This window comes from Rhinopithecus roxellana, chromosome 3 (assembly GCF_007565055.1).
Source record: "Rhinopithecus roxellana isolate Shanxi Qingling chromosome 3, ASM756505v1, whole genome shotgun sequence".
In the NCBI taxonomy this organism is placed as follows: Eukaryota; Metazoa; Chordata; class Mammalia; order Primates; family Cercopithecidae; genus Rhinopithecus; species Rhinopithecus roxellana.
In genome coordinates this window covers 155,361,767-155,614,090 of record NC_044551.1, presented here as the reverse complement: position 1 = coordinate 155,614,090, position 252,324 = coordinate 155,361,767, and the positions used below count along the sequence as shown (strand labels likewise).

At 43.2% G+C, this 252,324-nt stretch overlaps 2 protein-coding genes across 3 annotated transcripts; one reads left to right on the top strand and one right to left on the bottom strand.

Moving 5' to 3' along the window:
* Nucleotides 1–11,026: 11,026 nt before the first annotated feature.
* CTNNA1 (catenin alpha 1) lies at nucleotides 11,027–191,279 on the bottom strand. The gene is made up of 18 exons (XM_010388106.2): nucleotides 191,148–191,279; nucleotides 164,742–164,848; nucleotides 163,066–163,261; nucleotides 136,101–136,267; nucleotides 135,418–135,537; nucleotides 123,160–123,429; nucleotides 120,281–120,484; nucleotides 60,435–60,515; nucleotides 59,089–59,241; nucleotides 42,097–42,189; nucleotides 28,621–28,777; nucleotides 21,534–21,734; nucleotides 20,829–20,980; nucleotides 16,874–16,984; nucleotides 15,621–15,802; nucleotides 15,340–15,445; nucleotides 13,611–13,745; nucleotides 11,027–12,224 (listed from the first exon to the last, which is right to left on the bottom strand). Exons 2-18 carry the CDS (start codon nucleotides 164,844–164,846, stop codon nucleotides 11,937–11,939), a joined length of 2,721 nt encoding a protein of 906 aa, XP_010386408.1. The 5' UTR covers nucleotides 164,847–164,848; nucleotides 191,148–191,279; the 3' UTR covers nucleotides 11,027–11,936.
* Nucleotides 71,407–77,820, top strand: LRRTM2 (leucine rich repeat transmembrane neuronal 2). 2 transcript variants are annotated; one of them, XM_010388105.1, is made up of 2 exons: nucleotides 71,407–71,840; nucleotides 72,616–74,112. In XM_010388105.1, the coding sequence occupies exons 1-2, from the start codon at nucleotides 71,811–71,813 to the stop codon at nucleotides 73,732–73,734; spliced, it is 1,149 nt and encodes a 382-aa protein (XP_010386407.1). In that variant the 5' UTR covers nucleotides 71,407–71,810; the 3' UTR covers nucleotides 73,735–74,112. The 2 variants fall into 2 exon arrangements, with proteins under 2 accessions (XP_010386407.1, XP_010386406.1); XM_010388104.2 differs by having other exon boundaries at nucleotides 71,410–71,840; nucleotides 72,188–77,820.
* Nucleotides 191,280–252,324: the final 61,045 nt, after the last annotated feature.

The following is a 252,324-nucleotide window of genomic DNA, read 5'->3' as shown; positions in this document are numbered from 1 at the left end:
GGCTCCAGGTGGTAAAGTCCAGAGGGCCAGTCTGGGGCAGGACTCTCCTCTCCTTGGCTCTAGGCCTCGCTTGTAGAAATCTCAGTTTTACTGAGCTGAGGGCAAACTGAGGCCCAGAAAAATATGGGGTCAGCAGTTGGCCTTCCCTGCAGTCCCTTTGCTTGGCCGCCTGGCTCTTCTCCTCAGCCCTTCTCCTGCTCACCTCTTGCTGCAACACGACACCCAGAAAGCTCAGAGCAGAGCCATGGCCTGCACGGAGCCCCTCCCAGCAGGGCAGGCAGGAGGCAGGAGCCCAGGCTGAGGCTGGAGTAACGGCTTCCCCAGGGCGCTAGGCCTCGTGGCTCGGGCAGAGTGGGGATCAGACTTGCAGTCTGCCAGCCGTTGGGTACCCACTGCCTTTACAGCCTCGCAGGAGCCTTCAAAGTAGATTTTACAGATGAGGAAATCATGGTTCAGAGAGGCCAAGTGATCTGCCTGTGGGGCAGTGGTGGGCTTGCGGTGCTGATGGTGCTGTGGGAGGCTTGAACAGGAGGCTGAGAAGGGGACGATGTTGAATTGATGGGTAGCGGAGGGAGGACCAGGAGAAGTGTCCGGGCATGTGTGGCCACAACAGGGCAGGCAGGGTTCAGACAGGAGGTGCCAGCACCTGGATGAGGCCAGGGTCAAGGGGCGCTGTAGAGGTAGTGTCACAGGCTCTGGGGTGGACTTGAGAAAGGGGCAAGGTGAGGTTTGATGGGGAGAGGGGCTGCCTCAGCAGAGGCTAGAAGAGAGGAGGATTTGGGGCTGGGCTCGGGATGAATCTGTTCTGGGCTTTCAGTGTTCAGAGGCGAGCGCCAAGGCTGGGCCGTGGGAACAGTGGACAGGCGAGAGTGTGGGGCCTTGTGGGGAGGCCAGGCCAGGCGCTGGGCTGTGTCAGGACCAGGCTGGCCCTGAGGCCTCTGTGACCACCAGGGTCTGGCCCGGGGTGTGGAAAGGGTCCCTATGGGAGGAGTGCCACTAGTAGGGGCCTAACTGCAGGCCCCAGTGTCCCCTCTGCTCCCGAGTGTGCTGCCCTCAGCAACGATTCTGTAAAGCAGAGGGAGGCTTTGGGCCAGGTGCTCTTGAGGGGATTTCTGGGAGCAAGGACCGAGGAAACGGGCACCTGGGGGCTGCAGGGAGGGAGCTGGCTGGGGAGGTGGGACTGCATGTGTTCTGCCCTCATACACTCAGAGCATCGGAATGGGAGTTGGGGCTGCAGTCTCTCTTCTCTTTGGCCTCATCCAGGTTCATTCTGGGCTGTTAAGCAGATGCTCCAGGGAGAGTGTGGCGAGGCACCCCAGGGTCTGGGCTTGGGCTGCTTCGGGGTGGGTTCTGGCTCCACCTCCTGATTCATCACTGCCTGTTGTCTGTAGGTCAGAAAGGAACACCTTCTCTGCCTTCCCTTTGGGTGCCATCCTGGGAACTGTGGTCAAGGAGGGTGACCAGGGCTCGAAGTGAAGCAGGGAATGGTGACGGGGGAGGTGGGACTTCCTGCTGCAGGCTGGAGCCTGCTTTCCTGTCCTCCCTGTCTTGGGATGGGCCGAGGGCTGTGCCGGGCTGACACCCACAGGCCCTGAGTGATTATTGGGTCCCTGCCCCTGGGCTGGGCTGACCCAGGCCCTAGTGTGGGAGGATGGCAGGGAGGGTGGTGGGCCTAGGTCCTCACCCTATCCCTCAGCAGCTGTGGTGTTCTGAGTTCACCTGTCCGTTCATTCTTTCTTTCACACTGTGGCTGTTGAGCAGTTGTGTGTGTCAGGCAGTTGGAGCTGAGAAGGCTGCTGAGCTGGCTGAGGCTAGGGAAGGCCTCCCAGAGCTGGTGATGGCCAGGCTGAGCCCTGCAGGCTGCGGGAGGAGCAGTCAGGGATGGGCAGTCTGGAGGGCCAGTCTGGGGCAGGCAGGGTGAGGGCTCCAGCCCTGGGAAGATACAGGAAGACCAGAGAGAGTGGCCATTTGCAGCATCCACAATTTCGGGTCCTCCAGCAGCTTGTGAGCCCTGCCAAGGGCTGTGCCCTCATCCTAGCAGGCGTTCTCTGGGCTGCTGCTCATTCATTGATTTGTTTAACAAATCTGGTTGGGTACTACGAGCCAGGCACTGTTCTAGGGCAGGAAGTGGTAGGACAGGAGGGGAGAGGGCCAGACCATGACAAATGCACATGCTCCAGGGGAGGGCCAGGCAGGGAAGACAGAGCCCAGTGGGGAGGGAAGAGGGGCAGGCACTGCTATTTCCCCTCAGTGGTGGGGAAGGCCTCTGAGGAGGGGCCAGGCACAGGAGCGCAGCAGTGAGCCATGGGGGTGCTTTGCAGACAAGGGGATAGCAGAGGACAGGCCACAGCACTTCAGGAAAAGCCACGAGAACCAGGCCTGGAGCAGGCAGAGCCCGAGGGAGGAGTTGCAAGGGAGGGCCGCCTGGGGAGGCCGTGGAAGGGACCTGGGTTTTTTCTTAAGGTGGGGCTGTTGCGAGTTGGGTGCAGAGGAGAAACCTGATGTAACCCACCTTTTTTTGTTTGTTTGTTTTTGTTTTTGTTTTTTTTTGGAGACAGGGTCTTGTTCTGTCACCCAGGCTAGAATGCAGTGGTGTGACCACGGCTCACTGCAGCCTTGACCTCTTAGGCTCCAGTGACCCTCCCACCTCAGCCTCCAAAGTAGCTGGGACCACAGGTGCATGCTGCCACGCCTGGCTAATTGTTTTTGTTTTTTGTAGAGGTCTCCCTATGTTTTCTAGGCATGTCTTGAGCTCCTGGGCTCAAGCGATCCTGCTGCCTCAGCCTTCCTAAGTTCTGGGATTACAGGTGTGAGCCCCTGTGCCCGGCCTCACCTTTTCTTATTGTTGTGTTGAGAATAGATGACACAGGGGCCAGGAGGGGCAGGGAGCCCAGGGCAGCATCCAGGGGGCGGCTGGACAAGGATGTGGGGCAGGGTGAAGACAGAGGACTGTGAGAAGTGTGCAGACTCCAGATGGGCCTGAGGCAGAGCTCAGGGGCTCTGCTGCTGGGATGCGGGGTGTGGGGAGAGGAGTCCAGGAGGCAGCCTCACGTGGGGATGGAGCAGATGGGTGTGGGGAGGAGCTGGCACCAGAGTGGGAGGCTCGGAGAGCAGAGGAGCGACTGGGGCTCTGAGGTGGACCCCGTTTATGTTTATACGGAGATGTCAGCAGAACATCTAGGTGGGAGTGCTGACAGGCAGCAGCAGGCAGCCTGGAACTGAGAGAGAGGCTGGGCTGGGGGCACTGACCAGGCCTGGGAACCTCACACAAGGGAACCGCGGGGTTCAGAATGTGGCCAGTTGGATGTTAAACACAGCCATTATTAAAATTAAGTGATGCAAGCGTACAATTAAGTAACAAGAAAGCAAAGGTGATTTTTAAAAACTAGTAAAAGAAGAGCAAATTAAAACCAAAGGAAGCAGAAGAAAAGGAAATAATAAAGAGTGGAAACCAATAAAATTGAAGACAGTAAAACTAGAGAAAATCAATGAAATTAAAAGATGGTCCTTTGAAAAAGAAGACACAAATCAGCAGCCTCATGGATGAAAAGGGGGTGTTGCTATAGGCTCTACGAGCATTAAAGGATGGTGAGTAGTGAGTATTACGAACAACTCTAAATAAACACATTGTAAAATCAATTTGACAACTTAGAAGAAATCATGGACCAATTCCTTGAGAAACACGGCCTCTCACTGTATTAGCTTTCTGTTGCTCCTATGCTAACAAATTACCATGAGCTTCGTGCCTTAAAACATTCCCAGTCAATTTTCTTACGGTGCTGTAGGTTAGAAGTCTGGCCCAGTTCTCATGGGGCAAAAATCCAGGTGTCGCAGGGCTGTACTCCTTTCTGGGTGGGTCCATCCCTTGCCTTTCCAGCTGCTGGGGGCTGCCTGTGCTCCTTGGCTCCTAGACCTTCCTCTGTCTTCAAAGCCAAAAAAGCAAGTCAGAGTCTTCTCATAATACACCATTCTGACCTCCTCTTCTGCCTCCATCTTCCACTTTTAAGGACCCTGTGATTACAGTGGGCCCACCTGGATCATCCAGGATAATCTTCCTGTCTGAAAATCAGCCAATTAGCAACCTCAGTTCCATCTGCAACCTGGATTTGCTTTCTGCCATGTAACATAACACATGCGCAGGCCCAGGGATTAGGAGTGGGCATCTCTGGGAGCCATTATTCTGCCTAACACAAGCTGCTAAAACCCACTCAACAACAGATAACCTGTGTAGCCCTGCATCTACTAAGAAAATGGAATTTGCAGTTTAAAACCCTTCCACAAAGAAAACTCCAGACCGATATGGTTGCACTAGCAAATTCTACCAACTAATACCAATTTTATACAATCCCTCCAGAAAATAGAAGAAAATATTTCCAAACTCATTTCATGAGGACAGCATTGCCCTGACACCAATACTGAACAATGATATTTCTTTTCTTTTCTTTTTTTTTTTTTTTTGAGACGGAGTCTTGCTCTGTTGCTCGGGTTGGAGTGCAGTGGTACAGTCTCAGCTGACTGCAACCTCCACCTCCTGGGTTCAAGTGATTCTCCTGCCTCAGCCTCCCAAGTAGGTGGGGTTACACGCACCTGCCACCATGCCTGGCTAATTTTTGTATTTTTAGTAGAGATGGGGTTTCACCATGTTGGCCAGGCTGGTCTCGAACTCCTGACCTTGTGATCTGCCTGCCTCGGCCTCCCAAAGTGCTGGGATTACAGGCATGAGCCACCGTGCCCGGCCTGACAATGCTATTTCAAGAAAAATATCCTACAGGCCAATATCCCTTGTAATCAACAAGATTAGGGAGGTAATGGCGACAGGAGATCCTGTAGGCTGTGGTAAAGACTAGATTTTTCTGAAGTCTCTACAAAAATCCTCAACAAAATATTGGCAAATTAACAATATATAAAAGGATAATGTAGCCAAATGGAGTTTACCCTGGGAATGCAAGGCTAGTTCAGTCAGTTCACCGTATTAACAGACTAAAGAAGAAAAGGCCACACCATCATATGTAGACAAATATTAAGTACCCATAATAAAAACTGTCAGCAAATTGGAACAGAAGGGAATTTCCTTAACCTCATGAACAGAAACCACATACAAACCTACATCTAACATCAAACTGAAGGATGAAAGGTTGAATTCCTTCCCCCTCAGATTGTAAAACAGGCAAGAATGCCCACTCTCCTGACTCCTTTTCAACATTGTACTAAAAGTTCTGGGCGCTGCCTTAAGGCAAGAAAATGAAACAGCATACACATTGGAAACGAAGAAATAAAACTGTCCCTATTCACAGATGACGTGATTGTCAATGTAGAAAATCCCATGGCATCTGTAAAAACAATTTCACAGAACTAGCTAATGACTTTAGCAAGGTCATAGGATACAAGGTCAGTGTATAAAAATCAACTGAAAAGTGAAATATGTGCAGGATTTTATGCTGAAAATTATGAAATACTGATGAAGTAAATCACAGAAGATCTAAGTAAGTGGACGGATCTACTAAGTTCATTAATGGGTTTGAAGACTCAACGTTGTTAATGATGTTGGTTCTCACTAAATTGATCTCTAGATTCAATGGAATCCCAGCAGGAATTGTTTAGGTATCAGGAGTCTTATTTGAAAACTTATATGGAAATGCAAAGGAACAAGAATAAGAATAGCTAAAACAATTTTGAAAAACAAGAACCAAGTTGGAGGGCTAACACTTGCTGATTTTAAGATATAAACCTATAATAACACAGTGTGGCATTGGCCAGACCCACACAGATATGGTTGATTTCTGACAAACATGCAAAGGCAGTTCAGTGGAGAAAAGATTGTCTTTTCAATAAAGGGTACTGCTGTCATTGGACAGCTTTTTTTTTTTTTTTTTTTTTTTGAGTCTCGCTGTGCCACCCAGGCTAGAGTGCAGTGGTGCAATCTTGGCTCACTGCAACCTCTGCCTCCCAGGCTCAAGTAATCCTCCTGTCTCAGCCAAGTAGCTGGGACTACAGACATCAAATCTTTTTGCCTAATTTTTTGATGAGTTGACTGTTTTCTTACTAATGAATTTTGAGGGTTCTGTTCATTTTCTGGATACAAGTCCTTTGTCAGATATGTGATTTACAAATATGTTCTCCGTGTTTGTAAGTTTTTATTCTTTTAACAATTTCTTTCACAGAGGTTCTTTAATGAAGTCCAATTTATCAATTATGAATGGTGACTTTGATATTGTCTCTAAGAACTCTGCCTAACTCCAAAGTCACAAAGATTTCTCTTCTGTCGTCTTATAAGAGTTTTATACTTTTACATTTAGGTCTCCGATTTTGAGTTAAATTTTGTATAAGATGTGAGGTACTGTAAATTGGTCAAGGCTCATTATACAAAATATGGATGTTGAGGTCGGGCGTGGTGGCTCACGCCTGTAATCCCAACTTTGGGAGGCCAAGGTGGGTGGATCACCTGAGGTCAGGAGTTCCAGACCAGCCTGGCTAACATGACAAAAACCTGTTTCTACTAAAAATACAAAATAAATAAATAAGCCAGGCGTGGCAGCGGGTACCTGTAATCCTAGCTACTTGGGAGGCTGAGGCAGGAGAATCACTGAACCTGGAAGGCGGAGGTTGCAGTATGCTGAGATCACGCCATTGCACTCCAGCCTGGGCAACAGAGTGAGACTCTGTCTCAAAAAAAAAAAAAAAAAAAAAAAAAGGGCAAGTATCAGTGTTCATGTGAAAACCTGTGTGTCAATGCTTATATAAACTTTATTTGTAAAAAATAAAAATCTGGAAACAACTCAAATGTCTCTTATCTGGGGGAGGGATAAACAAACTGTGCTGAGCCCTTACAACAGAATACGACTGCAGTAAGGAGGAGCGAGCCACCGAGGCACACGGCAGTCTGCGTGCATTTTGAAGCCGCGCTGATTGAAATGCACTGCGCCATATGCAGCCAGACCCAAAAGACCACGTACTGTATTACACTGTATTCCACTTAGGTACATTCTGGAAAACGGAAAATGATAGGGAAGGGTGTTGCCAGGACTTAGGATTGGGGAATGTTTTGATGATACTGGGATAGCACAGGGGAATCCTGGGGGAAGGGTGGTGGAACTGTTCCATCTTCCTTGGTGGTTTGACTGCGTTTGTCAAAACTCATGGAATTACACACCAGAAAGAGCAGATTTCACTATGTGTAAATTTTCACCTAAGTTATAATAACAGCTCATCCTTTCGTAATGACATTTTACCACAATTGGTCCTATCGTCTGGGTGGTAGAAGGACGCATCAGGGCATGCTCCTGGGCTTCTCTGCCAGCCCGTGGCTCGAAATCTGATGTGGTGGGAGCATTTACCCATGGAAACTGGGAAACGCTGCAGATCAAAGGTGAATTTGTTTTGTTGATTGTCGAGACTTAAAGTGATGAAGAAATGTTAATGCCAATTAAATGTAAATGTGTCTTATCTATAGCAGTTACATCAAAAATGGAAGAAATTGTCAAAGTATTTAACAACTATTATCTGACTCAGCAACGAAGTCACTCACTGACAAAGTGAAAGTCCAACATAGGTTTTTGTTATTTCACTTTCATTTATTCCTTAAGGTAAACACAAATACCAAGCAGCATTCCTGTCAGAACTAGTCTCATCTGTCAGTTACAACCATAGGTTGGCTGTGGATGCAAGACTCTGCCAAAAATCAATGAAAGCCTTCTGTGGGAATCAGTTGGCTGGCTGGGCTTCCCAGTTAGAGTCCTGTATGTCTCCTTTTGTGAACGGTGTGCTGCAATTCCTTTATAGTGGTCCAGTGTGTTCTAAATGCACAAACCTGCATCTGTTCGCATCCTCCCCGGCCTGGCCCTGGAGAGCCAGTGGCTCAACATGGACCAGCAAGCCCCTGCTGGGCGTCACTGAACATGAAGAGGAGGATCCAGATGGAAGCACTGGAGCAACTCAGCGTCAGGGGCCATGAGAAGGAGCTGGTAAAGGAGATGAGGGACATGCATTGGTGAAGGGCAGGGAACCGTGGGAATCTAGAGAAGGTGTGACAGGGAGGGAGTGGACACTGGCATCACTGTTACTCAGAGGACTCAGGAGGGATGGCCCAAAGCTGGGGGCCCTCGGGGAAGTGCGTCTCAAAGCCAGATGGCGGAGCCGGCCACTTGCTGCCATGTGACTTCACCTCCCCGTCACTTCCTCAGCTGTGCAGCTGGAGGTGCAGCAATGGCCCTGACACCTCGGGTTGCACAGACGAAATGGGGTGACGAGGGTAAAGGCTAGACACGGGCTCTGAAGTGCCCAGCACATGGCAGCTCCTTCTCTCTTGCTTCTGTGGGGAGGTGGCCTTGTCCTGAGAGGAGGATGGAATAGTTTGGGGCTGGAAGCTGTGAGGATGAAGGCTGCAGAATGAACTGTGTTCTTTTAAGGTGTTGCACAGGAGCCACAGGAACCCCTGCAGGACACTGAGCAGGCAGGGACCAGAACAGAGCCATCCTGGGAGAGGTGTGGGTGCCACTAGCCACAGAAGAGCAGGAGCTGTGTGCTGAGTGCAGGGAGTAGGTAGCAGGTCTGAGGGGCCACCAAGGCAAGGTGACAGGCTCGGGAGGCACAGTGGGGTGGAGGGATCTGGGACTCGGCTTTGGTCCTTGGCTCTGCTCCCCCAACCTTCCTCTAGAGAGGCATCAACAGGACTGCTGAGAGCGGGGGCCCATCCTGGATGAGAAATCTCCGGATGCAGAGGGGAGGCAGTCCCCTTTGCAGATGGCACAGGGGCAGGAGTGAGCATACCGGAGGCTGCAGGAAGCCCCAAAGGCTCCACATGCACGCAGAGGCAGGTCCCCTCCTGCTTGGCCCAGCTCTGTCGTGGTCTGTGAGGTGAGAGGAGGGGTCAGGACTTTGGGACAGGGCCTCTGCGCCTCAGACTTGGCTCTCCAGGCCCCTAGCACCTTCTCATTTGCCAGCGTTTTCCAACACCTTCTGACAGGTTGGTTTAAATCAATAATGGTCCTCATCGGTCAACTACTGTCTATCGAGCACGTGCTAGGCCCTGTGCCTCTGATGAGGATGAGCAAAGCCAACACTGGCTGTTTCCCAAAGGTCAGTCCAGTGAGGGCTGCTTTCTCATTGTGGCACAAGGCAAGACTTTAAACGGATGGTTTTTTGTTTTGTTTTGCTTTTTAAGAGAGACAAGGTTTTGCCATGTTGCCCAGGCAGGTCCCGATCTCCTGGGCTCAAGCGATCCTCCCACCTCAGCCTTCCCAAGTGCTGGGACTACAGGCATGAGCCACCACACTTGGCCTGTTGGAGTCCTTTTTGATAAGGTGACTTGATGAGACAGGAAGGAAATGCTAAAGCCAGCACAGGGTGTCCCAGGGCAAGTGCATTCCAGGCCAGGAACCATAGGCGTGAAGGCTGAGGCAGGATGTGCTCAGCATGTTCAAGAACTTCAGGGACACCAGGGACAGATGCAGGATGGCAGAGAATGGTGAGAGAAGAGGCCAGAGCTGGCAAGAGGCCTTTAGGACTCTGGCTTTTACTGAGGGACATGGAAGCTGCTGGAAGGTCTGAGCTCGGAATGACCTGAGCTAACCTGTCTTACAGGGACTACTTTGCCGTGGCAGACACTGGCAGGAAGGCTGGCTGTGGCCACCCACCGCCGGGCACTGGCAACCTCGTCCTTTCCTTCCACAGTGGACCAGCCTTGGTCTGTGTGACCTGCAGAATACAGACATGATGGGGAATCACTCTCCGTATCAGGTTTTAAGGGAACACCGTGACTTCCATCTGGCCGCCGCTCGCAGATCACTGCTCTGGGGAAGCCACCTACCACCAAGCTGTGAGCTGCTTGTGGAAGGCGCCGTGCGGTGTGGAACTGAGGCCTTCTGTCAATAGCCACGCGAGTGAGCCTGGAAGCAAATCATCGCCAGGTCAAGCCCTCAGAGATGGCAGCCTTAGCTGGCATCTTGGCCACTTCATGAGACCCCAAGTCAGAACCATCCAGCTGAGCTGCTCCCAGATTCTTGACCTTCAGGAGCCATGTGAGGTTGCTTTAGCTGCAACTTGCTACACAGCAATAACAGCAGGATGGCTTAGGCCAGGCGGTAACAGGTAAATTATGCATAATTTTAAAGACCAGAATTTTGATTTCTTGTCACTTAGAAGCCCATTGCACTATAGAACCACCTAAGAATTTTGATTTTTAGGCATTTGGCATAGAGGAAGGAGGGGAAGGGCAGTGACGTGGGGAAAATGTTACGGAGGATATGGGGATGGGCGGTGGCGAGTAGGTGGCAAGCAGTTTGGACAGGTCAAGTCTGAGATTCATTAGACATCCGAATGGAGCGTGACGCAGCAGTCGGTTATAAAAGCCAGGCTCTGGGGAGAAGTCGGCATTTGGATGTCTTTATGTGCGAGATTCTGGCTGAGCTCAGGAGGGTGGGCACAGACACAACCTCTCAGCCTCAGGAAAGGAGAAGGAGCCCCCAGTAAGGCAGGCAGAACCTGAGTGGGGTGTCCTGGAAACCGAGTTAGCAGCGTTCAGGAGTCCTTGTCCTCCTCCTCCCCGCCACCACACCCCCAGGCAGCTTGCATAATGAGGTCTGAAGACCATTGTCAGTGTCACTGGCAGTGGAAGGCAGTCGCCCTGACGAGGGGAGGTGGAGGGAGCAAGGCGACAGCCGGCTGGGAGTGGGGAAGGATCATGGGGTTAAGGGTTTTCATCTCGAAGGCCGCTATCACAGGTGTGTGTGCTGACAAGAAGGGTGCAGGAGAGGGGACATTTATAATGAAGACAGGGTTGCCTCCGAGGTTGACATGAACCTCAAGGAATGGACATGTGAACTCCCAAGGTGGGGGTGCAGGGTGGGGCACTCAATAGGACAAGGGACATGGCCCTCCCTGATGGGCTGGCATGAGCCGTGCAGCCTAGAGCCAGTCTCCCTTCCGGGCATCCCCATCCTGGAAGAGAGGGACACAGGGAGGGCCCAGAGCACCACAGATGCTGTGAGCACTTGAAGGAAGAGATGACGACTTTGGCCTCTTGGATGTAGTGGTTTCATAGTGGACTTTATTGGGAAAAGTTAGTGTAAAAAACATTCAAATTTGTAAAATTTATATAAGATGGTAAGTTACGCCTTATAGTTACAGTAATCACTATAGTAATCACAAATAAGGTAAAGTCTAAATTACGGCCTTAGCAAACACTGCTTTGTCAGGTTTTCTGCTGCAAGCCCAAGGCGGGAAACACTGCAACTATTAGAAGTGAGCCCAGTGATGAATTTGCATTTGAAGCTGGAAGAAAGAGGAGAAAAGTGTGTTCTGATTACGACACTGTAGCCTAAAAAAAGCAACTTTACTAATGTCCTGCAGCAGCGTACATTAGTAATTGTAACCATGCATTTAAATTCTCATTTCATGTCATAGAGTAATCAGTTTTCTTCATGATACATGACGTTTTACTGAGTTTGTTCCTCTAAAGACCTTTCTGGGAACATTCCTTCTCCAGGGACTGCTTCCTGAGATGCCCAGGTTGCTTACCACAGGTCATCTTTGGTCATTTAAAAGCAGTCAAGCTGTCTGGACTGCACCCTCTCAACTGAGGTTGAGCCAAATTCTCTTCTCTCAAACCCTAATGCCGCCCTCACTAAGAGAATGGGCATCTCGGCTTGCTCAGAGCATTATTAACAAGCTAATGTGGGATTCTCTTTGGTTATGGAATTTTTACTTTTATTTAAGCATATAAAAAAAATACAGCTAGAAGTAGGCTCCTGCATTCTAAAAGCATTTTTAATCAACTTAAACTATGTTCTTGGAAAATTCACCACCTGGACTGGTTCACAGTCTGCCTATTTCCCTGTGGAATCTAACATCAGTGTTGTATTTAGCAAATTCATTTGAGTGATGAACAGTGACTGATCTTCAGGAGCCCAGAGGGGTGGCAGCAGCTGGCCTGGGCAGACTTAGATGCTGTCCATGGCTTTGAACTCGCTGAGGGCCTGCACCGGGTTCACATGCTTCTTCTGAGATGCCCGTTTAATCTTGGTCTGCGTCTCATCCTGTTTCTCTCTCTTCACCAAGGGCTTTTTCTCTGGTGCCTTCATCTTCCATGACACAGCAGGAAGGTTGAGGGAAGCCATACCCTGCGACTTTTGGTATTTGGTGGAGGCGACGTAGGATGCCTTCACTGTCTGCACCACAGCATTCATCAAGTTCTTGGCTGCCTGGATCAGGGACATGGCGCTGTCCACCTACGAGGCAGACAGGGGTGGTGAGAAGCACAGGCCTGCCCTCCAGCATCGTGGACATAGGTGGGCTGTGCCTGAAGCGGGAGCCCCTACTCCTCTGCAAGACCAGGGCCTGGGCAGGTCGCAGAGGATTGGGCAGCAGCCTGTTGCTGAGGAACACCCTCAACAGCTGCTCTTATCTAAATAGCCTGGAAGCACCTGCCCTCAGACCCTTTGAAGAAGACATGAGGCAGCCTCGCCTTGCTCGCCCCCACCCTCCAGCAAGTGTTTATTCACTTAGAGCGGAAGCCACTGTGAGTGATCCCAGAGCTACAAGCACGTGGGAGAGGAGAAGCAGGAATCGAGACAGGGACGTTTATGGCAAAGCAGATGAGCAAATGGTCTCAATATGTTCAATATAAGAAGTGTTTCTTTTCTTTTCTTTTTTTTTTTTTTTTTTGAGATGGAGTCTTGCTCTGTCGCCCTGGCTGGAGTGCAGTGGCCGGATCTCAGCTCACTGCAAGCTCCGCCTCCCGGGTTTACGCCATTCTCCTGCCTCAGCCTCCGAGTAGCTGGGACTACAGGCGCCCGCCACCTCGCCCAGCTAGTTTTTTGTATTTTTAGTGGAGACGGGGTTTCACCATGTTAGCCAGGATGGTCTCGATCTCCTGACCTCGTGATCCGCCCGTCTCGGCCTCCCAAAGTGCTGGGATTACAGGCTTGAGCCACCGCGCCCGGCCAAGAAGTGTTTCTTTTAAAGGAAATTTAATGGGATTAAAAGAAGCCACGGAGGCTCGGTGGACCCCAGTCCACTCAGCAAACCTCCTTCCCCTGCCCTAGGTGAGAAAGGCCTCAGAACTGTGACCTGACAAAAAGAAAGAGATGCTACCCGAGCACTCTGAGGGGTGAAGGGCTTTCAAGAAAGCCTCCTATCGATGTCTACTCTTAATTCCTCTCTGGGGGAAGAAAAGGAAGTTTCGTTTTGTTTTGAGACAGAGTCTTGCCCTGTCGCCCAGACTGGAGTGCAGTGGTGCCATCTCGGCTCACTGCAACCTCTGTCTCCCAGGCTCAAGCAATTCTTGTGTCTCAGCCTCCCAAGTAGCTGGGACTTACAAGCACCTGCCACCACGCCCGGTCCCAAGGAAGATTTTTAAAAATTTGTCTCCCAGTGAGTGGCCAGCAGAGGGGAAGCGGCCAGCCTTTCAGCCCTTGAAGTGGCCCGCCCGTGTCACAGTTCTACAGGGAACAGATGATGGACAGACCTTGGTCTCCGGAGGCTGGGACAGGACTTGGGGTTTCTGCTCAGCACACATTCCCAGGGCAGGTGTGTATGTGGATAGGAAGTGACTTCATTTCTGACAAGGGTCAGCACGTTCCCACTGGCCCTCTTTTTTCTCAGCTAGTGCTTACCCCAGAGACAACGAGCTCCCCGCCGAGATTCTGCACCTCGGCCTTGACCTTGCTACAGATGTTGAGCTGGTGGCAGTAGAGGGCGATGCGTTGCAGGTAGGCCAGCAGGTCCTGCTTGCAAGCCGAGTCTGGGCACTGAAGGGAGAGCAGGCTTAGCACCAAGCACCCTGGCCTGGACCAAGCACCTCCCACCCTATGGGTGTTTCTTAAAGGTTCAGCGTGGCACTCACATGCTTCCTGTCCTCTTGCTGGAGCAAAATCACCCAATTACCTGAGGCAGTCACAGCCCTTGCCTACACTCTGCTTGGGGATGGAGGCAGGTGAGCTGATGGAAGTCGTTCATGGGACCCTGGCTGCGCCGCACAGCACTGGTTGTACAGCCAAGGCCTTCTGAGCCTCCCGCTGACTTCCCTCCCGTGACAGCAGGGAAACCACCCTGGCCAAGGATCCCCTCACCCCACATGGCAGGGTGGAGGCCCGTGCTCCTCAAGGTGAGAACAAGCTGGCTCAGCAAGTAGGAGCCTGGCTATGGAGAAAAGTCCAGATGTTTTGAGCTAAGTAAACAAATAGTTCTTCTGCTCCGAGGCACTTTGCGTTATTAAGGCCTGATGACAAAAGCCACTCACTGCAGGCTGAGGTGGAGGATAAATGAGTAAAGCAAAACAAGAAAAAAAGCAGTCGGGGATGGTCAAAGAGAAAAGGGCGGCCCCTGCCCAGTTCCTGTCTCCCTCCATATCTCAGGGTTTTAGAGGCTCCCAGATTAGGACCAGCCTAGAAAGCTTTACCCAAAGGAAGAAACAGAGCACCTCTCAAGTGTTCATAGCAAGCAAAGTACACCACAGAGACTGGTATGAACTGAAACCCTGCAGACCATACTGGAGATGAGCTGTATTCTAAGTAGTTATGGAAGCAGGGCAGCCATGTGATTTGCATTTTCAGATGACAGTACTGGCAGCTGGATGCAGAAGGAAGTGGAGAGAGGAAAGAATAGGAAATCAGGAGCAGCCACAGTAGTCCAAGTGGCTATGGAGCTCTGCAGACAGGACAAGACTGGTTTGTGTTGAGATACATTTGGCTAATGGAAGCAATAGGCCCTATTACCGATTGTGTGGGAGTCAAGGATGCCTTTACAATCTTTGGCTTGAGTAAGGAGGGACGTCTCACACATCCTGTGGCCTAGATGAGGCTGAGAGTTTGGATATTTCAGGGAAGATGGTGGGGAGGTTTGTTAACTACAGAGAAAAACTAGAACCGAGAAAGAGCATCTCTTGATCAGGCTTAAAACACCAAATGAAACGTATTGTACAATTTCCAGGTGATAGGAACCATATTTTTGTACCTATCAGTGTGAGGGAATAGGGGGATGACGGCAGGGTGACTGAGAGCCACAGTGCTGAGGATGAAGAAACCTGGCCCCAGCAGCCTTCCACAGCACTGGCCACATGGCTTCTGGCTGCCCTCGGCCCCTGCCCAGAGGGGAGAGAGGGAACTGAGACATAATAGACAACAGCAGAGGTTAATTTGGCTACAAGTGATGGAAGATTATTCCAGGACATCCACATCTGCTCTGGAGAATCCTTACGAATCTATGATGGGATGAATAAGAACCATTTTTAGAGATGGGCGGCAAAAGTGCTGTGGCCCATGAAACTTACCCTGAATGGACCAGGCTGGGCTGCCTGAGTCCCAGAAGGAGCTTGGAGACCCACCTGGCAGGTCTGTCACTTACGTAATCTGCGATGGTCCGGCCAAGCCTGTCCATCCTGGATCCTGCCTCAGCAATTTTCTTGGCAGCACTGATGACATCTGATGTATTTTTGAGTGGTCCTTTACCTCTGAGAAGAGAGAACAAGGATCATTGTATGTGAAACCCCTCACAGTTGGAGATGAGTAGAAAACAGAAGATGTCCACAAAGCCCCATGGCTTGGGCTGTCTGAGCTGCTGTGCAGGTGACCTGTGGGGAAAAAAGTGGCCCCTGTGCAGCCTGGTGGGGCCAGGGTGCTGCTCACCGGGTAAAGTCAGTCATCTCCATCATAATCATGCACATCTGCTTGGCTAGCACAATGATGTCATTGCCACTGTCATCCCATTTGGACACTTCAGCATCCAGCTTGCTCTTTTCTTCCTGGAAGCTGGCCACCTGTTCCGCAATCTTTGCTTTTTGCTCCTGGGGAAGCTGAGCCATGATCGCCTGTGATCAGAAGCACAAAGAGCTCTTACATAAAAAGAATATGAAGTTCTCAGAGTGCATTAGCCAAGAATATTTCCAACAGGCAATCTATGGCATAGGTAGGATAATGCTTTAACAGATTTCACTTTGCCTAAAGGGCTATTTCTCTCATTTTTTGCAGACACTTATAGCAGCCTGAATTTCCGACCCACTTTCGAGCACAAGTTTTAGTGTGGAAGCAAACAGCAAGGGGTGGAAGGCTAATGCGGAAGCTTTGGAATCACAACTGTGCAGGACAGAATCTGCTTATTAATTCTTTAATACAAGATAAGAAATGAGAGAAGGGGTTGAACCCTGGTGGACATTTCCAGCTATTCAAGGTGAACTGAAAGTGGCTTTAGAATGTACACCTGAAGAAAGAGGGCTAAGCACTAAGGCCATACTCGAGCAGCACCTGGAGGCCTGCTGCCCACCTCCAGCCCACAGACCTACGGCTGAAGCTCCTCCCTCTCAGCTTCCCAAAGTGCTCATGACGGAGCAGGACATAAGGCAGGGATGTGCTCGCTGTTCACGACAGATTTCCAAGGAGTGAAATCAAAGACTCCTTAGAAATATTTCTTGGCATCCTCCCCAAAACATAAATGCTATTGATTGAAGATTTAATGACTCAAATGAATGCAATGGCTCTGACTGGCTTTCTTGAATGTACCACTGTTATTTTTTTAAACCCATGAATAATTAAATAGTTCATACCCATGGTATCATTGAGATGGCCAAAGGCAGCAATCTTTTTCAAATTTCACGATCCTTTCAACAAACACTGCATTGACTAAATTTCAGCCCTTTCCTGACCCAGGGCTCTATCATAAACCAAAGCCCCAGGGCACTGCAGAGGAGGCCCAGGACCTGGTCTGTCTCTAGCTGAGGAGGCTACAAGTGACTAGCAGGTGCCACAACTTAGTTTAACTTCAGTCTACTGCCAGACAGAGAGAAATGGTGTTCTGAATACTGAGGGTGTTTTCCTGGAAACGAGAAAGGGGACAGGGAAGGTCAGCAGCACAAGCTGAACTGCCCCATGGAGCGCTTCCTTACCCGGGCACTCTGGCCAGCTATCAGCTGATCGTCTTCTGTCTGGACGCTTGTCCTACTTCTGACATCGAAATCTTCTGTCTCAAAGTCAGAGTCATCCAACTCCTCAGGGGTCTGCCACCAAGACAGAGATCACAAGTCAGACACATCTCTGGGCCACGGGCCACCAGCCCCCAGCCACCCTGAGCCTCTTGGCCAGGGGCACGGAGGCCCAGAATTCTGGATTTTAATGTGCAGTATTCTGAACAGTATGACGAATAAAGTCAAAATCACTCAGCATTTGTCTCAAACCTCTGCTTCACTGGTGCACGCGCTGGGCTGCCTGGCCCACAGCAGGCCTCCGCTGGCTTCACTGTGTGTGGGGCCCAATGGCTATCACTGAGTCAATTCACTATTTCTTTGTAAGACATAAGGTTGTTTTTCTTCCTTTGAGACAGAGTCTCGCTCTGTCACCCAGGCTGGAGTGCAGTGGCGTGATCTTGGAATCAATGCAACCTCCGTCTTCCGGGTTCAAGTGATTCACCTGCCTCAGCCTACGAGTAGCTGGGATTAGAGGCAACATGCCACCATGCCTGGGTAATTTTTGTATTTTTAGAAGAGACGGGGTTTCTCCATGCTGGCCAGGCTGGTCTTGAACTTCTGACCTCGGGTGATCCACCCCTGCCTTGGGCTCCCAAAATGCTGGGTGGGTTTACAGGCATGAACCACCGTGCCTGGTGACATAAGGTTTTTACTTCCTGATTTACTTCCCCAACACCTGTATTTTAAGACAAAGATGAGAACTGTCCTGGGTAGAAAAGGTACTGACTTAAAAACAGAGGTGTTTTGTATAATATTAAGCGGATCTGTTTAACTTTCCTACTTTATGACAAAAAGAAAATTAAGTAACTGAGCCTTCTGTTAGGGTACCAAGGCTGCTTGGAGGAGTAAAAATAGGCAATTTTAAAGTATTCTTTTGACTTTCATCAAAAGAAAAGAGGGGAGAATATGACAGGTAAGGGCTGAGTAAATACCCAAGGGACTGATTACTGGTCCTAGCTCTTTGCTTTAATTATGAAATAAAATTCTTATTTTGTACCAACTACCAGCCTCTCACGATTAGCTACTGACTTGAAACATAATGTTGTCCTCTGGCAGTTATCAGTAAGGGGGCAGCAGGCAGAACAGCTGGGGTTGGCGCTCAGCCCAGCCGGCTGGCCTGTGACAGGAGGGCAGTGAGGCGAGTCCCTCATCTGTACCAGGACCTAGTCCAAGCACAGCCCAAGGACTTGCTGTGAGGTTCAAACAAGAAGATATGCAAGAAACATTCCGGAGCCACCAAGAGCGTGCTGCGCAAAGGCTGGGCCTGTCCCTTGATGAGGTGAGAAGAGTGGATGCTCACGCAAGGTGGCACCAGACGGCATGTCCGCGTGACGTCCTGGAGCCCGATGGACTTGGTGACACAAAACACGATGCCAGCACTGACGGTTTTAACGCTGCAGTCACACATGCCTTCGGGACTGGCACGCAATCAATCAGTTAAGGGGCTTTTCAAAGGACCACCTCCTAACATCATCTCTGCCTTCCCAGGACCCCATCGCAGACCCAAGAACCGTTCTTGCAAAGAAAACCGAGTACTCTCATTCATTCATTCATTCATTCATTCATTCAATTCATTCATTCTCTCTCTGCCAAGCATTCTGGGCCCTAGAGATACAAAGTGACAGACAGACAAAAATTCCTCTCATGCATATTCTAATGGAAGAAATGGCAACAAAGTAAGCAAATGAATTATATGACACATCAAAAGTGACCAGTGTATAAAGAAAGCAGAGAGGAATAAAGGGAGATTTTAATTCCATATGGGTGTTTGGAAAAGTCTGATGAGAAGGTGCTCTCAAGGAGGGGGAAGGCGGGGCGGGCGGCAGCATTGAGACTGTGGGGAAGGGGCATTGGCCCAGGGAACTGCGTGAATAGCAAGGAGGCCACAGAAGGGGGGCTTAGCTCACTGCCCCTATGTCACCAGCTTGCCTGGAACCCCATGAGCACAAGGGGAGATAAGCAGGAGATGAGGTTGGAGAAGCGACAGGTTCTAGTCCTAGAAAGCCTTGTAGGCCAGCATAAAGAATGAGTGACGTGGCTGCCTGTGGAGAGGATGGCACAGAGGATAACATGATCCGACTGAAGCTTAAGAGAAATCGCTCTGGCTGCCCTGTGGCTCATGAGACTGTAGGCACCCAGGATGGGAACGGGGAGCCAGCTGAGTGGCACCTGCATGAACCCAGGTGAGAGGTACTGGTGGCTTGGACGAGGGTGAGAACATGTTCAGGTTCTCTACTGTGAAGGGAGAGCCAAAAGAATTCACAGATAAAGCAGATGTGAGGTATGGGACAAAAGGGAAATAAAAGATCCGAGGTCTGCGCATGAGCAAGGGAAGACGGAGTCACTATCAACATGTGCTGCCTGGGTGGAGCAAGTGAGAGGGAGGAGGCAAGGTGCACAGGCAAGTGTGGAACTTAGGAGAGTCGGCCTCTAGACAGGACTCTGAAGAGGCCAAGGACTTCCCAGCAGGCCACACCCATGTTTCACAGGCTGAGGAGATGGGGAGAAACCAGCCAAGGAGACTGAGAAGGGGTGTGGGTCAAGAGATTTTTTTCCCCTTAAAAATGGGAGAATCATCATAGGCTTGGGGAAAGGTACAGAAGGCAGGGGGTGAAGAAGCTGGGACCCCAGTACAAGGACATGCAAGGGACGGCCTCGGCCAGAAGCACCAATAGCGATGCCCATAGTCCTAGGACGAAGGCAGAGCACACGGGCATGGATGCAGTGGGGTGGCCGTACTAACTGCCTCAGTATCCTCAATGAAATCGGCAAGAGGGCCAATAGGACAGGGGCACAGTTGTGGGTGGTTGGACGGGCACCTGTTGCAGGGCAGCAAGGGCCCACAAATGGCCGCAGCTTCTGCGGCTCCGTCGGCGTGGCTGTGGCCACCTGCACTGTGCTCAGGAGAGCAGGATCTTGCTAAGACTGCACCTTGCAAGGCAAGTGTAAGGAAATAGCAGGGCAGAGGAGTCAGAATATTCAACTATGGACTCAAAGCTGAAAAAGGACTGAACCAAGGACACAAGGGGCTGAGTGAGTGTCAAACGGGGAGGACCAACTGACTGAAGGCCCCACAGTGGACTCAAAGGCTTGCTGGGGTTTGCAGGACTCAAGGGCACAACCTCAACAATAGAACCGGGCGGCTGGGGATGACAAAGACAATGGCAGGCAGTGACAAAAGCTGAGGTACAGCTATGGCCATGAGGCTGAGGTGGAGGAGGACAAGACATCAAGAAACTGAGATGCCCAGGGACTGGAAGGATGATTCTTGAATGAAGATAGGAATAGTGTCAGAGAGCAGGACGGTAAGCCGGGAGCTCAACCACAGACGCCGCAGAGGCCCCTTTCTCCTCTGCCCTTGCTACAGGCCCTCCAGGCATTCTGGCTATGGGGAAAGGGGCTCAGCACTTGGCCATGAGCCTAGGAGCATCACCTGGGGCCACTTCTCCCCCCAACACCCTGGGGTTCCATCATCCTGTCTGCCTGCAGCCCCTCTCAAGAGAGGGGCACTCCATGTGAACAGTAACTTGAATCTGTATTACGAAAAGACTTCCTTCTCTGATACTAGCTTGAGAACCATTATTTTCTATAATTTCCTGCCTAACTCAAACTGAAGCCTCATGTTGTAGAGACTGTCTATCCTAAATTAAATCGTCAACTCAGGCTAGCTCCTCTTCTTGGCCCAAGTTTGGGCTCTAACTTGCAACTAACAGTCATTTTAGACAACATAATTAAATATATCTCATTCTAACAGCTTTTAGATTCATGGTTTTAATATACTGCTACCGCATCTGCCGAGTTCTAGAATGACGCATTGCTCAAGTTTAGCAAATGATAAGAAAGAAGCTGTTAAGACGTCTGAAATGCAGTTACTCACCCTTATCATCAGCACTGCTTTCCTGATGTCCCGGATGCCATCATATACCAGGCGGGAGGCATCGATAAACTCATTCTCATCCATTGGCTGGGCAGGGTCCGAGCTGAGGGCTTCCACGGCCGCCTCTACTTGCTCAGTAAAACGTGGCATGACTGTGGAGAAAGAGGCACAGCAGATGTCCTTGTACGCAGGCAGCATCATTCCCCTGACCCTCCCTGAATCACTCGGCTAGACAGAAAGAGGTGAGGCTTATGATGAAGAGCCTCTGCTTCTACCTATGTGAGGAGTATTTATGGTTGAAATAAATTAAATGCAGTATTTTACAACGACTCGAATCATCTTTTTCTCTGCAACAGAGGGATTGGATGGTTGAGAACTTGGAAGTGAGACTAACTTGAAGCCTTGCTTAAGAATGGGACCTACCTTAATTTAGTCTTTACTCACTAATAGGAGATTAAACTCAGAAATTCATCTTAAATAGTGGTTTAGAATTAGTCCCGTGATTACTCATGAGATACACATGAAGAAAATACGCTTGTGAGGCCTGAATTTGGCTATGACCAACTTCTCAGGAGCCTAATGTGCCATGAGACCAAATCTGAGTTCCCGACTCCTCCTTCCTCACCACAGGGCTGGGCTAATCGGGTGGCCTGCCCTACTCAGGTTGCGGTGTGTGCGAGCACTGAAAAGCTAGAGTTCCCGTACCTGTGTTGGAGAGAAGCTTAGTGGCTTCCAGAACCTTCTCTGTGTAGACTCCTGGCTCATAGTTGTCCATCTCTGAGGTGACTACGTGAATGACCCGGGCTGCCCGGCCTCGAATTGCACCAGCTGTGCGGTCCAGGCCATCCACATCCTTCTCCTGGAGAGCAATGACACATTTGTTCACATCTTCCAAAATGTGATTCTCTGGAGAACAAGCAAAAAGCTGAATGAGGAAGGAGGCCTTCTATGAGAAGGTGGTAACTGTAAGCTGGCATCTATCATTTATTGTTTGCTTGGTGCCAGCCACAGTGCTGAAAGCTTTACATATACTTCATTGGAGAGACCAGTGACTAGTGACAGAGACAGACTAAACCTGTTATCACCCTCAAGAATAACAATCTTCATTCCAGGCTTTAAAAACAAAACAAAATAAAAAAACAGGAGACATGCCCATCTTTGAGACACAGTTGTTCTGTAAGCCTGGCAGAAAATCATAGAAGCATCAATAACTTCTCTTCCTCTAGCTTCACTGACCCTATGTCCCAAATAAAGGAAAGGCTAAATTAGAACAAAAGTCCACTGTCCCCTCTTCCCTCTCCTTCCAGGAGATGCTGATGATATTCAGACAATCTACCAAGAAGCCAGTACAGCCCAGGGGAAGGAGAAGGTGCTGGAAAGCAGGTTGAAGCCTCCTCTAGAGGAGCCTGAGGCATGACTTGAACTATTTAATAACCCTCTTCATGGCACACAGATGGGCTTATTACGATATTTGAAGGGTCCCTAGAGGTGAAAACCCCTGACTCCTATGAAGCTGATGGGTGGCTCCTAACAGTCACACAGCTGAATTTGGGCAACACACCAAAACTATTTTACCTCAAAGGAAAAAGCCTGACACTATAAAATTTTAGGAACCCCACCACAAAGGGTTTGCTCAAACTCATCTATAACAACGTGGAAGCAAACCAAGAGAAGAGTAGATAAGTCAATTATGGGAACTACGCAGCCATTAAAGTGCAGATCTGGAGGCTGAGGCAGGAGGATGGCTTGAACCCAGGAGGCAGAGGTTGCAGTGAGCCGAGATTACGCCACTGCACTCCAGCCTGGGCAACACAGTGAGACTCCATCTCAAAAACAAAAACCAAAACAAACAAAAAATACCTTTCCAGAGAAGGCCAGGAAATAGTAAGAATTCTTATTAGAGAAGGGAAAACTAGATTACTGCAATATATTTAAGACCATATTTTGGTCTCTATTAATTATAGATTATGAGACTTGCCAGGGTTTATACCAATGAACTAATGAAAGAGTAAACATATTAAACTTCTAACATAAACACATTTTAAGAGGGATATTTAAACCAATTACAAGAATAAATGGATTTGGAGCCCATCACACGCATTTTTAAAGTATATAAACTCTAATAATTCAAACTAAAAAGTGTACTGAGCAGGCCGACCATACAAGGTTTTGGGTTAAAAATTGTTGTTTTTACTGGATCTAACACAATACCATTAAGATGAAACTTGCATTGCTAAGGAAAGGAATAGAATGGAAAGAAAGCGTGTTGATAACAAAACTAAGAACCAATGTTTTCTCATATCATTGATTTTAAGACTCATCCCTGTTTCAGAATCAATGAAGTATGGCATTCCTTTCCGTTCATTAAACAAAGTGACCGAAACTTCTACCAAGGATTTTTTAACCTTTGTCTAGATATCTCTATGGTTTGGTTTTTTTTTTTTTTTTTAATCCACCTAGACTTTCTTGAATTCATCCTGGCCTTCTTTTAGATGAACCTAAACCAGGAAGGGGTATGCCATTTTTTAGAGTAACATTCCCCACTTCAGAAAGCTGAACAAAGTAATATTCTCTACCCTCATGAAACACTTGTCTCTAGGAAAGCCCTAGCCTCACTGAGGCTGCCGCCCAGGACAGAGCACCCAGCCTCCTCTCTACAACTGAACCTGAAGGGGGGAGGTGCGAGTCCACTGTTTAACGGAGGGGGACAGGCTGTGCCCACACTAACTGAAACCATAAATCATTTTAGCTAAGGAAACAGCATAGGTCCACTATGAGTAGATACACAAATCTGTACCTATGAACAGCTGTCTAATATATGATTTATAGGTGTGCTCCTAATAGAAAAAAATCATACACACACACACAACAGTCCATACAAAATATGGACAACTATATGTAAATGAATATAAAAGGAATTATATTATGGACACTATTGTATCTTTTTCACTTGAAAACCTTTCTAGGTCTGGCCCTACAGATCTACCTCGTCCATTTTAATGGCTGCATAGTATCCTACTGAAGAGACGGAGGGGCTATGATTCACTTATTCAATCTCTCCTTAGACATTCTGGTTGAAGAAAACATCCCTATACAGGTATTTTGGCAAACATTTGTGACACTCTCCTGGAGAAAATGTCTAGCAATGAGATCGCTGAGTTAAAAGGTATATATGTTTAGGGTAGAAGTGTGGCACCTAATTGCCCTCCAGGAATGATGCCAATTGGCATTCTCCATAAGAGATGTCAGAACTTCAGTCTACAATGTGTAGCAATAGAGCCTCTTCTTTGTACACTCTGCCCTGGGTATCTTTATAGCATGCAGTGTATGCAGGGCTGCTGCACACAAAGAAAATGAAAACGATGTTTCATACTTTATGTAGAGGATTTACCCTGTGACATGAACTATTCTGAGGGCTTGCCATGTAAACTCTATGTAGTAAGCTTAAAAAGAAAAAAAAAAATCACCAGCCGGGTGATTTTTGATTACATGGTGGCTCATGCCTGTAATCCCAGCACTTTGGGAGGCTGAGGCGGGCAGATCACGAGGTCAAGAGATCGGGACCATTCTGGCCAACATGGTGAAACCCCATCTCTACTGAAAATACAGAAATTAGGTGGGTGTGGTGGCAGGTGCCTGTAATCCCAGCTACTCAGGAGGCTGAGGCAGGAGAATCGCTTGAACCCGGGAGGTGGAGACTGCAGTGAGCCAAGATCACGCCACTGCACTCCAGCCTGGCAACAGAGTGAGACTCCGTCTCCAAAAAAAAAAAAAAAAAAAAAAAAAAATCACCACTAATCTAACTTCACCACTTCCTCCAAAGACAGAAACTCTGTCTATAGTTTAGCATTTCTGCTATTAAACACAAAACCAACATTTAGGTACAGTAATCTTTCTATTTAATGACCTCCCAATCAGACCAAATTCTTTGGACACACTGACACTTAATGAAGGCGAGTGCAAATTACCACTCCAAGTGTTGCTCCAAAGCATTTAATGCATTATATTGTTTCTAAGAGCATTTAGTAAAAAATTTAATAAACCCAATTACAGCTTCTTTAAACAATCACTTGCGTCTTCAAAAAAAGGGAGCCAAAACTGCTACATGTAAGCAGAGTGAGAGAATGGAAATCAATAACATTTCCATGGAAAATGTTTATCAAACACAATCCAAGTGAAATTCAGAGTCTTTGTCACTTTGATGAATTTCAAACCACTCTCCTTAAGGGATTGGTCAATATAAATATATTCTTGGTTTGCTGAATGCTACCATTTTAAACCATCTCCAATATTTACAAGGCAGCATTTGGAATAGAACAGCCTGTGGGTGAGGAGACCCTACCCCTCCTCCCTGGAGGTATCATGCATATTCCTCTCTTTCTATGCAAGTGCGACTGTCACATTATTTGGCAATGACCAAAGTTCCCTTGCCCTACAGCCTCATAAAATGTTGGCATGGGGTCTTGGTGGCTGCACCAGGTTATACACAAGATGACTATTACTTTTTGAGCCACAAATGCATGACTTGTTCTAAGTATGAGGGAATTTCTGGAACCAATGGGGCAGAATATCCAGAACAAAGGAGTTGAAGCCCTACTCCATAAATGATTTCCTCATGGATGGGTTCTCAGTGACTGGACAGCGCTATAGTCAATATCCAGGCCCCATGGAGTGTAAAAGAATTTGAGGCTGGGCGCGGTGGCTCAAGCCTGTAATCCCAGCACTTTGGGAGGCCGAGACGGGCGGATCACGAGGTCAGGAGATCAAGACCATCCTGGCTAACCCGGTGAAACCCCGTCTCTACTAAAAAATACAAAAAAACTAGCCGGGCGAGGTGGCGGGCACTTGTAGTCCCAGCTACTTGGGAGGCTGAGGCAGGAGAATGGCGTAAACCCGGGAGGCGGAGCTTGCAGTGAGCTGAGATCCGGCCACTGCACTCCAGCCTGGGCGACAGAGCAAGACTCCGTCTCAAAAAAAAAAAAAAAAAAGAATCTGATGGTGGAAAATCACAAATGCAAATACTACATAAAACCTCTCACACTGTATCAAAGGGCCTCAAGCCCCAGGAGACAGCAGAAAACAAACACTCCAAGGAGTCAGGGTGCATCCCTGCTGTTCATTTAGTAAAAGCTACGAAGCCCACCTACCTCAAAAGCCAGATCCGGTGCTGGGCACTTGCCAGGCAGCCCCCTACTCAAAAACAAGCCCATCTCACTATGGATCCACCGAAGCACCACTATTGCTTTAGGGCCAGGGGACATTGGCAAATGAGGCAGGGTCAGGTCAGGGCCAAGATGTGGCTTCCCATCTAAATACTGCCCGTGACTGCTGCAGATGACACTTGCCTAGGCTGTGTGTCAGGTGAGATGGGGAAGTATCTCTAGTCCCCCGAAATAAAAAGTGCTAAAGCTGGGCCGGACGCGGTGGCTCACACCTGTAATCCCACAACTTTGGGAGGCTGAGGCGGGTGGGTCACCTGAGGTCAGGAGTTCGAGACCAGCCTGGCCAACGTGGTGAAACCTTGTCTCTACTAAAAATACAAAAAATTAGCAGGGCATGGTGGCAAGCACCTGTAATCCCAGCTACTCGGGAGGAGGGCTGAGGCAGGAGAATTGCTTGAACCACCAGGAGGCAGAGGTTGCGGTGAGCCGAGATCCCGCCATTGCACTCCAGCCTAGGCAACAAGAGCAAAACTCTATCTCCAAAAAAAAAAGTGCTAAAGCTACCATGGATGAGGTATGTACGTAAGAGTATAAAGGAGTCTGAATGCTGCAAATTAACTGGTCACTCCAGTAGAAACCTGACCAGGCATCTGCTTGTCTCCATCCTTTATCTATTCCCCCCAAAAAGCATATTATATAAATCAGAGGAATTATGAAGAAAGGTCTTGCCCTATTAATGATTTAATTACTTAACATTCCTAGGCAAGGCTGTGACACAACATCAGAAAAACACACCAGGTAGACTTCTAAGATTCAGATGCTCTAAAAACACCACCACCTTTGACTGAAAGAATTGTTCCATGATTTTATTTGCTAAATAGAAACTGTCTAAACTCCTTTCCATCAAATCAATCCCCTCTTATACTCTCATACATTTGCATAAAAACTGAACACGCTCACCAGACAACAGTGTATCTGTTAAAAGAATTTGATTTCTCTTTACCATTCTTTTATGTCATATGCCCTAAAGATATTGCCTAGAATCCACTAAATGCTATTGCAGAATCCCTTTTCTTCACTGACTTGATGAATGGTGCATGAGGGACATTTGATGCTGTTACATTTTACTTTGCTATAAGGAGGACTGAAAATCCCTTCAGACCAAGCCTGAGACATACCCAACCTAATCTCAAAAAAGTAACTTTAAGAATGTAGTATTTATCCGGAGGAGGGCTCTGCATTTAGATTTCAGAATTTGTTGTTTGCTTAAAAGTGTGCTGTGAAGGTGGAATGTTTTTCTCTAAACCGATGAAAAAGAATAATTCAGTACTTCATTGGGAAAAACAACAGAAGGCCAAGATTTCCCAAAAAAGTCACTGCTGCATTTTTGGCACCTGCAAAGATGTGCTTGCAAATGAGTTTTTTGTTTTAAAGTACCAACACCTGCAATTTGGCAGTCCTGCAGCAACATGGTTTACCCCCTACTTTTTGCGGTTTACAGATTGCCTGCTCCTCAGTTTCTCAAGTTAAGCCAAGACTACCCGTCCTAAGGAGAGAGTGCGAAGACAGGGAGGCATTGGTATGCAGAACACAGTCACCCTTATATAGGTCACTGCTGGAGGGCTGTGCTGTGCATGTACTTAAGCCCACGTTCTAGCCTGTGGTTCCCTGGGGTGACAGGTAGTTTCAGCCCTACAAAAACTTAGCCACTGATTCTCCCCACAGCCACTGGCCTCAGGAAGTCTGGCACTTTCAGAGAGCAAGCCGTGCAGCCAAGGGCAACAGAGGCCCCGTTAAATGGAGAATGCATTTATAGTTACTCAACTCTAAGAAGATGGGATTGAAATTTATCTCTGTGTGATAAACACTGAATTGCATTTGACAGACATTTTCTATATGAATGCAATTTACTAAGTCATTACCAGTTTATGTTTATATAATGAAATCAACTGTTTTTGTGAGGTGAATTACCCAGATTTATTTTTTGCAAGTTCATAATTAAATGGCACTTAAATATTTCCTCTCTGTTTTCTATCTGTGCATCATACAGACATTCTGTCTTTGGAAAAGTAGGCAGATAAACTATGACTGCGATCATCTCTGAGAGACAGAAGAGAGGCTTTCCAAGAAGGGAAGAAATTATTTTAAAAAAGAAACTAAAGGTGATGGTGTTGAGAATGAGAATCCCTTCTTCTCCTAAGTTTCATAGGCTCTTAACAAATAACCACAGTCTCCACCAAGACACAGATCAATGTTTTTTTCTAAACACAATGGCAGCAAGAGGGATGATGGATGGTCATAGTGTTCTACAGGTCCCAGTTGAAAGACCTCACTCTATACAAGCAGGGATAAGCCTTTGCCAGCCAGGTTTCTAATTCATGCTCCTAGGATTCAGACCAGCCCTATCAAGGGAAACATCTCCAACCCCAGCTACTTCCCAGTAGCTGAGAAGCTGTCACTTGAAAACCCTGTAGCTGATGGCTTTTTAAACATTAAAATGAAAATCAGCACAATATTATTGTTAGAATAATTTACCTGCCAAGACGCAGGGGTGTTTGCCCATTAATACAGCTTAGACAAAAGTAATTATGAACATCTTCACATACTTCTCTGGGGAACCAGCTCATTACCTGAGACAGCCAAGAAGTCATCAATGGAAGTAATGTCATCGACAGCATCTGTGAGAACACGGACTTGTTTTTCCCACTGTTCTTTAAAAAGATCCATGTTCTCTTGGGCCAGTTTACTCTGTGGTTTTGCTGCTAAAGCCAATGCAGCATTAATAACCTGCAAAAGATATTAAACTTCATTGTTTACTCTTTTTCAGAGTCATGGCTTTGTCGTACATGCATTTCACTAGGAGACATCACACCACATGCTCTATCCTAACTATCATAAAGACAGGGGAAGAGTGTTAAACTACAGGTTTTATATGGTGAGGTTGAAGTAATATATATTTTATTTGCAAACTATGGACAATGATAAAACAAATAAAAAATAACTGTACTAGTTTCATTCATGGTGGCAAGTCTACCATTTTCAGTGACACTAAATTCTAGGCTTTTTACTCCTCATATAGACACATACATAGCCACATCAAAAAATACACAATTAGAATTATATGCCACTTAAAATGGACTATCCTGATTCTTATTGTAAATATTTCTCCATATCATTAGATATATGTTTAAAACACTAAGTTTATTATTCTATGTTATGGACACACTGTTTTTCTCCTACTGTAGGATGTCTGGGTTGTTCTGGTTACCACAAATATCTTGTGATGAAAATGTGGCATTTCAGGTTCTCGATACATTATCAAAATGTATTCATGAAAAATACATTGTATCTAAGCAAAAGTATTTTTCATTTTCTTTTTAATGGAAGGATATTTGACAAAAAACTGCTCAAAAAATGTATAATCTATTAAGGTTTAAAAATAATTTTAGGCCAGGTGCGGTGGCTCACACCTATAATCCCAGCACTTTGGGAGGCCAAGGTGGTCAGATCACCTGAGGTCAGGAGTTCAAGACCAGCCTGACCAACATGGTGAAATCCCATCCCTACTAAAAATACAAAATTGGCCAGGTGTGGTGGCGCACGCCTGTAATCCCAGCTACTCAGGAGGCTGAGGCAGAAGAATCGCTTGAACCCGAGAGGTGGAGGCTGCGGTGAGCGGAGATTACGCCATTGCACTCCAGCCTGGGTAACAAGAGTAAAACTCTATCTCAAAAAAATAAATAAATAAAATTAAAAAAATAAAATAAATATTAATTTTAAACCCTGGATAACATAGTGAGACCCCATCTCTACAAACAATAAAGAAAATGAGCTGGGCATGGTGGCACACACCTGTAGTCCCAGCTACTTGACAGGCCAAAGTGGGAACACTGCTTGAGCCCAGGAGGTCAAGGGTACAGTGAGCTGTGATCCCACCACTGCACTCCAGCTTGGGCAACACAGTGAGACTCCACCTCAAAAAGACAAGCTGGGCATGGTGGCTCAAGCTCGTAATCCCAACACTTTGGGAGGCTGAGGCAGGAGGACTGCTTGAGCCCAGGAGTTCAAGACCAGCCTGGGCAAACATAGGAAGACTCTGTCTCCAAAAAAAACCAAAAGACAAAAAACAGCTTTATTGAGGTAAAATTCACCTATCTACAATTCACCCATTTAAAGGACACAATTTCATTGTTTTTAAAGTATATTTGCAGTTGTGCAACATTCACCACATTCAGTTTTAGAACATTTTCATCACTCCAAAAAGAAACCCCATCCATATCCATTAGCAGCCATTTCCCATAACTCTCCTTACTCCTCCCCCCCTCCTTTTTTTTTTGCAACCACTAATTTACTTTCTATCTCTATGGATCTGTCTATTGTGGACATTTCAGATAAATGGAATCATATATAACATGTGGACTTCTGTAACTTGCTTTGTGTGTGTTTCTTTTAGAGACTGAGTCTTGCTCTGTCACCCAGGCTGGAATGCAGTGGTGCGATCTCAGCTCACTGCAACCTCCCCCCCCCCAGGCTCAAGTGATTCCTGTGTCTCAGCCTCCCAAGTAGCTGGGATTACAGGTGTGCACCACCACGCCAGGCAAATTTTTGTATTTTCAGTAGAGACGGGTTTTCGCCATGCTGGCCACACTGGTCTCGAACTCCTGACCACCTCCTCCCAAAGTGCTGGGATTACAGGCATGAGCCACTGCTCCCGGCCTAATATAATGTTTTAAAAGTTCATTGATGGCCGGGCGCAGTGGCTCAAGCCTGTAATCTCAGCACTTTGGGAGGCCGAGACGGGCAGATCACGAGGTCAGGAGATCGAGACCATCCTGGCTAACACAGTGAAACCCCCGTCTCTACTAAAAAATACAAAAAAAAAAAAAATAGCCGGGCGAGGTGGCGGGCGCCTGTAGTCCCAGCTACTCAGGAGGCTGAGGCAGGAGAATGGCGTAAAGCCGGGAGGCGGAGCTTGCAGTGAGCTGAGATCCGGCCACTGCACTCCAGCCCGGGCGACAGAGCGAGACTCCGTCTCAAAAAAAAAAAAAAAAAAAAAAAAAAAAAAAAAAAAAAAGTTCATTGATGTGTAGCATGTATCAGTACTTTGCTCCTTTTTGTTGATGAGTAAGATTCTGTTATATGACCATGCCACATTTTATTTAACCATTCATTAGTTAATGAACATTTGAATTATTGCCACTCTGTTATGAATAATGTTGCTATGAACACTCATACACGTTTCTGTGTTTTTATTTCTCTGGGAATGGAGTAGAACTGCTGGGAAATAGAGTAAACTTTGTGTTGAACCTTTTGAGAAGCTGCTTTACCTTTTTCCAAAGTGGCTGCACCTTTTTACATCCCACCAGTGTGTATGAGGGTTACCATGCCCTACATCTTCACTAACACTTGTTATTTTCCCCCTTTTTGGTTAATTCTAGATATGCTAGTAGATCTGAAGTGATCACCCTGATGGCTGATGATGACAGGTATTGTTTCATATGCTTATTGTCCGTTTCTTTATATTCTTTGAAAAGATGTCTATTCTGATCCTTCAGCTGTATTCATTGAATAAGTGAATAATGAGAGTAGCATGAAAATGGGCTGAGAGAATAATTAGTAGGATTCTTAGGTACAAGGTGCTTATGGGTTATTAGAAGTAAATGTGTTTATTTTATTTTTTTGAGACGGAGTCTCCCTCTGTCGCCCAGGCTGGAGTGCAGTGGTGTGATCTTGGCTCACTGCAACCTCCACCTCCCAGGTTCAAGTGATTCTCCTGCCTCAGCCTCCTGAGTAGCTGGGACTACAGGCGCGTGCCACCACACCTGGCTAATTTTTGTAATTTTAGTAGAGACAGGGTTTCACTGTGTTAGCCAGGATGGTCTCGATCTCCTGACCTCGTGATCCGCCTGCCTTGGCCTCCCAAAATGCTAGCATTACAGGCATGAGCCACCATGCCCAGCCCAGTAAATGTGTTTTTATAATCATGCAACTTGGGAAGGAGGCAAAGACAAGAGGAAAGTGCTGGACCTGGATGAGGCAGGAGTGTGGAGGCAGCCCTGAGTGGAGGAGTCTGGGGTGAGTTTTCAGATGCTTTGGATCATGGGTGTAATTCCCAATTTACTGGAGGGGTATTCAAGAATGTTATAACTTAGCCCTCAAAGGCTGGAAGTGATCATAGACTAAAGAAGACTCAGACCCACTAGAATGGTGCCGCTATTCCTCTTCCCTCCTAAACACTTAGAACTGGTAGATTATCAGACTATCAATTATAGATTCACAGGCATAGGGAACTGAGCCATCCCAGTTTATGAACTATTAATAGCCCAACACTTCCATAAGTGCCTGGGTTTAGGCAATAATTTGGAAGAAGAGATCCTTGTTTTTCTCACGTTATGCTGTGGTCGCCCACATTTTCATCTGAGAGACTTATTCCTTCCTGCCATTCCTTATCCACTAGATGTGTTCACCATTGTAAGACCACTTTCTTCATTAATTAACTTACTAATTCAATAATGTTATCCATGTTTCAGAGTGGAGCTATGCACTGTAAGAATATCTGGCTAGTGAAAATGTTTCCTAAGAGAGCCAAGTAAACATGGGCAGGGAATTAATTATACGTTTTAAGTATTTTCCACTACAAAGGGAAATCTTTGTTATATATTGCATACAGTATAATGAGGGGAAGCACCTTGCCTAAGGTTAATTTTCTCATTTTGATTACAGCATTGTATACCAAAGACAGCTGATAATATTAAATACTCATTTCTGATTACTCTTACTGAATTTGGAATAGAAAGAGGTGTCCTGGCTGAGCACAGTGGCTCATGCCTGTAATCCCAGCACTCTGGGAGGCTGAGGTGGGGAGATTGCCTAAACCCAGAAGGCCAAGGCTGCAGTAAGCCATGATCATGCCACTGCACTCCAGCCTGAGTAACAGTGAGACCGTGTCACCTTTTAAAAAAATATATAGCTATGTCCTTAACATACTACTTTAATCATCCAACACAACACTGAGTTGTGAAACTATAAAATCATTTACCTTAAAAAATCAAGACGTTATTAATTGGAATACTTACTGTCACCACTGGTTAAATAATATAATGGACTTTCTAGCCAATGAAATAAGGTAAGAAATGAAAATAATAGGAAAAGCTGTTAGAAAAATGAGAAAAATCACACATTCCAATGCAAATTACACAGAAAATTGAAGTATATAAATTATTATTATTATTTTTTTTGGAGACAGGGTCTCCCTCTGTCGCTCAGGCTAGAGTGCAGTGTCATGATAGCTCACTACAACCTCCGCCTCCCAGGTTCAAGCGAGTCTTCCGCTTCTGCCTCCTGAGTAGCTGGGATTACAGGTGTGTGCCACCACACCTGGCTAATTTATGTATTTTTAGTAGAGATGGGGTTTCACCATATTGGTCAGGCTGGTCTGGAACTCCCGACCTCAGGTGGTCCACCCGGTGTGGCCTCCCAAAGTGCTGGGATTAGTGGCGTAAGCCACAGTACCTGGCCTGAAAAAACTCTTAGAATAAAAGTTCATTAATATAACTAAAGACAATGTAAAATAGTAAAAACCAACAGCTTTTCTATATGCCAGGAAAAAAACAGAATACAAAATGAAGGGAGTGTCAGATCTCCCACAAAGCAATTCATATGAAATATGTAAAGGTTAAATCTGTAAAGAAACAATCAGTTTCAATGAAATTGAATGAAAGTTTAAAAAAAAAAAAAAAAACTGAAAGTTAAAAAAAACAAAACTGAAAGTTTAAAAAAAGTCACTTCGGTTATATACTAAGTTGCCATATGTACTAAGTCACCATTAGTCACAATATTTATGTCTTAGAAAATTCTATTTCAAAATAACAATGGGAGAAGTCAACCTATAAATACAATTATGTATGTCTGTATTTAAATATATATTACAGATTAAATATACAATATTACATAAATCAATAAGGAAAACACCAAAACAGCAGTAGAAAAACAGGGACAGGAATGGACCACTTAAGGTACTTAAGTATAAATGATGAGAAAACAGCTGTTGGGTAGGGGGGGAGTTTACTCTTATTTATAACTTTAAAAACAAAAATTAATGTTACTATTAAATTTGCAAGGAGCCCCCAACTAGGCATGATCACTGTACTGATCGTTAACTTTTAAAATGCTATTGTTGGCTTGAGCCCCAGTACAGTGTGACATAAGGGTGGCAAGGGTGGACGTCCTTATCCTATTTCTGATCATACAGGGAAAGCATTCAGTCTTTACCATTAAGTATAATGTTAGCTACCGATTGTTCATGGAGATTCTTTATCAGGCTAAGGAAGTTCTCTCCTAGTCCTAGTTTGTAAAGTGTTCTTTCAGGATTGGATGTTGGATTTTCTCAAACACTATTTCCGTTTTGTTTCCATCATTCTGGCTATTTTGTCTTTGTCTCCTTTGCTGTCTCGTCTTCTTCTATGCTGTTGGGATTTCCTGAAAGCTCAGTTCTATGCTGCCTTCTCTCCTCTTTCTACTCTTCCCACCCCTGGGCAATCTCATCTAATCTTTTCCCAGAAACCCTTTTTTTTTTTTTCTTCTTTCACTTGGTTTCTAAGACACTGCCAGCTTCTAGTCCTGAGAGCGCTTCCTCAGGCTCTTGTGCTGGCCACTGCTCACCTCCTGAAACTCTCAATGTTAGGGACCCCAGTTCCACTCAGACCTTTCCTTCAGGGAGACTCACTCCCTTGGTGATGTCTCACATTTATACATCCTGTTCAGACCTCTTCCCTCAACGTGACATGCATCTTGCATGTCTAATAGGCACCTCAAAATTAACATATCCAAAACTTAGATCTCTTTCCCCAAACCCTCTTTCCTTATCAAAATAAATGGGAACTCCATCCTTCAGCTGCTTAGGCTCAAAACTGTGTTATATTCCCTCTTTTTCTCTCTCACCTCACATCTAATCCTTCAGTAAATTTCACCTTCAAAATATATCCAGACTCGAACCAGTGCTCACCATATCCACTGTACTCCTGGCCTGGATTAGTTCAGTATCATCTGTTTTAGTCTATTGCTTCTGTAATAAATTACCACAAATTTAGTGGCTTAAAACAACACAAATCTATTATCTTACAGTTTCTGGAGGTCAGAATTCTGAAATGGGTCTTACAGAGCTAAAATCAACAACATTATCATCAGATCTGTGTTCCTTCTGGAGGTTGTAGTGAAAAAGCCAGCCCTTGACTTCTCCAAATTCCTGAGGATGCCCACATTCCTTGACTTGTGGCTAGCCTCTGCTTCCTCCACTGTATTTTCTTCTCTGCCTCTGATGCCCCTGCCTCCCTCATATAAAGACACTTATGATTATATTGGGGGGTCCACTGGGATAATCTAGGATAATCTTGCCATCTAAAGAGCCTTATTCATCCCTGAAGAGTCCCCTTTGCCATGTGAGGTAATATATTCCTGGGTTTAGGGAATTAGGAAATTGACATGTTTGGGAGACCATTATTCTGTGTACTGCAATTTCCTAAAGAGCCTCTCTGTGTCTATCCCTCTTCACAGAAGTTAGAGAGATCTTGGTTTTTTGTTTTTGAGACAGGGTCTCACTCTGTCACCCAGGCTGGAGTGCAGCAGGACCACAATCATGGCTCACTATACCCTCAACCTCTGGACTCAAGCAATCCTCCCACCTCGGTTTTCCATGTAGCCGGGACTATAGCCTTGCACCACTCTGCCTGGCAATTTTTTTATTTTTATAGATACAGGGTCTCACTATGTTGCTCAGGCTGTTCTAGACCTCCTGGGCTCAAGTGGTCCTTGTGTCTTGGCCTCCCGAAGTGCTGGGATTATAGGCGTGAGGCACTGCGCCTGGCCGAGATCTTGTTATAACCTAAGCAAGATCATGTCACTCTTCTACTCAAAGCCCTTCAATGGTTTCCCATCTCAAAAGCCAAAGGCCTACGACCAAGGCCTCCAAAGGCCCTGCAACCCCTAAACTTGTTTTAGGTTATCTGATCTCCTTCCTCCAAGCTTTTGCACTTGCTGTTCCCTCTTCCTGGAGCCCTCTCCCCTGAGACATCCTCCGTGGTTTGCTCTGTCATTTCCTTCAGGTCTTTGTTTATACATCACTTTCTCAGTGAGTCCTTCCTGCTCATCCTAACCATAATATTTAACACATCAAAATCAAAATTTGTGGGGCAGCTAAAACAGTGCTTCGAGGGAAATTTATAGTATTAAAATGTTTAAATGTTACCTTAGAAAAGGAGGAAGGAAGGTCTCAAGGCAATGAGTTAAAGCTTCCAATTTTAAAACTAGAAAAGGAGCAAATTAAACCCAAAGCAAGCAGAAGGAAGAAAATAAAGAGTAGAAAATTAATGAAAGACAAATTACCAAAGCTCACTCAAGAATTAAAAAAAAACCTAAATATCCCTATGTCTATTAAAGAAACTGAACTCATCATTAAAAACCTTCCCACAAAGCAAATTCCAGGCCCAGCTAGAGTTTACCAGTTACCAGGCTTCACTGATAAATTCTCCCAAACATACAAAGAACTAATACCAAATATACATAGATTTTTCCAGGAAAAAAGTAGGAAACACTTTCCAATTTTAAGATATTGAAATCAGACATTACAAAAAACCAAAGCAACAGACCAGTATCAATATGCAAGCCTTATGAAGAGAGCACAACACCTCTGGGGGGCTGTTACACTTGCAGACCTCAGTCAAGCAGGGGTGGGAGGCACAGGAGGGTAGAGATGGGAGGATACAGAAAATGCTTAGAGAAGCTTTTAGTGAGAAGCATCTCCTTTGAGCTCTCTGTGAAACTGCTTTGTAAAAAACCAGATTAGAGAATACCAAAGTGGAAAAGTGAAGTGATTCAAAGACAGATGGTCCCATGATTGTGAAATAATAGGTTAAGTGACAACTGAGGCCACAGGTCTGCCCCGTCCTGTATGTATGGGGTGCTCCTTTAAGGGCCATGTATTTTCCCACCAGCTAGGGGCCAGGCCAGCCTGGGTTTATGCTTATTTGATGTGTGTCAGGCATGTCAGCCACAAATATGATCAGGGTTCCCATAAGCACAATGACAGAAAAAGAAATATGGAAGATAAATCTAAGGAGGCAGAAGGAAGAATGAACAATTTCAGAAGTAACTTCTCAATTTAGTGAGTGAGAAATACCAAAAGAAAAAAGAGACCAGGCACAGTGGCTCACAGCTGTAATCCCAGCACTTTGGGAGGCTCAGGAGGGAGGATCACCTGAGCTCAGGAGTTTGAGACCAGCCTGGGCAAACAAAAAATTTTTTAAATTAGCCAAGTGTGGTGGAGTCTACCTGTGGTCCCAGCTACTCAGAGGCTGAGGTGCAAAGACTGCTTAAGCCTAGCAGGTCAAGGCTGCAGTGAGTCATGATAGCCCCACTGCACTCTAGCCTGGGTAACAGAGTGAAAACTTGTCTCTTTAAAAAAAAAAAAAAAAAAATGAAAGAAAAAAGAAATGTAGATAAGTAGAAGCTTCATATACTTAATTCATCCTTTGTATAGATTTCCAAGAAAAGCCATGCATTAAACCAGGCATTATAAATTATTTAAGTGCCAGATTTATATTAACTTAATGTTAATACGTATGTGTAATGCTCATTCTTGCATAATGAACTAAGAAAAAATATCGAGTGAGATAATCTCCACAATGCCCTCCTCTGATTTTAAAGACTCAAAATGTCAGAAACCTGCTGCTGTTTGCAAGGTTTGGGATTTTTGTGTTTTTGTTTTTTCTTCCTGGCCAGCACACCAAATGGTTTTGAATTTAAAAATTAAAATATTTAAAGCAGCTACTATAGACTAAAACTTGGGCACATCCACAAGCGAAACATAGAGTACAGATTTTGGTCCCTTCCCAAACCAGGCTGTAAACTGCTTCCTTGTAAAAGTTTGTGAGGCCGGGGCACTCTGCTTGGATGGAGACAGGTCCCTTTCCAGAGAAAAGAGTAAGAGAGAGTAGCCATCAAGTAGAAGGCAATGCAGACAGAGAGCCAACCTACCTCTTTTCTTAATGATAACAAATCGCCAAAAAAATGTGGGTTCCTTCTCCCAACAAAATACAGCCACTTTTAGGTTACGTCTTCCTCAACTCGATTTTATATTTAGAGGAGGGGTCATAATTTGTTGCCCAGGCTGGAGTGCAGTGGTGTAATCACAAGCCCACTGCAGCCTGGAACTCCTGTGCTCAAGCGATCCTCCTGCTTCAGCCTCCTGAGTAGCTGGGACTACAAGTGCACGCCATCATGCCCAGCCACTTCTTTTATTTTTGGAGATGGGGTCTTGCTCTGTTGCCCAGGCTGGTCTTCAAATACTGGCTTCAAATGATCCTCCCACCTTGACCTCTGAAAATGCTGGGATTACAGATGTGAGCACAGAGCCTGAACTCAACTTTACTATCTCAAATATTTCGAGTTAAAGTTGTTCAACTGCTAAAAAGGGAATACTTTAGAATGGATTTTCCTGTCTCTCGAAAGTTAATTTGCTATAGGACAAACTTCAAAATGGGGATGAAAGGCCAGGCACGGTGACTCACACCTGGAGTCCCAGCACTTTGGGAGGCCGAGGCAGGTGGATCACCTGAGGTCAGGAGTTCAAGACCAGCCTGACCAACAAGGTGAAACCCCATCTCTACTAAAAATACAAAAATTAGCCGGGCGTGGTGGCAGGCACCTGTAGTCCCAGCTACTTGGGAGGCTGGGACAGGAGAATTGCTTGAACCCTGGAAGCGGAGGTTGCAGTGAGCCGAGATTGTGCTACTGCACTCCAGCCTGGGTGACAGAGTGAGACTCTGTCTCGAAGGAAAAAAAAGGGGGGTGGGTGGGGGGCGAAAACTCTAATGGTCCCACCTGTCATTTCTCTCCACCAGAAACTAAAAATAGCTTATAGGAGCCAACTCCAAACTGTCGTGCTGCCTATGTACAGCAGCCTAGGCATGAGACATAAAACACTAAAACACATCCTGGAAACACTGAGCACCTCTTCCACACTGTGAAGAAAGGTCAACAGTAGCCTTACTATAAAGAAACGCACCCTTTAAAATAATAAATGTTTGGCTATGCTGTGGCATATTAAAACACCAAATTCAGCTCCCAGTGAATTAACTAACTACCCTAGTTAGTTACCTAACGTGTTGATTAACTTGCATAGACCTTGGAAGGAAATACCTTGAAATCAGGATCTCTGGTGCTTATGATCACTGCCCCAGTGGATCTCTGGTGCTTGTGATCACTGCCCACATCAAACTGGAGAGGAGGCAGAGGTCTCCACAATTAAGGCCCTCTTCCTCCGAGGAACACTCCTTCGCTTCCTTGAAGGAGAGATCCTCTCAGCATGAAACACATGGGCCATAGCAGGCCAGAGGCAGTGCATAGAAGAGTTTGAGTTATCCTCCTCAAATATTTTAACAACTTTAAATTAGTTACCAATTGTTTAAAATTGAGACATGACAAAACACCTGAATTGCAGAATTTTTGTTTAAAATAATGAAGGGGGCCGGGCATGGTGGCTTAGGCCTGTAATCCCAGCACTCTGGGAGGCCAAGGCAGGCATCATTTGAGGCCAGGAGTTCGAGACCTGCCTGGCCAACATGGTGAAACCTCATCTCTACCAAAAATACAAAAATTAGCCGGGCATGGTGGCACATGCCTATAATCCCAGCTATTTGGGAGGCTGCAGCAGGAGAATCACTTGAACCCGGGAGGCAGAGGCTGCAGTGAGCAGAGATCATGCTATTGCACTCTAGCCTGGGTGACAGAGTGAGACTCCATCTCAATTAAAAAAAAAAAAAGAAAAAAGGAAGAAGAAGAAACAAGAAGGAGGAGGAAAGGATCTGGCAATAACGGGGCTGGGGTGGAGTCAAAGCTGCCTACTGAAATTCAAGCACATGATGCCCAGTTTGCTGTGACCATGTCTGTAAACACCTTTATTTGCCACTATTGAACCTGCCCAGTCCTGTGTACATAGCAGTTTGCGAGCAAGGGTAGCAATGAGCCCAGGTGATAATCTGAAGAATAATCACACTTGAAAAAACACAGTTTTTTTCAGGACACATACCCAGTACCAGGTGTGGTCTGGGCACCGTCTGCCTAAAGCCTATTCTTCTTGAGATCTGTTTTAGTAGGAAAAATGAAACTGCAAGGGAGAGGAAGACACGATGCTTTCTGACAGCTAACTCAAACCCATGTGACATGGCTTAGCCACACAAGTTATGCACACCATCATTTTCATTAGGATCTACTAGACTCTCCATGTGATTTTTTTCCTGGGTTTCAAGATCATTTATATAAATACTCTTGGTAGGTGTGATCAGTATATGCTACCATCTGTTTCCACATATTTGTGAAAGCATTGTCACTTTTCAAGCATTTCAAGACCAAATGGAAAACCAAAGGCATTAAAAACAAAGTGCTGATAGGGTAAATGGCAAACAAACTTGAAGAAAGAATCCAAATTCAAATCTGTCTCATACAACTTGGCCATCCAAGATCCTTCTGGATGTGGTGATTGGATTCATTGCAAATATCTATGCAGCTGTCAATGACTGGCAGATTTCAAGACTGGACTAACGTTGGGAAAATGTCCATCAGATGGTTTGAATTCACAATGTGTCCATCACAGTAATATTAAGGCAGAGCAACTCTCATTGGCAAATTAATCCACATGGTTAGGTGTTAGAACAAATGCCCTGCTAACCTATGTACCAATGAGAATGCCAGATTAATAACCACCAAGAGAGGTTTTACTTATTTTGGTTGCCTACCTTGAATGTCAGGGATTATTTATATGAAAAAGCCAAATAATGGTCACAGAATATTTTAAAATTTGTTGCAGACATAACACAGAAACTTCATTCCTATGACCTCTATTTCATTACTCCAGTCCCTCTGCTTACTCTCCTTTATATGTGACCACTCCCTTCTGGCAGGACACATAAAGAGAGGTAAGTCCTCAGAGTATGCCATGAGCAATTTATACATGGGAAAGTGGAGAGGCAACCTCTTCTACTGAACCATCACTTATACTCCTTAGAAACCCCTGGAATGACAAGGAGCGTCAGCTCAGACAAACGGACTCAGCTCTCCTCACAGGAGGCAGGCAACACAATGGGCACTTAAAAAGCATTCGTTGCCACGTTTGCTTCAGAGCCTTTCTAGAGCACCAGATGCGTAATGCAGCTTCATCACCAGTCTTCCAATATACCATTATAAATGGAGACAAGTTCTTGAGCTTTCACTTCAGAAGCTGGCCAAATTAAGTTACTATCTGCACCGTAAGGCTGTTTTATGACACTACAGAATAAAGACACTAGCTTGTGAATTTGGTTTCCTCCAACACAAAGACCGAAATACTGGCCATTAAAATGAATATAGGTAAATCGTGTGGGTAACTCTCATGGTTCCAGGATGGTCAGATGTCGCGGATGGCCCTCCCTCAAGGAGGGTGTAAACTCACCCTCAAAGAGACTGTGGTCACTGCCACCCTGTATTTTCCAGCAATGGAGGGCACCATACCTTCCCCCATCCCCCAAGACAAGGTCTCACTCTGTCACCAAGGCTGGAGTGCAGTGGCGTGATCTCGGCTCACTGCAACCTTCACCTCCCAGGCTCAAGCCAGCCTCCCACTGTAGCCTCCTGAGTGGCTGGGACTACAGATGCACGCCATTATGTCGGGCTAACTTTTGTTTGTATGTATGTATGTATGTATGTATGTATGTATTTTTTTTTTTAAGAGATGGGGTTTTGCTATGTTGCCCAGGCTGGTCTCAGACTCCTGGGCTCAAATGACCCACCTACTTTGGGATCCCAAAGTGCTGGGATTACAGGCGTGAGCCACCGTGCCCAGCCCACTATGCATTTTCAATGAAGGGCAAGGAGTAACATGTAATCTCCCATGCAAATGTCACTTAATGTTAAACAAAAAATATTCCAAACTCTGTGGGTTCTGTGTCAGTGATTTGTTCCCAAGACTTCCATCTAAAATCCTAGACAAAACAAACTTAACAAAATAAACCTCCTCTCCACTCTAATCAAAATTCAATGTGGTTATGCTGTCAGTGACAGTGTCAGCTGTACTTTACCTGAGGACAGAGGGCTTCCAACTGACTTGCAGACATTCGAACAAGCTTTACACCTTCTTCATTATTTGAGATGGAACAGGCCAAGTTGGCAACCTATAAACATAAAAAATAATCTTTAAAGATTTTTCTCTTTTAACTACTAAGGAAAACACACATACCTGGCCCTACCTCTGACCATTCTGGAACAGATGACAAGAGCGCCAAGGGTGCCTTCCTTCTCACAGCCTGATTATTTACTTAGATGAGGACACATTTTTAACTCTGTACAAAGCAAACTATACAGACTCATAACATACATCAAAAAGATCCCAGGGCGTGTAACTCACAGGCTTTGCATGGCCTCTAACCCGCCTGAACAGTAACTTCAGAAAAGGGTTCTTCTAGTATGGGAAATGAGGTGAGAAAAGCTGAGGAATCAAGGGCATCAAGGAAGAACTGTTGTTATCCTCAGATAAAAATGTGTTTTCCAGTGTTCTTGAAGGAAGGAAATAAAAAACTCTAAGGTGCTATTCTCATTTGACAGGGAATAGATGCTTATCTTAAGGCAAAATGAATTTTATTTGAACACCAGGCAATTTTTCAAATAAAAAAAAAATAACAGGAAGACAACATCAGGATGGATCAAAGGCAATCATGATCAAAAGTGGAAAACGCAACTGGTTATGTTTCATAGTTAAGAGCAAAACTGCCCTTCAACTGGTTTCTCAAAACACTGACAGCTTGAATCTCTCCTGGCTGATGCGGCTTAATTTGAACCGAAATCTTTACCTTCCTGTCCAGCCATCTCAATGATACAGCTCACCTAGCTAGGAACAATCCTTCAGGTTGCATCATACTTCCTTTGCTGAAGCTCTGTAATGTTACTATGTAGAGACTGCTAAGGCTGTGATCGTTTATCCATATTTCTAAATGAACAGGCTAGCCAATTCCATCAGCAATATCTGGGCCCAACTGAATACATGGTACTGAGACACATCTTTACCCCAGCTGCAAACTGAGTTATGAATGATAAAGGAGTAGGCAGTTGAATATCAGAGGCACTTTCCGGGAATTTAAATGCTAGAGTAAACAAGGGCAATGGCAATAACCTTTGATTTTTACTCCTCCACCCAACTTAAGCACATAAACACATCAGAAAAATTATACACTATTATGGCAGTTGTTTGTAGTGTCACAGTTAGGGATTATCAGCTTTCTGTAAGACTGCTAACTATCAGAATCCTGTAATGCCCAAACACAAGGAGAAACAAAAGAAGTTAACATGCAATTTAAACATAAAAATGTAAGGGAACTGGAAAGTCAGATCTCTGATGTTTATGAGTCCTTCAAAGTCCCATAAAGAAGCAACACTTATACTCCCTGACACTTACAGTTCCACCTTCTCTGTCACCCGGACCCAAGCAAAGAGACATTTCTTTTCAGGATGACAATCTACAGAGATGACTGGGGATTTCTATTTATTTGCTTAAAAAATCACTGAAAAATATGACCTAAGATAAATTTTGTAAAATATATGACTTAAAAAAAAGGAAACAAATATTCGCTGAAGGAGAAAGCTTGAATTAGATGTGTTCATGAAGAGTAATCTACAACTTCTATTGCTTCACTGTCTTAAGACGACATTTTGAACAACAAACATAAAATCTGATGATCACTGAAAAAATTAGCATTTTGGGACTAACAAAGATCCCTGGTGAAGTGCCCAGCACCCTGCCTATTCCCATCATTTAGGAGGCCAGTTGAATGTTGGATCCAGGACAGTCACTACCAGCACAATCTTATTTCAATCTATATTCTCAATCTTAAGAATCCTTAAAACTCAGAAAAATATTTAAATTAAGAAGCAAAAGATTTTAAAAAAAGAAGCAAAAGATTATATAAGTACTCTCTACATCAGACAAATGAGGGTAGTGTGTGGCTAAGGCTGAAATGGCTGATTTATTTAAACCATCTTTTCTGTTTCATGATTACAAACACTAACAAAACAAAGGTTATGGAAGACTTGTTCTTTATTTTAAAACATTACTTTAAAATATTTCTGGTGTACTGCTGAAGCAGTAATGTTCTATAAGAGCACACTGCCTATTTCAGGAGGCCGGGGAGGAGGAAGGAATGCCTGTCACTAACAGTCTTCTCCAGATGAATGAGCTTCAATTCACCCCCCAGGGACAGGGCTACTCACTTCTAACAATGACAAATGTGCAAATGCAACATCATGACCGTAGCTCTCTGAGAGGCTAACCTCACATACTAGTGTCAGGCCTGACTACAATGAAAGGACAGGGCGAGGAGAGGAGCTTCCTAAATGCCTCTCTGGAAAATCTGGGGCTCTAGAATGAGGTAACAATTAACAGTGAGTCTAAAGAAGATCCTGAGGTTAGAATAAGAAACACTCTGAGCTGGGTGCAGTGGCTCCCAGTCCAAGGCAAGAGGATCACTTGAGGCTAGGAGTTTGTGACCAGTCTGGGCTACATAGCAAGACCCCATCTCTATACATTAAAAAATTTTTAGTTGGCTGGGTGTGGTGGCACGCACCTATAGTCCCAGCTAATTGGAAGGCCGAGTTGGGAGAATAGCTCGAGCCCAGAAGGTTGAAGCTGCGGCAAGCCATGACTGCAAGACCCTGTCCCAAAAAAAGAAAGAGGCCAGGCGTGGTGGCTCATGCTTGTAATACCAGCCCCTGGCCATATAGTGAAACCATGCCTCTACTAAAAATACAAAAATTGGCCCAGCCTGGTGGCGTGCACCTGTAATTCCAGCTACTTGGGAGGCTGAGGCATGAGAACTGCTTGAAACCGGGAGGCGGAGGTTGAAGTGAGATGAGATGGTGCCACTGCACTCCAGTCTGGACAACAGAGTGAGACTCTGTCTCAAAAAAATAAACAAATAAAAAGAAAAGGAAAAGGAAAACACTTGGAGCAGTTAACTTCCACAGAGAACCCAGCAGAACCAAGACTTTGTAGAACAGTGAGAAGTATCTCTGGATTTGTTAGGAAAATAAATTATTATCTTTGCTACCACAGTTACTTGTATTAGCAACTAAAATGTCTCTAATTCCAGCTATTCAAAGAGGTAGGCTAAGACTGACACCACAACCACTTACATGAGATCAGGTAGCCCTCTTTCATACCATCTATGCCTACCGTGTGGAAGTTTGGACCTTGCAGAAGAGCAGGTTTCAGAAAACATGCAATCGGCCTTGGGTTTTGCTGGTTTCAGGAAAACCCAAGCTCAAATCTGAGCTGTTGAGGAAATGACTCACAGCCCCCCTGTGTCAGATGAACAGATTAGACATCTGTACATGACAGACAACTTTTTCAGTCTTTTAGGAAGGCTCTACCTTTACTCCACAATGGATGATCTTTCCTTACATAAAATTTGTTAAATGAAGTTTCATTTAGGAAAAAATCCCATTATGACTTTATTTCAATCTTGCTCCTTCTGTAACCATGATGACTATTTTTCTCTATTATACACAGATTTATGATTTACTGAAGTCCAACAGTTGTTTCCCACTTCCTTCAGTAACTGCTCCTGGGTTCCTATTTGGCTGAGTTCCTCTTATCCTGGAATGTTTTTAGGAAGACAAGATAAGATTTCTTTTTGTTCTAGATAATAAATTAATGACCGACTCATAACAGCTTATACCTGTTGTAGGAGTAAGCAAGTGAGAAGAGATGTGGGACAGGGAGCTTTTAAGTCTACATAATGACCCACCAATGCAGCAGCAGCCCAGAGGAACAGAGCTCAAAACATACATCTCTTCCCCTGTACCCCGGGCCAAGCTAGCACCCAAGTTTTCTTCTTTAAAATGGTCTGAATGCCTAAAAGTCAAAAATAACAATAAAATAAAAAACTCAACTTTTACAAACTTGTCATACATAAAGTAAAAGTCCCAAATGCAGGTCATAACATTTCAGAGGCACTCAAGAAGTTTTTAGCAACTACTTCCAAATCCACAGGGGAAATGATGATAAGCCCCCACCTTTCCAATTTCCAGGGAAAGGTGTGGGTGATCTTATTAGGAGAAACAAGATATCTTACAATACTGAAAAATGAAGTATGCACGGGTAATAGAAAAATTCTACAACTATATTGTGGTGATGGTTGCACAGTTCTGTAAACTTAACAAAATCTGAATTGTACACTTAAAATGAGTAATTTTATGGTATGTAGATTATGCTTTAATAATGCTTTTTCAATTTTTAATGCAGAGCTAAGCAGGTGAGTAATTAAGAGAAATTCTCAGAGGCTAGAAAAGAGAAAGGAGAACTTCAGAGAAGTAAGCAATCACCCAAAACAGTGTTTCCTCTGGTCGGTGGGTGGGGGGTTTTATAGGGAGGTACCATTTCATGATGAGAACCTGGGTTTTAATGGGCCAAGGCCAGGGTCCTCTCAAGGCAGATAACTCAGAACAGACTGCACAGAGCTAGAACAGGCAAAAGGCAACAACCCTAGTAAGTGATCAACCCTAAGAGTGATCAAGAAAGTCACCATGGAAAGAGTAGGGTATTTGTCAGTCTAAGCATTTGCTTAGGGAGGAAAAGAAGAAAAAGCCCCTATACGCCACTCCAAATTCTAATCAAAAGCTGGCCCTCCACAGGGGTTTAGGTATAGAAATTATGTTATGTATATGGTTCAGAAAACTTTTACATTTAAGAGTTTATGAATTAGTAGTACCTCTAAGCAGATGGCAGAAGCAAATATAAATGAAAATTTTACCTCATGGAAGGTAAGCTAAACACAGGCCTCAAAGAATTCCCACAACAAAACCCCAGGAATGTGAACTCACAAATTTAAAAAAAAAAAACAAAAAACAAAAAACAGAATGTACACAAGGAAATGAGCCATCTTGGGCAAGAATAAGCAAAACCACCACCTGTGTAATCAGATCCATAATACTGCGTATACTCAAATGATCGAAAATGCAATATTAAAAATATATTTATGTTAACAGAGGAGTACAGATAAGGAAAAAGACACTCAAAAATAATTAGTCAGATCTGAAAAGGATCAAAACAGAAGTTCAAGAAAAAAGCAGTAATTTCTACCACTTCTAGAAATGTAAAATAATATTGACTTAAACTCTACTGAAAAGATAATTAGTAACCTTTTAGAAAGTCAAAATGAAGAAGTTCTTTAGAAAAACCAAGATATTTTCATCTTATGGAAAAGGTGGAAACCACAAAAGAATTTAAGAGATATGCAAGATAAACTGAGAAAGTCTACTGTTTACCCAGAATTTCAAAGAAAGAACAGAGAATGATGGGGAAAGACAATGCTGAAAGAGATAATGGCTGAATGTTTTTCAGAAGGGATGAAATAATATTTTCAGACTTGGGAAGACAAATTCCAAATGGGGCAAATAAAAAGAAATCCACACTTAGACATGTCGTAGTTAAAGCTTTAGGATGACAATTTTTTTTTTTTTTTTTTTTTGAGACAGGGTCTCATTCTGTCACCCAGGCTGGAGTGCAGTGGTGCAGATCACCACTCAGATGATCCTGTAATCATTTCCATTCACATGGTATTATATGAACCACTTTTAAAGTTCTCTACTTCTAGTCTACCTACCTGTGTGAATAATTTATAAGTAAAGCTAGAAAAGGTACTGTCTGAACATTAAGCCATCAGCTCCACTGATGAGAAAACAAGAAGGCTATATTAGGCCATTCTTGCATTGCTATAAAGAAATACCTCGGATTGGGTAATTTATAAGAAAAGAGGTTTAACTGGCTCACAGTTCTGCAGGCTGTACAGAAAGCACAGTAGCACCTGCTTCTGAGGAGGCCTCAGGAAGTTTCCAATCACGGTGCAAGGCAAAGGCAGCAGCAGACGTATCACATGGTAAGACGAAGAGTAAAAGAAGGGGTTGGGGGGTTGGGGAGGAAGGTGCCACACACTTTTAAATGCCCAGATCTTATAAGAAAAACTCACTATCACAAAGACAGCACCAGCTATGACAGATTCAAACACCTTGATCCAACACCTCCCACCAGGTCCCTGGAGATTACAATTCAACATGAGATTTGGGCAGGGACAAATACCCAAACTGTATCAAAAGCTGTATCCAAACTGCATCTCTTTTCTGGAACAGAGCAAAGGTTGGGCAGAGTGCTTCTTTAGTCATACCTATCAACGCTCCAAGAGAAACGAAGACTTCTAATGCCCCTTGAGAAGAAGGCTCATCCAACTGCCTTTGCTTGATATCCCAGAATTTGACGAGGTAGTTAAATTCAGCCCAAAAAGCTTATTTTTGGTTAAAGCGTTAAAAATAGTACATGTAAGACAATTTTGTCTCAAACAAAAGTAAGGGTCTGAACTTACAAACCCTTGAAAATGTGAGAAAAATCAAGCTAGCATGCTTAGAATTCTTCTGGAATCCAAGGTCAGCATTCTCCCCAAGGACATCTAACTTCTCTCATGAAAACATTCCATAATCTGAGAAAACTGAAGCTTCATTTAAAATTTACTTTTTGCCAGAATATCAGCCTACAGTATCATATAGAAGCACTGAGAAAATACCCAAGATGTCACAGGTAGTCATGTAAGATCAGTGTTTAATTCAAATGCTCCTTACAGAGACTTTTTCAAGGCCACTTTACCACACATTATCAGCATACTACGGAATAAAAGGTATAATGCAGATCATTCAATTTGCAGTTAAAATACACGTTTCAAACCAATAAAGCCATACCCTATGAAGTTCCAGATAATGGGAAATACTGTGTGTGTTGGGCAGTGGGGGTAGAGGTATAGGTAACAGCTCAAAAGCATGCCAGTTACATTCACTTTTTGGTTCTTAATTCACAAGGGAGTCCATGGAATAGAATCGTAATGTAGCAAATTCATTATAATAACAGCCACATTTTAATACAAGGTCTGGAGCTGAGGGGAAAGGATTTTGGACTGAAGTTACTGGTAGCAGTGGGGAAAAGATGAAACACAATCAGTTGTATATATCACATGAATAATATATCATTTTTACAGGCAAGATTTCATTAATGGCATTTTCCCTATGCCACTCGAGTCTCAATTCACAAAATTGAAAATGTACTCAGAAGAGAGCAAAATAAAAGGTAAAACAATGCTCTTTAGCTGTTTAAGCTGCTCATAGCCAAAGGAGGAGGGCAAGGAATGAAGCAATTAAAAAGGACACATGGGTACTGTGTTATTGACAAAAAGGTTAATATTTCTGACAGCAAATAAATTCTTCACCTCAGTACGCTTTAAATTGAAGAGCAACAAAAAGAAATCATTAACTTGATGGGGAGAAAGGGGCAAGTATAAAAGGTGTTATCCTTACCACGGCCTTGAAAAGCCATGCCGTTTTATAAACAGATGAAAGAAATGCCGTCAATGCTATGCTACACTCCAGAACAGAAGAAAATGATAAAGGGAAGAGCCATCCAGCCCACCAATACTGGCCCTCTGGCTCCTGCTCCCCCTACTCACTGGCCTTGAGGATACACAACATCTATGCACCCTTCACATAAGAGAAGTGGCTTCAATACCATGCAGGGAGTTACCAGATTCCACTGACAAGTGCAGTATGATGAGGCAGTCACAGGTCCCAGCCAGACCCTCAGAAAATAACAGTTAAGAGAAATCTCATGGCAAATATTCTGCTATTTGCTTTTAAGTGAAATCATGAAAGATTCTTATTAAAATAAGGACCCAGAAATGGGCACAGTAATGTGCGCCTGTAGTCCTAGCTACTTGGGAGGTTGAGGAGGGAGGATATCTTGAGGCCAGGAGTTCGACACCAGCATGGGCAAAAAAGCAAGAACCACGTCTCAAAAAATAATAAAGATCCAACAGGCAGCCAGCACCACACAGACTCCGACACTGTGTATACACAGGGGGACTAGATGAATTTACTTCTGTTGATAAAACCTCAATAATGTGGTTTTTATTCTTGAAACAAATGTTCTATTTCCATAGTGTGATATACACACAAGGCATCATAAAATATTTCCACTTCTGAGTGGGTGATAGCCCTAATACTACTCAGGAACTATTCATGTATTTGAAGCAACTTTATGTGAAACTCCAAATTAAAGCATAACCTTTTTATACTATTTTATTTGGTCCGAGAGAAAAGTATTTCTATTAAAGCAATAGATAAAATTTCCAAAAACCAAGTTAGCAAAAGTCAACACATCTGCCCCAAATTTGTTTTGGTCATGTATTAACATGCTACTGAAACAGCTTTTGTTCAACTTCCATTTCAAACGCTGATAAAATGGACAACTTTCACATATCACCTCAGTACAATTTCTACTATATTGTAAAAAATATATACACTATATAAAATACATATTTAGTACAAGATAATCTTTATGTGAGTGGGGATTTTTGTTGTATTCGCTACTGTATTCCTAATGTCCAGAACTGTGACCAGGACATACTAAGAAATCTATAAATACTTGTTATAAGAATTTTGTTACAATTTTCTTCTCCCTCAAATACAGGAAGTTTGCTACAGGTTTTCGAAAGCTTCATTCTAGCCACTCCCATCCCCCCAAAAAACTGCTCAAATCAATGTCAGTTAACCTTTTCAAAAAAAATCTCCAAATTTTTTCCATCATCTCCACATCCCAAAAGTTTTCCCAGTTCATTCCTCTTGTGCGCATTGTGTATATGCAAGATGCATTAGGACGCTCTTTTCTGTAAATGTTACAGATACTTCAGAATAGACAAAGCCCACTAACACTGACGATCAGTCATAATGCAGAGCTCTGCATTTCTAAAGTACAGTCTTCAGTCCACTGAATCAGAATCTGGGGGAGGGGGCTGGGTGATAGCCCAGGAATCTGAATGTTGAGCTCCTGGGCAACTCTAATGTTTATTAACTTTGAGAACCAATAGGTTCCCTCATCTAGTAGTTGTTGAGCACCTACTATGTTCTAGGTACTATTCTTGGCCCATGTCCTCAGACAACTTACATTCTTTTTGGAGTATGGGGTGGGGCCAGACAAATAAGAAAATAAACAAATCCAATAGTTTCAGATAGTAAGAGGCACTACAAAGGATGTAAAACTGGTGACAGAATGAAGAAATGACTGCTAGAGGATGAAATGGAGGGAATGAGGGTTCCAGGAAAAGTTTCTCTGCGGAAGTGACATGTGGGTAGAGGGCAAAGGTGGTGACATGTTTAGGTATGGTCAAAGATGAAAACTGGTCAACTATGACAGAAGTCATTCAGCAAGGGAGACACAGGACTAAAGACAGTTGTAGGCAGGGAAACTTATAGGCCATGGTTGAGAATCTGGATTTGTGACTATTATCCCAGGCTTACCTAGAAGCCACAGGATGAGTGGGTCAGGGTTAGTGCAAGAAAATAATACTAATAATAATAATAATTATGAAGCTGCTACAGAAGCCTAGTGAGAGATGGCAGTGCACACTAGGGAGGAGGCCACAGAAATAAGTAGACCAGGCACAGTGGCTCACACTTGTAATCCCAGCACTTTGGGAGGCCAAGGTGGAAGGATCGCTTGAGTTTGAGAACAGCCTGCACAACATGGTGCAACTCCATCTCTACAAAAAATGAAAAAAATTAATGAGGCATGGTGGTGCACCTGTGGTCCCAGCTACTCAGGAGGCTGAGGTGGGAGGATCATCTGAGTTTGGGAGGTCAAGGCTTCAGTGAGCTGTGACTGTGTCACTGCATACCAGCCTGGGCGACAAAGTGACTCCCTGTCTCAAAAAAAAAAAAAAAAAAAAAAAAAACAGGAAGAAAAGAAAAGTAAAGGCGCTATCTTATGCCTAATCTTAGGCAGCATTTTAAAAACATCAGAGGCCAGGCATGGTGGCTCACACCTGTAATCCTAGCACTCTGGGAGGCTGAGGCAGGTGGATCACCTGAGGTCAGGAGTTTGAGACCAGCCTGGCCAACATGGCAAAACCCCATCTCTACTAAAAAACTACGAAAATTAGCCAGGCAGGGTGGTGGGCGCCTGTAATCCCAGTTACTCGGGAGGCTGAGGCAGGGAGAATCGCTTGAACCGTGAGGCGGAAGCTGCAGTGAGCAGAGATCACGCCACTGCACTCCAGCCTAGGTGACAGAAGAAGACTCTGTCTCAAAAAAAAAAAAAAAAAAAAAATAGGCCAGGCGCGGTGGCTCACGCCTGTAATCTTAGCACTTTGGGAGGCCAAGGTGGGCAGGTATTCAAGACCTGCCTGACCAACATGGTGAAACACCATCTCTACTAAAAATACAAAAATTAGGTGGGCATGGTGACACGTGTCTGTAATACCAGCTACTCAGGAGGCTGAGGCAGGAGAATCACTTGAATCTGGGAGATGGAGGTTGCAGTGAGCCGAGATTGCACCACTGCACTCCAGCCTGGGTGACAGAGAGAGACTCCGTCAAATAAATAAATAAATAAATAAATAAATAAATAAATAAATAAATAAATAAATAAATAAAACATCAGGTTGGATAAAAGGAGAAAGGGTATATATATTTTTTTATTTTAAAGAAAGGACACAAATGGAAGGGGGCGGCCGGGCGCGGTGGCTCAAGCCTGTAATCCCAGCACTTTGGGAGGCCGAGACGGGCGGATCACAAGGTCAGGAGATCGAGACCATCCTGGCGAACACAGTGAAACCCCGTCTCTACTAAAAATACAAAAAAAAACTAGCCGGGCGAGGTAGCGGCGCCTGTAGTCCCAGCTACTTGGGAGGCTGAGGCAGGAGAATGGCGGGAACCCGGGAGGGGGAGCTTGCAGTGAGCTGAGATCCGGCCACTGCACTCCAGCCTGGGTGACAGAGCAAGACTCCGCCTCAAAAAAAAAAATAAATAAAAAATAAAAAATAAATTAAAAAAAAAAATGGAAGGGGGCAGCCAATAATATGTAGAACAATGCAGCAGCAATCCTGATAGGACAGAACATGAGATAGAATATAAGAAGGTGATATACTAGGTGAGTTTCAAAACCATACATAGAGCCAAACACCTACCCGCATCCAAACTGATAGGAACGAACATGATGACACTGAGCAGTAGCACCTATGTAGGGAAAGCCTAGGGACTCTGACCAACTGTGAGCTCAATGGGCATCACAGAGCGAGGCTGCTGCCCAAAAGGCTGAAGGCATCCTGGGATACACTGGGCAGTCTTCTTCCAGAATGACAGCCTCCACTGCTCTACCCTCATCCCCAGACCCTGGAGCAGGTGTTCCATGAGGGCTGGCCTTGAGTAAAGGGCATTCAGAAGAGAGCTGGGACAAAATGAGCCTCTGAAAGGCTCAGGGAAATTATCTAGATCAACAAAAGTACAAGAGCCACAGAAGAATTTTTATTTATTTAATTTAATTAATTAATTTATTTATTTTGAGACAGAGTCTCTCTCTGTCGCCCAGACTAGAGCGCAGTGGTGTGATCTCTGCTCACTGCAACCTCTGCCTACAGGGTTCAAATGATTCTCTTGCCTCAGCCTCCCAAGTAGCTGGGATTACAGGCATCTGACACCTTACCCGGCTAATTTTTGTATTCTTAGTAGAGACAGGGTTTCACCATGTTGGCAAGGCTGGTCTCGAACTCCTGACCTCAGGCAATCTGCCTGCCTTTGCCTCCCAAAGTGCTGGGATTACAGGCTTGAGCCACTGCGCTCGGCCTGAATTTTTAAATTTTTTAGTAGGCACATTAAAAAAGCAAAAAGGTACCAACAATTATTTCAACATACAATCAATATAAAAAAATTATTACTGGGCTGGGCACAGTGGATCACACCTGTAATCCCTGCATTCTGGGAGGACGAATCACTTGATCGAGATTGGGAGTTCAAGACCAGCCTGGTCAACATGCTGAAATCCTGTCTCTTCTAAAAATACAAAAACAGCCAGGAGTGATGGCAGGCACCTGTAAATCCTAGCAACTTGAGAGGCTGAGGCAGAGAACTGCTGGAAACCAGGAGGCGGGAGGCGGAGGTTGCATGAGCTGAGATCACGTCATTGCATTCCAGCCTGGATGACAGAGCAAGACTCTGTCTCAAAAAAAAAAAAAAAAAACTAAGCTATTTTATATTCTTTTTCCATATTTTATATTCTTTTTCTATACCACATCTTGAAAATATGTAAGTATGTGTCAACCCAAAATATCTGAGATAGGTCTCAGTCAATTTAGAAAGTTTACTTTGCCAAGGTTAAGGTTGCGCCTGTGACACAGCCTCAGGAAGTCCTGTACCCAAGGTGCTTGGGGCACAGCTTGGTTTTATACATTTTAGGGAATCGTGAGACATCAATCAATATATGTAAGATATACACTGGTTCTGTCTAAAAGGCTGGACAACTTGATGTAGGGAAGGGGCTTCCAGGTCATAGGTAGATAAGAGACAAACAGTTTCATTCTTTTGAGTTTCTGATTCCCTTTCCAAAGGAAGCAATCAATCAGATATGCATTTATCCCCATGAGCAGAGAAATGACTTTGCAAATGGAAGGCAGGTTTGCCTTAAGCAGTTCCCAGATTGACTTTTCCCTTTAGCTTAGTGATTTGGGGGTCCCAAGATTTACTTTCCCTTCACATATGTATCTTATGTTTTTTGTTTGTTTTTGTGGTTGTTATTTTATTTATTTTTTTTGAGACGGAGTCTCATTCTTGCCCAGGCTGAAGTGCAATGGCACAACCTCGGCTGACTGCAACCTCCACCTCCGGGGTTCAAGCAATTCTCCTGCCTTGCTTCCTGAGTAGCTGGGATTACAGGCACCCGCCACCACGCTCAGCTAATTTTTGTATTTTTGGTAGAGATGGGGGGGGCGTCTCACCATGTTGGCCAGGCTGGTCTCGAACTCCTGACCTCAAGTGATCTGCCCACCTCAGCCTCTCAAAGTGCGATGATTACAGGCATGATCCTGCCACCGTGCCAGGCCATTTATCTTATGTTTAAAGTACCTCTAATTCACATATGTGTAATCAGCAAGAACATGGACAGGAGGGGCTCCAAAAAAAAGGCGGTTGTGACTCCCCTCTCCTAACAGCCAGATAATCTACCAGTTAAATATGCTGTCTCTGGAGGGAGAGTTTACCACTGCTGAAGGATCCAAGAAATACTACATGACAATAAAGATTACAGGTGAAAGGGATTTACACACCAGACTAAGAACCTATGATTCTATGAGAAAGGACCACTCACTCTGGTGCAAAGAGATGGGATCAGATTCCCTGCAGAGAAGAAAAAACTTGACTCAGAAAAGACAATCTCCAGGGAAAAGGAAAGCTCAAAGCAAATAGCACTCAGTAAGACAAGTGGTAAATCACTGGGTAATGACCATAAAAAGGATCGAAACAAACCTGCCCTGCCTTACCTCTTCTACATGGTGTTTATGACTTTGCAGCACCCTAAGGTGGCCTGTGTAATCAAGCTACCTAAAAATCATGCATTTCACATAACTTTAAGATGGGGAGGTATTATATAATTTGTCTGGTCTTTGTCCTTGATTCCTGTGAGGAAACCTCTGAATCTTTGAAATTTCAGTAGTAATGGAAGAATGTTATTAATGCATGGCAAGCCCTGATAGTTTATGCTAAGGAGATTCCTCAGGATAGCGGGTCAACCATGTGATTAGAGGACCGGGGCTTTGAGGGAAGGGGACTGGAGATTGAGTTCAACTATATCATTATTGGATCATCATGCCTACATAATGAAACCCCAATAAAAACTCTGAACACTGAAACTCGTGGAGCTTCTGGTCGGTGAAAACACCAATGCGACAAGAGGATGACGCACCTTGATTTCATTGGCAGAGGCACAGAAGCTCTATATTTGAAACCTTTCCAGACTCCATCCTCTGTGTCTCTTCATTTGGCTGGTCCTGATTAGTATCCTGTATAATAAAATATTCTACAAGTTGTTCTAGTGAATTACTGAACCTGAGGTGGGTCATAGGAACCCCTTAGATTTGTACCTGGCTGGTCAGAAGTACAGGTGGCCTGGAGACCCCAGAACTTGCAGCTGGCATATGAAGTGAGGGCAATCTTATTGGGGACCATGCCCTTAACCTACGGGGTCTGCACTAACTTCTGGTGATTAGCATCAGAACTGTATTGCCGTATTTTAGGAGGAGCACTCAACCCAAACACATCTGACAGACTTCTCAGAGGCTGCAGTGTCTGGTCCTCTCCTTTCTTGCCAGAGGTTTATCACCATCAGCCCTGCCCAGCTTTCACATAGCATTCTTACTTCCCTTACACCACAGGGAAAATGGCAAATGGCCCTTAAAACCAAAGTTGGCCTGCAGACATTTAATCCAGTTAGAAGAGAATAAGAAGAAATGAAGCAGTCAAGAAACTAACACTTACAATGAAATATTTTACCTTTGCTTAAAACAAGTCACTGACTAGTTCAAAGTGTTTCATTGTAATACCAAAGTGGTAGGGGAGGAGAAGCCTTGTCACTGAAGAATAAAGTTCTGCCATAAGTCAGGAATTTGAGGCTTCTACAACACTTTAAAAATTCACTTCCTTTTCATGGACATACACAATTATACATCCTCTGTCTCTATTACCGTAAATGTAATTTAACTGTTTGCAGAATGGGACTACACGCCGGGCACGGTGGCTCAAGCCTGTAATCCCAGCACTTTGGGAGGCTGAGACGAGCGGATCACGAGGTCAGGAGATCGAGACCATCCTGGCTAACACGGTGAAACCCCATCTCTACTAAAAAATACAAAAAACTAGCCGGGCGAGGTGGCGGGCGTCTGTAGTCCCAGCTACTCGGGAGGCTGAGGCAGGAGAATGGCATAAACCCAGGAGGTGGAGCTTGCACTGAGCTGAGATCCGGCCACTGCACTGCACTCCAGCCTGGGCGACAGAGCAAGACTCCGTCTCAAAAAAAAAAAAAAAAAAAAAAGAGCAGAATGGGACTACAAAGCCTATGGTTATGCCTCAAGCAATGAAAAACCATGTATCATTTAATGCATCGTTAATGCACGTGGGGTATGGAGAGAAGAGAGGTTAGAAAGGGGTGAGAACTGAGCTGTGATGGGGAACACCAAACTCTCAATTCTAGGGGGCCCTTGATTAGTAGTGTTCAGAATTAAATGAAATAAAATAAAATATATAAGCTTGGAAAAAGCTCCTGGAGCAAGGTCTCCAATACTTCCCGGCCCACTCAATGCTTCAGTGGGGTGTTAGGCTGTCCACTAAGCCAGTGAGCTTTGAGTGCACAGTGCTCATTATTGGAGGGATGTAAGCCAGGTGAACTTAGGGAACTTACTTACTTAACCTCTCTAAGCCTGTTTCCTTACCTGAGAAATGTTGTGGGAAGTACACTGTACTTGCACATAGCTGATACACAGTAGGCACTCAGCAAATGTCAGCTCTCTTAGGCTGGAGGGGCCGAGGATGATACAGCTGGCCCTAATAAAGGATGCTCCAACACAGACAAGGATTGCCCTCTCTTCAGCTGCCACACTGAGCCCTTCACCATGCTGGTATCCAAGGCCGTGGGCTGGCAGCATCTTTGCTTCCTACCATGCAGAAGAACTTTCTAATACATATGCTACTTATAGGACACTGACTTCCTCAGTGCAATCTTTGTGTATGTGGAAGTTACACCTCATGCTGTCATGTGACTATTGTGAACAAGATTATGCTTAATGGAGACAACAAAATCGAAGTCTTCTCATTTTAGTTTCAAATGCCAGAATCATTAACTTAAATAGAAGACTGACCTATGTATTCCGTACATAATGAATTCAGGTCAGAATAACACTTAATGTTCAAAGAAAACGATGTAAAGTTAGTAACGCACGATGTGATTACTGATGTTTTCCTTGGAAAATTTTTATGGTATTAACATGGCCTAGCCAGGCACAGTAGCTCACGCCTATAATCCCAGCGCTTTGGGAGGCTGAGGTGGGCAGATCACTTGAGGTCAGGAGTTTGAGACCAGCCCCATCTGTACTAAAAAAAAAAATTCAAAAAAATTAGCCGGGCGTGGTGGTGGGTGCCTGTAATTCCAGCTACTCAGGAGGCTGAGGCAGGAGAATCGCTTGAACCCAGGAGGCAGAGATTGCAATGAGCCGAGATTGGGCAACAGAGCAAACACTCAGTTTTAAAACAAACAAAAACAAAACAAAACATGGCCTAATATCACTATAAATCCAAAAGTACGAGACACATATTTTACATAAGGTCCCATTTTCTGTTTTTACACAATGACCAGCTTACCATATGGTCTATGGAATATCTTTATGAAGTATTAGATGTTCTGCATTAAGATTATAAAATCAAATAACTTGGAATACACGCTTATTTTGCGTCCCACTTCCAAAATACAGCAATAACAAATAAATTAAGTAACATAATATCAGTTAGGAAAAGGAGAAGTAAGCCTAATTTACCTGGGAATTAAGTCATGATTCACTCTTTCTTCTTGCCACCCTACAAACCAACCACTTACATACAGATTTCTACCAAGCAAATATAACTAATTAGCCCCATGTCAGGGCTCAGTTTTTCCACTTTTAAAACAGTTTTTCCACTTTATGCCTGAGTCTGTGTCTCAGGCATAAAGCTAAGCATTTGACATACATCATCTATTTAGGTCCTCAAACTAATCCCAAGATAGATATTATTAGTGTCCTAATTTTACAGACAAGAAATGGAAATTGAGGAAGGTTAGGTTAATTTGTCAGGATGCAAGCGCAGGCAGTATGGTTCCTGAGCTCTGGTTCTTAGGCACTGCTGCTTTCTATACTATCTTTTGAGTCTAGTCATGTCATGATTTACCCCTAGCATTAAGTGGAGATGTTAGGCTTCCAGGATAGGAACTGTTAATATTTAATAATGTACATAATTAATGTAAAGTGACCAAAACGGTAGTTTTCCCTAGATGTTAAGTGATAATGAAAGACTATCATCTCATACATGTTGTATGTTAAGTGGGCCCTTACAAATTTTAGCTAATTAAATAATGTGATTAAAACTCACCACACTTCACCAAGTTGCCTACACATCAATGAAACTGCTAATTCACCTACCTCAATCAATTTGTTGGCATGTTCACGGAAAACTTGGGCATACTCCTTAACTTCTTTCTCATTTCCATTCTTTGCAGCTTCAATCAATACCAAAAGTGGAACATTGGTTTCCAAGAAAGAATCTGAAACGTGGTCCATGACAGCTTTGCGGAGCTAATAATCAAATTGTAAAAATTTGATTTTATTTCTACCAAAAAGGTATTAAGTAGATTGCTTTTTATTCTGTTGTACACTTTAATAAAGCTTATGGTAGACTGGCTGCACTTACATGAGGACCCCTCATGTAAGCCATACAGTTACGTAATCTGCAACACAGGAAACATATGATCGTGGAGACAATGGTTTACATTACTGTAGTTACAGCATTTCAGCAACAGAATCTCAGTTTTTAAGACAATATATCCTTTTTTCTTGGGAATTACAAAACTAAGGCTTACCACTTAAATAATACAAAAGCTGAACAGAAAGCAGCTCTGGGTTGAATTGGCACATAGCCTTGGAATATATGTAATTAGCCTAATTGGCTAAATAAAAAGAGAAGAGAGAAAAAGGAGCTATCTGGTTTATCCGAAAGATTCACACACTATGAACCTTAAAACTTAAGGTTCTCTTTATAACCATTTCTGATACTGCTTCACCAAAAGGAAACTGAATAAAGATATATTTTATCTTTAATTTTGTTTTATATCAGACATAAGCAATAAAATATCTATCCATTACCTCTTAAAAATTGTCTGTATTACAACTTCTTAAGTCTTAATACATTATTTTATAAAATCAACCCTAACCTCTTTAAAGACGAAAACTCAATTTGACTCCAAAATGTTAATGGGGTCATTTATCATTAAAAGGCTCGATTTATCTATTCTCTATTTACTAACTCAGAAAATTCAGCACTTCAAATATCTCTATACCTACCATATTTGGAACTGGAAACACTTCACCAAGGATCTAAGGGAACTGCAAGTGTGTAATGAGCATAGGGCAAGTCAAATAAATAACTGAAATTTCTGTCTCTATTGTACATAGCCAATACAACAAAATCCTTCAGGATTATTTTCACAGGTCGCCAAGTCATTTTAAATTTATTTTCCTATCTGTACATGCCTTTCACACTAGAGCTCACTTATTCAGTCCAACACAGTGAGACTGTATTACCCCATGTCTTCATGAAATCTGATTAGCCATTAAGAAGCATATTAGCAACAAAACAAAGATAGGCACTTTCTTGTGAAAATCCATCCTTTCTCTCAATAAAAAAAATAAGGCCAGTGCTTATTAGGATTTTAATCAAAACTACAGAATTGAGAACTTAGAAAAACAATCAGCACTTTCGTACAGATTACCTGTCTACGCAAGTCCCTGGTCTTCTTGGTCATTTTATCTATCGCAGAATTGAGTGCATCACTTCTTTCTTTACGTCCGGCCTGGAAAAAAGGAAAAGAGATGAGCATTTTATTCATTTACAAAGAAACCTAATGATAGCCTATAGCCATTTGTGCTCATGTCAACAGTGAAAAAACAGTACAACTTCTTAAACCCAAAGTCGGAAAATAATGGGGAGCAGAGGGGTGATATGTGGCTTTATTCATAAAAACCCAACCTTGTAATTCTTGGGCTCCACATTATCTGATGACTGAAATTAAGGGAGTTTTGCCAAAATAAGAGAAGCCAAGAGACAAAGAGCTTTGCTTAAAGTTTGACTTTTAAAAATTAAATTTATATTTTTACTCAAGGTTCAGCATACACCAATTTTATTAATGAAGCAGCTCTCCTTGAACTGCAGCAAGAACAGGGCACACCTGATTTTGATGAACTCTTGAGATTTGAAGAATATCAAGATGTGAAAAATGGGACCTGGCACTGAAACAATGTGAACAACACATTTAAAAACTAAGATGTACCTGACAGGTCAGAGCTAATAATGTTTATTATGCAGCTCAAATTATAATGCTTTGTAGGATTACTTTGCTTATTTTTAAAAAATCCTAGGCGAAGCTTTAATGCAATTATATTGCACAGAAAAGAACCTACTAGTCACTCTTGAAGTAGTATGTAAAACAGCATTTCTTCAGAGGTCAAGGTGTTGAGTCGAGATTTGCCAGGGTAACATTCTAAGCAGAATCAAATGGAATAAAATAGATAGCAGTTGAAAGAAAAGGGACAAAAGTCTTTTTTTAAATCCCAGGTGGAGATTGTTGTGTCCCTGGAAATACCTACATCATGTAGGTTCAACTATAAAGTATATATAAAGTATATTAAAAGCTTGTTTTCACAAAACAAACATGGTTCTTTCTGAAAAACATGCCAGTAAATCACAGGAGAGATACAAATGAACAAAGGAATTGAGCCCAATGTTCCCCTCTGGATGCCCTCAAGACATTTTGATATGGGTATGCTCTTAGTACATAAGCCAGTAGAGCAGATGAATGGTTATGAATGGGGAGATCTGTTTACTAAGTGCCTTTAATGGACATTTGTTATTCACTTTATCTCTTATCCCTTACCTGTCAATTGGGGAAAATGCCACCTATCTCTCTGTGGACTGTTGGAAATATTGATGGATATAGGTTATTTAGCAAAGGGCAGAAAGGAGACAACAGGGAACAGTAAGAGTTTAAATATAAGTAAAATTGATATGGTCACTATCAAATCTGGTTATGGTCTCATTCCTTAACCCGTTCCCCCCAGCACTCTTGTACTGCCAATAAAATTAAGTATTCCACTAATATTGATGGGGAGGAGAGGTCTCAACAAAAACTCATTCCTCACCTGCAGGAATAAACTGATTTATTCAGGGCCATGAATGTCAACCAACCAGCTGAATGGAACCCCTTCTCAGCCAGGGCATTCCAAAGTAAACTTGGAAAACTAGTTTAGGCCATCATGGGAAGGAGGGAGTCGGACGTGCCTCATTATACTCTCCTCCCTTTGGAATTCAGGCACAACTGACCAGCACTAACATTAAAACAGAAATCTAACACTGACAGAGCAGATTATTTGTAGCAATAAGGTACCAAATTCCAACCGGACTCCAGTATAACATCACATGACAGATAGCAGGCCCTGAAAGAAATCCAACTGTTAACCCCAAAATGTATTTCTCTGAAATATTAATATTTTGAAATGGCCCTGCAAATTGGTCACTTTTGGGGAAAATCTACATTCTGCAGAGAATTTCCTTCCCTTTCTAGGTTTTCTCCTGATTTAGGAGAAATTTAACTAAGAGTCTGGCACCTTTTAGGATCTGATAAAAAGGCATCTGATTTGCCAACTAATATCTGAAGTCTGCTACCTGGAGGCTTCATCTACCTAACAAGAACCTTGGCTTCCCGCCCCCATCTATCTTAACTACAAACATTTATTTCTGCTGACTTCAGCTCTTCAGGGAGAGCTTAATCCTTTCAACCAACTGCCATCAGGAAATCTTTGAATCCACCTATGACCTACAAGGCCCCCTCCAATCCTTTCAAACTGTCCAGGCTTTCAGGACCAAAACAATGTACACCTTACATGTACTGATTGCTGTCTACCTATAAAAAGTCAAGGTATGACCCAACCACCTTGGGAACACGTTCTTGAGACTGTGCCTTGGGCCTTGGCCATTCATACTGGGCCCCAGAATATTTATTTCTTCAAACATTCTACGGAGTTTGACTCTTTCTTGTTAACATTAGTCAGCTTGAGACGTGCAATTATTTACTCACAATCTTAAAGCTCAAAACACCAGAATCTAAGACAAAGGTAGCTAAAACTGAATCACAATCAAACTGACTTCATAATTAATGCTTTAATCAGGAAAGTCTCAGCATATTTCTTAAGATACTCAAGCACTCACTTCAAGAAAATTTCTCTAAATAAACCCTGTAAAGTGTGCCACTGTTCCTAGCCACATTTTTCTGGTGTTTCTAATAGATCATTTGTTCTGGAAAACACTTAGAATCTGAAAACCAAAGGTTGGGCATGTAGACTTCATGAAAGCCCAATCCCCTACAACCTGAAAAGCCCAGGACTTTTCTCAATTTGAGTAAAAAGATTCACTGTTCAAGTTATGTAAAACCAAATCCTTGAACTTGACTTTTGAAAGAATTACAGTCACACAGCAACATTCACTTTAAGATGCAATGCAACCCACACCATGAATCTGTTAATTCTGTCTTTGTCAAACTACCCCCAAAATCAATTTGTCTTTCTTGTTACTACAGGAAATAGAGGTTTATGCCTCATTAATCAGAAAGGGGGCAGTTTAGGAGCAGTTATTTACTAAGCCCTTTGAGTTATACTGGACAGACTATTTTAAAATCACAGCATAATTTTAGAAAAATACAGTCCAAATAGCAAGTTTAGGGTACCAATCATTTAAAATAGAGATGAGTACACACAGACACACTCACAACCTTAACACTGAGCTTGAGGAAAGTATAAAGCTTGCTCATCTTAAAACAAGATTCTGCCAGGCGCGGTGGCTCACGCCTGTAATCCTAGCACTTTGGGAGGCTGAGGTGCGTGGATCGCCTGAGGTCAGGATTTTAAGACCTTTGGCCTCAAAGCTCAAACCTTTGGTTTCAGCCTGACCAATATGGCGAAATCTCGTCTCTACTAAAATTACAAAATTACAAAAATCAGCCAGGCGTGGTGGCGTGTGCCTGTAATCCCAGCTACTTGGGAGACTGAAACAGGAGAATCCCTTGAACCCAGGAGGCAGAGGTTGCAGTGAGCCGAGATTACACCACTGCACTCCAGCCTGGGTGACACAGCGAGACTCCATCTTAAAAAACAAACAAACAAAAACAAGATTCTACTTCTTTTGAGATTAAAGTTATGATTTTTTATTTCTAGCATTAATTGGACAAAAATTAAGTTACTCAAACATAGCCTGAGGAAAAGCAACCCTGTAGCATATAACTATTACTGGAAGTAGTGAGGAAACTTTTTACTCCAACCCTTGTTAGTTTGGAAGGGATGAAATATGTTCCTGGCATTGCTGGTGGCATCTCAAGGCACACTTTAGTCCCTAAATGAAAAGGCAAAAGTTTGCAGGTGAACATACAAAAAAGCTACTCAAACTGACTGCATGAAACAAATATCATTCCACTGTATTTCTTAGAGAAAAAGTGCTCTAAATTGAAAGATCCACATTATCTCTTCCGCCAAACAAAGGCTTTCTTTTCTTCTTATTCTACACATTCTCCCTAGGGAACCTGGTCATTTCTACTGCTTTAATGAACCTATGGTCACTCTGCCATCTTCCATGCTGACCTACCCACATACATTTTTGTTCTTCAGACATGCTGTGCTTTCTCTCACCTACCTAAAATACTCTTCTCGCCTCCTTCCAACTCCTACCCATCGTTCAGATGAGATACTACTTCCTTGTGGAAGCTTCCACTGGCCAACCTCAGCCCTCAGTTCAAGTTCAGTGTCCCCACAGAATGCTCCCACACCACCTCATGTTTCCTCTCAAAGACCTTCTCAAATCATACCTTAGGATAATTACCTGTTGACTTGTCTGTCTCCCACTGGACATGAATGAAATGAGAAACCAATAACCAATTCGAGACATGTTTAAAAGACATAGGACTTCATGTGTAATCTATGTGGCAAGTCATCAGTCTCTGCTTCCTTGTCACTAGTTAAAATATAAGACTTCAAATAAACCTCTGCTTTCTATCCTCATTTTAATCTAGGGTAAGCCTGAGGTGGGTAGAGGAGGGTGAAATACAGTGTTTTAACCCTTAACATTTAAGGACTGTTTAAAAAGGTAACAAACAGGGAGGTCTGATTAGTTTAACAGGATGATCTAATTAGTCAGATAAAATACCTCCTCAGCCATTAGAAAATTAAACAACAACAACAAAAAACAATGAATTATGGCATTTTACAAGACCAAATAAGAATGAGCATCTGAAGCTTCTTCTACCCAAGACAATAAAGAATGGAAAGAATTGTGCAGGATCTTCACCTCCAGGCACAAAAGAGAACTGGGGCTGTCATCCACACAGTACAGACCTTCAATAAAGCAAGAGATGAAGATCTTGAGAAAGGAAGTGATAACCAAGCTGTTGCTCACAACCAAGAAGGTTTCTGAGAGGAAAGAGAACTTTAAAGAGAATACCAAGAAAAATGTTTGAAAACTAAGGGAAACTAGCATCTTTTAGGGAGTCAATACATGTCTTCATGAGTAGGGCTAAAAGGCCTGCTGTGGGCTGGGAATCACAGTGTCGTACAACATACATTTAATGAATAACAGGAGAAGCAATCTGACCTCGGTTGTTCTACCTGGCCCATAAATGGCTGGTGGGCTCTGCCTAAGCTGAACCTGTAACAAGAGTTGCTGTGAGTGCTTTATGCAAAGCTCAACAGTAGATCAATCTTAGAATACAATGATTATATAGTCCTGTATTCCTAAATTCTTTTCAAAGAGTGCCTCTGCTTAAATTACAAAGAGCAGAACAGACACTGCAGACAGTACACAGACGAACACAACAAGTATCAAGATGAGCTCTCAAGGAGGACAGCCTTACCTCACTGCTTCCTCCAGCCTCAGGAAGCCCCTTTTCAGCAATGTGCAAGGAGGAATCAACATCTCAACTGCAGACAGAATGCTGACATGCTGCTATAAAACCTTACAGAGTAAGAAATGATCTCGTTCTCTTTGGGCCAAATTTTTATGAATTTTCTTTGCATTAACAATATCACATATTCACCTTTTTTTTTTTCTTGCCGTATCACTTGTCACTGCCCCTCCAGCCCAGAACCTATTAAGAGGGTTCTCAGATGATGGTTTCCAAGCTTCATCAACCAGAACTGCTAGCATCTAGCCAAGAAACATGCAAACTAACCCCTTAAATTCAGACAACTGGGTCAGAGAGCCCACTAATATTGAACGATTCTTCAAGTAAGTATGAATGGGTATCTTACCTTTTAATTCTATCCTGTGCAAACAGCTTTGTATAGCCCCTTGGGCCATCTATGCAAGTAAGAGGAAATACATCTACATCAAAAGCTACTCAGAAATGTAGAAAGGAGAAAGGAAGGACAACCCCAAACTTGGCTATGTATTTCAGAATAAAAGATAAAGCATGCTACACAGAGAGGAGAGGGGAAACATGAACACAATGAAGCCACTAGCAGAAGAAGAGTTTTAAAAAGGGGGGGTTGCCATAAAAATTTCAGTCTATGCTTTAAACCAACACTTCAAGATGGGCTGGGCATGGTGGCTCATGCCTGTAATCCCAACGATTTATGGGAGGCTGAGGAGGGAGGAGAGCTTCAGCCCAAGAGTTCAAGACCAGCCTAGGCAACATGATGAAACCCTGTCTCTACAAAAAATTAGCCAAGCATGGTGGTACGCACCTGTAGTACCAGCTATCTGGGAGGCTAAAGAGGGGGATCAATGGAGTCTGGGAGGTCAAGGCTGCAGTGAGCCACAATTATGACACTGCACTCCAATCTGGGCAACACAGTGAGACCTTGTCTCAAAAACAAACGAGCAAACACAAAAACTTCAAGACCACTTCTGTTATTTTTGTTTTGATGTCTATAATAGGAGAAATAAAACATCTTCATAGTATAAATGTTCATCTGTCCAAACTCCTATGGAAGATCTTCCATAACCTAATGCCCAACTTAGGTGCATTGCTCCAAGATTTCTGGCTGAATTATCTAGCCCTGGGCACAAAATACAAGGGAAGCAGGTCGTCACATGATTCTGACCCTGAAACTTCCGCAACAGCAACAACTGCCGAAGTGCACATGTATCCAAAACTAGAAGGATATGTCCCAAAATGTGGAAAGTGCATCCAAAGAAACACCGCTTACCATTGTTAGTGTAACCAGAATCCCTTTCTACTGCTTTCTCAGTTGTGTTTACTAACAAGATAACAAAAGGACTTTAAACATCAAAATCAGCTGGCATGGTGGCTGACACCTGTAATCCCGGAAACTTTGGGAGGCCAAGGTGAGAGGATCTCTTGAAGCCAGGAGTTCGAGACCAGCCTATGCAACACAGTAAGACCCCTCTCTCTCCAAAAAAAATTATCTTAATTAGCTGGGTATGGTGGCATGTGCCTATAGTCCTAGCTACTCTGGAGGATCACTTGAACCAGGAGCTCAAGGTTACAGTGAGCTATAATCATGCCTCTGCCCTCCAGCCTGGGTGAAAGAGCAAAGACACTGTCTAAAAACACAAACATACACACACACACACACACACACACCCCAAAATAAAATCAACAGAAGGCAGGGATGGAGACAAGGATCCAGGCAGAATTGGAGATTCTGGCAGTCTAATGTAGACATTCTACTACTGAAAGATTGCCTTCTCCTTCAAAAAAAGACAGGCTAGTAAAACCCACTTACCCTAATATAAGTCTGGCTACAGCATAAGCCTAAGTATGTGGCAGCCAGTTAACACCTTAAAAGGTTCTTGCAGAGGACATAAGACCCACAAAATTTAGGACCTCCACCCTAAAAATGGCTTTTTTTTTTTTTTTTTTAAAGACAGAGTCTCACTCTGTCACCCAGGCTGCAGTACAGTGGCTCCATCTCAGCTCACTGCAACCTCTGCCATGCTGGTTCAAGCAATTCTTCTGCCTCAGCTTCCTGAGTAGCTAGGATTACAGGTTCCTGCCACCGTGCCCAGCTAACTTTTGTATGTTCAGTAGAGACAGGGTTTCACCATCTTGGCCAGGCTGGTCTGGACTCTTGACCTCGTGATCCACCCACTTCAGCCTCCCAAAGTGCTGGGATTACAGGCGTGAGCCACTGTGCCTGGCCAGCTATCTTTTTTTTTTTAAAGCAGGGATTGAGACTGCCAGCAACGACGTTTATTTTAACATGCTTCTCCAAAACACCTCTGGGCAACACTTTGGTGCCAGGGCATACACAATTTTTGGAGCTGGGTATGATGAAAGAAACATTTGCCTTTTTAGCATAAAGCAAATATAAAGTTCCCTCTCTACCCTCCCTCCCACAGAAGAATAGGAAATTTCATGAATATATCTGTACATTTGCTTCTCCTAGTAGGGGAATAACTCTACCTAATCAGCAATACATATGAAAAGCAAACTCTCATGTGGAGGAATGCAGACAACTACAGTCACCTAAGCCCTGCCACTTGACTCACTTGATTTGCTTGAAACCATTTACAAAGAAGAGATGGGTTAGATTTTACTTCTCCTTTGCCTTATCATGAACATCTAAAGCAGTGAAAATTGAAACAGATCATATGGACAGTACCTTCCAGAAGTAGTATTGCCAGTTTAAGTCAAAGGCCTATGTTTGTGGAAGAAAGTTGCTCTACAGCGAAACCAAGAAAAAGTTTCAAAACAATAGGTATGTAGCCCTTTAGCTAAAGAAAGATAAAGACCAAAAAATGATATGAAATTCCATCAATGGGAACTCTGTACTCTACCAATATTAAGGCAAACTCCATGTCTTCTTTGGTTCCACAGCCTGAACCTCCTGAACCCAAAAAGTGGGCAGGTGAGAAAGATGGCTGGTGACCTGGAAGGGGCTGTGCTTTCTGGGTACCATGATACTGCAAGCATTACTGCCTACTTCCTTAGAGGCCTTCAAACAATAATTACTCTTGATTGCATTGATGCTTCTCTGGGCAATTTTCCTTGCCCACAAATCTGTTATAATAGTACTGAGATAATATAATTTAAGCAGTCTCCATTTATTAGTATATAAGAGGTAGGCCAAGCAGACTAAAAACCAAGAGTTTAAGGGCAAGGAGATGCTTTTCCTTCTGCATGTTAACACACAACTCATTCCTAATCATGGTGGCTCTAACCCAACTGACTAAAATGCTTTTCTCCCCAAGGAACTAAAGTGGTTACTTGACAGAACAGTTTAATCCAGCTTCTCCTGCATGACAAAGGGTTTTTTTTCATCAGAAGATAGCTGACTTCAATAAGGGCATTTACAATATCCCAAGGGCTTATTTTCATTTAAGAAATTTAGAAGAGACCACTCCTATGAGACTACTGTCCTTAGAACTTTTGGGGGCAAGTTCCTGTGGAACAGTAGCTCTGAAACCTAGGGTGAGAGACCCTGTAGGAATTGGACTCAACCTTATCCACAGAAAAATGAACAAGCAAAAAAATTTCACAAGACAGTTTATGGAACCAGGTTAAGAAGTTCTAGCCTATGAGAGAGACTATAAAAAGGATTAAGGTCAGAGGGGAGCAGCATTCCCAGGGTCTAAACCAGGACTTTTTTCCTTCCCTTCTTTAACCAGCAAGAAGGAACAGAGAAGACGTACTAGTGCAGGCTTACTGCTAAGGACTCAACAGTCTGTTCACTGGCAACTTTGGCTTGGGAATTTCCATTCAGCCTACAAAATTTGTGTAAGAACCACACTGCCGATCTCATCTTCTTTGCTTCCCCTGTCCCTTCACAGGTGCCAGACCTGTCCTGTGGTATGAAGACTCTCAGAGCATTCCTGCTGCCTTCTGTCTCCCTTTGTACTTCGTAGGCATTTTTTCCTCTTGTACTTCTTCTTTTTTTTTTTGAGACGGAGTCTTGCTCTGTCGCCCAGGCTGGAGTGCAGTGGCCGGATCTCAGCTCACTGCAAGCTCCGCCTCCCGGGTTTGCGCCATTCTCCTGCCTCAGCCTCCCGAGTAGCTGGGACTACAGGCGCCTGCCACCTTGCCCGGCTAATTTTTTGTATTTTTAGTAGAGACGGGCTTTCACCGTGTTAGCCAGGACGGTCTCGATCTCCTGACCTCGTGATCCGCCCGTCTCGGCCTTCCTCTTGTACTTCTAATCCTATCTTGGGATCACTTCTAGGAGAACTCAAACCACACACCTGCACTGCTGCAGTTTTCACAGCACCTTTACACAGGGCCGTAAGGAAGGGACCTTGGAGTCTCACAGCTCTCACTCCAGTACAACACTAAAACAGAAAAATTTTACCCAAGACAATTACTTCTTAGATCTGCCCAGTGGGATGAATCCCTCAGAACCAAAAAGGCCAACGATTTTCTTGTTTCACAGACACCATCAGTAGTTTTAAAGATTTCTGTCCTTAGGTCTGAGACAAGACCCACAAAGGATGAGTGCTAATGATATGGGAGAAATAGGTATGTTGGGTCAAATCAGTAAGGCAAGATGTAGAAAAGACCTTACCTTTGTCAGGTCTGAAAATATAACACTGATTCATCTAGAAACATCTTTTGTGTTTATACAACACTAAACATGGAGCTATACATCCACAACTGAGGTCTGGGAGAAATCAGAGTTAGGGCAAGCAAAATCAAGCCAAAACGAAAATCCCAGGCCAAAGCAAGAGTGACCTTTTGTATTCACAAGACAGGTTCCAACAACAGCAGGAGGCTCAGTTAAGTCAGCCACTGGGAACTAGTGTGCAAATGCTCTCTTATTTCAGTGTCACAACCACCAACCTCAGTACCAGCAGAGGCTTTTAGCTTCAGAGTAGGTGAAATTCTGAGGTAAAATACAAGGGACCATGTCAGAATCTAGCTACACGGTATCACTTGTCCTAAATCATCTCTGCTTCGCTGTTAATGCTTAGGGCATGTGCATTAAAATGACTGTATCAACCTGCCTTGTCCTCCCAGGAGGACATTTAAAGATCAATTCAGCATTATTTTTCAATCAGTATGGCGACAAAACATTGTTATAAAATAGGAAAGAGAAGGAGAAATCTTTTTAGAGTTAGAGTTCCCCTGAAATTCTCAAAGAAAAAAATAACCACATGCTTTGTTTTGCAAGCTTCCCCTCCCCCTTTATTCTTGGTTTATAATGTTAAGCTCTTGGTGACAAAGAAGCCAAGCCCACTTAGCTAGTTTATCAACACACCTAAAGCAAATCATAGTCATACTTTGATTTTAACCAAGCATGACAACAAGGCCACTGAATAGCTTTCCAAACTACCAGTGCAGCGACACTACCTTGCATAGACTGGTGTTAAATCAGCACTTCACAAATTGTGCAGGCTTCTGCCCATTTAGATGATCTCTCTATGCAGAATCGGCAGTCTAACACTGGCTCTCACAAGCATTAAAAATCATCACTCTGCTAACCCAACTCACTGTTCAGATGGGTCTTCTTGAATGCAGCCTTTATTACAACCTCACTGCTGCTTCCTACACTGAAGGAATACCATGTTTTTAAGTCAGGAGTTCTTCTTTCTCGCTTTATTGTAATCAGGGGGTCCTGCAACGACCCTGATGCTGTTACAAAGCACAGTGCTTTATAACAGTAAAGCTTCTGGAAAACCCAAACAAAAGACACGTCATCCGGTGACGTCAGCCTATATACAGTTCTGTGTGGTCGCAGCACATAAGCAATTCCATTCTTGTGCCGTTTCTCGGAAAAGCTTTTCAGTAAATGCACTCATGCTGCTCCAGGAGCTCTTCTCTGCAACAAGCCACCCATCTGCCATCAACAAGTTAAGACCAAGAGAACTAACGGCTGCGGAAAGGAGACTGAAGCTTTGATTAACCAGCTGAGCAGTTAGAGGTGGAGAAATTTAATAACTTATATTCAAAACTGATTTAGGGATCAGAGGAATCACAGAAAATGAAACCAATGCTTTCCAGAGGAATATCCTAAGGAAAAAACAACTCATCCTGGTGGATTCAATTTTACTTGGAAAGCCTGGGACACAGAAAACAGGAAACTGGTCAAAGGCTCCTACATGTTAGAGCCTTTTACAGACTCACTGCGTTGAGTCTAACAACCGCGACTGAATGCAGCCTCCAATGTGCTCAGAAGAATGGGTAAGTCTGTGCATTTATATGTCTTGTACATTCAACAAGGAATCACGCTTTTAAAATAAGCTACCGAATTCACATTTTATGAGGGAAATCACTGTCATATTTTGGATTTTGAGGTTTAGGTAAAAGCATATATCGCTGATGACAGAGACATGTTTTATCTCCTTTTTAAATGGTTTAAGTTTTGGTCCAGTCATACCAATAAGGTTAATTTTTCTGCAGTAAATGAAAAATAAGTTACATGCAGTGAAATCTTTCGCTATAATGTTGGTGGTGGTTGTTTTTAATAGCCCATATGTTCTGCTGAAAAATATTCTATCTTCTTGTTTTCCTTAAATTATATTCTGCAGGCTTACATTTCAAGTGGCCATTAGGGGCCCCTATGCTGGCAGCAATATATGCAATGAGTATGGTTTTAAAAATGCTGCCTGCCCTGGGTATGGCGTGTCCACCCAAATGCCGCTGCGAGAAGCTGCTCTTCTACTGCGACTCTCAGGGCTTCCACTCAGTGCCAAACGCTACAGACAAGGGCTCTCTGGGCCTGTCCCTGAGGCACAATCACATCACAGAGCTCGAAAGAGATCAATTTGCCAGCTTCAGTCAACTTACTTGGCTCCACTTAGATCACAATCAAATTTCAACAGTAAAAGAAGATGCTTTTCAAGGACTATATAAACTTAAGGAATTAATCTTAAGTTCCAACAAAATATTTTACTTGCCAAACACAACTTTTACCCAACTGATTAACCTGCAAAATTTGGACCTGTCTTTTAATCAGCTGTCATCTCTGCACCCAGAGCTCTTCTATGGCCTTCGGAAGCTGCAGACCTTGCATTTACGTTCCAACTCCCTGCGGACTATCCCAGTACGCCTGTTCTGGGACTGTCGTAGTCTGGAGTTTCTGGATTTGAGCACAAACCGTTTGCGAAGTTTGGCTCGCAATGGATTTGCAGGATTAATCAAACTGAGAGAGCTTCACCTAGAGCACAACCAGCTGACGAAGATTAATTTTGCTCATTTCCTACGGCTAAGCAGTCTGCACACGCTCTTCTTACAATGGAACAAAATCAGCAACTTGACATGTGGTATGGAGTGGACCTGGGGCACTTTAGAAAAGCTAGACCTGACTGGAAATGAAATCAAAGCCATCGACTTGACAGTGTTTGAAACGATGCCTAATCTTAAAATACTCCTCATGGATAACAACAAGTTAAACAGCCTTGATTCCAAGATCTTAAACTCCCTGAGATCCCTCACAACCGTGGGCCTCTCTGGCAATCTGTGGGAATGCAGCGCCCGAATATGTGCTCTGGCCTCCTGGCTGGGCAGTTTCCAAGGTCGGTGGGAGCACTCCATCCTATGCCACAGTCCTGACCACACCCAAGGAGAGGATATTCTAGATGCAGTCCATGGATTTCAGCTCTGCTGGAATTTGTCAACCACTGTCACTGTCATGGCTACAACTTATAAAGATCCAACCACTGAATATACAAAAAGAATAAGCTCATCAAGTTACCATGTGGGAGACAAAGAAATCCCAACTACTGCAGGCATAGCAGTTACTACCGAGGAACACTTTCCTGAACCAGACAATGCCATCTTCACTCAGCGGGTAATTACGGGAACAATGGCTTTATTGTTTTCTTTCTTTTTTATTATTTTTATAGTGTTCATCTCCAGGAAGTGCTGCCCTCCCACTTTAAGAAGAATTAGGCAGTGCTCAATGGTTCAGAACCACAGGCAGCTCCGATCCCAAACACGACTCCATATGTCAAACATGTCAGACCAAGGACCGTATAATGAATATGAACCCACCCATGAAGGACCCTTCATCATCATTAATGGTTATGGACAGTGCAAGTGTCAGCAGCTGCCATACAAAGAATGTGAAGTATAATATCTACCTGTCATCAAAAATCACATCAGATAAGTAACCTATTTTACATAGTAGAGGCTAAATACATATCTAATTTTTACCAATGATGACATTAAGCCTAATTTTCCAAACTAAGTGGAGACTTAGTTTTTGAAGTGTTGAAGTATTTTTAATTTTTTAAATGAAACCATATTTTAAGTGTTAAATGAATCAATGCTCACATTAATTTGCACTCCTGTTGGAAAGTCTAAAATGCTTACTTCAAAATAAGAAATGTATGTAATTATATACAATCGTGTGTAAACCTTTACACTAAGGTCTCCATATGCTATTTTTTTCTACTGAAAACAATTTAGAAAGAAGCTATTGGGCAGAAACAGATATGGATCAATACCTGTTTGATCAATGCTCTCCATCCCATGTACCACAACTATCTTGCTGCTTAAAAGGAGACTTAGTAAAGTTCTCTTGTATGATAATTTGGTATTTACTCAAATCTTCAATCTCTTGCCAGTGTGGGAAATAGAATTTCATGTATGCTGAAGACTGGTAAATATTAAACATTCTTCTTCCAGAGTTTTTGCCTGGGTTAGTAGATATTATCAAAGTCCATATCATGAAATCAGAACCCTTTAATGTAATTCTAGTAAGCGGAGTGACTCGTTAATATATTTACACAATGAATCCAAGTGACTATGAAAAGGTCTCATTACAATGAAATCAATACTAAATAATTACACCGACTTCTTACACATTTCTCGTTTGACTTATAATGGACATGATTTTTGTGGCATTTAGGCAATTGTTTTAAACTAGTATTAAATTGCCATTGTACTAATTAATATACTAAATCCTATGTTTACATTAATATGTGGAAAAAGACTTAGAAAATATTTGAGATAAACAAGACAAACCGAGTCAATTTAACAATCCTGACATGCTCCCTCCAATTTAAAAGCACACACACAAACACACACACACACACACACACATACACACACACACTTTCTCTCTCTCTCATCTATCATGATCAAAGATGCCTTGACAAAGGGGTTTAAACCTTTTTTTCTGCTTTTTCCTGATCTTCAAACCTCAAAGAGTCATGTTAAAAATAATTGGCTAGCAACAGGCATGACACTGATTCTTACCGTATTACAAAGGAACCATGAAAAAAAGCACTTTCTAACTGTTATATAATGAATTTTGATCTTTCAATAAAGATACGCATTCACACTGTAAGTGTAGTTCAGTGTAGGTGAAGAAAACAGCATCACTGAGATGAATCTTATGGTAGAACAACTCGACATGCCTATGCAGCCACACAGTGGTAACTTGAAGGCAGCACGGAGGTGAGGGATTAAAAGGAAAGGCAGATTTTGAAATCCGACTCTCAGGTTAGCTGGAGTTACAAGGCAGCCAAGAATGATTATACACAATCTGTACCAAACAGGGAAAGGACCTGCTGCTGAAAAGGGAAGAGGGGTAGATTCTCCAATGTAAATATAAACATTCCATAATTAACAAATGATAAGGATGCCACATTTTCATGCAGAAAAGAACCACAGGCATTCAGTTTCTTCTATTATGATTTCTATAGAAAACCTATCACATATTTGGAATTTAGATGCAAGCTACCCATTCACACAGAATTTTTCCATAAACATCGTTCCATATATTCAAAAAACTGTAAAATTACAGCACTAACTTGATTTTAGAAAATGAGCATTTTTTACAACTGCCATTTACTGTATGTAGAAAAAAGACATAAAACCTTAGAGAAAGCCACTGCCATCTGCAAAGTTATCTTTTCCCCAACATCAACATTAATATGATATCCTTCATTCAGGGCATATTTTCTTCCCAGGATCAAACTGAAAACATGTTAAGGCTATAGTTTAACCCATAAGATGTAATCATGATTTTTCTTCTATAATACTAAAAGATGGGTACCTTAGTACCCTTCACCTAACATCTCTCAGTAAAAAGCAGACAAGATCACAAATAACAGTAAAAATGTGCTCTCTTTTTTAAGGTGGGCAGATTAGTTTGTCAAAGTCTCAGCCCAGTTCAATTCAGTTGATCTTGAGTGGTGAGTATTTCGTCTCTTGTTAAAGCAGACCCTGGGCTTGTCTGGGCAGAGACAGAAGCTGATTTAACAGCATCGAGCACAGCGCCCTACTTCCCCACAGACAGGCTGAATTAGAAGCCCCTATTACAAATAAGAGCACCATGAGCTAAAATTTACCAACCCATTTATCAGGGTGACCATAGTCACAAATGTCAGGTGACAGCTTGGTCACAACACAACTGTGTCCTGAGCACACAAGATTCCATCGGCCCTGAAGGACAGCAGAAGAGTATTTTCCATCATTTCAAATCACAACCAAAATTAAGATTCAGACTGCAGGATGGGTAAGAAATCCCCTTCCTTGGCTGGGAATCTCCACCTTAATCCTTAAAGGACCATAACTGGCAAAATCCTTAGTATATGGACAAAAGCAAATTGGAAAAGCAAGCCATTTACTAATTCAGAGGAACAGCACAGCCAAGGATAGAGAGGCATACTTTCCAGATGAAAAGAATCAAAATTTTTTGCCTTCCATATTTTTTGGGTAATGCCCTTTAAGAAAAGTGAATGACAGTAGTACCAAAAAGGTATTTTCCCTTCTCATTTAAAGCAAAAACTTCCTTTTTTAATTGCCTGTAGCAGGCAAGATTTCCTTTCATTTTTGTCCATTTGTGTTTCAGAATCAGCACAGGTTTGAAGATTAGACTGTTAGTCATCCGTGTTTTCTTTACCAACTGGCTAGAACGGAACAGCATCACAGCAACGCTGCGGATCTTGGTTATACAGTGTCAGGGCTTTTGTTTTTTGGTGGGGTTTTATCCTCTTCACCACCACCACCCACTCCATTTTTTTCTATTTTTAAGATTAGGGGAAAATGACCATTAAGAACCAGAAAAATAATTACTCTCTCTGGAAAAGGGAAAGCTAAGGAAGACTATGATACCATACCCATCTAGAAACCAAGAATAGTTTGAAATCGTTTATATTCATTTCTGTAGCATGACAGGGATTTCAATCACCTTTCTGAAAAGAGTGGGCTGATAAACTTGCAAATCCACACACAACTCTGAGAATACTCACTGCCAGCATCAAAAAGCAAAGATACTAATTTTTTAAGCCAAAAATCTGTACTAACACATGTAATTTCTTAATGTGCCTAAGTTAATTTCTGTACCAATTCAATAAATGGAATTGACTGAACTTCCCAACGCCACTAATTATTAAAATCCATCTGCTTATTCTAATGCTAGTCACCAAGAGCTAGACTCCATCTTTCCAATAAAAATGAGCCCTATGTAGCACTAGGCTTGAATTCTAAAATTCAAAACAGGCAATTCATTTTCTTAAGGCACACTTCCTACACAGAGCTATCAGGGGAAAAAGCTATAAATGTCCTGTTCTTTTTCTGAAGTGCGGATATCAATATAAAATTTGTTAAAGAATATTTTTAACAGCTGACTTACATGATCATTTTCCTAATACAGCAATACAGCGACAGACCTATCTGAAAAGTCTGTTTGGGGACATACTTTTCATATCTTATTGATTAAAGCTCTTGAGCCAGAAAAAAGAAAAAAAAAGAGAGACAATAAGGCCATCTATAGATAATTAAATATTTCTCTATCTAACCTGGGGCAAACTCATAGTACTTGAATAAGGCCAAAAACAAATAGAAAATGACTGCTTAAGTTTTCATTCTGCTATTGCAAACATTTGGAAACTTCTGCAACTCTTTCAACTAACATTTTTGTCCTTAGTGGGTTTTTTGTTTGTTTGTTTGTTTTTAAAGTCTGATATATGGAATGATTGGTGAACCTTCCTATCAACACTGAGACTGGAAACTCAAAGTACAGTCCAAATACATTGTGTTCAATCACCTTCAAGAGCCATTTTTCATTTTGGGTGGGAGGTGGGCAGATGGGTTGAGGGTGGGAAGAAAATACTATTATGCAGGGTGTTTTGGGAGTGGGGAGGGTAACATAAAAAGCAGTGTACAGGAAAGTTTTGTTATTAAAATTGTGCATACTGTAAAAAGTGAATGCCTTTTTTTTACTTTTCCTTGATAACCTATCCATTTTGACATGTGAAACTTGAAAAGTCATTTGTGACAGATATAGAAATCTTAAATGAACAGTTGTTTTGTTCCATGTTCCTCTACAATGTCAAATGTGTCCACTGAAAAAAGGGGCAGGTAATCACCACCTATCTTCATTCAGAGAGAGGCAAAACTAGGATAAGAAGAAAGTAAAGGTAAAGTGGTGGGAAGGGAGAGTGCCTAAAAAGCTGTCATGCAGTAAGAAGCTGCTCTGTCAAGAGCCTGAGCAAGTGGACAAGCAACTGTACCAGGCTCACAGGGCGTGGAGTTGGCTGCCCCTCTGAATCCTCCATTACAGTGAACTGACACCACAGAGAGCTTCGGAGAGGTACCCAATTGCCTGTACCTAGCCAACAGCGACTTGACCTCTACCTTGGGCGTTGGTTGACATCCATCCCAGCAGCACCTTGCATGCCACTCCTATGAGGGAGGTCCACAGGTGCTGACCATAAGGATCCCTACATGAACTCCTCCACCCCGGATGCCAACTCAGTGAGTATGGATGGGAAAAGGAAGTGAAGATTTTAAACTACAGTTGACGGTTGAGCAACGCTGGGGTTAGGTGCCAACCCCCCTGCTCCACACAGTCGAAAATCTGCATATAAGTTTTGACTCCCCCAAAATTTTTACTAATAGCTACTGCTGACTAGAAGCATTACTGATAACATAAACAGTCGGTCCATATTAAATAACATATATTTAATACCGTCAGTCAAAATAATACATATTTTGTATGTTGTATGTATGATATATGGTATTCTTACAATAAATAAGCTAGAGAAAAGAAAATATTATTAAGATACTCATGGTGGGGCATGGTGGCTCATGCCTGTAATCCCAGTACTTTGGGAGGCTGAAGTGGGTGGATCACCTGAGGTCAGGAATTCGAGACCAGTCTGGCCAACAAGGCGAAACCCCATCTCTACTAAAAATACAAAAATTAGCCAGGCAACCTGGTATGCACCTGTAATCCCAGCTACTCGGGAAGCTGAGGCAGGAGGATTGCTTGAACCCAGAGGCGGATGTTGCAATGAGCTGAGATCATGCATGCCACTGCACTCCAGTCTGGGTGACAGAGTGAGACTTCATTGTAAAAGGAAGGAAGGAAGGAAGGAAAGGCCTTCATCCTTGTCATCATCTTCATGTTAAGTAGGCCAAAAAGGAAGAGAAAGAAAAGGAGTGGGTCTTACTGTCTCAGGGGTATCACAGGTGGAAGGAAATCCACATATAAGTAGACCTTAACGATTCATACTCATGTTGCTCAAGGGTCAACTATAACGTCCTTAGCTTGCTACAGATCAATATCCTCAGGACAGGATTCTACACCTGGGCAGCGCTGGGGCATAAACTGCCCTAGCTTCCAGGAGCTGACTGCCAGGAGTCTGCCATGTTTGCCCAGATGTACTTATTGTTTCTCCAGCACCACAGCAGCATAGTAGGACCATGTGGAGGAATGGGCAAAGCCACCCTTTTCCCAATGCCAGGGAAGCTGGGGTCAGAGACACTAAGAGAACTCTCACACCAGGAATTTCAGCAGTAACCAGGGCAGAAGCAGGAAACAGAGAACACAATTCTATTGTCAAACTCATCCTATAAGCACTAGAGGGCACAGGTGATGGTGGTTTTTAAATTGCACAAAGGAACACAATCCTACACTTGATAGAGTTAAAAGCAGAGCTTATTAACATAATTCTCCTACATTTTAATTCTGAAAATCCCATTAAAAGCTACATCTGATTTCTTTATCAGTTTTTAAATTAATTTTGTCTGTATGCCACAGCATTCTCAGGTTCCCACTCAAATATACAATAGATTCTTCCTGATCTGTTTAAAAATTTGGGGTAGTCATATCTCCTTTAGAGAGACAAAATGTACTACAAATTGTCTTTTACAAAGAGGGAAGGGGAAAAAGGTGAAAGTCATAGCTACTGCAAAAACATTTCTCCTTAGCATGAATTTGACTTGTTTTGGGAACACTCTTAAGGGACACATCTTAAACCTCCCCTTCTACTATTTGAAGAGGACAGTAAAGAGCAAGAAATCTCCAAAGTCAAGTACAATCAAGCATCCTATCCTGCAAGGCCCACAAATGAAAATACTACCCTCTATATATGGAGGCTCAAGAGCAAAGGCTTGCCCAATGCCTCCAAGTCAGGAACTGCCGCTAGAAATCCAGCATGAAGAAGCATCTGTGAACAGCAATCCTGATGGGCAGAGGCCAACAGTTCATGCCTCACTTAGGAAACAGATTTGAAAACTGCAGCCCTTGGCTGGGCGCAGTGGCTCATGCCTGTAATCTCAGCACTTTGGGAGGCCGAGGCGGGTGGATCATGAGGTCAGGAGATCGAGACCATCCTGGCTAACATGGTGAAATCTTGTCTCTACTAAAAAATACAAAAAATTAGCTGGGCGTAGTGACGGGTGCCTGTAGTCCCAGCTACTTGGGAGGCTGAGGCAGGAGAATGGTGTGAACCCGGGAGGCGGAGCTTGCAGTGAGCTGAGATCCAGCCACTGCACTCCAGCCTGGGCGACAGAGCAAGACTCTGTCTCAAAAAAAAAAAAAGAAAGAAAGAAAGAAAGAAAAGAAAACTGCAGCCCTAGAAACAATTGCCAAAGCCTTTTTATAGCTTTCATCAAGATTTTACCAAAAACCACACAGAAGAGGCGTAAAAACGTCGTAAACATTAAGTTTACTGAATATTGACAACAGTGTTTAGAGCATAAGACTTCCATCTTTAGGCCCTGGTATTTGTACCAAAATAAATAAATAAATAAATAAATAAATAAATAAAGAGTTACAACAAAATGTACAGGTTGTTTTTCCTGGAAAAATCACTGGACCAAAACTCTACAGCCATTTTAAATTAATTATTTCCAGATCAGGTTATAACACTGGCTAATTTTTGCATTTCTGGTAGAGACAGAATTTCACCATGTGTTGCCCAGGCTGGTCTTGAATTCCTGGGCTCAGGTGACCCACTCGCCTCAGCCCACAGAGAGTTGGGATTATAGGCATTCGCCACCACGCCCACCCTCTGCAGCCATTTATAATTAGCCCACCAATTTCATCATCGTGAGGGCCAAAAAAGTTCCTCTTGTGATGAACAAAAACATTTCCCATTGCCTAGCTGTCAAATACATGGAGGGCAACTGCTCAGTACCCAAAACCTCTAAAAACAATGTTATTTATCATTTACATATAACCTACTTCTATAGAGTCAAGGAAACTTAGAATAAAACTAGGTACAGAATAGTGAAATAAAGATATAAAAAGATCAAAAGCAGGACTCTCAACCCCAAGGGTCCAGGATATGTTTCAGGATACAAGAACATCTTAAAATTATAATACAATATTGTATGTGAGTCCAGATATTTTATCAGATCTAATGGGTTTTGATAAATTACAAAAAAGGGGTTAGAAAGCCCTAGTAGAGCAATGAAATTGCTCTATTGTATACACTATTTCTAGTATACACTATACACCAATTTGGCCCTGATCTGTCTGGTGGCCAAAGCAAAGAATAAAACCAACAGCTTTCATCAGATTAAGTAGCACACTGGTTTCTCTGGAGAAAGAGACACTTAAGTGAAAAAACCTGTGAGTTATTTATAAAATGGAGCCAGCTGTAGGAACAATAAGGAATAATGCTGGACTGTCCCTCTAAGGAGGTTCTAGAAAACAGGCAGAGTTGCTCTTCATGAGGACCCTTGATAAAGGCTAAGGGTAAGGAGCCTACACAAGCATGCTACACACTCTATGATGACCTAACCTTTGTCATGACCCAAGGGTGGGTGGAGCCTAGAAGTTCTGCAAGAATGAACCAAGCACTTTCAACAGCTGGTGTTTCCTCTTTATCATATCCCTGGGACCAGACTACAGGGCTCCAACACACAAGGGACACCCAGTAAACACCTACTACATTACATTACACATCTACACGAGGAGTACAATTTAAAACTAAAAACGTTTTCCGGCCGGGAGCAGCGGCTCATGCCTGTAATCCCAGCACTGGGAGGCAGAGGCGGGTGGATCACAAGGTCAAGAGTTCAAGACCATCCTGGCCCACATGGTGAAAGCCTGTCTCTACTAAAAACACAAAAATTAGCCGAGTGTGGTGGCAAGCACCTGTAATCCCAGTTACTTGGGAGGCCGAGGCAGAGAATTGCTTGAACCCGGGAGGCAGAGGCTGCAGTGAGCCGAGATCACGCCACTGCACTCTAGCCTGGGCAACAGAGCAACACTCCGTCTTCAAAAAAAACAAATCACGTCTTCTACTACATCAGGAATGAAGAGAAGAATATTTCATACAACATCTCTGGTTGTGCATGAAACCACCTTTGCAAAACTATGCAAGTGAGAGAAATCTAAACATAACTGATTCCATTTTGTTTCTAACCTCACAAGTTGTCTTTGTTCATTCCTGTGCACAGACTAAGCTAATTATGGGAGGAATATAGTTTATAATTTAGCTGAGGAATTTAGTTTACAGCTTACCTTTAAAGCAAAGATGATCACAGTCCCCTCCCAAAAACTACCCCCTCTTCCCATTCGTGGTCTGCAACTGCCTTTGTAAAACTAATGAAAGGTGGTAAGGTTAAAATTATTCTGATAAGATTTAAGCATAGTTAACACAGTAGCCCGTTACTGTTTCCTAGCTTGCTTTTTATAATTGTTTACTGCTCAGGAGTCACTTAGCCAATGGTCATAATAAGATTTGTAACTTTCCCAATTACTTCTATAAATAACAACACTACTGTGAAACTTAAGACTGGTGGGCAACAGAGTGAGACTGTCTAAAAAAAAAAGAAAAGGCCAGGTGCAGTGGCTCCTGCCTGTAATCCCAGCACTTTGGAAGGCGGGTGGATCATTTGAGATCAGGACTTCGAGACCAGCCTGGCCAATATGGCAAAACCCTGTCTCTACTAAAAATACAAAAAGTAGCCAGGTGTGGTATGCCTGTAGTCCCAGCTACTCTGGAGGCTGAGGTGGGAGCATCACTTGAGTCTCAGAAGCAGAGGTTGCAGCGAGCCAAGATCATGCCACTGCACTCCAGCCTAGAAAACAGAGCAAGATCCTAACTAACTTAAAAAAAAAAAAAAAAAAGGACTGGTATTTGAGATATTTTTCAGACTGCATTCTAGTGGACCAACTGACGCCACTTACACTGGTGACCCATACCAAGAAACAGTTTTGACACTCCTATGATTTCATGCCCAGCCCAGTCAATCAGCAGTACCCACTCCCTAGCCCCTGCTTACCAAACCATCTTTAAAAACCTAGTCTCCAAATTCTCTGGGAGGTGAATTTGAAAGGTATCTCATCCACCTCAATCAGCCTTGCGATTGATTATTAAACTCTTTCTCTGCTGCAACTTCTGCTGTCTCAGGGTACTGGCTTTTTCTATGCAGCAGGCAAGAAGAACCCAATTGGGGTGTAAAATGCTGATAATCATACATGTTCTCCTTAGGTAAGAATCTATAACACAATAACTAATTTCCTAAGAAAGAACACATTTAAAACGATAAAGCAGCTAGGTGTGGTGGCTCACACCTGGCATCCCAGCACTTTGGAGGCCTAAGGCAGGAGGATTGCTTGAGCCCAGGAGTTCAAGACCAGCAGGGACAACATGGCAAAATCCTGTCTCTACAAAAAATGTATGTATACACAAAAATCAGCAGGGTGTAGTGACACTTGCCTGTAGCTCCAACTACCTGGGAGGCTGAAGTGGGAGGATCACCTGAGCCCAGGAAATCAAGGCTGCAGTGAGCCATGATCACACCACTACAACCCAGCCTGGGCAACCGAGCAAGACACTGTTTCAAAAAAATAAATTATATACATATATATAAAAAGATAAAGCAATCATTAGCCTGAATAACAGTCAGAAATTTAACTGTCTCCTTCTAGAAGCCATTAAAAAAACCACCGAGATTTTCAACAGGGGCAAGCTAAGTTGCACATCAGTTAGGAGCCCTTCTCCACACTTGAGCCTCTGACCCTGGACAAGTCCTTCAACCTTTATGTACCTTGGGCCTTTGATCTGTAAACCAGATTTAATAGCAATAACAACCACAGGGGGATCTATTCATGTAAAGTCCTGAGGCTAGCACAGAATAAATGCTCAAAATTGTTTTGTTATTTTTAATAGCAACATGTAGACAGTGAAATGCTACAGATCCATCAAATAAACAATGTAATCACATTAAAGACATGTTAGACCCATGTGCTGCTTCCAAAAGCTCCACTTTCTAGTCTTTCTTCTCTAAGTTAATGTGCAGTATTCAAAATGAGAACTGATAATTAACTAAAACTTTCAGTAAGCCTCAACAGCCTTGTTACACTTTTTACATCTAATACTGATATAAAACTGACCACATTACCTCACAGTCAAGTAACTTGCTTTGCAAAATGTACTATAATATTAGATATGATATTACTCTGGTTTGGCTTTATGAATCAAGGTTAAATTTCTAAAGCTTTAAAATCCCTAATTCAAAAATTCCTTCTGAATAAAGTAGTCACTTAAAATCAAGTGATGTCTTTTCCCTGTTTAGTAAAATTATATAGTACAACAAGTACTATCCATTATCATAAAAGAATACTTTTTCAAAATAAGTAAGAAATAATATCATTGATATCTCAGCTTTGGACAATTATGTTTTAGGACAAAATACATGGCTGAGAATTAAGGATCACTATTATTTTCCTTTTTGCTTAGAAAAAAATATATACTTTAAGTCTATCACATCTAATTTAGGAAGCAGCCCTTCCAATTGTGGCAGATTTGGTTCCAAGGCAGATCTGCCAGAATTATTGAGGGGTACGGGCAGGAGAGGTATGAGAATTTAAAAACACAAAGATAATCCATTAGTTCAACGCATGCAGGAGTGTACGTTTCGTGATAGCTGAAGAGTAATCCTCCATATTACCAAAGTCTCCATTCCATATAAAACTTGCTCAGAATTAACCTATCTCAATGAAAGACACATAATCTTATCAGAACTTATCAGATCTTATGACCCAGATTCTTCAAGAAAACTTCTTCCTTGGCATTATCTTTCCAATATCATAATCTAGTTTATCCAACAAGAAAAATCCTTTTTTTTTAAGATGGAGTCTCACTCTGTCGCCCAGGCTGGAGTGCAGCGAGCGGCACGATCTCGACTCACTGCAACCTCCGCCTCCCAGGTTCACGCCATTCTGAGTAGCTGGGATTACAGGTGCCCGCCACCAGGCCGGCTAATTTTTCATATTTTCAGTAGAGACAGGGTTTCACCGTGTTAGCCAGGATGGTCTCAATTTCCTGATCTCATGATTCGCCCGTCCCAAAGTGCTGGGATTACAGGCATGAGCCACCGCGCCTGGCCGGAAAATCCTTTTATCTCCTCGTTCATCCACAACTTTTCTCTACTTTCCCACATCTCTTGACCATGGGCTTACTACCTGCTTCTCCCAAATCCACAAAACTAAGTGCCTATCAGCTATAAAACAATCTACATGATTTGGAAATTACAATAAAAAATACACTCATCTGAGCTATCTTTTCAGTCCACACTTCTCTCTGCTCTTTGTACAGATTCAAGTATAAAATACCATTTATCCATTTTGCTTTCACTTTTAAAAGACCAAGAATACCTGCCATTTAAGACGTACCCTTTTTACTTTTAATAATTAGCACTCACTCCAGTTCTATGACCAAATAAAGTCCCCAACACCCTTCATACATTTAATAAAAGTTGCTCTCTTGCTATTTTTAAGTGGGAGTGGGTAATGTGAATTGGGGCGTAGAAGATATGGCAAACATTTCAGAAATGCAGAATTCTTTAAGAATAGGCAGTAATCTTTCATTCCAGTTTTCTTGGGATTCCATAGAATTGGCCACAAGAAAGCTGTGACCCTTCAGGTGAAAGTATGTTCTGCCAGTTTTTGATCCAAATAGAAAAAAAAGACACAAACATCAGGCAATAGTAACTATTCCATGCAAGGATTGCCCATGTGGCGCATACACTAAGAATTGTGTTCACAGCTGGGGGTGTTGGTTCACGTCTGTAATCCCAGCACTTTGGGAGGCTGAGGTGGGCAAATCACCTGAAGTCAGGAGTTCTAGACCAGCCTGGTCCACATGGTGAAACTCCGTTTCTACTAAAAGTACAAAAATTAGTCGGGCATGGTGGCGCATGCCTGTAATCCCAGCTACTCAGGAGGCTGAGGCAGAAGAATCTCTTGAACCTGGCAGCCGAAGGTTGCAGTGACCCGAGATCATGCCATTGCACTCCAGCCAGGGCGACAGAGCAAAACTCTGTCTCCAAAAAAAAAAAAGGCAGTGTTCAGAAGTGCCTTGACAGTGTTACGTCTCTATTTTCCCTTGTAATTTACCAGGAGAAAAAAATGGCAGTGGGAAAAAAAAGAAGAATATACCATCCTCAGCACACTCCTGCAGGTAACTGGAACAGTACCACATCACCACATCTCCCTCTTCTCTCCTGATAGTCCCTTCAAGCCAGTGTGTGCAAAAGCTCTCTGACACTTGCTGTCAACTTCCAACAACTAGAGCCCATTTTATTACTGTATTAAAACTGCCAGTCTTTGGGAGGCCTAGGAGGGTGAATCACCTGAGGTCAGGTGATCTGAGGTCAGGTGCCCAGACCAGCATGGATAATACTGTGAAACCCTGTCTCTACTAAAAATACAAAAATTAGCTGTGCGTGGTGGCACATGCCTGTAATCCCAGCTCCTTGGGAGGCTGAGGCAGGAGAATTGCTTGAGCCCGGGAGGTGGAGGCTGCAGTGAGCTGAGACTGCGTCATCGCACTCCAGAGACAGAGCAAGACTCCATATCAAAAACAAACAAACAAACAAACAAACAAAAAACCAAACCTTGCCAGTCCAAGATTTGTCTACTATTCCACATGAAAATCTAACAGCAGGTGGTCAGGAATTTTCTTAGTTTTGATGCAGCATTCCTAAAGTGTCAAAAAGCATTACATTGCATAAGTGCTTTCATTAAGACAATCAATTTGTGCTCGCTTTGAATTAGGTGTGTGATGAGTCAGATAGACTGTGAAGAACAGGACAAACTATAAAGGGTTTATCTGAAGTTCAGCTGACACTCCCACCAAATCCATCACCCTAATTTATAACTAAAATTATTAAACAAATATATTTCCAGTAAAAACATAAATCTACTGGCTTTCCAAAAACAATAATCAGTATTTTGATTTATTCATCAATTATTTCTGTATCAGAGGTACCACACTGGAAAATCATATTTTTAAGATCTCACCTTTCAAATATTTTATATCAATCTTTAAACACACACACATACCACCCCACCCTCAGTTTAAATTGAGAAGGGAGTCTGGAGATTAGATATACTTATGAAAAGCTAGACTCTCTTCTTTTTTTGTTTAGTTTTTTAGACTGGGTCTTGCTCTGTTCGTTGCCCACGCTGGAATGCAGAGTTGCAGTTTTGGCTCTCTGCAACCTCTGCCTCCCGGGCTCAAGCGATTCTCCCACCTCAGCCTCCCAAGTAGCTGGGACTATAGGTGCACAGCACCACACCTGCCTAATTTTTGTATTTATTGTAGAGATGGGGTTTTGCCATGTTGCCCAGGCTGGTCTCAAACTCCTGGGCTCAAGCAACCCACCTGCCTCTGCTTCCCAAAGTGCTGGGATTACAGGCTTGAGCCACTGCCCCGAGCCCTGTTATTTGTAACTAGCATTTTAACTAACTGAATACCAAGACCTGATATTAACAAAGATTACGAAGACTATGAGTGGAACACATTAGGAAAGTGGGGGATGCAGAACAATTAAGATTCAATATATGACATGTTAAAGTTAGAAAGTTTATTAGCCATCCAAGTAGAGATGACAAGTCCAGAGGAATGGTCCAGGCTGGAAACATAAATTTAGAAGTCATCATCCATGAATACAGGTATTTAAAATCACAAGCCTAGATGAGATCACCAAGGGAATGGGTGTAGATGGAGATGAGACTCACAGAACCATCCTTTCCTCCTAAACCAGTCTAAGAAATCTTTCAACAATACCTAAAAAGTGGCAATCATGGGGGAAAAAAGGATAGGTGTCAAGGGAAGCATTCCCTCAACATCAAAGCCACTTGAACAAATCATGTGTTATTGGACAATTAATAGGAATATGGTCAGATTAATTCATGAAAATGACTGGAAACATGACATATCAAAGGAATTTTTAATCAATGAAGAAAATACATGTATACTAGGAATTGAGAATGATGACTACAATAACAAGCCCATCAATCATAATATGCTCCATGCCAAGTAAGCTGGTAAATAAGGTGGAAATGGCCCTGTTCTTAAGTCAATGTAATAAACTGAAGAATCAGTGAAAGTTCATGAACAATCAGAAAAGCGGGTTAATTCTGAGGGGAATGTAGAACTCATGTACTTGAACTACAAGAGAGCCAAAGGCTGGGTACAGTGGCTGACACCTGTAATCCCAGCACCTTGGGAGGCCGAGGAGGGCGGATCACTTGAGGTGAGGAGTTCGAGACCAACAATGGCCAAAGTGGTGAAACCCCATCTCTACTAAAAATACAAACAAAATTAGCTGGGCGTGGTGGCAGGTGCCTGTAATCCCAACTACTTGGGAGGCTGAGGCAGAAGAATTGCTTGAATGTGGGAGGCGGAGGTTGCAGTGAACCGAGATCGTGCCACTGCACTCCAGCCTGGGTGACAGAATAAGACTCTATCTCAAAAAAAAAAAAAAAAAAAAAAAGCCAAATATTCCACTAAGATAAAATTATATAATATCCTTTTATTATTTGGGTTACAATACGATAGAGGTTTGGGTTACAAGGTATGCGCATTTATCAAAATTCACTAATAGTACACTTAAGATTTGTACATTTCGCTATGTATAAAACTTACCTTTAAAAATACTAGGACAGGCGCAAGAGCTCATACCTATAATCCTAGCACTTTGGGAGGCCAAGGTGGGAGGATTACTCGAGCCCAGGAGTTCAAGACCAGCCTAGGCAACACAGCAAGACCCTATCTCTATAAAAAATAAAAAAATTAACCAGGTATGGTGGTGCATACCTGTGCTGCTAGCTACTCAGGAGGCTGAAGTGGGAGGTAGGAGGACTGCTGGAGCCCATGAGTTCAAGGCTATAGTGAGCAGTGGAATATCACTGCATTCCAGCCTGGGCAACAGAGCAAGAACCTGTCTCAAAAAAAAAAAAAAATTACTCTAATTAATGACATATATGGGACAGTGTTTAGAGGTGAATGTACAAATGTCTGCAACTGAATTTGAAACGCATCAAAACAATAAGATGGACACAGGGATGGCTAAATACGTCTCAAAGGAAATATTTAAACATTTAATAGAATTAAGAAGTGGATTCATATGTGGGTGTTCACTGTATAATTCTTTCAACCTCTCTATATGCATACTTTTCAAAATAAAATGCTGGAAAGGGAATTACAATTGTAAGTTATGGTACTGTCAATCTAATATACTATTAACTTCAACTAGACCCTACAGTGTTGCACAGTGGCTAAGAGCTCAAATTCTGGAGCCAGGCTGGGTTCGAAGTATAGCACCTCTACTTACTAGCTGTGGGACCTTGTATAAATCATTTAACCTGTATGCATTAACAGTACCATGCTTCATGCTTTGATGGTTAAATATGAATGGACAGTGCCATCAATATTACTGATATTTAGAAAATAGGAAGGCACTTAAGAATGCAGTGGTAGGCTCACACCGGTAATCCCAGTACTTTGGGAGGTTAAGGTGGGAGGATTGCTTGAGGCCAGGAGTTGGAGACCAGACTGGGCAGCACAGCAAGACCCCACCTCTATTAAAAAAAATTTTTTTAACGAATGCAATAGATAAATTAGCTTTGAGCCTGGTACAAAAGGAACAGCAGGATTTCAATATGGCTGGGTACAGGGAAGGCCAGAGACAGTAATCTGAGAGATGATGTCCATTAATAGTGAAGTTACTCTGGGCTCGGCCAAAGTAGGACCAAATGACAAGAAGCCTCGGGGGCTAGGAAGGGAGCTTAGATTTAACATGGTTGACAAGAGCAGTCACTCCAGATTTTTGAAGACAGCTAGGATATGAAGACCAAAGCATTGACTTAAAGAGATGTATTCTGGCAATTTTTCTTGTTCTGCAGAGAAAAATGTATAACTTCCACTATTAGAAAAAGGCTGTTAAGGGAGATTAAAAAAAAAAAAAAAAGGAAAGAAATGTATTTAAAGGGCAGGCAAAGTGTAAGAACCAATGGTCAAGTGAAAAAGAAGAAATGACTCTCTCCGAGAGAAACGGGTAGCAGATTGGGGCATGAGCGAAAAACATGAAAGAAATCATTCATTCACCAGAATGTACTAAAGACAGCCTTGGAGTTCCCATGACAACTTTCAAGTGTTCATTATTAATCTCTAGTCTAAAACTATTTTCTGAAAAGATACATAATTTCTCTCTAAAATACTTCCATATTTACAGCTTTCTTTTCAAGTCTCAATAAGGATTTCCTCTCATGAATTAGGCACAGAAAGGCAGATCCAGTTTCTACCTTGTAAAATATGGGGCAGACAAGGGAAACGCTCTTGCTTGAGTCCAATTTACCCTAGTAAAATCTACCCTTTGGCCAAAGCTTTGTTAAGCTATGATCACGGCCACTACACTCCAGCCTAGGCAACAGAGTAAGACCCTGTCTCTTTTTTTTTAAAAAAAGGAAAAGAAAGAGATGCACCATCACAGTGTACTGACAATGTTAATTTTACTCCCTCACACACTACAAAAGAGTGTCTTATTATAAGGTTTAATTTGTTACGTTCATATATAAGAGGTTCATTAATGAACACTGTTAGAAATCTCAGTAGAACTGCCGGTTTTGTTAAAAACTACGTGGCATGGCTATCAATATAATCTTAATAAAAGCCCCAAGCCATTACCTACTTCCCATCTTAACAGAAATTAAAGATAAGAAATGACATCTTGAGGGTTATACTTCAAAAAATATATATCAACAAGTTTCAGGATTTTGGAATCCCTTCATTCTCTACCCAAAATTAACTCTATCATGTCCCTAGTTCCCTCTCCAAGGTCAAATACTTTCTCCTTCTTAGGAAAGATTCTTTCAAAAATCGTAATTATAAGAGCACTTCAAAGTCTCAAGTAATAACACACATTTCTTTTCACATTTTCACTACAATCAAGACTAGCTAACAACTCAAATTTCTCTACTTAGGCAAACTACAAAAACTGTCAAATGCCAGACAGTAAAATTCTACTGCCATTTTTACTTAGCCAACCCAAATGGAAAGTACCTACCAAAAACCAACTCTTACTGCTTTTCCAGCTCTTTTTACATGAAGGAAAGAGACATGCTTACAGTGACAAAGTAAAGACCTTGTCTCACCCACCAAATACTGTACAAAATTGTAGACTCCCCAAACACCTCCAGGCAAGTGCCAGCAACTAAAAACCACTGGTAAAACAGCATTCTAAGGCCGGGCGCGGTGGCTCAAGCCTGTAATCTCAGCACTTTGGGAGGCCGAGACGGGCAGATCACGAGGTCAGGAGATCGAGACCATCCTGGCTAACACGATGAAACCCCGTCTCTACTAAAAAAAAAACTACAAAAAACTAGCTGGGCGACGTGGCGGCGCCTGTAGTCCCAGCTACTGGGGAGGCTGAGGCAGGAGAATGGCGTGAACCCGGGAGGCGGAGCCTGCAGTGAGCTGAGATCCGGCCACAGCACTCCAGCCTGGGTGACAGAGCGAGACTCGAACTCAAAAAAAAAAAAAAACAGCATTCTAAGTTTCTTAAAAGGAAGATAAAACTCACCTAGATGCAAATTTTTACGAAACAGGAAAAAACAAAAACCAGTTTAACCCAGTATGAATTGAATTTTCTCTTAGTGAAAGCAAAGGGCATCTACTGGTAAATTTGCAGTTTCCTGTATCCACAATTATATTAATATCTATACATAGAAAATACAAGTGCTGGCTGGATAGTTTGTTTGGTTTAAAACAAGACAGTTTAGGCCGGGCGCGGTGGCTCGCACCTGTAATCCCAGCACTTTGGGAGGCTGAGGTGGACAGATCCCAAGGTCAGGAGTTCGAGACCAGCCTGGCCAATATGGTGAAACCTTGTCTCTACTAAAAAATACAAAAATTAGCTGGGCGTGGTGGCCAGCACCTGTAGTCCCAGCCACTCAGCTACTCCGGAGATTGACGCAGAAGAATTGCTTGAACCCAGGAGGTGGATGTGGCAGTGAGCCTAGATCGTGCCACTGCACTCCAGCCTGGGTGACAGAGTGAGACTCCGTCTCAAAACAAAAACAAACAAACAAAATGACAGTTTAAAAGCCAGTCATGGGTTTGGTGTTTGAGTGGATGAGTTTTGCTCTTCACACCCTAAATCCCAATATTTTTTTCTCTCTGAAACGGAAAGTATCTGTCAATGATTATAATGGGTACTCAAAAGATGTGAGTTCAGTGAAAATATATCACCAATGCTGGGAGGAAAATCACTCAAAGTGTATGTTTCGTGGAGTATGAAGTACACCGGATGTGCATCCACAGGATGACATTATTACATAAGCCATCATTACCCTTTTTAATGAACAGTGTCTACAGAGAATAAGGGGAAACAATGTAACAGGACAAGAAACTATTCAAAGAAGAAGGAACTGAAAAATGTCTACAGAGAGGCTTACTGGGAAATGTTTTTCTAATATAGAGGATTAGTGGGTCAAATCAATTTTTCATTTTAAATCTTTTATTCTATTTTCACTGTACCACATAATTTCTATATTTTACACTACTGCAGTCTGAGGAGTTTGTCGAACTGTTCTGTCCTCCTTTCCTTCTCCCACTTAAGTTTCTCTAGCTCTCAAGCATTATATACTTTTCACTTACGTCTATGTAAGAAAGTATGTGTACAGACACAAGTACATGTGTTCAGCTGGGGGGAAATGGAGGCAAACAGCCCCAGATCAAGACAAAATAGCCCCTATTTATTTCAAAGAGAAAGCCATTATTTAGCTCATTTCTTGTCAAAGATTTTTTAAAGTTTGGCTCCCCCTCTGATTTTGAGTCTTGTACTGACTGCTCTTATTTGTAGAAAAAGAACCACTCACTTGAATATATGTAGAGTCACATTCAGTGCTTGCATTCAGAAACTTGTATATCCATAAATAATTCACAGATATCTACACACATTTTTGCAGATGTGGGTAAAAAAATAAAAACAAAATATTCTTAAAACTACTTACAAGTACGAAAGTCTTGCAGATGTAATGTCAATGATAATTGTGAAAGGAAGGTTTATCATAGAATGTTACAGCAGGAAAGGCTCCAAAAACCTTCACTAACCCAGCTCTATGACTGGGCTTCTTCTTCCATTCATTCAGGTCAAATGAATTTTGATCTTAAATAACTAAAATGGTCTATGTGAAAAGAATTTTCTTTAAATCCAAAAACTCAAAGTCAGGCAATTTATTATTACCCATGACATTTTTGCAAAGGAATCTGTATTTGAAATATGTCAATTTATTTCAAACCCTCATTTGAAATGTGAAGATTCTTTCCTAGAAACACCAAATTGAAAAGTCCTCTCCCTTTTTAGAAAAGAAATATAAAAGCAACAGCCTCACATAAACTCTTTAATCTGTGCCCATGATTGTAAAATGTCAAATCCCTATAATAAATTCCTTATATATCTTTCCTAGTTCTTCTGCTTTTGTGATTTAACCCTGATTGACCCAAACTTATGTGCGTGTAAGTAATCTAAGTGAGAAAGACATTTTTAACCCAAAAGAGAAAATCCTCTAGCCACAAAACAAAAGAAAAACACATGTACCTGAAAATAAAAACAAAACCTCAATTTTTTTTTTTTTTTTAAAGTATATATTTCCGCTGGCTAGGAAGGATAAAAAAGGGAGGGGGGGGGAACACACGCAATGTCAAAAGACAAATAGCTATAATATACCAAGAGCTCCGGCAAAGAAAAACATACACATGACAGTAGAAAATGGGCAAAGAATATGAACAGACACTTCATAAAAGAGCAAATCCAATGACTTACAAGTATATTAAAAAGATTATTTGAATTCAACAGTGGTCAAGGGAAATGCAACTTAAAGTAATAATGAGCAGGCTGGGAGTGGTGGCTCACGCCTATAATCCCAGCACTTTGGGGGGCTGAGGCGGGAGGATAATTTGAGGTCCGGAGTTTGAGACAAGGATGGCCAACATGGTGAACATGGTGAAACCCCATCTCTACTAAAAATACAAAAATTAGCTGGGCATGGTGGTATGCACCTGTAATCCCAGCTATTCAAGAGGCTGAGGCACAAGAATCACCAAGGTGGGCAGATCACTTGAGGCCAGGAGTTCAAGACCAGCCTGGCCAACATGGTGAAACCCTATCTCTTAAAAAATACAAAAATTACCTGGGCGTGGTGGTGCACACCTGTAGTCCCCAGTACTTGGGAGGTTAAGGCAGGAGAATCACTTGGACCCAGGAGGCAGAGGTTGCAGTGAGCCAAGATCATGTCACTGCACTCCAGCCTAGGTGACAGAATCAGTCTCATAAAAAAATAATAATGAACAACTGCTTCACACTCATCAAATCAGCAAAATTTAAATGAGTAACACCTACTGTTAGCACACAGAAATAAAAACACACAACACACGGGAGGAGAGTGGTCAAATAATACATAGTGTAGTCATGCTATGAACTATTACTCAGCAATAAAATGAACGAATTAGAGGTAAACCAGAAGGCTTGCAAGGATTTCCACGACTTACTGATGAGTAAGATGATGCAGGTTTGTGAACAATGATCCCACTTTTGATCAGGCAAACACCTATGCAAAAAAAAAAATACATACACACACACACACACACACACACACACACACACACACACACACAAACAGGGAAGGGAAGCAGGAACCTACAGGCAGAGGAAAGTATACAGTTATTGATTCCAGATTGGTAACACTGGTTCTTAGGGGGAGAGGATGTGGAATGTGGAGAGAGGCGGGTGGAAGGGGGAAGGAGGGAAATCGGGGGAATAAGCATGTATATAAATCTCATTTATGGAAAAGGTATGTGTGTATGTAAATTTTAAAAGATTACCTTTGCCTTTACACATTTTTGTATAAGTATACATGTTAAAGTGAAGTCTAATTTCTTACGAGTATATTAAAGACAAAATACGACCTATATAGGAAGAAACTATAACTGAACTATAGCAGTCATGAGATTCCCTGGGTCTTGGAAAGGAAGGCAAGTGACAAATATGTATCCCCCCACCCCCAAAAGAAGCAGTAAATGAAAAGTATGAAGGCAGTGGAGAAAATAATGTATAATGGAGAAAAGGCTGGAATCACTATCCAAGAACACTGCCCGAGAAAGAGGTGAAAGAAAGTACCTCGAGGTGAGCCCGGAAGCAAAAAAAAAATGTCAATACGGAAGGAAGGTATTTGGCTATTAGCCCACGGCCTCACAGGCAAGGCTCACCTTCATGGGTTACACTGAGGCAATGTTAAAAGCACTGAAATATTCCATATCCCTACTACTCAAGTACTAAAGGGTAATGCCAGGCCCATTAGAGGCCTCCAAAATCCTGCTCCAGAACTGTAGCATTACTAATTGGGTAGCACCCGTGTTACTTATTTATTTTATTTTTATTTTATTTTATTTTTTATTTTTTGAGACGGAGTTTCGCTCTTGTTGCCCAGGCTGGAGTGTAATGTTGTGATCTCGGCACACTGCAACCTCCAGCTCCTAGGTTCAAGTGATTCTCCTGCCTCAGCCTTCCAAGTAGCTGGGATTACAAGCACCCGCCATCATGCCCGGCTTTTTAATTTTTTTTTTTGTATTTTTGTAGAGATGGGGTTTCACCATGTTGGCCAGGTTGGTCTTGAACTCCTGACCACAGGTGATCCGCCTGCCACAGCCTCCCAAAGCCCTGGGATTACAGGTGTGAGCCACCATGCCTGGCTTTTATTTATTTATTTTGAGATGAAGTCATACCCTGTGGCCCAGGCTAGAGTGCAGTGGTGCAATCTCGGCTCACTGCAACTTCCTCCTCCCGGGTTCAAGTGATTCTCCTGCCTCAGCCTCCCAAGTAGCTGGGACTACAGGTGTATGCCACCATGCCCAGCTAATTTTTGCTTTTTTTTTTTTTGAGACAGGGTTTCATCATGTTGGCCAGGCTGGTCTCAAACTCCTGGCCTCAACTGATCTGCCTGCCTCAGCCTCCTAAAGTGCTGGGATTATAAGTGTGAACCACCGTGCCCAGCCAGGTAGCACCCATGTTAACCAGGTGTACGCCTCCCCTGCTTAGAGACTAAAATCACCCATTCCTCAAGGATGCTGTCAGAGTCCACCTTCACCCACAGGCAAAGTGGCATCACCTTCTATGATGACTAGCTGCCATCATCAACTGAACCACCTCTGGAGATGTGAAGTCAAAGGCCCCAGAAGCCCTGCAGACAGAGATCAGGCACAAGAATGCCCATCAGGATAGGAAATGAGGCTCAGTTGAGACAAGAGCCCAATAATGAAATGACAAAGGCAGTGTGCATTCTCTCCCCTCTGTCATCCATATGTTCTACACAGAAACCATTTTGTGGAATTATCCTGAACCTCAACTTCCCAGGAATATATCATGGGTGACATTACACTGCATATTTTCTATACTGATGCCAGCTGGCACAAGGCAATAAATGCCTTTTGTTTGTTTACTGAATCATCTTCTTTCTTCATATAACACAGCATGCCAGTTTTTACCATTGCTTAAGGTAATGCTCAATATCCCCCAAACAGAATGTTTGTGCATGGCTACAGTTAAAGATCCAATATTAGAAAGCAGAAACTACTATCAATCTCTAAAAGACTTATTAGACAGGGTTTTTGTAGTGATAACAGGTAAAACTTACATCTGTAGAACCATCCATCTTTGGGCTCTAAAACCAGAGAGCATCACTCAAAATTAAGAAAGAACAAATGAAGATTTTCTGGATAAGACCCTGGATCCAAGGCTAAAGACCACAGGAGTCGCTGGATACACAAACTGAAAGAGACTACAGTGAAATAGTAAAACCTTCAAAGTTGTTATAGTAAATGAAGACTTTAAACCATCTGTGATGAAAAAAATAAATTAATGAAGTATAAAGAGATCTAACATCACGAGATAAACATTTGAAAGAAGGTGGTATATGCCTAATGGCTACATAGATAATACAGTACGATGTACTATTATTAGTATTAATTATTTGTTAAATAGAAATATCCTCAATATTATACAGAACAGTCAATAACAGAGCACTTAGCCTAAGGCCACTCGATCTGACTTGGTTGAAAAACAATTCAAACATGAAAGAAGCCAAAGTGACTACATGCCAGACATGTGAGCTTCATAGAGTTCATTGCAAGTAAGGGACTATAAGCTGATGTCATAGTACAGTGAATAGGAACAGAAGCATCCAGGATTAAATATCTAAGAAAGAAGAAGGAAGGCAAAGACAGAAAAAAGGAGTAAAAAGTAGAGAGGGAGAGCACAAATTGCGGATGGTTTGGCCAAAAGAGGGGATGTGGAATGAGACTCGGCAGCCCTAATAGCAAAGCAAATAAATGTTAGGAAAACATTGTTTTAGAGGAAAAAACAAAGTAAGTGTAAGTCAGTAAATTATCATAGTAAAACCTATTTCACACTCAAGTATAATAACTTTCAATATAAAGTCAAAAGACACAAAAATCTTGAGAGACAGAGAGAGAGAGAGAGAGAGAGAGAGAGAGAGAGAGAGAGTGTTACTGTATCCACAAAAAATATTTCTGGAAGACACATAAGAAACTGTAAGAAGAGAAACTGAATGGCTAGGTAACAAAGATGAGAGGAAATGCTCACTAGATACTCTTTTAGACCACTTTAAGCCATGTAAATACATTGCCTATTTTAAGAATTTTTTTAAAAACTTTTTATCAGGTATAAGGAAATGCAACCATAAGGATCTCAGTTCAGTTCAACAACAGACCTTTTTCAAAACAAGAACCCTATGAAAGCCAGCAAATGAAATGCTCTCTAATCACTAAAGTAATCACTAATCCAATGAGTAAGTTCATAGATAACATCTGATGGCAACTGTTCACATCTCCTCAAGTGGAGTGACGATACCAGCAAGCCCACGTGCCTCACTTCAAAGTCAGCCCTGCTTAACTATAAAGATTTTCCTAATAAGATTTTTCTCTTCAGAGATTTAAGAGCTCTAAAGAGAAAGAATGTTATAACATGCAAGGAAAAGAGAACTTCTAGACCTCACACTGCCTGTCCCACCGTCTTTTTTTGTTTTTGTTTTTTAAACACACAGGCTATGCCTAGGTTTACTGTTTTTGGTTCTAGGGTGTGTAAATTATCTTAAACAATGAGACAGTGGGTTTGTTAAAACAAAAACGACAAAACCCTATTCATAATAGCTTCTACCTCTAGTGCTAATTTAAAAAAAACTAGAGAAGAAATACAAACACAACTTACAGAAAATGAACATGAAACTACATGAATAGTTACAGTATTCAAACAAATAGTCTACTTCAAATGCAATCACCAAGTAAAGTCAAAACGAGTAGGAAAGAGTAATGAAGAAATTTTATACAGAGATGCCTATACAAAACTCAATTCAGAGAATGAACACTGACGATCAGAGCCGTGCTTCCCCATGCCAGGTAACTCAGAATTAACAATAAAGAAGTATGCCAGGCAAGGCGAGGTGGCTCACGCCTACAATCCCAGCACTTTGGGAAGCCGAGGCAGGCATATCACAAGGTCACAAGTTCAAGACCAGCCTGACCAACATGGTGAAACCCTGTCTCTACTAAAAATACAAAAATTAGCTGGGTATGATGGTGCACACCTGTAATCCCAGCTACTCAGGAGGATGAAGCAGGAGAATCGCTTGAACCCGGGAAGCGGAGGTTGCACTGAGCCAAGCTCATGCCACTGCACTCCAGCCTGGGCAACAGAGTCTCTGTCTCAAAAAAAGTATGCCAGGCCCAATCAAAATGCACATTTTAATAGTAAAGACAGCATATTATGCATCTAGGAATAAAGCTACCAACTTCAGGCAAGACAGTTAAGACAAATGGAGAGCAATAAAATAACCTATGCAGCACAGTCAACAGGGACACAGTCTTAGACATTATCTTCAGAATACACATGTCAAAAGGAAAATTCTCCAAATGTATTTGACCATGACTGAAAAAGAAGGGAGAAGGAAAGGGGGTGGAGAGAGAGAACTAAGCCCTTAGAGGAGAATGATAAATGCAACAGCTCTAGGAAACTACTGGAAATCAGAACAGCTAAAAAGAAGACTTAAAGTGTGAACAATTCAAATACAAATTATTAGTTACAGCAATGTTAATAGTAACACTAGTATTAACAGCAGTGGTTGTGCCTTACATGACTCTTTTCTATACACTTGTAACCATGATGTGTGCATAGACACCATTATCATCCCCAATTCACAGTTGAGGGAACATAGACTTGGGAAAGCTTAGGTAACTTTTCATGCTCAGTGCCGCTGTCAAGCACTAGAACAGTCTCTCCATAGAAAATCCCTTCAATAACAAATTTATCTTTATGCCAACAGCATATACACATTAGTAAACGTAGTTCAAACATCTCTGGAAGGAAAGCAAAGCTTCAAATTAGGTAGAATTTATTACCCAAGAAGCAAGACCCCTGAATCTCAGGCTAGGCAAAGAAGAATTTAAAGAAACAGAGGTGCCACTTGATTTATCTCTAGAAACACAGGTAATTATAAGTGCTCCCAACAAGTTCAAAACTAACAAGAGATATACTGGCCTATACAATCTCTGCTACTTTCAGCTTTTACTCAGTACCACATAAAGAACACCAACTTAATGACTATTAAGCTCCAAAGCAACAGAAATGGGAGTTACCCAAATATTTCCTTTTTGTAACGCACCAAAAATTTACTTGGGCCAGCAAAAATATGCTCTATCTCCTAGTACATCAATTTAGAGTGAAATGTCCCTCCCCCAAAACATGCCCCACAAGCAACTGCCCACACTGATTTAAGGGTGGCCATCTCTACCATAACACATCTGTCTTACTTCCTGCCACAGGGCCTGAAATTCCACCATCAGGCTTCTCTTCAAGAATTTTCTTTTTAAAAAGAAAGTAAACATCCGCCGAATAAAGCAACAATAAAAAGTGGACAGGGGACATTATACTTGAATTCTTCAACTAATACTTTGACTAAGAAAATTATGACATTGGCCTGCCACTCATGCCTGTAATCTCAGCACTCTGGGAGGCTGAGGCAGGAGGACCACTTGAGTCCAGGAGTTTGAGACCAGCCTGGGCAATGTAGCGAGACCCCTATGTCTACAAAAATGGAGGGAGGGAGGAACGAACTATGCCAGCTTTAAAAAGGAATGTTGTCAGTCTCCTCTCCTCACTCCAAAAGAAGGTGAAAATCCATGCTGTTGAACTATAAGTACTACCCAATGGAAGCAAAAAAGTAAAAACCTATTTTTAAGTAAATAAGTTAATGTTGCTAAAACAAACCACTTCACTTAAAACTTCTGCTACATCTTTTTTTGCAATTCCTTCAAGTGGACCTAGAACAAAGCTTTCAGATACTACTATGTATTTATGAGTTCCAATATTTCAACCAAAATACCAAACCCCAAAGCTCTGACTGCAAATAATAATCCAAGCATGTAATTAATGGAAAAATTAGTTCCTTTTCATAGTTCTCAGAGTTGTATAATCAAATTTTACATGATTATATGCAGAATCTTCTAATAATCCAAACCATTCAAAAATCTTTAAGGGCTAACAATGTACATAACACTTTTTCAGACAGAAGACACCCTGCCCCCAAATGAAAAACAGTCAGCTTGAAATGACACCAGTTCAGTATAATTTGAGGTTTGTTTTTTTTTTAACTGTTTTTGATTCAGCAATCCTTAATTCAACATTTGTGTAATTTAAATGAAATAGTCACAGAAAATTGCAGGCCATTAGTTTGTCCCATACAAAGCCAGAAGATTAAAGAGGTCAACAATATACACAATGTAGGACTTAATGTAGACCATGTAATTCTGGTGGCAATAACAGACACAGGCCATGTTTCAAAATGGGAAAAATACTCTTTACTTCATGTAGGATGAACAAATTGCCTGAACTCCTACAGGAAATATAATTTAAAATACTTACCACATCATTAGCAAACTGACATGTGAAAAAGCATGTAAATATCTTTAAATATTTTACAAATATATAAGATAATTATCTACTGATATAGATTATATACTGATATAGGTCACATTAAATTCACCCATTGATAGTGTACAATTTAATGTTTTTCGGTTTATTCACAGATATGTACAACCATTACTACAGTCAATTTTAGAGCATTTTATCACCTCCTAAAGAAACCCAGTACCCTTGGGCCAGGCGCAGTGGCTCGCGCCTGTAATCCCAGTACTTTGAGAGGCCGAGGCAGGTGGATCACCTGAGGTCAGGAGTTTACGACCAGCTTGGCCAAGATGGTGAAGCCCTGTCTCTACTAAAAATATGAAAACTAGCTGGGCATGGTGGTAGGCGCCTGTAATCCCAGCTACTTGGGAGGCTGAGGCAGGAGAATCGCTTGAACCTAGGGGGCAGAGGTTGTAGTGAGCCGAGATTGTGCCACTTCACTCCAGCCTGGGCCAGACAGCGAGACTCTGTCTCAAAAACAAAAAACAAAAAACCCTGTACCCTTTAGCTATCATTCCCTGCCCCTATGTCTATATGTGAATCTTTAAATGCTAAACTGTTAAGTACCCAGGACATGGCAATCAAGTACCCAGGACACAGCAATCATACTTGTTTATAAGCTTAAAAGCTCTAAATTTGTCCCTTTCTTAGCAATATTTAGTAGAAATTCAGTCTAAATTTGCTCCTTACGCCTCAAGGATCACAGATTTATCCATTTATCCATTCTCTTCCACAAGACTCTTCAGATAATTCGTTTGTGAAAAGGGGGATCAAGGCCATCTAAACTTTTTTTTTTTTTTTTTTTTTTTTTGAGACAGAGTCTCGCTCTGTCCCCCAGGCTGGAGTGCTGGAGGGCAGTGGCGCGATCTCAGCTCACTGCAAGCTCCACCTCCCGGGTTCACGCCATTCTCCTGCCTCAGCCTCCGGAGTAGATGGGACTACAGACGCCCGCCACCGCGCCCGGATAATTTTTTGTATTTTTAGTAGAGATGGGGTTTCACCGTGGTCTCGATCTCCTGACCTTGTGATCCACCTGCCTCGGCCTCCCAAAGTGCTGGGATTACAAGCGTGAGCCACCGCGCCCGGCCAAAACTTTTAAGTATGTCCCTCACCTACACCAATGCATGCTGCTTCGTACCTACCAACAATTAAATAAAAACAAAGACGAAGCCCGTAAACACATTTTAAAATGTCTTATTTGATACTATCTACATGACAAACAGTAACCACTCTCATTCTATAGCACGTGTCTTTCTTGGGTTTAGAAAAGTAGAACCAAGCTCCAAGTCCAACTTTGCTGAACTTAACGGGGCCTTAAAGAATGTTAGACACTCTCTTCCTCCACCCACATTAAATATACACCCCCGAAAACTGTTGATTCACCGGATTCTCAGCTGCCAAAGAAAGTAGACTAGCTTAGTGTTTGACATTTCCTTTTGGCAGTCATTAGTCCTTAATGTGTCACTGTCTAGAGGCTAAATGGAATAGTTTTATTCATTTCTACTTTAGCAGTTCATTTTCGTGGGCCTAAGAAAATGTATCAAAAGCTAAATCCACCCTAGAAGAAAGTTGCCAATCTAAGATTTTATGATACAAAAATAACAATATGATCAAAACATCTCTTTCCACAAGCCCCAGATTGCTGAAGTCTGATTCAGTCCTGGCTCCTTCTGCCGTAACTTTGTACACAAGAGCAAATTAAAGGGAGAAAAACAAACATTTCAAAGACTTATGACAATGTCAGTGAGCCACCTACTAATAGGGAAAGAAGACTGCTTCTAGCTAGTTATGTTTATTAAATGGTTTTTCATTCCCACCAAGCCAAGAGGTTTGCTATCTCCTGCACACTAATTAATTTTTGACTCTAAATCTTTGTTTTCCCTTAGCCCACTCCCCAGGGCCAATGAATGCCAACCCTTTCTTTCTGTCTTTCTATATCCTATTTACTATAGATAATTCTATACTTGCTCCAGTGCTTTATAATAATAAAATAATAGGTAATTTTTTAAAATCTCCATTGTACTAGCATTATCTAAGCCAGATCTTCTCAATTCTTATTTTCGTCCCCTAAAAAAGAACACCAAAGAAAAGGAAAGAGAAAGACAATAGATTTAGTCAAACAAGGCTCCCTATGTCTTTTAACAACCAACAACCAAAATGGGGAATCTAAAATCATACTGGCCAACAAAACAGTGTTACAGCCACCTAAAATTGTGTTGAGGCAAATTCTCAAGTATAGGAAACCTGAAGACAGTAAGCTAACCCCTCCACCAAAAAACACCTGATTACTGCCACTTATTAAATTCAATTCAATCAAAGTCTAGTGAACAATGTAAACATCACTACTAAATTATATAATAGTCAAGCAGATAAGAGACAAAAGGTTTCATACTATACAAGACAGAGCTTGAAAAATATGACTCTGGGGCCAGGTGCGGTGGCTTGTGCCTGTAATCCCAGCACTTGGGCATGCCGAGGCAGGTGGATCGCTTGAGTCCAGGAATTTGAGAACAGCCTGAGCAACATAGCAAAATCCCATCTCTACTTTTATTTTTTTAATTTTAAAAATTTTTAAATTTTTAAAATGCTCTGCTTATGGAGTGGCCATTCTTTATTCCTCTGCTTTCTTAATAAACTTGCTTTCACTTGGGTTAAAAAAAAAAATTAAATGACTCGGGGAAGGGCTCAGTCTTCAAAAAAAAAGCCTGAAGAATTGCGCAATGGAATGCCTAGATGAATAGTCACTGATCATTTTTGACCTTCTAAAAAAGTGCTTACTTTTTAATTTAGCCAAGAAAATTCTGCACTGTTCAGTAACTACAGTAGACTCCTTTTGGGGGAATCCAGAAACCCAAATTGAATATAGTGACAAAGGGTTTACTTCGAGGATATATGTACAGAAGAACCCAAGTACAGCAGGGCAACTGGTCTTAGGAGCGGCCATACAGGAAGCCCAGGACATCTCTCTTAGCTGGCTATCCCATTCTCCAATCTCAAATGCCTGACCCATTCTCACCCTCTTTGCTGCCTATCTAATTCATAGCTGCTACTCACCCACAAGTTCACTTTATCAAGACCCCTATGACCCTGGCTCTACTTAATGGCATCATTTCCTTTTTCAGTTTCCATTACTAATTGCATCATTTTCCCATTATTTACCCATACGAATCCCCAAGAGAATCTAATTGGCCTAACAATCAGCATAGGCACCAGCCAGCCTATAAACTGGAGAGTGAGAAGAGGACCGAGTGGGACAAAACAAGGCCTTCCAGCGGTTGCAAAGCATGCAAATGCCCTCCAAAGGGTGTACACATGGCAAGGACTGTGCCCTCAGACGTCTAATATGCTAACACCTACTCAACTAACCATCATGGTGATGACATGTCCTTTTATTTAAAAAAAAAAAAAAAAAATTATTATGAGTTTTTTCTAACATACCCACCAAAAGGATTGAGAAAACTAAATGAACTCCCTCACTTAACCATCATCAAACTTCAAAAATCATCAACTTTCTGCTTTCTTGTTTCATTTATCACCTTTCCACTGGTTTTTCTGCTGGAATGCTTTTAAACAAATCATACATCTCACTTTATAAGGAATTATCTTGTATGTAACTATTCCTCCTACACCAACTTTCATATCTGTTCAAAACTTGAGGGTTAAGGATAATTCACACTTGATCAATACCTTAAATCCAAAAAATACAATTATTGCTGTTTATTAACATAACCCCAAAATTAGTGTAATTCTAGGTTCAGAGTGGTTTTAAGAAAATGGTTAATGTAGCATTGGATAGAAAAACCTAGTTGAAAAGAGTGGTTAGATTTTTAACCTCTACAGTTGGCCAACATGAAAGCCCTGTAGAAAGCAAGTAAGAGGTGGCCAATGGTGTCAGGTGTTTTTTAACTGTCATGATTAGAAATTTTAATTTTAAAATTGGATTTTTATCTGAATGCTACATTTAATATTGCTTTGAAAAAGAAAACTCAAACAAATTTCTTAACCCATTTAGGCCTGGTGTTCCATTATTGGAACGCTAAGCTTGTGGGAGTTATTTATATCCTACTGCTTAAGGTCATTGCCAAGGTCTGATTTTCCACAAAAAAAAATTTGCAACTTCTGGCATAAATGGGTTAAAGCCTTGAGTCTGTTTCCTTAACTGAAAAACTTTAATGGCATAAGAAAAACCAGTTTTGAAAAGGTGAGGGAGGTGAGAGGATCCTTTATCACAACATAAATCACTAAAAAGGATCTATATTAATGGCCAATTTTAGAAAACAAGCAATTTTCCTATATACAGTGGCTTCAGCTATTTTTCACCAAAAATATAGAATCTTCAAAGTAACATAAACAATATGCTCTGCTCCTGGCAACAAGTGTGTTTATTAGCATGAGCTTAAAAGATTACAGTTCAGTATCACTGGTCTTTGTGTGAAATGAAGTCTCATTCTGTTGCCCAGGCTGGAGTGCAGTGGTGCCATCATGGCTCACTGCAGCCTCAACTTCCCGGGCTCAGGCTACCCTCCTACCTCAGCCTCCCGAGTAGCTGGAACTACAGGTGTATGCCACCACACTCGGCTAATTCTTAGTATTATTATAGAGAGAGAGTTTTGCCATGTTGCCCAGGCTGGTATAATTTTTTCTAATAAAATATTTCAGGTCATTTTATGCCAGGAAATAGTAAGCAATATTCATACAAACACAAGAGCAAGGGCAAGCCAAAAGACTAATCTTTCCACTCCTAGAAGATGACTTTCATATTTGAATCTATAAAACCAGTAATTCTCTCTTAAAGCAAGGAGAAGTAATTCATGCTAATAAGTTACAGTGTTAAATTGAAAGGACAGTTAGCAAGGAAGCCTTAAAATACAATGCCACACTGTGTTCAACTTGGTAGATTATTATAAACTGCAAACATTAAAGTATCTTCAACTGGGGTTAAAACCAGAGCAGGAGGCCAATCACTTCAAAACATCTGAAAGTAATACTTGTAAGATTATTTACTGACCAGATGTTTATCTGGAAATAAACAAAGGATATATCTTCCGTATGTTTCCAAATTACGACATTACAAAAAGCCCTAATGGCAGTTTGAGAGAATGACCAAACGGAATCAGTTCCCAATATTCCTCTTTAAAACAGGCCAGTCACGGTGACTCAGGTATGTAATCCCAGCATTCTGGGAGGCCAAGGCAGGTGGATCACCTGAGGTCAGGAGTTCAAGACCAGCCTGGTCAACATGGTGAAACCCCATCTCTACTAAAAACACAAAAATTAGTCGGGCATGGTGGCGGGCGCCTGTAATCCCAGCTACTCGGAAGGCTGAGGCAGGAGAATCACCTGAACCCAGCAGGCAGAAGTTCCAGTGAGCCGAGATCATACCATTGCACTCCAGCCCAGGCGACAGAGCGAGACTTCGTCTCAAAAAATCATACATACATACATACATACTGAAATAAAATAAGCAAGCGATTGAGTTGCTGGCAATGACTTCATTAGCAGTCATCAGATATGAACAAAGATTCAACTCAAAATGAATAAAATAATCCACTCTAACAATAAAAACATATTCCACAGACTTGTGCCCTTCTAAGTTGGCATTATGACTGAGAAATATATCAACCAAAGAGGTAACTTTCAACACAGCAGGTCTGAAGTTAGAAAGGAGGAAATTTCCTGTCTCTGATAAGGACAGTTTAGAAACTCAATGCTCATGACAGAACCTGAACTGCCCATCATGAAAAGCATCTGAATGGCATCCCTTTATGTAACTATATTTAATGAGGGGAGGAGAGGGGTTAAAGACAAAATAAATAAATAAATAAACATTATGGCCAGTTTGAAGGCAGACAAACCAAACATACAAACCCAGTTTGTTTAGTCCTTAACTGCCATAGTCACAATGAGCTTTTATTTACTACCTTAAGTCCTCTAAGAAACCTAATTTTAAAAAAATTAAAAATGAATGGATAAAAAATATTAGGGTAGAAGGTCATGATTGATAAGCTTTTAGTTTTACATGTTTGTCACATATGAGCATTCTAAATTACCAACAGGTGGCCACCCACAACTATCAGTTTGCTACATTTAAACAATCACAGTATTTTTAATATATCAATTTTTTATTATCAACACATGACAACTTTGCCAAAAAGTAAAGCCTACTCCTTGGGCCAAAAAGAATAACTGAAGAAGGAGAAACTATATTATATTTTCCCTAAAAATACCGATTTGCACATACATTTTATAGTTTTATGTTCACATCAAACATGGCATTGCATACACACACGAGAGGAGAGGGAGAGGACCTGTCAGCTGTGATTGTGATTAGATGCTTGAACTACAAAATCACGCAGACTGGAGATGGAGACTGCCACTTTGGCTCTTTGCTAGAGGCAGAGAGCAAGCCATGGAGCAGACACAGAAAGTTGTAAAGCACCTGTCATAGAAGGCATGTCCCTTGGTCCCCACCTATCCAGATCCCTGTTCATCCTATTCTTTGCTACACTTTTATTTTCTGTTCTTTTGTTCCAAGGCATCTTGATATTTTTTAAAAATACCACCCATTATATTCCCATCTTCATGGTTTTTCTTGGTCTTACTTGAGAGATTCTCTGTGCATTTTAACAAGGTCAGTTAGAAGGGCAGCTATTAATGACCCCAATTCCCGCCAAGAAAGCGGCCCTGGGGAGATTACATTACTTGATCAAGCTTTAACAAGTTCTATCCTACGGAAGTATCAGCTTACTGCCCATCATCCATGGCATCACATGTGAAGAGCACCACCAGGAGTATCTCTGGACTGAAAAATCAGAAGCCTTAGTTCCAGTTCTAACTGTTCAAACATGGGTGTGACACCATGACCTAACACTGCACTAGTTTCAGACTCAGCTTTGAAAACACTAGTTGAGTTTTGGTTCTGGCTAAACATAATAAATATATTCCACTCCGTCTGTCCCACTGAATGTAACTAAAATTCCTGAGCAGAACACATAGAGTGGCAATCCAAAAATTGAAGTAAAGAACAGTCGAATCTACAACTAAAGTTGGACACTGCAACACTCTTCTCTCAGTAATTCTTAGAATAATTAGATCTTTCCCCAACCAAAAAAACAGCAAGCTATAGAACAATGCCATCAACCAACTAGATCTAAGTGACAGTTTCACTCCACCCAACAATAACAGAACACAGGCCAGGTGCAGTGGCTCATGCCTGTAACCCCAGCACTTTGGGAGGCCAAGGAGGGCGGGTCACCTGAGGTCAGGAGTTCGAGACCAGCCTGGTCAACACGGTGAAACCCCATCTCTACTAAAAATAAACAAATTAGCCGGGCGTGATGGTGGGCGCCTGTAATCCCAGCTACTCGGGAGTCTGAGGCAGGAGAAATCACTTGAGCTGAGATCGCGCCACTACAATTCCAGCCTGAGTGACAGAGCAAGACTCCGTCTCAAAAAAAAAAAAAAAAAAAAAAAAAAGCAGAATACGTATCATTTGTCAAGTGCAAACAGAATATTCACAAAGGTAGCACTGGGTCATTAAAACAAGGCTCAATGAACAAATTTTTTAAAAAACTGAAAGCATGAAAAGTTTATGTTCTCTGACCATATGGAATTAGAATTAAACTAGAAATCAGTAACAGAAACATAGCAAGAAAATCTCCAAATACTTGGAAATTACACAACATACTTCTAAATAAGCCATTGATCAAAGAAGAAGACTCAAGGAAAATTTTAAAATATCTTGAACTGAACAAAAATGAAAATACAGGCTGGGCACAGTGGCTCACGCCTCTAATCCAGCACTTTGGGAGGTCGAGGTGGGAGGTTCATTTGAACTCAAGAGTTCAAGACCAGCCTGGGTAACATGATGAGACCCGATCTCCTAAAAAACAAACACACAACAAAAAAAAACAACAAAAATAATTTTAAAATGAAAATACAACGTATCAGAATTTATTGGATGCAGACAAAGCAGGGCTTAGATTAGGGAAATCTATACCACTATATCTTTACATAAAGAAGAAAGGTCTCAAGTCAACAACCTAAGTTCTCACCTCAAGAAACTAGTAAAGACAGAATAAAATAAACTCAAAATAAGCAGACAGAGAAAAAAATTAAAAAGCAGAAACAGATGAAATTGGAAGTATTAGAGGAAAAAAATTAATGAAACTCAAAGCTGGATTTTTCTAAAGATCACTAGAATTGATAAACTTCTGGTCAGACTGACAAAGAAAGAAAAAAATAAAACAAATTATCAACAATAGTTATGAAACAGAGAATATTGCTACAGATGCTAAACATTAAAAGGATAGTAAGAGATTGCAACAAACATCTCCATGCATACAAAATCAATTAAGTGGATAAAATGAACTAATTCATTGAAAGCCACAATCTTCCAAAATTTACCCAAGAAGCAATACATAACATAGTTTTATATCTACTGAAGAAACTGAATTTATAATTTAAAGCCTTCAGAAAAATTAACTGGTTGGGCTGGGCGCCATGGCTCATGCCTGTAATCCCAAAACTTTGGGAGGCCGAGGTGGGTAGAACATTTGACATCAGGACTTTGAGACCAGCCTGGCCAACATGGTGAAATTCCATCTCTACTAAAAATACAAAACTTAGCCAGACATGGCGGTGCACACCTGCAGTCCCAGCTACTAGGGAGCTGATTGAAATAGATTAAAAATTGGCAAGTTTCTATAAAGGACCAAACAGCAAATATTTTAGGCCCTGGGGCCATGCGGTCTCTTTAGAAACTACTTGGCCAGGCATGGTGGCTCACACCTGTAATTCCAGCACTTTGGGAGGCTGGGGTAGGCAGACTGCTTGAGCCCAGGAGTTTTAGACAAGCCTTGGAAAAATGGCAAGACCTCATATACAAAAAATTAGGCATGCTGGTGCACACCTGTAGTCCCAGTTACTGGGGAGGGTGAGGTGGCAGAATCACCTGAGCCTGGGAAGTCAAGGCTGCAGTGGGCTGTGATTGCACCACTTGCAGTCCCAGCCTGGGGGGCAGAATAAGACCCTGTCTCAAAACAAACAAACAAAACCAAAAAGAGAAGAAGAGGGAGCGCAGAAGAAGGGGGAGGAGGAGGGGGAGGAGGAGGAAGAGGAGGAAAGAAGAAGGAAGAAAAGAAGGAGCAGGAGAAGGAAGAAACAAAATGGGTATGGCTGTGTTCCAGTAAAACTTTATTTATAAAAATAAGTGGTAGGCTAGACTTGACCTGAGAACTGTAATTTGCCAACCCCTAGACCACATGATAACGAATGTCACTTCCAAATTCTACCTTCACAATTTTATACTTCCAAGGTCAAAAATCACTTTGATATACACTGCAAGAAAAGAATGAAGCAAATGCTATCACAGAGAGATAAAAATTGAGTCTCACTTCAAGACTTGATAGAAATGTATACTATAATTTTTTTAAAAACCAAACTAACCACTTTAGCCAAACCAGTCCTGAATTAACCATTACCTCGAAAGGACGAATCAACATACTAAATGTGTGAAAAACCACCAAAGTTCCCTATTAACAGTGCTTTGGAAATGAACACAGTGTATGACTATAAATAAAACCTAAAAATCTAAGACACACAAATCTAAGGGTCTAAGTTTTTTAAACTTTGTGACATTAGCAACATAAAAAACGTACGCGGTGGCTCAAGCCTGTAATCCCAGCACTTTGGGAGGCCGAGACGGGCGGATCACGAGGTCAGGAGATCGAAACCATCCTGGCTAACACGGTGAAACCCCGTCTCTACTAAAAATACAAAAAACTAGCCGGGCGAGGTGGCGGCGCCTGTAGTCCCAGCTACTCAGGAGGCTGAGGCAGGAGAATGGCGGGAACCCGGGAGGCGGAGCTTGCAGTGAGCTGAGATCTGGCCACTGCACTCCAGCCTGGGTGACAGAGCGAGACTCTGTCTCAAAAAAAAAAAAAAAAAACGTATTTTTTAAATGTGGGGAAAAAATATCAAAGAAAATTCATAGTGCCCATCGCCCCACCAGCTAGAGATAATTACTAATAATCTGATATATTTAGAGGTTATTACCTGTTAATCCAGAAATACCATGTTAGGTATGAAGTCTTTTCAACCCTGCTTGATGGCTAAAGAGCACAAAGTGATACAAAGGACAGTCTAACAGCAACCCTGAGGAGGCTAAACTCCTATCCATCTGCTGCCTGACACTGGACAGGCTTACATGCCTGCTCCATCATCCTGATTTCAAAAGCCCACTCCACTACTGCTCCATCAGGCCAGCACCACTTCAACAAATACATGAACATGCATCTTTCTGGTATTAAAGATTAAGAACTTGCCTGCTAAATACTGCAATTAGCAATGCCAGGATAGCTTATACACAGGAAGTACTTACTTCAAACCTGTTTGAAAGCAACACAAATATAACTGGGGTAAGACGTCTTCCTCAGAGTTACGAAGATCTTTTAAACTCCTTATCTTGAACCATAAGAAAATCACACATTAATTTTTGACAAACAGGGTTTTCAAATTAAATAAATGCTGCTCTACAACATGGATGAACTTGGAGGACATTATTACTAACTGAAATAAATCAGACACAGAGAGAAAACTATTGTATGATTTTTACATGTTCTCTAATACATAAAAACAAGAGAGTAGAAAGGTGGGTTACCAAATGGTGAGAGTAGGGGACACTTAGGTCAAGGTGTACAAAGTTGCAGTTATGCAGGATGAATAAATCTAGAGCTCTTGGCCAGCCATGGTGGCTCACACTTGTAATCCCAACACGTTGGGAGGCCAAGGCGGGTGGATCACTTGAGGCCAGCTGTTCGAGACCAGTCTGGCCATCTCTACCAAAAATAGAAAAATTAGCTAGGCTTGGTAACACAAGCCTCTAATCCCAGCTATTATGTTTGGGAGGCTGGGGCACGAGAATCACTTGAACCAGGGAAGCAGGGGCTGCAGTGAGCTGTGATCGTACCATGCACTCCAGCCTGGGTAACAAAGCAAAAAATATATATATATTAAAAACTCTAGAGCTCTAATCTACAGCATGAAGACTATAATCAATAGCATTGTATTGTACTTGGAAAACTTACTGAGAGAGTAGATTTTAGGCCCTCTTACCACCCACACACAAGGTAACTCTTAAGATGACAGATATGTTAAATGGCTCAACTGTAGTAATCTTTAACTATGTATATCTACATATCACATTGTATACCTTAAACATATACAGTAAAATTTATTAAACAAAAAATAAAAATAAATGCTGCTGTCAAAAAAGCAAGGCCTACACAGGCTCAAATTTTGCATTCAATGCATCGTCTACTTATATAAACTCTCCCAAACCCTGTTTATTAGGCAGCTCACAGAAAAGCTTACACTGACAATTCAATAAAATAATCTTCAAATGCCTCTACAGAACTATGGACTACTAATTTAGGTAAGCATCTCTTGCAGAAAGAAAACCCAAGAGTTCAAAGAAAGATGGAAATCATACCATAACTGTATAACAAAACTCAGCCTCTGTACCTGCAAACCACAGGGCCCATTTAAACATCTACAGCACTCAAGTACCACCAGTTTAGTATGGAAAGATACTCTAAAAAGCTCTTTTGCTCCACGTCAGGCCTCTGAGCCCAAGCTAAGCCATCCTATCCCCTGTGACATGCACGTTTACATCCCGATGGCCAGAAGCAACTGAAGATCCACAAAAGAAGTGAAAATAGCCAGTTCCTGCTTTGATTGATGACATTCCACCGTGATTTGTTCCTGCCCCACCCTAACTGATAAACTGACTTTGTGACAATACACCCTCCCCACCCTTGAGAAGGTATTTTGTAATATCCTCCGCCGCCCTTAAGAAGGTACTTTGTAATATTCTCTCCCCCTCCCGGCACCCCCCCTTTAGAAGGTACTTTGTAATATTCTCCCCACCCTTGAGAATGTACTTTGTAAGATCTACCCCCTGCCCACAAAAAACTGCTCCTAACTCCACTGCCTATCCCAGACCTGTAAGAACGAATGATAATCCCACCACCCTTCGGTGACTCTTTTCGTACTCAGCCTGCCTGCACCCAGGTGATTAAAAACCTTTATTGCTCACACAAAGCCTGTTTGATGGTCTCTTCACACGGACGTACGTGACACTCCACTCACTTCAAGCAGCTATCCCAGACCTGGATCTATTTTATTTAGTCTAGGATATCCACTTTTAGAAATTTAATATTGAAATTTAGATTCTAGTATTTATTTTAGTTCTGGGGGTATTTAATCTTAATGGAAAACTCTGCCACCATTAAGATGTTATAAAATAATATTTGTGAACTTGGGACGATGTACAATGGTGAAAGTATTAAGAGCTCAGACTTTCAGGTCAGATAGATCTGAGTTCAAACTGCACCTGTATGTATATGTACTTTTAAGCAATTATCAACTTAATAGGGTTATTATGGGGATAAAATGTCTCAGCACAATGGCTGGCATATGGTAAGCAGTATAAAAGTATGGACAATCATTACTAACAGCATTTTTAAAAAGAGGAGAAGGTAAGAAAAGAACAGATATAAGTGTACATATACACATATCCACAATTAAGTCTGGAATGTTATACACAAAAATGAGTGGTGGGATTACGGACAGTATAATAATGAACTTTTAATATATAAAATATATAATGTATATATACATTATATAATGTAATATATACACATGTATAATATATACAATATATAATGAACTTTTACAATCAGGAAAAAATTAAGCTACTCTAATTTTGAAGAGAAGAAAGTGCAGTCACAACATAATGCAGTAACAAGTTCTTCAGAGTCCTTCAAAAGCTCTGGCTATGCTAGAGAGATTCCAGGAAGGCATTTGCAAAACTGACAAAGGATTAGCATCCTAAATTGAGTGCTTCACTTCACTACAATAACAATTTATCTTTTCAAAAGATCTTTGAAAATGAACATTAGCTGCATACCATTCATTCATTTCACATCAAACTTACCCAAATTGAATTAAAATTTTATACTTGATATATTAACATAATCACATGCCTCAAATATATGTCCAGTTCAACCAAAGTATGTCCAGTTATTGCATTCTTCTTTTGGGATCCTACAACCACTATGCCCAACGTTTTCAGGCAAGAACAAAGATAAAATGTATCTTTAAGGAACATTATCCTTACAAGGTCCTAAATTGAACCAATTTTCTTCTGTCTAAAACTACAGTTTTAAGTATTAAAAGAATACAAGCTACAACAGCTACTACGCATGGACTACCACGCCATTCTGGACATTCAATGAAGTTGATCCTAACCTCTTATCTACTCACTTTGGCTGGCTGGTTACTTATTGGTTAGAACTATCCAACAGAGATACAATGCAAGCCAGAAATAAACCACCCACATAATTTTTATAACACATATGTAAGTTATAGATACATATATAATCAATGTAAATATGATTTTTCTAGTAGCCATAAGTGAAAAGAAACAGGTAAAAATAAAGTTTAATAACAGATTTTATTTAAGCCAATATATCTAAAATAATATCAATGAGATAATTTACATTCTTTTTTCTATACTAACTCTGAAATCTGGTGCGTACTTAACAGCAAACTTCAATTTAGACTTGTCACATTTCAAGTGCTCAATAGCCACATATGGCGAGTGGCTACCACACTGAATAGCGGAGGGCTAGAACTACTTAAGCCCATGGCATGTGTTTGTTCTTACCAATTATAAGCCCTAACACCAGTCAGTCAAACATGACCATGACCTGCTGGGCAAGACTGTGCTGGTCAAAACCAAATGGAGTTCATTTCAAAGACTGAGGGGTCCTTTATGTTTCAGACATTGTGTTAAGTATTTTCAGATTTGGAGGTTTTGGGGAAGGGGTAGGTTTTGCTTATTTGTTTATTGAGGAGTCAGGGTTGAAGGGGGGTATGGTAACAGAGACAAGTTTGTTTCCAATAAATTCTACTATTGGAAAAATACATGCCTTAAAAAAGCGAGAAAGGAACATATTAACAGTCAGCATATCCCTCAGCAGAATGAAAGGCATGAAATAAAGAAGTCAGCTGTATAAAGCATAGGGCCCTTCGGAAGGCTTTTTCAGTAGCACTGAAATCATTCAGAGAACATTAAAACACACAACTGGGCAATCAAGTCAGCTATGTATTTGAAAAACAGAAATTTTAACCCATTAACCAGACAGCAGACTTTTTTAACCCATTAACTTAATAGTACGAAACCTAGTTCTACGGATATTTCACGTTTACAGGCAGCAAACACTGAGAGAGTTAAAACTGTTTTTTCATGCTCTGCATAGAAGAAGAAAAAAACAGAAAACATATATCCCTAAATGCTAATAAGTAGTGGTGGTTCAGTAGTGTAATGCACATGCCTGACTTTCAATCATGAAAAAAATAAAATGGTAATAACTTTTTCAAATTTAATTACATTTCATTTTAATTTCAATCCATTCACTTTTAAACCTTTTAAGATTATGACATCCATCCAAAGCTGTTTTTCTCTCTCACAGGCAAAGCAACTTTAGGCTGACAGAGCCAAAACAAATTAAACTTAACCACAATAACCACATTTCATTTCGAGGAAACCTGGAAGTCATCTCTGAAACTACAAGGATACCCTGAAGGGTCGCAAAACCTCCCCTGTCATGGGTCTGTGATATTTCCCTAATGTTAAGAAAGTAGAGATCAAATGCATTACTTTCATATCAATATTTCCTTAGAGCCCATACAGTAAGTTAGCTGTAGAGCCAAGACTACCTACCAACTCTTCATCAAACCACTATGCAAGCAACAACATTAATGCTGCTAGCCTCCTGACCCTTGGAAACTTTAAAAGGGAATTTGGCCCTCAGCTGATGAATTAAACTCTGCTCTAAGGTATCACTTTCACTTAATTGCTTATTTCAGAGTATTTGGTTTAATTTTTTCAACAAATGTCATCTGTATACTGAAAGATCTACAGGAAGTAGAAATAAACCACCACAGCCTCCTCCTTCATCCCCTGTAGAATGTAAGGCCCATAAGAGTAAGGGTCTTTGGTTTTTTCCCCCACACTATTACATCCTTAGCAGCATGAAAATCCAAAATTATTCATTTTATTCATTCCTCCAAACCAGCATGAGTTCATTAAGCAAGCATTTACTGAGTACCTCTTGCATTATACTAGACCATGAATGAATATTTTTAAGGAGTTGTCATGTTCCAAAGGCTTAAAACCTAGTTGCAGAATAAAATGGATAAAGGAAATGCAATTAAACAATTCAAAGGAGTATACAATAAGGCACAAAACGTCAAGCACCAAAGAAACAATGTAAGGTGATGTAGTTTGAAATGGCCTTCAGCAAAGAGATGAAAAACAAATGTGGGGCCTGAAGGAAGAGTAGATCAGGTTGTACATAGGTAGGAAGGGAATTTCCAGAACATAATGAACAATGCCCTACTACTAAAGACAGGAGCTCAGCCTGGCCTGGGCAGGAAGAACATAGTGGAAAATGGAGAAAGTGAGGAGACACTGAAGTAAGATAATGGCAGTGGGGGCAGAAAGGGACAAACAGAATAAACTACCAGAGCAATTTTTCCACCTTAGTTGCACACTGGAATCAACTGGGAAGTGTTTTAAAACAACTGACACCTGGATCTTGACCCAGAGATTCCGACTTAATTGGTCTGGGGTACACCTGAAACATCAGGATTTTTAAGTTGCCCAAGGACTGTAATGTGCATCCGAAGAATCACTGCCTCAGAGAAAAAGCCAGTGGAACTGGTAACAAGCAACACAAAATTTAAGAAAGAAGACGCTTTAAGAATGTGTGTCTATAAAATTACTAACAACATGACAGAATCCAAGCAATAGAAAAAGTGAGTATTATGTGAGCCTTTCTGGACTTTACAACAATGTTTACAAAGTTTCAGGTAGTAAACAAGTTTTAATTAACATAGGTGATTTCAATTATCCACATAACATAATTTGTCTAATATTTTTCAACAGAAATGAAATGAACCATTTTTTAAAAATCAAGGTAGAAGTCAACCAAAAGATTACAAAATAAATCTTCTAGAAAGCCTCCTGGATTTCCCAGATAGAAATAACCTCAACCTCCTTGCAATTTCCACAGCATTTTGGCTGTACCTATGATGACACTACTATGAAACCCCACATAGAAACTTTGTTCCAGAAGGGAGGGATCAGAGCCTCATTCCTCCTCTTACATTGTGCCCAATACACTGCTTTGCACGTGACACATACTCAGAATGAACTGAGTGACAGGCAGACATTGCTGGTTATATTCTGAAACTCACTAGAGGGTCTAAATGCTTTTGAATGCTTCATAAATAAGCAAAAATCTATCCCCAGTTGCTTCTGCTTCTTCCAGACCCTTTTATCATTCTAAGCTTTCTTCAAGTGTGCTCCACTGCCCTCCCCGTTTATCCTCACTCCAACACTTTTTGACAGCACCAAGCCTGTTCACTGTTACGCGAATCAATAAAAGGAAACTAAAGATTTTTACCTTTAGGAGAAACATACCCAGAGACCATCACCTAAAATACATTTCTAAGTCTCAAGAAGATTTCTTTCTTTTGTGTTTTTTTGTTTTTGAAATGGAGTCTTGCTCTGTTGCTCAGACTGGAGTGCAGTGGCGCGATCTCGGCTCACTGCAAGCTTCGCCTCCCAGGTTCACACCATTCTCCTGCCTCAGCCTCTGGAGCAGCTGGGACTACAGGCACCCACCACCACGCCTGGATCATTTCTTGTATTTTTAGTAGAGACAGGGTTTCACCGTGTTAGGCAGGATGGTCTCGATCTCCTGACCTCGTGCTCCACCCGCCTCGGCCAAAGTGCCGGGATTACAGGTAATTTTTCTGTATTTTTGGTAGAGACAGGGTTTCACCATGTTAGCCAGGATGGTCTCGATCTCCTGACCTTGTGATCCGCCTGCCTTGGCCTCCCAAAGTGCTGGGATTACAGGCGTGAGCCTCCGTGCCCGGCCAAGATTCATTTCAAGATCCCTACCATAATACTCAAATTTCAGCCTCACATCACACATTGTTCCAGTTTTCATTTAAGAATGCTATTGCAGCCTCCAAGTCTTCAGTATAAATTAGTGCTTCCCAGCTTTTATTACATTGATGGCATGAATAGAGAGTACTGTTTGTATGGCACTCTAGGTTTCGAAACCTCAAGGTTACTCATGACCAGGGGTGATTGGCCCAAGAATGTGACCAACCTCAAGACTCAAGGGATATCTTATAGACTGATTAGGAGGCTCTAGAATGGAGCAATCGGAACAAATTTATCACATACTCCTTCCCACCAAAGTCTGTTTTTGAAGTGATTTTCTAATCATAACTACATCAGACACTTTTACACCATTTCCAGCACTACACTGATAGCAGATGACTGATCCACTTACCATGGGTTTTTGTTCCCTTGTTTAAGACTGCAACACTGTGAGCCATTCTGCAACATATCCATTTTTTAAAATATTTTCTAATGTTCAATCTTAGCTATGGATTCTTAAATGTGTCCCACATTTTCACTGTGACTTAAAAACCACTTTTTCCATTTGACTTAACAAAACATCTAATCTCATTTTTCTGAAGTAGACTGCCTATAATCAAAATATGGCTTTTTTTTTTTTTTTTTTTTTTTTTTTTTTTTTTTTTTTTTTGAGAAACTCTCGCTCTGTCACCCAGCCTAGAACGCAGTGGCGCGATTGTGGTTCACTGCAGCCACAACCTCCCAGGCGTAAGAGATTCTCCTGCCTCAGCCTCCCAAGTAGCTGGGACCAGGCATGTGCCACCATGCCCAGTTAACTTTTGTATTTTTTTGTGGAGATGGGATTTCACCATGTTGCCCAAGATGGTCTCAAACTCTTGGGCTCACGCAATCCACCCACCTCAGCCTCCCAAAGCACTGGGACTACAGGCTTGAACCACCATGCCCAGGGGGCAATGGCTTTAAAAAATTCAGTATGCATCACTAATTTCACAATACGGTAGAAACAAGATAAACAGAGGAAGGCATTCATCTTCACCCTAGGAATTCCACCATGACTTACCATCACCCATTAACTTTCACAGGCCTGTAAGTGAACAGACAAGGTGATGGCAAATGAACAAATGAGAAAGGACCAAGATTTTTTTTAAGTGTTAAACAGGCAAAAAACACTAGTGATGACAACTAATTTTTATTGTCCTTCTTCCCCTTAAAAGTATTTCATATAATTTTTCCTTAATTTATTGCTAATTAGCCACAGTAAGATATTGGGTCCAAAGTCTAAATGACAGGAACCCTAAGCTAGCATTAAATAACCAGAATAGAAGAAGTATAAGGGAAGGAAAAAAAGAAAGACATACAGCAATAGAGAAAAATCGACAAATACAGAATTTCTATGGCCTTAAAAAAAAAAAAAAAAGTCAGGTATCAAATTTCATAGTCTGGGTTTTTACGCACAAACCTTAAAAATTCAAAAACACTATCCAGAGTTTGCTTCATGTAACTCTTCTTGGCAATTATCTACTCTTACGACATTTAATACGGTTCATGAAAAAACTTTCATAAACTATAAATACTGAAGAGGTAGGTTTGCAACATTCCCTTTTGCCCAAAATTAGACAGCCACCTACTTGGGATAATGAAAGTTTAGTGGTATAGAAGGTCATTATTCTTTGGAGAGGCATGCTAAAATACTAGAGGTGAAGCATCACAATGTCTACCACTTTCTTCCAAAGGTTTCAGGGGAAAAAAGGATGTTTATGTATATACACATATATACATATACATTTATATACACACATACCTATACATGTATCTACATGTTAACTGATGAATACAGATAAATTTCCTAGGTATTCACTGTATGATTTTTGTAAGTTTAAAATTTCTCAATAAGCTGGAGAGAGGAAAGAACCACTTGTTGATTCCATCCATTCCTTAAAAATTCTGACCCACCCCCAAAAATCAAGGAGTCAAGGATATATTTGGTATTTATAGTGAAAACATCTCAGATCCAACATGTTATAGAAAACTCTTCATCCATAAATATCTTACTTCAAAAAAAAGCTGTCAAACTCACATTGCCCATGTACTCCGAAAGCAGGTCCTGCAGGGCCTGCCGGACAGCATTACACTCTGCCACAATTCGCTCACGACGGTCATCACGCGTGCAGGACGAGTCGGCCATCAAGGCAGCCCCACTAATGATGCTTTCCAGGCGCTCCTCCAAGGAAGGCCTAAAGCGCTCCTCGCTGAAGCTCAAGGGGTCCACAATGATTTGTTTCTGCAGAGAAAGCATTACCGAATGTTAGCATTCATCTCTGTTCCCTTCTTTATTCAAGGTGTGAAAAGTGATATTAGTAATATCAAGATTTAACACAAAAATTCTGACATCTAAAAGAAAGTTATACTTCTTAACAGATAAGGGGCTGTCCCACAGAAGTTAGCCTACTGCTGATCACTCCTCAAAGAAAGCACTGGAAGTAATGCTATGCAGACAAACAGGGCATGATAAGGTATGATACCACAAATACAAATATATCACACTCACACAACTTATTCTGAACATCTAAAGGTAAACTTACATAAGACGAGTGATTCAAATCATCAGATGAGAATTACAAGGAAAATAAAAGTTACCTCTTACTTGCAGAATATAAAACTGCCATGTGATATTTAGAACTGTTGCACCACAAAAAAATTAAAAAATAAAAGCAAAACAGGCCAGGTGTGGAGGATTGTTTGAGGCCAGTTCAACACCAGCCTAGGCAATGAGGCAAGACCCTGTCTCTACAAAAAAATAAAGTAAGTTGGGCATGGTGGCACATGCCTATAGTCCCAGCTACTTAGGAGGATCACTTGAACCCAGGAGCTCAAGGCTGCAGTGAGCTACGATTGTGCCACTGCACTCCAGCCTAGGTAACAGAGCAAGACTTTGTCTCTTAAAGTATGTACGCATGCGCACGTGCGCACACGCACACACACACAGACTGATTTCTAACCTTAAAGTTTCAGAAAGAAATGCATTTATAACGAATTTCCATCTATTTGCCTCATCTTACACATCTAATCAAGTTTTCTAAATAATTCAGTCTCAAATTTATCCTGTTACGTCTAAATTAGAGACTTTCTTTCCTCAAAGACCTCTAGTATTCTGTAACAGATGATAGCAATCCTCCCAAAAAGCTATGCTGTGAGGAAGAACTGCTCCAACAAGAATAAATCCTTTTTCTGTCTCCCCTTCCTGCCCGACTCCACCTACATCCAGTTTTTCTAGTGCTTAGTGAGGTCTGGTCACAAGTAAGCTATAGGTACAAGGTGACACATCGGCATCCTCAAGACAGCAGCTACTGGCCTCCCTCCAATTCCTCCACTTGATATAATTTATCCTCACACTGATAAATGTCTGTGCAAATATTATGGCTTTAATTTTTCTTTACAGAGACTATGTCCTTATTGATTTCAACTTAAATGCCAAATTTTTTCTACCAAAACCTTGCCCTTTTCTAATAAGTATACATTTCTTCCTTCCCTTCCAAAGAACCCTCAATTTTCAAACTGAACGTGCAATACCTTCAGTTCATTTATTAACCTACATTTTAGCTGATCATTTTTTGTAAGATTAGGTTATTACAGGATTCCTCTGGTCAAAACTGAATACAAAATGCTTTCTGGCCAACAAAAATGAGAAATGAAGGGTACAGAATTTTAACAGAGTAACAGAGCCTCAACAGGCCTGAGATCATTTAGCACAAACCCTCATTTTACAATGTTTAAATGTCCCTGAGAAGTTAAGCAGTTTCTGGTAGATACTACTCAACTTAGGGCAAAATGTGCTAATACCTTGAAAGATACCTAATACCGCCAAATTTTGAAGGGAGGAAAACCAACATTGCTAGTAAATTTTAACATGCACCATAAGAGTTTGCTGTAAAATAATGTTTATAGCTCCATGGTAAAAACTGAGTTCTAACACCATGATCTTTAGACTTAACACTGCCTTCTTGCTTTATGAAAAGTCTTAAATCAGCCATGCATATCAACAAGGATCAACTACCTAAGCGAAAGTAAAGTGGCAAAAGAAAGAAAACGTAAAGGCAAGGAAAAACTTAAAAACAAAATGCACTCCATTGTATTTTTTTATTCTATATTTCATAGCATCCTTACCTTATGAAAGGATCCTGGTCACCTGGAACACAATTTCTGTTAATTTTTTTTTTTTTTAATTTGCCCCAACAGTTACTTTTAAAGCCCAAAAAAAAAAAAAAAAAAAAAAAACCAACTTATACTGCTGCCATCTACTGGAAGCCATGAGGCATTGTGGGTAGGAATTAAGAACACATAACCCACCAAAAAGTTAACCCTTAGAGTTGTGTACACAGGACAGACCTAGAGCATCATTTATGAAAAGTAATTATGACATTGTGCTAAGAAAGTATTTTAATCCCAAATTTGCTTCCACATGATTAAATTTCTGTTCATTATTCCAATTTAGTCATTGAAAAGAAGTATATCTAGGCAGACAAGAAAGATTAGAATGATGGTACCTTTGCTGCAGTCACTTATGATGTTTCTTTATCTCCCAATAGGCCATGAGCCTCTAGGGAGCTGACCCTATGTGTACTTTGTTTCTGTATCTACCATAGCTTCACATCTGCCAGAAGGTCAAAATCTTGGTTGAAATGAACCAAACTTATATCCTCAGTAAAGAACGACCTCATAGGAAACGCAAGCTACATAAAAGAATCCAGAAGTTTAATTCAAAATAAAAATAAAAATAAATGTTTTAGGCCAAGTTAAAATCAAGTAGACTGATGATTCATAATTTCTTTTGACTTAGATTACAGATCTAAGTGGAAATTGAGCTATCATCAGAAGCCTTGATCACTTTTCCCCAGACACCTTTTATCTTTTGGGGGATGGTCAAGAGCTGGAAATTTCCGCCCAAGCATAACTTACATCAAAGTTATTGAGTGCATATGCCAGTTCTCCTCCTCCTCCACCCTGGTGCTGGGAGGCATCGTCTGAGGCAGTGGCCTGGGCTGCATTGGAAATGCCTGTGACCGCCTGCTGCAGCTGCTTGTATATCAAGTCCCTGTTGGCCTTATAGGCTGCGACATCAGGGTGCTGTAGGCATGCCTGGGATGCAGTATAGAGGATCGGAACGTTCTTCTGCAGGATTCCTCTAGCTGCAGCCATCTGATCACGATGGCCAACATCTTTCAATTCCTACAAGAGTAAATAAAACAAGAAATTAGAGACTCTTTATATGGGCTCTACTCATATAAAAATTTGTCGGTAAATGCTGAAAAGTTAGAATTTCCACTAATTAGACACATTATTTTCATTAACAATCTAGTTGAGAGTCAATCACAAACAAGGCAGTATGGCTTAGTAGGTAAGATTCTGAGCTTTGGAATCACACAGACCTAGATCTGAATCCACCCTGCCCCCACCTCTACTTTCTCCTGGCTATTTTATGACCTTATTTTAAACCCTCGGGGTTACGTTTCCCCTTCTGTCAAAGAAAACCAGTAATAGTACCCTTCTTATCATTCTTTTGAGGATTAAATGGGATAATGTATGTAAAGTACTTAGCACAGAACTAAATAAGGCATTAAATAAAAGACAAAACAAACTAACATCTTGATTACAACTCTATATAGATATATGTACCTATACCAACCAAAAATAGAAAAATCATGAAGAGGTAAATTCAAACAGAGTTAAGACTTATTATGAGGATTTCTTATTAAGTTACACAATTTTATTATAAGAGTTTTGTGAAATTTGGGACAGGATGCCACAGGTATATATGAACTACATAACCAGGTGAGGATATGGCAAGGCCATTCTCACAAGCACGTAACTCCTCCTCTCCCCCTCATCACCCCAAAGACCACTTTAGGACACAGAACCATACTTTTCTTACACAGTACATTAAACAGTTCACAGGTCACTAGGCCATAAAGTTGAGGCATATGTGCTTCATAGCCCCAATCGATGATTATAATACTCTGTACAGATACAGTCTTAAACTATTTTTTTTTCCATTTCTTCTATCCCATAATTATAATCCATAGTAAGAAGGATTTGAGGTCCTTGGCATCATTTCCATTAATGATGGCATCTACTTGGTAGGCTGAGTAGATATGCTAAGTGACAAAGAAGTGATAAGCAAGATGGGAATGGGAAGTGGGTATTTCTGGTATCCCCCTTTCACTCACATTATTCAGAAGGGGGAAAAAAGGCTTTAGTAAAAGTGGATCACCACCACAGAAGAAGAATACAGGTGTGATAACTCTAAATGATCACCAAATGGTAGCCCAACTCTATTTCACACATTAAAATGTCAACATTGTCATCAACTAAATCCTAAAGTATAAATTTAAACATTTTGAGTATTACATGTGTAAACAGTAAGAGAAAATTGACCAAGTTAGAAAGGACAAAGTCAATTACTCAATTAGCCATCTGACTTAGCTATTTAGTGGTTCATCTTCCCAGATGAGTTCCTAATTAGGCATTAGGGGCACCAAACTGGCTTCCTCTTTCTGAAACTTCATCTCAGTATATATTTAGGTTTGCATCTTTATTCAAACCTTGTATAATATGACAGCTTACTTTTCCTCCTAGAATTCTTTTCTCGTTTGGAATCTAAATTTGCAAGTAATAGCTCACAGCACTCCAAATGCCCTGTAACACAGTACATTAGGCTAAACATTCAAGAACAGGACCCTGTAGATTTAAAGAATCAGTTATCATTTAAAGACTCAGGCTACAAGGGGCTATGACTAAACATTACACTTAAACAGCTGGTGCACATGTTTTGTGTCGCACTTTCTAAATGTCTTGCCATCACCACAATCTGAGGGGCTCTAAAAGTTTTCTAGGAAGGCATTTGTCTTTAAGCACTTAAACTGTCTACTGTTTTATAAAAATGCTTTGCAATCAGCTGTGGCATTCCTCCTAAGTGTCTACGACCTAGATCAGCATAGCTTCTTATAAAGGTTAGTTACCAAAGAGACTTACGGTCATCTCAAGTTAGTAGGTGCAATAATTACTATTCAACACATGACTTTCCTAAGCCACTGCCTGATATGGTATTACCAACTTCTACTTTTCCGAAGGCTACATTAGGCTAAATATTCAGAAGCAAGACCCTGTGGATTTAGAGAATTGGTAATCATTCCAAGACTTGAGTTAAAACAAGGAGCTAGGGTTAACCATTATGCTTACACAGCTGGTGCATATGTTCTGTGTGCCATTTTCTAAATGTCTTGCCCTCATCACACTGTGACAGACTTCTATTTACAAAGTATGAGGGATATATTTTAATCTATGATGAAAATAATAATGAAATACCATCATTTGTCCTGACTGCTGAAGTGTTCTTTTTTCTCTCTTTAGAACTGCTCTTGACTTAGCACAAATAAATTAGATTTTGTTACATAAAGAAAATGGACACTATCACAGTACAGCACTATTTATTGTAATAAGCATAATGATTAAAAGTATTCTTTTCAACATATATAATGCCAGTAAGTAATCCAGATTACTGAGGAAAGTCACCTATTAAGCAACATAATAGATTGCTTATGAAAATAGAGTCACTTGGTCTACTTTAGCTTTCATAATCCCCAACTTTACCAATCCAGTGATGGTTCAAGCAGACTCAGAACAGTCAAATAACTGCTTTCAATGTAATCTGAATGATATCCCACGGATTGACCAAGAAATAGAAATTAATTTCTAAGCAATCTATAACACTGCCTCTAACCAAGAGCTAAAAATTCAAGTGAAAGTTTCCTCTCATTTCTCTCTTAACAATATAAAATTACAGCCATAGATTTCTCTTGGATACAAATGGCTACACTTAAAAAAAGGGTCCATGGTCAAACAATCCAACCAGTCCAAATTATTTACAAATAAAACACTGACAATAACATTACTATTCAGTGTCCAACTTTTCAGAAAAAAATAATCACAAAAGGCAAGAATTCATAGACTAGGTAATAAATAAGAAGCATTACATTCTCATCAAATACCTCAATAAGCTCTCTGCACACAGATGGAGGGAATGTAAGCTTCAAAGCATTATTACATCACTAGCATGTTGGGAAGCCAGAGTCGACAATGTGAGGCAGAGGTGGTCCTTCTCACAGGACCTAGGGTTGATGCCAACCCATCCTTACTTCTGCCATCACTTTTACACTTACAGTCAAATAACGGCATGGAGCTAATGGAAATTCAACACTTCTAGTCAGCAAATAATATTCCAGCCACACTTAATTAGAAAGTAACTGATTAGCGCCACACTTAGAATCCAATTCCGGTACAGCAAAGTGGTTTAGTCACTCAGTTGTTAAACAAGTATTTATTGAACACCACTATATCCAGGCAATGTTCTAGGCAGTAGTGATTGTAGGAACAATTAAAACACATATCTCTGTCCTCTGCTGACAAACAACCTGGGTTCAAATCCTGGCTCCACCACTTGTTAGATGAGTGACCTTGCGAGATTACATAACCTCTATTAAAATTAATATGCGACCAGTTATAGTATCTATCTCACATTATTTTGTGAAGACTAAATGAGTTTATGTTTACAAAGGGTTTAAAACAGTGACATCAGATGGCCAACTAGTAGCTCCTAGCATTCATCCCCCTCAAAACAACACCCAAAACGACGACTAAACAACTACATTTTAATAAAAATAACTGAAATAGAGCACCAGAGCACATCAGAGGAGTTACAGAAACCCTGGTGACAAACTCAGGCTGGCCACATGGAAAACAGAAGGAAACACCAGGCCTCCACCACCCTATACCCCAACCAGGATCACCTGGGAACCAGGACAAACCTCCCCACTGCGAGGAGATAAGCAAGAGGATCTCAGCAACCCCCATCGACACCCTAAACACATACAGACCTCACCACTGTCCCTGCAGTTCTCATAGGCACTAAGCCCAGCTGAGGGAGCTGCCTAGAGTTCACACCGCTGTGCTCCCTTCCAAGAAGGGGACAACACTGTGACCTGCCTTCTACAGCCCATGCAACTACTGCACTACACCATCTTGGAAATGGAACCATGGCTGGAGTGTTCTCGCTCCTGGTATGAGTCGCCACAGCTTCCCTTCATCCCCAAGGCTAAGTCACCACCAAACTGTCACGACCAATTGGGCAGACATCCCCAAGCTACAAGCAACTGTTATACCCTTACTCATGGGGCCAAGGAGAGAGGAAGCCACTCCATCTACCCCTTTCTCTCCCTGTATTAGCCCATTCTTGCACTGCTATAAAGGACTACCTTTATAGGTTTAACTGGCTCATGGTTCTGAAGGCTGTACAGGAAGCATGGCTGGCAGTGGGTGGTTCAGGAATCTTACTATCATGGCACAGAGCAAAGAGAAAGGCATCATGTTTTACATGGCCAGAGCAGGAGGAAGAGAGCAAAGGGGGAGATTTTAAACAACCAGATCTGTGAGAACTCACTCCCAAGAATAGCAAGGGGGAAATCCCCCTGCACCCCCGCTCTGCAATCCAATCACTTCCTACCATGCCCTCCTACAACAAAGGGGGTTACAATTAGACATGAGATTTGGGTGGGGACACAAATCCAAACAGTATCACTCCCCTTCCAGGGAAAACAGTACCTTCACCGCTCAGAGGAGTCACCCCACACTAGTGCCCAACCTGAAGCAGTGCCCTGCATCCAAGGAAATGGCACCCAGAGCAGTCACATATCCATATACTTTAGCAGAAGTGCCCTGCATCCCAAGGAATCGGCGCCTGGACTGTCCAGAAAGTTCATGCCCACTAGGCCTGAGCTGAAGCAGCACATTGTCCCCTGGGGAACTGGTGCCCTGAACCAGCTGAGCATCCCAGAGCTGAGCTGCCATAGTACCCTGCATCCAAGGGAGACAAAGCAGTGGCTGAGCAGAGACATTCACCCTACAGGACAAACAACTCTAGTATTCTGTTTCCCTAAAGTTGGATCCCCTAGAGTCTGAACTGCTGAGACACTCCTCTCCTTGCAGAGTAGAGTAATCACTGTGTTGTTCCCTCCCCTCCCCAGAGCCCACACAACAGCTGCGGTCTGCCATTCTGGGATATGTGCTGCTGTTGCACCTGGCTTCACAGAGCCTAGGATACTGCCAAGCTCCACCATCCGGGGGCCTAGAGTCACTACTGCATGGTGCCTCAGCCTCTGGGCTCCAACTTGCCACTGAGCCCTATTGGCTCAGGTTCCCAAATTGTAGCTACATACACCCTGCTCCCTGGGCCCAAACCTCCAGAGCACCCCTTCTTCCCAAGTTGCACCAATGCTGTGCCCTGACCCCTAGGGGAAGAATCATAACCTCAACCTAGGCCCCTGGTCCAAAGCTACTGGGATACCTCAGATTCACAGATCCTGAATTTATAGGCAACCGACATCCAACTCTGCCAGAGAGAACAAAGCCAGGCACCCAATACATCCCAAGATCCAGGTGCCACAGTAAGTTCACAAAACCCTGAGCCTGGGACCCCAGCCCCACAGCTGCCCCGAGCACTTGTACCTAGAACCCAGTGCCACAGCAGCTGCTTGTACACTGTGTCATACCTGACACAAACAGTGATCCACTCAGCTAAGTCTCCCTACTGTGGGAAAAACAAGAAGAGGAGGACCCCAAAAACCCTTGACACCAAGGACATACATGACTACAACTACCACACACTTCTACAGCCTAGGCAACTGAGGCACCCAAAGTTACTGCTGACATTGAACACAGGTGAAGAAGCTGCATGAAGACTGTACTACTGCTCCTACTGGACACACAGTCAACACACACTCCCCAACCAGCACACTAAAATCCAACTGCAAGGGAAAGTCTCTATAAAAGCCATTCAAAAGACTGTAGAAGTGACTGTCTCACCATATGCACGGACGTCAAAACAGGGACACAAGAAACATGAAAAAGCAAGTAAATATGACACCAAGAAAGGAATATAACTATTTAATACTAGAACCCAATGAAACGGAAGTCAATGTGAGCCTAGGAGTTCGGGACCAGCCTGGACAACGTAACAAGACCCCATCTCTACCCACCCCCCACCCCCCCCCCCCCCGCCAAAAAAAATAGCTGGGCGTGACATGCCTGTAGCCCCAGCAATTTGGGAGGCTGAAATGGGAGAATCACTTGAGACTGCCGAGAAAATGCCACCACACTCTGGCCGCCTGGGCAACAGAGCAAGACCCTGTCTCAAAAAAAAAAAAAAAAAAAAAAGGGAAATCAACAAACTGCCAGAAAAAGAATTTAAAATCTTGGCCCAGGTGCAGAGGCTCACACCAGTAACCCCAGTTACTTGGTTGTGGGGGCGGAGGCATGGGGGTGGGGCTAAGGCACAAGAATCATTTGAACCTGGGAGGCGGAGGTTGCAATGAGCCAAGATCACGCCACTGCACTCCAGCCTGTGCGACAGATGACAGCAAGAGTCTGTCTCAAAAAGGTAACAAAATAAAATAATTATCGTAAGGAAACTCAAAGAGATACAGATAAAAAATTCACCAAAATCAGGATATAAATGAGAAATTCAACAAAAAGAAAGCATGAAGAAGAACCAACAGAAATCAGCAGCTAAAGAATTTAATGATGAAAAACAACAAGGAAGAATTCAATAAAAAATACAATAAAAGTTTCAAAAGATTTCATCAAGAAAAAGAAAATCTCAGAACTTGAATGAAAGAGTGACAAAAGCCTGCGAAACTTATGGGATGGCATTAAATCACCCAATATTCCCATCATGCGAATTCCAGAAGGAGAAAAGAAAAGGCATAGAAAACCTATTTAATGAAATAGCAACTGGAAACTTCCCAAGTCTGAGGAGAGATATGGACACACAGATCCAAAAAGTCCCCAAAGAGATTGAATAAAAAAAGTAGTTACAGTTATTGGATAGTTGTACACCCAAGGCACATTATAGTCAAATTGTCAAAAGTCAAAGACAAAGATAAAATTCTAAAGACAGCAAGAGAAAAGCATCGAGTCATATGAAAGGGAATCCCCAACAGAATGACAGCAGATCTCTATGCAGAAACCCTACAGGCCAGGAAAAAACGGAATGTTATATTCAAATAGACAAACAGAATTATATAAACTAAAAATCCTCTGCACAACAAAGGAAACAATCAACAGAGTGAACAGTCAACCTGAAGAACAGGAGAAAATATGTGCAAACTATTCATCTGATAAGGGATTAATGTCCAGAATATACAAACAACTCAACAGCAAAATCTCAAATCATCTGATTTTAAAATGGGCAAAAGTAGCCGGGCACGGTGGCTCACACCTGCAATCCAGGCACTTTGGGAGGCCAAGGCAGGCAGATCACTTTTGAGGCCAGGAGTTCGAGACCAGCCTGGCCAACATGGTGAAAATCTGACTCTACTAAAAATACAAAAATTAGCTGGGTATGGTGGTGCATGCCTGTAGTCTCAGCTACTCAGGAAGCTGAGGCAGGAATCGCTTGAACTCGGGAGGTGGAGGTTGCAGTGAGCCGAGATTGCACCACTGCACTCCAGCCTGAGTGACACAGTAAAACTCTGTCTTAAAAAAAAGAAAGACAAATGAGCTAAACATACATTTCTCAAAAGAAGACATACAAATGACCAACAGGTATACGGAAAGATCCTCAACATCACTAATGATCACAGAAAAGCAAACCAAAACCTCAAAGAGGTATCATCTCATTCTAGTTAGAATGGCTATTAGCAAAACGAAAGGAAAAAAAAGCTGGTGGGAATGCAGGGGAAGGGGAACTCTTAGACACTGATGGTGGGAATGTAAATCAGTATAGCCAAATATATAAAACTGTGCGACAGATGACAGCAAAAGTCTGTCTCAAAAAGATAACAAAATAAAATAATTATCGTAAGGAAACTCAAAGAGATACAGATAAAAAATTAACTATAATAAAAAAACTAAATCAAAAAACTAAAAATAGAACCATCATATGATCCAGCAATCCCACTACTGGGTATCCAAAAGAAAGGAAATCAGTATGTCGAAGAGAGATGTGCATTCCTGTGTTTATTGCAGCTCTATTCGCAAGAGCGAAGATATGAAATCAACATAAGTGTCCATCAACAGACAAAATGCGGCATATATTCAAAACAGAATATTATTTAGCCATTTAAAAAAGACAAAATTCTGTCATTCGTAGCAACATGGATGAGTTTAGAGGACACTATGGTAAGTCAGATAAGCCAGGCACAGGAAGATAAATACCATATGTTCTCACTTATATGGAAGCTTAGGAAGTTGACTCATAGAAGTGAGGAAGGGTAGTAGGGAGAGGTGGGTACCCAAAGCTCAGTTATCAGATACAAATATACAGTTAAATAGGAGGAATAAATTCTATTAAAGGAGGCCAGTGGACAGTGCCCAAAAGAAAGAATGAAGTTTCATCAGGCTGGGTGGGCCCTTTGGATACAATGAGTATTTGTTTAATTTCCAAGAAAAGCGTTAGTCTACTGTAATATACACCAAGGCCCAAGTCTATAAAAGGCCATTTTGTGAACAGGGGGCATACAGGAGCTCATAACCAGTCTACTCAGTGAATTCTCTTTTAGGAGGCTAAGTGTAAAGAATTAGGCCCAAGGAAAACTACAAATGACCATGACTTACTATAAACCCAAGAAAATGGGAATAGGTATCATTCAAAATCCTGGCAGAAAAAAATAAGTAAAATCAAATCGGGTGACTCAAAGGCAGTTTAGAGATTATGCTATTATACAAAGGTATGGGCAAAATACAGAGAAACTACAAAGCTGGTAGGACACTTAGGCATGAAGGGACAAGCGGAGGCAGCAGTTACCAAAACCAGGGAGCAAGATGTGTAGAGAATGCCACCTGACAGGAAAGGCATCACTTTTAGCAACCCAGGGCACCCAGCAGGAAAGAGGCCTGAGGGTAACGACATAGCATCACTCTGTATCTCCTTTGACCTCCTGCTGGTGGTCCCACTCACCAAGCCCAAGCAGGAGTCCACGAATGAAATCCAGGCAAGTTAGCTTCCTGGGGCAGAGAACAGGGTAAACAAGGGTGGAAAACAATATGGAAGGGCAAACAGAAGATTATCCAGCATGTATATAATAATTTCAGCCGGGCGCAGTGGCTCACGCCTGTAATCCCAGCACTTTGGGAAGCCGAGACGGGCTGATCACGAGGTCAGGAGATCGAGACCATCCTGGCTAACACAGTGAAACCCCATCTCTACTAAAAATACAAAAATTAGCTGGGCACGGTGGTGGGCACCTGTAGTCCCAGCTACACGGGAGGCTGAGGCAGGAGAATAGCTTGAACGCAGGAGGCGGAAGTTGCAGTGAGCCGAGATCACACCACTGCACTCCAGCCTGGGCGACAGCGAGAGTCCACCACAGAAGAAAAAAAAAAAAAAAAAAAAAACACCATCTATTTACTTATTTCACCATTTTGCAATGACGCACAATAATGGCAGTCTTAATGTTTATTTTGTCTAAATAACAGTCAGTCTTCATACACCAAGATCAGACTACATTTTAAACCAGTAGGACTATTTGCCAAACTGTATCTTTTAAATATAACTTAATATTTACTTCACATATTCAAACAAGAATTTGTGTCAAAACCATTAATTAAAATAAATTGTGAACGTAATTTGGCCAGCTTGCCACATTTATAGGATGACCATTCTATTAAACAAGTTATTCTCAGGATCAATTAGCTCCAGCAAAAAGAAAAGATACTTGTATGATGGAGACTAAGCCAACACAAAAATAAATTATAAAAGCACACTGACGGGAGGCTGAGGCAGGAGAACTGCTTGAACCCGGGAGGCGGAGGTTGCAGTGAGCCAAGATTGTGCCACTGCACTCCAGCCTGGGCAACAAGAGCGAAACTCCGTCTCAAAAAAAAAAAAAAAAAAAGCACACTGAGCCTACACTAACTTAGGCATACCAACCTAGCTATATATATTACCATGTATAATCTTTTTTTTTTTTTTTTTTTTTTTTTTTTTTTTTTTTTGGGACGGAGTCTCGCTCTGTCGCCCAAACTGGAGTGCAGTGGCCGGATCTCAGCTCACTGCAAGCTCCACCTTTCGGGTTCACGCCATTCTCCAGCCTCAGCCTCCCAAGTAGCTGGGACTATAGGCGCCCGCCACCTTGCCCAGCTAGTTTTTTGTATTTTTTAGTAGAGACGGGGTTTCAACGGGTTAGCCAGGATGGTCTTGATCTCCTGACCTTGTGATCCGCCCGTCTTGGCCTCCCAAAGTGCTGGGATTACAGGCTTGAGCCACCGCACCCGGCCACCATGTATAATCTTAAGCACTAGAAATCCAAAACCAGGATCTCATATATACAGTTAGTCTGATCATATCTTATGACTTGAAATAAAAGTAATAAGCTATTATTCACCAATTGTCTACTGAGAAGGGCCTTCTTAGTGCCTGGCACTATATTAAATACTGTACATATATTATTTAATTGAATCCTCTCAACTCTATGGCATAGATTTTTAATATTAATGTAAATATAACCAAATGACTAAGAAGTCCCCAAAAAAGCTGTCATATATTAGACATTAATAGTATTTAGGTAGCCATGATGGCTCATGCCGGTAATCCCAGTACTTTGGGAGGCCAAGGCAGGAGGATCTCTTGAGCCCAGGAGATCAAGACCAGCTTTGATAACATGACAAAATCCTGTATTTACAAAAAATACAAAAATTAGCCAGGTGTGGTGTCCTGTGCCTATAGTCCCAGCTATTCGGGAGGCTGAGGTCAGAGGACCACCTGAGCCTGGGGAAATGGAGGTTACATGATGGCACCACTGTACTCCAACACTGTTACCTCGGCAACAGAGTGAGACCCCCTTTTAAGTATTTACTAACAACCATCTTGTTGTAATGAAAAAAGTCTATAGCAGTCATAGCAGGTTGCCTACCCAAATCCATTCCCTACTCCCACTTCCAACCCAACTTCTCACTACCTGTCAGATCTTTTGTTGGGTGTTTTGTTGGGTGTTAAGGCTACCCCTTGAGCGAGAGCAGAAGGTGGATCTGGATTACTCTGAGTCAGGCAGACTCCTTTCCTCTTGCCAGGGATAACTGAGGAATAGGCATGTTGCACAATTCAGATTTAGGATAAGTCTGCTAGGAGCTTCTAGATTGTTTGCTTATGAAGAGAGACATATGGAAGAAACAGTCCTTTTTGTTCTCACTGGACATATTATGTGCAAATGTCATGCACAGAGCCTCTGCAGCCACCCAGTGCCAGGCACACTGAAGACAGCAGTGATGAAAAATATCAAGAACCTGGATCCTTGATGATACTGCAAAGCCCTTATATTTAACAACCCTGAAGTCACTTAGCCTAACTCAGGACTTACAGTCACTGAGAAAATAAATCCCCTTTTCAAGCAGTTTGGAAGCTGGGTTTTCTGCAAACTCCAGTGCAAAGTATCCTAACTGATAAAGGTATTAGCTAACAACAACAATTCTTCTTCTTGGGGCTTGTTTTAAAATAAGAATTTAAACCATAAGCGTGATCAGGACTATGAAAGGTGTAAGAAGATGGATAGCAATATATGGATCTTCTCTGAAGAATGTACACCTGAAATACACAGCGTCCAACAGCAAGGGCACAGGAAAGGTTTCAAAGCACCCCAACAGTGAAAATGCCAAAGGGTCAAAGGGCTACTGGAGCTTGGAAAAGTAACACTGACCCTCATGCCACACAATGGAAACTACTAATAACAATAAGAAACAGTTAAAAAGTAACAAGACACGGAGCTAGTGGGACAAGGTATGGAGATACTTTCTGATACAGAGACAATTCCAGTATGTTTAAATGGATTAAGGTTTATTAAAAACCTGAACAAAACTGCACCACTAACTCAGGTTAATCCTTAAATACACAAAGACCTATTACCTCTCCAGACACTACCTTCATCACAAGTTCTCAAGCTACTTAAGATAAAATGTTCACAAGAATTAAAACAGGAACATAACATGAATGCAATGCAATTATAACTTTATTAACAGTAGAATACTGAAAAGACACCTTAGTTTAAATGTTTTAATGAAACTATATTGGCGAAGGTAGGTAATGGTATTTTCAGAAAACACAAAGAATGAGTTTTTCCCTCTAGACAGTAAAATAAACAACTTTAATATATCCCCAAATCATGACTGTACCTGTTGTCTTTTGGCTGCCATAATGTTCAGCTTATCCACTTCAGGTTTTAGGGCTTTATACTGGATTCCTAAGTCTTGTTCATTGCCGGCATTCCTCAACTTCAAGATACCATCTTCCACCTATTTAAAAAAAAAAAAAAAAAAAAAAAAAAAAAAAGACCCCAAAAACCAAAACTTCTGAATGTAAGTCTGTAAATAAAGATGGCATCCCAGAAATTTTCATTCCTGTTAACAGCTACTCAAAAAGCAATCCAAACTTAGCACTCTTGAGTTTGCATGGTCCTCTAATGTTTAAACAGCAATTACACAGGAGCTTCATAGTGGGAAAGACACTAATACTGGCCTCTACCTTAAAGTACAAAATTTAATGCATCTTGGTTTTTTCAACTCCGGAACTCTGCTAGTACAAGGAAAGATTTAATCATTACTGGAAAAAGGGAAGGAGTCAAAACAGTATCTTTGCTACAAGTTCTTCATTTTAGACAACACTGGCTCACAACAGAGCCAGGATGATGCATAGTTGGAATAGAGGAGTAAGTGGAAATTAAACAAAAACATCTCTGGTCCATTGAGATAAACCAATTTCAAAACCAAACTAAATCCTAAGGAATGCTGGATTAAGGAAGGCCAGTAGCAATCTTCCTGTGATAGAACAAATTACAGACATAGGCCTGTATACTTACAACTTTCAGCTGAACAAGTAATTTGTAGACATCTGCCATGTCAGCCAAAATCAGCAAGCGGGTAACAGCAGAGAGCAAAGCTCGAGCTGCCCGAACCATGTTGCCTCGCTTCACAGAAGAGCAGGGATCATCTGCGAACTCTCCCGCAGCAGTCTTCATCAAATCACCTGTTTTACAGAATGAAAAACAAACTAAGCAACAATGAACTCAAATAACTGATCTGAAGTCAAATAACTGATATACATTTTAAAAAATATAAAAATAATCCAATCTTTGTATATTTCATGCACAAATTTAGTTTAAGAGTTTTCATTCTTGTTGTTGTTTGCTGTTCCTTTGTTTTATAGCTATCACTTAAAAAAGCACCTTCATATATTGCTGGTGAAAGCAAAATATCTGGAAAGTGACTTGGTACTATATATTAAGAGGCTTAAAAATATTTCCCTTTGATCTAATAACGCTCCTTTCCAAAAAAAGGGCATTATATGTATCAAAAAAAAAAAGAAAGAAAGAAAAATTCAAGATTTGAACGGGAGAAAAAAAGCATATCTAATGCAATCTACTCTCACATCCACAGAATACAGAAACAGGGCAACAATTATGCAGAACCACCACACTTCATTAATCATCCCAACTATGCAACGTGTACAGCCATAACAGAGACTCATCATTGGTATGTGAAAATAGAGTTCAGCCACTGATTCATTCCTTTCCTTCGCAGAACACTACCGAAAGCTCAAATGCTCAACAATAAGCATCTAGTTAAGTAAATTATGGTGTAGCCTACAAATGACTATTATGAAAATATTTATATATATGAAAAATGTTAAGCAGAAACAAATGAAATTCTAAATGTATGTTTCTTTTTAAATACAGAGGAAAGACTGGAGTCAAAAGGCAAATAATAGTTACCACTGGGTTACACACTGCCTCTTTACATATTTGGTACCTATAAAAAGTTTCTATAATGAAGAGGTACTGTATCTACAATTTTTTTAAAACTAGCTAAAAACATATAAAACAGATTTTACTATAGTTAACAGGAATATCCAACTTATACAATCCTGAGCTCAAGAATTTATTTATAGCCTGGGCACAGTGGCTCACACTAGCAATCCCAGTGCTTTGTGAGGCCGAGGCAGGAGGATCTCTTTAGCTCGTGTTTGAGGTTGCAGTGAGCCATGATTGCACCACTGCACTCTAGCCTGGGTGACAGAACAAGACCGTGTCTCTTAAAAAAAAAAAAAAAAATTTTAAGAATTTATAACATTTCCTAGAAATTTGTGGAACTTACACTTTCTGTCATTTGTGTCTATTAAAATTATTCACGGTGCCCACTATCACTCTTTTCTTACAGCTATAAAGGGCCAGTGTTGTGTCTTGTCCACTGGTTATACAAATAGGGCCTGTATGGAGACTATCTTTGGAATCTTGGAAAAGCAATTACTCCCTCCTCCTTTGGCTGAGCAAGCCCACTTCAGTTCACATTAAAGTCTAAAAGCCATTCACTCTCTCATGTCTTCCATGAATTTTTTTTTAAGGCACTTTCAAGAAGTCTAGCTATTTCTCAACAGACCTATCAAATTTCTCCTAGCTATCATCATTGGATGCACAGCACGAGCAGAAGAGGGGAAAAAAAAAATTGCCTCACATGCATATATTAATTAGACTTAGAAGCACTGTATAATTCTAAGAGTAAAGAAAAGCTCCACATATTTGTCAGGCCAGAAAAACTTCCAATGAATAACACAGTTAAAAGGCTTTCCTGGATCTAACACAGTCTTCTCTCTTATATCTTCAGGAAGATACAGACATATGGCAATCATTATGTGGATTCGTAACATTAATGCTGATATCTTATGGTATTTTAAAAGATGGAGCTCATTCATTCTTTTATTTGTTCAACAAATGTTTGAGCACCCATCACACGTCAAGGGCTGTGCCCTACTGGAGCTCTATGGAGGGAGGGAGACAAAAAATTAACAGCCAGTTAAGACAAGGCATCTGGTCTCGAAGGGTTCACAAATTATAGAGTATTACAATGCACCCAAAATTAAATAGCCTTGTGAACAAGGTGCTATGGAAATATGCTGAAGAAAACTATTTACTCAGGGAAGAATTTCTCTGCAAATCCTTGCAGAAAGAGATATTTGCCTTAAAAAAATATTAATACTGTCTTAGGCCAGGAGTGGTGGCTCAAACCTGTAATCCCAGCACTTTGGGAGGCCGAGGTGGGTGTATCACCCGAGGTCAGAAGTTTGAGACCAGCCCAGCCAACATGATGAAACTCCGTCTCTACTAAAAAAATACAAAAAAATAGCCAGGTGTGGTGGCGGGCGCCTGTAATCGCAGCTACTCGGGAGGCTGAGGCACGAAAATCGCTTGAACCTGGGAGGCGGAGGTTGCAGTGAACTGAGAACGCACCATTGTACTCCAGCCTGAGCAACAAGAGCAAAACTTCATCTCAAAAAAAAAAAAAAAAAAAAAAAACATATATATGTGTGTGTGTGTATATATATATATATACACACACATACACACACTGTCTTAAACAGTATTATTACCAAACAAGAGAATAAGCAAGAGATGTTGACCCTATATAATAAGCAGAACTTCACCTAATTTAGCACTTGCTACAAACTAAAAACAAACAAATCCACTTTCAAAACACAAAGCTGAACATACCATCCCTGCCTTCAAATAACTTATCCAGAAAAGATGGATCTGACCACTAAGAAATTATGTGGCATTTTAACATACAAGCTACAAGAAAGAAAACACAAGGTGTCATGGGAATTCAAAGGAGGAAGCACTAACAACCAGTTTGGGGAAGAAATGAAATGCCAGCAACAGCTTTATGGAAGGCATCATACTCTGAAATGAACCCATCCCCCAAAGGAGAGGAAGGATGTGGGCAGCAGAGTTAAGGGAGTTACCACCTTAAGCAGAAGGAACAGTAACATAATAATGTCCAACACTGGCTGGGTGCAGTGGCTCACACCTATAATCCCAGCACTCTGGGAGGCTGAGGCTGGTGGATCACTTGAGGTCAGGAGTTCAAGACCCGGCTGGCCAACATGGTGAAACCCCATCTCTACTAAAAATGCAAAGACATGGTGGCAGGAGCCTGTAATCCTTACTCGGGAGGCTGAGGCAGGAGGATCACTTGAACCCAGGAGGCGGAGGTTGCAGTGAGCCGAGATTGCGCCACTGCACTCCAGCCTGGGCGATAAAGAGAGAGTCTGTCTCAAAAAAAAAAAAAAAAGGTCCAACATTTATTTAAATATCTACTCTATGGCACTACACATATCTTTAAAATTCTGTTACCCATCTAGAAAGTAAGTGGTATTAATCTTTGCTTATAAATAATACAACTAAAGCTTATACAGATTAACTAACTTAATCCCTGTCACCTTAACTAGTAAATGGCAGAGCTGGGATTTGTAATGCCAATATTTATGCTCTTTGTAGAACCACTTATGCTGAGGTATACAATAAGAAGGCTTACATATTATATATTAATATATAATTCATATATTAATTAGGCTTAGAGGCATAATCTCTAGTTTGAATTATCTAGTCTGAGGAGTAAGGGATATGTTTAAAAGAAGCAGAAGATGGGAGTAGAAAGGCCATAGACAAACAGAATTCAATTCCCTCAGCCAGAGGGAAGTCAAAGTACACAGGATTAACCTGTCTAAAGTCCATACAATAAACCTAACCAGAGACATGGATCAGAAAGCTACAGTGAGAGCCCAGAAAAGAGTGGTAGTAAATTACAAAGGCAGGGGTCAAAAGATCTGATCACCTTTGATTAAGTACAGTAGATTCTTTAAAGGTTGCAAGCATAGGGCCTTTCCGAGTGGGAGAAGAAAGCCAGAGCTGTATGAAAACACATGAGTTGGGAAAGATTTAGGAAAAAAAAAAAAGTTAGGACCCTCAAGACTGTGGACCTCGGAATAAGGAGGGCAAGATTCTGTAATAAAAGAAACAGAATAAAGAGAACCAAGACTGTCAAAAATGAGAAGGCCAGACTTGTAAAAGAAAACTAGCTGACTAGAAAACTAGTCAACTAGTCAACTAGAAAACTAGTCAACTATAACTGAGAACCCAGAAATATATTCCGATTTTAACAAGAGTGCCAATAATATTCAATGAAGAATGATCTTGTCCACAGATGGTGCTAAGACAAGTGTAATATGCAAAAGAATTAAGTTGGACCCCTATCTCACACCATATACTTATAAAATTGATCAAAACCTAAATGTTAGAACTAAAATTATAAAACACTTAGAAGATAACACTTCATGACCTCTGATTCACAATGGTTTCTTAGCTATGACACCAAAAGTACAAACAACAGAACAAAAAACAGATAAGGTGGACATCATAAAAAAATTTAAAATTTTGTGCTTCAAAGAACACTACCAAGAAAGTAAAAAGACAACCCACAAATGGAAGAAATTTTCTGCAAATTATATATAAGGATCTAGTATCCAGAATATATAAAGAACTCTTACACTAAATATACATATTTTTTTAAGTTGGCTGCAGTGGCATGTGTTTGCAGTCCTAGCTACTTGAGAGGCTGAAGCAGAAGAACTGCTTGAGCCCAAAAGTTAGCATCTAGCCTGGGCAACATAGCAAGACCTGGCTTCTTTAAAAACAAACAAACAAAAATAGACAAATAATCCAACTTAAAATAGGCAAAGGATTTAAACAGGTGCCCATCTGAAGATTTAGAAATGGCCAATAAGCACATGAAAAGCATGATGCTCAATCTCATTAGTCATCAAGTAATACAAATCAAAACTACACAAAGATACCACCTCATAACTAGTAGGATGCCTATCATAAAAAGGGCAAATAGCAAATGGCAAGAATATGGGGAAATTAGAACTCTCATATCCCAATGTTGGGAATGTAAAAAGGTGCATCTGCTTTGGAAAACAATCTGGCAGTTCCTTAAGGGGTTAAATGTTGAATTATCATATGACTCAGTAATTCCACCGCTAGGTGGATATGGTTTGGATCTGTGTCCCTGTTCACATCTCATGTCAAACTGTAATTCTCATTGTTGGAGGTGGGACCTGGTGGGAGGTAAGTGGATCATAGGAGCGGTTTCTCATGAATGGGTTAGTACCAACCTCTTGGTGCTGTTCTTGTGATAGTGAATGAGTTCTAATGAGATCTGATTGTTTAAAGGTGTGTGACACCTCGCCCATCCCCTTTCTTGCTCCTCCTTCTGCCATGTTAGATGCCTAGCTCCCCATTTGCCTTCCACCATGATTGGAAGCTTCCTGAGGTCACCCCAGAAGGAGATGCCACTATGTTTCCTTTACAGCCTGCAGAACCTTGAGCCAATTAAACCTCTTTTCTTTATAAATTAACCAGTCTCTGGTACTTCTTTATAGCTATGTGAGAACAGACTAATATAGGTTGGTGCAAAAATAATTGCAGTTTTCACCATTACTTTTTTTTTTTAATGGCCAAAACCACAACTACTTTTGCACCAACCTAATACATAGCTACACAACTAAAAACCTGTACATGAATGCTCACGGTGTCACTAATCATAATAGCTGAAAAGCAAAAAGAAACCAAACACCTACCAACTGAAAAACAGACATACAAAATGTGACTTTATCCAGTATTTAGCTGTAAGAAAAAATGAAGTGCTGATACATGTGCAACATGGATGAACTTTCAAAACATACGTTCAGTGAAAGAATACTGTATTGTTCCATTTATATAAAATTGCCATTTGCCACAACAGGCAAATCCATAGAGACAGAAGGTAATGTTTGCTGGGCAATGGGAAGGAGGTAAGAAGAATCAGGACTAACTTGTAACAGGTAAAACCAGGTTTCTTTCTGGGATGATGAAAATGTCTGAAATTACACAGTGGTGATGGCTGCACAACCTAATGAATATACTAAAAACCACTGAATTGTGCACTTCAAAACGGTGAATTTTATGTATGTGAGTTATAGCTCAATAAACAAAAAGAAAAAAAAAACAGTATTGAATGCAGTAACATGAAAGAGCACAGGCTCTGGAGCTGGATATAGGCTGAAGTTTTGGCTTTGCCACTTGCCAGCTATGCAACTAGACTTTATGAGCCTGTTTTCTCTTCTGTACAACATGTAGAATAACTGCTGTGAGTGTCAGTTAAAATACCTTGTAAAATGCCTAGTTCAGTGCCTTGCAGCACTAGGAGACAAAATAGGGTTGGTAGAAAGGATTGATATTAGGTAAAACAAGCTCAGAAGACAGAGAAAAGGTCTTCATTGTGTTTCATCAGTATTCACCTATTCAACAGCAACCTTCAAGAGCATTCATGCCTCTTTCAAAACATGCTTACTGATCACCTTCTATGAGCCAGGCACTATTCTAAATGCTCCAGGAAATGAACCAACCAGGCCAGGAAAAAATCCCAGGCTCCAGGGAACTTACATTCTAGTGGGAGAGAAAGACAATAAACAATAGTACTGGGTTAGGGTCGGGGGCAGTGACAGAAAGGAGGACAGAGAAAAGGGATGTAAGGTACAATTTAAAATAGCGGGATCAAGGTAGGCCTCCTTGAAAAAATACCATTTGATTTGAAGACAGTCTTGACAAAGGAATCACAGGAATAATGTGGCTATCTGGAGGAACAGTATTCCAGGTAGAGGGAACACCAAGTCAAAGATCTAAAAAGATTATGGAAGGCCAAGGAAGCCAATGTGGCTGGCACAAGACGATGAAGAAGACGAGTGGCTTTCTGGGAATTGCACATACCAGACTTCAAAGGTAATAAAACAAGTTATAAATAAGACTGCTCTTTCAAGAATTTGGCCTAAGACCAGACACGGTGGCTCACACCTGTGATCTCAGCACTTTGAAAAGTCCAGGCAGGAGGACCCTTGAGACCAGGAGTTCAAGACCAGCCTGCATAATATTGTGAGACCTCATCTCTACAAATAATAAAGAAAAATTAGCCAGGCATGAGGGCATATACCTATAGCCTTAGCTACTTGGGAGGCTAAGATGGGATGATCACTTGAGCCCAGGAAGCCAAGACTACAGTGAACCATGATTGTGCTACCACACTCCAGCATGTGGGTGACAGATAGACTCCATCTCCCAAAAAAAAAAAAAAAAAAAAAAAAAAAAAAAGAATTTGGCCCATTACCAGGAGGAAAAGTCAAGGGCTACTAAAGGAATTATTTTCTACTTTATTTTCAATTTTATGTAGCACCTATAATCCCAGAATTCTGAGAAGCTGAGGCAGGAGGAACATTTCAGCCCAGAGAGTTTGAGATCAGTGTGGGCAATATAGTGAGACCCTGTCTCTATTGAAAAGAAAAAAAAATTAATTAGCTAAGTGTGGCGGTACATGCCTTTAATCCCAGCTACTCAGGAGGCTGAAGTGGGAGGATCACTTGAGCCCACGAGGTCAAGGCTACAGTGAGCTGGGACAGCACCACTGCACTCCAGACCTGGGCAACAGGGCAAGACCTTGTCTCAGAAAATAAAAATCTTGTGTAGGGGTACTGGTATAATAAAGAGTAAGACCATAAACTCGGAAGTCAAACTAACAAAAACCACAGCTTCACCACTAAATAAGTCTCAGGTTCCACAGTTGTAAAACAGAGATAATACTGATCATCTTCACTTTGCACAGTAGCACAGAACTGTAAAAATGACCATACAAGTTCAAACAGTGTAAACTGATCCTAATCAGAGATTAATCACAGAGAATTATGATTCTCCTGTGACCTTTAAGAATTTTTGGCAGTTTACAACACCATGTTTGAAGAAAACAAAAAAATAAATTTTTTTTAAAAATAAGGCTCCCCAAAATTTTGTGAGCCAGGCATGGGAGCTCACAACTGTAATTCCTGCACTTTGGGAGGTCAAGGTAGGAGAATCGACTGAGCCCAGGAGTTTCAGATCACCCTGGGCAACAAAGTGAGCTACTTGGGAGGCTAAGATGGGATGATTGCTTGATCCCAGGAAGCCAAGGCTGCAGTGAGCCATGATCGTGCCACTGCGCTCCAGCGTGTAAAAATTAAAAATAAATACTTTTGTCTAAGCATTAAAAATTCCTTTACTGTCTATTATAAATGTATAGGGATATGATATAGTCAACCAATATTTATTTAATGTACTAAATTAAAACATTATAAACACTGAAACAAAGTATTTTAATTTCCTTGTTAAAAAATTTTCAAAAGTAGTCTGAACAATGCTTCCCTGCCTTCTTCTTGTCATTTACACTAGGGTGCAGAATGAGCATCTTTTGTAGCCCTTTGGCGAATCATCATATTCCTTTCTAAGTTTGGATTCATTTCCAACATTTTATCCAATATCTACACTTATTTGTCATGAATATCTTCAAGAGTTCCTTTAATGTGTCGTTTTTAATGATGTCACACATTCTCTTGGACATCATAACCACGTTCCTCATTTAAGTCAAGAAGTTTGCCTTCACTAAGTAGTTCCAGCTGCATAGCCAGAGTTTTAAATAGCAGCTGGGTCAACATTTTCACAACCAGCTATTTCTTCCCTTTATATTCTAATGAAATTTCAATTCCAGGTCTGCCACTTTTCATTTCTTTGTTGCACATTCACCTTTGTTGGCTAATTCCCTCTTTCAATTATTCAATTCTGTCAAGGAGTTCATGTGGGTTTATCACTAAGAGAAAAGGAAGCAACACAACTACACACTTTGCATAAACTGAACAGATTTGCAGGGAACTATCACCAACAGACTTTGAAAGAGGTGACATGACTGGTCACGATGCACATCAGTTATTTATGCAGCTATTTGTACACTTAAAAGCCAGCAGCAACGTTTTTACAGTTACCCTTGAACAACATAGTCTGGGTTTGAATTGCATGGGTTTACTTATATGTGGATTTTGTTCAGTAAGTATATTGAAAATTTTTTCAGAGATTGGCAACAATTTGAAAAAAACTCAAATCATGTAATACAGAAGTACCAAAAAACTAAGAAAAAGGTATATCATGAATGCATAAAATATCACTAGCCTATTTTATCATGTACTACCATAAATATACACAAACCTACTACAGAAAGTTAAAACTTATCAAAACTTAGGCACACAAACACAGGCCATACATGGTGCCATTTGCAGTGAAGGGAAATATAAACAAATGTAAAGATGCAGTTTAAATCATAATCAAACATAAAATTAACTGTAGTACACACTGTACTACTGTAATAATTTTGTAGCCATCTCCTATTGCTATAGCAGTAAGCTCAAGTGTTGTGAATATCCACTTAAAATACCATATGATGCATCTGCATGTGATGCTAATCATCTCCACCTGAGCAGTTCACGGCCAGTAAATTGCATATGACAGTGAAAAGTGGTCATTCGTAGTTCTCATACATTTTCATCATGTTTAATACAACACTCAAGACGTTGACACCATGAAGCTCATACGAAGTGCCACTAGTGATGCTGGAAGTACTACCAAGAAGTAGAGAAAAGTAATGACATTTTAAGAAAAAGGTGAACTGCCTGATATGCACTGTGAACTGAGGTCTGCAGCTGTGGCTGCAGGCATGCGCCACCGTGCTCGCCCTTCTGTTGCATTTTTTTTTAGATGGAGTTTTGCTCGTTGCCCAGGCTGGAGTGCAGTGGCACCATCTCAGTTCACTGCAACCTCCGCTTCCCGGGTTCAAGTGATTCTCCTGCCTCAGCCTCCCAAGTAGCTCGGATTACAGGCATACGCCACCATGCATGGCTAATTTTTCTTTTCTTTTTTTTAAGTAGAGACAGGGTTTCTCCATGTTGGTCAGACTGATCTTGAACTCCTGCCTCAGGTGATCTGCCTGCCTTGGCCTCCCAAAGTGCTGGGATTACAGGTGTGAGCCACTGCCTCTGGCCTGCTGCTGCACTTTTTAATGGCATTTGGGAACCCTTCTCTTGGTCAGCAGAAGCTGCTTCCACTGTTATCTTGATATTTTTAAAGCCACATCTCTCTTATATTATCAAACCACCCCTTACTGGCATTAAATTCTCCAGCTCTAGATCTTTCACCTCCCTTTTGCTTTAAATTGTCATATAACGACTTTGCTTTTTCTCAAATCTTACTAGTCTATAGGTACACCTTTCTTATAGCAGCCCTGCGCCCACATAAAAGCTGCATTTTCAACACAAGATAAAATTATTTTTGTAAAAAGTGCAGGGTTCTCATACATTTTTGGGACAACAAGAGTGAAACTCTGTCTGAAAAAAAAAAAAGTGCAGCAGAAGGCCAGGCCTGGTGGCTCAAGCCTGTAATCCCAGCACTTTAGGAGGCTGAGGCCGGGGGATAACTTGAGGTCAAGGGTTCAAGACTGGACCTACTAAAAAAATAAATAAATAAAAATAGTAATAATAATAATGTAAAAATTAGCCAGGCATGATGGCCTGGGTGACATAACAAGACTCCATCTCAAAAAAATGTTTAAAAAATAAAAAAATAAAAAATTTAAAAAGATACCTGTCAATTAGTTTATAGAGTAAAATTTTAAGACATTAAAAGTGCTCTCTGCACACAAAAGGGCAAACTGGGGAAACTGAGGCAGACAGGAACTACGTCCATGGTCGCATGGTTGTAAAACCTGACTTTGTCCCAGCTGTTTCCAGTCAACTACGCTACATCTAGTATTAACCAAGATACAAAGGAGATGAAACTTACAAGAACTCAATACTACTGTACCATCTGCCATGAAATAAAATCTGTCATCCGGTGATGCTCTCTCCTGAGCTGGAAACAAAATAAGTTCCTCTGGAGTTTAAAACAAAGACAACTGGCAATTATAAAGTAAACAAACAAACAAAAAAACCCCACAATTCTTTATTAGGAGAAGAAAAGATCAAGAACTTTTTGAAGCATCAAATATCACAAGTAAACTCGCCTGAGAGCAACCAAACTTTATAAAGTTACAGGGAGAGGATAGGCTTGGAAAATATTTGGGCGATGGATAAAAAGAATAAAAGGCTTGTTTGTTTTAACCTGGGCCTGTTGCGTTGCTCCTTTAAAACAAAGAATGCTATTAAGTAATGTTAATGAATACAACTACTTTTCTCCCAGAACACTACTTGGTGTAGATGAAATAAAGTATTGGAACTGGGTCCAAATCCAGCTTCGATATTTGACGGCTGTGTTACTTTGGGTTGCTTTATCTCTAGCTGTTTTCTTCTCTGGAAAATGAGTACACTATCTCCCATACCTTACTCGGTTGTTTTGAAAATTAAATGAGATAATATATGCAAAGCTCAACAAATACTTCTGCGCCCCCTTCTACTTTTCCATCTACTTTTTCCAATTTTTAAACTTATTTAGAACATGTCATTATCTACACACCAGCTGTTTCTTACCTTTTTAGAAATAGTCATGATAGCAAGTTTCCTAAAGGAGAGAGGAAACATTAGCTTTTAATTTTAAATGTTGAAGCTATAAAGGATGAGGAGAGTTTCCTTCACTCCACTGTTTATACTGCAGAAAGTAGTAATAATTGTTTCTTTTGTGCTAATAGCTACAACCAAAGCTTGCTGTGCCTTAAGTTTTTCCAACTGCTTTTTATTTTTAAGCAGTTTTGTTGTTGTTGTTGTTGTTTTGTTTTGCTTTAAAGAAGTTCTCAAGTCAAGATGGGATTCCTTCCAGTTCTCAGGAACTGGTCATCTTCCTCATCTATCCCATTTACAGTGTCACATCCCAAAATTCTACAGTATATTACGACAAGAAAGATTTCCAACCACAATGTAATGGCTCAGAAATCCAGCTATGGAAACATCTCTACTGTCTCTAAAAGTCCTCCAAGGAACCTCAATCTCCAAGGAACCTCAATAAATAGGGCAAAGTTCTATCTTCTTCCCCAGAATAATACTAAGTATACTTTTAAATAGCTTCTTCACCAGAACCTTTCTACCTTTAAGGTCCAGAAAAAAGAATTTTTGCCAGCCCAGTAGAGAAACACAGCTTATCTTCGATAAATTATACAATCTACCCCCCCCACCAGGTATCTTTATCAATTGAAATGATTTTCATTTCCATTTTAAATAGCAGAGATATAACAATCCATACTGCACAGTGAGAATGGAGATCATAATGTGTTTATGTCCTGGGGAAGGGATGGGATGGTAAACACTACAACCAACACATACCAAAATGTCAACAGAGCTTAATCATAAGGTGGTATAGCCTGATTGTTTATTGTTTATTTTTACTTTCTATAATGAATACTTTCATATTAAAAGAAGTTTTTAAATGATAAAAATGTTAATATCTTTAGTTCATGTGTATGATAATAAAACTCAGGCTTCAAATTTTCTTTTTTCTGAAGTATAAAAATACCGTGGCTGCTAGTTCATGCAAAAATGAAAAAGTAAAACTTGCACATACTACAAAATCTTTCTGTAAAAGCTTATAAAGTCAGCTAGTAGAGGGGTTTATTCAAAACAAGAGTAAGCCCAGTGGTAAAATAAATGGGTACCAGTAGCCCCAATCTCATTTTCAAAATTTTTTGTAGAGTTGCTGCAGGGAAGAAGATGCAATGGTTATGTGGACCTTACGTAGGTATTTCTTAAACAGAACATTTTACAAGAGCATATTGTTTGTTATCAACTGCCAAATCCAAAAGAGAAAAGAGATTTTAAAGACATCCACCTCAATGTTTTTGCAAACCAGCAAAAACAGCCCTGCGCTAAAATGACAAAAGCTTCCAGGAGAAGAGTTAGACACCATCAACCATCTTAAACATGTTCAAATTACTCATTTCAGGATCAGTTTCATGAGCATACTTAGAATTCCAACTCTCCCTTCTCCTACTGATTTCCCAGACAACCATGCTCAAGTAACTTTGCTCTTTTTTCTCAAAATGATTTTAACTTTTTGACAAAATGAATTTAAAACAAAATGATTTTAACAAAATGAATTTAAAACCTTTTTCTTCTTCTCAGATATATACTTCTCCTTTATTTTATTTTATTTTTTTTTCCTGAGACAGAGTCTCGCTCTGTCACCCCAGCTGGAGTGCAGTGGCGCGATCTCGGCTCACTGCAAGCTCCGCCTCCCGGGTTCACGCCATTCTCCTGCCTCAGCCTCCCAAGTAGCTGGGATTGCTGGCACCCACCACCACGCCCGGCTAATTTTTTGCATTTTGTTTTTTTTTGGAGACGGAGTCTCGCTCCGTCGCCCAGGCTGGAGTGCAGTGGCTTGATCTCAGCTCACTGCAAGCTCTGCCTCCCGGGTTCACGCCATTCTCCCGCCTCAGCCTCCCGAGTAGCTGGGACTACAGGCGCCTGCCACCACGCCCGGCTAATTTTTTTATATTTTTAGTAGAGATGGGGTTTCACTGTGTTAGCCGGGATGGTCTCGATCCACTGACCTCGTGATCTGCCCGTCTCGGCCTCCCAAAGTGCTGGGATTACATGCGTGAGCCACCGCGCCCGGCCAATATATACTTCTTAACAATAGGAGACTTCAGTCTTTAAAGTAAAAAACTACGATTATAACTATTTCTTAACACCATACTCCTTTGAAAATGTGAAAAGTGAATAAAACTCCTGACATAACAGTATTAAAGAGAAGTCTTGAGTTTGCTGGTATAAAATAATGTTCTTAAATCATATTACTCTCTAGAGGATAGTGTTCAGCCATTAAAAATTATGTTGTAGAAGAATACTTAATATTACTGAAAGATGTTCAGTATCCATTAAGTGAAAAAAAGCAAATGGCATAATCAAACCCAATATATATCTACCCACATGGGCATATTAATAGGAAACAAACTGCAAAGAGTTTAGGACAAAAATGTTAACCATCAGTTTCATCTCTAAGTTACAAAATTGTAAGTTTTTATTTTTTTCTTTTTGCTCTTACTATCAAAACACATGTTCACGGCAGAAAATAAACGCTCATTTTAAAACAGTTTTTAATTCTACCCAGGGAGTAGAACTAAAGGAAGAAAAAAAGAAAAAGAGAAAGCAACCAATATTACAGGCAAGCCTATAATAAAACTGCCCTGTACTTAACAGCTTGGCATCTTTTTACACAGTGTTTTACAGAGTAAAAAACACCCAGCCCTGGATTTGAATGAATACCCAAAACTTCCCTATCATGAGATTCCTAACTCTTGAAAGTTACGTTTTGGTGCTTTAGCTCCAAAACCTACTGATAAACCTACTTTATACCAACTTCTCTTAAATATATTTGATTTGATTAAGGGATCTCACCAATAAGTGATAGCTTTTTTTTTTTTTTTTTTTTTTTTACAGTCTCGCTCTGTCACCCAGGCTGGAGTGCCGTGGCACAATCTCGGCTCACTGCAATCTCCACCTCCTGAGTTCAAGCAATTCTACTAGTGCCTCAGCCTCCAGAGTAGCTGGGATTACAGGAGTGCATGACCATGCCCAGTTAATTTCTGTATTTTTAGTAGATGGGGTTTCACCATGTTGGTCAGGCTGGTCGCAAACTCCTGACCTCGTGATCCGCCCACCTCGGCCTCCCGAAGTGCTGGGATTACAAGCATGAGCCACCGCACCTGGCCAGTTTTTTTTTTTTTTCTTTTGAGACAGTCTCGCTCCTTCACCTAGGGTGGTGTGCAGCGGCGCCATCTTGGCTTATTGCAACCTCTACCTCCTGAGTTCAAGTGATTCTCCCACTTCAGTCACTTGAGTAGATGGGGCTTCAGGTGAAAGCTACCACACCTGGCTAATTTTTGTATTTTCAGTAGAGACAAGGGTTTCACCATGTTGGTCAGGCTGGTCTCGAATTCCTGACCTCGGGTGATCTACCTGCCTCAGCCTCCCAAAGTGCTGGAATTACAGGCATGGGCCATCACGCCCAGCCTGATAACTATTTTCATCTGTTATTCCATCAACTTTCATTTTACAAAATAATAAAATAACAGGACCAAGACTTCACAAAATTATCTCCTAACTTCAAGATAATCCAAAGTTAAATATTGTTTCCTACCCCATCCCAACCCCATGTCCCACCACTCCCACCCAGCCAAATTTTAATTCATTTTCTATGATCTGGTAATAAAATAAGACGTTTTCCACACTTGTCAATGAAGACAAATTGGCAATATAGATGCAAAAAATAATAGACTTCATAACATAGCCCTTACAAGAAGGAACCAAATGGTAGCACATATTTGGCATAACCGACATGCCCTATGACATCATGATGACCTTGAATAAAACATTTTATTCTTCTCAATCTTAAGCCTTCCGTTTATCAAGGAGGGATATTTGGTAAAAACGGACCCCTAGATGATATTCCTGCAAGTACAGGTAAACTGAGAATAACTCAAAAGAATCCCTGACAGATGCCTTAAGAGAACTTTCTGGGATGCAGTTTTTGTTTTGTTTTGTTTTTGTTTTTTTAATCCACCCAATTGTTTATCTTTTGAAAGTCAACCCAGAAAAGAGGCCAGGTCTGGCGGCTCATGCCTGTAATCCCAGCACTTTGGGAGGCGAAGACAGGCAGATCACCTGAGGTTAGGAGTTCGAGACCAGCCTAGCCAACATGCCAAAACCCTGTCTCTACTAAAAATACAAAATTAGCCAGGCGTGGTGGTGGGTGCCAGCAATCCCAGCTACTTGGGAGGCTGAGGCAGGAGAATCACTTGAACCTAGGAGGCAGAGGTTGCAGTGAGCCGAGATTGCACCACTGCACTCCAGCCTGGGCAACAGAGCAAGACTCCGTCTATTAAAAAAAGAAAAAAACAAACCAGGAAATAAACATTTAATATGAAGTTATTTAAATACTATAAGCTCATCTGAATCAGAGCAAGTCTAGAAAACCTCTTAACTTACCCCCCCCCCACCTTCCCCATCCCCTGAGGGTAAAGAAAGAAGCTTTGAAATTTCTTTTTCCAGTTGACAGACAGAATGGATTAAAAAGAAAGAAGTTAAAATAAAGTAACACACATATTCATGTTCTCATTTTCCTTACTAATTCAAGTGTGCCCTGCTGCTATTCAGAAACACTCCAAAGAGAGGCACTTACTTCCTGATTACACATTCAAATAAATGCATAACATGCATTTCAACTTGGAATCACTTTCTTAAGAAATTAACTAGTAGAAATCATGTTACTGCAACATCATGGTTGAAGTCATGCCAAAACCAAAATTTTAATACCTAAAATAACTTCCTCAGCTACACTGACTGTACAAATATATTAAGGCAGTAATATTACCCACTGTAACTCATAAGTATTATTATCCTGGTTAGTGTTATTTATTTTTGTGAGCTTAACAAGACAGACTTTTTAATTAAAGGGGAAAAAATGAAGCACTTCAAAATGACATTAGAATTTAATAACTTCACTCTTCTTTCCTTAATTCCAAGCTGGCTACAGCAGAACCCAAGTCTCTGCAAAGCAGCATATGCTCACACAAGGGTAGTGATCCAGAAGCAGACAGCATCCTTGACACATCCCAAGTCAAAGAAAATATAGCCTCCGCCCTAAAGACTTATAGTTTAAGTCAGGCAGACAACTTTAAGACATAAAATTCCCAGATGACAACCAGCTAATGATTTTTCAGAATTTATATTTTGCTTTTCCTGCTCAAGTTAAATGAAGAGCAAGAAAAAATGGATTAAGTGGTGAGACTGAAGGAATGGGGTCAATAACAATTTTTAAATTAATTATAGTCTTCAGGAACATCTGAAAGGTAGGAATTGGAGTGGGGGCACTTCTAACAACAGACTAAGCCACAATGGGATCACATGAAAAGAGACATCCACAAAAACAAGAGGAAAAAACAGGATGAAAATTCTACCAAGACAAGCGGAAAAGACAAGAAAACAAATGAGAAGCCAGAACTCAATGGAAGAATATTAGAAAAAAATCAGCTGATTTCTTGCTAGTTTTAATAAAGTTATTATACTAAATCTGAAAATCTAATTAACTTAACTTTAATCTTTTTCAAAATGTTGAATGTTTCCCAGCTACCGCTCTTCCAGAGCATCATTAACACTTTTTGAAACCCATTCCAAAGTAAACCTTCCAAGTAGGAATACTTGTCATTTTTCTCCTGTGAAAAATTAAAGAGCCCGTATGTGAGATCAAGCTCATGATCTCAACCCGATTAAAACCACACTAACCAGATCAAATTAAAATGCAATCTCTCTCACACACACCCACGCAATGCTCTTCAAAGCTATGTTTTAAGTCTTCACATCATGAACCCAGCAAACCCTGATTCTATTCTGCCTCCTGTCTACCTGTCAAACTCCACTTAAAACAGTCACTGATACTTGCTTTGTCCTAATCACATCTGTCTCTTAACAACTGTCTTCCAGGCTGTCTACAGTAGATGTGAGTACATCAGTCTGAAGCTGTCAACATCTGCACTGGACAGGAGACCAATTTTCGCCTCCTTCAATCTTGACTCTAGTCAGTTGCCAGGGAGAAAATCATGCCTCAAGAGCCTGACAGCCTGTGCTCAATGTCCTTTTGTCCGGGATGAAATACATTATTTTTCTGAAAATTATCTTGCCAAGATTCAAAGTGAAGCATGTATACATACACATACACATACATGTGTGTATGTATTTTTTTCTCCCTATATACAAATTATTCAAGCTGTACCAAAGAAGATGGCATCTATGTCCTTAGCTTCACTACACAGTTACACACAATTACTGAAATAAAAGAATGTCTCTCCATTAACATCAATTAAGAACTCTCATTTTCTATCCTTTCTTTTTAACAATGCCCTAAGAGACCCTCAGTTTTATGAGACTGGGTAATTCATGCTTTAAAGATTTTTAAAAAGCTGAAAATGGGTGCAGTACACCAACATGGCACATGTATAGACATGTAACAAACCTGCATGCTGTGCACTTGTACCCTAGAACTTAAAGTATAATAAAAATTAAAAATAAAATTAAAAAAATAAGAACAGCTACAATGAAAAGTAATTGCCTCTCTAAAAAAAAAAAAAAAAAAAAAGCTGAGAAAACAAGTACAATTAGAGTATGCTCACAAATCAACTATAGGTACTAAGATTACCCAGACGCTTGCAAACTCACAGGTTTTAACTATTGTGTTAGCAGCCAATAAATATTCTTTTCTTGTTCTAAAACTAACAAGACCTTTTTTTTTTTTTTGAGACAGTCTCACTCTGTCACCAGACTGCAGCGCAGTGGTGCACTCTCAGCTCACTGCAATCTCTGCCTCCCGGGCTCAAGCAATTCCCCCGCCTCAGCCTCCTGAGCAGCTGGGAGTACAGGCACATGCCACCATGCCTGGCTAATTTTTTGTATTTTAGTAGAGACAGGGTTTCACCATGTTGGCCAGGAGGGTCTTGATTTCTTGACCTCGTGATTTGCCCGCCTAGGCCTCCCAAAGTGCTGGGATTACAGATGTGTGAGCCACCACACCCGGCTGACATTTTTTACATAAAAGATGGTTTACGTAATGACTGAGATTTAGTACTGAACAACATTGACTGCTTTCAGTATGCTGAGATCTCCTACTCAAGGAAAATGCATTCGCAGTATCAAAGTTTGCCTGAAATGGAATGACCCGAAAGCCAAAACCTAAAAAGAAACATTTCAAAGAAATCCTAAGACAAATCTGTCTAAACACAAATAGATATGAAAGGGGAAAAACTGTAAGCCAAACATTAAGATGTGTGCTTGTTATTTATGGACAGGAATATTTAGTAAAATAACTTACTCTGTCTTCACTTTCTGGCCACCTGGGGGAGAAAGGATGTATAGTTGTCACTATAAAATGTTTTTTCAGGCCGGGCGCGGTGGCTCATGTCTGTAATCCCAGCACTTTGGGAGGCCGAGACGGGTGGATCACGAGGTCAGGAGATCGAGACCATCCTGGCTAACACGGTGAAACCCTGTCTCTACTAAAAAATGCAAAAAAAACTAGCCGGGCAAGGTGGCGGGCGCCTGTAGTCCCAGCTACTCAGGAGGCTGAGGCAGGAGAATGGCCTGAACCCGGGAGGCGGAGCTTGCAGTGAGCTGAGATCCGGCCACTGCACTCCAGCCTGGGCGGGCGACAGAGCAAGACTGTCTCAAAAAAAAAAAAAAAAAAGTTTTTTCAGCATTGAAGAAGAGGCTGCAGTGAATTACCCAGAGGTTTTCATGGTGTTTGCCATGAGAATAACAATACATACATGAGAGGTGACTGGCTGTGGTTAGTGGTATGATAGTCACAAAATGAAGGGCAAACCAAATGGCAGGCAGTAAGTCACTAGACTTAGCTACAATCAATCCTTGCTCTGTTCAGCAGAACTCAATCACCTTTTCCCAGATTACCATAATCTTGTCCTACCATTAAAACCAAAATTACAGACACATACAATCATTTCTTGATTTTCTACTCCAAGATAATTTAACCTCTGCTATGCCATTAGACTAATAAAGAGAAATCTAAAAGATCAGCATCTCCAGCCGATGAGCTATGTCTCCATTTTTGAAAACTTGGTGGAATTCCAATTAAAAAGAAAATAACAGGGCTTCAACAAATCAACAGAAAAAGGAGCACTAACGTTTATCAATATTTATCATTGCTCTAGGAACTCAAACACCATGATGTTTCAGATATATTAATAAATATTAATACATGTGATTAATAAACACAAAATAAAGTTTGACATTCATTACAACCAAATAATGCAAACATTTTAAAAGGCAGCATTTTACACCTGTAAGAACACAGGTCCTTAGCAGCACACACTGCCTCAACACCACCCTAAATGACTCAAGTCACAGGAAAACAAATTACTACAACTTTTCACATACCAGGTCCCTTAGTTTTACCTATTGAAAAGATCAGCTACTTGAACAGGCCTTGCTGGCAGTTAACATGCATGACAACTGGCCAATTCTCTCCGTCAATTCTGTTACAGCAGTCCCTTCCTACACAGCTCCATTTCACTCTCCACTACTATGGTCATCTCCAGAGTCTAGGTCCTGCCTCTGGGCTCTCCACCAATCCCTTTAATCCTTCCTGCACACAGCTAACACTAATCTCCCTGCAAAAACTCTACTTTTCCTCATATTCTATATTGCCCAGATGGTGGAACATCTTAAAACAGGAAGAAAATTAAAGAGACAAATTTCAGTTTCAAAAGGAAAAAAAAAGCTTTCAAAATAAACACAAACCAATGCTGGAAAGAACTCCTCCTTGAGGTAATAAGTGAGTCGTGTGTCACTTGATATATTCAAGCATATGGGACCTGCACCATGTAAGCTATGAGATCTGTCCCAACCATAGACTTCTCTTGATTCTAGATCATGTCCCTAACAGCCCTCCCTTCTTCATATGGCATTCCAAGTCACCCTCAAAAAACGCTCCAAACTAGATTAAACCTCTCCTGCGGCCGGGAGCAGTGGCTCACGCCTGTAATCCTAACATTTTGGGAGGCCAAGGTGGGTGAATCACGAGGTCAGGAGTTTGAGACCAGCCTGGCCAATATGGTGAAACCCCATCTCTACTAAAAATATAAAAATTAGCCAGGCGTGGTGGTATGCGCCTGTACTCCCAGCTACTCAGGAGGCTGAGGCAGGAGAATCGCTTGAATCCAGGAGGCAGACGTTGCAGTGAGCCGAGATACCACCACTGCACTCCGGCCTGGACAAGAGTGAGACTCCATCTCAAAAAAAACAAAAAAACCTCTCCTGCCAGCAGTGCTCAACAAGACTAGCACCCACCTCCAGCCAGGGACCTCACTGTTCCTCATGCCCATCTTGCATAGTCTATTTTTCTTACCTGGATGAGTTTCCTCTTGCTCCCTTTTCTACCTTTCAAGATCCAATGGAAGCTCAAACACCTTTAGTAAACTTTCCCAATCCCATGCTTACCCTCCCATTCCTCTGCCACTCATGCTATTAATTATTTTTCGTATTCATGTGTCATTATAAGCTCTAGGGGGGGAAAAAAAACAGGAAAAACAGCCTCCTATGTGCTAGAATATCATCTCCCCCTCAGGGATCACACACCATCAACCAGCCCATTCCTCATTCAGATTTCCCTGACACAAGCTTCTTCCCGAGAAATCTACTGTTGCTCAGTGCACAAATCATATACTGAGCAAAATATCACTAGAAGCAGTGCAGGAATACATAAAGGTGGACTTCAGTTTATTTGGGTCTTCTCCCCCTTCACTGACCCACAAATGCCCATGAGCTATAGGGAAGAAGTTACGGAAGTAGCAGTAAGACTTTGATCCTGGCCTTTGAGATCCAAGTATAAACTGTGGCTAATGGATTATAAAACACTGTTGTAGTAAGAAGCTGTTCCTCATCACTCCACTTCAAATTTAACATTAATGTGCCTCTGTTCATAATGTCTCTCCTTTTTCAAAAAAGCTTCATTTAAGTCTTCTCATCTCTGTCCCCTGAAAGTCCCCTATCTGGCTTAAGAGCCTTCTTTTTCTGGTCAAGCCCTATTCAAGGATTCATAAAATACATTTATGTACCACAAGGCAGCTGCTACTCTTTATCTACTGTTAAAATGTACATGGATGGGGAATGTCTGCTAATGGGTATGAGGTTTCTTTTAGGGATGATAAAAATGTTCTGGAATTAGATCATGGTGATAGCTGTACAAGTCTGAATACCCTAAAAAACACTGCATGATATACTTTAAATGGGTGATTTTCATGGTATGTGAAATTATAACTCAATTAAAAAAAAAAAAAAGCATAAGATTCTCCATCCCTACCCATGCATTTACATTTGGCACTGGAAAGGAAAACACACTTCGAATTTTGAGAAAAGAGCATTTTCTTTCACTGTACTTCTCAGAGAATAATCAATTATCTTACTCAAACATTTAAGTGCCTATCACGGACCAGGTACCATCTTAAATACAAAGGGAATGGTCACCAGACCAGCACAGAACCTGCACTGCTGGAGCGTGGAGAGGAAAAGGCAACCAATTTAAATTACCTCTGTGATAAGCGCTAAGATGAAAAAGTACAAAGGTAAGATTGATCTAATGAGGATGGGAGGGATATGGGAGGTTAACAGGATCCTAAAATAAGAAAAGAGCACATCTAAGAGGCATACGTACACCTCCGCCTATATAAGGTAGTTACTCAAAAACTAAGCAGATTAGTAGTACAATTAAACTCCTAGATTACAGGGATTTGGAGGCCATGCAACTGGTGACTGGCTCCTATCCACCACATGTGGCCCACCTGACCATTTCATTAGCCTTGAAGTCAAGTGATCCTAAGTTTTTAAGTACGTGAATTTTTTTAGCCTCACTTATAGCATTATCATGAAATTTCAGTATACTCACAAATGTGCATATTAATTATTCATGTAATCAGGGTCTAACACAAAAAGAAAGTTACACATCAAAAACTGTGTACATTCCAATTTCTGGTTATTATGACTGCACAGGAAGCACTGGACATGTACAAACCCAAAGGTCTACTTTTTGGCTCAAAAGTGTAATAAACAAACACATAAATAAGTACTTTTTTGAAGACAGTAAGCTCATATCTTTAACAGCCTGGGAAAACCCTAGATCAGGGTTAGCAAACTACAGCCTGTAATTTTTCCAAGTTTTGTTAGAACAAAGCCATGCCCCATGCCCATTTCTTTATATCCTGTCTATAGCTGCTTCCCAATTCAACAGCAGAGCTGAATATTAATAGTTTCAACAGAGACTTTTTTTTTTTTTGGAGATGGAGTCTCGCTCTGTCACCCAGGCTGGAGTGCAGTGGCATGGTCTTGGCTCACTGCCAGCTCCACCTCCCGGGTTCACGCCATTTTCCTGCCTCAGCTTCCTGAGTAGCTGGGACTACAGGCACCCACCACCATGCCCGGCTAATTTTTTGTATTTTTAGTAGAGACAGGGTTTCACTGTGTTAGCTAGGATGGTTTTAATCTCCTGACCTCGTGATCCGCCCACTCAGCCTCAGGGACTACAGGGGTAAGCCACCGCACCCAGCCCAGAGCTGTTATGATCAGAAAAGCCAAAAATACGTATTACCTGGCCTTCTAGAAGAAATTTGCCAACCCCCATCCTAAACAACGTCAACACTAATTCAGAACAAAGACATCTTAAAAATTCTTTAAAAATTAAGTGTTTCGGGCCGGGCGCGGTGGCTCAAGCCTGTAATCCCAGCACTTTGGGAGGCCGAGACGGGCGGATCACGAGGTCAGGCGTTCGAGACCATCCTGGCTAACACGGTGAAACCCTGTCTCTACTAAAAAATATAAAAAGCTAGCCGGGCGAGGTGGCTGGCACCTGTAGTCCCAGCTACTCGGAAGGCTGAGGCAGGAGAATGGCGTAAACCCGGGAGGCGGAGCTTGCAGTGAGCTGAAATCCGGCCACTGCACTCTAGCCCGGGTGACAGAGCGAGACTCTGTCTCAAAAAAAAAAAAAAAAAAAAAATTAAATGTTTCAGTGGATGGCATATTTTCATTTATCAGAAAAATTCAGAACAGTTAGGTCAGGGTTTTATGTAAATGCTCAGGACCACTGAAGCCAGGGCAGGGAAAAGTGTTGGTACAAATTTTCTTTTGCTGCCTGAGAAATTCCAAGAGGTGACAGCTTAAAACAATTATTAACTCCCAGAGTTTTCTATGGGTCAGGGATTTGGGGTTGGTCAGGACTGATGTCTGAAACTTGACTGGAGGTGGAGGATCTGCTTCCTAGGTGGTTCACTCACATGCTTGACAAATGTGTGCTGACTGATAGTGAGAGACTTCAGTTCTTCTCCACAGGACCTCCTGAGTGCACTCACCACATGGCTGCCAGCTTCCCCCAGAGAGAATAATCCATGAGAAAAAGTGGAGTGGATACAGCCCTATTTTTATAACTTTGCTCCCAAAGTAAATAGTGCCACTTCTACCACATTCTAGTCATTGTAGGAATCACTAAGTTCAACCCATGTTCAAGGGTTAGGCTCTATTTTTTTTAAGGGAGGGGTGTCCAAAGAATCTGCAGACGTATCAACACCACTACAGGGTTTCAAACGATGAGTAAATGGCCTCAACAACATAGCCAACAAGTCTCAATTGATTAAGCAATCTGTGCTTCATATTTTTGTAATATGTATTTTGTTCTATTTATGATAGAAAATTTGTTAAAATTCTCCAAAGAAAAGAGCCAAGAGAAAAAAGTAAGGCATTTCAGCTTTTCATATCTGATGCAATAATGATGATGGGAGGAAGTTATATTTTGGCTTTGGCTCTTTTTTTCCAAAGAGAAGGCAAATTATGGTGGATAGGTCATGACAATAAATAATTGCAAAACTGGACTAGGACAGACAAGTCCTCATGATTCAGAACCACATAAAAGATTATCATATATAAACAAAAATAACAAGAGAAATTCAGATATGCATTCAAAATTGTGGGGGTTTTGGGGAGCAGGGAATGTATCTTATACCATGACTGCTACACATTTGCATTGGAGAAACTTCTGAAATAAGAAACATATAAAGGCAACTTTAAAAATCACCTACAACAATTAAATGCATTTTGAAAATACATGTGCCCAGGCGCAGTGGCTCATGCCTGTAATCCCAACACTTCAGGAGGCCACGGCAGGCAGATCACTTGAGGTCAGGAGTTCGAGACCAGCCTCCAATAAGGCAAAACCCCATCTATACTAAAAATACAAAAATTAACCGGGTGTGGTGGCATACACCTGTAATCCCAGCTACTTGGAAAGCTGAGGCAGGAGAATCGCTTGAACCCAGGAGGAAGAGGTTGCGGTGAGCCAAGATCGCACCACTGCATCCCAGCCTGGGCGACAGCAAGACTCCAACTCAAAAAAAGAAAGAAAAGAAAAGAAATATCAATCACCAGACCCAGCAAACACTTGTCCAAACTTATCTGTTAATATAATTGTGAGCTTCGTTACAGCAGACAAGAAGGGCTGGGGAGGAGAATGTACCACAGAACACAATTAAGTAATAGCCTGATCTCAACATCAAGCTCAAAAAAACTGTCCTGGACCATTAAACTACTTTAAAATAAATTAATTCAAAACCCACTGTACTGGGCTGAATAGCATCGCCCAAAAATTCATGTCCACCTGGAGCCTGTGAATGTAACTTTATTTGGAAACAGTCTTTGCAAATGATATCAAGTTACAATGAGGTTATACTGGAGTAAGGTGGGCCCTAATTCAATGCTTGATGTCCTTATAAGAAGGAAATTTGGACACAGCGACACACAAAAAAGAAAAGTATATGATAACAAAAGCAGAGACTGGCCGGGCGCAGTGGCTCATGCCTGTAATCCCAGCACTTTGGGAGGCCGAGACAGGCGGATCACGAGGTCAGGAGATTGAGACCATCCTGGCTAACACGGTGAAACCCCGTCTCTACTAAAAAAATACAAAAAACTAGCTGGGCGAGGTGGCGGGCGCCTGTAGTCCCAGCTACTCAGGAGGCTGAGGCAGGAGAATGGCGTGAACCCGGAAGGCGGAGCTTGCAGTGAGCTGAGATCCGGCCACTGCACTCCAGCCTGGGCGGCAGAGCGAGACTCCGTCTCAAAAAAAAAAAAAAAAAAAAAAGGCAGAGACTGGAGTAATGAGTCTACAAGCCAAGGACTGCTGGCAACCACCAGAAGCTAGGAAAAAGGCATGCACAGATTCTTCCTAAGTTCCAACAAGGAATCAAGCCTGCCAACACCTTGATTTCAGATTTCTGCACTTCAGAATGATGAGAGAATAAATTTCCATTATTCTAAGCCACCAAGCTTATAATAATTTATGTTACAGAAGCCCTAGGAAACTAATATAACTGCTTAATTAGTACTGTGGAATTCTAGTAATTTCATTTTCAGTATCAGAAATATTTATCTTCAGCCTGAAAACTGAAAAAATATTTACCACTGAAGGTTATTTGTTCACAAATTCAGAAAACAACTGGAGATGTCATCTCTATCTAAGACACTGCCCATTTTAGGGTACTGCCACAAGGATGAATTTGATGTAAGACTGGACTATGCAATCTACCATCAGGTATGAAAGATCTATGAAGTTCTCCCAAGGGCTAGTACAGCACCTGTAAATAGCAGGGCTCGATTTACCTTAGCTGATATCCAAAAACCTAAAAAACCTACATCATTGTTGAAATTCTCTGACTGGAATAGAAACCTAACACAAAACCACAGGTTTCAAGGCACTGTGGCTCATGCCTGCAATTCCAGCACTTTGGGAGGCCGAGGCAGGTGGATTGTTTGAGCTTGGGAGTTTGAGACCAGCATGAGCAACTGGTGAAACCCCATCTCTACTAAAAATAAAAACTGCAGGTTTCAAGAAGTTTACCTTCCATATTTAAAGTCTTCCTTCCATACTTGTAACATAGTAAGGACAATTTTTCTAGCATTAATTACTGGTAAACTGTGGATTACCATTTTACTTTTTATCAATTCTGAGTTTCCCAAAACATGATTCCTTTATGCCCAGATTTATTTAAGTCAAGCTCCAACCAGTGCAAATATGCATGGCTGATATAACATACTATTCTGACATAACAGAACAATTTCTAGAGTTTTTTCAGAGTAGGTATTTTTCTATTTTATCACACCCATCTCTTCAGCATGAATTAAAAAGAAGTATTACATAGGATGAAAGGTAAACTTCTGTCCCATGTTTCCTATCAAATTGTGTTACAACATTTCTAAGACTTAACTATTACTTGAAACACCCAAGAGAAGTGGATTCAGATTCTCTAGATGTCCCTTTGCAAGCATCTCTCATGATTAAAATTTGAGCCAGTCCAACTTAATACATCTCCAATAACTAAGTTACTGAGCAATTGGCAAGCATGAGAATGAGAATTAAAATATAAGCCAGTCCAAGTTAATACATCTCCAATAACTGAGTAAGTTACTGAGCAATTGGCAAGCATGAGAACAGAATACTGACCACAAAAAAAATCTCCTTCAAACACTTATTTTCTAGAAGGGCCTGCCTCTCTTTACACGAAAAAGCAGTAATGACCTACCTTGTTTTCGAACATCTTCTACAGCAGCCACAAGCTCCTCCTTGAGAAACTGGCTCTCCTTCGCAATTTTATCCCCCTTCTCCAAGAAATTCTCAGTTGCTTGTTCAACAGATGCAGCCAAAACATGAGCCTTCTTAGAACGACCTCTCTTCTTATTAGAGGGCCCCTTACTATTGGTGTTTACCAGGGTTGTAACCTAAAAGTTTCATTTTTAACATTAAACTGGAGTCAATTAAAATGACTAATATCTTTAAAGATAGCAAGATTAAGTTATTCTTTAAAAAAATCACATTTATGAGATTCCACTGAGCATTAACATACAATTCCCCATATTTAAGATATACAGCAATGATGCTATATTTAATTTCCAAAATAACTCAGCTTTCTGAACGTGTACAGATTTAACACATATTTTAATTTCTCAAATATGATCATTAGGTTTTTAGTTTGATTTTACAAATTAAAAAATGATTAGAGGCCGGGCGCGGTGGCTCAAGCCTGTAATCCCAGCACTTTGGGAGGCCGAGGCGGGCGGATCACCAGGTCAGGAGTTCGAGACCATCCTGGCTAACATGGTGAAACCCCGTCTCTACTAAAAAATACAAAAAACTAGCCGGGCGAGGTGGCGGGCGCCTGTAGTCCCAGCTACTCGGGAGGCTGAGGCAGAAGAATGGTGTGAACCCAGGAGGCGGAGCTTGCAGTGAGCTGAGATCTGGCCAGTGCACTCCAGCTTGGGTGACAGAGCGAGACTCCGTCTCAAAAAAAAAAAAAAAAAAAAATGATTAGAGACAAGCTAGATGTCTCTACGATATGTCACCAATATAGTATCTGGAACACTCCATGTTCCAGAAATAGGTTAACAATGAACTTAGCTTTATCTGGAGATCGCACTGCTACTGTTCTCAAACTTTGCAAAATGTTTTAAGATAATTTGCTTCTGAAGTCTTTTCACGGTTTATTCACACAAATCTCAGCAATTAATTAGTAAAGGCCCCTAATAAAGGAATGATTGCCCAAAGAAGCCTACAGTGATGATGCTTTATGTCCTAGAACATTACCATCATTAATACACATAATACCAGATGATCTATAGGTTAAAGATGATTAAGATATGCTACAGTGTAAATTTGCCAAACAAGACTCATTTTCTCTCTCTCTGAATCTCTCACATACAGACAATAGACACACTATTGCAAAACACCAAAGGTACACAGCTAGTCGCTAACGGTTTATGAACTACCCTAACATTGTGACATTTATAACATAATATACCAAACCTAAACCCTCAAGTTCAATTACCTGCTAATTAATCCCACACAATGAAAGGTGTGTTAAGCAGAGTGAGAGGCCTTAACAATCAAGGATCCAGATCCCACCTTTCTTGGGTTTCCCCTCTAAAGAAAGGTGAGGTATCTGCAAAGCACAAACATTTGCAAAGTTGCACTACATACCATGGACCCCAGTTACTAGCAATAAGACCGAAGAAAATGACCGCAGCAGCATTCTCAAAGGGTTAAATAAACCCATGCATCAATATTCAAATCATCTAAGAACTGTCACCTAAACTCAAGTACTGGAAGTAAGGCTTTGAACTAAATAACCTTGCTCTTATAGTTGTTACCCAGGCCTGTGCTACAGAACCAGTTTACAATGCATTTGTGTTTTCAGATTCTTACCTGTGTAACAAGAGGCTCCAACAGTCTCTCGACTGCCAGAGTCCTGATTTCTAGACTTTTGGGATCCCACTTGAAGTTTATGTTGCCTGTGTGGACAGCAGTCATTTCTAAAAAAGAAACAAAAAATCAGTCAAGCAAACATCAAACACAAACATGAAATATGTAACAAATCTTCTCCTACTTTGGGACTTTTGCATCAGAAAGTTATATTCACCACAGATGAAAAAATTCTAACTAGCCTGCACATGAGGACCCAGTAAACCTTACAATCTCTTAAAATTTAATGATTTCAGGCTTACAAATACTAGGGGTACTGCAAAAGGGCATTCCCAAACACACAGAACGTTTCCCTTTGGGCTTCTCTAGCGCAAGACTTCCTACTTCAGTTCCTACTCAGTTTATCGCCCAATCTTTAGAAAGAAGATGAAAAACTAAAGTGAACCTTTTTTTTTTTCCTTTTTCTTTTTTTTGAGACGGAGTCTCGCTCTTTCGCCCAGGCTGGAGTGCAGTGGCGTGATCTCAGCTCACTGCAAGCTCCGCCTCCCAGGTACACACCATTCTCCTGCCTCAGCCTCCCAAGTAGCTGGGACTACAGGCACCCGCCACCATGCCCAGCTAATGTTTTTGCATTTTTAGTAGAGACAGGGTTTCACCGTGTTAGCCATGATAGGATGGTCTCGATCTCCTGACTTCGTGATCCACCCACCTTGGCCTCCCAAAGTGCTGGGATTACAGGCGTGAGCCACCATGCCCAGCCGAAAGCTACTTTCAAAGGCATTGCTTCAAAAACAAATACAGAAGATCCTGATTTTTCCTACTCCACAACATTTATGGTATAGTAGTATCTAAAAGGTATGCCTCACTTCATTTTTTGATGGATTCCTAGAGAAGGACTTGTCTTCTTCTATTAAAACTTAATGCTTAATCGGTTGCCCTCTGCACCCACAGCTATTATCACTCATAGCCAGAAGAAATTTCAAATCACACTTAGTCAAATATCACTGTATCAGTGTCAAGGGAAACTTCTGTCAGACAGTGGCTTTAAGAATAGGGAGAAAACATCAATGAAAATAACAGTCTTTTCTTCTAAAAGTAGTGCCTTAAATTATTAAAGAAAAAAAAAGACAGAAAAGGCATGAAGTTGAGGTAAACACTGATATAAACTTTCTAGACAACAAACTGCTGGTAGACATCTAAAAGCATAAAGGCTGGGCGTGGTGTCTCACTCCTGTAATCCCAGCACTTTGGGAAGCCAAGGTGGGCAGATCACCTGAGATCGGGAGTTCGAGAACAGCCTAACCAACACGGAGAAACCCTGTCTCTATTAAAAATACAAAACTAGCCAGGCTGCTGGTGCACGCCTGTAATCTCAGCAACTCAGGAGGCTGAGGCAGGAGAATCGCTTGAACTTGGGAGGCAGAGGTTGCAGTGAGCCGAGATCACGCCATTATACTCTAGCCTGGGTGACAAGAACAAAACTCCAACTCAAAAATAATAATAATAATAAATTTTTTTTTTAAAGAAAAGCTTAAAAAAGTACATTCCTGACCCAGAAAATCTACTGCTAAAATTTTATTCTAAAATTAAGAAACACGTAAAAACTTGGATACAATGATGTCCACAACACCGCTGTATATAAACATTACTAATTATAAATTACCTAAATTTCAAACAACAGATCACTCAATAAATTATGTAACAATGACACAATGGGCTACAATGCTACTCTTAAAAACAATGTTGTCAAATTAAAAAACAAAACAACCAGCCTGGCCAACATAGTGAAACCCTGTCTCTACTAAAACTAAAATTAGTCCACTGTGGTGGCACACGCCTGTAATCCCACCTACTCAGGAAGCTGAGGCAGGAAAACCACTTGAACCTGGGAGGTGGAGGTTGCCAAGATCGCACCACTGCACTCCAGTATGGGCAAGAGAGCAAGCTTTTGTCTCAAACAAACAAACAAAAAAAACCAGTGTTATCAGTGCCCAAGTATTTGTTTCTGTTAAATACAATGTGCATGGTGGTTCATGCCTGTGATACCAGCACTTTGGGAGGCCAAGGCAAGAGGATCAGTTGAGCCCAGGAGTTTGAGACAAGCCTTGGCAACACAGAGCGACCCCATCTCTTTTTTTTTTTTTTTAAAGGGACCATTTCCCATTAATAGAAACCAGGGTTCCAGGTCTGAAGCACTGTATTGTGCAGAAAGGGGACAAGACTAACAAGATCATATCAAAAGACAGAGGAAGCAAGGGCTCCCACCAGCCAAATTTAGGACAACTATCAAAGAGAATAATAACTGTAACTGTCTGTAACTAAATAATTAAATAAATATCCTTAAGACCATAGGGATCCTCAAAAGAAAGGGTGTGGGGAGGGAATTTCTAGAATAGAATTCGAAAATGACAATCTTGCAACCCCCACTGTAGTAACCAATCTAGCCAAGGATTAGCAATGAATGTCAAAACCACTGGGTGAAAACTGGCCAGGCGTGGTGGTTCATGCTTGTAATCCCAGCACATAGGGAGGCCAAGGTGGGTGGATCACCTGAGGTCAGGAGTTCGAGACCAGCCTGGCCAATGTGGTGAAACACTATCTCTACTAAAAATACAAAAATTAGCCAGGCATGGTGGCGGGCGCCTGTAATCGCAGCTACTCATGAGGCTGAGCCAGGACAATCGCTGGAACCTGGGAGGCAGAGGTTGCAATGAGCCGAGATCATGCCACTGCACTCCAGCCTGGGCAACAGAACAAGATTCCATCTTAAAATAAATAAATAAATAACTTTGAACTAGATCCCTCATAAAAGACTACCAACTACTGCCTTCTTCAGAGAGCTTTGGTGGAGATTAAAGAAAGTATGATCCATTGAATAATGCGTGAGTCCATGCGAATATGAATAAAGAAGGAAAAGTTCTTCCAAACAACAGGAAACAAACTAATAAATGTAGAAAGAATAATGTACTTAGAAAAATCAGCAAGGCCGGGCGCGGTGGCTCAAGCCTGTAATCCCAGCACTTTGGGAGGCCGAGACGGGCGGATCATGAGGTCAGGAGATCGAGACCATCCTGGCTAATACGGTGAAACCCCGTCTCTACTAAAAAATACAAAAAACGAGCCGGGCGACGAGGCAGGCGCCTGTAGTCCCAGCTACTCGGGAGGCCGAGACAGGAGAATGGCGTGAACCCGGGAGGCGGAGCTTGCAGTGAGCTGAGAGCCAGCCACTGCACTCCAGCCTGGGCGGCAGAGCAAGACTCGGTCTCAAAAAAAAAAAAAAAAAAAAAAAAAAAGAAAAAGAAAAAGAAAAAGAAAAATCAGCATTCAGGAACCATAATATTAACTGCTTCAGGTAAGAATCAAAGAATGCTAACCAAGTAGATTAGCATTCAGTTTCTCAGTAAAGTGTGATCTAGTGTCACAGTAACTCCCAACAGATTATTTATTTATGACAAATGGGGGAAATAGTAACTTTAGAGTCCAGAAACCTGAGATGCCACCTTAACCAAGTAATCAAAATTAACATCCCAAATAAGGGCACAAACCCACATCACGTACCTCCTAACACGATGCGCTGAGAAGGATACAACGTCACCTCTGTGTAATTTTGCCTGAAAATTACATAACCTCAACTAGTCATGAGGAAACATCAAATTCAAAGGGTGAGACAGTCTACAAAATAACTGGCTGTAGTCTTGAAAAATGTCAAAGCAGCCGGGCACGGTGGCTCACGTCTGTAATCCCAGCACTTTGGGAGGCCGAGGCGGGTGGATCAGAAGGTCAGGAGATCGAAACCATCCTGGCAAACACCGTGAAACCCCATCTCTACTAAAAATACAAAAAAATTAGGCGTGGTAGCGGTCGCCTGTAGTCCCAGCTACTCTGGAGGCTGAGGCAGGGGAATGGCATGAACCCTGGGGGCAGAGCTTGCAGTGAATGGAGATCGCGCCACTGCACTCCAGCCTGGGCCACAGAGCAAGACTCCATCTCAAAACAAAACAAAACAAAACAGAAAAGAAAAGATGTCAGAGCCATAAAAAACAAAGATAGATTAAGAAACATTTCCAGAGGCTGGGCGCGGTGGCTCACACCTGTAATCCCAGCACTTGGGAGGCCGAGGCGGGCGGATCATGATGTCAGGAGATACAGACCATCCTGCCTAACATGGTGAAACCCCGTCTCTACTAAAAATAGAAAAAAAAAATTAGGCAGGCATGGTGGTGGGCACCTGTAGTCCCAGCTACTCGGGAGGCTGAGGCAGGAGAATGGCATGAACCCGGGAGGCGGAGCTTGCAGTGAGCTGAGATGGCACCACTGCATTCCAGTCTGGGCGACAGAGCAAGACTCCGTCTCAAAAAAAAAAAAAAAAAAGAAAAGAAAAGAAAATAAATATTTCCAGATTAAACGAGGCTAAAGAGACTTAAACACAGTGATTCTGGACTGAAATTGTGTTGAGAAAGGGAAAAAATTGAGACAACTGACAAAATTTGACTATGGGTACTGAATTAAATAGAAGTATGGTATCAATGTTAAATTTCTGAATTTTCATCATTATACTGTCATTATCCAAGCATCAAATCTAGAATCACTAGAGATAGGGGTGCCAAAAGGAACCTGCATTTGCCTAATCTGGTAACACAGAATGCCAGTGTCCCAGTCATCTGTTTCATTGAGGGTGGATGAATTTGCCGTCTACATTCATGTAATGTCAGGCCTACACTTTGGTTTTTAAAAGTTATTTGTCCACTCAACTGATCAACCCAAGTCAGTAAACCTTAGGAAATGGAATGCTCTAGATTGCTAAAGGGCTGACAACAGCTCAAGCAAATGTCATCAAATGTCACAGATAAGACATTTCAGAAGAACTATTTGCCCTATAGATCCTACGTATCCTAGCATTCCAGAGATACTGCATTAACACAAACAAAACATAGAACCTTCCAGGATTGTAAAGGGAGGGAGCCGAGAGGAAACTTAAATGAAGCCAGCTGCAAGCAGACATTTAGGTATATGTGGTCACATGTGTGTTTAATTATTAAACAAGTACAACATAACTATTTCACTTTCTCAAAAAGATACTTTCATTTTTTTTTTTTTTCTTGAATAAAAAACATTCTTGGTCTTCTGTTTTCCTAATTTTGATACTTTGGAGTACAAATAATTTCATTTACTTCTTAACTTTAAAAAGGTGACACAACAGCACAATACGCACAACAGCACAATCATGAATTGCAAATGACACCTGGCCTCTCCAGGCTAGGGATGGGGACCACTAGGAGGAGCCAGGACTTCAAAATCAGAAAGCTTGTGCCCACTTGTTCATCAACTCCAGGCAATCTTTACCACATGAACCCAGGGTTTCCAAACCATCTGACTTTTCAAGAGAGGCCAGGGACGCAGATTTTCACATGGAATCTCCCAACTTTAATGTTAGTGACAACTTCCAAGAAGTCTTACTTTGCAAAAATAAATTATTTAATATTAGAAAAAAAGCCAGGTGCGGTCGCTCCACCTGTAATCCCAGCACTTTGGGAGGTCATAATGGGAAAATCACTTGAGCCCTGGAGTTTGAGACCAGCTTGGGGAACACAGCGAGACCTCGTCTCTACAAATAATTTAAAAATAAAAAACAGGCCAGGCACGGTAGCTCATGCCTGAAATCCCAGCACTTTGGGAGGCTGAGGTGGGCAGATCACCAGGCTGGTCAGAAGTTCAAGACCAGCCTGGCCAACATAGTGAAACCCTGTCTCTACTAAAAATACAAAATTAGCCGGGCATGGTGGCGCATGCCTGTGATCCTAGCTACTCAGGAGGCTGAGGCATGAGAATCACTTGAACCCGAGGAGGTGGAGGTTGCAGTGAGATGAGATCACGCCACTGCACTCCAGCCTAGGCAACAGAGTGAGACTTGGTCTCAAAAACAAAACAACTAAACAATTAGCCAGATGTGGTGGTGTGCACCCGTAGTCCCAGCTATTCAGGAGCCTGAGGCAGGAGGATCGCTTCAGCCAAAGATAGTGGAGGCTGCAATGAGCCATGATCTTGCCACTGCACTCCAGCCTGGGCAACAGAGTGAGACTCCGTCTTAAAAAATTAAAATTAAAAAAAATTAATTCACCAGACTCAGGCTCCCTAACCCTGCTTCTAAAGGAGTTAAGGCAAAGGACTCTAATCACTCATTTACATTAAGAAACTTAAAATACACTAACACTTGAAAATTGAGAACTCAGTGTATTTTCAAGACTTTCAATAACCATAATGCAAGCAGACTGCCCTGTATATTACCTTTAATCAAAAGCACCAAGAAGCTTGTTTTTTTTTTCCTTTACTTTATCACTTACTTCTTGCCCTGTTCTAGCCACACTGGCCTTCTCTTTCGGTAAGTCCCCAAAGACACTGCCTCATCTGTGTTCCCTCTGCCTGGAATGCACTCTTCCCCCAGAAGACCATTTCTTTCCTAACTTTCAGATTTCAGCTCAAATGCTGTCATGACAGAAAGGCACTCTAAGGACCCTACTAATTCCATTACTTATGACCTCGCTTCATTTTCTTTTAGCTCATATGGTCTTCCTTGTTTACATATTGATGCCATTACTACAGTGTAAGTCTCATGAATGCAGGGTCCTGCCAAGAGTGATTCCGAACATCATGAAATGGTGCTACAGAGCCAAGGCAAGTTTTCGTGATCCCAATCCTAAAAGAATTTCAAAAAATAAAAGTATCTTAAAATCTAAAGAGAATGTATTCTACTTGAAACATCAGCTCCTGGAACCAGCTCTGTCACTTACTCTCTGACTTTTGGGTAAGTCACTTCACCTTTCCGGATCCTTGGTTTTATCATCTATAAAAAGAAGTTGAATTCTATACTTCAAATCCTTCTAGTCCTGAAATTCTGGTGCTCTTTTCATTTATGTTGTCACTCAACAGCCACTGAATTGTTTTATTAAACTTAATTTTCTCAGATTTAGCATGTGGTCTTCAGAGCTATACTTTAAGTTTAAGGACGATAACTATGCCTATGTTTCTTTACATCCCTTAAGTTGCTGGCTGGGAGCTTTATGCAGGGCAGACAGTATTAGTTGAGCTGAATTTATGCAACATGATTTGCAAATATTTACAAGCCTCCCAAGACAAAGCTCCTGCCTTAATCTTAGTCATATCTTCTGGTTCTCTACAAATAATGTATTGTTCAGAGTAACTAAACAAATAACTTTTAAACTCTTGGCAGTTTCTACTTTTCCAATTAACTTACAGAGCACTCCTTCGCAAGATCTATTACAAAACCTACTAGAGCTAGCCAACCTTAATGAACTACAGTAACCTTAGGTTTTTTCAGGAGGGATCATGCTTAATGGAACTAAATAAAAAGTTAAACTGCAGTTATTTGGTCTTCATTACCTTATAAATGGCAATCCTGGCTATAAAGCAAAAGTTTGCTATAAATTCAGAAAGGGGGAGAGATGCAATCATTTGGCTAGCAATCTACAACAGAAAGAGAAATGGAGAAGCAATGAAGAGAAAATAAAAGCATAGTTCTGTCAGACCCAAGGGGGCTGATAATTGGCAAACTGCCTCATTTGTGCAAAGAACTACGTACCTTCTCCGAAGATGTTCAACATTCACTTATAAAAGATGGCCACATCATCCTTAAAATGTGTCTGCTCCTGAATTTTCATCATTATATTGTGGCAGATTTAGACTATCTTTACCATGCTACTCAATGCCCTTTTTTTTTTTTTTAACAGCAAGGTTAACTTAATGAAATGTTAGGATGGTTCGTTTAAATGCAAATCAGGAAATTCAGAAATTAAAAGTACCCAAAGCAACGTTAACTGTCACACTGCACAAGACAGAAGACTGTGGACTACTCAGTGCTGTCACAGGTATGCCAGGTTGCATCTGCATCAAGCAGAGTTAACACAGACTTCAGAACCTCAACTCTCAAATCTCCTGGTAACTGCCAAAAAGTTCAAGGTAGCTTATGATTAAGACACATTCTGGCCTGTATCCCAGCACTTTGGAAGGCCAAGGTGGGAGGATCACTTGAGCTCAGGAGTTCAAGACCAGTCTGGGCAACATAAAGACCTCATCTCTAGAAAAAAAAAAATTTTTTTTAAAGAAAAAAAAAAAATTTAGCTGGGCATGGTGGTGCACACCTGTGGTCCCAGCTGGCTACTCAGGAGGCTGAGATGGGAGAATCACTTGAACCCAAGAGGTCAAGGCTGCAGCGAGCCATGATCATGCCACTACACTGCAGGCTGAATGGTACAGGCAGATCCTGTCTCAAAAACATACAAAAAATAATAATAATAATAATAAAACACTTAAATCATTTTTATGTTGCTCCTTTTCTTATTTTTCTTGAAGGCACCAAAGGCAACGGGAGCAGTTGGAATTGCTGTGCTACAAGCATCAGGAGACACACTGATTACAACAAAAAGCACTTAGCAAAGGACAAAAAGTAAACCTAAAAAAACAATATTCAGCCAACCATTTAGCCTTCACTCACAAATATTAGTGCCTTGTACAGGCACTATCCCAGAAAGCAGTCAACAAGAAAAAAAGAACCCTGCCTTCATGAAGCCTTCATTGCAATAATGGCATAAATAACTAAACAAAGAAGACAGTATCAGAGCTAGGAAGAAAATTAAGCATTGTAATGGTAATGGAATTAAGCAGGGTCCTTAGAGGCCTTTCTGTCTTGACAACATTTGAGCTGAAATCTAAAAGTCAGGAAAGAACCAATCAAGTGAGTATCTGGGGGAAGAGAGCATTCCAGGCAGTGGGAACACAGATGAGGCAGGATCTTCAAGGACTGACAGAATGAGAAGGCCAGTGTGGCTGGAACAGAGCAACAAGCAGTAGGTCAAGTGAAGGAAAACAAAACAAGCTCCTGAGGTGAAGTGACAGTTTGCTGTATGGACTGGATATTTATGTTCATTTTTTTAGCTTCCATCATATTATAGTTGAGACCATTAACAATGGAAGAGTGTTTAATAGAAAGCTGCACCAAGCCCTCCTAACAACTGATAATGGATACAGAGGAAGTCCCTGTTTCCTTAAGACTGGATGACTAGTCTAAAAAGCAAAGAATGTGAAACAAGCATCTGGACTGGAGGCACAAGAAAAAAAAGAAAATACAGAAGACATTTTTGTTTTACAACAATTGGACTGAACTGATTTCCTTGAACCAAAAATCATTTTTTTAAAAATAAAAATATCACCGGGCACAATGGCTCACGCCTGTAATCCCAGCACTTTGGGAAGCCAAGGCAGGTAGATCACTTGAGGTCAGGAGTTCGTGACCAGCCTGGCCAACATGGTGAAACCTCGTCTCTACTAAAAATTACAAAAAATTAAGCCAGGCGCCTGTAATCCCGGCTACTCGGCAGGCTGAGGCAAGAGAATCACTTGAACCCAAGAGGCAGAGGTTGCAATGAGCCGAGATCACGCCATTGCACTCCAGCCTGGGCAACAAGACTGAAACTCCATCTCAATAAACAAACAAATAATAAATAAAATAAGCAGCCGGGTGCAGTGGCTCACACCTGTAATCCCAGCACTTTGGGAGGCCGAGGCAGGCGGATCACCTGAGGTCGGGAGTTCGAGATCAGCCTGATCAACAGGCAGAAACCCTGTCTCTACTAAAAATACAAAATTAGCTAGGCTTAGTGGTGCAGACCTGTAATCCCAGCAACTTGGGAGGCTGAGGCAGGAGAATCGCTTGAACCAAGAAGAAGGAGGCTGCAGTGAGCCAAGATCGCACCACTGCACTCCAGCCTCTGCAACAAGAGCGAAACTCTGTCTCAAAAAAATAAAATACAATAACAAAATAAAAATATCGGGAGGCTGAGGCAGGAGAATCACTTGCACCCAGGAGGCGGAGGTTGCAGTGAGCCGAGATCATGCAGAGATCATACATTCTAGTCCAGGCAACAGAGCGAGACTCCATCTCAAAACAATAATTAATAATAATAATAATAAATAATAATAAAAATTTAAAAACACAGTGGCACTAAGGGAGGAGAAACCTTTCACATGGCTAAGAAGCCCACAGGGAGAAGAGTAAGGTACTTTTGTTGGAAAGTCAGGCAAAAAGATGCCTGGACTTGACTAGAGAGTCTGAGAAGTTACCCAGACTGAGCAGGAAAACAAGGAAGAACCAGGCTCAGTGGCTCACATCTGTAATCCCAGAACTTCAGGAGGTTGAGGCAGGAGGATCACTTAAGCCCAGGAGTTCCAGACCAGCCTGAGCAACATAGGGAGACTTCGTCTCTACAAAAATAAAAACTAGGCCGGGTGCGGTGGCTCAAGCCTGTAATCCCAGCACTTTGGGAGGCCGAGACGGGCGGATCACGAGGTCAGGAGATCGAGACCATCCTGGCTAATACGGTGAAACCCTGTCTCTACTTAAAAATACAAAAAAACTAGCCGGGCGACGAGGCGGGCGCCTGTAGTCCCAGCTACTCGGGAGACTGAGGCAGGAGAATGGCGTAAACCCGGGAGGCGGAGCTTGCAGTGAGCTGAGATCCAGCCACTGCACTCCAGCCTGGGTGGCAGAGCAAGACTCTGTCTCAAAAAAAATAAAAAATAAAAAATAAAAAAATGAAAACTAAAAAAGGAAAGAAAACAAGAAAGAATGGCCTCTAAAACTTGTAGTATATATCTTGGATAACCTATTCAGTAACATTCATTCATCAATGACTGACCAATTATCAGTTCTGGGATCCTGCTAGATGTCGGATCCTGCTAGATGCTAGATGAATTGGAAATTGCTAGCAGATCACTATAGCAATTAATTATTAAGACCAAAAGACCATTCTGTCTTCGTAACACAGAAATCTGGAAGATGTTACTTACCCAAGTGTTTAAACTTAGCATCATCAGTGGAACAATCTGACTCACCAAATGCCCTAAGAAAGAAACATCATCAAGCCAGGCACAGTGACTTGCACCAACAGTCCCAGCCACTAGGGAGGCTCAGGCAGAAGGACCACTTGTACCCAGGAGTTGAGGAGTTTAGCATGCAATGATTGTGCCTGCAAACAGCCACTGCACTCTAGCCTAGGCAACACAGCAAGACTCCATCTCAAAAACAAAACAAAACAAAACAAAACCAGACACAGTTGTCTCATGCCTGTAATCCCAGCACTTTAGGATGACAAGGTGGGCGGATTGCTTGAGGTTAGGAGTTTGAGACCACCCTGGCCAACATGGTGAAACCCTATCTCTACGTTAAAAAAAAAAAAAAAAGCTTAGCTGGGTGTGGTGGCGTGCGCCTGTAGTCCCAGTACTTGGGAAGTTGAGGCATGAGAATCACTTGAACCCGGGAGGCGGAGGTTGAGGTGAGCCGAGATTGCACCACTGCACTGTAGCCTGGGTGACAGAGCGAAACTCTATCTCAAAAACCCAACAGAAAAACATCATCACACCTATCTGAAAAATCCAAAATGGAGAACATCTACAAAACTGGCCTAAACTATACTAAAATGTCACTGTCCCAAGTGGGAAAGCTGGAAGTGAAGGCTAAAGACATATGATAACCGAATGCAATATGTGATCTTTTCTTGATTCCTGATTTTTAAAAAGAAAAAGAAAAACCATAAAGGGTATCACTGGAACAACTGTGAGAATCTGAATGTGAATACGGTCTGTACAAAAAAATCAGTACTTCTGGGGATCTTGTTAAAACAGATTCTGATTCAATACATCTAGGGTAAGGCCTAAGATTCTGCATTTCTCAAGAGCTCCCAGGGAGAGACAATGCTAACCCTCAGACTGCTCTTTAAAAGGTATTACATGTTACTGTATCAATGTAAAAGGTCTTGAGTGTGACAGTAGTGTCAGGGTTATGTAGGGCCTGTTATGTTATTCTTCAGAATAACATGCTGAAGACTGAAGTGCCATGAGGTCTGCAGTTTACTTTCTTTTTTTTTTTTTTTTTTTTTTGAGACGGAGTCTCGCTCTGTCGCCCAGGCTGGAGTGCAGTGGCCGGATCTCAGCTCACTGCAAGCTCCGCCTCCCGGGTTTACACCATTCTCCTGCTGTAAGAAATCAAACATGTATCTCAGTCCTGTGCCCAGTACAAACATTCCTCCATATATCTCAGTCCTGTGCCCAGTACAAACATTCCTCCGTATATCTCAGTCCTGGGCCCAGTACAAACATTCCTCCATTTGTCTCAATTTCCTGGGCCCAGTACAAACATTCCTCCATATATCTCAGTCCTGGGCCCAGTACAAACATTCCTCCATTTGTCTCAACTTCCTGGGCCCAGTACAAACATTCCTCCATTTGTCTCAACTTTACAAAACCACCACCTGGAGAGTCCCCGATAAGGTCACAACCTGTTTGTGGAGTGGTTTTACTGAAAGCGCGGGAACCAATAAAAAACTGCTAAATGTATAACTTAAAATGTTAACCAATTGTAATGCTGTAACCAAAAGAATTCCCTTGTTTCTCTGTCACCTTACATATCCTGTTTACATCGGGCTATAAAAAGCGAGCACATGCATCGTTCGGGGCCCTCTTGTATGCTGTGGAGCAGAGGGACCAAGTTCGAACTTGCAGTAAAGATCCTTGCCGCTTGGCTTTGACTCTGGACTCTGGTGGTCTTCTTCGGGGAATAAACGGTCTGGGCATAACACTGCCTCAGCCTCCCGAGTAGCTGGGACTACAGGCGCCCGCCACCTCGCCCGGCTAGTTTTTTATATTTTTTAGTAGAGACGGGGTTTCACCGTGTTAGCCAGGATGGTCTCGATCTCCTGACCTTGTGATCCGCCCATCTTGGCCTCCCAAAGTGCTAGGATTACAGGCTTGAGCCACCGCGCCCGGCTGCAGTTTAATTTCAAATGACTCTGAAATAAAGTTTCTATCGAGTAATTGAGAAAATTTGAAAACAGTTAACAATTGGTCAGCTGGTAAATCAAGTGCGCTCTGTACTTCAACTTTTCTGTAGGTTTGAAGATCTTCCCCCAAAAAAGTAGGGGGAAAATGCTTACACAGTCTATACAGGAAAAGAGTTACAATACAATAGAAGGTATAAGGTTGCAAGTGCCCCACCCAAAAGACAGTCCCCAAACAGTCCAGAAGGCCTCACTGAGTATCTGACATACTGCTTGAGGGCAGGGAGGCTATTTCAGGTTGTGAAGGACAACGGCGCCAAAGAACACCAGGACCTTCCGGGAACCACAGTGACTGAAAAATAGAGGATGCACAGTGAAGTGGCAGATAATAAGCTGAAAGAAAAACTAAGAAATTCAGCCTGGTTCGGTGGCTCATGGCTGTAATCCCAGCACTTTGGAAGGCCAAGGCGGGCAGACACAAGGTCAGGAGGGCTAACACGGTGAAACCGTCTCTACCAAAAATACAAAAAATTAGCCGGGCGTGGTAGTGGGCGCCTGTAGTCCTAGCTAATCGGAGGCTGAGGCAGGAGAATGGTGTGAACCCAGGAGGCAGAGCTTGCAGTGAGCCAAGATTGCGCCACTGCACTTCCAGCCTGGGGAACAGAGCAAGACACTGTCTCAAAAAAAAAAAAAAAAAAAGAAAAGAAAAGCAAGAAAAGCTACAAAATTCAGAAGACATTAGAGGGTTGAACTTTATTCTTCCTATCTTAAAAATATCTGGACCCATTTTATTTTTACTGTTCATAACAACTACTTGAGAAACACTGAAACAATCCCTTCCCTCTGCCCCCTAAAAAATAAAGGTAAAGGAGCAAACCCCGCCTCTTCCAGTTACCACAGTGAAAGTGGGAAGGGACGAGACATGCCTTCACCAGAGCTGCATTTTCCCAAGTATAGGACCTCTCCATGCACTTAACTGCAGAGCTGAGTTCCTCAAACTCCATGAGCCCCAAACCAAGCATCCCCTCTATACTCCACTGTATTCCCACTGTAGCCTTCCCCTTTTCCACTGACCAAAGTTCCACCAATCCAGGTTCATAGAAGGAGGCTCTAGCCTCATTTTCTTTCTCCTCTGCACCTCAGTAAACACCTCACTCACCCTACTAAACCCCTTCCTGTTCTCAGGCCTCTGTCATCGCTGGTTGAGAATATCGAGGTGTCTTCTAATTTCCAATCATTCCCCAGGGAGCCCCAGTTATCATTATCATTGGGTCACTCCCTCTGAAAAAAAAAAAAAATATATATAGTATTGTTTCCCCAGCACACAGGATGAAGCCAAAACTCCTGCAAGCCTCACCTGCTCTAGCCTGTCAGCATTATCAACTGTCTCCACTCCAAGAAAATATTCCTCAATGCACCTACATGCCTCCAGATCTATACACAAGACTGTTCCTCTGCCCAGAGCACCCTTCAAGTCTTCTCAAACTGGAAAGCTACTGATTTTCCTTCAAGAATCAGACATCTGGCCGGGCGCGGTGGCTCAAGCCTGTAATCCCAGCACTTTGGGAGGCCGAGACGGGCGGATCACGAGGTCAGGAGATCGAGACCATCCCGGCTAATATGGTGAAACCCCGTCTCTACTAAAAATACAAAAAACTAGCCGGGCAAGGTGGCGGGCGCCTGTAGTCCCAGCTACTCGGGAGGCTGAGGCAGGAGAATGGCGTAAACCCGGGAGGCGGAGCTTGCAGTGAGCTGAGATCCGGCCACTGCACTCCAGCCTGGGCGACAGAGCGAGACTCCGTCTCAATTAAAAAAAAAAAAAAAAAAAAAAAAAAAAAAAAAAGAATCAGACATCTGTCATCTCTGCCTCACAAAGAGACACAATATACCATGTTCCCCCAGCACTTGCCACACAGCACTATTATCTGTGTGTGTGTGTCTCCCATGAAACTGAGAGCTCTTCTGAGCACATGCACCATGGTTTTTTGATTGTGGTAACTTTCATCTAACACTCTATACATGTTTAACTCAATTAGCTCAACTGCTCTATGTACAAAGAAGTAAGAAACATCTCTCATGACAGATTAGCAAAAAATGGGTATAAACTACCAATTTTTTTTTTTTTTTTTTTTTTTTTTGAGACAGAGTCTCACTCTATCGCCAGGCTGGAGTGCAGTGGCACAATCTTGGCTCACTGCAACCTCTGTCTCCCGGGTTCAAACAATTCTCCTGACTCAGCCTCCCGAGTAGCTGGGACTACAGGCATGCACCACCACACCCAGCTAATTTTTGTAGTTTTAAGTAGAAATGGGGTTTCACCATGTTGGCCAGGATGGTCTCGATCTCCTGACCTCGTGATCCACCCGCCTCGGCCTCCTAAAGTGCCGGGATTACAGGTGTGAGCCACCGCGCCCAGTGCCAATTCTTACCTATCAGCTATTTTGCCAAACCTAATCTCGTGAGTTCATAAATCTCCTGGGGTTAGCAATGGTGGCTTACACATTAACACCTCTCCAGCACACAGCACACTGCTTTGCAAGGCAGAAATTCAGTACCAAACCCTTTCTGGATGACAACATCACCAGCATGTGGCCTTCCAGAACTTATTATATACCCAACTAGCCCGAGAGACATTTCCTCTTCTAACCAATTTGTGACCTGCTATTAAGACCCCCCTTTTAGCTTCATTCAACAGTCAGCCTACAGTCACACCACTTCAAGTACTCAGATAAGAGATCAAGAATGTCTAAAGTGGAAAATACCCTAACGTACCACGGGTAATGATAAAGCACATTTCTGGAGAGGAATCTGGAAAAATTTTAAGAGCTATAAAAAAGTAGCATACCCTGGAAATAATCCAAATGTCCATCAACACATGAATGGATAGGCCAGACACGGTGGCTCACGCCTGTAATCCCAGCAGTTTTCAAGGCTAAGGCAGGTGAATCATTTGAGGTCAGGAGTTAGAGACCACTCTGGCCAATATGGTGAAACCCCGTTTCTACCAAAAATAAAGAAGTTAGCCAGGTGGTAGTGGCGCACACCTATAATCCCAGCTACTCAGGAGGCTGAAGCAGGAGAATCGTTTGAGCCTGGGAGGCAGAGGTTGCTGTGAGCCAAGATCGCACCACTGTACTCCAGCCTGGACAACAGAGTGAGCCTTTGTCCCAAAAAAAAAAAAAGAATGGATAAACAAAATATGGTATACACATACAATAAATGGAACATTATTCAGTTTTTAAAAGGAAAGAAATTCGGCCAGGCACAGTGGATCATTCCTGTAATCCCAGCACTTTGGCAGGCCAAGGCAGGTGGATCACCTGAGGTCAGGAGTTCAAGACCGGCCTGACCAACATGCAGAAACTCCGTCTCTACTAAAAAAACAATATTAGCCAGGCATGGTGGCGCATGCCTGTATTCCAGCAACTCAGGAAGTTGAGGCAGGAGAATTGCTTGAACCCGGAAGGTAGAGGTTGCGGTGAGCCAAGATCGCGCCATTGCACTCCAGCCTAGGCAACAGTAGCGAAACTCCATCTCAAAAATAAAAAGGAGAGAAATTCTGGGAGAGGATTCTGGATTCTAAAACAGCAGAGTAGGAAGCACCAAAATCAGTCTCCCCACCTAGACAGCTACACTGGCATAATTCATCAGATGTAATTCTGGGGATTGCTGAAGAAAGCTTGCAACTTCCAAGGAAAGACTGGGACAGTAAATTGGGTTAATTTCGGTCAACTTCAGCCCTTAGCTGAGCAGCAGCTACCCCATTCCCTAGCCCCCAGCAATGGGCAAACAACCTAGAATGCATTCCTGAAACAGCTTGCAAGCAGCTTTTGGGAACCAGGATGGGCAATAAGGACCCTGTCCTCCAAATATTAGGGATCCATATTCTAACTGCTGATTGCTGCTTCTAATCAGTGATAGGCAGACACTGAGAAGGATAGCCATTATTGCACCCCCTCCATGACTGCAAGCCCTCCCCGTCTAGCTGAAGTAGACTTCCAGGGAATTTAATGGACCAATGGCCCCCACCCCCCCAACTTCCTTCATTTTCTCTTTTTCCTCTTTAGGAGCTAGACTTTAAAGACTAGGATATTCAAAAGCAATCATGAGGGTGAGGGGGAGATAAAGAAAAAATTACCATGGTGCATGCCCAGGGAAAGGTGCAGGCTCAAAAAAGACCTGAGAAGTCCTTAAGTTTGTATCTCGGGCTGACCCTCAGCATAAAAACTAACTGTAATAAATAAACAAAAAAACCCAGCAAACCCTTGGAATGAGAAGAATCCAATTTTCAGAGTTAGCACATCATTAGATTCAAATGTCCAGTTTGTAAAAAAAAATTAAAAAGTCACAAGGCATACAAAGATACAGGAAAGTATGACCCATTTAAAAAAAAAAAAATTAACCAATAAAAACTGTCCCAGTTGCTGGGCACGGTGGCTCATGCCTGTAATCCCAGCACTTTGGGAGGCCGAGGCTGGCTGATCACCTGAGTTCAGGAGTTCGAGACCAGCCTCACCAACATGGAGAAATCCCATCTCTACTAAAAATACAAAATTAGCCGGGCCTGGTGGCGCATGCCTGTAATCCCAGCTATTCAGGAGGCTGAGGCGGGAGAATCACTTGAAGCTAGGAGGCAGTGAGGTGAGCCGAGATTGCGCCATTGCACTCCAGCCTGGGCAACAAGAGCAAAACTCCATCTCAAAAAAAAAGAAAAAAAAACCTGTCCCAGAGAAAGACCAGATGGAAGACCTACTAGACTAAGACATTAAAACAACTGTCTCACAGATGTCCAAAAAACAAAACGAAGGTGTGGGAAAAAAATCAAGAAAATAATGTATTTTAAAAATAAAAATACCAGCCGGGTGTGGTGGTTCACGCCTGTAATCCCAGCACTTTGGGAGGCTGAGGCAGGCAGATCATGAGGTAAAGAGATGAAGACTATCCTGGCCAACATGGTGAAATGCCATCTCTACTAAAAATACAAAAATTAGCTGGGCTTGGTGGTGTGCGCCTGTAGTCCCAGCTATTCGGAGGCTGAGGCAGGAGAATCGCTTGAACACGGGAGGCGGAGGTTGCAGTGAGCCGAGATCGTGCCACTGCACTCCAGCCTGGCAACACAGCGAGACTCCATCTCAAAAATAAAAATAAAAATAAAAATATCGGCCAGGTGCAGTGGCTCATGCCTGTAATCCCAGCACTTTGGGAGGCCAAGGCGGGCAGATCACTTGAGGCCAGGAGTTTGAGACCAGCCTGGCTAACATGGCCAAAGCCCATCTCTACTAAAAATACAAACACTAGCCAGGCAGGGTGACACACACCTGCAGCCCCAGCTACTCGGAAGGCTGAGGCAGGAGAATCACTTGAACTCAGGAGGTAGAGGATACAGTGAGCAGAAATCACACCACTGCACTCTAGCCTGAGTGACAAAGCGAGACTGTTTAAAAAAAAAAAAAAAAAAAGGAAATATAATTAAAAAGATACCAAAAAGAAATTCTAGAGTTGAAAAGTACGATGACTAAAATTAAAAAGTCACTAGGGGACTCAAAAGCAGACTTGAGCTGGCAGAAAAATGAATCAATGAGCTTGAAAATAGGGCAACTGAAATTATGGAGTCTGAGGAACAGAAAAAAAAAAAAAGAGCCTAAGGAACTTGCAAGGCACCATTAGGTTCTGAAAATGAAGAGTGATAAGTACATTTACAATATTCACAAGAATTCTACTTCTAAGAAGTTATACTAAAGAAATAATCTTTTAAAAAAAAAAATAGCCAAGCATGGTATCTCATGCCTAAAGTCCCAACTATTCAGGAGGCTGAAGTGGAAGGATCGCTTGGGCCTGGGGAGGTCAAGGCTAAAGTGAGCCATGATAGCACCACTGCACCCCAGCCTGGGTGACAGAGTGAGACTCTGTCTCAAAAAAGATAAAGAAATAATAATAATAATAATAATAATAATAATGATCAAGGATGGGTAAAAGATTTAGCTACAAACTAAAGCAGCCCTGGAAGCTTGCTAAACGTCCAACAGAGGACTGATTAAAGAAGTTACATAATGGAATAGGAGGGGATCATTAGCATTATAAAATTAATCATATTTAATCAATTCTAAAGCACAAATTATTTCACATTTTTAACATTTCACATCTAAAAATCTGAATATATCTAACAATGGACAGCATTTCCTAGTTTATCTGGCAGCATTTCTTCCTAGTGATACATAAAAGTTAATAGGGAAATGTTCCAGTTATGCTTAAGTGGACAGTAGGTTACAAAAGAGCACATAATGAAAAATCCAGTTTTTATAAGTTATATGTAGTCAATATACATGCCTATAAAAAATATTAAAGGATATACACAAAACATTAACAGTATTTCTCTAGGTGATAAAACATGAGTTTTATAAAAGAAAAATTTTAATAAGCTGGGTATAAAACCATGTTTCCACCCCTTATCAACCTGGCACAACCCTATACATACCTTATCTATTATAACTAATTCAATATTTATTGACTAGTACCTGCTACCTGCTATAGGCAAAGAAATGAGTCAGGTATCACAGCAAAGAGAAAGATACTAAATAATAACCCACTTAATATGGATAAAAACATGTTCTGTCCAGCACTGCATAATTGAAAGAATAAATCAGCATTTTATCACATGAAAAATTAAAGTATCCTTTTTTTCTCCTTGAGACAGAGTCTCACTCGTCGCCCAGGCTGGAGTGCAAATGGCGCGATCTTGGCTCACTGCAAGTGCCACCTCCCAGGTTCAAGCAATTCTCCTGCAAACTGCAATTTTGCAGTTTTTGCAGGAAACTGACAATTCTTTTTTTTTTTTTTTTAGAGGGAATCTCACTCTGTTGCCAGGCTGGAGTGCAGTGGCACGATCTTGGCTCACTGCACCTCTGCCTCCCGGGTTTAACCGATTCTCCAGCCTTAGCCTCCCAAGTAGCTGGGACTACAGGTGTACACCACCACACCTGGCCAATTTTTGTATTTTTAGTAGAGATGGGGTTTCGCCATGTTGGCCAGGCTGGTCTCAAACTCCTGACCTCAGGTGACCCACCAGCCTCAGTCTCCCAAAGTGCTGGGATTACAGGTGCGAGCCATTGCACCTGGCCTAAAATATCCTTTATAAATCATCTTATTCATGCCCGGGCATGGTGGCTCACGCTTGTAATCCCAGCAGTTCGGGAGGCCAAGACAGGTGGATCACCTGAGGTCGGGAGTTTGAGACCAGCCTGACCAACATGGTGAAACCTTGTCTCTACTAAAAACAAAATCAGCCGGGTGTGGTGGTGCATGCCTGTAATCCCAGCTACTTGGGAAGCTAAGACAGGAGAACTGCTTTATCCCGGGAGGCAGAGGTTGCAGTGAGCCAAGATGGTGCCACTGCACTCCAGCCTGGGCAACAAAGCTAGACACTGTCTCAAAAAAAAAGAAAAAGAAGTGGGTAGTGGATAGTGTTTGTTAGAGGAGGATGGAGCATTCCAGTAAAATGGCAAACAAAAGGAACATAAATACAAATGCCTGGTTGATACACAGGAGTGGTGGCAACAATTTACAGTATTAGATAAGTCTGAAAAATTAAATTAGGAGGCCAGGTGCAGTAGCTCACACCTGTAATCCCAGCACTCTGGGAGGCCGAGGTGGGCAGATCACATGTGGTCAGGAGTTTAAGACGAGACCAGCCAACATGGCAAAACCTTGCCTCTAGTAAAAACACAAAAATTAGCCAGGCGTTGTGGCGGGTACCTCTAATCCCATCTACTCAGGAGGCTGAGACAGGACAATCACCTGAACCCAGGAGACAGAGGTTACAGTGAGCTGAGATTGTGCCACTGCACTCCGCCTGGGCGACAGAGCAAGACTTCATTTCAAAAAAATAAACAAAATTGGACAGGCGCAGGGGCTCACGCCTGTAATCCCAGCACTTTTTGGGAGCCCGAGACAGGCAGATCACGAGGTCAGGAGATCGAGATCATCCTGCCTAACATGGTGAAACCACATCTCCAGTAAGAATACAAAAAAATTGGCCGGGCGTGGTGGCAGGCGCATGTAGTCCCAGCTACTCAGGAGGCTGAGGCAGGAGAATAGCATCCAGCCTGGGTAACAGAGCAAGACTTCATCTCAACAAAATAAATAAAATTGGCCAGGCACAGTGGCTCACGTCTGTTAATCCCAGCACTTTTTGGGAGGCCAAAACAGGCAGATCACAAGGTCAGAAGATCGAGACCATCCTCGCTAACATGGTGAAACCACATCGCCACTAAAAATACAAAAAAGTTAGACCAGGCACGGTGGCTCACGCCTGTAATCCCAGCACTTTGGGAGGCCGAGGCGGGTGGATCACGAGGTCAGGAGATGGAGATCATCCTGGCTAACGTGGTGAAACCCTGTCTCTACTAAAAATATAAAAAGTTAGCCAGGTGTGGTGGTGGGCGCCTGTAGTCCCAGCTACTCAGGAGGCTGAGGCAGGAGAATGGCATGAACCCAGGAGGCGTAGGTTGCAGTGAGCTGAGATCACGCCACTACACTCCAGCCTGGGTGACAGAGCGAGACTCCATCTCAAAAATAAATAAATAAATAAATAAAATTGAAATACAAAATTAGCGAGGTGTGGTGGCACACACCTGTAATCCCAGCCACTTGGGAGGCTGAGGCAGGAGAATCACTTGAACCCAGGAGACAGAGGTTGCAGTGAGCCGACATCAAGCCATTGCACTCTAGCCTGGGCAACAAGAGCGAAACTTCACCTCAAAAAAAAAAAAAAGACATAGAGAGGAGAAAAAAGTAATATATTACATATAAGCTGAGGACTGCATGGAGAGGATTTCATCAGTGATTAGATCTGGGTGGAAAGGAAGAAGAATGGGCTGTAGATGGTTCTCAATTTGCCCAAATTTGCTATTTGAGGCCCTCCACAATCTGACTGTTGCCTCACCTGTCATCATTCCATCCACAAGCTAGACTCCAGGCAGAAAAGACTTTTTCCTCCTTCACTCAACAAACATCTAATTTGCCTTCCATGCCAGGTATTAAGCACCAAGACAAGGACTAAGGCCATCATCAGTTCCTGCCTTCAAGCAGTTTACAAGGCTCCTTTGCTAGCAGTAAAGGCAAACAGATACATCAATAATAAGGTACAGCGTGATGTAATGCACCACCCAGTGCTAAGAAATTTGCTACCAGAAACAAAAGTGCTGAGTCTTAAGATATGACTAAAAGCTCATCATGAAAGGTTATGCAGGCCGGGAGCAGTGGCTCAAGCCTGGAATCCCAGCACTTTGGGAGGCCGAGACGGGCGGATCAAGAGGTCAGGAGATCGAGACCATCCTGGCTAACACGGTGAAACCCCATCTCTACTAAAAAAAAAAATACAAAAAACTAGCCGGGCGAGGTGGCAGGCACCTGTAGTCCCAGCTACTCGGGAGGCTGAGGCAGGAGAATGGCGTAAACCTGGGAGGCGGAGCTTGCAGTGAGCTGAGATGCGGCCACTGCACTCCAGCCTGGGCCGACAGAGCGAGACTCCGTCTCAAAAAAAAAAAAAAAAAAAGAAAGGTTATGTTGGGAGAGTAGGAGAGAATCACTGATGAAACAACTTTACCCTAGGCCCCCAACATCCAGTCCATTTTTTTTTTCTGAGTCAGGGTCTAACTGTGTTGCCCAGGCTGGAGTGCAGGGGCATGATCATAGTTCACAGCAGCCTTGAACTGTTTTTAAATACTGTATGCCTCAGCAGCATTACATACATTCACCATCCATTTCCAGAACTTTTTTCATCTTCCCAAACTGAATTCTGTACCCATAACAATAGCTCCCTATTCCCCTTCACCCGGCCCCTAGCAATCACCATTCTATTTTCTTTCTTTTTCCTTCCTTCTTCCCTCCCTTCCTCCCTTTTTTTCTTTTCTTTAAGACAGGGTCTCACTCTGTCACCCAGGCTGTATGTGATATGATCAGAGCTCACTGCAACCTCCCAAGCTCAAGCAATGAATCCTCCCACCTCAGCCTCCAGAGTAGCTGGGACTACAGAGCACGTCACCATGTCTGATTGATTTTCTTTTTTTTTTTTAGAGGTGGGGGTCTCATTAAGTTGCTCAGGCTGGTCTTGAACTCCTAGCTTCAAGTGATCCTCCCAACTCAGCCTCCCCACAAAAAAAAAAAAAAAAAAAAAAAAAAAAACCACACACACAGGATTACAGGCATGAGCCACCCTGTCCAGCCCCAATCCATGTTTAAGTCCTGTCTCATTTCTCCAAAATACAGCTCCCTTCATCCCTACCACCTTGAATTCCATCATCTTCCTAGCTTAACTCTCTGCTTCCACATGCACACAGACAAGCCTTCTTCAAGCACTAGCAGGAGTCTGAAAAAGGAAATCAAAACATGAAACTCCCTACAATGGCTTCTTACGCCTCTAGAATAAAACCCCAACATGGTCTCTGCCTTCTCTGGCAATCTCACATGAGGTCTTCTCCCCACCCAAAAAGTACCCAAGCTGCACAAGTCTTCTCTCAAGTCTCTAAACACATGGAGCCTTTCCTGTCTCAGGACCTTTACAAATGCAGAGGGCCCTGTTCCTTCTCTCCATATCCTCATCAGCATACACCACCACCCCCAACAATCATGGCTGTCTGTCATGCCCCACAGTGAGTTACTTTCTCAAAGAAATCCAAAGACCCGCCGGGTGCGGTGGCTCACACCTGTAATCCCAGCACTTTGGGAGGCTTAGGCAGGTGGATCACCTGGGGTCAGGAGTTAGAGACCAGTCTGACCAATATGATGAAACCCCATCTCTGCTAAAAAAAAAAAAAAATCAGGCTGGGCACGGTGGCTCAAGCCTGTAATCTCAGCACTTTGGGAGGCTGAGGTGGGTGGATCACGAGGTCAGGAGTTTGAGACCAACCTGGCCAACATGGTGAAACCCTATCTCTACTAAAAATACAAAAAAAGTAGGCGGGCATGTTGGCGCGCACCTGTAATCCCAGTTCCTTGAGGCTGAGGCAGGAGAGTCCCTTGAACCCAGGAGGCGGAGGGTGCAGTAAGCCGAGATTACGCCACTGCACTCCAGCCTGGAGGACAGAGTGAGACTGTCTCGAAATAAATAAATAAATAGAATGGGCGTGGTAACTTGCACCTGTAATCCCAGCTATTCCGGAGGCTGAGACAGGAGAATCGCTTGAATCCACAGGAGGTGGAGTCTGCAGTGAACTGGGATCACCTCACTGAACCCCAACCTGGGCAACAAAGAGAGACTCCATCAAAAAAAAAAAGACATCCCAAAACCTGGGCAGGGCAGTTACCCTGGATCTCCACATCTGGTTCATGTCTCCAGAAGAGACAGGAGTCCCACTTTGGACACCTTGAGTTTGAGAAGCCTGGGATACCCAAAGAGCTTCCCAATGCACAGGTGACCATGTGGGTCAGAAGACACATCTGCACTCAAAATAAAGGCTTGGACTTTTAGCACATAAGGCTGCTTACAGAAGAGACTGCACAAAGCAGTGATTCTCATCTTGGAGGAGGAGGGTACCTCTCATCTCTAAGTCACTATATGAAATGAGATATCACTGATGGGAGTGAAGGTGATGCCACATCAGTGGTGTGGAGGTCAAAGATACTTTGGGTATGAGAGGAAAGAGGAAGAGGAAAAGAAAGAAACTGAGATGAGCCAAAAGGAAAAGAAAGCCAAGAGAGTGATATCACAATTCCCCAAACACCTATGCCCTTTTATGCTTCTCATGACTTTCTCCCTTCACTTAAAAAAACCTTGACTCATGTTTCATCCTGATCAAATGCCACCACCTCCTGGAAGCCTTTCTGGACTTATCCAAATAAAACTTATTAGACCCCTCTCCGTGCCTCCACAAGTTTCTTTTGTTGTTAGTATTAGGTAAGATTCGACTCAGACAATAGTTTCATTAGTACTGTTATGGCACTTACTGCAGTCCGCTCTGTACTACACCTAGGGTGTGTATCTCCCCTATTACACTGTGAGCTCTTGAGTGTATTAAAAAATTATTCTTTAACTGAATAAAAATCCAGATGGGGCCAGGCACCCTGGCTTAGGCCTGTAATCACAACACTTTGGGGGGCCGAAGCAGGAGGACCACTTGAGCCCAGGAGTTCGAGACCAGCTTGGGCAAGACGGCAAGACCCCCATCTCTACTAAAAATACAAAAATCAGACGGGTGTGGTGGCGCGTGCCTGTAGTCCCAGATACTGGGGAAGCTCAGGTGGGGGGATCACTTGAGCCCAGGAGATAGAGGCTGCGGTGAGCTGTGATCGCGCTCCAGCCGGGGCGACCCTGTCTTTAAAAAAAATATTTGTTCAGAAGTCCAGATGGGTAAATAATTAGGCAGAAACTATGGATAATTCCTACACTCATTTTTCATTCTTCCTGTAAAACAACACATCCTAATTAATTCGATTTACAAATTCCGTTCCTTAAAGTAACACCCACCTGTCCAGTATTTAAAAGTCACTGCTAACTAAACACAAATATCCGCTCCACAAAATGCCTATCCAGTCCCAACAATGATGTAAGCATTTCCTTCATCATAAATATAGAATACCCCGAATTTAGTTGTAGACTTAACATATCTCGCTCTTTTCCAAATAATTGTAAACTCTGTGCAAAACACACATACCAAAAAAATATGACCAAGATGCAGGAGGACGTAAGAGGGAGTCAACCCTGGAATTGTGCCAACCGCCGCCTGCATTACTGAGAAGCCACTGCTGCCAAGCAAAGGTCAGGCATTCATTCAGGCAACATTTTTTCCAACAAGTGCTTCACACTCGCACGCACACACACGCTCCTTTAAAAGTCAACAACAATTAAAAAAAAAAAAAAAATCTCTAATGCCACTCTTGAAAACCAGGTCTGAAAGCGAAGTGCGTCCAACCAACAAGCAGCCCAGGAAAGCTGAGTAATCCCCGAGTCCAGGTGGACGGTCACGCCAAAAGTCCACACGGGTGTGGCGCGCCTAACGCGAGACTCTATGGGAGAAGCCCGGGCTCCAGCCTCCGGGTTAGCCGCGCCCGAGTCCCCGCCGCCCCACCGGGAAATCTCGGCGGCCGGAAAGGGGGAGGGGGCAGGGACGCCTCGGAGTCGGACGACAATCAATTCTCCGGAAAGCGGCTCCCAGACGCGCCGCCCCGGGAAGGAAGGCGGCTAAGGGGCCCGGCGCTGGGCTGCCGCGCGCGCCGAGGCCGCGGCAACAAAGTTTAGAAACCGCGAGAAAACTTTTCCAAGAGGAAAAGCGGAGGCGGCGCGGAGCCTGTGGTTTCTCCCCAGCGGCGGCGGCCCCGGACTTCCCGAGCGCTGGGAAGCGCCGGCCGTATCCGCCTGGGCCCTAGACTCGGGCCCCGCAGGGGAAGGGGCCGCCGGCCCAACGCGGGTCCCACGCCCGCCCGGAGTCCAATTCCTGGCGACGTCGCCAAAGAGACCGCGCCCCGCCAGCCCGCCGCTCGCAGGGCCCAGCTTGGGACGGCCCGGCCCAAGGACCCTCTCGGCCCGGCCCGAGAGACCGCGCCCGCGAGGAGGGAGGTATGAAGTTACCTGCGGCGAGCCGGGTGAGCGCTAAATTCCGGAGACCCGAAAATGACGGCCGCTGCTTTGTCTCCCTCCAGTCCGGCTACGAAGAGGAAATGAGCCGCCCCGCGCCCCCGCCCCCCGCCCGCGGCCCCCGCCCCGGCCCCGGCCCCGCCCGCCCTTCCTGGCACCTCCCTCCGGCTCGCTCTTCCCGGCGCCTCCCGCCGCCGCCCCGCCCGCTCTTCCCGGCCGTTCCGGCCTCTGCTTTTGGGGAAGAGGGCCCCCACCGCGAAGAGAGTCTGGCAACGTCGGGCTGGGACCCCCGAGGGACCTCTTCCTCCCCGCCGCCCACTTCAGAATTCCTTCCTCCCCGGCCCCTAGTGGGAGCTTAGGCCCGGAGTGACCCCCCCCCCCCCGAGAGGGAGGAGGAGCGGTGACTCCTGGAACAGCCCGCGGGCAGAGAGGGCTGCTGGAGGACAGGTGAGTCAAGGCTCCGCGCACAGGTGAGGCTCAGGGCGCGGCCTCGCGCGGGCCCCCACCCCGGTGGAATCCCAGAGTCGCGACGCGGGGTCCTGGGCACTCTCCCCTCAAGAGTGTCACAGGTGTCCCGGAGTCACAGGCTCCTGGAAGAGTGATCTCGGCCCACTACCTGGCTTTACAGAAGGAGAAGCGGAGGCTGAGGAAAGGCCCCACAGCTTCGGACAGAGTGGAACTAGAATCTGACTCTCAGGACCTTTCATAATGTGAGGTGGAAGCGCCTCCAGAATTCACCTAACCCGTCCCCTCACTCCATAGATGGGGACACCCGAAGCCCTCTTGATCAAGGACTTTTTTTTTTTTTTTTTTTTTTTAAAGACGGGGTCTCCCTCTATGGCCCAGGCTGGAGTGCATTGTCGCGATCACGGCTCACTGCAGCCTCAAATCCCTGGACAACCGACCCTCCCACCTCAGCCTCCGGAGCATCTGGAACTACAGACTCAGAGCCTCACTATGTTGCCAGGCTGGTCTCAAACTCATGGGCTCGAGATCCTCCTCAGCCTCCCAAAGTGCTGGAATTACAGATGTGAGCCTATAATTACAGGTGTGAGGACATTTACCACAGCAGCTGTCCCTTTTTGGGCTTGTTCCTGCCCCGTCCCCAGCTCGTCCTCCCTCCCAGCTCGTCCTCCTCCTCCAACAAATTTGAGGGACCTCACTTCTATCTCTATTCCTCTGGTCATTTAGGGAATTTTACTCTCACGCTTTCTTATCTTCATGGTAAATACTACAAAAACAAAACAAAATTACAAAGCAAACAACACACACACAAAAAATACTACACACTCACTATCAGCCTGGTATAGAAAACCGTAACGATGTTTCCCCTGCTCACGGGATGATGAACAAGATGGATTTCAGTATTGGCCTATAAACCTGAAATAATGCAAGACAACAATGTCCACTGCTGGCCTTGTGCTGAACAGACAGCAGGGTGCTAGGGAGACCTGCCCTCACTGTGTTTACCCTCTACTCCTCACATCTCCCTCTCCCCCGAGGGAATGTAAACTTCTGGAAGGCAGGAGCTGTATCTCTTACAGCACCCAGCACATCGCCCATCCCCTAGGGAGTGCCCAGTGAACATCTGTGGGTGAATGTGCCCACTGTAATTCAAAGTACTGTGGGCCTGTGCTAGTTAAGAGATGCTGACAAAGGGCAGTAGGACCATGAAGTGGGGAGAGAACAACCTTTCAGAAAAAGGATGGGCACAGTGGCTCACGCAAGTAATCCCAGCACTTTGGGAGGCCAAGATGGGTGGATCACGTGAGCTCAGGAGACCAGCCTGGGCAACATGACAACCCCGTCTCTACAAAACAATACAAAAACATAGCTGGATGTAGTGGCACCACCTCTAGTCCCAGCTACTTGGGAGGCTGAGGTGGGAGGATTGCTTGGGCCTGGGAGTCCAAAGGCTGCAGTGAACCATGATTGCACCACTACACACCAGCCTGGGCAACACAGTGAGACTCTGTCTCAAAAAGAAGAAGAAAAAGGCAAACCCTGACAAGGTCTTTCTTGTCCAATTACACCTGTCCTGTTTCTGGCTGCAGGGTCTTTGTTCCTGTAGTCCCCTCTGCCTAGAGTGGCTTTGGCATCCCTCTACTTCAGCTGGCTAACTCAGAACATAATTGATATATTTTGGATAGTTTTCCCATCCAAATCTCACATTGAAATGTAATCCCCAGTGTTGGAGGTAGGGCTGGTGGGAGGTGTTTGGGTCACAGAGGAGGATCCTTCATGGCGTGGTGCTGTCCTCCCAGTACTAAGGGAATTCTCATGAAATGTAGTTGTTTTAAAGTGTAGCACCGGCCAGGCACGGTGGCTCACGCCTGTAATCCCAACACTTTGAGAAGCCAAGGTGGGTTGATGGCTTGAGCCCAGAAGTTTGAGACCAGCCTGGGCAACATGGTGAAAACCCATCTCTACAAAAAAATACAAAAAAATTAGCCAGGCAGGCTGGGCACCATGGCTCACGCCTATAATCCCAGCACTTTGGGAGGCCAAGGCGGGCAGATCACCTGAGGTCAGGAGTTCAAGACCAGCCTGGGCAACATGGTGAAACCCCATCTCTACTAAAACTACAAAATTAGCAGGGTATGGTGGTATACTGTAATCCCAGCTACTCGGGAGGCTGAGGCAGGAGAATCATTTGAACCTAGAAGGCAGAGGTGGAGCCAAGATCATTCCATTGTACTCCAACCTGGGCAACAAAAGCAAAACTCTGTCTCAAAAAAAAAAAAAAAGCCAGACATGGTGATGTGTGCCTGTAGTCCCAGCTACTTGGGGGGCTCAGGTGGGGAGACCACCTGAGCCTGGGAAGGTTGAGGCTGCAGTGAGCCTTGATTGTGCCACTACACTCCAGCCTGGGCAACAGAGTGAGACCCTGTCTCAAAAACAAAAAGGTGTGGCACCTCAGCCCCCTCCTGCTCCTGCTTTCAGCATGTAATGTGCCTGCTCTAGCTTCACCTTCCACCATGAGTAAAAGCTCCCTGAGTCCTCTCCAGAAAGCAGAGCAGATGCCCAGGCCTTGCTTATACATCCTGCAGAACCATGAGCCAATTAAACATTTTTTCTTTTTTCTTTTCTTTCTTTTTTTTTTTTTTTGGGTGTGTGTGTGTGTGTATGTGTGTGTGAGAGAGAGAGAGAGACGGAGTTTCGCTTTTGTCACCTAGGCTGGAGTGCAGTGGTGCGATCTTGGCTCACCGCAACCTCTACCTCCTGGATTCAAATGATTCTCCTGCCTCAGCCTCCCGAGTAGCTGGGATTACAGGTGCACACCACCATGCCCAGCTAATTTTTGTATTTTCAGTAGAGACGGAGTTTTACCATGTTGGCCAGGCTGGTCTCGAACTCCTGACCTCGGGTGATCCGCCTGCCTCGGCCTCCCAAAGTGATGGGATACAGGCATAAGCCACGGCACCCAGCCTGTTTTTTCTTTATAAATTACACAGTCTCAGGTATTTCTTTTTAGCAATGCAAGAACAGCCTAACACAATAGTAATCGGTCAATAAATATTTGGATGAAGTAACAAGAGACAGAGTTAAAGGATTATGCTCCATAACTTTGTATATTCATCACTTCACTCGGGACAAGATTCTTAATTTTTAAGAGAGTATTAAACCAAGCATGGGATCTTCCTTTGTTTTTTTATTTTATTTTATTTATTTATTTATTTATTTATTTTGATACGGAGTCTTGCTCTGTCACCAGGCTAGAGTGCAGTGGCGCAATCTCGGCTCACTACAACCTCCGCCTCCTGGGTTCAAGCAATTCTCCTGCCTCAGCTGACTACAGGCGTGCACTACCATGCCCACCTAATTTTTGTATTTTTAGTAGAGATGGGGTTTCAGCGTGTTGGCCACGATGGTCTCAATCTCTTGACCTCGTGATCTGCCTGCCTCAGCCTCCCAAAGTGCTGGGATTATAGGTGTGAGCCACCATGCCCAGCCAGCATGGGATCTCTCTAAGCATGGGACCCTGAAGATGAATTTGCAGGGTTTGTTTTGGGAAAAGAAGGGTAAGGTGACAGAAAGAATATGAGAAATTTGCAGTGTGCCTAAAGAGAGTCAGTTTCCTACTCCTGAGAAATCGTGAAAAGCTTACCAGGGAAGGCTGGAGCATTCTCTATATCCCAGGCACTTGCTGTGTGCTGAGGAAGTGAATAAAAACTGAAACTGACTTGATCCCTGTTTTCACACCACTTATAAAGTGTAATAATGAAGACAGGTATTAAAACAAGCAAGCTGACCGTGCCCAGCACTCTGGGAGGCTGAGGCAGAGGATCCTTTGCGCTCAGGAGTTGGAGACCAACCTGCACGACATGGCAAAACCCTGTCTCTACAAAGGATACAGAAATTAGCTGGGTGTGGTGGCACACACCTGTAGTCCCAGCTATGTGGAGAGGGCTGAGGTGGGAGGATCACTTGAACCAGGGAGGTGGAGGTTGCTGTGAGCTGAGATTGCACCACTGCACTCCAGCCTGAGCAACAGATTGAGACCCTGTGTCAAAACACACACACACACACACACACACACACACACACACGTACACCAGGAAACAAGAAAGACAAGTGTGAAGATAGGGGAGAGATACATGTAGGTTTGGGGGTAAATTAACTACTCTGGGATTCGGAGACCTGAGAAGTGACCTTTATGTGGTGACCCACCTCCAGTCTGGCTTTAGCATTTGCCTTTCTACCAAAACTGCTTTTATCAAGGTCCCTGACAGCCTCCACGTTGCAAAATCCAATGGTCAGTCTCCTTCCTCAGTTGACTTGTATAATCAGCAGCATTTGGTCACTCTCCTCCTTGAAACACTTTTCTCACTGGGCCTCCAGGGCACCAGGCTTTCCTGATTTTCCTCCAGCCTTCCTGGCTAAGCTTCTTAGTCTCCATTGATGATGCCTTCTAATTCCTCCTAACCTCTAAATGTTAGAGCAGGGATTCTCCAAGTGTAGTCTGGACATCCCTGATAACTTTTCAGGGAGTAATGTGGTAAAAACTATTTTCACAATAATTCTAAAATATCATTTGCTTTTTTATGCTCATTCTCTCCCGGGTGTACAGTAGAGTATTCCACAGGTTACATGATGTATGATGTGGCATTACATGGAATGTGAAAGCACATATGACAATCCAGCTATCTTTTATTAAGTCAGATAGAGATTTGTAAAAATGCAAAACAACAGTTCTCCCTGAATTTTTCTTTTGATTTAGAAAACATGGTTATTTTTTCTTTTTAAAAATGTTATTTAGGCTGGGCACGGTGGCTCAGGCCTGTAATCTCAGCACTTTGGGAGGGTGAGGCGGGTGGATCACGAGGTCAGGAGATTGAGACCATCCTGGCTAACCTGGCTAACATGGCGAAACACCGTCTCTACTAAAAAATACAAAAAAAAAATTAGCCGGGAGTGGTGGCAGGCTCCTGTAGTCCCAGCTACTCTGGAAGCTGAGGCAGGAGAATGGCGTGAACCCGGGAGGTGGAGCTTGCAGTGAGCCGAGATCACACCACCGCACTCCAGCCTGGGCGACAAAGCGACCGTCTCAAAAAAAAAAAAAAAAATTATTTGTTAATATCATGTAATGGATTCACTATAGTTATTTTTTAATGAAGTAATGAATATTTTGAAATTGTTTATTTTAATTTATAATGCGGGGTCTTGCTCTGTTGCCCAGGCTGGAGTGCAGTGGTGCTATCATAGCTCAGTGCAGCCTTGATCTCCTGGGTGCAAACAGTCCTTCCACCTCAGCTTCCCCAGTAGCTGGGACTACAGATACACACCACCACACGTAGCTAATTTTTAAATTTTTCTTTTGTAGAAACAGGAGTCTCACCCTGTTGACCAAGCTGGTTTTGAACTCCAAGCCTCAAGTGATCCTGCTGCCTCAGCCTCCCAAAGTGTTGAGATTACAGGTGTGAGCCACCCTGCCAGGCCTGTAGTAAATATTGATAGATAAAACTTTCATAAGCAAGAATTCTTTGAGATCTTCAAATTTTTTAGAATGTAAAGGAGTCTTGAGATCAAAAAAGTTAAAAACTTTGGCCGGGTGCGGTGGCTCAGGCCTGTAATCCCTAGCACTTTGGGAGGCAGAGGTGTGCATATCACCAGAGGTCAGGAGTTCAAGACCAGACATGGTGAAACCCTGTCTCTACTAAAAATACAAAGTTAGCTGGGCATAGTGGTGCACACCTGTAGTCCCAGCTACTTGGGAGGCTGAGGCAGGAAAATCGCTTGAACCTGGTAGGCAGAGGTTGCAGTGAGCCAAGATCACGCCATTGCACCCCAGCCTGGGCAACGAGCAAAACTCTGTCTCAAAAAAAAAAAAAAAAAAAAAAAAAAAAAAAAAAAATTAGCTGGGTGTAGTGGCACATGCCTATAATCCCAGCTACTCCGGAGGCTGAGGTAGGAGAATCACTTGAACCCTGGAGGCAGAGGTTGCAGTGCACTCCAGCCTGAAGTTAAAAACTTCTATTAAAGTGTCCCAGGACTCTGTCCTTGGACTTCTTTTTCTACTAATAGCTGCCATTATCCCATTGATGCCAGTCTTTTGACTGAAATACGCTGACAACTTCCGGTATATATCCCTAACCTGAACCTTTCCCCTGAATTTGCAACTCACTTATCCAGCTTCCTACTTGATGTTTCCACTTAGATAGCCAATAGGCATCTAGACATCTCAAACTTTATTTTATTTTTGAGCCAGGGTCTCACTCCATCACCTAGGTTGGAATACAATGGTTTGATCATAGCTCAATGAAGCCTTGATCTCCCAGACTCAAATGATCCTCAGCCTCCCAAGTAGCTGGGACTACAGGTATGTGCTGCCACACACAGCATTTTTTTTTTTTTCTTCTTCTTCTTAGTGGAGCTATGTTCCCCAGGCAGGTCTCAAACTCCTGAGTTCAAGTGATCCTCCTGCCTTGGCATTCCAAAGGATTACAGGAATTACATGGCATGAGCCACCATGCCCAGCCATCTCAAACTTTATATGTCTATATGTTCAAAACTGATTTCCTAATACCTCTGTCCAAACCTGCTTATCCCATAAGTTTTCTTAATTTCTTTAGATGGCAACTCCATCCTCTCATTTTGGCCATGGCTGAGGCCAGAAACCTTGGCATTATCCTTGGCTATTTTCTTTCTCGCACACATTTCAAATCTGATTCCTTAGACCCTGTACTTCTGCCTTCAAAATAGATTCAGAACCTACTAACTTTTTTTTTTTCTTTTTTGAGACAGAGTCTTACTCTGTCGCCCAGACTGGAGTGCAGTGGTGCGATCTCGGCTCACTGCAACCTCCGCCTCCCAGGTTCAAGCAATTCTCCCGCCTCAACCTCCCGAGTAGCTGGGATTATAGGTGACCGCCACCACACCCAGCAATTTTTGTATTTTTTTTTAGTGGAGACGGGGTTTCACTGTGTTGGCCAGGCTGGTCTCAAACTCCTAACCTCAAGCGATCCACCCACCTCGGCAAATGCTGGGATTACAGGCATGAGCCAACACACCAGGCCCAGAAGCCACTAACTTTTTACTGTCACCATTGTTACCATCCTGAATCAAGCCACCATCATCTCTTAGCCTCAGTTTTGCCAGGGGAGCCCCCAACTTGTCTCCCTACTTCTGCACTTGCCTCCCTCAGTCTAGTGTCAGTTCAGCAGCCTGAGTGATCTTGTTAGAAAGTGAGTCCAAGTGGCCAGGCACGGTGGCTCTTGCGTGTAATCCCAGCACTTTGGAAGGCTGAGGCGGGCGGATCAGGAGATCGAGACCATCCATCCTGGCTAACATGGTGAAACTCTGTCTCTACTAAAACACAAAAAATTAGCCGGGCATGGTAGCAGGCACCTGTAGTCCCAGCTACTTGGGAGGCTGAAGCAGGAGAATGGCATGAACCAGGGAGGCAGAGCTTGCAGTGAGCCGAGATCGCGCCACTGCACTCCAGCCTGGGCGACAGAGCAAGACTCCGTCTAAAAAAAAAAAAGTCCAAGCATGTCACTCCTTTTCCACCCAAACCCTCCAGTGGCTCCCATCTCCCTCAAAGTACAGAGTGAGGTCCTTATAAGGGCCTCACCTGTCCCCATACTCCTCTCTGACACAGTGTCCTCTTTGCTATTCCTGGAACACATCAAGTAGGGGCTCTTGCCTTAGGGTGTTTGCCTCCTGCCTGCAATGCTTTCCTCCAAATAGCTGCCTGACTCGCTCTCTCACCTCTGCCAGGCACCTTCTCAGTGAGGCTTCCGCTTGGCCACCTTATTCAAACTTGCAACCCCTTTCTCAACATCCCACCCCCCTCTTCCTTGTTCAGTTTTCTCCTTAGCTTATATCACCTTCTGATATATAAAATCATGTTTTAAAAATACATATTTTAATACATGTTTAAAATTTAAAATAATGTCATATATGGTATATAATTTATATGTAATTTATTGCTTTTCTTCTGTCTTATTCCTATTAGAATTTCAGCCACACAAGGGCTAGAGTTTTTGTCTATTTTGTTCAGTGCTGTATCCCTGGTGCCTAGAATAGTGCTTGGCACAATGTTAACAAGGTAGATGGGGAGGGAAGGAAATAACTTGATTTTAGACCAAGGGAACAAGGAAGGTTGAAGGCCCTGAGTCCCATCTAGGAAAAACTTTCTGTGATTTGGGAGCTGCTGAGGTGGGTAGAGGCCAGACTTGGGAGGGCTTGGTGAGAGTTTAGACTTGACTGTTAGGGGAATGGAGAGCCACAAAGGATTCTAAACAAAGAGATGACAGGATCATATTTTGTTTTTTAAAAAAATTCACTTTGGAAGAAAAAGATAGTGAAGCAATGCATATAATATTGCATTTACGTTTGAATAGCATATACACATTCATCTTGATGCCCTTTTCTCATAGCAGCAGAGCCATTGAAAATGCACCACTCTATTCAGAATGCCCCCCCCCCCCCCCAGAAATACTGAGTACATGTGGATACAAAGGAGAAAACCAAAGACACCAGAGCCTACTTGAGAGTGGAGGGTGGGAGAAGTGTGAGGATCGAAAAACTACCTATGCTGTACTATGCTTATTACCTGGGTGACAAAATAATCTTTACACCAAACCCCCGTGACATGCAATTCATTTATCCATGCAACAAATCTGCACATGTACCCCCGAACCAAAAATAAAAGTTGGAAAGTAAAGAAAAAAAAAAATCCCCCTCTAGTGCTTCCCATCTCACTCTGAATAAAATCTATATGATCTCACCCAGTCATCTCAGACCCATCTTTGGCTTTTGCTCTCTGTCTTTCCATTGAAGCCCACATTGGGGTCTAGACATTCCCGTAAGGCATCAAGCACTCTCGGACCTCAGGGCCTTTACATTTCCTGTTGTCTCTGCTTGGAGTGGTCTTCTCTCTGATAACCCTTTATCACTCCATCACTTCACCCAGATCTCTACCCAAATGTCATGTTGTCCAACAGGCTTTCCCCTGTCCACTCTGTAAAACAGCACCAGCAGCCAGGCGCAGAGGCTCATGCTTATTATCCCAGCACTACGGAAGGCCAAAGTGGGAGAATCACTTGAGCTCAAGAGTTTGAGACCAGCCTGAGCAACATAGCAAGAAATTGTCTCTACGAAAAATTTAAGAATTAGCTAAGTGTGATGGCATACACTTGTAGTCCCAGCTACACGGGAGGCTGAGGCAGGAGGATCACTTGAGCACAGAAGGTCAAGGCTGCAGTGAGCTATGATTGTACTACTGCACACCAGCCTGGGCGACAGAGTGAGAGCCTGTCTCAAAATTTAAAGAAATAAATTAGCACCAGACCCATTTCCCTTTCCTCCTCCCCATTTTATTCCCTTGCCCTAATATAATTCAGAGCACTTACAACCACCTAACACAGGGGTCCCCAAACCCCAGGCAACAGACTGGTACAGGTCTGTGGCCTGCTAGGAACCAGGCTGCCCAGCAGGAGGTGAGCAGCAAGTGAGGGAGCATTAAGGCCTGAGCTCCACCTCCTGCCAGATCACGGCGGCATTAGATGTTCATAGAAGCATGAACCCTATTGTGAACTGCACATGCAAGGGATCTAGGTTGTGCCCTCCTTATGAGAATCTAATGCCTGTAATGCCTGATGATCTGAGATGGAACAGTTTCATCCCAAAACCATTCCCCCTACCCCACAAAACCAGTCCCTGGTGCCAAAAAGGTTGGAAACTGCTGACCTAACACATTGTATGGTTATTTATTTATTGTCTGTCTTCCCTCAATAAAATGTAAGATTCATTAAAGCAGATATTTTATCTTCCGCTCACTGGTTTTGTTTTGTTTTTTGATATGGAGTCTTACTCTGTCGCCCAGGCTGGAATGCAGTGGTGCAATCTCAGCTCACTGCAACCACCGCCGCCCGGGTTCAAGCGATTCTCTTGCCTCAACCTCCTGAGTAACTGGGATTACAGGCATGCAACACCACACCCGGCTAATTTTTGCTATTTTTCATAGACATGGGGTTTCACTGTGTTGGCCAGGCTGGTCTCAAACTCCTGACCTGAAGTGATCTGCCCACCTCGGCCTCCCAAAGTGCTGGGATTACAGATGTGAGCCACCATGCCCGGCCTCTACTCACTGTTACAACTCTAGCACCTAAAGCAGTGCCTGGCAGTTAACAGGAACTCAGTTGAATTAATGAGTAGTTAAGTCTGTGAGGATACACAGCAAATGTTACAGTAGCTACACGGAGGGAGGGGAGTAGAGTAGAGGAGGCTTTAGATCAGATTAGATGGTTTAGACTACATAGTGTAGTATATAGTATGTAAGTGTCATGGGGACAGAAAGAAGTGGATAGATTTGGGAGTTATGCAGAAGAAGAGAGGAGCCTAGGCCTTGCTGATGGATTAGATATGGAGTTTCTGGGGAAGGAGAAGTCAAGAATCATCTTCAGGTTTCTGATTTGATCAGTGAGGAAGTAGTGGTGCCATTTACCCAGAGAGAGAGACAGCCCTGGAGGTAAAGCTTGTGGAGAAGTGGGTGGAGAGTCATGCAGACAGTTATTTTTGGTCATGCTTAGTTTCAGTGCCTACCAAACATATATGAGGAAATGTTCTATAGACAGGGAAATACCCAGACGTGAGCTCAGGAAAGACCCGGTGTGGAGAGAAAGATGTGGAAGTCACCTGCACTTAGAGAATGTGTACTAGGAAAACATGAAGGCCCAGACCCAACATTTGGGAGAAAGAGAAACCAAAACAGGAGACTGTGTTGCCCTCTGCAACCCCAAAGCCCTCCTTTTTTTTTTGCTTTTTTGTCTAAAATGCACCAATTCCTTTCCCGCATCAGGATCTTTCCATTTGTTGTACTCTCTACTTGGAAATCTCTGCCTTAACTCTTCACCACCCTGGCTCCATCTCATTCTTGAGGGCCAGTTTCTTTTTTTTGGAGTCTCATTCTGTCACCCAGGCTGGAGTGCAGTAGCGCAATCTCAGCTCACTGTAAGCTCCGCTTCCCGGGTTCACGCGATTCTCCTGCCTCAGCCTCCCAAGTAGCTGGGACTACAGGTGCCCACCACCATGCCTGGCTAATTTTTTGTATTTTTAGTAGAAACGAGGTTTCATGGTGTTAGCCAGAATGGTCTCAATCTCCTGACCTCGTTATCCGCTCACCTCAGCCTCCCAAAGTGCTGGGATTACAGGCGTGAGCCACTGCACCCAGCCAAGCACCAACTTGTGTATCATCTGGTCAGAGAGGCCTTTCCTGACCACACTCCAAACACCCCAGTGTCTCTGTACCACATCACTGCATTTTTGTTCTTCATAGCATTTGTCCTGCTCTAGAATTGTGTTGTTTGCCTGCTGGCTTATTTTCTCTTTCCTCCAGTAGGAGGAACTCCATAAGGACAAGAACTTGTCTCATTTTTTCACTTCTCTGCTCCCATAATTTAACACAGGGCCTGAAACATAAAATGCATTTTAAAAATATTTGCTGAAAGAATAAGGCTATAGACATAGGAGAAAAACTAAGTGTCATTAAAATCAAGGACTTGGTCACTGATTTCAATTGACGGCATTTGGGTTGAAACTTCGGTTTTCAACTTACTTTAGGTTGCCAAACATAGTGCACATACCCATCAAATTTAAGGCTGTGCCAAGAATATTAAGGAAAAAACAAAACAAAAACCCTATCAAAGATCATTTTAGAAATTCTCTACATCATGAGGACTTTGTTATTATTTACCTACCTGTCATGATTGCTTCATTATCATGCTGGTAAATAGCTTCACAGTTTACAAAGCACTTTCCTGGATATTGTCTCATTTGAGGCACTCCAAACCCCTAAGAAAGGTACTCCACAACTGTTTTTTTATTGTTTTTTTTGTTTTGTTTTTGAGACAGAGTCTCACTCTGTTTGTTGCCCAGGCTGGAGTGCAATGATGCCATCTCAGCTCTCTGCAACCTCCACCTCCAGGGTTCAAGCGATGCTCGTGCCTCAGGCTCCTGAGTTGCTGGGATTACAGGTGTGTGCCACCACACCCAGCTAATTTTTGTATTTTTAGTAGAGATGTGGTGTCACCATGGCTAGTCTCAAATTCCCAACCTCAAGTGATCTGCCCTCCTCCACCTCCCAAAGTTCTGGGACTACAGGCATGAGCCACCATGTCTGGCCACCACAAGTCTTTTTTTTTTTTTTTTTTTTTTTTTGAGACGGAGTCTCGCTCTGCCGCCCAGGCTGGAGTGCAGTGGCCGGATCTCAGCTCACTGCAAGCTCCGCCTCCCGGGTTCCCGCCATTCTCCTGCCTCAGCCTCCCGAGTAGCTGGGACTACAGGCGCCCGCCAGGTCGCCCGGCTAGTTTTTTGTATTTTTAGTAGAGACGGGGTTTCACCACGTTAGCCAGGATGGTCTCAATCTCCTGACCTCGTGATCCGCCCGTCTCGGCCTCCCAAAGTGCTGGGATTACAGGCTTGAGCCACCGCGCCCGGCCCCACCACAAGTCTTTAATCCCAGCACATTGGGAGGCCGAGGCTGGCGGATCACGAGGTCAGGAGACTGAGACTATCCTGGCTAACAGGGTGAAACCCCGTCTCTACTAAAAATACAAAAAAATTAGCGGGCACCTGTAGTCCCAGCTACTAGGGAGGCTGAGGCAGGAGAATGGCATGAACCTGGGAGGCGGAGTTTGCAGTGAGCCAAGATTGTGCCACTGCACTCCAGCCTGGGTGACAGAGGAAGGCTAAGAAAGAAAGAGAGAGGCCGGGCGCGGTGGCTCAAACCTGTAATCCCAGCACTTTGGGAGGCCGAAACGGGCGGATCACGAGGTCAGAAGATGGAGACCATCCTGGCTAACACGGTGAAACCCCGTCTCTACTAAAAAATACAAAAAACTAGCCGGGCGAGGTGGCGGGCGCTTGTAGTCCCAGCTACTCCGGAGGCTGAGGCAGGAGAATGGCGTAAACCCGGGAGGCGGAGCTTGCAATGAGCTGAGATCCGGCCACTGCACTCCAGCCTGGGCAACAGAGCGAGACTCTGTCTCAAAAAAAAAAAAAAGAAAGAAAGAGAGAAGGAAGGGAGGGAGGGAGGGAAGGAAGAGAGAGAGAAAGAACCAAGGCCGGGTGCAATGGTTCATGCCTGTAATCCCAGCACTTTGGGAGGTGGCGGCAGGCAGATCACTTGAGGTCGGGAATTCCAGACCATCCTGGCTAACATGGTGAAAGCCTGTGTCTACTAAACAAACAAACAAAAATTAGCTGGGAGTGGTGGCGCACGCCTGTAGTCCTAGCTACTCAGGAGGCTGAGGCAGGAATCGCTTGAACCTGGGAGGCAGAGGTTGTAGTGAGCCAGGATGGCACCACTGCACTCCCCAAGCCTGGGCAATAGGGGGGGACCCCATCTCAAAAAACAAAAAAAGGCAGAACTAAAATGAGCAAAAATGTCAGAATGATGAAGACAAGAGCTGACTTGGCAGCTTTGTAATGAAGGTTGGAAAATCTTTACTTGTGGCCACGAAGTGATGAGCACCTCCTCCGCCAATTAAGTTCCATAGAAAAGATTAAAGGGACTCTTGGCTTAGCCTGAGGAAAGCCAGCAAAAGGAGTTAGATTTGAACAAGAGTCAGTAAAAACGAATGGTAAAACCAAAGTGTGGGCCACATCGGGGTTAGCCAATGCCTGATGGCCCTGGTTGCCTTTCAGTTTATTTTCAGATGAGTGGGAGGAAAGCAGGGGAGGCCAGCCCACCCTAGTTTTGTCTGCTGGTTTAGTTAACGTCGGAGAATGTTCCTCATTTCTGTAGAGCCCAGTAATTCTCAACTCTGTCTGCACACAAGAATCACCTGGAGAGCTTTTTAAAAATATGATACTCAGGCACCACCCCCAGGACTCGGATTCAATTGTTCTTCAGTAGGAACTTCGCATTTAAAAAAATCTCCCTGGGTGATTCTCATGTGCAGCCAGAGTGGAGAATCACTGATACCTAATATAAGCTTGAGCAGAAAACAAAGTCATGTATACCTAAAACTTATTACTTCATTTGCTCATACAATAATAATTGTTGTAACACACTCAATGAGTAAAACTAATAACAGCTCATATTTACTAAGTCTTTGGTGTATGCCAGGCTCTGTGCTAAGTGCTTCATATTTCATCCAAGCCTCTCAACAATCCTACAGTAGTTACTGTTGTATTCCTCATTCTATAAATGAGAAAACAGAGACTTAGGTCATACTAAGATTATGTGGCAGTGCTGGAGCCCAGATCTGCCACAATCCAGAACCACACTCTTTTTTTGTCATTATTGTTTTTTCAATACAGAGTCTTACTCTGTCACCCAGGCTGGAGCGTGATCTCAGCTCACTGCAACTTGTACCTCCCGAGTTCATGCCATTCTCCTGCCTCAGCCTCCCGAGTAGCTGGGATTACAGGTGCCTGCCACCACACCCAGCTAATTTTTGTGTTTTAGTATAGACAGAGTTTCACCACATTGGCCAGGCTGGTCTTGAACTTCTGACCTTGTGATCCGCCTGCCTCGGCCTTTCAAAGTGCTGGGATTACAGATGTGAGCCACTGCGCCCGACCCAAAACCACGCTCTTATCCACTCTCACTTAGCCTCTGAAATGTCAATGGCTTTGAAAAAATCTTTCTTCGAAAACCACATGGTGGCTCATGCCTGTAATCCCAGTACTTTGGGAGGCCAAGGCGGGTGGGTCGCCTGAGGTCAGGAGTTTGAGACCAGCCTGACCAACATGGTGAAACCCTGTCTCTACTTAAAATACAAAAATTAGTCGGACATGGTGGCAGGCGCCTGTAATCCCAGCTACTCAGGAGGCTGAGGCAGGAGACCCACTTGAACCCAGGAGGTGGAGGTTGCAGTGAGCAGAGATTGTGCCACTGCACTCCAGCCACTGCACTCCATCTTGGGTGACAGAGTGAGACTCTGTCAAAAAAGAAAAAGCCACATTCAAAATAGTTTTCCTGTCAAGATGATACCATAATGGAGGTGATTTAAATGCCTCGTTGTTATGCTATGTATGTCTTGTCTTTTTGCACAGCTTCAAGCTGTCTGACAGGTGGGGCTGTTAGGGGAGGTCACAGGACCAAGGCTTCACTTGCATCCCTTTCAGGCCTCTTCTAACAGAGGACGCCATTGGCTTTACCCAGTGAGTTAAATTTTAAATCAAAAGAACCAAACTTAGGCCCTTGACACTTATGAAAGATGTGTAAGCTTCTCTTTATTCATGTTATTCATCTTCCCTGTAGAAACTAGAATCAAGATTTAGTTGTTCAGATCAGTCAGCAGTGGATGTTCATGATTCTTTCCTTTCTGATATGATCAAAGATGTGTACATAAAAACAAACACTTCCCGCCCCTTTCACGCTCATATTTTTGTTGATAACAATGGGGAAAGAGAACCTGGGGGGAAACGTTAAAGACTGTGACAACCAAGCAAAATTATGTCTGAAACGAAATAGTTTCAAAGGAGAGAGGGTTGGAGGAGGAGGAATGTGTTTTTTTTCTTCTCTTTAAAGTATCAGTGGGCTTTATTTTGGAAACCTGGCTTTTTGTATTCACCATTGTAAAAATTCTTTTTTTGTGTGGCGTCTTTAGATTTTTATAGGGGTAGGAAATGTGCTATCAAAATAAGAATTGTTTCATGGTAATATAAACCAAATTAAATTAATACATTTTAGATCTCAGATGTATTGGTGAATGAGTCATCTGTCTTCTTTCATTGTTTCTGTTGCCTAACAACAATCTTTTTTGAATTCCAAGATACTTGTAGAAAAAGAAAACCTTTTGGAACAGAGCAAAGAGGTACATCTGCCAGGAATCTTTACATGCCCCTGTAGATCCCTCTATGCCCATAGAGATCCCTCTATGGACACTCTGAATACAGGTGGACTTAAAGTAGAAGCCAACCCAGCTTTTGGTTTTGGTTTTTGCATACTGAATTTCATTATGGATTGACTGGAGTCAGGTGGCATGAGCTGTCCCTGGGATTCCCAGATTCCATGAGGTCACAGTAGAGTCTGGTAAACCCAGATTCCTTCCTGGCTCCCTCCATCAGTTCTTAGCAGTCCAGTTTCCTTTTTTCTTTAAGCAAAATAAATCACTCTTCTGTCTGCCTGCAAGTTTGGGAGCGCCTGCCCTCTATCACAAAAAGCTATTATCATATTCATTCATTCATTTGTTGACTCAGTCAACAAATATTTTGGAGCACCTACTATGTGCCGAGCATTGTACTAAGCCAGGAGATACAGTGATGAACAGCCTTCATGAAATGTACACTCTGCTCTGTCACCCAGGGTGGAGTAGAGTGGCACAATCACGGCTTACTGCAGCCTCAACCTCCTGGGCTAAAGCCATCCTCCTACCTCAGCCTCCTGTGTAGCTGGGACTACAGGCATGCACCACCAAGCCCAGCGAATTTTTGTATTTTTTTGTAGAGACAGGGTTTCACCATGTTGCCCAAGCTGGTCTTGAACTCCTAGTCTCAAGTTATCTGCCCATCTTGGCCTCCCAAAGTGCTGGGATTACAGGCGTGAGCCACCACACGAAGTTGGCCTGCGTTTTTTAAAGACCACTTTGCTGTATAAAGAATAAAGAATACTCCACACCCAGGGTGGAGTAGAGTGGCACAATCACGGCTTACTGCAGCCTCAACCTCCTGGGCTAAAGCCATCCTCCTACCTCAGCCTCCTGTGTAGCTGGGACTACAGGCATGCACCACCAAGCCCAGCGAATTTTTGTATTTTTTTGTAGAGACAGGGTTTCACCATGTTGCCCAAGCTGGTCTTGAACTCCTAGTCTCAAGTTATCTGCCCATCTTGGCCTCCCAAAGTGCTGGGATTACAGGCGTGAGCCACCACACGAAGTTGGCCTGCGTTTTTTAAAGACCACTTTGCTGTATAAAGAATAAAGTGTAAAGTATAAGAGAACATGAATGAATGCCTGTCATCTTTTTTTTTTTTAAACATTGTCTCACTTTGTCACCCAGGCTGCAGTGCAGTGGTGCAATCATGGCTCACTGCAACCTCTAGCGCCTGGGTTCAAGAGGTCCTACCACCTCAGCCTTCCAAGGAGCTGCAACTACAGGTGCATGCCACTACACCCTAAGGTAAATTTTTGTATTTTTGTAGACAGGTTTCACCATGTTGTCCAGGCTTTTCTGAAACTCCTGGGCTTAAGGGGTCGACCTGTCTCCATCTCCCAAGGCACTGGGATTATAGGCATGAGCCACTGCACCTGGCCTATCATCATTTATTCATTTATTCATCTATGCAAAAATATTCTTTGAGTGCCTAATTGCTAAACAATGGGCCAAGCACTGGCAAATCACACTGGCAAAATATCATCCCACCAATAAGGAGCTTATAGGTCAGCTGGGGAGACAAAGAAGAACATAGGCCCTTATAATGAGCTAAGTATGGTGCTAGGGAAAATATCCATATGTTACAGGAACCCAGAGGAATTCATTCATTTATTGGTTTAGTAAATATTTATGTGCCAAGCTCTTGGGACACAACGGTGACCTAAGCAGACAAGACACATCCCCCTACAGTGTTTACAGGGTAGTAATGTAGTGTTTACAGACAAGTAATGTCTGTGGGAGACAGACATTAATGAAATGCTCTCACAGACTTATCATTACCCATTGTGATATGAATTATGAAAGAAAAATAACAGGCCAGGCACGGTGGCTCACGCCTGTAATCCCAGCACTTTGGGAGACCGAGGCAGGTGGATCACTTGAGGTCAGGAGTTCGAGACCAGCCTGGCCAACATGGTGAAACCCCGTCTCTACTAAAAATACAACAACAACAAAAAAATTATCTGGGCATGGTGGTGGCAGCTGTAATCCCAGCTACTCTGGAGGCTGAGGCAGGAAACTCGCTTGAACCTGGGATGCGGAGGTTGCACTGAGCTGAGATTGCACCACTGCACTCCAGCCTGGGTGACAGAGTGAGACTCTGTTAAAGAAAAAAAAGAAGGAAGGAAGGAAGGGAGGGAGGGAGGGAAGGAAGGAAAGAGAGAGAGAGAAAGAAGAAGGAAGGAAGGAAAGAGGGAAGGAAGGAAGGGAAAGAAAGAGAAAATAGAGTGTAGGAGTGTAACAGGGGGCCTGGTGTAGTCTAAGAGGACTCAGGAGAAGCTGTTTGAGCTGATGCCTGAAGATGGGTTGCATGTAAGTAGTTTAAGTAGATAAAAGAGAGGGGTACTATCACATGAGGGATTCGGGAGAAGACAAAAAAGAGAGAGGGGGGAAGAGTACTGTGGACCCACTGAGCTCCAGCCCAGCTCCAGCTCTGCGGGTCAGGAAAGACTTTCTAACATCTAAGCTGAGTCCAGAAGGATGAGTAGGAGTGAGCCAGCTGAGGAGGAGTTGGGGTGGAAGGAAAGCATTCCAGAGCAGCAGATAGCTTGTGCAAAGGCACACAGGCAGCTGGGCATGGTGGCTCACACCTGTAATCCCAGCACTGTGGGAGGCCAAGATGGGTGGACCATTTGAGCCCAGGAATTCAAGACCAGCTTGGGTGACATAGTGAAACCCGGTCTCTACAAAAAAATTTAAAAAAATAAAAAATTTTGAAAAAAAAAAAGCTGGCCGTGGTGGCCTGCACGTATGGTCCCAGCTACTCAGGAAACTAAGGTGGGAGGATCACTTGAGCCTAGGAGGTCGAGGCTGCAGTGAACCATGGTGGCACCATTGCATTCCAGCCCGGGTGACAGAGCAAGGCCCTGTACAAAAAAAAAAAAAAAAAAAAAAAAAAAATGGAGGCAACAGAACATAGTGGATTGGAGGGAAAAACAAGTGGCTCAGGCCAGATGTGGTGGCTCACACCTGTAATCCCAGCACTTTGGGAGGCTGAGACAGGTGGATCACGAGGTCAGGAGATCGAGACCATCCTCGCTAACAGCAGTGAAACCTTGTATCTACTAAAAATACAAAAAAATTAGCCAAGCACGATGGTGCGCGCCTGTAGTCCCAGCTAGTCCAGAGGCTGAGGCAGGAGAATGGCGTGAACCCGGGAGGTGGAGCTTGCACTAAGCCGAGATCATGCCACTGCACTCCAGCCTGGGCGACAGAGCGAGACTCTGTCTTAAAAAAAAAAAAAAAAAAAAAGTGGTCAATAAGCTGGGCTGTAGAGTGGGTGATGTGGTCAGAGAATGGAGAACTCAACTGGATCAAAATCCTAACATGCTAAGAAGGGCATGCTAAGGGCAGTAAGGAATAGCTGAAGGAGTTCAAGCAGGAGAGTGACCTGGTCAGATGGAGCATTAGAAACTGCTGTGGCCACAGAGAGGATGCTGGGCTAAGCCCCCACATGATGCCGCACTTTGTCCAGCACGGCAGTTCTACTGAGAGTGGGCGTTATGCCCTCAGGAAAATCGTTTTAGGATTTTTTTGAGATGGGTGAGGACCCGTTTGGCAAATGACACTGGCCACCCCATTACTGCCTCTCCTCACTGTCCAGGCCTGGAACAGCAGGAGCCCTGAATTTGGAGGCCTCTGCTTGTTGTACTGAGCAACAACCCATCATTGCCTCCAGGACTGGGCATGCCAGGGACTGCAGTTTCCTCTGCCTAATGGAGCATAATGTTGCACCACAATGCAACGTCTCTTTAGTTATCAAAGGCCCTTCAATAATTTGCTTGGAGTGAGCCCATGACCCCCCTGACTACTATCATTCACCCTCAGCAGTCCTTTATTTTGAGACGTAGTGTCTCTCTGTAACCAGGCTGGAGTGCAGTGGCGCGATCTAGGCTCACTGCAACCTCCGACTCCCTGGTTCAAGCGATTCTCCTGCCTCAACCTCTGGAGTAGCTGGGATTACAGGCATGTGCCACCACGTCCAGCTAAATTTTATATTTTTAGTAGAGACGGGGTTTCACCATGTTGGCCAGGATGGTCTTGATCTCCTGACCTCGTGATCCACTCGCCTCAGCCTCCCAAAGTGCTGGGATTACAGGCGTGAGCCACCATGCCTGGCCCATAGCCTGTATTTTCATCGGGTGCTGGGCATTGTCTTCTGACTGCTCTGCCCTTCCAGGGACCTGTGTCTCCATTGAGGCTGAAGCTCAGGAGACCAGAGTAAGCTTTCTGAAATGTGGTCTAGGCAGGTCCTGTCTGTCTCCCATGGCTGCCCATTGTTATAAGATGAATCTGAACAATGCGGTGTGGCCTGCAGGGCCCTTTGGAAGCTGCTGCTTTCCACCAGCTGTCCCCCTGCCTATAGGGCTCTTCCCCTAGATCTTCCTGTGGCAGTATCTTCTTTGCATTCAGGTCTCAAATCAAATGTCACCCTCCTCAAAATGCCCTTCCTGACCACCCAGTCTAAGGTATCTGAATAGTCGCTCTCCTTCCCATCACCCTATTGTATTTTCTTCATAGCACATCACCATTATAAAATTATCTGTTTGTCCAGTTGCTTATTGGTCTTCTCCTTCCAGGATGTGGCCTGATAGCAGAGGTTTTGTCTGTCTTGTTCACTGTTTTATCCCCAGTATCTGGAACAATGTCTGGCACATAGCAGGTGCTGAATGAACGAAGGAATGGTCCTAGCCTGTATTTGCAGCCTCATTCCCTTCCATCCTGTCCTTGCTCCCTGAGCTTTGGAGGGATGGAGGTCTTTAGACCTGCCTCACTAATTGAGGCCACTACTTCCTTCAGCCTGGACTGTCTCTCCTTCTCTCCTCACCATCCTCACCACCCACCTCCTTGCCCCTAGGCTTATTCTTCCTTTCATTCCAGATTCTGAACTTCTCCCACATATTCAATCCTAGCGCACACCTCTGTCAAGGCTCATCTCACTGAACTGCAATGACATGTTTATTCGACATCTGTATCACCTGTCTGTAAGCTGCAGGAAGACATCCTTTCACTTCCTGACGCCCAGCACACAACACAATAACCACCACACAGCAGGTGCTTCACTAATGATCGTTGGTTGACCAAATACCAATATGTGGTTCAGAGAAACATGGATTAGGACACTGGTCATTTTTATAGCAGTGGTAGAAAGAGCTGTCATAAACCTTAAGCCTACAGCAGAGCGGCAACCCCTTCCTATAGGCCAAACCAGGAAAATAACACCATATTAAATTCTGAAAACTAACAGCAAAAAGAGGTGAATGTGGCTAAAAAGACCCTGCTTCTCACCATCTGCCTACTACCAAGTGGAAGAGAGCAGTTAATTCCTGGGTGAGAAGTATAGAAGCATTCTCACTATCAACTCTGGCAGGATCAATCAAAGAGTCCCAGGAAAGTGCCAGCTGAAGTTTGCAAAGTGCTCCCCACTCCACCAAGCATGTCCTCTACCCTTATCTCACTGGGGCCTAGGGGCAAGGAACGTAGGTTTCAGCCTATCTGTCAGTCTCAGAGAAACTCCTGTTGGTGTCTAGTTGGGCAGGCTGCTGGACCTCTCTGAGACTCAATAGCTTGATAGCTGTGTCTTTATTATGCTACTTGGAAGCCCTTAGCAGGCTCATCCAACTTTCAGTTGCTAAGCTCCTAGAAGTCTGTGTAATTATTGTTGTCTAAAATATAGAACAGCAGAATGTGTAATTAGTTGCTTTTAATAAAGCCATTTTGGATGAGGCTGATGCTGATGATGCTGAGGATGATGGCAGTTTTGATAATGATGATGATGAAGATGTCCCTGAAGACCAGGTCCAGGAGGGAACTCTTACCTTAGAATGGAGCCAGGGCAGGCATAATGGCTCATGCCTGTAATCCCAGCACTTTGGGAGGCCGAGGTAGGCAGATCACTTGAGGTCAGGACCAGCCTGGCTAACATGGTGAAACCCCATCTCTACTGAAAATACAAAAAAAGTAGCTGGGCGTGGTGGCAAGTGCCTATAATCCTGGCTACTCAGGAGGCTGAGATGGGAGGATCACTTGAACCCTGGAGGCGAAGGTTGCAGTGAACCAAGGTTTTGCTACTGCACTCCAGCCTGGGTGACAGAGCGAGACTCCATCTCAAAACAAACAAACAAAAAGCAAAGATAATGGAGCCAGAGCCAGTGTCACAGGCAAAGGGCTGATCAGGATGTTTCATTGCCCAGCAATTGAGCTGGACCCTCAATTTGGGCCATCTGTGACCTCAGGGCTCTACTTCTTACTGGCTGTGTGGTCCACTGAGCCTCAGTTTCCCCCTTTCTTTTTTTTTTTTTTTTTTTTTTTGAGACGAAGTCTAGCTCTGTCCCCCTGGCTGGAGTGCAGTGGCGCGATCTTGGCTCACTGCAAGCTCCGCCTCCCGGGTTCACGCCATTCTCCTGCCTCAGCCTCCCGAGTAGCTGGGACTACAGGCGCCCACCACCGCGCCCGGCTACTTTTTTGTATTTTTAGTAGAGACGGGGTTTCACCGTGGTCTCGATCTCCTGACCTTGTGATCTGCCCGCCTCGGCCTCCCAAAGTGCTGGGTTTACAGGCGTGAGCCACCGCGCCCGGCCCAGTTTCCCCCTTTCTAAATGGAGAAATTATTACGTGAATTAAACGGTTGTTGGGAGGCTCTTTTGAAGTGATCTCTGTAACACATTATCATGTTATTACAATGTCGATATATAAAAAATGCTTTACAGTGATATTAACCAAATCCTTACATGCAGCATACTTTATGGCAGGCTACATTCTTCTTTATTTATTTATTTATTTATTTATTTATTTATTTTTTTTTTTTTTTTTTTTTTTTTTTTTTTTTTTTTGAGACGGAGTCTCGCTCTGCCGCCCAGGCTGGAGTGCTGTGGCCAGATCTCAGCTCACTGCAAGCTCCGCCTTCCGGGTTCACGCCATTCTCCTGCCTCAGCCTCCCAAGTAGCTGGGACTACAGGCGCCCGCCACCTCGCCCGGCTAATTTTTTTGTATTTTTTTAGTAGAGACGGGGTTTCACCGTGTTAGCCAGGATGGTCTCGATCTCCTGACCTCGTGATCCGCCCGTCTTGCTCTGTCACCCAGGCTGGCTCACTGCAACCTCCGCTTCCCTGGTTCAAGCAATTCTCCTGCCTCAGCCTCCCAAGTAGCTAGGATTACGGGCCTGCACCACCACACACAGCTACTTTTTTATTTTTAGTAGAGACGGAGTTTCACCATGTTGGCCAGTCTGGTCTCGAACTCCTGGCTTCAGGTGATCTGCCCGCCTAAGCCTCCCAAAGTGCTGGGACTATAGGCATGAGCCATTATGCCTGGCCTGACAGGCAACATTCTAAGAACATTCATAAATTCGTTCATGTATGTAATAATTCTACATGGTAGATACTAGCATCACCCCTGTTTTATAGATAAAGAAAGTAAGGCACAGGGAAGTTGAATAATTTCGCCATAGTCATAGACAGAAAGTGCCAGCACAGAGTATGGAACCCAGGCAACCTGAGTCCAGAGGCCAACCTTTTAACCATTATACTACACAACCGTGGCAATGATAGAAGTGCACTGCTCACATTTCCCTTTGAGAGAACTGCTGTGGAGAGTTGACTGACCTTGGAATTTATCACAGCATTCACATAAAGGCTACACTCTTCCCCTGAGCTGCTGTCAGCCAATGACTGAGCATGGTGGAGTACTAGAGTTAGACCATTCCTGCCCAACATGAGATCTTCCAATAAGCAGCACTTTTTGTGTATGTGCTAAAATATATATAACATAAAACCAACTATTTAACTCCTTTTAAATATACAGTTCAGTGGCATTAAATATATTCAAATGTGCAACTATCACCATCCACCATCCATCTCAACAACTTTTTCATCTTCCCAAACTGAAACTCCATATCCATTAAACAATAACTCAGCCAGGCATGGTGGCTCACACTGGTAATCCCAGCACTTTGGGAGGCCAAGGCAGGCCGATCACCTGAGGTCGGGAGTTGGAGACCAGCCTGACCAACCAACATGGAGAAACCCCATCTCTACTAAAAATACAAAATTAGCTGGGTGTGGTGGCACATGCCAGTAATCCCAGCTACTCGGGAGGCTGAGGCAGGAGAATCACTTGAATCTGGGAGGCAGAGGTTGTGGTGAGCCAAGATTGTCCCATTGTACTCCAGCCTGGGCAACAAGAGTGAAATTCCATCTCAAAAAGAACAACAAAAAACAGTAACTCTCTATTAATCTCCTCCCCCTACCCCTAGCAAACACGATTGTACTTTTGTTTGTTTGTTTTGGTTTTGGTTCTTTTGAGACAGAGCCTCACTCTTTCACCCAGGCTGGAGTTCAGTGGCACAATCTCAGCTCACTGCAACCCCCAACCCCCAGATTCAAGACTCTCAGCCTCCCAAGTAGCTGGGATTATAGATGCCTGCCACCATGGCCTGGCTAATTTTTGTATTTTTCGTAGAGACGGGGTTTTGCCACGTTGGCCAAGCTGGATTATACTTTTTCTCTATGAATTTGACTACTCTAGATATCTCATATCAGTGGAATCATGCAGTATTTGCCCTTTTGTGACTGTCTTATTTCACTTAGCATAATGCCTTCAAGAGTCATCCATGTTGTAGCATGTCTTAGAATTTCCTTCCTATTCAAGACAGAATAGGCCAGGCGCGGTGGCTCACGCCTGTAATCCCAGCACTTTGGGAGGCTGAGGCAGGATGATCACCTGAGGTCAGGAGTTCGAGACCAGCCTGGCCAACATGGTAAAACCCCATTCTACTAAAAATACAAAAATTAGCTGGGTGTGGTGGCAGGCGGCTGTAATCCCAGCTACTCAGGAGGCTGAGGCAGGAGATTCGCTTGAACCCAGGAGGCAGAGGTTGCAGTGAGCCAAGATCACTCCATTGCACTCCAGCTAGGGGGACAAGAGTGAGACTTTGTCTCCAAAAAAAAAAAACTAAATAAAAAGTAAAATAAAGACAGAGTAATATTCCATGGCATGTGTATACCACACTTTGTTTATCCATTCATCTGGTAGGCAACCTTTGCTCAAGGACTCTCAATCAGTCTGACTGAGACTTTTTCAGAACGTCACTTCAGTCTGACGTTCCTCCTACCTATCCTCCCTCATTCTCCATCTCCTTTTACAGATTGTTATGCCTGCATCACAGTCAGAAAGCTTTCACCACCTTTTCCTGCTCCTCCTCCTTTTTCCTTCACAGATGTTCCCTCATTAATGTCTTGTATGCCTAAACTCAGCTTGGTGTCTGTTTCTCAGAGGACTGTATGGACACGACGGCCTCTTTTTTTTTTCCTTGAGACAGAGTCTCACTCTATTGCCCAGGCTGGAGTGCAGTGGCATGATCTCGGCTCACTACAACCTCCGACTCCTGGGTTCAAGTGATTCTCCTGCCTCAGCCTCCCCACTAGCTGGAATTACAGGCACCCCCCATCATGTCTGACTTTTTTGCATTTTTAGTTGAGATGGGGTTTCATTATGTTGGCCAGGCTGGTCTCGAACTCCTGACCTCTGGTGATCCACCTGCTTCGGCTTCCCAAAGTGCTGGGATTACAGGTGTGAGCTACCACACCCAGCTCCATTAATGTCTTGCATGCCTAAACTCAGCTTGGGTGTTTGTTTCTCAAAAGGACTGTACTGACATAACAGCCTCTTTTTTTTTTTTTTTTTTTTTTTGAGATGGAGTCTTGCTCTGTTGCCCGGGCTGGAAGTGCAGTGGTGCGATCTCGGCTCACTGCAACCTCGGCCTCCTGGGTTCAAGTGATTCTCCTGCCTCAGTCTCCTGAGTAGCTGGGATTACAGGTGTGCGCCACCACATCCAGCTAATTTTTGTGTTTTTTTAGTAGAGATGGGGTTTCACCATGTTGGTCAGGCTGGTCTTGAACTCCTGACATCGGGTGATCTGCCTGCTTCGGCCTCTCAAAGTGCTGGGATTATAGGCATGAGCCATCGTGCCTGGCCACAACTGCCTCTTAATAAATATTGTTTATCATTATATTCTTGGAAAAAGGAAGATGTATTTAAAGTAAATTTGTAAAAACAATTTAAGATAGTTATATAGAGTAATTGTGGATCATATGTTCTTTTTAAAACTTATTTTGCTATATAGCATATATATTTGTATACATGTAGATATGCAGCTATTTCAATATAGAAAATTTAGAAAACATAGATAAGTTGAAAGAAGAAAATTAAATTCACCTGTTATTCCATTACCCTAGATTTTCATTTGGGGGTACATCTCTCTAGATGTTTATGTGTACATATCCAGTATCTCTTTCTTTTTCAGGAAACTGGCTACTCTCATAGTATTAATTGGTTACAGTTGACTCTGTAGAGCTTGGATTTCATAAACTGACCTAATTTAGGAATGCATTAATTCATCCACTTCATTTAACAAATACTATTGAGCACAAGGAATACAAGATACACACAGCTCTTGTCAATGGAAAACATACAGTTTAGTGGTGGCTATCAACACACATCTCCAGTCAATTACAAAACACTGCTGTGTAGACTGAGAGGAGAGGAGGGCCACCCAGCCCAATCTGGTTTCCTGGAGAAAGTGATGTTTAAGTCGTAGTGTTTTTAAATCCCGAGGAACAGCAAGGAGTTAGTCAGGAAAAAGAGGAAAACTTAAGAGAGACATTGTCAGGCTAGAACCTAGGCAAAGGGGGCCATGTACAATAGGCTTGGTTGCTTGAGGAGAAGATGACTCTTGTCTACAACCACCAAACACCGTTACTGACTGTGTGTATGCTTGAGTATGTGTGTGTGTGTGTAGCAGCCACTCAGACTGAGCAAGGGATAAGACTTTAACCAGTCAAGAACTCTTGGGCAGAGGCTATGAATGGAAAAAGCAGATACTTACATACCCTCCAGGGGAGGAGAGGAGCTGGAAATATCAGCCAAGAATTAAGCTCTCTAAGGGCAGAAACGGTAGCTTCTCTACCTTGTGGAGTTCATAGGCCCAAGACAAAGCCATGTACAACAAGGACCCTCAGTTGTGACTAGTGACCATGGCATCACTGGTTCTCTAAAGAGACCTCAGGTAAGAGGAAGACACTTCGGACAATCCTGGCATGATTCTAAGCCATCTCTTCTCAGGAGTGCAGTTGGTTCAACATGAAGTATGGATCTAGCATCTTGGAAGTGGTGCAAAAAAAATGTAACAGCCCAGCATTTCCCTGAATCAATCTGAATTATTTATCAATGTCAGCAGCAGCACTGCCCATCACAGAATTTCCAAGAGAAGGTTGTAGGTCAGCAGGAAGTAAGTGTTGCAAATATTGTTTTGATGTTAACTTTTTTAAAAAAATTGTCAGGAGTCGATATTTTATTTTCTGCATCCTGTAATTCTTGTTGACCAAGTTCTATTTTAGCACATGGGCATAAATAAACGTATTCAATGATAATATCAAAAGGGCTCTAAGTGTTCTGACAGGCACCACCATCTCATTAAATGTGAATATCTTTACAGTGTAACTCGATTTAAAAAAAAAGAGGTAGAAAACCACAGTATGATATTTTTAGGTACGTAGGTGAGGCAGGCGCCCACACATGCCACCATATCCTTCTGAACAGTAAAGACAACTCCTCTCTTCTCCTGGGCTTGGAGGGGATGAGGCTTTGATGACCTGGCATTGCTTCCTCAGTGCCGCCTTCTTTGAGAATCAGCCAGCCCCCCACTCACATCTCCAAAGCCAATGCTTGTCAAAGCAGCTGCCAGAAAGTGACATGGAGAGTCAAGGCTCAGCCAGGCGTGGTGGCTCATGCCTGGAATCCCAGTGCTTTGGGAGGCCAAGGTGGGAGGATTGCTTGAGGCCAGGAGTTCAAGACTAGCCTGGGCAACATAGTGAGACTCTGTCTCTACAAAAATTTTAAAAATTAGCCAGCCATGCTGGTACATGCCTGTGGTTCTAGCTACTTGGGAGGTTCTAGCTACTCAGGAGGATCATTTGAGCCCAGGAGTTTGAGGCTACAGGGAGCCATGATTGTGCCACTGTACTCCAGCCTAGGAGACAGATGAAAACTCTGTAAAAAAGAAAAGAGCCATGGCCCATCTCTGTGGTCAGTGAAGCCTCAGCACCAAGGTGGACAGGAAGACACCTAGTCCTGGTAACTGGACCCCTAAAGATAGCAATCACAAAGGCCACGACTGTCCAGGGGTCTGCATGTTCTGTGCATGGGAGAAATGTCACCACCTCCCTCAGGCACAGGCCTGGCCAGGGGTCATCACTGGGTGGGTGACACCCACTGGTCTTCTCAGCCAACTTGGCAGTCAGGATAAAAATAACACCAGCCGCATCATTTTCCAAAATTAAGGGCAATGCTATAGCAAATGTATGCAGATGTATACAGACACAGATGGGAACAAGTGTATTTAATTGTAAATGAGTCAGAACGGAGCAAATGAGATTTCCCTTATATTTGGGTTCCAAAAATTACAGAGAAAATGTGCCTGAGGCAGAAACAAACTAAAAAAAAAAAAAATGGGGGTAGGTTATTGAGGCCGGAGCCACATGGGGGAGAACCTTTAGGACCCCGAAGGCTGGGATGGCTTTGGCCTCCTGTCGGGGTTATGAAACTGTTCTGGCTCCAGAGAACCCAGTCCCAGAGATCCTGAAGTGGCCACAATGCTAATGGGATGAACACAGGCCCAGCTGAGCAGGACTCACTGTGCCTCAGCCTCACTGTGTCAGAGAAAGCAGAGAAAGGAACAGAGGGCTGTAATGGGACTGTCCCCTAGCAGGGAGCCAAAGGCCAGCTTTTGTGTTCTCAGAGAAATAAGCAGAGACAGAAAAAGAGAAAAGGAAAAAAAACACCTCTGCCAGCTCCAAGTGGCCAGAGAGGGGAAGAGAGAGAAATGTGAATGGCAACGGAATACTTTTGATTGGAGAACGCCATTTCTCCTAAACAGCTTCAAGGCAGGCAGCTAGTAGCGTGCCAGGCTCTTGGTAGACATTCAGTAGGAAGGAAAGGAAAAGAGAAAGGATGGAAGGCGGGCAGACTGCGTCATCCTGCAAGTCCCTCCCATTCTGTGGAGTGGAGAACTGCAGAAGCCCTAAGGCAGATCACCCAAGTAGAAAGGAACACCCTCCCTGGCACAAGGGAATGCAGGGACTGAGCGTGAAAAGTGAGCCACACCCTCTCCCCAGGCCTCCTACCCTGTAAGCTCACTCTCCTCCAGAGGGATCACCTCCTGTGCCTAAGCAATAGTAATTTGCCCCTCAGAGAACAGAAAAACACTGGTTTCACCACAGCAGGAGGCCCAGCTATCCCCACGGCAGCAATCTGACACCAAGTCAGGAAACTCTGTGCATCTGGCCAGGCTCAGAACTCAGCAGAAGGTCTGGCACCTTGTAGGCATTTCTCGAGTGCCAGCTAGTAAACGAAGTTATGAATGCATGCATGCATGAATGAATGCAACAAAGATGCACTCCCCACACTAACATGCTCTCGCTCAGTGGTTTTGACCCTTTCCCCTCCCTCGCCAGGCTTGTTTCTTTTGTGACTCTGCCTCCCAACCTGTAGGAACAGCAAACTCCACCTTTTTCCTCAGGTCCAGCTCCCCTGGCTGAAGGATTCCAGGAGGGCGGGAAGCACAAAGTCTCCTCTTGGGGAAAGGGCCGGGGGCGCTTTTATCCCCAGCCAACCCTGCATTCTTTGGCTGATCACATTTGCAGTCCTGGCCTTATCTCCCCAGAAAGCCCAGAAGGCGAGGGTGGCCTTGCTGACATGTCAACTCAAGACCACCCTCACCATACCCCCAGCCGACTCTCACTACTGTATTTCAGCCCTGAAGAAATCAGATCCTGTGTGTCTGGTGTTCTATAATGGGAGGTGAGGGGGTTGCAGGGGGTGTCCAAGTGCTCTGAGAACCACATACCCAGGACAGCACATGTCCCAGTCCCGCGGGCCCTCTGAGCCAGACTCTCAGCACCCATCCCTGCCAGTTGCCAGTGGATACAGAAACGAGGGAAATGAAGAAACAATGCTCTTGCACAATGCCCAGGAGAGCAGCCGGGCATCATCTCTACCACTCCAGTCTGCCATATACCGGCCTCGTGGAAGGGCTTACTTCAGATGAAGTCAAGGAGAGTTGAAGAACTGACTCTAAGCCAAGCCCCGCATCTGCTTTTCACAGGCCTGGTTTTTTTTTTTTTTTTCTTTTTTTTGAGATGGAGTTTTGCTGTTGTCACCCAGACTGGAGTGCAGAGGCACGATCTCAGCTCACTGCAACCTCCGCCTCCCAGGTTCAAACAATTCTCCTGCTTCAGCCTCCCGATCAGCTGGGACTACAGGTGCATGCCACCATGCCCAGCTAATTTTTGTATTTTTAGTAGAGACAGGGTTTAGCTGTGTTGGCCAGGATGGTCTCAAACTCCTGACCTTAGGTGGTCCACCTGCCTTGGCCTCCGAAATTGCTAGGATTACAGGTATGAGCCACCGTGCCCAGCCTCACAGGCCTATTTTCAACACTGGCTTCCTACAAAAGTGCTGGTCCATTTTCTTCAACCTGCCTCCCCTTCCTGCCCTGGCTTTCTTCGTCTGACTCTGCACTACATTTCTGCTTTTTAGCCTTCCGTCTTCCTTCCACTTGTTTTTCTTCTTCTTCCTCCTCTTTCTTCTTCTCCCTGTCTTCCTCACCTGCTCCATTTGTTCAGCACTTCACAGTTTATGAAGTGCTTTCAGGTACATCGGGCATAAGATGAGTTCAGGGGTGTTGATGACAAAGTGGGGACCATAGCATATGCCAAACTAGGCAATGAGAAAGCAGATTTTATTAAAATGGAGAGAAGAGAGAGACTCACGAGGACTTCAAAATAAGAGGGAAAATCATCTCGTGGAAGCTTGAAGCTGGGCTTTGGAAAAGCAGCCCCTCTCTTCCACCTTCTCCATGTGAGGCCTGAAGACTGACATCTCTGCTTGTGTTTTGTGAGACATCTGTCTTGGTTTGGACTACCCTGAAACGGGTTCAAGTGCAAATAGTTTATTTAGGAGGTGATTCCAGGAAACATTGGTAGGGGAAGGAGGAAATAAGAAATAAAAAGAGAAGGGGCCGGGCGCGGTGGCTCAAGCCTGTAATCCCAGCACTTTGGGAGGCCGAGGCAGGCAGATCGCGAGGTCAGGAGATCAAGACCATCCTGGCTAACACGGTGAAACCCCGTTTCTACTAAAAAATACAAAAAACTAGCTGGGCAAGGTGGTGGGCGCCTGTAGTCCCAGCTACTCGGGAGGCTGAGGCAGGAGAATGGCGTAAACCCGGGAGGCGGAGCTTGCAGTGAGCTGAGATCCGGCCACTGCACTCCAGCCTGGGCGACAGAGCGAGACTCCGTCTCAAAAAAAAAAAAAACAGAAGGGCAGGCCAAGCTATGTACTGTTCTCACTAACTGGAATGCTCTTCTCTTTCTTATCCAAATGTTGGGCCAGGTGCGGTGGCTCACACCTGTAATCCCAGCACTTTGGGAGGCCAAGGCAGGTGGATCGCCTGAGGTCAGGAGTTCAAAGCCAGCCTGAGCAGCATGGCGAAACCCTGTCTCTACTAAAAATACAAACAATTAGCCAGGCACATTGGTATGTGCCTATAGTCCCAGTTACTCGGGAGGCTGAGGCAGGAGAATTGTTTGAACTTGGGAGGCGGAGGTTGCAGTGAGCCGAGATTGCGCCATTGCACTCCAACCTGGGTGACAGAGTGCGACCTTGTCTCAAAAAAATAAATAAATGAATAAATAAATAAATAAATAAATAAAGAAGGAAACCACCAAGTGGTGTATATTAACTCACTGCAAGGACTGCTGGGGGCCCCTAGAAGACAATGAGGAACATGTATCAGAGATATCCTAACTGAGAAACTGAGGGTGAGGAAGCTGGGGCGTTTATCCACCAACACCAACACCCCCCCACCCCCCTAACAACGTGTGTATGCACACATATACACTTCTGTCATCGACTGGGGGCTGCTTCCTGAGCTGAGCCATTCACTCTCTGGTAATCCCTACTTTCCCTTTGTAGAGAGGCCAGGTGTGTTCCTGTGGCCACAACAAAGCCCTCAGGCACGCCCCAGGTGTTTGTGTGATCAGTCACAGAGGTAAGGACTAAGAGGATTTAAGGGGGGTAACAACATCTGCTAGAAACCCCTATAGCCTTTCCAACTTGCACCCTTTAACTTGAGCCAGTTTGAGTGGGTTTCTATCCCTTGAAGCTAAACAGTCGCTCACTAAGCTATCTTTCCTCTTCCTCATCACTCCCAGTAGATAAGCAGAAAGCTTCCTTACCCTCCCTCCTTTCTCTTGTCCCTGTTGCCTTCAAATGTCCCTCCTCCCCATTTCAAAATGCCTTCGAATCTCCACCCATTTCTTTTTCCTTTGCTTTGAGCTTGGAACCTTTCCCTTCCACATGGGCTTTTGCACACACAGCCACACACATCCTACTTCCTCCAAGACGTCGTTCTGTCAGTAACCCTCCTTGAATGATGAGCAGGAGATCTAAAGGAGCATGTTCCAGGCAGAGGAAGAGCAAGAGCCAGCACTTACCCAGGGTCTAAGGGGGCCCCGCCCAATGCCTTCCTGTCATTCAGGATACAAAGTCCAAGCCCTGAGCCTTGAACTCAATACCTTAATCCGATTTACTGTTTCTACTTCATCTACTTCTGTCTTTCCTACGCATCTCACAAATCAACCAACATGTATTGAGGGCTTTACTATATACCAGGCATGGACCAGCCCTAGGGGAACAGTAGTTAATAAGACAGACACAGTCACACAGTCCCCGTCCTCATAGAGTCTACAGCCCATCAGGGATGGAGAAGAGAAAGATGGGGTAGAGATCACAGGAAGGCTGCCCTTCTCTGAACCAGTAAGCATTCAGAGGAGGAGCCTAGAGCCACTTATCCTTCTGGTTTCTGTGCCTCTACCCATCTATTGTATCCAGCCTCCAACAATCCTCACCTCCTGGTATCCACATCTGGTATAGTTCCTTCCCACACTGTGCCAGAGTTGATCTATGTGACCAATATAGAATATAGCAGAAGTAATGGTATGTCACTTCTGAGATTAGGTTATAAAAGACACTGCAGCTTCTGTCTTGGGCTCTCTCTTTCTCAGTCTCTCTCTCTCTCATCAGTTGCCATATCAAGTACCTCTATGGAGAAACTGAGACTTGCAGTAAACAGCCATGTCAGTGACTCATCTTAGAAGTAGATCCTCCAGCCTCAGTCAAGCCTTCAGATGACCACTGAAGCTGGGGCATTTATCCACCAATACCAACACCTCCCACCCCCCCAAACAACGTGTGTACACACACACATACACTCTGTCATTGATTGGGAGTTGCTTCCTGAGCTGAGCCATTCACTTTCTGGCACTCCCTACTTTCCCTTTGTAGAGAGGCTAGGTGTGTTCCTGTGGCCAGAACAAAGCCCTCAGGCAGCACCCTAGGTGTTTGTGTGACTGCAGCCCCAGGCAATGCAACCTCTTGAGAGACCCTGTGTCAGAACCATCTTGCTAAGCTGCTCCCCAATTTCTTCCTTTTTTTTTGAGATGGAGGTTCACTCTTGTTGCCCAGGCTAGAGTGCAACGGCACGATCTCAGCTCACTGCAACCTCCGCCTCCCAGGTTCAAGTGATTCTCCTGCCTCGGCCTCCTGACTAGCTGGGATTACAAGTGTCCACCACCATGCCTGGCTAATTTTGTATTTTTAGTGGAGACGGGGTTTCACCATGTTGGCCAGGCTGGTCTTGAACTCCTTACCTCAGATGATCTTCCCACCTCTGCCTCCCAAAGTGCTGGGATTTCAAGGGTGAGCCACCATACCCGGCCCTGCTCCTCAATTTCTGACCCTCAGAAACTGTGAGATAATAAATGTATAATGTTTTGGCCGGGTGCAGTAGCTCACACCTGTAATCCCAGCACTTTGGGAGGCCGAGGCAGTCAGATCATGAGGTCAAGAGATCGAGACCATCCTGGATATGGTAAAACCCCATCTCTACTAAAAATACAAAAATTAGCTGGGCGTGGTGCTGGGCACCTGTAGTCCCAGCTACTCGGGAGGCTGAGGCAGGAGAATTGCTTGAATCCGGGAGGCGGAGGTTGCAGTGAGCCGAGATCACACCACTGCACTCCAGCCTGCCAACAGAGCAAGACTCCGTCTCCAAAAAAAAAAAAAAAAAAAAAAGTGTACTGTTTTAAGCTTCTTCATTTTGGGGTACTATGTTACATAGCAATAGACAACTAATACACTGCCTTTACCATACGCCCTTCCCTTCAATATGCAGGGCCTTGCTGCTTGCCTCCTAATCCCTTTGTTCACCTGCTCACCAGCATTTCTTGGTAGGCCCAACAGAAAGTGTTACAGCATGATTCTGAAGCTGCTTTCAAAGCTCGAAGTTGGCTGAAACACTGCATACTTTTCTGTCTCTTGGCAGTTTTTCTCCTTAATTTATGTTCCCTTATACAATTCAAAGGAAAAAAGAAGCCATAATTTCCTGATTCATTTACACTCCCCAGTTCCCTGTGGCTTTGTGAGAGTGATTCGATGTGAGAGGTCTTTCTCGGAGCCCCTTAAAGCTTCTACTCTCTCTGTGAACAAAAGAAGTGAGCTTGCCAAGAGTAAATGGAACTTGGACCCCAAAAACGTTGGAGTTGTATTTTAAACCTGGAATTTGTGTTCTCTGAGTGGGGTCCAAACTTGGCAGCTTTCTTGCCCTGCTCTGATTCAGTCGCTCTGCCTCATTGGGACTGCTTTTCCACTGGAGCTTTACACTTCCCAGGGTGGCGTCCTCAGAGGTCATGATGAAATACACACTCAATGCAGAGCTGTCTTCGTGCTGTAGCACAGGGCTTGGCATGCTTAGAACGGAATCACAGGACTGGAGTCTCCCAGCAGGGGGTTCAAGCTCTAGACTTTGGCTTCGCCTTTTCATTTTAATTTTCTATCCTGAGAAGCAGCTCTGAAAATTCTCAAGGGATATTAAACCACCTACGTGCCCCAAGTCACCACCCTAAGATTTGGCATTGAGGGGATCGTTTCTCCAGACGTTATGATAATTCAGGGTAGAAGATAAGGCAGAAAAGTGAGAACCAGTTTTAGTTATTTTGGGCATCGGTGATTGTGTTCTGCTCCTTTGGAGTGAGCACAAATTGCTCTGAAAGGCCTGAAGGAGTTGGGAGGATTCAGAATAATATTTACTGAACCCCTTTTATGTATAAGATTGTTGTTTCTCTTATTCTTCACAAGAACCAAGTGAAGGAAGAAGGAATTGAGGACAGTTTTATTCCTTTTTTTTTTTTTTTTTGTAGAGATGGAGTCTCACTTTGTTGCCCAGGTTGGTCTTGAACTCCTGGCCTCAAGTGATTCCCCTGCCTCAGCCTACCAAAGTGCTGGGATTACAGGGGATTATAGGCATGAGCCACCACCACCACACTCGGTCTTTTTTTTTTTTTTTTTTTTTTTTTTTTTTTGAGACGGAGTCTCGCTCAGTCGCCCAGGCTGGAGTGCTGTGGCCGGATCTCAGCTCACTGCAAGCTCCGCCTCCCGGGTTCACGCCATTCTCCTGCCTCAGCCTCCCGAGTAGCTGGGACTACAGGCGCGGCCACCTCGCCTGGCTAGTTTTTTTTTTTTGCAGTTTTTAGTAGAGACGGGGTTTCACCGTGTTAGCCAGGATGGTCTCGATCTCCTGACCTCGTGATCCGCCCGTCTCGGCCTCCCAAAGTGCTGGGATTACAGGCTTGAGCCACCGCACCCGGCCCACACTCGGTCTTTTTTGTATTTCTTATTTTTTTGAGACAGGATCTCAGTCTGTTGCCCAGGCTGCAGTGCAATGGCACAATCATGGATCCCGCCTTGGCCTCCTGGGCTCAAATATCCTCCCACTTCAGCCTCCCAAATAGCTGGGACCACAGGTGTAAGCTATCACAATTGCCTACTTTTTGTATTTTTTTTGTAGAGGTGGGGTTTCGCCATGTTGCCCAGCCGGGTCTTAAAATCCTAGGCTCAAGCAATCTGCGCAACTCAGCGTCCCAAAGTGCTGAGATTATAGGCATTATAATATAGGAGCCACTGCTCCTGGCTTGGTGGTAGTTTTAAAATATGGCTTCAGGCCAGGCACGGTGGCTCACGCCTGTAATCCCAGCACTTTGGGAGTCCGAGGTGGGCAGATCACGTGAGGTCAGGAGTTTGAGACCAGCCTGGCCAACACGGTGAAACCCCATCTCTACTAAAAATACGAAATATTAGCTGGGCATGGTGGCAGGCATCTGTAATCCCAGCTACTCAGGAGGTTGAGGCAGGAGAATCACTTGAACCCGGGAGGCAGAGGTTGCAGTGAGTCGAAATCACATGACTACACTCCAGCCTCGGTGGCAGAGCCAGACTCTGTCTCAAAAATAAATAAATACATAAAAATAAAACATGGTTTCAGATTTTTTGACCCTTCTCTCATCAGGAAGTGGGGACCAATTCTATGTCCTCTTTCTTTGAATCTGTACAGGTTGGTGACGTCTTCTCCTGTAGAGGATGGTGGAAATGATATTATGTGACTCCCAAGGCCAGGGTACAAAAGGCCATGAAGTTCCTGCCTTGTTGGCTGGGACACTCATTCTTGGAACCTGAAGTCACCATGTAAGAAGTCCCAAAGGTTACCATGCTTTGAGGAAGCCCAGCCATGTGCAGAGGCCATATAGAGATGCTTTGGTTGGCAGTCCCAATTGAGCCCAGTTTCAAGTCATCCTAGCCCAAGCACCAGACATGTAAATGAAAAAGCCTCCAGATAATTCCGGCCATTAAAGACACCCACCTTTTCAGCTATGCCAGCTAAAGCCCCAGACATCATGAACTAGGGGTTTCAGGAACTGCCATTGTACCTCGTCCAAATTACTGACCCATAGAATCTGTGAGCACAATAAATTGGTTTTTTTATTTTTTATTTTTTGTAGAGACGGGGTCTCCCCATATTGCCCAGGCTGGTCTCAAACTCCTGGCCTCAAGCAATCCTCCCGCCTTGGCCTCCCAAGGTGTGGGGATTATGGGCATGAGCCACTGCACCCAGCCTGTTGTTTTGTGTTTTTTTTTCCCCTAAGGCCACTAAGTTTGAGATTGTTACACAACCATAGGTAATCATAACAGTATTATTATCCCCATTGTACAGATGTGGAAACTGAGACTTGGAGAAATTAAGTTTTCAGGCAAGTGACAAGACAATTTGCACTCAGGTCTGTTTGACTATAAACTCCGTCTTTCCCACTACAGACCCAATAAAGGATGGGGTGAAGGGACTAACTGGGTTGGGGGAGGGAATCATACTGTCGTACTTTTCCTCATTTAAATCACACCTCAAATTCTGCACTCGCCTTCTCTTCACAGGGCAGACACGCCCACACACTTCAATTCCTGGAGATATTGGCAAAGATCAGTCCAGCTTCCCTGACCAGTTCATGTGTGATGCTGAGTGAAAAAAGATAGAACAGAATCCCTGGGTCTGGAGACCTCATCTCCAGCAGCGCAGACCTGTATGCTGGTGCCTTATCGACCCATTTTTCAGGCAGATCCCGCTCTCCAAAGGTGCTCTGAGCCATGACCTGTCTGACAACCAGTCGGTAGCCCTTTGAAGATTAGCCTTAAAAAAATGGGTCCACTGGTGGGGTGGATATGAGGCAGATTTAGCTCTTTGTTTCCTGCAGAGAGAGGATATGAGTCTGCTCTCTCCTCTTCCCTGTTTACAATAGCACTGAGGGTTTCATTTCATTAGTCTTTATAAAGTCTCTGGAGGATGTCAGATGCCAGGTGCTATAATAAGTGTGAAATTTAACTACTTTTTCATCAAGGCAAAAAATCCAGCCTGCAGAGATTCAAGGGCAGGGAATCTGCTTGTAAAAGACAGGAACCCTATTGTCAACTTTAAATAAATTGCAACTGAAGCATGATCGGGTACCGAATTATCACAGCAAGTCCTCTCAGGGGCTCTTGCTGACCAGCAAGGGATCAGCAATAATAATGCGGTCTGGGAAAGCGGCCAGGTTGAAGCCAAAACCCTGCTACCTCTCATGGCCAGGGGCTTCCAATGGCCTGTCATTTTTTCCCCCTGGAATATACCATTCTCCCTATAGAGGCTCACTGTCCTGCTCTGCAGGCCTTCTTCCATACCCACCCCACATCCTCTCAGCCCCACCTCCCTGCCTCCCTGCTCTTGCAATTATTTCTGGTGAGCGCTGTGGGCCGAGTTTTCTAAAGGTACAGCCCTGACCATTATTAACCTTTCAAGAGCAAAATGCCAGGCAGGGGGCGGCAGCTCACGCCTGTAATCCCAGCTCCTTGGGACACCGAGGCAGGCGGATCACCTGAGGTCAGGAGTTCAAGAGCAGCCTGCCCAACATGGGAAACCCTGTCTGTACTAAAAAAATACAAAAAATTAGCCAGGCTTGGTGGCAGGCACCTGTAATCCCAGCTACTCAGGAAGCTGAGGCAGAAGAATTGCTTGAACCTGCGAGGTGGAGGATGTGGTGAGCGCGAGATCGCACCATTATACTCCAGCCTGGGCAACAAGAGTGAAACTCCATGTCAAAAAAAAAAAAAAAAAAAAAAAAGAGCAAAATGCCAATAGTGCTGTGTCATAGGGGGCACACCTTCTATTTACAGGTGCTTTTTCAGTTCTCAAGGGACTAGACAAAGAGAGGATTTTACTTTAATAGCAAGCAGGTGCTTAGAATTAATGCAGGGGAGAAAAAGCCATGAAGGAATCTGAGCAAGCAGTGGAGAATCCAGGTCAAAACCAGAGGAGATACTGGGCAGCATATCCAAGAAGGTTCTGGGCCAAAGCCATTACGAGCAGCTTTGTTCAATTCCATAGGGAAGCAAATTAGCATTTACTGAGCTCTTACTATGTGTCAGGTGCTGCTGATGATATTTTAATATATTATTTAGTTCTCATTGCAAACCTGTGAGGTTTGCAAACCTCACATTGCAAAATGTGAGGTCCCATTTTATGAATGAGTAAACTGAGGCTCAGAAAGAAGTAATTAATTAACTGAAGTGGTTGTCCCAAATCACACAGGTAGTATGGGAGGGACCTGGGATTCAAACCCAGATTTTCCACATTCTCTATTTTACCTACTGCTAGAGAGAGGTATTTATTGTCTTTGCCTTGACATAGACATCCTTCAGTGTATAATGCCCACACAGAAGGTTAAAGATTATTTCTAACATGTTTATAGAATAACCTGAATGAAAGAAATTTGTTATACCCCTTGAGAAGGTCCCAGAAGAAGCTCTGAACTTCGTTGGACACAGAATCTAGTCTATGCCATAGAAGCACTCACTAACTCTGCCCCCGAATCATCAACCCCTCGTCATCAAGTCTAAACATCATCCCATCCACAACACTTTTCAAGTACCTACACTTCTTTTTCTTTGAATTCACTTAAAGATGACTCCAAATACCTATTCTCAGCCGGGCGCAGTGGCTCACTCCTGGAATTCCAGCACTTTGGGAAGCCGAGGTGGGCGGATCACCTGAGGTCAGGAGTTCAAGACCAGTCTGGCCAATGTGGTGAAACCTCATCTCCACAAAAATACAAAAATTAGCCAGGCATGATGGTGGGTGCCTGTAATTCCAGCTACTTGGGAGGCTGAGTCTGGAGAATCACTTTAATTCGGGAGGCAGAGGTTGCAGTGAGCCGAGATCAACTCTCTTGAGGCTGACAGAACACGGGCGCCCAGCTGTCTTGCCAAACTCATGAAGCTCAGAGCCTCAGGCAGTGTCATGGAGGCCCCTCCACTCATCAGCCACATAGGACACCACTGACACATCTGTCACCCCAACCCACTGGTTCCTTCAGATCAGGAAGCTCTGCTGTTTTGGAGCCAAACTTGAAGCAGCGGGTTTGTGGGAGTCCAGCCTCTCTCTGCCCTTGCTGAGAGGCACTGTCAAGGAAGGGGGTTCAGTTTTGCCCAGCTCAAAAGACCCCTGACTTCAGATATCTTCTCAATCTGGCTGCCCTCCAGGGCACCCTCCTCTCTCCCTATCCACTCTAGGACTCTGGTACAATCTCCTCAGTGAGCTTGGGACTGGGGGTAGGGGAAGCAATGCAAAATGGAAGCTTTCAGCTCATTCTCCATGATTGCTCATTACAAGAAATGAAACCACCACTCACTCAGTTGCAAGCCAAAAACTTCTTCATTTTCAATTCCTTTCTCTCTTTTATACACTATAATAATATTCAATCCAGCTGTGCGCGGTGGCTCACATCTGTAATCTCAGCACTTTGGGAGGCTGAGGAAAATGGATCACTTGAGCCCAGGAGTTCAAGACCAGCCTAGGCAACTTAGAGAGACTCCCCATCTCTACAAAAAATTCAAAAACTACCTGGGCATGATGGTGCGTGCCTGTAATTCCAGTTACTCGGGAAGCTGAGGTGGAAGGATCACTTGAGCCCAAGAAATTGAGGCTATAGTGAGCCGTGATCATGCCACTGCACTCCAGCCTGGGTGACAGAGCAAGACCCTGTCTCGAAAAAAGAAAAAAAAATTAAATCCATTAGCTTGCTGCCTCTAACCTTTAAAATATATCCAGAATCTAATCATTTCTCACCATCTCCAGTGCTATCATCTCAGTCAAAGCCCCCATTGTCTGTTATTTGGAATCTTGTACTCCTAACTAGTCTTCCTGCTTTCATTTTTTTTTTTTTTTTAGAACACTTGGAAGATACAGCTGGGTGCAGTGGCTAACACCTATAATCCCAGCACTTTGGGAAGGCCAAGGTGGGCGGATCACGAGGTCAGGAGATCAAGACTAGCCTGGCTAACATGGTGAAACCCCGTCTCTACTAAAAATACAAAAAAAAAAAAAAAAATTAGCTGAGCGTGGTGGCAGGCGCCTATAGTCCCAGGTACTCGGGAGGTTAGGGCAGGAGAATGGCATGAACCCGGGAGGCGGAGCTTGCAGTGAGCCGAGATGGCGCCACTGCACTCCAGCCTGGGCGACACAGCAAGACTCCGTCTCAAAAAACAAACAAAAAAAATTAGCTGGGGGCGGTGGCACGTGCCTGTAATCCCAGCTACTTGGGAGACTGAGGCAGTAGAATCTCTTGAACTCGGAAGGTGAAAGTTGCAGTGAGCCGAGACCACGCCATTGCACTCCAGCCTGGGTGACAGAGTGAGACTCTGACTCAAAAACAAAATAAACAAGCAAACAAAAACACTTGGAAGATACTCAAGCGGGCAACTTGAAGGACAAGTGCCCCTGCTTCCATTCTTTCTCCCTTTCAGTCGATTTTCTGCACAACATCTAGAACAGCACTGGCTAGCTGGCTATTTAAACATACATTTATATTAATTAAAATTTCATTTCCAAAGTCATACTTGTACCATTTCAAGTGCTCAATAGCCAAACATCCAGCCAGGTGCAGTGGCTCATGCCTATAATCCCAGTTACTAGGGGGGCTAATGCTGGAGGATTGCTTAAGTTCAGGAGTTTGAGGCCAACCTGGGCAACACAGCAAGAACTCATCTCTAAAAGAAATAAAAATAGCCACACATGGCCAGTGGCTACCGTACTGGGCAGAGTAGATACAGGGCATTTTCATCATTGCCAGAGTTCTATTGGACAGAACTGATCTAGAGTGAGCCCTCTAATAGTTCAGTCAGATCATGTCTCTCACCTACTCAAAATGCTCCAATGACCTCCCATTACACTTAGAAAAAAATTCAGACCTGACCATAATCTACAGACATTATGTAACCAGGCCCCTGCTATGCCTCCTATCTCATTTCCTATTGCTCTCTCTGCCTCTGTCACTGGCTTGCTTGACATCTCTCTCTCTCTCTTTTTTTTTTATTTGGGACAGAATAGTACTCTGTTGCTCATGCTGGAGTACAGCGGTGTGATCTTGGCTCACTACAACCTCCACCTCCCAGGTTCAAGCAATTCTCATGCCTTAGCCTCCCAAGTAGCTGGGACTACAGGTATGTGCAACCATGCCTGGATAATTTTTGCATTTTTAGTAGAGATGGGGTTTTGCCATGTTGGCCAGGCTGGTCTCGAACTCCTGACCTCAAGTGATCCACCTGCCTTGGCCTCCCATAGTGCTGAGATTTATAGGCTTGAACCACTGCGCCCAGCTGACATCTCTTGAATATACCAAGCTTGCTTCTTCCTCAGGGCCTTTGCACTTGCTGTTCTCTTTACTGTGAACACTCTTCCCTTAAATAATCACGTGGCCCACTCTCTCACTTCATTTAGATCTCTGCTCAAATGTCCCCTCCCTGAAAAGGAGTCACGTCCTCTCCCTCCACTCCCAGTCGCTCTCTAGTTATGTTGTCTGTTCTTTCTTTCTCTCTGTCTCTCTGTCTCTTTGTCTCTCCCTGTCTCTCTCTCTCTCTCCATATAGGAATCCTTCCACCTCAGCCTCCCAAGTAGCTGGGATTACAGGCGTACTCCACCACACCCAGTTAACTTTTTGTATTTTTGTAGAGAAAGGGTTTCGCCATGTTGCCCAGGCTGGTCTCCAACTCATGGGCTCAAGTGATCCTCCCATCTTGGCCTCCCAAAGTGCTAGAATTATAGGCATGAGCCACTGTACCCAGCCTGCTCTGTATTTTTTAGTAGTACTTCTTACTGCCTAACATTGCATAATATATTCATTTGCTTATTTTCTGTCTCTCCCACTACAACCCTTGCTCCATGAAGACAGAATCTTTGTGGTTTTGTTCATTGCACCATCCTCTTGTGTCCAGAACACCACCTGGCACACAGGAGGGACTCAGTGAATGGTTATTGATTGATTAAATGAATGGTTCTGCAAATGCCTCTGAGGCAAATAATTGCTTAAGACTTAGCTACCCTCTTGGAATGGAGAAGAGGAAGAAAATGAAAAGGGAACAACTGTCTGACAACCGTAGGGGTGTCTCTGTCCCTCACTGGGCCTCTCCTATGTCTTTGAGTCTCCTTAATAAATTATCCTGTTGCAAGTCTATATTATAGAATTTGGTGCATATACTGTGTCTTATGCTTCTGTGAGGCTTGTTTTGAAAATGTAAATTTGCTCCAAAGTGATTGATATATCAGGGAGCAATTTGAGCAAAAATGCAAATTTCTTTCTTTTTTTTTTTTTTTTGAGACAGAGTCTCTCTCGGTTTCCCAGACTGGAGTGCAGTGGTGCAATCTCTCAGCTCATGCAACCTTCGCCTCCTGGGTTCAAGTGATTTTCGTGTCTCAGTCTCTTGAGTAGCTGGGATTACAGGCATGCGCCACCATGCCGGGCTAATTTTTGTATTTTTAGTAGAGACTCAGTTTCACCACTTGGCCAGATGGATTTCGAACTCCTGACCTCAAGTCCACTCACCTCAGCCTCCCAAAGAAAACTGCAAATTTCATGTTTGCTTCTGGTAAGTGCAGAAAACCACACCCAGCTGAACCAGCCCACAGAGGAATACATAAAACCTGGACAAACACCACACATAACACATCTGCATGTGGTGTTAACTTCCCCCTGCATTTCAGATAACTCCCTCCACTGCTTCACAATAACTCACAAGCTGCAACTTTTCTGTTACCTACTTCCACAAGCAAACTTCAGGTCTGTTTCAAGGGAAAGTGCCATATTTACTATAGTATTTATGTTTTTCTTTTTTCTTTCTTTCTTTTTTTTTTTTTTTTTTTTTTTTTTTTGAGACGAAGTCTCGCTGTGTCGCCCAGGCTGGAGTGCAGTGGCGCGATCTCGGCTCACTGCAAGCTCCGCCTCCCGGGTTCCCGCCATTCTCCCGCCTCAGCCTCCGAGTAGCTGGGACTACAGGCGCCCTCCGAGTAGCTGGGACTACAGGCGCCCGCCACCTTGCCCGGCTAGTTTTTTGTATTTTTAGTAGAGACTGGGGTTTCACCGTGTTAGCCAGGAGGGTCTCGATCTCCTGACCTCGTGATCCACCCGCCTCGGCCTCCCAAAGTGCTGGGATTACAGGCTTGAGCCACCGCGCCCGGCCTCTTTTTTTTTTTTTTTTTTTTTTTTTTTTTTTTTAAGACAGAGTCTTGCTCTGTCGCCCAGGCTGGAGTGCAGTGGTGCAACCTCGGCTCACCGCAACCTCCGCCTCTTGGGTTCAAGTGATTCTCCTGCCTCAGCCTCCTGAGTAACTGGGATTACAGGCACGCGCCACCACGCCCAGCTAATTTTTGTGTTTTTAATAGAGATGGGGTTTCACCATGTTGGCCAGGCTGGTCTTGAACTCCTGACCTCAAGTGATCCGCCGGCCTTGGACTCCCAAAGTGTTGGGATTACAGGTGTGAGCCACTGTACCAGGCCTTTATGTTTTTCTTAATGACTTAACATTTGTAAAGCTCTGCTATTATTTTTTTTGTTGTTGTTATTTTTTTGTTGTTGTTTTTGTTGTTTTAAGACAGAGTCTCACTCTGTTGCTCAGGCTGGAGCGCAATGGCGCTATCTTGGCTTACTGCAACGTCCACCTCCTGGGTTCAAATGATTCTCCTGCCTCAGCCTCCCAAGTAGCTGGGATTACAGGCGCCCACCACCACATCTGGCTAAATTTTTTTGTGTTTTTAGTAGAGACGGGGTTTCTACATGTTGGCCAGGCTGGTCTCAAACTCCTGACCTCAGGTGATCCGCCTCCCAAAGTTCTGGGATTACAGGCGTGAGCCACTGTGCCCGGCTAGTTTTCAATGTGTCACTGATGAAGTTTTCAGTGTTGTGCCCCATTTTTTCCCATAAGCCCTGAGGGATTTTGCACAGCTCAGTGATTTTTTAGGTGCACACATGTCACCTTATAACAGAATTGACTACACTTGGGTACACCTAACATCTCCCCCAAATCCCGACTAGATGGAAAGCACCTTAAGGACAGGGACTGGCCAGGCACAGTGGCTTACACCTGTATTCCCAGCACTTTGGGAGGCTGAGGTGGGAGGACTGCTTGGGCTCAGACGTTTGAGACCACCTGGGGAACATAGGGCGATCACATCTCTACAAAAAATTAAAAAATTAGTCTGACATGATGGTGCATGCCTGTGGTCCCAGGTACTCTGGAGGCTGAGGTGGGAGGATCACTTGAGCCCAGGAGGTTGAGGCTGCAATGAGCCAGCATCATGCCACTGCACTCCAGCCTGGGTGACAGAGTGAGACTCCATCTCAAAAAAGAAAAAGAAAAAAGGACAGGGACTATGTTTTATTCAGTTGTGAATCCCCAAAATGTCCCAAGACAGTAGCTTGGCACTTAATTGACACTTCCAAAATATGTGTTGCTCAGTTGACTGCACTGCACCTTAGGCTTCTTTCAGTATATCCCTGAAAAACTGAGCTTGGAACAGGGATGGTAAGGAAAGAACTCTGAAAAATACCTGCCCAGGGAAGGTCTTTGCCCTCCCAAAGCTGCTGGCCAGAGCAGCCTCCCAACAAGGCCCTCAGCAATGGAGAGTCCCCGGGCAGCAGAGGAAGGGAGACACAGGGTCCCAGATGTTGTGCCAGCAGGTGGCCCCCACACCCAGGCCACCCAGCAGCACCCTTCGAAGAGGCCCAAAAAAGATATATTAACATCACAAAACTTAATGGACCAGAAAGGAGAAAAATTAACATAAATTACCTTCAGCTGAAATCCTGCCTTCTTTGGCAGCTAGAGAACAAGTTTGATGTGGTGCCTGAGGAAAATCAGGCCTTGGAAAGCAGCGGGCTTAATGGGCTAAAATATCACCTCTGACCCTCCCTCGAAACAATAACTCCCCAATCATCTGGGCCTAGTAACAGATAATGCAGGGTGAGCAGCAGGAGGAGGCTGGTTTACTTAAGCAGCTTTCTGGCTAGTCCTTTGTCCAGCATGGGCTTTGTGTTGCTTTTTTTGGGTGTGCAGTGCTTTTATTTGTTATATATATGTTATATATAACATATATGTTTTGTATACGTTATGTATGTTTTATATATGTTATATAATATATAATATATAAAACATATAGTATATAACATATATGTTATATCTAAAACATATAACATATATGTTATATTTAAAATATATGTTTTATATGTTAGATATAAATGTATGTTTTATATGTTAGATATAAAATATATGTTTTATATATGTTAGATATGTTTATATGTGTTATATATAATGTTTTGTATATAATATATAATATATAAAACATAACATATATAATATAAACTATATTATATAACATAAATATATATAAAATATATATGTGACATATATAAAATATATTATATATGACATATATTATATATGTTTTACATATAACATATATATATATTTTAGAGACAAGGTCTCACTGTGGCCCAGACTGGTCTCAAACTCTTGCTCTCAGGTGATCCTCCCACCTTGGCCTCCCAAAGTGCTGGGATCACAGGTGTGACCCACTGCACGTAGCAGGCTGTGCAGTGCTTTCCATGGGGTGATGGAAACTTCTCTCTGTCTGGGAATGGTAGGAGTGTCTCTTCTTGTCCCTGGGCCTCTCCTGTCTCCTTGAGTCCTGATAGTGAAAGAAGCATCTTTACTAGAAACTACCTGTAAGGCCTCTTTGGATGCTAAAGATTGATCTCCCTGCCACTCCCCATTCCCCTTTTCCCCTGTTGCAGGACTTAGATGGGCTACAGTGAGGCTTGCTTGGAGAGACAGCAGAGTTTCCAGGGTGAGGGGCTGGGGGAAAGAGAGAGGAGATGTGAGAAGGAGGAAAGTGAGCGAGCGCAGCAAGGCAGCAAGCTGGCATTACATTAGAGAAGAGAAGATGGGCAGTGGCTGAGAGATGCCCTGTGGCAGGAATGACTAGGGGCTTTCAGGAACAGCGATGTCCAAGATGCAATTTTAAGTTGCTGGCTGAGCTGTGTGTTATGTGGCCCCTTCTGTTCCCCTCAAAGCTGTTAGCAAAAGTCGGCCACACATGGCCTTGAATGAGGGATGCTTTGGAGTGGGGAGATGGAGGCAGTAGGAGAGGAGAAGAGGGCAAGACACACAGTAGGTTGAGAATTCAGCAGAAACAGGAAATAAGGTCAAATATTTTTATAGAACTTATGGAATGGCAAATACAGTTCTAAATGCTTTATGTTCCTATATTACTGGTAATTCATTTAATCCTCATTCCAATCTTACAAAGGAGGAAGTAGGCCGGGCACGGTGGCTCACACCTGTAATCCCAACACTTTGGGAGACTGAGGCAGGCAGATCATGAGGCCAGGAGTTCAAGACCAGCCTGACCAACATAATGAAACCCTGTCTTTACTAAAAATACAAAAATTAGCCAGGAATGGTGGCATGTGCCTGTAGTCCCAGCTACTTGGGAGGCTGAGGCAGAAGAATTGCTTGAACCTGGGAGGCGGAGGTTGTGGTGAGCTGAGATTGTGCCAGTGCACTCCAGCCTGGGCAACAAAGCAAGACTCCACCTCAGAAACAAACAACAACAACAACAAAAAAAAAGGGAGGAAGTATTATTATCCCCATTTTATAGATAAGGAAACAGAGACACAAAGAAGTTAAATAACTTGTCCAAGGTAAATGGCAGAGCTAGGATGTGAACCCAGGTTCCAAAGCCATTTCCTTACACATTACACACTTCTAGCAGGGCCCGGAGGCACATGCCTGTTGTCTCAGCTACTTAAGAGGTTGAGGCAGGAGGATTGCTTGAGCCCAGAAGTTCCAGGCTACAGTGTGCCATGATCATGCCTAAAAATATTTGTTGCACTCCAGCCTGGGCAACATAGTGAGACCCACATCTCTTAACAACAACAAAATCACACACTTCCGCCCCTCAAGAACCCTCAAAGGCACAGGTTTTAAGACATGAGTTTTCCATCGTACATGGGGATAGGGGGCAGTGTGTGTCCATCTAGCTTAACACAGAGGGAAGGATGACCCCAGGAGGCTGGGAGACTCAAATCAACCCAAGTGTCTCATAATTGGGCTACGTTTAAATTTGGAAGAGGGGGCCAGGTGATGCCCCAAGTTTTTTCCTGCATTAAGGGGGTCTGTGAGTCCAAGACAGGCACCCCATCCTGGAAGAGGTTGTGATGTCATTGTGGAGGGGACACATATCTCCAAGTAGAATAGCTCTTTGTGGAACAGTCAGAGAACCTGCAAGGCAACAAGGCAGTAAAGGACCAGTGTGAGGTCTTTGGGTGAAAATGATGTATGCCAGATAAAGTGCCTTATGGGAAGAAAAAGGCAGGGAGACTTCACGGAGGAGGCGGCGGCACGCTGTAGCAGTAAGGCCTCCTGCAGAGCCCTCGGCCAGCATCACAAAGCTCTGAAGTCTGTTTCAAGCATTTCCCAGTCCTGGTTCCTTTTCTTCAGGCTACTCCTGGCTCTATTTGTTCCATTTCCCAGACTTCCTCTTCTCAAGTCAGCAAAACACAGGGAAACAGGGTAGTCAGAGACTGGGCTCTGACTGGGCTCTGACTACTACTGACTCATGGGTCAGTAGAAGAGGCTCCAGGTCCTGAAAATGGTCTGCAAACTGAATTTGAAGGGAAATTTTGACTTCCCATCCCAAATTATCTTTACTTAACATTTGTTTCTTAATTGAGATATTATTCACATGCCATAATATTCACTGTTTTAAAATGTACAATTCAGTGGTTTTTAACATATTCACAAATTGTGCAACCATCATCGCTATCTAATTCCAGAACGTTTTCATCATCCCAGAAAGAAACCTTGTACCCATTACCAGTCACCTGCCAGCTCTGACAACCACTAATCTACTGTCTAAAATCATGCACTATGTAGTCTTTTGTCTGGCTTCCTCCACTCACTGTGATGTTTTTAAGGGTCCTCCATGTTGTAGCACTTCATTCCCACGGGCTCCTGGCTGAAATAGCTTCTGTTTCAGGTAAACTGATCCATATTCATCTGTCTCGTTTTTAGGGAGGCATTTTGTTCTGTGACTTCAGCTCTCTGATGGATCTAACAAAAGTTGTTGATTTTCCATTTATTTGACTTTTTGATTTTTTCCTTATTGCAAGGAAACTGTTTTTTGTTTGTTTTTTGAGATGGAGTCTCACTCTGTAGCCCAGGCTGGAGTGCAGTGGTGCGATCTTGGCTCACTGCAACCTCTGCCTCCTGGGTTCAAGTGATTCTTGTGCCTCAGCCTCCCAAGTAGCGGGGATTACAGATGTGCACCACCACTCCCAGCTAATTTTTGTATTTTTTAGTAGAGACGGGGGTTTCACCATGTTGGCCAGGCTGGTCTCGAACTCCTGACCTTAAGTGATCCACTCACCTCAGCCTCTCAAGGTGCTGGTTTACAGGCATGAGCCACGGCACCCGGCCGGAAGCAGGGATTTTGATAGGAATTGTGTTGAATCTGTAGATCGATTCTGGGAGTATTGCCATCTTAACAATATTGTCCTCCATGAACACAGGGTATCATTCCATTTATTTAGGTTTTTGCTAATTTCTTTAGACCTTTTTGGTTATTTTTCAGTACCTTTGCATTACTGTTGCACTGCCGTGGCTCAGCTGCTACGGAGCTGAAAAGTTAAGATGTGAGAAGGAGTGAAAGGCGTTGTCATCATTTCTCACCCAAGGGCAAGACCAGGAGTCCCCTGGGGGTGACCCATACTGATGCTGGGCAATTACCAAAGGGGCTTTCATCAAAGTGCAGGGCACAGCTGCTGGTCAGCGTGCATCTAGCTCTGTCCCTCTCTAGGCCACTCACTGACTCTCAGCTCTTGAATGCTGAGATGAGGAATCTCTCAGGCTCATTACTCCAGGAAAGCAACTTCTTGGGCCAGCCTTGGAGCAGCAGCCCCAGTGACCCTGAAGTCTGGCCCCCAGCTCCTGTCTGTCCTTGGAATTTTTCTTGCCAAGAGGGACAAGGTGCCTTCTCCAGGAATGTCATTGGCAGAGAGGGCTAGAACCATGCAAATTATATTTTCAAGCCTTTCCCTAATCACATCAAAGTCTTTTACAAGGAGTCTTCTGGCCTAATTGGAGTTTGGTAATTACAAATTATTTCTAGCAGAAATGCTGACTGTGGGAAAGCAGGTTGGAGCAAATTTGATTCATATTAAAGTCATGGTCAGATCATTATGAACCTTCAGGGTATTTAGTTTTCCACCAGTTTCTCCCTGGTTCCCCCACCTCTCTCTTTGGCCTGGCTGAGCTGGAGACTCACTTAATACAAATTACTGCATTAAAATAAAATCATGAGAAAGCTCAGGGGAACATGGCTGAGTAATGGAGAAGATAATAAGCTTGGACAACCACCCCAGCCTTCTCGTCTTACTCCCTCAAGGCAGGAGAAGGTTCACAACTGATTTGGGATCATTCCTAACAGTAAACAGGAGGGAGACTAGAGCTTAAGTGGTTTAAATAAAAAATAGTAATAATGTAGCAGATTGCTATCACTCCACTGATGTCACTCAGTCCCTACATCTCTGAAGTAATTTCTACTTTCTACACTATGATGGGAGGAGCTGTGGGTGTTTTTCAGAACAAAGAGATAAAGCTGTGAGAAAGGAACTAACACAGAAATGGTTTTTGTTCACTCCTTCATTCATTCTTCCTTTCATTCATCAAGCATCTGGACTGACTCTGTCCTAGGCATTGTACTGGCTGCAGGAGATGCAGAGATGGGGAGGTGGGGGACTATCCCTGCCCCCCAGTTGCTCTTAGAATAAGGGGAGGAAGAGGCTGGGCATGGTGGCTCATGCCTGTAATCCCAACACTCTGAGAGGTCGAGGCAGGCTCATTGCTTGACCCCAGGAGTTCAAGACCAGCCTGGGCAAAATGGCAAGACCCTATCTCTATAAAAAATACAAAAAAATTAGCTGGGCATGGTGTCATGCACCTGTAGTCCCAGGTACTCAGGGGGCTGAAGTAGGAGGATGGCTTGAGCCCGGGAATTTGAGGCTGCAGTGAGCCAAGACTGCTCCATGGCACTCCAGCCTAAGCAACTGTGCAAGACGCTGTCTTAAAAAAAAAAAAGTAGGGAGAGGCAGATGAGATGTATAGCCAGATAAGCCACATCACTTGCAAATTGTGTTGCTTCCAAGAATCTGTCCCTTAAGACTCTTCCCCTGCCCTGCACAGTGGCTCATGCCTGTAATCCGAGCCTTTTGGGAGGCCAAGGTGGATGGATAGCTTGAGTCCAGGAGTTCAAGACCAGCCCGGGCAACATGGTGAAATCCCATCTCTACCAAAAATATAAAAATTAGCCTGGTGTGCTAGCACATGCCTGTGGTCCCAGCTACTCAGCCGGCTAAGGTGGGTGGATCACTTGAGCCCGGGAAACAGAGGTGGCAGTAAGCTGAGATCATGCCACCACACTCCAGCCTGGGTGACAGAGCAAGACCCTCTCAACAAAACAAAACAAAAAAACCCCACCTCTTCCGCTAGCTTGGGTTAGGTTGGACAGGGAGAGTGAAGGGTGATCATCTCACCTTTACCTCTAGGAGCTGGAAATTAGAGCTGTGAATGCACCATTTTATTATTTATTTATTTAGAAGCTCTGTCACCCAGGCTGGAATGCAGTGGCGTGATCTTGGCTCACTGCAACTTCTGCCTCCTAGGTTCAAGCGATTCTCCTGCCTCAGCCTCCCAAGTAGGTGGGATTAGCCACCATGCCTGGCTAACTTTTTGTATTTTTAGTAGAGAGGGGTTTTCACTATGTTGGTCTGGTTGGTCTTAAACTCCTGACCTCAAGTGATCCATCCACCTCGTCCTCTCAAAGTGCTGGGATAACAGGTGTGAGCCACCATGCCTGGGCCACCATTTTAAAAAGAAGTAAATGAATAAAAGAGAAAGAAAGAAGGGAAGGAGAGAGGAGGCAGGAGGGTCATTATTCCCTACAGGAGGGCTTTGTCATTGATCTAGTAGCTTTGGAATGGACAATTCTCTTGGTCTAGAGGTCCAATTCTTTGGAGATAGATGTGTCTCCAGAGGTGAAGGAGATGATCAAGGAGATCATGAAGAAAACTGAGAAGGGTGCCTGAACCTAAAAGGCAAAGTTTGGTAGAAGCTGCTGCCAATAACAGGGTGCTCCTCCCTGCCTGCCTGCCCAAGAGAGGTGAGAATGAGGAAGAGGGTGGCTAAGCAGGGTCTTGAGGTCAGTGGAGAAGCATCAGGGGACGCAGCTCTCATTCCATACCAGCAACAGCGACATTCCATGGAGGGGCAGATCCCTGTGGGCTGCCTCCAAATGTCCATGGTTTTTTATTGTTGGGCACAGTGGCCATGATTTCAGCTCCTCCTGGATTTTTGGTGACAGTCATCCTCAAATCTTCTCTCAGTGTGAAATGGATTGCTGCATTTCCAGGGCTTAATTGTCCGCCCTAGCTAAAAGCACTCTGCCAGTAATGAAAATACATCCACTCTTTTTATCAAGAAAAAGGGATAATAACTCAGCCAGCTTTAGCCTACATTTTATTGAACATCAGCTGAGCTTGTTTCCAAGGACATCTCTGATGTGAAGCACAGAAGGCTGCTGATAGGGTGGGGGTGGGGGGACAGGGGGTGCTGAGAAAAGGTCTGGGGGACAAAGGGCCCAAGGGTGCCCAAGGCCAAGGCTGCCTTCCTTACTCCCTCAGAGCACACAGCTTTCCAAAATGATAGATGTGCCTTCCCGGGAGCTGGAGTATGTGACTACTCAAAACTTAAATCCTTTTGTTTTTCATGTAAGGTGAATGACAACCATAGCAATAATAATAATCATGGCACATCAAGGGACATGCAGATATGCTCTCACTTGATTCTTACAACTCCCTGAACGGCCGACAGGGCAAATGTTATTGCATCATTTTTATGGATAATGAAACTGAGACTGAAGGAAGGAAAGGTGACACCCAGTGTCATCAGTTGGTATTAAAGTCGCTGTCTGTTGCCTGAGCTGGGCAGTCTTTCCATGGCTCCTCTTCCAGAGGTGGGGTGGGTCCTAGAGAGCGGGGGATGCTGGAGGGGGTTTCTGGTGCAAGGATAAGGCCCTTGGGGATTTATGCAGTTCGAAAGACTGCATTCAGAGATGCTAAAGCAAGCTCTGCCTTCCCTCAGTTCAACCTCTAACCTCCTCTTACACCCATGCTCTGGCCACACTGACCTCCTGTGGCTGATACTCCTGATCACCTACTTAAACGTAGCCCTTTCCCATTTCTTTGCTTAATGAAGCTTAATTTTGCTTCCAGAAGACTGGGTTTTAAATGTATTTATTTTTCTTACATATACATCTTTTATTTCTTTTTCTTACCTTATTTCAGTAGTTAGGACCTCCAGTACAGTGTTGAATGAGGGTTTGTGTTTTCTTTCTTTCTTTTTTTCCATGCTTACCATTTTCCTGACCTTGAACTCCTGGGCTCAAGCAATCCTCCTGCTTCAGCTTCCTGAGTAGCTGGGATTATTGGCACACGCCACTGCACTCTGCTCACAGAAGCCTGGTTTCTGTCAGAAATGGAGAACACTGGTTCTTCAGTAAAGTTCCACAGAAACTAGGTCTCTCCCTTGCTCAGCTCTAAACCAGTCTCAGTAATTCCATCCCCTTTGCTAATGACAGGTTTAGATTCCTAAACCGGGCATGTTGTGTAATTTTCCTATGCCATGAGATGTGAAGAGGAATCTGTGCAGGGTTGTGGGAAGGCTTGCCTTGTTCTGAAAAGGAGCGAGTTTGCACTATTCTCTCTGCCTTTGGACACTGCATGGAGATGAGGATGTTGTAGGAGATTGGAGCTTTGGCAGCCATCTTGGTGTCTGGAAGGAAGCCAGCCCAAGAGAATGGCTGAGCAGAAAGAAGGACATAACCTGGCCCTTGATAATGTTGATTTGCTAAACTAACCAACCTTAGAATCCTGTCCCCATGGCCCCCAGGCTTCTTTATGTGAACGCAATAAAATTCCTTCTTGTTTGTGCCATTTTGAATTGGGACTTCTCTTTCTACTAAAAACATTCTAAATGATACACCTCCTTTCTGCTCCTCAAACCCTTCAAGCTCGTTCTCGTTTCAGGTGTTCTCACTCACTGTTCCTGCTGTCTAGAACAGGGTTCCACCAAATCCCCCAGTGGCTGTCCCCTTCTTATCATTCAGGCCTCAGCCCAAAGGTCCCTTCTCCAGAGAGACCTTCTATAAGCTACCAATCTTCCAGTCACTATGTATTCTTTATATCATTTGTGAATATCAGAAACTATCTTTTTATTTATGCTTACTATTTTTCTCACCAGAGTGTAAGCTCCATGTGAGTAAGAACTGTGACTCATTTGCTCATCGCTGTACTCCCAGCAACTGACACAGGGCCTAGCATGTAGTAGGTGCTCAATAAATATTTGGTGAACGGTGAATGAACCCCAGAGACAATCTCATCATCCTGTTCCCCAACCTTCCTTTCCCCCATGCTGTGTGTAGTGTGTCCATACCGTTGGTCTCTCATTGATTCCTTTTGCAGGTCCAGAAAGAAATAAAGAAGGCAGTAGAGAAGGAAAACATCAGAAACGCAAAATTATTTTAGGCTTAAATGTAAAAGGAGAACAGGCTGATTGCATAACATATGTAGATATATGCAAATTACCATGCAAGTTAAATAGAAGAGAAGTTTGAAGTGGTGGGAAATCCACAGGCCCATGTTGGGTGTGTTTTCCTTTTCCCTGGGAAGCAGCATCGACTTCTCAGTCTTAGAAAGTGGGGGTGCTGACGCACAGTGAGAGGAAAAGCAGTTGAGAGTTACACAAGTAACAAAGACCTTAATTTAGCTGTTGTTTTTCTGAGAGACAGAAATCAAAAACATTCCACTCATCCACTCTAAATAGTAGGACTAGGAAGCATAAAACTCTCTTCGGTTTTACATGATGGCCAACTAAGATTACCAAGGCAGAGGGAGAAGGAAACAGGGAGAAGAAGAAAGAGAACAAGAGACGGCCTGAACATTGCCCCAGTCCTTCAGAGGCAATAACCAAATCCATGTGATAATAATCCTTTATATTCACAGAAAAAACAAAAACCACACTTACCCAAACCGCCTTCTGGGACTATAAAAACCAGGCGAGAGGGGTGTGGCCGGGTGCGGTGGCTCCCACCTGGAATCCCAGTGTTTTGAGAAGCCAAGGTGAGAGGATCTATTTTGTTTGTTTCTGTTTTTTGAGACAGTCTCACTCTATCACCCAGTCTGGAGTGCAATGGCACAATCTCGGCTCACTGCAACCTCCACCTCCTGGGTTCCAGGAATTCTCCTGCCTCAGCCTCCCAGGTAGTTGGGATTACAGGCACCCGCCACCATGCCCAGCTAATGTGTTGCATTTTTTTTTTTTTTTTTTTTTTTTGAGACGGAGTCTCGCTGTCACCCAGGCTGGAGTGCAGTGGCCAGTTCTCAGCTCACTGCAAGCTCTGCCTCCCGGGTTTATGCCATTCTTCTGCCTCAGCCTCCCAAGTAGCTGGGACTACAGGCGCCCGTCACGTCGCCCGGGTAGTTTTTTTTTTTATTTTTTAGTAGAGACGGGGTTTCACTGTGTTAGCCAGGATGGTCTCGATCTCCTGACCTCGTGATCCGCCCGTCTCGGCCTCCCAAAGTGCTGGGATTACAGGCTTGAGCCACCGCGCCCGGCCAATGTGTTGCATTTTTAGTAGATACGGGGTTTTGCCATGTGGACCAAGCTGGTCTCAAACTCCTGATCTCATGATTTGCCTACCTCGGCCTCCCAAAGTGCTGGGATTACAGGTGTGAGCCACCGCACCCGGCCTCTAGGTTATTACCGATTTCAAACATTTGAAGCCAGTGTCCCCATATCACCATCTCCTGTGCTGTTGCTCTGGTCATCATCGGGTCTCACTTTGGTTCCTGCAATGGCCTTGTGACTGGTCTCCCCACTAACCTGGCCTTTCTCCTGGCTGTTCTCCACACAGCAGCCCCAGCCATCCTGTTAAAAGGAAGGCAGAGCTTGTCTCTTCTCTGCTCTAAACCCTGGCCTGGCTTCTTCTTCACCCAGTGAATGAACCGAGTCCCTGCAATGGCCTACAGGGGCTATAGCCCTGGTCCTCTGACCTCCTCTCCTCCTTCCCTCCCTCCTGGTCACCCAGCTCCAGCCACACTGGCCTCCCTTCCTGCTCCACACTTTACCTACAATCCCACGCCAGCCTTTGCTCTCTGCCTCCCTATGCCCAGAGTGCTGCCCTTGTGCCCTGACATCCGCTTTGCTCACTCCCTCATCTTGGCAGGTCTTGACTTAATCACCACCCTCTCATCCAGGCCTTCCCCAGCTACCCCATTTAATATTGTAAACTTGGGGGGACACGGTGGCTCATGCCTGTAATATCAGCACTTTGGGAGGCCAAGGAGGGTGGATTGCTTGAACCCAGGAGTTGGAGACCAACCTGGGCAACATAGTGAACCCCCACCTCTACAAAAGATACAAAAATTAGGTGGGTGTAGTGGTGTGCACCTGTAGTCCCAGCTACTAAGGAGGCTGAGGTGGGAGGATCACTTCAGTCTGGGAGATTGAGGCTGCAGTGAGCCAAGATCATGCCACTGCACTCCAGCATGGGCAACAGAGCAAGATCTTGTCTCAAAACAAATAAATAAAATTGCAAACTCAACTGGGCTCAGTGACTCACACCTGTAATTCCAGCACTTAGGAAGGTTGAGGGGGAAGGCTTGTTTGAGACCAGGAGCTCAAGACCAGCCTGGGCAACATAGCAAAACCTCATCTCTACAAAATAAACATTTACAATTTACAAGGAGGAGAAGGAAAAAAGAAAAACATATAAAGAATTAAAAACTTAGCCAGGTGTGGTGGTGCACACATGTAAGTTGTAGCTACTCAGAAGGCTCAGGCAGGAGGCTCTCTTGAGTCCAGGAGTTGGAGGCTGCAGTGAGCTTTGATGGTGCCACTGCACTCTGGCCTGGGCAACAGACAGCGAGGCCCTGTCTCTAATGGATAGAACAAAACCACGAACTCCTCTGCCCTCCACGCTCCCTGCCCTCTTTCCCTGCTTTATTTTTCTCCATGGCTCTTACTCTCTAACTTATTGCATATTTCGTGTATTTGTCTTATTTATTGTCTGTCCCTGTAGAATAAAAGATCCGGGAGAGCAGGGACTTTTGTCTGTTTTGCTGATTGCTGTCTCCTCAGTCCGTTGAAAAGAGACTGACAAATTAAGCCCTCAAAAAGTATTTACAAAGGCCGGGCGTGGTGGCTCACGCCTGTAATCCCAGCACTTTGGGAGACCAAGGCAGGTGGATCACTAAGTCAGGAGATCGAGACCATCTGGCTAACACAGTTAAACCCTGTTTCTACTAAAACTACAAAAAATCAGCCGGGCATGGTGGCACATGCCTGTAGTCCCAGCTACTCGGGAGGCTGAGGCAGGAGAATCACTTGAACCTGGAAGGCGGAGGTTGCAGTGAGCCGAGATCACGCCACTGCACTCCAGCCTGGGCAGCAGAGCAAGACTTGGTCTTAAAAAAAAAAAAAAAAAAAAAAAAAAGTGTTTGCTGATGGTCCTTTAACTTGGATTAACTTAGTTTTATGGAAAACATGACATTATTCTCATTTTTGTTATCTTAGGGAGGACCAGGGAAGATTTCCTCACAGGCTCAGACGGGGCTTCACACTCATGCTTGAGAAGCCTGGGCCAGAGGCTGTAAGTCCCTGGAGACAATTCCTGGCTCTGAACCCCCGAACTGGTCCCAGAAAGGGTAGGCCCTCTTTGACACTCAGCTCACATCAGCTAGGTGCCTGAACAGCAAATGTCAGTGCCTCCTCCTAAATGCAGACAGATTTACTTTGCAGACGGTAAGGATGCATTTTAATTTGTTGATGTGAAATCTTAATTGAACTAAACTGCTAGAGGTAGTCTCTGTTCTCTGTCATAGCCTTAATTTAGTTGGCAAAACAAGATATCATCAGAGGAAAATCACAGGCAAAGACGCCGTGCCCAGAGGGTTTGAGGAACACCCTTCTGTGCTTGGAGGTGGGCTGGTGTGTGACTGGCACCAGCACGATCCCCATCCCCACACCTTCAGATGCCAACTCGGCTTTCCAGGGATACTCAGGCAGCATCACAAGGGCTCAGACACACGGGATCCCCACAGCAGCCAGACTCCACCTGACTCCCTGTCATGTTTTCAAAGCTCTATTTTTAGTATGAAAGCCGGGAGATGAAGGCTTTCTTACCTGAAGGCACAGAAGTGTGGGAGGTGGCAGGTCTATCACTCACTTGCTGTGAGACCTTGACATTTCTCCTACCTGTGCCTCAGTTTCTCCATCTGTGCATCAAGGAGGCTGGAATCCATGTTCCTATTCTTTATTTTTATTTTTTGAGACAGGGTCCCACTCTGCCCAGGCTAGAGTACAGTGGTGCAATTACAGCTCACTGGCTCACTCACTGTAACCTGAACTCCTGGGCTCAAGTGATCCTCCTGCCTCAGCCTCCCAAGTAGCTGGGACTACAGGTGTGCACCACCACGACTGGCTAATTTTTAAATTTTTATTGTGGAGACAGGGGCTTGCTATGTTGCCGACACTGGTCTCAAACTTCTGGACTCAGTGATTCTCCCACTTCAACCTCCCAAAGTGCTGGGATTACAGGCATGAGCCACATAACTGGCCTCTATCCTGAGTTCTTGGTCATGGTGTCTGCTCAGCTGTTTGCCTCCCCATTTCCTGCAGGGGGTCAGGCTGAAGGCCTTTCACTAAAGTGGCCTCATCCCTGACCCACAGAAGCACAGGTTGCCATTGCCTTGGCCTGGGAGGGAGCCTTAGGAATCAGTCTCTTGGTGACAGAGATACTCATCCCACCCCTTTCCGAGACCCCTCACCCCAGGGGCCTTTTACACATGTTGCTTGTCCCACTGCAGCTTATGTCTACCAGGCCTGTCCATATCTGGAGAAGACCCTGAGGTCTTGCTCCAAGAAGTATAGGCTGGCTGGCAGGAATCGGGCCCCTCGGGCAGTCCAGCCCAGATTTCTGCATTATCTTATTCCCAGGAAAGCCTCTGCGAGGGATTTCCCAGGGAAGTGACTCAGGGCTTGGTATCTCCCCACAGCTGTGAAAGAACTGGGGGCAGATTAGTAGAGGACAGGTTCCTGAGTTGGCAGGTCCTTATCCTGCTCCCTCATTGGCCACCACAGGAGGGCCGCTGTAGGTCCCCATCACCTACATTTAGTCACAAGTTCTCATGCTGGGAACCAGGCGCCAGGAGGTTTAGGAAAGAGGCAATTCCTTGCAGAAGAAAGATCATAGCTTTGCAGTAGAAATGACCTGGCAAGTCCCTTCTGTTCACTGAGCCTGTTTCTTCATCTGTTAGGTGGGGATAATTATACCTGTTTCAGGCAAGAGAATGAGATGTTGCCTGACATCTCAGGTTGTGAGAATGAGATGACATAATGCTTCTAGACTGTGCAGCACTGTGCCTGGTCCATAGCCTGCCATCTCCAAATGGGGGCCATTGACGCCATTATTAGTTTTAAAGCCCTAGCTCAGTGCCAGGCTAGGAATCTGCTGAATAAATGAAACTGTGATATTCAGCCACCAGAGGATACGCAGATTTGCAGCTTCTTTCAACTCTTTGGAGACCATAGTGACCTCCACATCACACAGACACAGGCTGGGGACTCCTCTCTCCCCTAATTCCTCTGCCCCGTGCTCTGCTTCTCCCTCAGTCTGGGAGGAAGCCAGCACCAGCGAAACTCTGATGTCTGTTTGGCAGGGTGAGGGCATTTGAGAGAGAAACTGTCAGCTCTGCCTCCCTCCACACTTGGTGGAAGATGGAAGTGGCCTTTTCCCATCACAGGATGGAAAGTTTAACGATGCTAAGCTAAAGTCATTGCGGCCTTGTACACAGGAAGGGCCTGGACTTCTGAGCAGCCTTCCTTGGGGCTTGGTCCTTTGTAGAGACTGGGCTCAGCCTTTGATTAGGCTACATTCTTCTACTGAAAGTGCCAAAACCCTCTCAAATTCTTGTGTTTTTTGTTTGTTTGTTTGTTTTTACACAGGGTCTCACTCTGTTGCCCAAGCTGGAGTACAGTGTGCATGATCACAGCTTACTGCAGCCTCGAACTCCTGGGCTCAGGTTATGTTCCCACCACAGCCTCCTGAGTTGCTGGGACTATAGGCGCACACCACCATGCCTGGCTAATTTTTTGTATCTTCTGTAGAGAGAGAGTTTTGCCATGTTGCCCAGGCTGGTCTTGAACTCCTGGACTCAATCAATCCTCCCACCTCAGCCTCCCAAAGTGCTGGGCTTATAGGCGTGAAGCACTGTGCCCAGCCACCTCCCTCAAATTCTTAAGCAAAAATGGAATGCATTGACTCGCAGACAGGAGACCAGACTGAGGAAGGACCCTAATCAGAGTCCAAAGAAGGAAGAGCTGTCAGAATCAAGGCCACGGGGACTGGAACCAGAGGCTTAGCACGCAGGGAAATGCTGTCCCATGAAGAAAATAAAACCTATTGGTTGGCCGGGCACAGTGGCTCATGCCTGTAATCTCAGCTCTTTGGGAGACTGAGGTGGGCAGATTGCTCGAGCCCAGGAGTTTGAGACCAGCCTGGGCAACATAGTGAGACCTCATCACTATATTAAAAAAAAAAAAAAAAGTTAGCCAGGCATGGTGACGCACGCCTGTAGTCCCAGCTACTTGGGAGGCTGAGGTGGGAAGATCACCTGAGCCCAGGAGGTTGAGGCTGAAGTGAACCATGACTGGGTTGCTGTACTCCAGCTTGGGTGACAGAGTGAGAACCTGTCTCAAAAAATTAAAAAATAAAAAAACAAAAAAACCTGGTGGTATGAGAAAGACTGGGCCCACTTTATGTTGGGAGGTCACGAGGGGCAGGTCATGCCAGATCTGTGGATAGAGCAGCCCCAGGCAGAGGTAATAATCAGTGCAAAGGACCTACGTGCCAGGAAGGGCACCAGGGGAG

Excerpts from the sequence above, each read along its gene's own strand:
- CTNNA1 (XM_010388106.2), bottom strand. The coding sequence starts at position 164,846 with ATGACTGCTGTCCACACAGGCAACATAAACTTCAAGTGGGATCCCAAA. Across the intron at positions 163,262-164,741 it reads TGGAGCCTCTTGTTACACAG|GTTACAACCCTGGTAAACAC; the intron begins GTAAGAATCTGA and ends TGAAACTTTTAG. Across the intron at positions 28,778-42,096 it reads TGGAAGCCCTCTGTCCTCAG|GTTATTAATGCTGCATTGGC; the intron begins GTAAAGTACAGC and ends TATCTTTTGCAG.